Here is a 244,585-nt window from a genome sequence, read left to right as displayed (position 1 = left end):
TGAACATTCATCTTTGTTCGCTAGTTTTCCGATTCTGTTACTACTACTACTACTACTACTAGCTATATATATATATATATATATATATATATATATATATATATATATATATATATATATATATATATATATATATATATATATACATATATATATATATATATATATATATATATATATATATATATATATATATATATAAATATATATATATTAAATTCTTTTTGAAGTGTATTTCGTTTAGTCAGTATATTTATAATTGAGTTTCGAATGAAATTATTTTTTAAGTGCTTGTTATTATTGTACGAATATTGATTTTTTCAAACAAAATAATGCTAGAAAATAACACTATTTTTTTAAATCTGCGGTTGCCAAACACGTCGAAATATGTGTCATAATAGATATCTGTATATATATATATATATATATATATATATATATATATATATATATATATATATATATATATATTATATATATATAAATATATATATATATATATATATATATATATATATATATATATATATATATATATTATATATATATATATATATATATATATATATATATATATATATATGTATATATATATATATATATATATATATATATATATATATATATATATATATATATATATATATATATATATATATATATTATATATATATATATATATATATATATATATATATATATATATATATATATATATATATATATATATATATATATATATATATATATATATATATATATATATATATATTATATATATATATATATAATAATAATTAAAGAAAACACTTCGTTTTTTACCACTTGAGTTTTATTATAGACTACATGTTTCAGAAGTTAAACTTCCATCATTCAGGTCTGTATAATATTAGTTATTATACAGACCTGAATGATGGAAGTTTAACTTCTGAAACATGTAGTCTATAATAAAACTCAAGTGGTAAAAAACGAAGTGTTTTCTTTAATTATTGTAACATGTCTTACCACTAAGTTAATGCCGAAACAATAAATAAAATATATATATATATATATATATATATATATATATATATATATATATATATATATATATATATATATATATATATATATATATATATATATATATATATATATATATATATATATGTATATATATATATATATATATATATATATATATATATATATATATATATATATATATATATATATAAATATATATATATATATATTTATATATATATATATATATATATATATATATATATATATATATATATATATATATATATATATATATATATATATATATATATATAATATATATATATATATATATTATATATATATATATATATATATATATATATATATATATATATATATATATATATATATATATATATATATATATATATATATATATATATATATATATATATATATATATATATAACGTGGTAATATTTTTCTTTGTAAATTGGGCGTAAATAATATGTGTATAATAATAAAATAAACAATGTGTTGCTTTGTAATTAAAGTTTATAATTAAAGTTTATTCTTAATTTATCTTTATAATATTTTTTCTATCTATCTATCTGATTCTGACAGTTCAGAATATTATATTTTTTCTATCTGTTGTCTTTTGTTTTATTCAGCGCGACGCATGCGACATCTGGTGGTAGAACTGTTTTATGTAGGTACTATTTGTAAGTACTTAATAAAATGTATGGGTAGGTACCTAGGTATTTTATTACATATATATACATATAGATATTCTAATTCGTACTTTTTTACGAAATACAATATAACGTCCGATTTGTTTTGTAAAACGCCTTTTTTTAATTTGTAAAGCGCTAATTAGAAGTGGAAACCCTAATGAATTTTTTTGCTATTTTCGTAAAATACTACTTTGAGGGTATGATCATAATTTGAATGATAATAAAAAAAATTATACAAGAGATATGATGTAAAAAGATTTTTTTTTAATCAGCATGTCTAGATAAGTATATGTATGTTTATTTTAATAGTTACATGCCCTAAGGATAAATGTTAAATTACGGGCTTCGTTTAAATATAAATCGCTAGTAAGTTATTCAATATTTAAGTTGTTTGTTCGATTGTAGCTTCGAATATCGAAATAATTATTAGGTAACTACTCGGGTACAGAATAATAATCTTGTACCTACAGCAAGGGTTGGATTAAGTCCAGCTGCAGTGTATTTCCCGGTAGGGGTTTAAGCAGCTATTTCCATCCCCATGTGAGGGTGTTGTGATCCACTAAATACTAAATGGCTATAGGAACTACCCCTCAATACGCTCAAACTTACCGTATTAACAATTTACTTACAAAATCAGTTCCAAATACGAATACTAATCGGCTTAATATTTCTCGAATTTTGATAACGAAAACGTGAAAAAATAACGAAAATAGAAATTTATTGATTTGATTTACATATGCTTGTATATTTTTATTTGATTAATAAATAATAAAACCCTTACCGCACCCCAATGGTGCATAGGGCACTGCTTCATATAAACGCAGTGTTATCTCGATCGATTACACATGAAGGAAATGTGATCAGCCCTCCACTTCAGGTACCAGTCCAGTGTAATATTGAATACATATAACAGTGAAAAATCACTTATATTTATTTTTACCCCCCTTGGGAATCGAACCCGGGACCTCCAGAACGGTAGCCGAGCGTGCTGACCATTACACTACGGAGGCGGACAAAATTATATGATTAGTATGTGAAAAACTTTCATAGAAAATGTGAAATAAGTGCCAACTGTATTATTAAAAAATTCTGAACAAATTCGTAAAAAATTGACATAAAAGCACAAACTGGAATACTTACAAACAATCATATCAAGTGCCCGTATAATTAAAAAATAAGAATTTACGATTTGTATAGCGTTTAAATGTATATATGTACACACGTATGTACATTTCATGTAAACCATAGATGGTGCCGAAAACTCACATCGCTCACTCCTTTCAAGAACGTCATAAATCTAAAATCGTCAATTTTCAGTTGTGCATGTTTTCGGAATGCCCAGAAAATGTACTATATCCCAGCAAAAGCGGCATATTTTTAACTTAATATTTACCCGCTACAGGGCAGAAAGTGTTGTTTTTGCATTTTGAAGAAAAGGTATTGTTTAAGTATTTTTTGAAATATACTAAATATTTTTCAAACGGAGAAAAAGCATTCAGGTTTTACCTAAAAAGATCTGTTGCACAATAAAAAATTCAATAAGTGGCTTGATATTCATTTTTAATACACTGTATTATATTGCTTAACTTTAAAAACGTTCTCCTGAAAAATCAAGTTTTTTGATTTATGACGTTCTTGAAAGGAGTGAGCGACATGTGAAAGAAGGTGAGAGTATTATGGTGTCAATTATTGTTAGAATGGTGAATGTTATATGTGTGTAAAGTGGTAAAGGTCGTAAGCCCTGTAAATACCCAGAATTACATGGTCTTCTTCATCTATGTTGAGATGTCAATATATTTATATGTACTTATGGTAACATCAATTTAAAAAATAAATATCAAATAAGTATATTTAAAACGTAATCAATATTTTTTAAAAAAAACCGCTGATTAAGGATCTCATGTTATGATAGTCAATACAAGAGAATGACTAAGAAAGTATATTTGGCAAATGAATGAGGACGGCCAAAAATATTTGGCACGACCAGATGAATCAGCACCTAAAATCTGGTTGTGTCAAAAGTCTACGTAGTTGGAGGGCATGTATGACTAGATGTATAGACGTGAAGGAAGCTAGGAGCCTTGTTTCGCCTGGTTAGCTTATTTTCAAACGAAAGTTTGAATATACCCTAACTAATATTGTAAAAAAATTGATTTTTTATGTGTTTTTTTAACAATAAAATATAACTTAGGAGACTAAAAGAATCAGTGTTTGATATAACATTTAATACAACTTTTTGAGCGTGTCCAAATACTTGTTCACAAATCTGAACTCTGAAATCTGTCAGGTCTGAATCCTGGATTATAATCACACACATGAGAAACCCAATGCCCAGACTTCCAAATTCTTCTTCATCTTTGTGAGATGTCGAAAAATAATAAAACATAAAATACGTAAAATAAAATATTGGAACTAATTGGGCTCCTTGTTTGCTTCATCCTACATTTCTCATCCACCCTCCACGGCCCGTGGCACACCCCCGCTGAATGTTTAAGCCACAGTTTAGTCGTGATGCATCACCCCCTAGCGAGGGAGATTCGAGGGAGGGTCGCCAGCCTTCGCAACCCTTTGGACAAATTGATATTTCGCATGCAGGGCGAACGTCACCGACTCTGGTCTTCGAACTAACGATTCCACTATTCGGTCTACAAAACGGTATAAGCTGATTATTGGGAATGGTTCATTCAATTACCTGCGAACAGTTTGGAATTATTCAACTGTGAACTGATCAGGGAATACTAGTATATTAACATATATCTAGTGTTACTGTTGGTTTACTGATTTACATAGGATTGTTTTCAAATATTTTGTAATAACTATCTGGAAAAGCGATAAAATGTTCTTCTTCTTCATCTTATTGTAGGCCTTGTGGCCTGTTTTTAGGAGGGATTAGCCGCCTCCTGCGATGTCGATTCCCAGCTATCGACCCATCTTTTTGGTGGTCTGCCTGGGAGTCGTCCACCATGGGGTTGGCCATACAGTGCGATGTGAGGGAGTCTGGATGATTCCATTCTCCTCACATGCGCATACCATTGTCTCCTTCGTTGCATTCCCCACCTAACGACATCTTCATAAAATGTTATCAATGCTAATTAATTATGAGATTTTTTGAAATCATCATTATAAATATTCATTTGTTCAAAATCTTCAATCTTCTAAAATTCTTTTAAAATTGTTTTGTTCATAGATTATTAAAAGCTTCATTACTTCATAAGCATTGTGGAATTTAAGATGTGTTTTTTCTCTTTTCTCTCTTATATATATATACACATATGTATATATATATATATATATATATATATATATATATATATATATATATATATATATATATATATATATATATATGTATATATATATATATATATATATATATATATATATATACATAAATATATTTATATATATATATATATATATATATATATATATAGGGATGAACTGTAAATACCAGTTCATCCCTTTTACATGCGCAATATAATAAATATATCGAATAAGAGTACATCTAATATATATATATATATATATATATATATATATATATATATATATATATATATATATATATATATATATATATATATATATATATATATAAATATATATATATATATATATATATATATATATATATATATATATATATATATATATATATATATATATATATATATATATATATATATATATATGTATATATATATATATATATATATATATTTTTTTTTTATATATATATATATATATATATATATATATATATATATATATATATTTATATATATATATATATATATATATATATATATATATATATATATATATATATATATATATATATATATATATATATATATATATATATATATATATATATATATATATATATATATATGTATATATATATTTATATATTTATATATATATTTATATATATATATATATATATATATATATATATATATATATATATATATATATATATATATATATATATATATATATATATATATATATATATATATATATATATATATATATATATATATATATATATATATATATATATATATATATATATATATATATATATATATATATATATATATGTATATTGTATAATTTATTATTAGATTAAAACCAATATTTTTAGCTTTTCCACTTTTTTATTTGACCAGCGACCGGGTTTCGTCGTTACCGACATCATCAGACTGGGTGTCTGTTGACCCAGTCTGATGATGTCGGTAACGACGAAAGACATCATCAGACCCAGTCTGATGATGTCGGTAACGACGAAACCCGGTCGCTGGTCAAATAAAAAAGTGGAAAAGCTAAAAATATTGGTTTTAATCTAATAATAAATTAAAAATGCAATTCCATCACGAAGTGTCAGTGGATAATATAAATCTATATATATTGTATATATATATGTATATATGTATATATATATATTTATTTTAAATATATCAACGTAATAATTGATTGAAATGCTAAAGCACGGTTTAAAAACCAGACGTAAGAGAACTAAAAAGTGGTTTAAAAAAAATTAACATTCTACCAATATTTGACAACTTTATTACAAAAACTACCTGCGGAGAAGCGACACGTTGGTAGGAAAGAAAATTTATTTTTATAAAACAGAATCAAGTATTTGGTATTAAGATATTTCAAAATTTATCAATTTACGTTTTATTAAAAACCAATGTAATATTGGTCCATTACTATTGTTTGCATCTGAGTTATTAAACGAGCAAATATTATTTTCGTTACAATTCTTACTAGTATATGTAGTAGAATAGCAGAAATTACATGCAATTTATCATGTAAAACAAACAGTGGTGGATCCGGTTTACCATACATCGAAATGCATATTCCACACATGTATAATATTTTAACATAATATTATGTTATTCTGGAAGGTGGTTGAGATGGTGTAAGTACTCCAAATTGCCATAGGTGTGTTTAGCTACAATTAGCCAAGAACGTCTCCCTTTTGAGATTTAAATATACCATAACAATCGTTTCCTCTCCCAACCTTTGTTTGTCTTCTTCCTTCCTCTTGCATGCCCGGCGACAAAATACGTGTACAAGCATTTTCATTAAAATAAAACAATAAAACAAAAACAATATAGGGTCTAGGCAGTGGCGTGTACAGAGTTTTAAAACGAGGTAGGCAGTAGAAAATAGATTTTTTATTTTATGTTTTACTTGGTTTATACCATTGTTTTTAATGTAAAGTGTTTCTATGCATTCCGTATCATTTTCAAACGCTACAATGAATCGAAACGTGTCACAATAAATTTTAAGTAAAAGTGAAATATTATTTATTGATTCGGCATTAACTTTGTGGAATGACATGATTATTTTATTAAAATTAAACACTTGAATAATCCACTTTATCGAGTTTTATTTTTATTTACGACTAGTTTCGAAAACGACAGTTGTTTTCATCTTCTGGTACAAATTAAAACTTAATTTGTACCAGAAGATGAAAACAATTGTCGTTTTCGAAACTAGTAAATAAAAATAAAACTCGATAAAGTGGATTATTCTAGTGTTTAATTTTAATAAAATAAAAGTGATGTACATATGTCAAGTGATACTTAAATTAGAAATGGATAGATATTACCTCAAAATGACTGTTGAATCAATTTAAAATATTGGAAAACAATATAAAATACATGTATATACTATGTTTTAAAAAAATTACCACCGACAAGACACACAAGGTGGTTTGGTGGGTCTTTGCAAAATATTTTATTTTTGAATATATTTAACATTGTGATTTAAATAAATGTATACAATTTATGGTTATTAAAAAAAAATACTACCGCCATTCAGTGGCAAATATCAAATTTGGCTTTTCACTTAAAAAAATCCGTGAAAACACTTACATATATTATATCCGCGAAGACATTGATATCGTAGTGTGTCCCTCGTTTCGTACAATTTGTCTTTGACTTTTTTTTAATGCTTTAATCTTTCCCTGTTTCCTCCACCCATCTTTCTTCCATGAATTTTTACACACAGATTAAAATAAATCATTTTTTTCTTCTCTTTTTTCAGTTAGAAGAAATAGAAACCTACATAATGATATATAAACCTTGTCCTCAATAAACGAGGTAATATTAAATGCAACTCCCATAAAAAAATTGAGGTGTTTTCACGTAATATTTGTAATTAAAACAGCACAAACACTTATTTTGTAATATTTTTATGTGGGTATTAACTTGTTGCAACTGTTGTGTTAAATTCCTAAATAAATTATAAATGAATAAATATTTCATTAATTCATTCGGCAGTCACGTGTGGTAAAATCTGTCCATTTTTAATTTAAGTTTTACTTAGTAAATACCACTATTTCTTAAAATCTAGTATCTAATACTTAAATGAAAAATAAATGAATATTTCTTTGAATATATTTATAGATTTGGCTTTTAATTTTAGAACTCCATTTTAATTTATGACTTAAATGTTCAATAAAACAATGATTTTTTGAGTCTACTAAGTTGTATTTTATTGTTAAAAAACACGTAATTTATTTTTGTGACAATAATTGTTTTGCATTCATTTGAAAATGCCATAACTAGACGAAACTATTATCACAAAATTTGTTTTTTTTTATGTGTTTTTTGACAGTAAAATACAACTTGGTAGACTCAAAAAATCAGCTTGTGATTTAACATTTGATACATAACTTTCTTTGAATGTTGAAGTTCCCAAGACGATCGTTCCATATTTGTTATGGACCCACAATGCATCGCATTACCAAATGCGCATGATACCAGCTCCATACAATATTTAGTACACAACTCGTTTGACTGTTTATATAACCCGCAACTGTCTAAGAATTGTATGTAGACATTTTCTACAACGCCTTTTGAATGTAAGTATGCCATTTAAATTAAATTTTATTGTGAAGTGTTGAATGGTGTAATTTTATTGTGAGTGCTGGCCACGCCTTTCAAATTAGATTTAAACACATCGAGCTGAGGCGTAACTAATTTCGCACCGAGAAATAATAACAATCACGTTTTAGACAGTACAGTTAATCAGTTATTGTGGATAATACCACCCGCGGTATTTAAACAGATTATTCCAGAATTAAAGTTTACTATTTTTAGACAAATGATCTCCATTGGTGTCAAAAATAAACAACTTTGAAATTACTCTATATTACAATTTAGACAGCGGATTTAAAAAGTGATTGTGGATAAAATACCAAACATGATACTTACATATCGCTCACTCCTTTCAAGAACGTCATAAATCAAAAATCGTCAATTTTAAGTTGTACATGTTTTCGGAATGCCCAGAAAATGTACTATATTCCAGCAAAAGAAGCTTATTTTTAACTTAATATTTACCCGCTACAGGGCAGAAAGTGTTGTTTTTGAAGAAAAGGCAGTGTTTAATAATTTTTTTAAACATACTAAATATTTTCCAAATGGAGAAAAAATATTCAGGTTTTACCTAAAAAGATCTGTTGCACAGTAAAAAGTTCAATAAGTGGCTCGATTTTATTTTTAATACATTGTATTATATTTTTAATCTTTAAAAACGTTCTCCTGAAAAATCAAGTTTTTAGATTTATGACGTTCTTGAAAGGAGTGAGCGATATGTATCCTAGAATTTGAGTTTATTATTAAAGAGATACTCGTATCATTTCTATTATAATGCATTCGTACTATGTACCTACTACTACTACAACTACCATCACGCCGCTTGCCCGCAAGTTGAACCGCTAGCTTGGCTTCCATGGACATATTTTTATTTGCAATCACTAGGTTCAAAACACCATTTATTCTTTTCCCTGTGTATTCATTGTTGTAAAAAATAAACAGTATTAAAGTGACTACATACGAGTATGTCACGATTTTAGATTGCAGATTTTATAATTTATTATGGATAAAATACCACCCTAGGTATCTAACATATCATTGAATATCCTAGAATAAGAGTTTATACTTTTCAACATATAATTTCCATTGTAGTGTATCCAATGGTGTAAAAAATAAACAATATTCTGTGTTACAGTAAAACCCCGCTTAGCGCGGGTAATCCGTACCAGAAAAATTGCGAGGTAAACGAATCAGCGCTAAGCGGATCTAGTTTCCAGATACAATACTTTGTCTTTTATGCGCTCCTTTGACACACTTCCTTGCACGAATTTCTACTTTTTTTGCGCGCAGTGTTCAATTATCGCTAGATTTATTTTTAAAAAATGGGTTTCAAACGACAAATTAGTATTGTGGTAGGTACATATATTTATAAACTTATTGGGAATGCACACGCCGTACTCGCGCGTGCGTACGACCAAATAATACATATTAGGAAATTCCCGAGTAAAAGATTGCATTTTTCAGTTCACTTTTATTTTAGGTGTATACTGAACCCCGCTATTATATTGTAGTTACTGTAGCTAACAATGGAGTAAAAAATTTAAAAAGTTCAAAGTTTTTACTATGGAAAAAAAAACGCTTCACGCATTTTGATGTTACCATATAAGCATTTAAAATTTCTTATCACTTAAAAAGGAAAAAAAAATTTTTTTGATGCACATGTATTTTATGTGATCAAGTTTAAAAGTCATGCCTTCCTATGGTAAAATTTATGGATCCAGCATCGCTATCGCCGTTGGAGTGATCTCATGTTGACAAGGGCAATGTGGAAGATTATTACCAATGTAAATGGTTTGTGGTGACAGATATATAGCCAGTATATAGTACATTACATACATATTTGCCTTGTAAAACTAAGTGTTGGGAAAAATAAACGCCGAGGAACATAATTACATCAAGTTTAACGGGTCGTTCGTTCATTTGTGACCGATTGCGATGACGTTTTTAGAATACACACATCTGGTAATTTTTATTTTATTCTTTATTTTGTCTGCAAAAACGTGTTATAATCATTTGCGTCGAGTATTTTTTGGTCGATATTTATTTAATTAACAACATTTTGTGTCTAAATTCATACTCTTTTTAATCATATTATAAGCTGTATAAACATTTAAAATCAGGTTTTCTGTTTAAAATCTGTCTCCCAGGATTTCAAATAATCCGATTAGGATATTGCATACATGGAAATAAATGGGTCTCTGCTAAATAAAAGTTTTTTCTTATAAACCATAGATGTCTCTAGTGAAGTAAAATTTGTTATGAGATTAATGATATATGTAAGAGTTTCAAAAATTGAATAGTGTGGTTATCAATCATGGGTAGAATAGTAAATGTTACACGTGCCTTAAGTGATCACTGAACCAACCTATGACAGGTCTTGAGGTATGTAAATACCCAGACCCCCATATTCTTCTTCATGTTTGTTGTTTTATCAATATCATTAGAAATATTGTTCAGTGTAAGGAAACTGGCATGCATTTGTATTGATTTTAAGCACATTTGATACAGAGTGACGGTAATTTATTAGATAGATAATAGTTTAGGTCAAGGATCGGAATAATCAGCGTGTATGTATGAGAAGATGTATGAATGTGGAAGAGGCAAAGATTGTGTGCAAAGACAGATTGGCGTGGTTTTCTATTACCTCTGCCTACTTCTACGGGGAAGCGGCGTGATGGTGAATTAGTCAGTTATTTTTTATTAGTTTTGGCTGGATTTGGGTAGGATACAGGGTTGAGAATCAGCTTAATGTCTTTTTTTTTAATGAAATTAACGTTTCAAGGTCAAATATTAACAAGATTTCTGAATCCGGGTATGTGTACTTAAAAACTTTTCCATGTCGTTATTACTAGTATGTTTCGAACGAACTACACACCGATGGTAATTAAGCTTTCAACGCAAAGATGACTGTCATTTTTAATTAACAAGCTGAATGATTAAGTGGTTTAGGAATCGAGTAATTCATTATACTTTAGCTGTATGGAGCGATGTTCCAAGTAATTGAATTATTTTTTGCTGATTTTTGTACTGTTATAATTAATGGTGAAGCTCAAAAACATGACTGAAACAAAACTATTTATGTTACTTTTTTAATACACACGTTTTTCGTATTTTGTTGAAAGTAGATGGAGGAAATTAAAGTAATTGAGATGATATGGGCACATAGAATGTAAAGAAACTAAACATATTGTGAATCAGGGAATCGCCATGGATTTTCCTCGAAAGACAGAAGAACAGAAACTTTAAGGCGGGGTAATGAATAGCTCGCAACATAATTTTCTTTCAACACAAGTAACATTTAATGTGATCGCATTTTTTCGCTTAAAACACCGTTTTTGTATTGAAACATTAGGTTCTTTTACGAAATAAATATGGTTTTAAATGGTTTTGAAAGGAAAAGAGTTTTGAAAAATATAAAAATATTTTTTTAATGTATATTCTAAAGAAAAATCAACCAACAATATTTATTTTTAATTAATGTTTTACTTAGTAACTACCACTATTTCTTAAAATCTACTGTGACACGTGTTTCGATGCATTCCGCATCATTTTCTGATACGGAATGCATCGAAACACGTATCACAGTAGATTTTAAGAAATAGTGGTATTTACTAAGTAAAACATTAGTTAAAATGTATGGATTTGACCACAAAGTGACTGCTGAATCATTCATTCAAACCCTTATCCGCACCCCAATGGTCCATAGGGCACTGCATCATACAAACGCAGTGTTATCTTGATCGTTAACACATGAAGGAAAGGTGATCACCCCTCCACTTCAGGTACCAGTCCAGGGTAATATGGAATAAATATTAGAGTGAAAAAATCACTTATATTTATTTGACCCCCTTGGGAATCGAACCCGGGACCTCCAGAACGGTAGCCGAGCGTACTGACCATTACACTACGGAGGCTGACAAAATCAATTTATGAAATTAACAATATTAATTTTAAAAATATATATTTTGCCCAGACAAGACGTGATTGCGTACCGACTTTTTTTATTTGAGAGTAAACCCTTCAACATGTATGTGAAAACCTTATCATCAAAAAGAAATTAATTGATTTGAATGTTAACAAGCGTTTTATTATAAGTTGCGTTGATCGTTTAATCACCCAGCTTCATTAAATTCATTGGAATGAAAAATAATCTAAAAGAACGCTATAATTCAATGCATCTCAATAGGATGGGAGCGGTTTGATTTTATCATCTATTTTATGCGACACAGAATTAGAGTAGCTCCGCTATAAAAATATTACGAGCTATAAAATGGCGGCCCAGAAACCATTTCTTAGAATTTTTAAAAGATTCACCCTTCAAGGTTTATGGCTAACCTTAGAAGATCGCTATTTCAAGGGACAATGAATGACGCTTTTCGGTTTAATTTACTAGACACAAGTACTTGTATGTTATATGGGGGATACCATTCACTTTCGCTAACCCTGGATTATCCAAGCGGTAAAAAAATAGTTTAGGATTTGGGGGTACCGTATTCAACAGTATAAAAGGTTTTTGAAGGTATCCCAACTTGCTATGAGACATGTATCGTTCTTACTTTTATATGAAAGATGATGAAAGTCTGAACGTCCTAGGACTAATGATCTGGCATTTGGCTGGCTGAAGCGATCACTTTATACACTTGTGTAACATTCATTATTCTGCCCATAATTGAACATCCATATTGCATTAGTTCTTGAAACCTGTATATACCATATGCAATGGTAAGGTTTCGTTATATTTGTGAAGTATGTCTGATTGTAGCGCCATTAATATATTCAGGTTTCAAGAATTGATGAAGCATAGATATTCAATAATGGGCAGAATGGTGAACGTTACACAAGTGTATAAAGTGATCGCTCAAGCTAGTCAAATGCCAGGTCGTAAGCTCTAGGATGCTCAGGCTCACATCTTCTTTCATATAAAGAGAAGAACGATAGATGTTCCATATCAATTTGAAACACCATTAAATTAACATCTCATCCGTAAGGTAAATAACCCAGTGTTACAGTAGTTTTTAAGAAATACTGGTATGTGAGTAAAATTTTAATTAAAAATGGATAATAGGTATTATACAAAGTGACTGCCAAATCAATTAATGAAATTCTAAAATTTAGACTTAGCTTTACATACGGTGTTTGAAAATGATGCGGAATGCATCATTTTATAACTCATGTACAAAAATTAGTATAAATCAACATTTTGAGTGTGTCCTAATACTTGTTCACAAAATCTGGATTATCTCCAATTACAGGAGTTACTTTCATATATTTTTTTACATCTCATCAAAGATGAAGAAGAATATGGAAGTCTGGGCATTTACGGGGCTGACGACCGTCAAAGGCTGGTTTAAGTGATCACTTTGCACACGTGTAACATTCACCAATTCTTCCCATTATTGACAACCACACTACTCAAATTCTTGGAAGTTCTATATATATGAACCAATTTAGAAACCTTGTTCTTTAATCACTAGAACTTCACTAGAGACATCTGTTGGTGAGATGTAAAGAAGTACAAAATTAAATAAATGTATATTTAACTTTATGTAACTAAGAGGCTTGTACCCTTTACCAAAGGTTAGGAATGAAGATAAACAGAGCATACGCGTTCCTTGTTTGTAATCTAGTCTAACAATCTGTTTACTGACGTCCAACACTTAAAAATATATTATTATTTAAGCGTTGATAGACGCGCCGTAATATGTAGATATCTCTCAGCCAGATAGGCCCATAAATCCAGCGCATTAAACACTTCCAAATATTCTAATAATCTGACGGCAGTTTTTGGTTTCGAGGGCATAAATCTTCCTCCCACAGGATCACTCGTATTGTGATTATTAGAGATGCGCCGAGTACAAGTATTACCGAGTTACCGAGTACGAGTATTACTCGGTTTGATGTTTGCCAAACCGAGTACTCGGTCGAATAACTCGGCTCAATCAATCAAGTGCTTTTGCCTACTTTACTGGACCCCAGAATCAGAATGAGATTTTTTAATCCCAAGAAATGTTAATTGATTAGGAATATGCTATTCAGCATCCATTGAAAGAAGCGACGTTACAGAGAGTTCCTGCAGCAGTGAAGAACCTATGGAGAATCTTGTAATCTTACGTCACAACTTGCCTTTGCTAAATATTAAATATTAGTTGTTTAAATTAAATTTTAATGAAAGCGACTTTTTAATCCTCTTGTTTTCATTATATTTCCCAAAATATTATATTACTTTAGTTAAACCGAGTATAATATTTTTTTACATCTCATCAAGGATGAAGAAGAACATGGAATTCTGGGCATTTACGGGGCTGACGACCGTCATAGGCTGGTTTAAGTTATCACTTTACACACGTGTAACATTCACCAATTCTACCCATTCTTGACAACCACATTACTCAAATTCTTGGAAGTTCTATATATCGCTCAACCCTTTCAAGAACGTCATAAAACAAAAATCGTCAATTTTCAGTTGTGCATATTTTCGGAATGCCCAAAAATGTACTATATCCCAGCAAAAGAGGCATATTTTTGACTTAATATTTACCCGCTACAGGGCAGTAAGTGTTGTTTTGCATTTTGAAGAAAAGGTATTGTTTTAATATTTTTTTTAAATATATTAAATATTTTTCAAATGGAGAAAAAACCTAAAAAGATCTGTTGCACAGTAAAAAAGTTCAATAAGTGGCTTGATATTTATTTTTAATACATTGTATTATATTTTCAAACGTTAAAAACGTTCTCATGAAAAATCAAGTTTTTTATTATTTATGACGTTCTTGAAAGGAGAGAGCGATTTATGAACCAATTTCAAAACGTCGTTCTTGAATCACTTGACAAGAATCCATATTTGTGAACAAGTATTTGGACACACTCAAAATGCTAAAATTTAATCAACGCAACTTTTTAATCCTCCTGTTTTCATTATATTTCCCAAAATATTATAATACTTTAGTTAAACCGGGTATACTCTGCATTTGAACCGAGTTATTCGGCGAGTACGAGTAGTAAAAAAACGCCGAGTACCTACCGAGTACTAAACGAGTACTCGGCCCATCACTAGTGATTTTCGTCGCGAGCTCTTCGGCTATCGCACGTTATTCAATTTGGAGCTTCGGCCGGCGGACCCGCCCAGGGCCCTGGTAATTGGGGCCTATCTCCAAGTGTCGGGCGATAAATCATCTCTGTGGACATTAGACAAATAACCGGATAGTTGGCGTCATCGCTCTCGGAATGGTAAGATTTACTACTGCCAACGTGGAGCTACTTGCCCCGATCACTTGACACCCTCGGATCATGTCTGACTAATTTATGGCGAGTTAATATGTGACCACATTTTGTAGATAAGACACTTTTTTTGAAAGCATTTATTTGCGATTTACTAACTAACTAACTAACTGGCCATAATGCCGCTTCTCCGCAGAGGTAAGCAGAGAGAATAGAACGCCACACAACTCTGTCTTTTCAAAAATTCTTCGCCTCTTCCACATGAATGCATCTCCTCATACATACCCGACGATTATTTCGACTCCTGAGTATTTGACATACAAATTATACACATAATTTGTATGTCAAATGCTTTCAAGTATTTGACATACAAATTATGATTTATTGAATTAATGATTAGATTAATTCATCAATTAATTGTTCCTTTTTATTCACCACTTAACAGTGTATGAATGAATTTCTCTAAGAATTAAAAATTTACATTAAGTGGTAATTTTCTACCCTTATATCAGTTTTCTTACTTATTTTTTTACTGTTACCTATGTATTATACATAACCTATATAAAATTACTGATTTTTTATTCTTTATCTTGTTTAACATATTTCTAAAAGAAAATTTATATTAATTTCAAATCACTGGGAGATATCAAATCCGAATATCGAATTAAGAAACAATTTCTTCGTCAAAATTCAGTTGCGTATTGCATATTTCTAGGGTCATATATATTTGAATATTTGACATAAATTTTTAGGTTATAATTAAATTTGGTATTATTTTATAAATACTGGCTCTTATCACACATAATATAACATGTGTTTTAAATTAGACACAGGCAGGCAGAGTTTCATAAATAACTGAAGTAAATAACGACTGTTTCACAAGAATTTGTTACTTAATTCGATATTTCTATTCGATCATTTAAAGCTGGCCACGCCAATCCAATCACTAATTTGGGTGCGTATTCCGTATTTGTAGCTTCTAATATATTTTACAATTTTACATAAAAAACTTAAGCTGAAAGATAATTTGAGCAGCAAAAATGTAACGAATATCATCCTATCGGGTAATCGAAAAAGTAACAGTTAGTTATAAATCACATCTCTATATTTAATGTGTTACAATTTTTTCGGACTTTGCGATATAACATACATATTTAAAATGGCAACTTTTAATCCGGCCGAAAACATTAAAAACACGTCATGTGCTTACCACATAATACAATTTTACTGGTTGTGGTAAAAGCGTTCGAGATCGAGCTTTTACACATAATTAAAAATTCATTTCAGTAAATTAATCCTACCCCAAAAATCGAGATACAAATAGTTTCGCGAGCAAATATACAATGATTCGCCAAGAGCCGTCGACGCGTCAGTCTGAGCCAGAAAAATGAGCCGAGCTTAGTTTGAATTACTGTGGGTATATTCTTGAAAATGACTTCGTATTTTGTTGGATTACTGTCGGCAATGCAGATTCAAATGGCAAGCAAAACTTGAGACTTTTTTGTTCGCGTCGCGTGTTTTTGTAGCTTAATCTTTGCAGAGGCGTACGGTGTTTCTTGTGTATAAATAAATAATTTAATTTATTTATAGACATGCCACTATTTTAGAGGCTTGTCTGCAGGTAGGATAGTAAGGATAGGGAAGGTAAATGTGAAAAATACATTACAAACACTTGAAATTGAACCAATTGAAAATAAATCTTTCTTGAATTTATTTTGCACTTGTCGGGAATCGAACCCGCGGCGCTAGGTTCGCAGTCGAGCGTCCACCGAACTACGCAACAGCGCCTGTTTACTACCACTACTACCACTACTACTATCATTACACCGTTTTTCTGCTGGGTTTAGGCAGAGAGGATGGAACGCCACACTCTTCTGTTCTGTCATACACTCATATCTTCCTTTACGTCCATCTAGTCATACATGCCCTCCCTTTACGTAGACTTTTGACACCACTAGATTTTTAGGTCTGATTGATCTAATCGTGCCAAGTCTTTTGTTGCCCGTCCTCGTTCCGTTTTCCCGTTCACATTTGCCAAATTTATTTCATAGTCATTCTTTCGTTATACATTCCCTTCACATGTCCATACTACCTTAAAAAAACTTTTCTTGATGTTTTAATTACCCATATTATTTTTTGACATCTTATCAAAGATGAAGAAGAATATGGAAGTCTGGCATTTACGGGGCTGACGACCGTCATAGGCTGGTTTAAGTGATCACTTAACACACGTGTAACATTCACCAATTCTACCCATTATTGACAACCATACTACTCAAATATAATCCAAATTCTTGGAAGTTCTATATATATGAACCAATTTAGAAACCTTGTTCTTGAATCACTAGAACTTCACTAGAGACATCTATTGGTGAGATGTAAAGAAGCTTTTTTATTAAGCAGAAACTCTTATATTAGTATGTGAGATCCGAATCCTGGATTATAATCACACACATGAGAAACGCCAGAAAATACCATTTAAATTTTTATTATTAAGCTTATAATTTGACCAAAATGCCTAGACTTCCATATTCTTCTTCATCTTTGATGAGATGTCAAAAAATAATACGAAAATAACTCTTGCAATTGGAGATAATCCAGATTTTGTGAACAAGTATTTGGACACACTCAAAAAGTTTTAATTACCCCTTATTACTATTTAAGTGATAATACCAATAATAACTCATAATATTTTTTATCGATTTCGCAAAACTTTTTGTATTAACATGATGTTTTAATTATAATGAAACGTTTGTATAAGACCACTTTTTATTTTATTAATGTAAACCCGAATGCAGATGTAAAATTGTGTCCTGATTGACATGATAAGCTCTTAATGATCAATTCTAAAAACAGAATTAAGTATCGACTTAGAGAAATCGTATATAAAATATTTGCATTCCTTTTTTTCGTTTTTCTGAGAATTACTCATTTTTTATTACTTTATTTTCTAAAGGATTAATTTTTGGTAAATACTAGCAGTAGGTACACTCTGTTAGAGAGGTAACTCGTTATTTAATACTGTAATAACTATTAATGTATCTGTCATAAAATGTGTAAATAATAGATTTATAAATAAATAAACATAAATAAATAATACCGTATTTAATAATGACGTAGTTGCCTTTTCTCAGTTGAATTGATAATAAAAATAATAATTCTTATAAAATATACAGCGTCATTTTAATATAATTCCAGATATTCATTTCTTTTCAGCACGCCTTTGATTCTCCTATTGTAATAATATTAGTAACAACACTTGTATTGCAGTGTGTGTAATTTTTTATATATGTTCATATGCAAAGTGTAATTTATCATATCGCTTTAAGCGTCAAATTGACGCAATTTGGCATGTTATGAGCTCTGAGTTATTCATACTCTTTATATTTAAACGGATGTGTGAAAATTAACTATGATGTTTGGTGATTACGGGCCAAATTTATGTTGTTTCTAATCGTGGAAGATTTAACCACGGGCTAAAAAATAACGGGCTTTAATTTATTTCTTTAAAGGAGACGTTAAATAATGTGTCTGATATTCCGTGTCAAATTCTAGAGCTTAGCTTCTCAAAGTGGTCTATATGGACCCCAAGGGTCGATTTCGACATGCAAGGGGTCTGTCGGTGAAAAAATAAAATGAGGGTATACGAGATGTGAATGGGGGTCCGTGTAAGCAAATCCCATTTAGAGAGATAATCTTCATTATTTGCCCGCTTTTGTAGTGTAATGGTTAGCGTGTTTAGTTACCATGTTAGAGGTCTCGGGTTCATTTTCCAGGGGGAGGTGAAAATAAATATTAAAGATTTACAACTATAATATTTATGTTATATAGATGTTTGATTCATCGAGGTAAACAGCATTATTTCAGGTGTCAAAAAAACACATTAGATGTTGGTAAGAGTAGGAAAATTCAATGTGAGATACTCAGGCGGTTTTTACATAAAAAATGACAGGAGGTCTACAGGGTAAAAAAGTTCGAGAACCAGTGGTCTAGAGGATGATGAATTAATCAGGTTTTTATTCATCCAACACGTTGACTTGTAATTTTAACTGAATTTAATTGTAAGTATTAATGAAAAGAATTTCTGCACTTAACCTATATTGGAAGTTGAAAATATTCAACGTATTCATTCAAAAGCATTCAAAACATATGAATGCTTAACACATGGCCATGAACATCATGACAATTGACATCTTAACGTTCTCCTCATTTTGACTGATACACGTGTTTACAGAATTACAACTCGAATAACAAGTTATAATTATGACACTTATCTTTCATAATGACATCTGTAGAATTGAAAATATCATTTTTATCTTCTCAATTAATTTTCAATAAATAAGACAAGAGTTTTATTTATATTCAAAGCATTTACTTTGTGGTCAAACATTTTAATTGATATTAGTAATGTTAGTAAATAACCACTCACCGACTACTTCTGTCTACCGGTTTCGAGACGTACCCGTCTCTTCGTCAGGACATACACTACAATTTAACAATCATGCGAACAACACTACACCACACCCACTTAGTACTATTCACATGAATATTACTAAGTGGGTGTGGTGTAGTGTTGTTCGCATGATTGTTAAATTGTAGTGTATGTCCTGACGAAGAGACGGGTACGTCTCGAAACCGGTAGACAGAAGTAGTCGGTGAGTGGTTATTTACTAACATTACTAATATCAAAGACAAGAGTTCTTTATAAAATTTGGGTATCCTCATATTTTTATATTAAAATAATTATGATAATTTATACTGAAAATATAGGGCACTTTACCAGGTTTCGGAAGATAAAAAATACATTTTTTGACGTAATTCATTTGTTAAATACATTCTCGTACATATATATTATACATTCATTTATACATTCTAAAACACAATTAACTTGTAATTTTTTGCAGAGACCCACCAAGCTACCTTTTGTGTCTTGTCGGTGGAGATCTTTTACATATTTTATTGTTATGTTTATCTGTAATATAATATACACACAAAAAACGAAAAAAATAATTATTTAACAAATTTTACAATTTTCACTCTTGATCATTTACGCATTTCTTTTTAGGTCCAAATATTTTATTGCTCTCTTGTTGTTACAATAAAAATACAATAAAATAAATTAATATATTATATATATATATATATATATATATATATATATATATATATATATATATATATATATATATATATATATATATATATATATATATATATATATATATATATATATATATATATATATATATATATATATATATATATATATATATATATATATATATATATATATATATATATATATATATATATATATATATATATATATATATATACAATTTGACGTGTTATTCATTCCTCTCTTTCTCCTCTAACTCTTGCGGTGCACAAGGCATTGCATCGTACAGGAGCAGTGGTATCTTGATCATTATCAGCCCTGCAATTCAGGTACCAGTCCAGGGTAATATTAAATAAATATTACAGTGAAATCTGAAAATCACCCTAATTTATTTTGACCATCGTGGGAAACGAACCCGGGACCTCCAGCACAGTAGCCAAAACCTAACCTAACCTAACCACCACACTTTGGAAGTCGCGAGCTTTTGTTTATATTATCTTTTTATCATTTTCTTTATTTAAACGCCAATTGCATTCCTAAAAAGTAAACTTATAGATATGACTTTATCAAATGGATTTTTTGTTTGTTCTTTCATTATGTTATTGTTTTTACGGGATACATGTTTGATGAAATGAACGTATCTTCACGTGGATCGATCGTCTTTACGTTTCTCGGGTAGTCACTTAATCCTAATTATCCCTGCTACCCTTCCAGGACTTGTCATGTTCTTCCTCCCGTCGCAGAGATAATCTCCTCCGCTCTGTCTACTGAAATTAGTGATTTCGGGCCCCGGAACGGGATCTCTGGAGTATTGAGTGTTTAATCCATTTAACAGTGCCATCTCCCAAATAAGGTGTGACGTGTAATGGGATATTTTGGCGGAAATCATAGCTTCCGCTTTATACAGACGGAAAACAAAGTATTACACATGTTCGTAATTTATTAATAAAATACTCGTATATTGTAATATTATAAAATATATAATTTCTGGCTCTCGGTGTATAGAGGATTCATTCAGTATATAAATCAATATGTAACAACTAACTTTCCACTACTCCGCTTCCCCACTCTGCAGGGGTAGGCAGAGAGAATAAAACGCAATACGACTCTGTCTTTGCAAACAATCTTCGCCTCTTCCACATTTATCTCTTGACTCTTGACCTGACCACTTTAAAGTATTTTAAATATTTGATAGTTGCAAGTTTTCCTGCCTGTTTAGCTTCTATAGAGATGATTTTATTTTAAATTACTCCATGCTAAACAGCATTTTTCTATTCCATGCAATTGCCTTCTCTCAATATCTTTATCCAATTTTCCATCCCTTGAGAACATGCTTCCTAGATATTAAAATTCAAAATAGAACAATGAGTTAAATCAACACAATAAATTATAATTTTTACTTGAAAAATACCACTATTTCATAAAATTTATTTTGACACATTTTCAAACACCGTATAATGATGCGGAATGCATCGAAACACGTATCACAATAGATTTTAATAAGCATGGTATTTGCCAAGTAACACTTTAATTGAAAATGGAAAGATATTAACTACCGCAAAGTAACTGCCGAATCAATTAAAAGAAAGAAGTTATAACGCAGAAATATAATCGAAAAGAGTCGAGGGTGCTTATGTTTGGAGAATGATCAAAGTTAGAAGATAACGAGTGTGTGCATTTTTAAAGTTATTTGGCGATGACGGAGTTCTTTATTTGTCGGATTTGCTTTGATAGTAGCGCCATCTCTGATTTACACATAAAAAAGTTATTAAACTGGTATTGTAAATCAGCTACAATGTCGGCTATTTTGAAAATGATTGATATTTAATCAATAATTTAGGTTTTTTCTAGTTGCAACATTTTTCGTTGGGCGTGACGATGTGTTCATCTTTATAACTGATAGTCATTTATTATTCAGTATTTTGCCGCGCAATTGACAGCATTTTTTGATAATATGGACAGGTTATATCACCTCTAGCTTGACGATTTGGAGATTTCGTTTTTTTATGCACATATTCTCTCACAATTTCAGCATATCGAAAAAAATCTGGATTTAAAATATTATCTTTCATTGATAAACTTTATTCTTAAAAATATTTCTAAATTGAAGATATATAAAAATTATAAAGGTGCGTCAATGTAATTGAATACAGATATACCAAACGGTTTGCGTCATTTAGACTTAATTAAGATAATTAACATTTGCGTCATTTTCATGGAATAAATTTAACTAAAAATATTGCCAGTCATCTAATTGAACATAAACACAAGTTCGACAAAATAAATAGTAGGTTTAAAAAAAATTTGTCCGCCTCCGTAGTGTAATGGTCCCGGGTTCGATTCCCAAGGGGGGTAAAATAAATATTAGTGATTTTTTCACTGTCATATTTATTCAATATTACCCTGGACTGGTACCTGAAGCGGAGGGCTGATCACCTTTCCTTCATGTGTAAACGATCAAGATAACACTGCGTTTATATGACGCAGTGCCCTATGCACCATTGGGGTGCGGATAAGGGTTTTATTTAAAAAAAAAACGCAAAATTAAGCTAAAACGTATGATAAAATTAAAAAAAAACGTTATAACGTGTTATATCTTTAATTAATATAAATTAATATTTAGAATTTGTCCCTCTCCAATCACAAGAGCATATTCTCTTTTTTGGAGAGGTACAGCGTAACTAGAATAAGATATTTCATAAGTAGAAATGTGTAGTTAATAAATTAAAATGTAATATTTGTAACAAAATTAAACCATGTATATCGTACTTTTTGTTGATACCTGTACAATTTACTGTACTATGTGGTTAAAGGCTTTGATATAGGATATCTCGATACATTCAGTCTTTTGCAGTATGTATACGTTTTCGTGGTAGGTTAACCTTTCATGTAATAAATATTAATATATTATGTTACATGAATTTAGATCAATTCAGTTTACAAAAGCGGGCCAGTTACAAGGACAATATATTTACTAAGAGGTTAAATTACATAGTGTTTTATTATAAATTAAGAGGGTTAAAACTGTAATTCAGGATAATCAAAAGATGATTATTTTTGTAATATACTGCATGGAGGGGCATTTCGAATTATAGTAACTTTAAACATAAAGAATCCACTCACGAGTAGGTATAGGCTATGAAACTTAAGAAGTTGAAGCCTGTGTAGGGTCATGATAAGCGGTGTTGCATAAGCCGTAGCTAGATTTCAGAGTCACTTGGACATAAGGTAATTAAAAAAGGGGGCATTTCGATGGCCTTGATACTACTTCTTTTATAAATTTGAAACTAATTGACATATTTCAAATTATCAGGCACTATGAATGATAACTAAAAGTATGACCATATATTAAGAAGCATACAATAAGTGAGATAAAATATTTGGCATGTATTATAGTTGTCATCATTTTATACGAAATAAGATAGATGTCTGAGCATGACAGGGCTGACGACCTGTCACTTGGATGGCTTGAGTAATTGCTTTATACACTTGCGTAACGTTAACCAATCTGACCATTATTGGACATCCATATTAAATTATTTTTTAAAACTTGTATGTATGCACTGTCGTTGGGTTCCTTTCGTATGTTCGTTGTTATTTTGAAAAATTTGGAATTCTTACTGACTGTGGGCCCTCAGTCGAAAATTTGAGAAGTATCAAGTATTCTCCAATCGAATATGGATGAGATTCATTCAGATTTTTTTCTTATATATGTATACTAAAGGAGAGAGCCTGCAATAACATTTAAATATTTACATACTATTTGACCAGATATTTATTTTTATTTTTGTATTATTATTTATTCAGAAGCTAGATTATTCACCCTTCGGGTGATATAACAATATACTTATATGTATATTGATATATCATCCTTAGGGTGAATAATCCAGTTTTTCATAAATAATACAAATAAAAATATTTAGTAGTTAAAATACAACGAAGATAAGTTAAGATAAGTTTCTTCAATCGAAGAGTGAGATGTATTTTGTTGAACATATTTACTAAGCCGCCTTTTGACACAACTTCGTTTTGTCTGAGCATTATTGGTATTCATATTAATTGAATGGATTTATTTCCTTTGTCTACTGACTTACAATCACAAAAAATTAAAAGAAAACGCTTAGCGGTACAACTCTTTTGAAAAAAATAAGTATCAATTCATAAATTTAAAGCCTCCGTTTACATAGTTGCATTTAATAATAATACTAGTTTATGATAAGCTCCATCTATATTCAATATTCTAATGTGAGTATGTTTCGGAACAGAACTATTCAATAAAAGATGATAAAAATATTTTTTGAAGGGGACACATTACGTAAAATGCCGCGTATTACCATATCCATACACCGTTTTATTGCCTTTAGCTATTTTATGGCGAAGTGTTGCCATAATAGTATCACTTATATCCCCCATTTGTAAACACCCATATTTGAATAAAATATTATTATTATATAATATTGCAAACACTTATTTTTTTAAAGTAAAAAATCCACAAAATTAAAATTGAGTTGGAAGATTTCAATATATAAGTTTATATAAAATTTCATCAACCAAAATGTCAACAAAAAAAAACTATTTTTACTGTAGCTTTATGGAACTGAGTCTTCAACCAATTCACAACATTTTGAGTGTGCCCAAATACTTGTTAAAAAATCTGGGTTTCCTTCTAAATTGTATTTTATTGTGAAAAACATATCAAATAAAATTTCTGACAATTGTTTTCGATTTGTTACGGCATTTTAAAAATACAATTTACTAGACTCTAAGAATTATTGTTTGGTTTTAACATTTCATATAAAAATTAAAATGAAGTTCTACAAATTAAACACCAAAATCTATGAATTAAGAAATCATATTTTATTACCTTGATTTCATGAAATTACCTACTTATGAAGATCATACTGCACCATTTCAATGCGGTGCCTTTGTGATAAAAAGATACAATTTAGTGGTAAAAAGATAAAAAATAAACTAGTAACATATCACCAATCATTACTTGCGGGATCAGGTTTTCAGACGATTTTTTTCAACTATACTTACGACTTTGTTCCTTGAATCCTTTAAAATTTAAATCAAAAGATCAGTAATGTATATATTTATAACAGTCAGTATATTTCGCTCACAAGCTCAACACCTGAAAAAACATTCGGTCGTGAGGAATTAATTATTACAGCTACGCAAAAAATCAACCCTTTTTAAATATTTAAACACGTATTTACTTACAGTCCCTTTAAATTATATCGAGTGCGTCATCATAAAGCGACAACAATGAATATGTCATAATAACCGCAGCAATAATAGTGACATCATGTTGGGGTTAAAAATGGTGTTAAAAACTAAATAGGTAGGTGTACTTACTTTTCCTCGGTCGTGCGGTAGAGGGTTGACAATACGGGTAATTATTTCAACCCTTTAATGGACATTAATCTGAATATCTCCGCATATCTTTTCGAAATACATACGGGCCGTTTCGCCCTAAAGTTTAAATGAATCTAGTTAGGCAAAGAAAATTATAATTAAGTCGTTTTGAAGGGAGTTAATTATGATTATTATAATTTATATATCATTCGGTAATCTTGGGTCGTTCTCTGCCACACTGAATATATACGGGGTAGATTGTAATAATTGACTCCATATGAAGTTAAAAAATATTATACTCAATATTATTAATGCTTAAAACATTAACATTGTGGTTAGTCTGATTAAAGAAAACACTTCGTTTTTTACCACTTGAGTTTTATTATAGACTACATGTTTCAGAAGTTAAACTTCCATCATTCAGGTCTGTATAATAACAACCAAATTATATTGTAAAATGTTATTATACAGACCTGAATGATGGAAGTTTAACTTCTGAAACATGTAGTCTATAATAAAACTCATGTGGTAAAAAACGAAGTGTTTTCTTTAATCATTGTAACATGTCTTACCACAAAGTTAATGCCGAAACAATAAATAAAATATTGTGGTTAGTCAATTTAACTTTTACTTATTTATTTTTTTACAAAAATGTTTATAATATTAGTTTATAACCACTCACCGATATTTTTATGTCTACCGGTTTCGAGACGTACCCGTCTCTTCGTCAGGACAATCACTACCACAACATGCAAACAATACCACCCTTCACCACCAAAGCACCATTTACACATTTAAAACTACACAAAACGTTTAACACATGCGATTTTTGGTCGACCCGAAGACCAACATGCACTAAATGTTTCAGCACAAACATGCGTTACAAGCCGAGATTAAACATGCACGGGTCGACCAAAAATCGCATATGTTAAACATTTTGTGTAGTTTTAAGTGTGTTAATAGTGCTATTGTAGTGAAGGGTGTATGCTGTGGTAGTGATTGTCCTGACGAAGAGACGGGTACGTTTCGACACCGGTAGACGTAAAAATCTCGGTGAGTGGTTATATACTAATATTATTAACATTTTTGTAAAAAAAAAATAAGTAAAAATGACTAACCACACAGTAATTGCTTTAAATATTAATAATATTGAGAACATTATTTTACTTTTATATTTTTTTTACAAAAATGTTAGTAATATTAGTATCCAACCTTTTCTATGCACTATATTATCTCATTAGATATAACCATTGTTATAATACTATTTTCATCATTCTACATACTTTGTTTTGAAAGATTGATAAAGATATAAAAAGGAGAGTGAGTGCTGAGGACAGAGTGAATGGTGCACTGAAATCAGTTGTATTTACAATAGCAAAGAAGAGATAACCGAAAGCTGAATTGGCAGTATACAACGAAGTCCTGGCACTATCTAACCATACATATACACATTTACTAACCGTCACGCCTTTAGAAATGCCAAATTAGTATGAAAATAAGCCAGACATTCACCCTTATGCATCTAGTATTATCCTCGTACAAAGCTGCATTGGGATAAGTTTACTGCTAACTCCATACTCGGATAATACCTTTCATAGTTTCGTTCATCAACTCAATCATATGCCTTCTGCAAATCCACAAATAATGTATATAATTAAGTTATTGTATTTTGTTACAAGCGGAATTTAAATATTAATTGACATATTTATCGGGCTTGCATTGAATATAGATAACAAATCTTTAATTAAATCGGCAGTGTTGTTTGCTGCTCAGTGACATTTCAAGTAATTGGTTACGCATTCGAGGCTTGTGTCGGCACCCCGTTGTGCAACAACTTAATACGTGTTTACAAACAAAAGTTTTCGTCATGTTACCACAAAATTATTGTTTGTTTTAAGTCGGTACCTGTGTCATGAGGATACGCGAGACTATATAAATAATGTGCTTTACGTTTAAATATTTAAAAAAAATATTGTATTACTCGCTACGGTAACAGTATACATGAATGATTGAAAAAGAAAAGATATATTATTCTTTAAAGAAGAGATTGTAGAATTAAAAGTTTAAAAACATCTATATTTATAAGCCTTAAAAAATCTCCCTGCTTGTTATGTACAAAGATTTAAAGCATATTCTGTTATGTAGCTTAAAAATGATAAAGAATGTGTGTAGTAAATTTTAGGTAAATGAGATTGATCTCTAAAAACTATGCAATAGATACACTACAATAGAATATGTAGATGCAATACATTCAATATTTTATATCAATTAAGATTCGCCGAATAGTTCATTTATTTCCCTTATTATTGACACCACTAAAACTGATGTTTATGAACTATTGCATCATAATTTTTTGTCAACTGCATGCCTTCTTTCGCACATGCTGTTTCCATTTTTTTAATGGTTATATCCATACTAAATGAGGGACACTTGTGATGAGGTCTCATCATATTCACAATTAAATTAAAAACAATATTCAGGGTAAATGACATGTGATTGAATAAGAATAATTTAATAATCTTAATTGGCTAACTATTTAATAGATAACACTCAGACACATATCACTAATAACTCAGAAATCCTAAAAATGGTAAATACCAATTAAAACAGTGGAATTCACTAAAAAAATATGAATAGTAATAACAATATTTTGATTGTCTCAAAATGTTGTAAATAAATTATCTGGTCAAATTATAAGCTTAAATAATAAAAATGAAAATGATATTTTCTGGCGTTTTCATGTGTGTGATTATAATCCAGGATTCGGGCCTCACATACTAATAAAAGAGTTTCTGCTAAATAAAAAGCTTCATTTCATCTCACCAATAGATGTCTGTAGTGAAGTTCTAGTGATTCAAGAACAGTGTTTAAAAATTGGTTCATATATATAGAACTTCCAAGAATTTGAGTAGTGTGGTTCTCAATAATGCGTAGAATTGGTGAATGTTACACGTGTGTAAAGTGATCACTAAAATCAGCCTATGACGGTCGTCAGCCTCGTAAATTCCCGGACTTCCATATTCTTCTTCATCTTTGATGAGATGTCAAACATAATATGAATAGTAATAAACTCATAATTAACAATATGACAATGACTAAAGCCTCCCCCCTATTGTCCATGTTTCCACTGACGAAAAATAAGAAACAGCTCTACCCGCTGTTCCTATTAGAGTCAACAGTCCGCCTTTTCCTGAGGAGATTTACGTGGTTTTTTCCCAGCAATGAGCAAATGCTGAGAAGTTCCTGTTTGGCCCACACTAGATTATCCCTCCTGTTCCCAACACAGATTCAAATAAAAACATATTTAATTGGCTAGAAGAAACAAAAATCCACTAAATGATCATAAACCTTGTACATAATAAGCAAAGTAAATAATAAATCCAATTCCCATCTAAAAAAATACCCTTTGTTCATCCTTCAACATCCCAAGGGCACAACTCTAAAATGTAGACTTAGCTTCATAAACGATGTTTGAAAATGATGCGGAATGCTTCAAAATACGTGTCGCATTAGGTTTCAAGAAATAGTTTTATTTCTTCTTTTGTGGCCTCAATCTTGTGGAATGGTTTGGATCAACAAATGATACCACCTTCGCCATTCCAGTCTATTATGCAATACCCTCTTCAGCTCCTCATAAGTTGAACAGCCCATATTATCATACAAGTCGCAAAAGAATTCGGGCGGTATAAGTGGTATTTACTGAGTGAAATTTGAAATATTAAAAATATATATATATACTAAATTGTACCTCATTATTCATATTTCCTGACTTATCTGCTTTTACACCCTACCCACGGATTACCTTATCAACTTCATACATTATTAATATAAAACAATAAATTATTTTTTATATCCGATAGTCGGTTTTCAATTTAGGAAGATGGATAAAAATATTATGAAGTTTCATTATAGAGTGATTTATCGCTCGATGTGGGAAGAGTTTTTGCAGTGATGTATCTAACATCTAGCCTGTCCAAATTGATATTTTTATCAGAAGACTTCGACATAATTTCGACGTTTACCTCCAACGCCATTACGAAAGTCGAATAAAGTGCCGATAATTTGAAATATATATTTTATTAAAAGAATTCATATTTTATATTTTCAATTATGGTTATTTATAGTCTTGTCATATTAAATTTTCCTTTTCATAATTCTTGTTAGACTATGTGAAAAAGTTTATAAAGAGAACCGGTTTTTTCATATATGTATTTAAGTGTGAGGGATAACTTTTATATTGCCAATTTTGAAGGATCAGAAATCAGTCCGCCTCCGTAGTGTAATGGTTAGAACACTCGGCTACCGTACTTGAGGTCCCGGACTCGTTTCAAAGGGGGTCAAATAAATATATTTGATTTTTCACAATATTTATTTAATATTACTCTAGACTGGTACCTGAAGCGAAAGGTTGATCACCTATCCTTCATGTGTTAATTAATGATCAATATAACACTGAGTTTATATGATGTAGTGCCCTTTGCACTATCAGGCACGGATAAGGAATCTGGTGGTGTCAAAAGTCTACGTAATCGGAGAGCATGTATGACTAGATGTATGGATGTATGGACGTCAAGATAGGAGAGTGTGGCGTTCCATCCTCTCTGCCTATCCCTGCAGAGAAACGATACAAGTTTTTACGCAACTTAGACCAGTTATTTTTTTACAACATTTTGAGTGTCCAAATACTTGTTCTTAAATCTGGGTTTCTCCACTCTTAGTTATTTTACATTATTTATATCTCAACACAGGTAAATAAGAAAATTCTGGGTATTTACAGGGTTTTCGACCTGTCGAAAGTTTATTGAATACTTTTGTCAAATTTTGTACGTAAATACGTGTAACTGTTTTTTTCTACACAGTTTGATAATGCCTTCGCAAGGTGACACAAATGTCGTCAAAATAAATAAAGTCAATAGAATCACTTCTACGTCTTTATCTCGTTAAAAATAAATCGCAGCGTTTTTCATGGTGTTTTCTGATTTCTCGCGGCAATTTCTCCCCAAATGGTGATTCTTCAAAGATTATTTCGCTCAATTTACCGTTTTCCTTTACGACTTGCTATCTGTAAAGGGAACATCAGGATGAATTGGCACCCCAATAATTTGTCAATCAAACCAGATTTACGTTCTCCATTTTTATCCGCTTTAAACGGAAATTCACCTTCAACGTAATGTGCCATCGAATAATATTCTCGGAAGGAAAATTATATCCCTCGGGTTATCAATTTCCTCCAATGTCGTTAAATTAATTTGCATTTGTAGCGATAACCCAAAAATTTATTTTTCAAATGAAACCTGCCGATTCGATAATCGATAATTCGACAAGAATTTTTGAGTGTGAGATTTCAAGAACGCGTCACGTTTATTGGACACATTTCGTTACATGAGAGAGAAGAAAGATATGGCGTAGAGAGGAGAAAAAGAGCTATACATTCCGATGCCACGGAATTGGAGCAAAAGAGAGCGACGTATACAAAATGATGCAAAGCGATGTAATAAGAGTAATAGCAAAATAAATTTTAGGTATGAGTATGATGAGAATAATGATAAATTGGTGAAATTTCAAGGAAACGTCACGTTTATTAGGCACATTTCGTTATATGAGAGAAAAGAAAGATATAGCGTAGAGAGAAGGAGAAAGAGAGCTATACATTCCGACGCCTTGAAAGTGGAGCAAAAGAGAGCGACGTATATACAACGATACAAAACGATAGAATATATATATATATATATATATATATATATATATATATATATATATATATATATATATAAATATTTTTTTAAAGTTTTAAATGAGTATGATGAGAATAATTTTCAAAAATTCACTGTAAACTAAACATTTCAGTATTTTTTATATTAAAAGCATTATCAACATTGTGGTATGGTAATATAAACCGATGGTCATTGAGTGATGTATTTAAGTAGTATTATACGAATCGAACGATGAATGATAAGGAGAGTGTAAAATATAAAGATTCGAAATACATACGTACCAAGTTTTGTAAAAGAAGCTTATTTTATCAACAGCTTCACAGTCTGCTAATTTTTTGAGCTTTTCAACCAACATTCTTCTCAGTAAAACTACCCTTAGCTTCCCAAATTTTTTTATCGCCCTTATCCATTAAGTGATCATTTAAGTGGTGGGTATTATATGACATAAAATAAAATATATTTTCTAAGAAGAAAAAAAAAGAACTTTAAAATTTTCAAGTTGCTACTTTCCCTCGTACGTAATCTAATCTTATATAAAATAATCAACTTGTTCAAATATTACTTATGAGGACTTATATAGGAGGCAACTCAAAATTGTCAGAAGACATTTTGAAATACTTTAAATTGAAAATTTTATCCTGAAATAAAACTCTGAAATTACCCTTCGATAAGCATGAAGTGGGTATTTTACAAACTGGGTTTATATTTTTAAGGGTTGATAAAATTAAAACCCAAAATAGATTTCGTGTTAATATTAGTTTTATATCAGACTCTCTTTACGGATGATATTTCAATATTATAGATATCTCAACTCGACATAAAACATCTATCGTACTATTTATATGAAAGAAGATGGAAGTTTGAGCATCCCAGGGCTTACGACCTGGCATTTGGGTGGCTTAAACGATCACTTTATACAATTGTCTAACGTTCACCATTCTGCATATTATTGAACATCCATATTGCGTTAATTTTTGAAACCTATACAATAGTCCGCCTCTGTAGTGTAATGGTCAGCACGGTCGACTACCGTTCTGGAGGACCCGGGTTCGATTCCTAGAGGGGGGTCTAATAAATATAAATGTTTTTTCACTCCTTTTTTCACTTTTTATTAGCAGAAACCTTTACGGAATTAATGTAAGATTCTTCCCGAATAATTTTACATAATCAAGAGAAGCTTGACAACATAATTCAAAAACTTTATTTTAACTCATATTTTGACCAGTTAATTATATATTTTGTCCGCCTTACCGTACTGGAGGTCACGGGTTCGATTCTCAGGGGGGGGGGTCAAGTGATTTTTCACTTTTATATTCATCGAATATAACTGATAGGCTGATCATCTTTCCTTCGTGTGTTAACGATCAAGATAACACTGCGTTTATATGATGCAGTGCCCTATGCACCATTAGAGTTCGGATAAGGGCCCGAATAAATGAATGCAATAGTCATGATTACATTCCACATGCTTGTAAAATATACTACATTATTTTTCTTAGACTTAATTTTAAAAAATACTACTTTTTTGTCTACTGATTAAAACAAATATATTTCAAAGTTTTTTTTACACTATTGTTCGATATGTTCTGCTCTCTGCCTAGGTGCAAATTCAATAAAAAGTGCAATGATTCGTCTAAATTGTATAGGCATTATACCTCCGTAGGGGAGGCATGGGGCAAATTAGATCACCGGGCAACACGGGTCCATAATATTCCTGCTCGCTTTATGCGTGACGGACTTGTCACTTTCAATAGGGATTACAATTTATATGGGGATCAATTTAATAGACGACTTGCCTGCGTAAAGCTCCGGCCAAGGACGACTTTTGTTGGAATAACAAACAAATATCGGGGATCGAGCGTTAAACGGGCCCCTCTCCCTGGAATTATGCAGGGATCGTCAACACTGTAATAAAAATAATAATTTGGATAATTTTTATAGCGCCATTTTCGTAAAATGCTACCTCAATAGCGCTTATAATGACTCGGATAATAATGGGATGATGACAATAATGATAGATTAAAAATAAAGTAAAGAAAAATAAAGGATGAAAGTAGACTGAATGCAGTCGAAATGCGATCTCTCAGAAGAATGTGCGACAAAACGATGTGCAATAGATGTTCGAATACTGAAATAAGGAAGGAATGCAAAGCTGAGACAAGCATTATCGATAAAATTACGATAGGTGTGTTCAGATGGTTTGGACATGTAGAACGAATGAGTGAGGAAAGAACGGTAAAACAAATTTATGAGGCGAATGTAATTGAAAAAAGGAGCAGAGGAAGGCCGAGAAAAACTTGGCATGATGAAGTATGCCAAATACTTGAAAGTGGTCAGGTTAGGAGTCGAAACAATCGGTGGGCATGAGGAGATGCATGAACGTGGAAGAGGCGAAGAATGTTTGCAAGGACAGAGTGGTGTGGCGTTCTATTCTCTCTGCCTACTCCTGCGGGGAAGCTAGTTAAAAATATAACGTCGTCAATCGGTCTCTGGACGTCGAGTGGGCTGAGTCTGGAGCGGGGAAAAGATGAGCCGACAAATTGCAACTTTTCTTCTTGATCCTCATGGGCTGGAGAGTGGCCAAGATGTTGGTCCATACTTTGGGATCATTTATCACCAATATTTAAATAAAGATCAATAACGAATATTAATAATCAATAATAATAAATTTGGATAAGTTATCTAGAGCCATTTTAGTTAAATATTACCTCAAGGGCGCTTCATTGTGAATGAATTGGGTAAAGAAGATAGTGAAAATGTTTTAGCAAACAAATGTATTTTTAGTTTTTTCTAAAGATCTTCTCATTCTAACTATTTCGAACTACTGGTGCAAGAGCATTCCACGTCATTGGTCCCAAAACAGCAAAGGCACGTCCGCCAAATCTAGTGCTCCTATTGCGATCTGGTAAGATCACTTTACCCATAGCAGTTGTTGTAACCGATCGGATTCAGATTAGTATGGCGTTTTATTTCCTCTGCTTACTCCTGCGGGGAAGCGGCGTTAGTCAGTTACTTAATTACGTATGATTATGTTCAAATAGGGATGTGCGAAAAAATCTTTTGTTGTGATAATCATTATCGATAAAATTAATAAAAGTGTATTGAGATGGTTGGAAATTATTGAAAAATGAGGAAAGAATGATAAAAAAGAAATAAAACGTAGATAACATGTAGAAAAAAAGGAAGACTATAAAGTTGTTTATTAATTCGTTATCTACTCGTAAATATTCACGAAAATAATTTAAAAAAAAATTGGCTTAGAGGGTTGGCCGCCCCTGGTCTTTGCAATGAATCCATGAAAGACATGTGTTGTGTTAAGTATGAATAGAGGGAAATTGAGGGCTAGTGCTACAAATGGCAATGTTTTGTACACTTTTGTGCTAAACGTATGAAATCACCGCTTTTATATTATATGTCTATACCTCCAATCACGATACATATTTACATTATGAATAAACAAATGATACAAAGATTTTTTTGTTTGTTTTTTTCTCTCTAGGTGTCAGATTACGAATCATGACTTATACTAACTAATACAAATACAAAATATTTGATCAGAAAATTTAAAATCGTTATCATTTTATAATTCATTATTTATTTCTTCTTCTTTTACCACTTATCCTCACCCAATTATGCAAAGGGCACTGCATCACACCGACGCAGTGTTTTCTTGACCGTTTATTGCATGAAGGCAAGGTGATCAGTTCTGCGATTTTTTTACTTTACTAGGTTGATATTAAATAAAAAAAAGTGAAAATTACCCATATTTATTTTGACCCCCCTGGGAATCGACCCCGGGACCTCCAGTACGATAGCTAAAAACGCTTACCACTACATTACGTAGGCGGACAAGCCAGGTGATATTGATTCAATCCTAAGCTTCCATATTTCCCAGTAAAATATTATTTATTCATAAATTTTATTTATTGCGACATTTTTGATAATGTACGGGTATTACTTCTCAAACACTAGAAAGTGTCAGGAGTCTTAATAATCGGCGGGTACGAATGAGGAGATGTATGCATGTGGAAGAGATAAATCATGTTTGCAAAATAGATTGGTGTGGAGATCTATTCTCTCTGCCTACCTCTGCGGAAAGGTGGCGTGATGGTTAGTTAGGTAGTTAGTATAAAATATCAACCACAAGAGTATGGAGTAATGTATAGAATTTTGCGTTTTGTATATAACCATAGATGTTCAATACAAACACCTTTTCCCTTCCGTTTTATTTGCAAAATATTTCCGCTAAATAAAATTAGACAATAACGTTTCCAATTGATTCGGGGAGATCTTTCAGACATTCATGATCCGTGATAAAGGCCTATAATACGGTCATAAATGCAACTGACCATGGCATCTGCACATTACTGCACAATACTAAGCTCTGCGTTACGACCAGTTAGCCCCCTCCACCCAAAAAGTGTAATTTATATGCTTTAAATAACATAGCTCTTTGTATTTTGTGTGGCAATAAGGGATGGGATACAGAGTAGGGAGTTTTACGAATGAACGTATTAGTTTTCCGTTTTGTACTGACATTTCTTGGCAGAACTGCATATTATATAATAAAACAATCATTTAATAGTTGTTTTTCATACGTTTTATTTGAGCAGTGACCGGGTTTTGTCATTACCGACATCATCAGACCGGTGAAGTGACCAGTCTGTAACGACGAAACTTGTCAAATAAAACACACGTGGAAAAATCTATTTAGTTGTTATTTTATAATACAAACATGTTGCAATTTGACCACATTTATATATTTTTTCATTTATTGATTCAGCAGGCACTTTGTGGTAATATATATATCTATCTATCCATTTTGAGTCTGAGGTTTACTTGGTAAATACCACTTTTTAAATCTAAAATCAAAAATCGTGAAATGTGTTTCGCATCATTTTCAAATATCGTATGTGAAGCTAAGTCCAATCTGAATATATACTACTACTACTACTACTACCATCACGCCGTTTCCCCGCAAGGGTTGGCAGAGAGGATGGAACGCCACACTCTTCGGTCCTGACATACACTCCTCGCCTCCTTCACATCCATACATCTAGTCATACATGCCCTCCGATTATGCAATTTATATATATATATATATATATATATATATATATATATATATATATATATATATATATATATATATATATATATATATATATATATATATATATATATATATATATATATATATATATATATATATATATATATATATATATATATATATATATATATATATATAAATATATATATATATATATATATATATATATATATATATATATATATATATATATATATATATATATATATATAAATATATATATATATATATATATATATATATATATATATATTTATATATATATATATATATATATATATATATATATATATATATATATATATATATATATATATATATATATATATATATATATATACATATAAACCATTATGCACAAAATATTGTAATCTAGAAATAATTATTGATTCATATACATACTGCCTATACATATTGCACTTCGAATTCGCATGCACATTTCCGAGAATTGATATTTTACATGCGTAGCACCCCTAATGCAAAATATATACATACATTGGGAAAGCAATGTGAGGGGAGATGAGTGACGTCACTCCTTGTATTTCAAAACATTTTTATTTGAATGGATATCGTTTATAAACTAACCTTACAAATAAATCTCGCGTAATGATCCCCGTTTTGACAGACCCGGTGGTGTAATAGTAAAAGCATTGCATTCGCGATCATGGGGTGCGAGTTCCTTCATTGTCAAACGATTACTAAGCAAGATTCTTTTGGTATGTCAACATAGATGAAGTACAGAAAACGGACGTCCGGTATTAGACAATAATAATTTTAATATTTTTTCATTATTTTGGATATTGGACATACGGCCTGTCATAAGCTAGTTTAAGCGATCAATTTAAACACTGAGTAATATTCAAACTAAAGTCGTAGTAATAGAGAAATGCTATAAGTACTAAAATTTTTAGTTAAAAAACTCAAAAGTAAATTGATCCACTTATTTAAGCCACTTATCGGCGTTTTAAAATACATCAACGAAATCACATTTATTATAAAATGTATAAAATAAAACCAAAACATTATTTCTAACAACTTTTATATTTGGTCCTTTTTTCAAACCGTTTTAGACAGCAACTCGTCATCTTCCAGGATGGATATGTACTGAAACCGGTTGGAAAATAGTATCAAAAATAAAAATGGTTAAAAACAAAGTTTTAGTTTTATTTTATACATTTTTAATAAATTTAAAACGTGTTTTTTTTTGTATTTTAAAACGCCGATAAGCAGCTGTTCCCGTTAAATATATATTTTTTTAGACTTAACGATAACCAATCAATACATAATACGGCCCCTGAGTATCTAAAAGAGCTGTCTATTCCAGACGAATTGGTTGATAGATATACTCAAAATGCTGTTAATACATATATTGAATGTTTTTTGCTAATACTGTTTGGTAAATTTTATTAACTGAGAACATAAAACAACATTTTTAAATACTTGCGTACAATTTTCAACGCAAAATAATTGAATTCTCTAAGGGACTTATCGCGCGTCACTGGATTATTTTCGTTTTCTTAAATTGCCTCACGTCTTGAGAGGGAAATATTTTCAAAATCGTTATTAACCCACATAATAATAGGGATGCCAACAAAATGAGAAAAAAAAAAACAAAATCTGGCACGTGCTCTCATTCATTTTTCAATTCGAAACGCGAGAAACCAGTTTTTACCAGCATCCTTGTTTTCGGGCGACTTTGAATAATGTCTGATCTACAAAAAACGCTAAAATAAGTATGATTAGGCACCATAATATGTCAAATACCATATTAATTTATCAACTTACTTAGTAATAAATCATCGCGTCTCTTACCGCAGGGGTAAGCAGAGAGAATAGAACGCCACTCCAATCTGACTTGGGATGAAAGAAAAAGTTTTTAGGATTACTATTTTTTTTTTAATATTTCATATCAGCAACTTGTCCATCAAAGCTACTTTGATGGATTTTTTTTTTCTTACGTATAATTATATAATTAAATTAAATTACGTATAATTATATAATTAAACCAACTTACCAACACGCCGTATTCCCGCACGGAGAATAGAAAGAACGCCACATCAATCTGTCTTTGCAAATATTATTCGCCTCTTCCACATTCATGCATCTCTTCATACGTACCATCCGATTATTCTAACTCCTTATGTTACTTAGTAACCTTACCACTTTTAAGTATTTAGAATACTTAATCACGCCATGTTTTTCTCGGTCTTCGTCTGCTACTATTTCCAATTATATTCACTTCATAAAAAAATTGTTCCGTTCATTCTTCACTCGTTCGTTTCTCATGTCCAAATCATCTCAACACATCTTTCTTAATTGTATCCATAATGCATATCTCAGTATTGCAATTTTGTGTACGTTAATGTTGCATTCAACAGATGACGCTGCCATCACGGTTAAAAAAACTGAATCTTCAAAAAATATTATTTTTACTTCCATATGTACTTAGGTCATCGCCGCTTCACATGTTAGCCAATGCTTTTGAAAGTATAGATTTATTTAATATATTGTTATCCACCTTGAAGTCTGTACTTTCTCAGCATTTCTTCTCCATGTTATAATGGATAAATTGAAACGTTGTGTTTCACTCTCTCTCGCTGCTCGCTGATAGTGTGTGAAGGAGACGTGTATTTAACAGTTCTTACTATTTGTTATTGTATTATTATTTTATGTTCGCCTCCGTAGTGTAATGGTCAGCACGCTCGGCTACCGTTCTGGAGGTCCCGGGTTCGATTCCCAGGGAAGGGTTAAATAAATATTAGTGATTTTATAATTCTAATATTTATTCAATATTATCCTGGACTGGTAACTGAAGCGGAGGGCTGATCACCTTTCCTTCATGTGTTAACGATCAAGATAACACTGCGTTTATATGATGCAGTGCCCTATGCACCATTGGGGTGCGGATAAGAGTTTGATTGATTGATTATTATTTTATGTTTAAGACTTTTTGTTTTTCTATTAGTGTATTTTTATATTAGATACTGTATAAATGTATTATGTTAAGGGCATTAGCCGTTAAATAAATAAATAATACCATAGTTATTCAATCATGTAATAAAAATAACACAATTTCAAAACTTTTTTACTGCCAATTTTATTCTTTTATTATTGTTTGAGATTCTAGTTCTGAAGTTCTAAGCCGAAAAGGTATGTTTGAATTCATTCAGGATTGGAATCGAAGGATCCCTTTTAGAACGTTTTTTTGTCCGCCTCATTTAACTAAATGGATAAAATCAATTCCGACCGAGTTATGTTAAACAATATTGTGTCCTTATCTACGATCTAAGACTCCTATGGATGAAGAATGTATCCGAAGGAGCGATTTGGAGCAGGTGTATTCAATGTTTATTCAACGAAATAGTATTAAAAACAATATTGAGTGTTTTAAGTATAATAATAAAACACATGTATATAATAAGACCACGTTTGAGTTTGTTACGGGTGAATTTGAATGATTTAAGTATAATAATAAAAACATGTATAAAATAAGACCACGTTTATTAATGTAAACATAGCTATACGAGTATTCCATGTTTATTAACGATATGGTATTAAAAACGATTTTTGAATGATTTAAGTATAATAATAAAACACATGTATATAATAAGACCACGATTGAGTGTGTTACAGGTATATTTAATGTTTATTAACGAAATAGTATTAAAAACGATTTTTGAATGATTTAAGTATGATAGTAAAACACATGTATATAATAAGACCACGTTTGAGTTTGTATATTCAATGTTTAGTAACGAAATAGTATTAAAAACGATTTTTGAACGATTTAAGTATAATAATAAAACACATGTATATAATAAAACCACGATTGAGTTTGTTACAGGTATATTCAATGTTTATTAACGAAATAGTATTAAAAACGATTTTTTAATGAATTAAGTATGATAGTAAAACACATGTTTATAATAAGACCACGTTTGAGTTTGTATATTCAATGCTTATTAACGAAATAGTATTAAAAACGATTTTTAATGATTAAAGTATAATAATAAAAACACATGTATATAATAAGACCACGTTTGAGTTTGTTACAGGTATATTCAATGTTTATTAACGAAATAGTATTAAAAACGATTTTTGAATGATTTAAGTATAATAATAAAACACATGTATATAATAAGACCACGTTTATTAGTGTAAACATGGCTATAAGAGTATTCCATGTTTATTAACGACATGGTATTAAAAACGATTTTTGAATTATTTAAGTATAATAATAAGACACATGTATATAATAAGACCACGTTTATTTATTCAATGTTTGTTAACGATATGATATTCAATAGATTATTGAATGATCGAAGTATAATAATAAAACAAATGTATATAATAAGTTTATTCAATGAAAACACGTGCACATTCAATATTTTTTTAATCGTATTAAAAACGATTTATGTATTTAAGCGATTTATGTGACTTTGATTATTATACAATGATGCCTGCTTTCTTTATCCATAAAGTCGTGAAAAATAGAAAAGTACATATAAAAGAGTTATTCATATGGATATTTATAATCAAATGAATAGATCGCATCATTCGGCCATGTCATAATTGATTGCACGTCAAAAAATATTTCATATAGTTTCATAAATAAGTTTAAAGGTGTCTTAACTCAAAACATTGTTCCCTTTTATATGAAAGAAGATGGAAGTCTGAGCATCCATGGGCTGACGACCTGGTCATAAAAAATGTGTAATATGTGACCTCGGCACGGGAAAACTCAGTGAGGGCACATTCTTGTAATTTGTAATGTGTATGATGAAATATAATTATGAAAAAAACACTGTTACGAACAAATATTTTTTTCTTTAATTATTTACAAAAACAGGTCTTGTTACGCCCTTTTGAATCATTTATTTGAATAATTGTTAACTATTTTATTATTTGTGTTTTTTTTAATGACCACCCCTGGCTGGCTGTCGCGGTACCACCTACACAAAGGCGGTAGGGATCACAATAATGACTCGACCCGATTATTTTATTCGATTCTTCAACCCTTTTGCGTTATATTCCGATTCCTTCTGTGATCCTGATATATTGTTGTACTAGTATCCCAACAACCCTCACAAAGATATATTTTTGTAGGGATTAATTATTATTCAATCGGAATTTTATTGGTTAAAAAAAACATGGATCCTCAAAAGATTTATGTAGAACGATCCTAAGTAGGGGCGATTTTGACACCTTTTGCTCAAACGTAGACTTACGGCTTTTCAATTTTGTACATTAAGAGCATTGTTAACTTTGTGGTATAGTAATATAACACTCTCCTTACCATTCATTCATTATTTAAAGTGGTATTATACAAAGTGAATGGTAAGGAGAGTGTTATATTATGACTTTTCTATTACAATCTCAGTTGATAAAAAACAAAATACGAAAAATTAGGAAGTTTTGGGCTTGTATAGTGAGTACCTTATGCACCAAAGAGTAAGGGAAATTCATTTAAAAACAATTTTTGTAGCCGAAGCGGCCCGCTTTAATTCTTCTTCTTTTGCTTTGTGTAGGCCTTGTGGCCTGTTTAAGAGGGATCAGCCTCCTGCAATTTCGATTCCCAGCTGTCGATCCATCTCTTTGGTGGTCTTACCGGGAGTCGTCTACCTTGGGATTGGCCGTACAGTGCAATGTGGGGGAGTCTGGATGGTTCTATTCTCCTCACATGCGCATACCATTGTCTCCTTCGTTGCCTTCCCCACCTAACACATCTTCGGTCTCGCAAATTTCCCTTATCCAGGCGTTCCTTTTTGTCTCGTAGACTCTTGCTAAGTTTTGAGGCCAATTGTTAAGTTTTAATTTTAATTGTTTAAAAGTTATGAGAGAGTGAACTCGATACTAGAAATTTTAGTCAACGACACTAACCACGGGACCACAACTGACTCTCAATTATAATTACTTTCAGTGTCTCACCTTGAGATAAAACATCTATGGTTTTTACAAAAAAGAATATGGAAGTATACCTGGGCTTGGGACCTGACATTCCGCTAGTTTAAATAATAATATTAAGCATTCACGCCTTTGATCCGCAACAGCAAAGGCACGCTTGCCGAATTCAGTATGTTGGTTTCGAGCTGTTAAGATCGTTTTACCAATATCAGTTGTAGTCGATCGAAGCATGAGACGTCTATCATTCAAATCGTCTGGAATACACAGCTCTTTTAGATACTCTGGAGTCATATTATGTATTGATTTATATATGAATAGGCAGAGTTTATACTCAACCCTTTCGGGCAAGCGTAACCAGTGCAGTTTGTGAAGTAGTGGGGTGCTGTGATTGAATTTAGACATTACAAAAATCAGTCACGATGCAGCGTTTAAAACTGTTTGCAATCGCGTCATTTTATTGTTTGGTAGACCCGTGTATGTATATATCTTTGCAATAATCGACTCTAGATACTATAAAGCATCAACTGGCAGATTCTTGCAAATATTCTTAGTCTTCGTAGATAAAAATATATAGTATGATGATTGCCTTTTTTCAGATATTTTGATGAGAATTTTAATGTAATTAAAAATCTCACCAAAATATCTGATATTAATTTAATGCAAAGGCATTTTGGGTAAATTAATTTTAATAAGAAACATTTCATCATATTCAAATGTGGCCATTCATTTGCTGCTAATCTAAAAGCTTTATTAAGTCGGCTATAAATTAAATTATCACTAATGTTATTTAACGACCTTCTGAGAACTTCAAACATCTTTAACTCATAATGTTTCCATTAGTTTTATAACACGTCAGAACCTATGTTCCATAGTTCCATTAATATAACTTAAACCCTTTCGACTCACGTAAAACAAAACAAGACATTTGAAGAATTTTTAACCTTATTTAAATTGGAATAAAGGAAATTCCGAAGTCTTTTTTTTTAATGGAAAATTAAAATTCGCAAGCACATGAAAGTCTTATTTCAAATGAATATTTAAAAAATCGAGGGAAAGAAATTTTTAAATGCAAACCGAAATTTGGAAGTCTTTTCAATTTGAAAGCAAAGTTATTGCGAAGACTTTTTGTATATGGATAGATAAAGGAGAAGATTTTAAAAGAAATTTGGAAGTTCAATTTTTATTTGGATATTAAAGAAATTTGGTGGTCTTATTTTTTATGGAAATAAAAATATGAATATGATAACTTTGACTTTGAAATAGAAAATCTAAAACAATGATTTATAAATTTTTCAATTATTTCATTGATTGATTCGGCAGTCACTTTGTGGTAATATGTATAAATTTTTAATGCAAATTTTATAAATGCATACGCATCAAAATACTTGTTACAAAAGATTTTAAGAAATATTGATATTTACCAAATAAAATTTAAAATGAATAAACTATATTCTTACATTCCCTTATAATATCTTCATTTTTCAATCTCTCCTACATCGATTTTTACTCTGTTTTCATCCTTATTTCGCCAATTCAAGGTTTCACTTCCACACTGTTATAAAATAAATTCATAAAAATAAAACTATTACTATATATCTTTTTTCACTCATATTTTTACCAGCGTCTGGTTTCCGGCTTTATTTCGCATCTATAAAAAAAACTTAAGATTGTTTTTGTAATTTTGAGAACATAACAAAGGCATGCGAGGGTTAAGGAATTTTTATCTTAAATGTCTCCATAAAAACATGATACGCGTGTCATCCGCAGACCCCTAATTTCAATTTCACACCTTAATTTGGGGACCGGCGAGGGACTGTTAATTTACAACCCACCTTTTCACATCTTGATCGTATTTTAGGTCTTCTCAAGAGGCCGAAATGTATTTTAAGCAACACCGTCCATTGTGTAGGGTTTTATCAATTTGATTTCATTCTTCTTTATTACCTTACTTTTTTTTTCAGAAATCAAACATTATTACGTAAAAGTATTGAGTGCAATGCTTCTATAACTGTTATGTAATGCATTTCTTGAATGTTTTTCGCAAATACTTTGTGACATATTTTAAAAACTTTGTTTTAACCACTTTTTTATTATTAGTACACTTTAACCTACCGGTTTCGAAAAGAACCTTGTCATCGTCAGGGTTTATTAAATTCTAAAACATTAAGAACATTAAAATACTCATAATTAATTACATTCGTAGCAACCTTCATACTGTTTTAGGTGATTCCATTAGTTGTTATTTGGGGTTGTTACGCAATGCATAATAAAAATAACATTTAGGATTTTTTACGGAGTGTGTGGAAGTTTTTGGTAAGGGAATGTAATTAATTATGAGTATTTTAATGTTTTGGAATTTAATAAACCCTGATGATGAGAAGGTTCTTGTCGAAACCGGTAGGTTAAAGTGAACTAATAATAAAATAGTGGTTAAAACAAAGTTGTTTAATTTTATAAAGATTTTGTAATGCTGTTCGATATCTGAATTAATATTATATATAATAATAACTCAATACACAAAAATAAGGCTATTTAAATTTAAATTTAAATGTTAAAATTAGACAATCGATATTTTTTAAAAGCATTATGAAATCCCTAGAACATTCGGCAAAAACTTCTTACATCTAACTTCACAATCCTTGTGATAAAAGTGGCAGCAGCTGCCAATTATCACGCTGTTTGCCATGAACTATATTTGGTTTTGCTTGTATTGCTTACATGTCAAACGGATGGCGCTGCCATTGCACCAAAAACCAGTCTATCATTGAACCACGTTTTTTGCAAAACACGCGCGTATTCGAATGACACGATGTGCAAAATTTGAATTATTTTAGGAGATTTATGATTTCGAATACACAAACATTAATTTTTTTATTTGTATTTGTAATTGATGGAAGTATATAAAACAATATTTTTAAACTTCACATATATACAAATACTACAGTAATACGGTTCTAGTTCATTAAAATGTATCTACTTAATATTGTTATATAGATATAGTATCTTAATTACGCTGTAAAGCCTTGCTTGCAATCCTCCACGAGCTCATTAGGCTTTGCAAGTCAGTAATAAACAATACAGTAAGTTGTTACAGGCTAAATCATGCGGAGCAAATTATAATTAATAGTCTTCCTATCTCGATCTAGATTAAATGATAAAGTATGGAGATAATCCTGATTTGTGGACAAGTATTTGGACACACTCAAAATGTTGTGAATAAATTAACTGGTCAAATTATAAGCTAAAATAATAAAGTGTGACGGTTATAACAGTTCAGCAGATTCAGTCGGTCTCGTCATCCTCCTTATAACCGAGTTCGACTGTACATATATAAATACAAATAAAAGGTTTATAATTTTACAAATTATAATCTAAAATAATAAAATAAAAATAATATTTTCTGGCGTTTCTCATGTATGTGATTATAATCCAGGATTCGGACCTCCCATACTAATAAAAGAGTTTCTGCTCAATAAAAAGCTTCTTTTCATCTTTCACCAATAGATGTCTCTAGTGAGGTTCTAGTGATTCAAGAACAATGTTTCGATGATCCTAAATCAGAAAATTAAAATTTTTAAAGTAAGATTTTCTCTAATTGTGGTATAAGACTAAATAATTTATTGTGTGGCGTTGTCCATAAATAAAATGTCTAGGTTTTAGGTGATTCATGCAAAATGTTGGATAATAATTATACCTACGCTTTAAATGTACAAATTCGTGTAAGCAATTTTTCTCTTCGTATAATAGGAATATTGAAATGTTAACAATATCATAAACCAAACAGTGGGCGACCGGCAGCCTACTCATTCAAACTTTCAATGAGTTTGCAACATTAAAAGGAAACAAATTGTTTGTTATACACGCGCTCTATACAACATGAATACGACTCAACTAACTGAGGTTTGAGCTTAAAACAAAAAAGCTTTCTATGTACATTCATAAATTATTTAACCTACGACTTACATGCTCTCACATACGACGCGTAACCTTACGACTTGCGGCTATTCAATGTGTGAACACTCGACTTACATATATTAAAGTAAGTATCTTATTCACGACTAATCCTTTTTCTGAATGTACGTATTTCAATGAATCGTTTTTTTGCGGTAAATGTATTAGAATTTTTGCAAATAACATAAGTTATTTAGTTATGTAATTAACTTAACTAACTTACCATCACAGTAGACAGAGAAAATAGAACGCCACACCACTCTGTATTTGCAAAAAATCTTCTCCACGTTCATGCATCTCCTCATACATACCCTCCGATTACTTCGACTCTTAACCTGACCGCTTTCAAGTATTTCGCCTACCTGATCGTTTCAAGGTTTCTCGGTCTTCCTCTGCTCCTTTTTCCAATTACATTCGCCTTATAAATTTGTTTTACCGTTCTTTACTCACTCATTCGTTCCACATGTCCAAACCATCTCAACGCACATTTTTTAAAATTTTATCGATAATGCTTATCTCAGCTTTGTATTCCTTCCTTATTTCACTATTCGAACATCTATCATATATCGTTTTGTCGCACATTCTTCTGAGAGATCGCATTTCGACTGCATTCAGTCTACTTTCATCCATCTTTTGCCAACTCCATGTTTCACTTCCATACATTAGGGTTGGAACCAGGACTCTGTTGTATACTGCCAGTTTAGCTTTCGCTGACTATACTTAGTAAATATATTGCATAGAGTATTACCCACACCTCGTCGACCCTCTATTTTGCCTTTTAGGATTAGTTGCAATAGATCGTATTGCTCTCCACATATCATTGATATCATTCAGTAACTGTCTCCTTGCTCTTGCTCTTTGGAGCTCATTTGAAGATCTCTTCATTCCTCACAAAGTCAATCCACCGCACGCCTAAAATTCTCCGCAGACACATATTCTCAAAGCTTAGTATACGGCTGCTCTGGGCCCTTATAAGGTGCCATGTTTCACAGCCGTATAAGAGAATAGCAGAGTACTTAATATACACAGGTTTATTCATATTAAAGGAAAATCATTTAAAATGTATTTATTCGGTTATTATTGCGAAATAAATCAAATGATTTCGCGTGAATAATAACGTATTGAATAAATAAAGATCAATGCAACGCCCATAAATGGTTGGCATTCGGTCGAATTTCAATTAACATTCGTCCGTTTCGCGCATATTTTAGTTGTAAATCGAATATCATTATGGTTTCAATTATGCAATTACAATATGTATGGATATTAAGTTTCAATCAGCGCTAAACAAACAATTTGTTCAATGCGTTTTATGATTTCAGTAAATAATGTGCCATATTCAAATTTATTTGAAATAGATTTTCACGTGAGTAATTATACGTGTTATAAATATATGTATTACGTTTATTAGTCGTTTTTTAATAACATAAAATCCATAAAAAAACATTTATATGAAAAGCCATAAACTGCAATAATTTGAAACATTAAATATTCATAATAATAATAAACACATAATTAACAACCTATGTTCTTTGTTTCAACTGATAAATAAATTATTAAAAAATAAATAAACAAATAAATACAATAAAAAAACCCCTACCCCCTCTTCATTCTTCAACGTCCCAAGGATACAACATAAAATTTAGACCAAGCTTCGCGTACGGTGTTTGAAAATGATGCGGAATGCATCGAAACACGTGTCAAACAGATTTTAAGAAATACTGGTATGTATTTACCATGTAAAATTTAATTAAAAATGTATACATATTACCACAAAGTACTGCCGAATCAATTAATAAAAGTATGTTTGAAGTCAGGTATTTCGAGTGGTACGTTACTTTCTCGCGGGTATGTCGGAAGATACAATGTGTCCAATGTTTCTTGTATGTACAAACATCATACACAGATCTGTAATCTAATGAACAACCCATGAAATTCTCCGCTGAGAGTGATGACGGCCGTTATTCATCAAATTCATTGCCACATACATCAACATTGTTTCGGACCATTTCTCAATACACTAAAGTGACGAGTCTACGCATTACTTATGCGTTCCTATTATTTTATATATTTTTGAATACGGAAATTGTGAAACAACCTATTTCCATCACAATAGATTATTTAATATTATTTTTAGTATTTTCACACCGGCATAACGTCTAGATCGTTGGTTTTCAAAGTAGTGTACGCAGAAAATTCTTGGGGGCTAGCCACGTTTCTCTTCGTCTCGCGCATACAAAATTATTACAGGAAATCAAAATTCAAGAATTGCGCTTACTGCAAAAAAAATACGATCACTTCTGATGGTATACACTATAACGGTTTTTTTAATTATTTTTCAAAGAGAGTGCGTTTCATACTGTGCTGTTAGGTTTGGCGAATATTAATATTAGTTACACACATATATATTTTTAATTTAAACTTCATGTACAGAAAAGAAAAAAGTACATTGGCGGGCTTATTGCTAAAAAGCAATATTTTCCTACCAACCAAAAACAGACTAGTGATGTTGGCAATCAGAGGGTGGATAGTACTTGAACATTAAAAAAAAAGTATATACATAAAATAAAAATAAAAAGATACATAATTTCGAGATGTTTCAGAAATGCGGAAAGAAAAGTAAATAAAAAACTCAAAACCCTTATCTGCACCCCAATGGTGCATAGGGCACTGCATCATATAAACGCAGTGTTATATTGATCGTTAACACATGAAGGAAAGGTGATCAGCCCTCCGCTTCAGGTACCAGTCCAGGGTAATATTGAAAAAAATATTATAGTGAAAAAATCACTTAAATTTATTTGACCCCCCCCCTGGGAATCGAACCCGGGACCTCCAGAACGGTAGCCGAGCGTGCTGACCATTACGCTACGGAGGCGGACAAATAAAAAAACAATAAAAAAACAGTTTAACAAATTTATCAGGCAAATGTAGTTGAAACTATTTCCATAAGCAGAACTTCCAAAGTCCAGCAAAATTTAGCATGTTCAAGTATGTAAAATACCTGAATGTGGTCAGGTTAAGAGTCGGAATAATCGGCTGGCATGTAATGAGGAGATGCTTGAACGTGGAAGAGGCAAAGATTGTTTGCAAATACAGAGTGAAGTGGCGTTCTATTATCTCTGCCTAACCCTGCGGGGAAGTGGCGTGATCGTCATATGTACATATATACACATTAATATACATACTCACACATACACATTATTATCATTATGTCGGATAAACATATTTTAACCTTGTGTTGTCTAGTCACCCGTGAAGAAGTCTGAATAATATAATTGAATTAGGTACCATTGCAAGTGATGAGTGACATTCAAATAAAATGTTACTGATAAAAGTTATTTGTTATATTTTTTATCGATTGATTGTTTTTGAAACTAATTTAGACAGTCATTTTCAGGGTCTCGCATCTCCTTATTCTTTTTCTTCTTCTTTAGCCTTCTGTCCTCCACTGGATATAGGCCTCTTCCGTATTCTCCCATTCTTTCGATCTGTTGCTGTTTGCAGCCAGTGTCTACCCTCCACAACGGCTAAGTCGTTGGAACATCTTTTTTGAGGTCTTCTGAAGCTTCTTTTATTCTTCCAAGGTCTCCATTTCAAAATTTTAGGGGTCCATTTCCCGCATAAATGTATTTATTTACAAAATATGATACATGTAAAATAAAGTCGCCATATAGTTTTTCCCACATTATTTTCTATTTAAATATGTACATGATATTGTTCAAACTGCACTTATCTCTTTTGTTAAAAACGATCAATTTTATTTTATCATTATGATTTTACTCAGTTGTGCTATTTTTTTCTATATCTTTTTACCATTTTCAGTTTGCAGGAACAATGCACATTAAATATGCATTTTCTTGTGCAGTGAACCATTTTTCGCAAAATTTATTACACTCTGCTGCAGAAGCTAAAACTTTTACCGTAATCTGATATATTTTTAAATAGCATTTAAAGCTTCTAGTTTTTTGCTGCTCAATTTAAATGGTAATATGCTAAATACGAAACTAGTTAGGGACAATCTGCAAATTATTAATTCATGAAATTTGCTTTTTGAAACTATTACTATTACCAGTAGATACGCCGTTTTATGCACGGGTAGGCAGAGGATGAAACGCCATACATACCTGTCCTAACATATACTCGAAGTTTTTTAAAAACATCTAATGACTTATATTGGTTTAGGGTGGCATAAGGGGATGAATTTTTCCTAATCTCTTTGTAGTTAATGATACATTTTAGACTCTTTTATATAGAGCATAGGCATGTGTATGAAAAAAACATTATTTTGTTCAATCTAATAGAGCAGCGGTTCTTAAAGCCAATTTCGCATAGCCCTGAGTTTCTAAAAAGGGAGAATAATAAAGTAATTCATTGTAAACAAATTTTTGAGTAAATATTTTTACACAATTTAGCGGCTTTTTTGACTTAGCCATTTTTAATGTAGGAGTTTTCATATGTTTGCTTAATGTAGAAGAGGGTTAATTAATTATAATTAAATAATTAAAGAGAGTAAGATGAGAATTTATAAGTCGTGCGTAACACCGATTGTGATATACGGCACAGAAACAAGAGCCGATACCGCGAGAACGAAAGGCCTTCTTAGAACATCCGAAATGAAGACTCTACGACTCATTGACTCAGGCCTTCGCAACGCTTCGCGACAGAGTAAGGAACTCTGAAATAAGAAAAATCTGCGATGTTGAAGATGTTGTGCGATGGGGAAGAGAAAGAAGACGTTTCTGGAGAAATCATGTTGGAAGAGCGAGTTCGGATCGAGTGGTGAGGATAACAGCGGACAACGGCGTAAGAGATAGCAGACTCATAGGAAGACCACCTAAACGATGGAGAGATAGCTGGTCTTCCACCTCCCAGGAGCAGAACGGAGAATGACAGGATATAGTCCTATATAAAGAAGAAAAAGAAGAAGAACTAAATAATGATCATAAAACCAGGTTCCACTGTCAAAAAAGTTTTAGAAGCACTGTTATAAGGTAACAAAAGAATCTATGCCGCTGGTCGGATTTGGGCTTGTCAATCACTTAAATCATTCCAAGACCAATTTGAAGGAACACAAATATTGATTCCAATCATCTGCGAGCGTACTCTCGTTATATGTAGTTATGTAGTTAATAACGATCCCATTTATGTTATAAATCAATTATGGATATTTACAAATCTGACATTGAGAGCCCATTAGACCGGTAGAGGACGAGCTTCGTTGCGAAATCGTGCCCTTAATTTGAAAAGCTATCGATCATGCAATCGATTACTTGGTGACATCCCTAAATTAACATTTCGTCGGTGATGGCTCAATCGTTGGCAGAATTCCGCTGACATTTTCAATTGATTATTTTATAATTTACTTGAGTTAGCTAATATTCTATTTATGTACGAAAACTTACAAATAACTGTAAAATCCAATTATTCAATGTCTTTAAATAATAAAATCTATTTTTAATTACCAGAATTTTTCTGATCATTCTACAATAATTTTAATTAATTGATTAGGCAGTCAATTTGTTTCTTGAATGTTTTTTTATGAAAAAACAATGTAATGTAATATTTGGTAACGGAATTAACTATGAGTATTTTAATGTTTTAGAATTTAATAAACCCTGATGATGACAAGGTTCTTGTCGAAACCGGTTGGTTTAAGTGTACAAAAAAGTGGTTAAAACAAAGTTGTTTAATTTTATAAAGTCAATTCGTTGACTATTTATCCATTTTTTTTAAGTTTTACTTATTAAATACCACTATTTATAATGCAAAATGTAAAAATATGTATATTACAAGGAATGGAATGAGTCATAATTGTTTGATTCGGTATTGATGGAATTTATGTTAGTAATTTCTGTTTTTTTTTTGTTACAGGTATGTCCGATTTCTAAACAGTTGACGATCGCTGATGTCTTATACCTTCGAAAACATAAGGTATTAAATTTTTTTTATACAGACGGTTATATTTTTGAGAAATTCATATTTTAAAGTCCAAATTTTCGTACAGAAATCTGTTTTTTTCTTAATTAGTAGTTATTAATATTAACATCTCAATATACATATACGAAGAAGTATATTGAAGTCTGGGTAAGTACAGTAATTACCACCTACCATGGGCTGGTTTGAACCGATACAGTTTGACAGTTCGTAAACCCTGTAAATACTTAGACTTCCTATTCTTCTTTACCTACATATGTTGAGATGTCAATATTTTAAGTTTTTTTTTTAAACACAGAATTTTTCTATTGTACCTACAGTTTTTTTCGCTTTAACTAAAATTAGAGTCATTTAGACAAATATAGTCAAATAAATTTTAAAGATTTTTAAAAATCTTACTTATACTATCACTTAGTAAATTCCTGTGACACGTGTTTCGATGCATTATGCATCATTTTCAAATACCGTATACTACGTAAAACTTGAATTAAAAATCAATTAAGTAAACCAAATGCATGCATTTAATTTATTTAATTGAATCGGCACATTGTGGTAATATCTATCTATTTTTAATTTAAGTTTTACTTTTATTTACCAAGTAAAACTTGTAGAAAAGTAGAAATTATACATGCATATTGAGTTAATTCCATTTACCAGCTGCAAGTACGCAGCTTGCCACGTAGACAATGCTTTTTTTATCCGATTTTAGACTAACGAACTGTCTGCGAATCTCAAATTTATTCCAAGCCTATGTGATTGGAATAATAAAAGTACGTACGAGTGCGCTCAAGTCTTTGGATTTACTGTCAAATCAGTCTGTTAACTACAAAATTTTCTTTTGGCTCTTATTAGATTTGAATCTTCAAACCCTAATTCTTATTCTTTCCACATGTCCAAACCTTCTCAACACACCTTTCTTAATTTCTTTGATAATGCTAACAGCTTTATATTCTTTCCTTATTTCACCATTTGAACATCTATCATACATCGTTTCATCTCACAATCTTCTGAGAGATCACTTCGACTGCTTTCAGTCTACTTGGCCCTGCTGCAGCCCAAGAAGACCGAGAAGAAGGCTCAATAATACGGCGGCTCCATTTTCCCCCTTTCAAACCGATTGATGATGTTTTCCTTTAATACTTTTTGTGGGTTTCATTATCATTTTCATATAATAATTAATCCACATTTGTTTGAGCGTCCTTGAGGTAGTATTTTACGAAAATGGCCTTATATCCTAATCATTCAAAATTATCATTATTATAACTTCCATCCAAATATATAAAAAAGACTATTATACCATTAATTATATAAAACATTAAACCATGAGTGTAAGTCCATCTCCAAGCACAAGAGCTCAGCCTCTTTTTTGGAGAGGCACAGCGAATCTAAAACTAAAAGTTTGCCATATCGCTCACTCCTTTCAAGAACGTCATAAATCAAAATACTTGATTTTTCAGGAGAACGTTTTTAAAGTTTTGAAATATAATACAAAGTATTAAAAATAAATATCAACCCACTTATTGAACTTTTTACTGTGCAACAGATCTTTTTAGGTAAAACCTGAAGATTTTTTCTCCATTTGAAAAATATTTAGTAAATTAAAAAAAATTATAAAAAATACCTTTTCTTCAAAATGCATAAACAATACTTTGTGCCCTGTAGCGGGTAAATATTAAGTTAAAAATATGCCTCGTTTACTGGGATATAGTACATTTTTTGGTCATTCCGAAAACATGCACAACTTAAAATTGACAAATTTTGATTTATGACGTTCTTGAAAGGAGTGAGCGATATGTATAAATGTTATAGAAAATGTTTTATGTTGTACTTAAAAATGTACATACGTGATACGTGATCCGATTACAATGTGTTACAAAATAAAATCCTTCTTTTGCCAACTTCATGCTTCACTTCCATGAATTTGGGATGGAACTAGGACTCTGTTATGCACTGCCAGTTTAGCTTTTGCTTTGATTTCAATGCGTTTATTCTTAAACCAGCTTCAATCGAATTAGGGTTTCTGATTTTTTTATATCATAAGGGTTAAAAAATAAATAGCGTATGTGTGAGACAACGTAAAACGGGATAACGTAAGTCGGGGGATTACAGAACTGTATGTCTCCTTCAGGTTGATTCGTTGGTTTTCCGCTCAACATTCCTTATAAATAGCTCCAATAAATTGTTTGCGTCCCAAGTTTTGTTTCCTCCGAGCAGTTTGCAACTATCTGCGCTAAAAATTCGCTTCCTTTTCCGTTGAATAATGCCGGGGATTTGTAAACACTTCAAGTTGCGGCCATTACCAGCTCGGATCTAGAACCCTTACTGAACTTAACGATATTGAGTAAATGTGAAAACTTCCGCTGAACTACACTTAAATGGAAACAATAAACTCGCAAAACAATTTGTAATGTCAAAACATGTTATTTGTGAAGCGATAATACATGAATTTGTGTGTACTTAAACAAGAGATTTAACCTAATTTGACTGTATACAGAGGCTTTTAACGTGTTAGAACAGTGGTCGGCCAACTCATAAGTAAACGTAGCCAAATACAGGGTTCAATCCAATTTAAATAAAAGATAATAATTTATTTCAATAACTATTTATTTCTTGAAAATTATTTCGTCTAAATGTAAAACGTCACGTCGGACACACTCTTGGAATCTGGCCTCAGTTTTCCGAGTCACTCGCTAAAAACTAAAAAATATAAAAGAACATAGGTGCACTGTTCATTTATCTAATAAACTTATATTTATTTATTTATATTTCACCATAAAAAGAATACAATAATGTGCCCTTACGGAGTTTCCCGTGCCGAGGGCACATTTTACAATACGTTATAAAGCTACGGATATTTTTTTATGACATGTTATCAAATACGACATGGCCAAATGATGTGATCTATTTCAGATGTACCCACCTCAATTATCGATTTATAAATAGCTCTTTTATGCTTAGCTTAATTTTTTGATGATATACAATATATATATATATATATATATATATATATATATATATATATATATATATATATATATATATATATATATATATATATATATATATATATATATATATATATATATATATATGTATATATATATATATATATATATATACATATATATATATATATATATATATATATATATATATATATATATATATATATATATATATATATATATATATATATATATATAATATATATATATATATATATATATATATATATATATATATATATATAAATATATATATATATATATATATATGTATATATATATATATATATATATATATATATATATATACATATATATATATATATATATATATATATATATATATATATATATATATATATATATATATATATATATATATATATATATATATATCATACAGAGTGTGTGGATAATATAAGTCGGGTGTATAATTTTATTGCAAAATAATTAAAGTTATTTTGAGCAATAGAGGTATATGTTAGGTTTTGTTTGATGTGTATTTGTTAGGATTTGTTTGATGTGTTTTGGTCTTGCAGTTCAATATAAGAGTACATTTCCACAAAGTGTGTTCATTGTGATTCGTGTGCTTTGCTGGGAGGTGTTTTTTATATTTTATAAAAGTAATTATTAAATGCTTTTGTAAGGATTGTTGTAGCTTGTAGCATAATTTTAGCTGTCATTGTTGTAATTCAATGAAACTATAGGTACAAGAATCAAACTTGATATCACAGTTATTATAAACTTGATATCATTACAGTCTTATTTATTATTTGTATTACATTTATTAAAACAATCTACTTCTCTCCGTCCGTTATTTTGGTTGAATGGTAGGTGAAAACGTGCTGTATAGACTTTTAAAATAGGGATAGGACTTCAACTGCCGTAGTGTCTGGTCATAACAATTGTCATAATTTTTTTTTAAATTGTCAAATACTCAAACGAAATAGTAATACCAAAACAATATTATTTTCAGCAAGAAGCATGAAATAATAATTAAAATAAATTTTGACGAAGATTACGAAAACAATTTCAGTTTTCTTCTCCGCTATCCGATGTGCCAATCTTCCGAAACCATAAACTCAATAATTTCAAACTATTAAACCCCTAATTAGTTGGTAACTCTACACGCCGAAATCCTACCCCGAATTCCTGAATCATCCCCCCACCGTCTGGGGGCTAATTTCACGGAATCACGTATCTCAACAGCCTTCTCGCCCGAAATAAACCTCCATTTTACTACGCTGCGGAAATTAAATTATAAAAACACCCTTACTCGAGGGAATTCTTGTCGAACTTTCAGAAATAAAAAAACAACTCGGTTGTTGAAAGCATGAACAAATATTTTGATACTCAAATTGAAAAACGTTTTATATATATGTATATATATATATATATATATATATATATATATATATATATATATATATATATATATATATATATATACATACATGCATTTACATATAACATATATAATTAAAAATATTTTCGTTCGTATCCAAAACATGATCTCTCACTTCTTCAATTGGCCAATCATAAGACCGATTCTTATTATAGATAAAAGAATGCCACACCAATCTGTAGATTGATCCCATTAGATCTTCATCACTTCTATGTGAAGGAGGCGAGGAGTGTATGTCAGGACAGAAGAGTGTGGCGTTCCATCCTCTCTGCATATCCCTGCGGAGAAACGGCGTGATGGTAGTAGTATAAGTAGTAGTAGTCCTTATATGATACATACCCACCGATAAATTTGTGTCCTGACCACTTTCCACAAGAATTTAAAGTCCTTCGTCATGCTTAATTAATTTTCCTCAGCTCCTATTTCAAACAACATTCGCATCACAAATTTGTTTTACTTTTCTTTTTTCACTCATTCGATTGACATGCCCGAACCATCTCAATACACATTTATAAATTTTATCTATAATGCATATCTCAGCCTTGAGTTATTTTCTCATATCGTAATCGTACAGGAGAAAGTGACTAACTAACAAAACGTAAAATGTTCAGGAGAGCCATTTAAGTAACTTTTGCTTTGGCAAAAAAATAAACATCAATGCAGTTAGTGATTTTTAACAAGTCAATATATTATACTTCTAAGTTTAAAATCCTTTGGGATTTTTTTCAGGGTAATATTAAGCTAGTAAGATATCAAACAGTCAATGATCTCGTTTTTGTAAAAAATGCACTTGGTCACTTTCTCCTGTATGACTATGATATCACCATTTGAAAGACTATCATCGTTACGGTGGACTAAGAGATCGCATTACGACTGCATTAAGTCTACTTTCATTCTTCTTCTGCCAACTCCATGCTTCTCTTCCATACATTATTTACTATCGTGTATTATATAACACCGAGTTCATTATGTATAAAACACGCGAAGTCTGTATGTATTCTTTTGTATATTTAATGTACTTAGCTAGATATGAGCCATGTGTAAAGATATGTCGACTGATATTTACTGATATATATATATATATATATATATATATATATATATATATATATATATATATATATATATATATATATATATATATATATATATATATATATATATATATATATCATACAGAGTGTGTGGATAATATAAGTCGGGTGTATAATTTTATTGCAAAATAATTAAAGTTATTTTGAGCAATAGAGGTATATGTTAGGTTTTGTTTGATGTGTATTTGTTAGGATTTGTTTGATGTGTTTTGGTCTTGCAGTTCAATATAAGAGTACATTTCCACAAAGTGTGTTCATTGTGATTCGTGTGCTTTGCTGGGAGGTGTTTTTTATATTTTATAAAAGTAATTATTAAATGCTTTTGTAAGGATTGTTGTAGCTTGTAGCATAATTTTAGCTGTCATTGTTGTAATTCAATGAAACTATAGGTACAAGAATCAAACTTGATATCACAGTTATTATAAACTTGATATCATTACAGTCTTATTTATTATTTGTATTACATTTGTTAAAACAATCTACTTCTCTCCGTCCGTTATTTTGGTTGAATGGTAGGTGAAAACGTGCTGTATAGACTTTTAAAATAGGGATAGGACTTCAACTGCCGTAGTGTCTGGTCATAACAATTGTCATAATTTTTTTTTAAATTGTCAAATACTCAAACGAAATAGTAATACCAAAACAATATTATTTTCAGCAAGAAGCATGAAATAATAATTAAAATAAATTTTGACGAAGATTACGAAAACAATTTCAGTTTTCTTCTCCGCTATCCGATGTGCCAATCTTCCGAAACCATAAACTCAATAATTTCAAACTATTAAACCCCTAATTAGTTGGTAACTCTACACGCCGAAATCCTACCCCGAATTCCTGAATCATCCCCCCACCGTCTGGGGGCTAATTTCACGGAATCACGTATCTCAACAGCCTTCTCGCCCGAAATAAACCTCCATTTTACTACGCTGCGGAAATTAAATTATAAAAACACCCTTACTCGAGGGAATTCTTGTCGAACTTTCAGAAATAAAAAAACAACTCGGTTGTTGAAAGCATGAACAAATATTTTGATACTCAAATTGAAAAACGTTTTATATATATGTATATATATATATATATATATATATATATATATATATATATATATATATATATATATATATATATATATATACATACATGCATTTACATATAACATATATAATTAAAAATATTTTCGTTCGTATCCAAAACATGATCTCTCACTTCTTCAATTGGCCAATCATAAGACCGATTCTTATTATAGATAAAAGAATGCCACACCAATCTGTAGATTGATCCCATTAGATCTTCATCACTTCTATGTGAAGGAGGCGAGGAGTGTATGTCAGGACAGAAGAGTGTGGCGTTCCATCCTCTCTGCATATCCCTGCGGAGAAACGGCGTGATGGTAGTAGTATAAGTAGTAGTAGTCCTTATATGATACATACCCACCGATAAATTTGTGTCCTGACCACTTTCCACAAGAATTTAAAGTCCTTCGTCATGCTTAATTAATTTTCCTCAGCTCCTATTTCAAACAACATTCGCATCACAAATTTGTTTTACTTTTCTTTTTTCACTCATTCGATTGACATGCCCGAACCATCTCAATACACATTTATAAATTTTATCTATAATGCATATCTCAGCCTTGAGTTATTTTCTCATATCGTAATCGTACAGGAGAAAGTGACTAACTAACAAAACGTAAAATGTTCAGGAGAGCCATTTAAGTAACTTTTGCTTTGGCAAAAAAATAAACATCAATGCAGTTAGTGATTTTTAACAAGTCAATATATTATACTTCTAAGTTTAAAATCCTTTGGGATTTTTTTCAGGGTAATATTAAGCTAGTAAGATATCAAACAGTCAATGATCTCGTTTTTGTAAAAAATGCACTTGGTCACTTTCTCCTGTATGACTATGATATCACCATTTGAAAGACTATCATCGTTACGGTGGACTAAGAGATCGCATTACGACTGCATTAAGTCTACTTTCATTCTTCTTCTGCCAACTCCATGCTTCTCTTCCATACATTATTTACTATCGTGTATTATATAACACCGAGTTCATTATGTATAAAACACGCGAAGTCTGTATGTATTCTTTTGTATATTTAATGTACTTAGCTAGATATGAGCCATGTGTAAAGATATGTCGACTGATATTTCGATGGAAATATTTATATTTACACAAAGTTTGTTGTGTTTTGACATGATATATCAGACATGACACTTTGTAATCATATTTAAACATGAAATATCTTGTTTTTTTCCTATCCTTGTTATAAGTTGGTGAGTCCTGAAGTTCTGGGACCCTTTACTTGCATTCGTAAACCAAAAAGTCGAACATTTGTTTCCTTATCCTTACTCGATTCTCGACAGGGTACAGATTCAAGTAAAAAATATTATTTTTATCGTGTCTTGCATAGTAGCACAGGCATTAATGGTATACATTAAATTAAGTTTATCATCAAATCGATTTATTTTGAGAATATTATTAACGTTTTTTTTTAATTTTATTTCCGTGACCGATTTTATCGGAACACACCAACACAGTTAGAATAATATATTATTAGATTAAAACCAATATTTTTAGCTTTTCTACTTTATTTTTATTTGACCACTGGTCTGACAGACTGGTCTGACAGACCAGTCTGATGATGTCGGTAACAACGAAACCCGGTCGCTGGTCAAATACAAATAAAGTGGAAAAGCTAAAAATATTGGTTTTAATCTAATAATATATTAAAATGCAATTCCATCACGAAGTGTCAGTGGATAATATAAATCTATTAAAAACAGTTAGAATAGTAATGAAATTCACTGAGTGAAGCTCGTCCCAAAATAAAAAGAGGGTTTATTTGACATGTTATCAATCCAATGCGTTACCTTATGGTCCATCTGGCTTAGGATAGAAGTTAAATGAAAATTAAAAACACGTTATTTTATATTTTTACTTATTTCTCGTCCGTGACTTTTGACTAAATGTTTTTTGTTAAAAATACTGTCCTATTTCGAGTATAGGGGCTCTGGAAAGATAATATTTGAAGAGCGTAAAGTAAAACACGTCAACAATTTTAGGTCACGAGTTTCTAATAAATTAAAATTTATTGTAACATGTTTTAATGAATACAATACACACCATTTTGAATATTACCATAAAAATAACAAACAAACATAAAACGGTTATTATTCAACGCAACTTTTAACGAAATCGGTTTTTGAAGCAATCATTAAGTATTTATAACGTAAAACTTTTGGGAATCAAAACACTTTAATTTGTTTCGTATTGAATGAAAAAATAACCTGTTTTAGAATGGTTTACCCTAAAAAAATGTTTTCTTCATTTTGTAGAGCTTAATATATTTCAGGAATTCATTTTACCGAGCTTACGTATATAATTTTTTTCCTTGCAGGAATGATGAAAACGTAAATTTAAAATTTTCATTATTTTTATAAGGGTTCACGATCTACTTTAGTATAAAAATATATTACGATTTTACAGAACGAAATTTATAAAAACACAATTTTTTCTCAGAAAATTTATTATTAAAATATGAGGAACATTACTAACATTACGTCTTTAGGCAATCTTATGTGTAATATTTAAATAATAAATTAAATATGTAAGGAAATCAAGATTTTGTTTGAAAGAAATTTTTATTCGTTTTTGTTACATACGTATTTTTACAATGCTTCATTTTTACAGACATTTTAAGGAATATCTTCTTTTAAGGAGACCTAATAAGTTACCTGATATGGTTTTTCAGTGGAGTCCGTTTTGTAAACATTTTTTATATGTCCATCTGATATATATGTCAAATGGCAACAAGAACTTTACATACACACAAGGAGAAAGAAAAAATAATTTTTGGATATTGCAATTCTTACTTTATTATAACATTTTGATTGTGTCCAAATAATTGTTCACAAATCAGGATTATCTTTAATTAAAGGAGTATTTTTCATATTATTTTTTGACATCTCATCAAAGAAGACTTCCATATTCTTCTTCATCTTTGAAGTATTCTACGTTCATATGTATTGTTAACTATTGGAATTATCAGTCGTTGTTTGTGGGTGAAGCGAGTATTATAGTCGTGCACTAGAGAATTTGTATAGTTTTTACTGGATAGTTGCTTTACTATGATACGTATATCCATCCACAAAATTTCATGTAGGTACCAGAAACAACATATAACATTTGATAAGTAATTTTGACTTTCCGTTTGAAGCTATATACATATATAAATATATTGCAAATTTTCACATTTTCATATTATTCTCATAGAATGCCACCATGATTTTATTTTACATCTCAAAATGAGTTCTACCAAAGAACAGCGAACAATCTTTCCATTGATTTGAAAAAATATATTATTTAATAGATACATAGAAAATTTCTTAATTTCTTGAATGTTTTTCGCAGATACTTTGTGGCACATTTTATGAACTTAATAATATTAAACATCTTTGTTTTAACCACTTTTTTATTATAAGTACACTTTAACCTACCAATTTCGACAAGAACCTTGTCATCATCAGGGTTTATTAAATTCTAAAACATTAAAAACATTAAAATACTCATAATTAATTACATTCCCTTACCAAAAACTAGATCCTAAAAATAAATAAAAATTGTTAAAAAAAATAATTAATTTTATGTTTTTTAAATCTTAAATTCGTCTGAAAAATATGAAATAAATTAAATAGTGTATTTTTAATTTCTTTTCGAAAATTTCAACGTTTTCCCCGAAAAAAAATGTATATCTATCGAAAATGGCTATAGAGTGATACAAATTCATTTTTATTACCTGCCTACCTAGTAGTTTCGGAGGAAGTTGTGTAAATAAGATAAAATATAATCCTTTCAGTTTCTTCCAGACGTTTATTATAGTCCTGTGCAATAAGGACTATTAGGGCAGTTCAGGTTCAACCTACCGGACGGCGGTGAGGGTGACACGAGGCAGGGAGGGGGCGTCTCTAGGGTTCTCTGGATCACAGGGTGGCCCTAATAATCCTGCATGGGTCGTCTGGAGAGCTGGACAGCACGGATTGTGTAAGTCAGGAATATTCAACACTATGGGGTCGAAGTGAGGTTTTAAATTTTACTTCATGTTTTAAATGCTAAATCCAACACTGATATTTTGAGTCTACTAAGTTGTATTTTATTATTTTTTGACATCTCATCAAAGATGATGAGATTATCAAACACATTGAGAGCTTAATAATGTCTTAATATATACTTATGTAAATAAAAATATAATTCAATCCAATAACCGTCTTTAATTTTGGATATCTTACCCAAAGATTCAATATGAAATTCTACCTTCTGCAGGTCTAACTGTTTGCAGTTACAATAAATTCTTCATCTATGTTGAGAAGTCAAAATATAAAAATAACTCCTTTGTAGATTAGTGAACAAGGATTTGGATGCATTCAAAATGTTATTGCCATGTAAATTATTATTATATGGGTTAGCGATCAAGAGTTGAAATATCAAGAAAATTATTGTACAATTGTTATTTTATCTTTCTCCTTGTATTTTCTGTATCTATGTTGAGTTGCCATTATAAATTAATTAGGTCCTACATAGTTTCCCTATGATTTTTTAATTTCCAGAATATAAAACATATTTTTGCGACCGCGCGTTTGAATCCCCTGTCCAGGATTGTCTCCGCATTACTTTCGGCCCGGCAATTTTTAATCAGCATCCCTGTTTAAACAAGAGCCTCCCCGCATCCATCCCCGCCCTCTCCGCAAACACGGGACCCGCCGGGAACCGAACCCGATATAAGTGTTATCGGCCACCGGCGAAAGGAGTCGATACTTGTATAAATATTATACACTTTGTTGACACTCACGTCGCACTAATGGGGTAAACAAACATTTTTACGTGATAATATGCTCGAGCTGGTTCAACCCTTTGTTTCTGAATGCTTTCTGAGTTGATCAACAAGATGATAGTGACTTTGGGTTATTGTGTTTTTTACGCGTGTATATATGTATATATGTATATATATATATATATATATATATATATATATATATATATATATATATATATATATATATATATATATATATATATATATATATATATATATATATATATATATATATATATATATATATATATATATATATATATATATATATATATATATATATATATATATATATATATATATATATATATATATATATATATATATATATATATATATATATATATATATATATATATATATATATATCACTCCTTTCAAGAACGTCATAAATCAAAATACTTGATTTTTCAGGAGAACGTTGAGAATATAATAAAATGTGTATTTAAAAAAATAATTAAACAATACCTTTTCCTCAAAATGCAAAAACAACATTTTATGCCCTGTAGCGGGTAAATATTAAGTTAAAAATATGCCTCTTTTGCTGGGATATAGTATATTTTCTGGGCATTCTGAAAACATGCACAACTGAAAATTGACGAATTTTGATTTATGACGTTCTTGAAAGGAGTGAGCGATATTAGATATTTGAGTAAGTTTTCAATAATTCCCAAATTTTGTTCAAGCACAAGGCATCTCATTTCGTAAATGTGAATTTACTTCTTGAATTTAATATAACCGGTGGTTTAAATATATTCTTCTTATAACCCTTATCCGCACCCAATGGTGCATGAATCCCTGCATCGTATTGACGCAGAGTTCTCTTGATCGTTACTTTCGTGAAGGCAAGGTGATATTTCCTGAACTTCAGGGACCAGTCTAGGTAATATGTATGTGTATATTATACACATGTCTGTGAGACCAATTTTTGATTTAACATTAACTCTGGATACATTGATTAACAACATAGATAGCTGTTGCGAACTCATATGTGCTGTCATGTGATTAATGATATATCTAGAAATTCCAAAATTTTTGAGTAGTGAGGTTGCCAATCACGGGTAGAACGGTGAATGTTGCACGTGTGTATAGTGATCACTGAACCAACCTATGACAGGTCATAAACCCTGTTAAATCTCAGACTTCTTGATATATGTTGAGATAACAAGAAAAAATGGAGAAAACTCAAATTGCTGAACAAGCATTTTTTACACTTTCAAAATGTTGTCCCTTATCATAAGTGGCGTAAAATATTAGCGATTTATATCGATAAAAAATCATCATGCCGGCAATATTTTGAGGCCGCCTTGTGATCATCATTGGCATATCAAGAAAGTCATCAATCTATTGCTCGCCGTCTCGATGATTGATCGATCGGGAAGTATCAAAGGTGCCTTCGCCTTAGGACAATTGTGCGCGCAGGGGGCCGTATTAAGCTCAGCCATAGACAAAAGACGAGCTTTTCAAAATACGGTACTTACCCACAAAGAAATTAACGGTAATAAAACTGTTATCTATCATCTTTGTACTTTCAATGAAAAAATCAAACTGAGAAAAGAAAATATTAAAGTTACATTTCAATGTTCTTGTATATTTTAGTCAAAGATCGTCATCCATGTTTTTTTTTCGTCTACGTTTATCATATTGAGCTTAATCATAGACAAAAGACTAGCTTTTCAAAATACGGGACTTACCAATAAAAAAATTAATGGTAATAAAACTGTTATATTGTGTCACCTACTTTCAAAATCCGCCAGATCCATGTAAGTCGATTTTACAAAAAACGCAAAATTCTCCGGGTAACATTTATGTTTAAAAGATTTGTCTGTCATTAGATAAAATATTGTGAAAAGAATTATCCCATTTTTTAGAGTTTTTTTTCAGTATTTAGAAATAACACGAGACGTAAACCGATATCGAGACGAAACCTATCCCCGCTCTCTGATTGGCCGATATGAGTCAAAATGCAAGTTCCATGAATATAGCGGAATTTAAAATACAAGGCTGTTTTTAGGTATTTTTTAGCAGGGTTTTCAAGTATGTGAACATTTTAAACTATAAAACCCACAATTGGCATTCCGATAACGAATTTATTTAAAAATATTATAAAATTGGATCTGACGGATTTTGAAAGTAGGCGACACATATCATCTTTATATAATACTTATAATAACAAAAAATCAAAAATTTAACACAAAAAAGTAATAATATTAAATTTAAATCTTCCTATATTTTATTAATATTTTATTCAACAGTTCGTTAACCATGTAATGCTTTCATCTACGTTAACCATATTAAGTTTAATCATAGACAAAAGACGAGCTTTTCAAAATACGGGACTTACCAAAAAAGAAATTGACGGTAGTAAAACTGTTATCTATCTTCTTTGTACTTTCGATAAAAAAATCAAATTTTAAGTTGTATAATATTTAAATGTCATTGTATATTTTTCACAACAGTTCATATGTTTTTCTTTCGTCTAATTTTACTGCATTAACCTAAATTATAAATAAATATTAAGCTTTTCAAAATACGGGAGTAACTCATAAAGAAATTAACGGTAATTAAAATGTTATCTTTCTTCTTTGGATAAAAAAATTCAAATTGAGAAAATAAAATAACAAAGTTATATTTTAATGTTCCCGTATATTTTACCCAAAGTTCATTATTCGTGTTTTTCTTTCGTATACTTCAATAAAGTTTCCACTTCTTTCTGTTTTCCTTCCGTGATTTTAATTGTTTGAACAATTTTATCTTAGGTCCCTTCCGATGTTAATTAATATATTTATAATTTCATTATATCATCAAGTTAAGAAGTCTAGTATTTGTGTTTTGTATATTAAAAGTATTGTTAATTTTGTCGTATGGTAATATAACACTCTCCTTATCATTCATCGTTCAATGATAAGAAAAGTGTAATATTTGTATATTTAACGCTTTTTTTGCTAAATAATTTCCACAATCTCTTTTCCCCAACCTTATCATAGTGATGAGTCCTTAAGGTAGTATTTTACGAAAATTGCTCGGTTTGAATTATTCAAAATACATATTATTATAATTTTTTTGTCTTCCTTCTCATCTTACCCGTAGCCATGCTCATTGGTGCATATAGCACTGTATCTTGCTGTCGAACCAACGTTATCTTGATCGTTACGATGCAATGCGATCTATCTATTCAGGTATCAGTTCAAGGTAACATAAAATCGAAAATAGAGTGAAAGACACAAAAGCTGGCTTGGTGGGTTTTTGCAATTTCAAAAGAATATATATATATATATATATATATATATATATATATATATATATATATATATATATATATATATATATATATATATATATATATATATATATATATATATATATATTATATATATATATATATATATATATATATATATATGTATAAATATATATATATATATATATATATATATATATATATATATATATATATATATATATATATATATATATATATATATATATATATATATATATATATATATATATATATATATATATATATATATATATATATATATATATATATATATATATATATATATATATATATATATATATATATATATATATATATATATATATATATATATATATATATATATATATATATATATATATATATATTATACGGATTTGAATATAACACTACACTTTGAACTTAAACGTAGATAGAAGCATCTGTAGCTTCAAAAACTAGTCGTAACAATATAATACTCAAGTGGTAAAAAAACAAGTGTTTTATTTATAATTTAATCGCGTCTTACCAAGAATGCTGAAACAATTAACAACATATACATATATCTCGGAGCTTTTGAGCTTTTGATACAGTATCGGTGCATCTCGCCCTAAAGGCAACTGCGAGTACGTCGCCTGGTTTGTGTGCACACGATGTTTAATTTGAGTGACGCTCCGCGCCCTCTGCCCTCGCTCGGGCGCTCGCAAGCTCCGACCGCCCCTACAGTTTCGGTAAGGCCGTAATTAAACTTTGGAATTCGCGACTCATAATTTTAATCCGATACGCCCAGTGGCGCATCGATTACGTAACTCGGGGTGCCGCTTACGTGAGGGTGAAAACCGACAAGAGCAAATTGCAACCTAGCAACAAATTATCTCGCATACCTGTCAACACTCATTACGTACATTTTAAACAAAGAAATTCATAATCATAATACACGAGGACATAACAAAATATATGTGGAGCCGATAAAAACTACTAAATTTGGAGTAAGGTCCTTAAAATATATTGGCCATACCCAAATTAACCAGCCTGACATAAAATAGAACCTATTCGGATATCCAAAATAAATAATTTGAAAAAATGCTTTATGGAAAGATATATATGTAGCGTTAAGTCATATTTTCTTATTTTGTTTTTAACTCATGTTTTTTATATTTTCTCATTTGTTTATTTTAAATATGCTTCTTACCTTATGTTTTCTCAATTATTTATTTTAAACGTGTTTCTTGTGCCTCATTATTATACCTGTTAATTGTTCTTATATTTTGCCATGTATTAATATTAGTTTTGGTTATTAAAAAAAATCCTTTTTGTTACTTTATTATTTGTGTTCCAGTCTTTTTAACCTTAATCTTCTTAACCATGTCCCAAAATGAGAAATAGAAATTGCTCATCGGGAATATTATATGTATATATGATATATGTATGTAATATGTATGTAATATGTTTTGAAATAAAAAAAATAAATAAATACATCCTTAGATTATTCACAACATTTTGAACGAATTATCCAACGTTAGATAAATTGTGTCTTGACTTCTGCTTCTAACCCTTATCGACGATTGATTAATGTATCCTTATTATCTAGCCTTAGGACTATTGTACATACATATAGACTAACTAACTTACCATCACACTGCTTCCCCACAGGAGTAGGCGGAGAGAGAGAACACACCAATCCGTCTTTTCAAACAATTTTCTCCTCTTCCACATTCATGGATGTCCGCATGCATACCCGCCGATTATTCCTACTCCCGACCTGACCACGCATTTTAAAATACTTGATCATCTTCGGTTTTTCTCTGCTTTTATTACCAACCACATTCGAATTAAAAATTTGTTTTACTTTTATTTCTTCACTTATTTGACTGAGACGCCCAAACCATCTCAACACACCCTTCGTAATTTAATCTAATAATACCCGCAAAATGGTGCATAGGGCACTGCATTAAGCATACTGACGAAATGTTAAGTTGATCGTTTTTCGTACGAAAGCAAGGTGATCACGAGTCTCGCGTTTCAGACACCAGTCCAGGGTAATATTATATTTTTAATTAAAGTTTTTCTTGTATAGTACTACAACTCTTTATTTAATGACTCAATATGGAGCTGTGTGTTTAAATGTTTACTTTGATCAATCGTGTTAAACAAAGAATGTGTTTCTAAAATTTAAACAAATAAAAACTAAAAGTCACCGTACGAAATAGCGGTATTTACCAAGTAGAACTTAAATTAAACATGGATACATTTACCACAAAGTGAACGCCAAATCAATGAATAAAATAAATTATAATTTATATTTGAAGCACTAACTTTGTGATTTTCCATTTTATAATTAAAATGGAACTTTGTTATAAAATCACTATAAATATTTTATAATAACTAAATTATAATGTCTACCGGTTTCGAAGCTAACCGGTAGACATTATAATTAAGTTATAAAAAAATATTTATAGTGATTTTAAAACAATAATATTTTAATTATAAAATAATATTGAATCAACATTAGAGTGAAAAAACCACTTTATTAATTGCTTTGCTATTTTTTGCCTTATTATTTTTGAAAGACCGGCAAATGATAGTAAAATATGAAGGAATAATCACCATCTCGCTCCGGGCCGAAATCCCGAAATGGTGGGCTGTTTGGGTGCCGGGTTCGGTGTTTGGGTGGGGAGGGGGGTTGGTATTATGGGGGAGGGTCACGTGACCCCTATCACCCTCCTAGCACTACATATACTGCATATTATATCAGTACGCAGAAGGATTTAGTCGGAGCAAATAACCCGATGTGGTTTTAGCAGAAATACGCGTTAATGCGTGTTGGTAGGTAGTTTTGGCGTCACAGGTGCAGTGCCAATGTGCCAGTGCAAGCTAATATGTGGTTGAATAAATGAATACGAGTTTAATATGACATCCGACCTTTTTCTGATAAGGTTATATTATATATTCGTCAATTCGCAGTCCATAATTCCGTGTAATCCGAAAAAGATTTTGATGAAAATATTTCAAGAACACGCAAAGACTGAAGAAAACATTTATTTTGACAATTTTTTTTGTATATATAGCCTTGCGTTGATTAAAAATTATTGAACAGTTAATATAGCATACACTACTTTACTTGCAAATAATTTACTGATACATACATATAGTACTTCAAAAGAAAGAACGTCATAAAGTACTTTATTAACATTAGAGGTGGAACACACACATGATCTGTATTACAAATTTCTTGGTACTTTAGAACTTTTCCAAAGATCCACTGCTGGATGTAAGCCTCTTTTATTTTTTCTAGACTCCTCTCGTTTGCCCTTTTTCTTTTCAGCATCTATGGATGATTTGAGTTAGTTTAATTTGTAAGAGTAAGGGTTCCAAAAGATTTGAGTATTGTGGTTGTCAATCATGAGTAGAATGTAACACGTATATAAAGTGATAATAGAAACCAGCCTATGACGGTCGTAAACCCTGGAAAACAGACTTTCAGTTTTCTTATCATCTTTATTAAGATCTCAAAATGTAAAATAATACAAGTTAGATATAATTTTAGATGAATCTTTTGTTTACAATTTCGTTTGATTAAAAAATCAATGAGGCTTTCGTTGGGGGCGCGGGGAACAATTTAATATTTAGGGGTGAAATCTTTCCGCAAGTGAAAAGGATCGCAGTCTTCGAAGTCCTTCCAATGATTCCGAGAGTACAAATAAAGGCGCTCTGTTTATGACAGATTAATCCATGGCAGTCGCCATTTTGCATTTCAGAACTTCGGCACGTGCAACTTCTATGTGCTTTAAGTATTTGCATGTTATATTTGTATTTTGAAATCGCGACTGCTGTCAACCGTACATGCTAAATTAAAAATTATTTCCAGCAAGCTGTTGCTGTGGTTTAGTCTTGTGAATTGGTAAAGAAAGAAAATGGCGATCACACTATTCTCTTATTCGGGTTCAATCTTTGTCATGATTTGTTTGCTTCTTGCATGGTCAGTCTCCACCCGTCTCTTCATCTCGGCCTACCTGCTACAGCGCATGTCGGAGATAATTTGGTCCATGTATGTTATAAGCGGTGTCGTCCTCTGTAGTTTGTGCCTTCGCACATACCTTCCGCAATCGTAAGAAGCAGGTCTGAGTGTCTTATATTTTGTTTGTTGATTTGGCGTTTAATTTGTAGAACTCCATTTTAATTTATGTGTTAATTTTTAAATCAAACACAGATTTTTGAGTCTACTAAGTTGTATTTTATTAACAAAAACACATAAAAAAATATACTGTTAACATTCGTTTGAAAATGCCATAACTAGGCGAAACAATTGTCACAATATTAATTTTTGATGTGTTTTTGTTTATAAAATACAACTTAGTGGACTCAAAAAATCTTATATTTTGGCCTAACCATTTGGCTCGCTACTGTGTTTCTTTATTTTGTAAGCATCTAGACTCCCCATCCCTGTTAAATACCTCGTTGTTCCTTACATATTCTGACCAATGAATCCCCAATGTGCGCCTGTAGCACCACATCTCACACGCTTCCAGCGATTTCACATTTCTAAGATATTTAATTTCACAATGCTTGTGAAGCTATGAAAATATTCCAAATCTATAGTAAATGATAGTGTCATGAAGCACGCTATCCACCATGATAAATGTTTGGTATTTCATGTGCTGGTTGTTCAACAGACGGCGCTGCCATCGTGATGAAAAGCTGTCTTGAACATGCTTTTACCTGTCACAGGTAAAAACTTCATCACAAATGTTATATATGTTTTAATACAAAAACATGCGTGTATTCAAATACAAGGTTGTGTCAAAACTTCAGAGATTTCTGTGAATAATTTTAGAAGATATAAAATTTAAAACAAACGATCATTGAAATTTTGCGTATTTTAAACTTTTTAGTTGATACCATTAACAGCTTTAAGATTTTGAACAAACAAGCGTCATCATTTTTATTTATACACAAAGTAAATTAAAATATATAGGTACATACAAACAGATTACATTAAAAACAAGGGCTTTTTAATTCTTGAATATACTGATCAATTCTTTCTGTTACTTATGAAAACAAAATTACTAGTATTACAAGATGTAAAAAAAATGTTTAAATCTTTAGATAGTATCAAAGGCTTTGAATGAAGGAATGCTTTAAAAAAAATTAAATTGGATAAATTTACGATACTATGCTTATATGTATTTCCTGAAAATATTCAAATTCTGGGAAAAAATAAACTGAATTTTCGTTAAAATAGGCAGTCGGTGAAATTCAGACCCTTTTCAGGATTTTCAAATCGCTCTCCAATTACTCAACACGTAGAAATTACATCATCTGGAGTGATTCTCGTCAGGAGGATGACTCGACAGAATCCAAATTGGGTTACTCCGAATCGCACCCCCAACGCACTTAAAAAATCATCCCCTACCCAAAGCCTACGTCTATTTGACAAGGCGACAATTTCACACATTAAAATTTCAAGGATTAATTTATGAAAAACATTTTTTTATTAATTATTCTATCAGACACTGGATTATTCTCCCTACGGATGATAAATTAATAATATAGTTCTCTCAACGTGAGATTAAGTATTAATCATTTTTATAAAAAAGAAGATGGAATTCTAAGCATCCCAGAACTTACGACCTGGCATTAGGCTGGCTTAAGTGATCACTTTATACACCAAACCATATACTTCACCCTCAGGCATACTTCCAAAACTATCGAATAACAACTAAAATATGAAACGAATCCAACAGCATTGCATATAAAGTAATCACTTAAATCAGCCAAATGCCAGGTTGTAAGCCCAGGGATACTCACTCAGCTTTCATCTTCTTTCGCATAAAAACGATAGACTTTTTATACGAAAGTTTATCTTAAGTTGAGACACCGATAATAATTATAATCTGCGTATAATCTATGATCTGTCATGGGCTGGTTAAGTGACTTCACCAGCTCGCTGCACTTAAACAGCCATGACAAGTTATAAACCCAGACTTCTATATTCTTCATCATCTATGTTGAGATGTTAAAATGTAAAAATATCTCCTAAGTGAAGAACCCAGATTTGTGAACAAGGATATAATTACTCCCATATGTTGTAAATATTTATTTCGTTTAAAATAAAATAAAACACGTTTTTGTTGTTTTTTAAACGCCGTTAAGTGACTATTTCCCTTAAATTACAAAAAAAATATATAGACATCAAGTTCTAATGTTAACAACATTTTGAGTGTGTCCAAATACTTGTGCACAAAATCCGGATTATCTCTAATTACAGGAGTTATTTCCATATTATATTTTGACATCTCATCAAAGATGAAGAAGAATATGGAAGTCTGGGCATTTACCGGGCTGACGACCGTCATAGGCTGGTTTAAGTGATCAATTTACACACGTGTAACATACATCAATTGTACACATTATTGAGAACCACATTACTCAAATTCATGAAGGTTCTATATATATGAACCAATTTAGAAACCTTGTTCTTGAATCACTAGAACTTCACTAGAGACATCTATTGGTGAGATGTAAAGAAGCTTTTTACTGAGCAGAAACTCTTATATTAGTATGTGAGGTCCGAATCCTGGATTATAATCACACACATGAGAAACGCCAGAAAATACCATTTTCATTTTTATTTTTTTCTTTCTTTCTTTCAAAAACTACTTTAAATCATTTTATTCTTATAGCAAACGTATCAATACCGTAATAAACTAAAGTTGCCGCGCGGCAAAAAAAATAAATCGTGCGATAGATCTCTTAATCCTCAGAAAAGGTTATATTTTTTAAAAAGTAGACAAATTCTTGGCTGAAATTGAGTACTTCTAGGTGCCTAACTGGGTAATCAAATTCTGTCCCACAGCGGTGCTATTTCCACAGCCGTCTTTATTTTCTAAATTGACTTGTTTCGCTTAAGGAAATAGCCCAATGAACTTATTTATGCTAATTTCGAATGGTTTGGTCTCATTGCCTTTCGTTGAGGCTTATTTTAAAGAAATACCCGCGAGGGCTCGTGAAATTTAAAAACAAAATTACAAGTACACACAGTTATATTTTTAAAAATTATTTTCAAGTAACTTGAGAATTATTAATTGACTTGACAATATAGTATTTACTGCGGGCTTAGAGTTAAATTATGTTTGTGTTATACAAAATATGAATAGTTGCGTTAAATAGAAGCAGAGAACGACCGAGGATTTTTTTATGATCAAGTATTTCGAATACTTGAAAGTGGTCAGGTCAGGAAAGTCCGAAAAGTATGAGGAGAAGCATGCATGTGGAACAGACGAAGATTGTTGGCAAAGACAGATTGGTGTGGCGTTCTATTCTCTCTGCCTACTCCTGCGGGAAGCGGTACGGTGGTTAGTTCAATGACAGGCAGAAATAATAGAATGCCACACCAATCTGTCTTTGCAAACAACCTTCGTCTCTTCCATATTCATTCATTTCATACACACCCGCCGATTATTCTTTCTCCTGATTTGATGACTTTCAAGTATTTGAAATACTTGATCGTGCCAAGTTTTCCTCAGTCATTTTCAGCTTCTATTGCAAACCACATTCGCCTGATAAAATCCTGATATTTCTTTAAAAAAGTGATCATTGTTATTTTATTAATTATTCTAAATATCACGTTATTTATTGTTAAAAAAATTAAATTAGAAACAGAGTTATAGTTGTAGCAACGTGTTACAAGTAACATTTATGTAAACCATTAGTGTTTCAGTGGTAACTAATATAATATATCGCTAACTCCTTTCAAGAACGTCATAAATCAAAAAAACTTGATTTTTCAGGAAAACGTTTTTAATACAATGTATTAAAAATAAATATCAAGCCACTCATTGAACTTTTTACTGTGCAACATATCTTTTTAGGTAGAACCTGAAGGTATTTTCTTCATTTGAAAAATATTGAATATATTCAAAAAAATAATTAAACAATGCCTTTTCTTCAAAATGCAAAAACAACACTTTCTGCCCTGTAGCGGGTAAATATTAAGTTAAAAATATGCCGCTTTTGCTGGGATATAGTACATTTTCTGGGCATTACGAAAACATGCACAACTCAAAATTGACGATTTTTGATTTATGACGTTCTTGAAAGGAGTGAGCGATATGGGTAAAATAGATATATGATACCGTGATATGATGTGATAGTTATTAATTAATATACAATCATGTTTTATAATAATGTTTATTAGTTATTTGTTTAAACACGTAGTCATTTTATTTAGTGGTAATTATTATTTTAATTTTATGCCTTATATCACGTTATTGGCGTTATTTATTGTTATCACAAATGTTGGCGTTATTTATTGTTATCACAAATGTTGGCGTTATTTATTGTTATCACAAATGTTGGCGTTATTTATTGTTATCACAAATGTTGGCGTTATTTATTGTTATCACAAATGTTGGCGTTATTTATTGTTATCACAAATGTTGGCGTTATTTATTGTTATCACAAATGTTGGCGTTATTTCTAATTAGAAACAGGGTTATAGCTGTAGCAACTTGTTACAGTTGAGATTAACGAAAACCATAAGTATTTCACAACTAATCAATATAATATATGGGTTATAATAGAAACATGATATGATAGTTATAATAAATTAATATACTTTCATGTATATTAGTCCGCCTCCGTGGTGTTATGGTCAGCGTGTTTAGCTACCGTGCTAGAGGTCCCGGGTTCGATTCCCAGGGGGGGGGGTAAAAATAAATATTAGTGATTCAACACTGTAATATTTATTTAATATTACCCTGGACTGGTTCCTGAAGCGCAAGAGTGATCACCTTGCCTTCATGTAAGTAATGATCAAGATAACACTGCGTCAATTTGATGCAGTGCCCTATGCACCATTAGGTGCGGATAAGGGTTATAAGTAATAATAAGTATATTAGTTATTTGTTTATACGCGTTGTAAGTTTTTTAGTACTAATAGTTATTTTTTTTTTTATTCATGTTATTTACTGTTTTCACAAATATTACGTTATTTCTTATTGGAAACAGGGTTACAGTTGTAGCAACTTGATACAGTTGAGATTAATGCAAACTATCAGTATTTCAGAAGTAACTAATATTATATAAGGGTTTTAATAGAAACATGATATGATAGTTATATTAAATTAATATACTTTCATAGTTTTTTTATTAGTTATTTGTTTATACACGCTGTTAGTTTATTTAGAAATAATTGTTTTTTTATTTATTATTCACGTTATTTATTGACGTTATTTACTGTTTTCACAAATATCGACGTTATTTCTAATTGGAAACAGCGTTATAGTTGTAGCAACTTGTTACACTTGAGATGAATGCAAACTATTAGTATTTCAGAAGTAACTAATATTATATAAGGGTTTTAATAGAAACATGATATGATAGTTATATTAAATTAATATACTTTCATAGTTTTTTTATTAGTTATTTGTTTATAGACGCTGTTAGTTTATTTAGAACTAATTGTTTTTTATTTATTATTCACGTTATTTACTGTTTTCACAAATATTGAAGTTATTTCTAATTGGAAACAGCGTTATAGTTGTAGCAACTTGTTACACTTGAGATGAATGCAAACTATTAGTATTTCAGAAGTAACTAATATTATATAAGGGTTTTAATAGAAACATGATATGATAGTTATATTAAATTAATATACTTTCATAGTTTTTTATTAGTTATTTGTTTATACACGCTGTTAGTTTATTTAGAACTAATTGTTTTTTTATTTATTATTCACGTTATTTATTGACGTTATTTACTGTTTTCACAAATATCGACGTTATTTCTAATTGGAAACAGCGTTATAGTTGTAGCAACTTGTTACACTTGAGATGAATGCAAACTATTAGTATTTCAGAAGTAACTAATATTATATAAGGGTTTTAATAGAAACATGATATGATAGTTATATTAAATTAATATACTTTCATAGTTTTTTTATTAGTTATTTGTTTATAGACGCTGTTAGTTTATTTAGAACTAATTGTTTTTTATTTATTATTCACGTTATTTACTGTTTTCACAAATATTGAAGTTATTTCTAATTGGAAACAGCGTTATAGTTGTAGCAACTTGTTACACTTGAGATGAATGCAAACTATTAGTATTTCAGAAGTAACTAATATTATATAAGGGTTTTAATAGAAACATGATATGATAGTTATATTAAATTAATATACTTTCATAGTTTTTTATTAGTTATTTGTTTATACACGCTGTTAGTTTATTTAGAACTAATTGTTTTTTTATTTATTATTCACGTTATTTATTGACGTTATTTACTGTTTTCACAAATATCGACGTTATTTCTAATTGGAAACAGCGTTATAGTTGTAGCAACTTGTTACACTTGAGATGAATGCAAACTATTAGTATTTCAGAAGTAACTAATATTATATAAGGGTTTTAATAGAAACATGATATGATAGTTATATTAAATTAATATACTTTCATAGTTTTTTTATTAGTTATTTGTTTATAGACGCTGTTAGTTTATTTAGAACTAATTGTTTTTTATTTATTATTCACGTTATTTACTGTTTTCACAAATATTGAAGTTATTTCTAATTAGAAACAGCGTTATAGTTGTAGCAACTTGTTACACTTGAGATTAATGTAAACCATTAGTATTTCAGTAGTAACTAATATAATATATGGGTATAATAGGAACGATTTAATTACTGTATGTTTGCCCTTCGTGTGTTTGTACGAGTGCCGAGAACAGATCACAGCCTCCCCTAAAGTTACCCACCCTCTTACTCGAATAATATTTGGTCTTTAAGAACAGCGATACCCAAAGTTTATACCTAATACTTGGCTACGTAAATTATTTTTAAAATTAAGCACTTGTAAAATACCACTTATTGAGTTTTATTTCATTATACACGACTAGTTTCGAAAACTATAGATGTTTTCATCAATAGTTGATCAACTGAAAACTTGTCAACGTATTTAAACAGCTTTCAAAATATTTACAATGGTATTGTCATAAAAAAACCCTTAATTGTTCATAAAACTTTATTTTTGTTTTACTTTATTTACTTAAGACACGGCATAAAAGGATTTCAACTTATAAATACTTTAAACTTGGCAAGCAAATTGTCAAATGCACTGCGAGACTGCATGCGAATACTCGCATATAATACTACCGCAACCAAAATGTGCTTGGTTTCGAATAATCCTAATACAGACTGTAATTTTAAGGAACACCAGTACTATAGCGTAATACTGAACCAGCGCTAAGCGGGGTCTTACATTACATAAATATATTTTTTGAATATTTCTTTGTTGTTGATAAAATTTCACTTTTCATCATTCCATGGTACAAATGATAATTTGTTTATATTTTATGGAATAAAAGGTGGAAACGAGGGTGGCATTCATAAAGTATGTCCCAACCATGTCTATTTTCTACTTTTTAGACTTTTACGTAACGAATAACGACTGCGTTTGTATAACTTTTCGAAACATTGGTATTAAGCGCTCATAATATTCTACAAATTACTAAAGTTTATTTAATAAAAGAGAAATATTGGTGTTTTTTTATTATTTACACAAATGTTTCAATTTTATACTGTTTCTATGAGCCTAAGCGGCTCATTATTAGAAATAGGTACCAAATTGTGGTAGAGTGGGTTCGAACCGAGAAACACTGACTTAAAGAGTCCACGACACTAATCACGGGACAACAACCCGACACTGACTGGATGAGCGTAGGGATACATGGGGTGAACATCTTTTTTTCAAATTTGTTTTTAACAGAGGCGTTGCATTTTCCAAATTTTATAGGTAGTTGTAAATACGTCTATTACAGTGTTTAATATTTGAACATGTTGGAAAGCTCAGAAATCGTTAGATTTACTGGCATAGGCCCGAAAATGTGTTTGTGTATTAATACAAACGCCACATGTTGCTTGGAATATTGTCTATTTGACTTCTGCCATTACAATTAAGAACTTTTGCGTACATATTCCAGGTATGGTCAACATCACAATCCGAATTTTAGGTCTTAAATAAATATTTTAATTATTGAATTCTATAATGGGCTATTATTCCATGAATTTCTTTAAGATAATCATTTGGGTTAGTGATTTTTAAACTCTATCTTGAATTTATCTACTTTTGTTTTAATGTATGGTACGTTGAAGAATAAAGTGGATTTGAGATATTTGTGATATCAGAGATAGTCATCGGATGTTCTGTTTATTTCAAGTAATCTTTCAGCAAGTTTAACAAGTAAAACTTAACATGTTATACGAGTACAACTTTTTGAAGTTCATGTGTCGTATATTATAATGTTATTCTCACCAAATTTCATAAATTAAAAACTATGTAATTTTTTTCCACATAAATTTTATTTCATCAGCAACCGGGTTTCATCGTAACAGACATCATCAGACTGTTCGGTCACGACAAAACCCAGTTGCTGGTCAAATAAAATTCATGTGGAAAAAATTAACTAAGTTATTTTATTCAATAAAATTCAGTTCCACCAAGAAATGTCAGTACAAATCTTAAAATAAATAATAATAATAATAATAAATAAATATGGCCAAATTTATTTAGCGAAAAAAATTGAGTAGTGTAGTTGTCAGTAATGGGTAGAATGATGAATAATGCACGTGTGTAAAGTGATCACTTAAACAACTTATGACAAGTCATAAGCCCTGTAAATACCCACACTACCATATTCTTCTACATTTATGCTGAGATGTCAAAAAGTATCTGTTCTGTAGGGTACAATGCACGATTTTAAACTAACTTTAAATAAATGAAAGAAGAGAACCTTATTTAAAAAAGAGAATCAAAGAAATGAATCTCAATTTCTAATTTTTGCTCTTTTTTTAAATACATTTATTTCAAAAATATTCCGATGGAGAATTTAATAATAAAAAAAATACGAAGGGTGTTTTTTCTATCATATTTATTTTTAATAAACGTATCTTGGCTCGAGAATTTCTTTGAACAGCTAATTTTCTCTTGCTGCAGGCCGTAATTATCATTTATACAATTTCGTTTCAAAAGTAATATTAAAAAAGCTTTATTCAAAATAAATTCCTAAAGAGATTCCCAAAAACACTTCATCTTTCTTTCGTAAAGCTTTCGGGAAATTTGCAAATAAGCTTTCCATTTCGGGTGTATTTATATATATATAATATTCACCAAAAAAAGGATTTCCTCTCAAAATTATTTGTGAAAACTAAAAATAACTGTTTTTTGAAGTTTTATTAATGTTAATCTTTCAGAAAAATGTGTGATAAAACGATACATCGTACATGATAGATGTTCAAATAGTGGTACACGAAAAGAATGCAAGGCTGAAATATGCAATATCGGTAAAATTAAGAAACGTGCGTTGAGATGGTTTGGACATGCGGAACGAATGACTGCGGAAAGAACCGCAAAAAAGAAGTAGTTGAAAATAGAAGGTGAGGAAGATTAGAAAAAACTTGGCGTAATCAAGTATTTTGAAAAGTTTGGAGACAGGAATAATCGGCGGGTATGTATGAAGAGATGCATGAATGTGAAAAATGGAAAATATTTGCAAAGACAAAGTTGTATGGCGTTCTATTCCTCTGACTACCCCTGCGGGGAAGCGGCTCGATGGTTAGTTAGTTTGTTTGATTTTATAACTACATATCGTTCACTCCTTTCAACAACGTCATAAATAAAAAAACTTGATTTTTCAGGAGTTCGTTTTTAAAGTTTAAAAATATAATGAAATGTATTGAAAACAAATATCAAGCCACTTATTTAACTTTTTACTGTGCAACAGATCATTTTAGGTAAAACCTGAATGTTTTTTCTCCATTTGGAAAATATTTAGTATATTTGAAAAAATAATTAAACCATACGTTTTCTTCAAAATGCAAAAACAACACGTTCTGCCCTGTAGCGGGTAAATATTGAGTTAAAAATATGCCGCTTTTACATATAGTACGTACTATTTGGGATATATTACGTTTTCTGGGCATTCCGAAAACATGCTCAACTGAAAATTTACGATTTTTTTATATATGACGTTTTTGAAAGGAGTGAGCGATATATAAAGAAATTCAGTTTTTTCATTTTATTATACTACTTACTCTGCACCTGTTTGCGCGCGTTTTTTTAGTCCAAATGATATTTTCTTTGTTTTTTAAAATGATACACTCACCGAGTATTGACATTGAACTGGTCGGGTAAGTGGAGAAATGAGAAACATTATGGCTTTAATATGTTCGAGGTGTGGTTTAATTACTGGTCGCAGCGGGGTTTCGAACCCTGGACCGGCTGACAAACGACCCGATAACATTCTTTTCGACAGAAAAATAGTAACTCGTTGGTGAAACGGATGTTGCTAATGGAACCGAATAAATAACTGGGTTTAGTGGTGTCTGCTTTTGTTTCGTAATCGATATGTTTACCCATTTTATAATCCTGCTAAAAACAAAATGGAAGCGGAATTCCACGGTACTAGCATTAGTGCATGACAGGGAAATGCCAAAGAATGAGTATTATTTATTTTAAAAAGTGTTATGAGTTGAAAATGATATTTTTAAATGTTCATTGAAGTGGATATATCGCTCACTCCTTTCAACAACGTCAAATATCATAAAACTTGATTTTTCATTTTTTTTAAAATCGTTTTTAACTTATGTATTAATTTTAAATCAAACATAGATTTCTTGAGTCTACTCAGTGGTATTATATTTTTAAAAAAAAACACAAAAAAATAATATAGTGACAATATTTTTCCTTTGTTAGGGCATTATCAAACGAATGATATTCGTTTGATAATGCCCTAACAGGGCGAAACAATTGCAACAATATTAATTTTTTACGTGTTTTTGTTAATAAAATACAACTTAGTAGACTCAAAAAATCTGTGTTTGATTTAAAATTAATATATAAATTAAAATGGAGTTCTACAAATTAAACGCCAAATCATCGTAAATAGAATGTTTAAAAATATAATAAAGGGTATTAAAAATATATATCTAGCCACTAATTGAATAGCCACTTTTTACTGTGCAACAGATCTTTTTAAGTTAAACCTGAATGTTTTTTCTCCATTTGAAAAATATTTAGTGTTTTTAAAAAAAATAATTAAACAATACCTTTTCTTCACAATGCAAAAACAATACTTTCTGCCCTGCAGCGGGTAAATATTAAGTTAAAATATGCCGGTTTTGCTGGGATATAGTACATTTTCTGGGCATTCCTAAAACATGCTAAACTGAAAATTGACGATTTTTTTTAATATGACGTTGTTGAAAGGAGTGAGCGATATAGAAGTCTGGATATTTACAGGGCTTTAATCTAAAACGGTCCTAAAATCACCTAATTTATAAGTCAAATCCAATATATGCCATCATAAATTTTGTCACACTTAAAATATTGCGAGTAAAATATCCATAATAGTATAAAAAAGAGAAAAATAAAGTGAGAATTATGTTTTCAAATGTTTATTGAGGTGGAAATTAAGAATTCTCGATATTCATAGGGCTCTAGCCTAAAACGGACCTAAAACGATCTAAATCAGATATCAGACAAATCCAATTTTAGCGATCAAAAATTTTATTATACAAAAAATATTTCTAGTAACATATCTAGTCTAAAAATAGGAAAAATAAATTGAAAATGATTTTTTTACACGTTTATTAAGGAGGAAATGTAGAGGTCTGAATATTTTTGTATTAAACAAAATAATATTTTCTTCAAAATAAATATATGTATGATTTTGTAAAAAAGAGTTGTTAGAAGGTAAGGAGTTATTTAATTTTTTTTTTTAATACGTGACAAAAAAAAATCCGATTCCAATACATACTCTTAAAAGTATTGTTTACTTCGTCACTTACTGAATTGTATTGTTTTCGAGTATCTACACTCTTTATTTTATTTTTATTTTTCGTATGGAAATTTAACAGATTGTTTTCATAAACATTAAATTAAACAGTAAAACAGTTTTGTAAGGAGCGGAAAGGAACATGTTCAATTTATGTATATATTTTTTATACACCTGTATTCTAATTCAAAAATTTTATTATATTCTTAAATATTTCGCTTTTCTGTGTTCGCATCTTTTTACATTTTAAAATGTCATTTTCTTTTGTGTAATTTGAAAAAATTCCTGCATTTGAATAAAAATTCACAGACAATTAAAACGTTCAACGCTCTCCCATGAAAAAGGTTCGCAAATGACTTTTTTTAAGGATAGCCAGTACGTTTAATGGGAAATTGTAATAAATGGATGTCTTTATATTCTAGGAAATAATAAAAGGTCGTCGTTAAGGGTATTTTGAGGGGTTGAAAGAGTGGAGCAGTTGAGAAGAATGTAAAATATGATAGCTCTTTTTTGCATACAAAATAAGAATAAAAGCAGAGTGAACATCATCTAAATGCGTTTTCTCTGACGAATGTGTAGAGATCGATGTGTAACAGAATCAAAAACAGAGATTAAAAAGGCTGCAAACCTAATGATTCCCTTACTATTATGTATTTCCATCTTAATTTCTCATTTTTTGTAACTTTTCATGATCTGGATTTAAGAATTGCGTATTTTATGCTTGAATCGTAAATTATCGTTACAATATATTTTCAGTCAGTTTTTATTATGTATTTTAATAAAAATAGATAAGACATCGTCTCTTCGTCAGGACATTCACTACAATAGCATGCAAACAATACTGTACGTCACTACCATAAAACTATTCACGTACTGACAACAACACAAAATGTTAATCACATGCGTAAATACCTAGACTCACATATTCTTCCTCATCTATGTTGAGATGACAAAACTTTAAAAAAATAATTAGGTTTTTATGCTGAGATTCCGTATAAACTTTTCTTTCTCATGATTTTGTTATTTCCAACCGGTTCAAATCAGTATTTTCAGAATGTTCAAATTAGCGAATATTTGCTATTTTTTTATTATTGAAAGAAGTAAAGTCAAAGTCGAAAAAAAGGAACAGAAGAAGACCGAGGAAAACTTGGCACAATCAGGTATTTCAAATACTTGAAAGCGGCCGGGTCAGGAGTCGTAATAATCGTTGGGTGTGTATGAGGAGATGCATGAATGTAGAAGAGGCGAAGAATGTTTGAAAAGGACAGAGTCGTGTGGCGTTCGATTTTCTGTGCCTACCCCTACGGGGAAGCGGCGTGAGGATTAGTCAGTTAGTAAATTCATTATATACCATCCGTAGTTGTTTTAAACGCTTTTTCCGATGAAGCATTTTAAAACGACTTTAACACATTTTACCTAAAATGGCACTTTACTTGCAATCGATACTTCCCGCAGTCGAGTAAGGATGAAATATTGAGCAGTAAAAATTTATGGCTCAATAAAAACACCACTGCACTTCCATAAACTTTTCATCAATTTTATTTTTCAATACACATAACGCTGGAAAAAACAAACAATTTTCAAGTTTTTCAAGTGCGTTTTTCCTATCCTTGTTGTGTTTTATTTATCAGTGAAAAATTGTTTCGGAATTGTTTGTAGGGAAAATCGCTTAGCATCTAAATTCTTTTCTTCGATTCACAGATGAGTTTGTTTTTTTTAAGGGTACTTCTTAGGTGACGATTCGTTAACTGGACGAAAATTAAGAGTTTAGAAATTTCAAGGACGCGTCACGTTTATTTGGTAAATTTTAATATAAAAATATATAAATTTTTTTTTTTTTAATTTTTACCCTCGACGTGGAAAATATTGTGGATGTAAGATTTTTTTTTTGTTTTGATTTTACTTTTAAATTGTTTTTAAATAAAACTAGAATTTTCTTCCTACAACCGCTATTGTAGCATTTGGATTGATTTTAGCAAGAGTTAAAATAATTTACTGTTAAGTTTGTACTTTCAAATATACAAAGTCAATAAGCGATCGGCTGCGCGAGAGGCTGAAAGTGTTAGCATTTGCTTGAGCAAGGGTCAAAATAATTTACTGTTAAGGTTGTACTTTCAAATATACAAAGTCAATAAGCGATCAGCTGTGCGAGTGGCTAGAAGTGTTATTTATTCACATTTGTTTGTTTTGAATGTATATTGTAATTTGGCAAATAAATTTTTTTCTAGTCATTTTTTTACTCCTTACATTTCAATAACTCTTTTTTTTCAAAATGTACATTTATTTCTAAAAAAAACTTTTTTTTTCAATAAAAAAAATGTGTTTTAAGCAAAAACATTAAATTTTACATGGGTTTAAAGAAAATTATGTTGCGGATTATCGTATATTGGGCCTTAAAGCAATTTACTATTAACAAATTTGTGGAGTACCTACCATTTGTACCCAAAGTAAAATTTGTAAGAAGTACCTTTTTACAAATTTTGCAGCATTTTTAATTTGGCTTTTTTAAGACCTCATTTGAAGGCTTAATGTAGAAATCAGTTTAAAAATATTTATATATTTCGTTTTTGATTTGTAGACTCCATTTTAATTTATGTATTAAATGTTAAATTAAACACATATTTTTTGAGTCTACTAAGTTTCGCATTTTGTCCGCCTCCGTAGTGTAATGGTCAGCACGCTCGGCTACCGTTCTGGAGGTCCCGAGTTCGATTCCCAGGGGGGGTCAAATAAATAAATAAATAAAGTGATATTTTCACTGTAATATTTATTTAATAATACCCTGGACTGGTACCTGAAGCGGAGGGCTAATCACCTTTCTTTCATATGTAAACGATCAAGATAACACTGCGTTTATATGAAGCAGTGCCCTATGCACCATAGGGGTGCGGATATGGGTTTTATATATTATATATAAGTTTCGCATAGTTACGGCATTCGTTTGAAAATGCCATAACTTGGCGAAATTTTTTTCACGAAATTGATTTTTAAGTGTTTTTTTTTAAACAAGAAAATTCGACGTAGACTCAAAAATCAGTGTTTGATTTTACATCCAATACAGACCAAAGTTAAAAATTGACCGTTATTTTTACGGAACGAAATACACAAGTGGACAAAGTCAACATTGGGGTAATCAATAATGATACATTATGTACGTAGGTATTGTGTAACGGGTGGATATGAAGTAGTGGGTGTAACAGAACGTCTCGGTGGCAGTTTCGTGAACACGAGCGGCCTACAGGGTGACCGGAGGTTAGCGCAGGGTTAGGTCCGTGACTGCTGCCAGTGGCGGGGTGAGCGATACAAGGCATTTACAAATCTCCTGTGTTTAACCCCTTCACTACCTACATAGGCTTGTTTTTGTGATCGCTAAAGTGACTGTAACATTCAACATTCTTTCAATGATTGACAACCACATTTATTTGAAACATAACGAAAAATTTCTTTAGAATTATACAAAATTCTTTAAATTTTCAACAAAAAAATTAATATAATTTATATTTAAAGCACTAACTTTGTGATTTTCCGTTTTATAATTAAAATGTAACTTTGTTTTAAATCACTATAAATATTTTATTATAACTTAATTATAATGTCTATCTACCGGTTTCGAAGCTAATCGCTTCTTTATCAAGACTGATTAATCAGTCTTGATAAAAAAAGCGGTTAGCTACGAAACCGGTAGACATAATAATTAAGTTATAATAAAATATTATTAGTGATTTTAAAGCCGAGTTACATTTTAATTATAAAAATAATTGAAAATTGCATTGACTCATATTTTACGGGTCATGGAGCATTTCAAGAATACCTTTTCCGTTTTAAAATTAGACGAAACTCTATACATGTGATGAGACGTCATCGCAAGATATCTTTCATTTAGTATGAGTATTTTCAATTAAAAAAAATAAATTGAAAGCAGAATATGCAATTGAAGGTATGCAGTTGACAAAATTTTATAAGGAAATAGGACATAAAGATCTATCATATTAAGTGGTGTCTTATTATGAACATATCGCTCACTCCTTTCAAGAACGTCATAAATCAAAAATCGACAATTTTCAGTTGTACATGTTTTCGGAATGCCCAGAAAATGTACTATATCCCAGCAAAAGAAGCATATTTTTACCTGAATATTTACCCGCTACAGGGCAGAAAATGTTGTTTTTGCATTTTGAAGAAAATGTGTTGTTTAATTATTTTTATAAATAAATTAAATATTTTTCAAATGTAGAAAAAACCTTCAGGTTTTACCTAAAAAGATCTGTTGCACAGTAAAAAGTTCAATAAGTGGCTTGATATTTATTTTTAATACATTGTGTTATATTTTTAAACTTTAAAAACGTTCTCCTGAAAAATCAAGTTTTTTGATTTATGACGTTCTTGAAAGGAGTGAGCGATATGACAAGACAAATAAGATGAAAAAAATTACCATGTGATAAATCTTGATTAAATTAAGATATTGAATCCATTGTGTTCATTGATTTTTTTTCTATTTATTGTACTGTTTCTAGGGCTCAACCTTATTGATTTATTATTAACTATAGACATCCACCATCATTGTTAAGGCATTAAAAGTAAATATGCTATAAATCCTTATACATAATATACAAGGAAAATTTTCCAATTTGTTAAAGATAAATATAAAAATAAAAATAAAACACAATTCACTCACTCCTTAATTTTTTGATTTTTCAGGAGTCGTTTTTAAAGTTTATAAATTTCATAAAATGTAATTAAAATAAATATCGAGATACTCATTGAACTTTTTACTTTGCAACAGATATTTTTAGGTAAAACCTGAATGTTTTTTCTCCATTTGAAAAATATTAAGTATATTTAAAAAGATAACTAAACAATACCGTTTCTTCATAATGCAAAAACAACACTTTCTGCCCTGTAGCGGGTAAATATTAGGTTAAAAATATACCGCTTTTGCTGGGATATTCCGAAAATATGCACAACTGAAAATTTACGATTTTTAATATATGACGTTGTTGAAAGGAGTGAGCGAATTATCAAATTTTGAAAGAGATACATATATTTGTATGTTTGGATTGAAATCATCATCCGCTATTTCGAATAAAATCGTCTCTACGACATCTATCGTTAAAATTAGTAAGTTACTGAAAAATATTTGTATATTTAAATTTCATTTTTTATAAAATTAGTTATAATATCCCTGAGAAATAAAAAAGAATAGAAAATATTTCATTTTATTATGAAATGATATGACACTATGACAACTTAAGCCAGAGCCCTACTTGCGAGTAGAATGATAATAAAAAAGAGAATTAGAATAAAAACGCGATTAATAATTCGATAAAAGTGTCAAATGTAAAAATATGCATTAATAATTCTGTCGTTTCTCCGCCGACTGGCTCTTTATCGCAGTTCCAATGGGGACACTTTGACAGCTTCAGATTTGTATCGGGACCTTTCTGCCCAGTGACAGTAGCAGCCACGGGGTTAAGGAGACCCGTTTAATTTATTGAAATATTACATCAAACAACCCGTAAACCTTCCTGAAAGATTAATAGCCAAATAATTTAGTGAACTTTCTCTTTGGTTACTTTTTACCTGCTGCTTAGCACTGTAGCGCCACATTAAATCACATCAAAGAATAATTTGTTCAAATCTAAATACATATTTGATGGTTTCAATATGAGTATTGCCGCAAATCAATAATGTAAATAATGCTTTAACAATATTTATATTATTTATTATATCGGACATTGGGTTATTCACGGGTCATTATCAGACCGGAGAAATATCTAATTTAACATACTCAACCTATAAAGGATTGTATAAGACTAGTTTTATGTTTATAACAGCCGATATAATCAATATTTTCAATCATCGTTTTCTTGTGGAAAATTCGCCTTCGTAAATACGTTGTTTTTGTAAGTTGTTAATTAACGACGTCACAGAAACGGTTTACTTATTTTAATATTGGTAACATTGCTAAATTATTGGCGGCTTTATTTGTTGATGTCTATGGTCCACCTTCCCACCGCCCCTCCCCTCATATTTGTATAACACAAATGTTAGTGTAGTGGTAAACAAACAATCCACACTACTACTATTACAGCTCTATAAACCATAGACCATGAACCATATGACGTCATAAAACGTTCGATGACGGAAATCCGATGACGTATGCGAAGTCACGTTTTTCGTTTTATTCAAATATCTAATGTTTAAACCTTAATATTCCCTTTAATTCCGTACAGATTTAGTATAAAACAGGTTTTCATAAACGGATAACGGAGATGAGTAGATCTGAAATAGATCGCATCATTCGACTATGTTTTCGACGATTCACACGACTACCCACCCGTATGTGTAAAGGGTTCTGAAATGAAGGCACCTTCGATATTTGCCGATCAATCGATCATCGATTGAAGTATCAAATGTGCTGATAAGGGTTGGAAGACGAATCAAACACACATTTATTTATTTTTAACGTTTTTTTTGTAGAATGTAACTGCAACGGCCACGCGCGCAAGTGTCGCTTCAACATGGAACTCTACAAGCTGTCTGGTCGCCAGTCTGGGGGCGTCTGCCTGCGCTGTCGCCACTTCACCGCCGGACGCCACTGCCACTACTGTCGCGAGGGCTACTTCCGGGATCCCACAAAGCTCATCTCCCACCGCAAAGCCTGCAAACGTAAGTCGCCAGTCATTACATATCTTGTTGTTGATGTTCAATCACCGGGGATTGTGAAATTAACGTTTAGACTCCACGCGCATGCTTCACAGTGTATTTGATAAAAACACTTTATGTACTATATTTTCTACAATTTTACAATCTAATATGCATTATACACGTTTGATGTGATGCACATTACAATACTGAAAAAATGTTATTACCTCAAAGGTCGGAATATAAAGTACTCCATACGTAATCTTACTCTACGATAATTGAGAAAAATAGAGAGATAGATGAAGATCAAAAAGGAGTTACGTAAACCGTTCTTATGTAGTATGTATATATATATATATATATATATATATATATATATATATATATATATATATATATACATATATGTATATATATATATATATATATATATATATATATATATATATATATATATATATATATATATATATATGTATATATATATATATATATATATATATATATATATATATATATATATATATATATATATATATATATATATATATATATATATATATATATATATATATATATATATATATATATATATAATAGTATGAAATTGAAATATTTGTGTTAATAATAAAAACACAAATATTTCTCTTAAATTAAAAAAAGAAAAACACGTGAAATTGTTTATTACGTAATACATAATAATATACAATTAAAAAAAATCTAAATAAATGAATTTTTCAAATGTGTGTAAAATTGCGCATATTTTTTTTGCGGAATAGTTTGATTTCCGTAATACGTATAAAGAAAGTGAATAATTGAATACTTAATTGTCAGTTAATTTCCTTAATATCAATTTATTACCTACACTGGCCAACAATGATTTTGTAACTGAAATTTTGATGACTGATTGAACTAAGTTAATCGTTCTTATTCAAAGTCTATATGGTGACAAGCTTGTATCACGTCAAGTTTAGATTTTACAGTCATATTATTTTTTGTATGGACCCCATACGTTGAAACCGTAATAGTGGTTGGTAGCTAGACATGTTTTAGTCTAAGGTCTAAGCGATTAAAAAAAGTATCGATAATTATGGAGTAACAGTGGAAGTATATAACATTAACTCATTAATGTTGAATACGATAGCATTATATGTTTGTATATATTTCTACATAAATAATAAGAAAAACTTAAGTCTATATCAGAATTAAAAATATCCATAACTAAAAAATCTGACGTGCTACATTTTTTTTGGTTTCGTTTTTGAATTCAGCTATGCAAAGCACATAAAGATTAGGTATTTTCATGCAAGTTACAAAACAAAAGTTGTAAATTGTTGGCTAGAGTTATTATTATTGTTATTTTTGTTGCTTCTAACTCGATCTCCTCCTATATCCCTTATTTATTGTTATAACAATTTACATATTTTGTTTGTTAGAGCTAAAATCACTCGTAAACGAGTGGAGGCTTAAAACCAATGTTTGTTATTTTGTTATGATTTTAAAATAAAAATAGAAAAATGATTTCACCTAACCCTCAACGCACCGGTCGGGGTCTAGGTAGGCTTGTTAGCGGTAGGCAAGTCAGCAGTACACAATCGCCACAATGTGACGCGCACAATGGGACATCCTGAACAGATGTCCGTACAACATTGTCTGACCAATCAGGATTAGTGCGGATGCAGGACATTCATCAATAACTCACACATTGACAGATGTTGGGGGTATAACGGTTACTTCAATATTGAATTTGCCAACGTTAGAATTGAAATGAAATATTCCACATATACGTGCGCAAATATTCCACGTACATACATATGTAGCAAATATTGCACATATTGCAAAATTTACAAAATCAAATACACCTACGCCTCGTTTTGCGGGCCTCGTTTTTAACAAAATTAAATTTTACAATATTTTGAGTGTGTCTAAATCCTTTCCAACATATGTCCTAGGTATGTCCACTTAGAAGTTATTTATATTGACATCTCAACATAGATAAAAAAGAAGAAAAAAAAAATATGGTCCAGAACAACATGGAAAATTTATATCTTAATACACAAATATGTATATGTATATATTTATACATATAAGATAAAAATATTGACAATTTTATAAATAATTACAATTAAGAAAGGTGTGTTGAGTTGGTTTGGGCATGTGAATCTCACGAGTGAAAAAAGAATAGTAAAACAAATTTGTAAGCGAATGCTTTTGGTAATAGAAGCCGAAGACCGAGGAAAACTCGGGGTTATCAAGTTTTTCAAATACATGTCAAACTGGTCAGGTCAGGAGTCGGAATAATCAGTGGATATGTATGAGGAGATGCGTGAATGTGGAAGGGGCGAAGATTGTTTGTAAGTACAAATTGGTGTGGCGTTCTATTGGTTTGATTCATTATCAAGAATCCATAGCCCACTTCTATTCAAGTTTGCTAAATATACTTTCTTAGCCATTCTTCCGTCACCTATTTACTCCATGTGTCCAAAACACCTCAAAAATCCTTTCTTAATATTTTCAATCTCTCTGCCTATCCCTGCGCAGGAGAGGCGTGATTTTAGTAAGTTAATTAGTTACTTTTCATAACAAAGGATGATTCTCTGATGGGAATACCTGTATCTATCTAAATTATTTATCTACCCACTACTGATTTAAATTTTCATTCAAATTATGCTTCGTGATTTCGGAGTATTTCGCTATAATATGGTGTCCATTTAAACTACATTAATAACAGTTATTACGCCTGACCATATTCCGGTTTCCGGTCAGACAGTTCCGGAATGAGATAGTTCACCCCACTGCTTTATAGTTCATTTATATTATGTACACACCCCCAACCTATTCTGATATTATAATAAATATTCTTTTTAAATATCAAAACTGTAAAAATATATCAAATTAAAATCCCAACTTTTTTATTTATTTTTATTTGTTTTTTTTTTCCTACAATATTTCAATATCCATTAACGTATCTCGTGACAGATTGTATCAAATCCATACAAAAAAAAATAACTACATGTCTAGTATGAATGTATAATTTGCGAGTGTAAACTCAACTTAAGTCCCCTCAACGACTCATATTTATACTAGCTTGTTTTAAAGCGAGTATAAACTTGAAAACCGCGTGAATGCTACACACAAAGAAAACAGTGTACACTTTTGTATCCAAAAATAAATTTTAAGTTATTTCATATTTTTCATATGGTTTTTGATTTTTGAAAATTGCTTTTTTGTGAAAAAACGTGTTTGCGTAATTAATTTAGAAATACCACTTTAAGATATGGTTCTACTGATATTTTATAAATTAACATAGATGTTTTGTCAGATCGATTATGAATTGACATTTTTTTCGATCTCGTTAACCCTGTTACGCCATCCCCTGAACGAAACATAAGCGAATAATAATTGTCAAAGCTTTCGCAAAACGAATCCGTTCGATTAGCAATTTGCTCCATAGACTGAAATCCAGGAACTGGGCGCAATTTGCATACATACCGGGACTAGAAGGGTTAATGCTGATCACTCACAAAAAAAACTTTAATTAAAATAATACGCTGCACTAAAATAGGAATTGTTTCATTTGAATGTAGTACGATATATTACTTCCAATATAATACGATATATTACTCGTAAATAAAATACTTTGTTTTAGCTTTAAATGTTTTTTTTATCTTTCTGAATACTACCATGCTTCAAACACTTCTAAATTGTCATCATGAAGGCTTAATCTGGGCCAGTGGTCAGAAAACTTAGGTACTAGCCAAAGAGCCAAATATGCACATTACAATAATTTGAAAAATCTTGAGACCCAAATCTGTTTGCTATTCTAGTACCCCGTTCATTTTAATTTTAGATTAAATTACGGATATACTCAATAAATGTTGATTTCATGCTTAGTAAGTGTTTTATCCATTGATTTTTTGAGAGTAAGGTATCTATAAGAATACTACTTATTGCGAATAATGTCCTAGCATCTCCTTTGAAAATTGATCAAGTCAGGTTTGTATTTAGTTATTTTTAGCACGTTTCCAGGTTCTCTTCAATAAAACAATTGTTCTCTTTTCTTTTTTGACATCTCATCAAAGATGAAGAAGAATATGGTAGTCTGAGCATTTACGGGGCTGACGACCGTCATAGGCTGGTTTAAGTGATCACTTTACACACGTGTAACATTCACCAATTCTACCCATTATTGACAACCACACTACTCAAATTCTTGGAAGTTCTGTATATATGAATTAATTTAGAAACCTTGTTCTTGAATCACTAGAACTTCACTAGAGACATCTATTGGTGAGATGTAAAGAAGCTTTTTACTAAGCAGAAACTCTTATATTAGTATGTGAGGTCCAAATCCTGGATTATAATCACACACATGAGAAACGCCAGAAAATACCATTTTCATTTTTATTATTAAGCTTATAATTTGACCAGATAATTTATTTACAACATTTTGAGTGTGTCCTGGATTATCTCCAATTACAGGAGTTATTTTTTTCATAAATATGTATGAAAGATGAAATAAAAAATAAGTAAATAAAATATGTTCCAATTCAATAAATAACAGTATCTGTTGTATTTTTCTTCCCCAACCTTGATTAAATTCTGATGTTGCAATACACAGATCTATTTCTACTCTCGGTCGTTTGTTTCAAGTAAGGCCGTATCTCTTTCGGAGTTTTCAAATTGAGTTTTTTTGTTTATCGTACAAACAGTATATCCCCTTTTGCACCAATCATAATACCAACTCCGCTGGGGACGGTATCAAACTCCAATTTCCCTGCGCGCCATATTTTCGTGACGTTCGTATGGGAAATTGTAAATTTTCATCTGGGTCAATCGCCAATTTCCACTTGTGATATTGATATTTTTATTGATTGCGACGTGGAAATGAATAAAACAATATTCAAATCGATTTTCTTGTCAACACTTTTAAATTATTTTTTTACAAAATTGTTATTTTACATTACAGTAAAACCTCGATATAATGGACTAATTAGGGGGAGAGGGTGTCCGTTAAAGGTGAAAGTCCGTTTTATAAAAAAAAAACTTTAAAATTAATCAATTTCTTTTTTGGAAGAAATGAACAGTGTATTTAGAAATAAATAAAAAATTTCAAATTTCTTTAAAATTTCTTTAGTATCCTATACATCTGTAAATACACAGACTTGTGAAAATGAGATGTCAAAAATGTAAAAACAAGAGTCTTAAATCATGGATGACTTTTGATGAATCATCAATTTCAAATTTGAACGCTGTATTATTTAAGGAAATAAAAAAAAAATATCGTATCACACTCTCCTCATCATCCATCGTTCACTTTGTGAGGAGAGAGTGAACAAACCACATTAATAAGCACTAATTCGTGACTACAGGTTTCGGAATAATCGTCCCATCATCAGGTCGTTAAAACGAACTTATGACAGTCTAGTCTTTGTCCGCCTCCGTAGTGTAATGGTCAACACGCTCGGCTACCATTCTGGAGGTCCCGGGTTCAATTCCCAAGGGAAGATAAAATAAATAAAAGTGATTTTTTCACTGTAATATTTATTCAATATTTCCCTGAACTGGTACCTGAAGCGGAGGGCTGATTACCTTTCCTTCATGTGTAAACGATCAAGATAACACTGTGTTTATATGACGCAGTGCCCTATGCACCATTGGGATGCTGATACGGGTTCTATAATTATTATTATTAAAGTCTAACAATATCATTTTCATGACCTGATGATGGAATGATTATTCCCAACTGGTAGTCACGAATTTGTGTTTATAAAAGTGGTATTACACAAAGTGAACGATGAATGATAAGGAGAGTGTTATATTACCATACCACAAAGTTAACAATGCTATATTAAAAATATACAAAAAATATCATAACTTCTAAAAGAGCAATTTCAATTTGTTACACTAAAAAAGATCTCAATATCTCAGACCTACTATCTGTAATTGACGCATCGCATTCATTGAACATCATCAGTTCCTCACAAAGGGCGATAGAATGAATGCGGAGATCAGAAATTCCCCAAAGGTTTCCTTTGAATCTTCCTGCGTTTCGAAATGCCCTCGCTTCCTTTTCTCGGGAGCTGTAGCTAAATATAATGCGTGATTGTGTGTACATTGGCGCACATTGATGGAACAAATCGGACGTGACTGGAATAAGTTAGAGTGATGTGTCAACTGGCTTTCTTTTTTGCTTTATAGACGCACGTCTCTGCATGCATATCAGGGCTTCCAAATATGTACGAGTACATACATATATATTATATAAATATGTATAAAATGTCGATATAAATAATTCCTTAGTGGATGAACCTAGATTTATGAAGAACGGTTTTGGAGACACTCAAAATATTGGAAATAATTTAATTTTGTTTTAATGAAGGTCCGCAAAATGAAATTACGTCCTAACATATGTATTCATTTGAAATATCACAAGAAAGCACCTCCCAGCAAACTACAAATCACAAGTAGCACAATTTATGGAAACGTACATAGAACTTTAAGATCCAAAACATAGAAACACTTCAAACAAAATCTAACACACCTCTTTTGGCCATTACAACTTTGATTGTAATTCATTATCCTGCTTCCAGAATCCATTTAGTCATTCTTATTTTTCTTTACGTATCGTATCGGGCCACTTGTAAGCATGTGTCCCTATTTTGGGCAGTAAAAACAGCTCCTTGACGCTCCGTAATCCTCTTCACTCGTGTATATTATGGCGTCAGGAGATCCACCTACTTCCGAAACCTCTTTAACCCTCGATCTTACTCTTGATGATCAGTTACAGTAATTTGTAATTTTCTCCTTTGGCCACATGTCCCACATACACACCTTCTGGGTTTTAGTATTTGATATTAGTTCCCTATTTGCTCTGGTTTTTGTAGAACTCTTTAATTGCTGACCATGTCCGTCCAGGGTATCTGAAGCATTCTGCGATGCAACTACATCTCAAATGTCTCCTACCAGTTCACGCTACTCAATAAGTCATTAAGACATTAAAAACTAAATAAAGAAGAGCTATTCAAAAATGTAGCTTATAAACTATCACAGATTGAAGGCGCAGAGCGAAAAAAGTTTGAGAATATTGCGCAAGTTGATTTTTGGAATTCAGAATCTTTTACACTTTCAAGTAGTTTTTTAAATATTTTTGATAAGTAGGTACATATGAAAATAGATCTGTTGTGTTCGGTAAGACTTCAATGGTCCGATAGTAATTTGTTCACTAATGTTTAACGAGCTGGCTGTCATCACAGCTCTAAAACTCGATTCTTTCCTGCGGCGATCAGAAGATATATGACATGCACTATATATTTTTGAAGAGAAATTTACATACATATATTTACACACTTTCATTTCAAGAACTGAACAATAAATCCCAATTGAAAATTTTCATTGCATCAAAACAATTAACTTAACACAATCGATTTGATGCAGTGCCCTATACAGCATTGAGTGCGGTATTTTTTATTATATAAAAGAATAACCCGCAAAGCCTCTACTTTTAAAGGCTTGTCTGCAGGTAGGATAGTAAGGATAGGGAAGGTAAATGTGAAAAATACATCACAAACACCCATATCAATTGATAATAAATCTTTATTGTATTCATTTTTCAATTGGCGGGAATCTGTATCAGGACGCACTCAAAATGCTGTCTATACTTTCTCATTTAAAAAGCAGGAATTTCGTTATCGATTAAGGGAATAATCCCTCAACAACGCCCACAGATCTTTCTGAGCAAACACAAGACCGCGAACAATTTTACAAAATACATTAATTTTAATTTGTTCTCTGTGCATATTGGCAGCCGAGAGACGGCTCGGAGTTTCGCAATCACTCACTTCCCGCATCCTCCGAGTTATCAGGTGTTGAGTTATGACGCGAAATTTATCACCAGGCGCAGCCAACTTGAATTTGCTTAAGTCAGTTTTGTATTTTACCTCTCATACCTGATTGCCAAGATGGATCACTTCTCGGATATAATGGTGTACTCGTATATTTTGTTACTTATATTAGTGGAAAATTGAGGAAAATTTCACTCAATAAGGTAACTGAACTAGAGATGTGACTAATTGGTAACTGTTACTTTTTCAATTAATCGATTAGGGTAGTTGGGTAATATATCGAAAATTAAACAAGGTTTATTGGATTGAATTCTACGTTTATTTATGTATATGTTAATACGTGACGCGTTTCGTCTTATTAAGACATTATCAAACACTCATTAGTGCCATTAGTGTTTGATAATGTCTTAAAAAGACGAAACGCGTCACGTATTAACATATACATAAATAAATGTAGAATTCAATCCAATAAACCTTGTTTCATTTTGGATATATTACCCAACAATTCAATATGGAATTCTACCAACTGTCTGCAGTTACAATAAAAAAAGATTAGGGAAGTATTCGTAAGGTTTTCCCGGATTTAATTTCGTTTTATCTTATACAGGGTGGAATAAAATTAATCACAAAATTAATCAGAAGATGTGTCGGGTTGTGGTCCCGTAGTCAGTGTCGCGGACTATTAAGTCAGAGTTACTCAGTTCGAACCCACTCTACCACAATTTGATATATATTTCTAATAATTAACCGCTTAGGCTCAAAGAAAAAGTATGAAATCGAAGTATTTTTGTAAATAATAAAAAAACACTAGTCTCGTATTTCACGTTTCAATTTTTAAAAAAAGATGTTTTACTTTTTCAAATGGCATCGTACGTCAATAATACTTGACATTAGAGAACTAGACAGCTGCAGTACACAAACAGATTTAGGGTGGCGCAAAATTAATCATCTAATAAAAAAAATTAACTTTTTAAAATAAATTTAAACAATAATTATATTAAATGATGAAAATATTTATTATGACCTTTTGCACACGTGTAACATTCATCAATTCTACCCATTATTGACAACCACACTACTTAAATTCTTGGAAGTTCTAGGTATATATATGAACCAATTTTAGAAACATTGTTCTTGAATCACTAGAACTTCACTAGAGACATCTATTGGTGAGATGAAATTCCATATTCATCTTCATCTTTGATGAGATGTCAAAAAATAAAAATAAAAATTACTTCTAAAATTGGAGATAATCCAGATTTATGAACAAGTTGAAGGATACACTCAAAATGTTGTGAATTTCTAAATGTCTTTATTTATAGAATTTAGAAATAATAATAAAATAAAAAATGTAAATTGTACAATCCCGAATTCTTAATTGAGTTATGTTTTGTGTAAAAGCAAAGAGAAGCAATAATTGTGATTCATGGCACGAGTAAAGCAATAAAATCGTGCACAAATCGAACATTCGTTCAAAGGCCTGGATTTGTATTGATAGACCGGCTACATTCAAACAGTACAGATTTTAATTCACGGAGATAACTTTTTATTGAATCTATGGCCTTTTTATTCAAAGCACGTCCTGAACAAAAGTGATTAATGTTTTACAGTAGGTGAGAGCCGTCACCGTTCGTTGAAATAGGGTGACCATATTCCCAGTCTGGCTGTTTCGACATTAAAAGCTCCCATCACAATCGCGGATCTAATACATAACCTCTGGGCTTCCTTTCAGACCCGACTTCTTTTTTTTCATCTTTATTTGGCTTATTTTTAAGAGGTATAACCCTCCTCCGAATCTGAGATAGATCCAGAATTCTTCCGAATTTAGATCTAAACCCGAAATCCACACTTCCGAATTTATTATCACTTGTAACTAGATTAAATTTACTTTATATTCAAATTTTCAGTTACCCATAGATATTGATTGCACTTCGTATAACTGTTTACCTTATAACTGTCTGTACCTAAATATCTGATTGTAAAACTGAATAAACGTAAAAAACGCAAATTGTAAAGCACCCTGAGGTGATTTTTTTCTTCTTGGTGAAGGCCTTGTGGCCTGTTTTTAAGAGGGACTAGCCTCCTGCAATGTCGATTCCCAGCTGTCAATCCGTCTCTTTGGTATTCTGCCCGGTAGTCGTCTGTCTTGGGGTTAGCAATTCAATGCAATGTGGGGGAGTCTGGATGGTTCCATTCTCCTCACATGCGCAAATGATTGCCCTCTTCTTCACCTACCCACCTAACGACACCTTTGATCTTGCATATTATCATGAGATAAGAATTCACTGATTTGCACGAAGCGAAGCACGTCTACCGTTAGTACGAAATGTTACGCATAACATTTTGATCTATTTTTAATTAAAGTTTTACTTGGTGAATACCACTTTTTCATGAAATCTATTGTGACAAGTGCTATCGATGCATTCATTGCATCATTTTCAAATATCGTATTACTCTTAATTTTATTTAAGTGATTCACGAATACTTTAATTCAATCAATAACCAAGTCTTTATATCAATTTATCACCTTAAATCGTTGCATTCAGAAATATAATATCCAAAAAAATGTGAGTTTTGGTATATCAATGTAGGAATGTGTCGTATGAAAAAGAATTTGATGAAAAATGTCTAAAATGTGGTCACCGTATCAAATTATCAAGTTTTATCAGTCGTTCGGGTTTTGGTTTCTAAAAATCACAAATCTTTTTTGCCAATAAAATTCTTTTTACAAGTTTATCTGCAGAATAAACGAATGCGTGTATTTTTTCAAAGAAAATTATTTGGTTTTGAATAATCATGTTAAAAAACATGGTACTTTTTTTTTAATAAATTGAAAAAAGATTATCAAATGTTTTCTGAAGTATTAAACATTAAATAATAATGAGTTCATAAGATAATATTTTATTGATATCTCAGCATTCATAGATGAAAAGGAATATGGAAGTCAGGGCATTTACAGGGCTTACGACCTATCACAGGCTGGTTAAGTGATCACTTTATACACTGTAACATTCACCATTCTACTCATGATTGAAAACAACACTACTTCAATTTTCATATGTATTTAATACATCTCATGACGGTTCGTGATAAGTTCTTATTAATAGCTTCTTCTACTTTATTTCGTTAATTATTATCTACCATCACACCGCTCCCTGTAGGGGCAGGCAGAGAAAAAAAATGCCACATCAATCTGTCTTCGAAAAAAAATCTTTTCTTCCACAGTCATACGTCTCCTCGAACACAAATCCTCATATTAAATCAAGTATGAAATCTATATTTATGAATGATCCCGACATTAATACGGTGCGTTCTCAAGGAACAATTGGTGGGGGTCGTGAACAAATATAGCCAATTACTCAGTTTCACGGTCAGATTATTAAATAACCAATGAATTGCAGCACTCACCACTTCAACTGTGCAGCCACCCACACACCTACACACGACCATGGGGCGGTTCAATCATAAATATATAATTAATAAAGAAATATATAATTTCAAATTTATTGACATCTCAACATAGATGAAGAAGAATATGGAAATATGGATATTTTTAAGGATTACAACCTGTCATAAGCTGCTTCAAGTGATCAATTTATATAAGTGTAATATTCACCATTCTACCCATGATTAATATTAGTGTTGTTTATTTTTTTACCTTTTTTGTAACTTTTTTTTGTGTTTCAGTCTTGTCGATCTTAATTCCATTTCCCAAAATGAGAAATGAAAATTACTCATCGGGAATATTTTACATCGCTCACTCCTTTCAAGAACGTCATAAATCAAAAATCGTCAATTTCAGTTGTGCATGTTTTCGGAATGCCCAGTGTAATGTAAATGTACTATATCCCAGCAAAAGTGGCATATTTTCAACTTAATATTTACTCGCTATAGGGCAGAAAGTGTTGTTTTTGCATTTTGAAGAAAAGGTATTGTTTTTTTTAAATAAAGTATGTATTTTTCAGATAGAGAAAAAACCGTCAGGTTCTACCTAAAAAGATGTGTTGTAAAGTAAAAAGTTCAATAAGTGGATTGATATTTATTTTTAATACATTTTATTGTATATTTTTAAACATTAAAAACGTTCTCCTGAAAAAATCAAGTTTTTTGATTTATGACGTTCTTGAAAGGAGTGAGCGATATATTATTTATGTATATAATATGTTTTGAAATAAAAAAAACAATATAACTCAAATTTCTTGAAGCATGAAATGACCAGCTTTGATATACCTTGACCTCCATATTCCCACATCAAAAAACTTATTGTATAGTGTTGCTGGTACGGAGTCTTTCTAGTGATCATTTTAACAAGCCAGTGAAAGGTCGTAAGCTTTGTGAATATTCAGTCTTCCATTTTTGCATTTTGTTAGACTCTAAAATCTGAGATAAAAATTGAAAAAATCATAAAAACATTTTTATTTTAACTCTGTATATCCGGCAGTTTTTTTTTATTATTTCTGACGTACGTCATAGTTATATTTGAGGTAACAATAATTTTTACTGTCCACATTTCAATATAATTTCATTTGTGTAGTTGGAATTATTTATTTTATATTTTCCTAAATTTCTTTATTGTTTTTTTTGTTCTCCTACCTCTATCTCCTCTTATATCATTTATTATTATTTTTACAATGTATTTTGTTTTGTAAGAAGCAAAATCACTCGCAAACGAGTGAAGGTTAGCAAAATAAATCTTTTTTTTTTTTAAATGTACGTCTTGTATTACGGATACATTGAACAAAAAGGCGATAATGTTTGTTTTTTAAGTATTTTTTACATGGCTTTTTAACATTGACACACCTTCCAGCCAAATAAAGAATGCAGCCAGCGAAAAATTCTCCGAAAGCTTTCGACTTATTTAAACTTTCGAAATATTGAACAGCTTTGAATTACAGCAGCTTTAACGTTGAAATTATGTACATATTTTTCTGTAGCAAAACCTTGAGTCAATTGGGACTCGTTTTGCATAAACAGTCTAAGCCGCACGCATACAGATTGTGAGAAGGAACATGGGGTTTAAAAAAAATTGTCGTAAAAATTGGCGTACGATGGAGAAGTTGGAATTGGGATTTAAAGTTAACACGTTGTCCTGATGATGGTATTTGCAATACTAGCTGAAACGTCTGCAATTAGGAGTTTTGTCATATAATACAGCATTAAAATAAAATAAATAGCAACGAGAAAATGAAAAAATGTAAAAATTTAGAGGAATTAATTTAAAATCATTCTTACTATCTAATTTTCTATTTATGTAACCACTCAAATTTTCTAATTTTTTATTTATTACACTCGAAAATTTGTGACTGAAAAAATCAATAAATTTTAACAATTATAATGTGAGTAGATCAAAAAACAAAGTCTTTATTTCTGAAAATAATATATCAATATGATCCACAAAGTTAATGCTTACAATATTCAAAACATAATTTAACAACTACCTTAATTTTTTTTTAAAGGAAAATATTTGTGTTTTTATTGAATACTTATAAAAATATTAAAACTGTTTTTAAGCCTACGCAACCCTATACTTAAAATAGGTATCAAGTTGTGGTAGAGTGGGTTCCAGACCAGAAACATGGACTCGGAGTCCGCGACACTAAACACGGAACCGCAATTTGACTTTTATTAGTGTCCTATAAAAAAAATGATTGTATCACTCATAAAACATACTTATATTACAAAAATTCTAAGTTCACTATTGCTGAAGTTATAAAAATATTTTCTCGGTAATTCAAAAGGGACAAAATAATTTCATTGATTGATGTCACTTTGTGGTAAAATGTATCCATTTTTATACTATTATTTTTTTTTTTAGTTCTAGTGATTCAAGAACAAGGTTTCTAAATTGGTTCATATATATAGAACTTCCAAGAATTTGAGTAGTGTGGTTGTCAATAATGGGTAGAATTGGTGAATCTTACACGTGTGTAAAGTGATCACTTAAACCACCCTATGACGGTCATCAGCCCCGTAAATGCCCAGACTTATATATTCTTCTTCATCTTTGATGAGATGTCAAAAAAATAATAATAAAAAAAATAATATGAAAATAACTCCTGTAATTGGAGATAATCCAGATTTTGTGAACAAGTATTTGGACATACTCAAAATGTTGTATTTCCATTTTTAATTCAAATTTCATTTGGTAAATACCAATTTATCTTAAAATCTATTATGAAACGGGTTTCGATGCATTCCGCATCATTTTCAAACACCGGTGTTTTGTAAGAAATAGTGGTATTTACCAAGTGAAATTATCTATTTTTTACCCCACCCCTCTCTATATTTACCAGAATATATTTTATTTTTTGTAATAACCTGTCGATGAAAACAACTGAATTTTTTAAAACTAATCGTGTTTAATGAAATAAAACTCAATAATTAGTATTATTCAACAGGTGTGTTTTTAAAATTCAAATTAAATATTAAATAAAATAAGTTGAAATATGGGGGTGTGTTGGCTAATTCTAACATAACGCAATCTGTTTTCTTCTTTGTTCTGTTAATCCAGAATTTCCCCTTGTTTTCGAGTTTTCACGAGGACTCGTTTAATTAAATTGTTACAATCGTCGCAAATATTGTATACCGTATATAATTGAATTTGAAAAAAAATCTTAAATTTCCCTTCCGCGTTGCTGTTTTTGACAGCTTAATATTTTCCGAAAATATCTTTTAAAATTCTTATCGTGGTGACAAAATTAAATTACGGATTCCTTTATAGCAATAATTATGAAATCCTGTAAAAATAAATTTGCAATCATTATACTGGTAGATTAATTTTAAGCAATTTTGTTAAATGAATAACTGAACCTGTTTCTTACGTACTTCGCTACGTTTAAGTCGAAAATAACCACAAAAGTCGTTTATCTGGCTCATAAACTTCACATACATTATAAACATCAAACTATAATAATAATAAATATGTTTTATCTACAAAATTTTGAGTGTGTCAAAATACTAGTTCGCAAATCTGGATTATCTTCAATTACAGGAGTTATTTTTCATATTATTTTTTGACATCTCATCAAAGATGAAGAAGAATATGGAAGTCTGGACATTTACGGGGCTGACGTCCGTCATAGGCTTGTTTAAGAAATCACTTTACACACGTGTAACATTCACCTATCTACCTATAATTGGAGATAATTCAGATTTATGGACAAGTATTTGGACTCACTCAAAATGTTGTATAAATAATTAGGATAAATATGGTATCATTTTTAATAAAATAACATCTCATAAGTCCAGTTTAGATAATATCACGGCTATTATTTTTCTGTAATGCCGTTTGTATAAATAAGCTGCAATGAGTGTTTGATTAATGAAGGAGGCAGTGCATTCCACCTGCGAGGGAAGGCGGTTGTGAAGACATCCTTATGGGAGACACGAGTTGAGTTGGAAATCCTGTCAGCGAATTAATTGCGAGAACCATTTATCTTGCACTCAATTATCTGACGCGATGCCACCTCCTGTATATGAAAACCAACCCAGTGGATATCTGAGGCATAAACATTTTGATAACATAGTATGTAAAGGATAATTTTACCTTTTCACTCGACTCATCGTAAATTGCGTGTAAGTTATTTTTAAACATGACTTTTGCGGCATCTTTTGATCTCATATCGATGTATACAGTATGGTTAAATCTTATCACTTCTATTCAGAGATGTTTATCCCTATTATGAGCGCGAATCCACCCGCAGAAAGTGTGTTAAATTACTTAGATTATAAAAAAAAACAGTTAAACCTCGATATAACGGACCTCTATTTAACGAACTTCGGACATAACGGAGAAAATAACCCGTTCAAACTATATTAGACGCATTTTTGTAACTTTAATGAGTTTATTATATAAAAAAGGCAAACTTCGAATGTGCAAACGAAACTTGATTTCTTCGGTAAAAAAATGTATATTTAAAAAAAAAATTTATTAAAATTTGTGTGTTAAAAAAACTACATAATTTTCTCACCAGGCGACTTCCAATAATAAACAATATTTCAATATTTTCTTTGTTATTTAATAAAAAAACGAACGAATTGTCTTTCAATCCATTTAATGACATAAGTTACCACAATTTGACTGATTCCTTAAATAATGTAATTTAATACTGTTATCAAAAATAATAACTGTCGATAATTTATCAACTCAATTATCTTAATACTCCTTCAAGGGCGCTTCGTTGTGATATAATATGTTACATTGCTTATTATTTGACAAAAAAAATTCAATTTAGAAGTTTTTTTTTACATAAACTAAGGCTAAAGTTTAAATAAAACGTAGAGTCTCATTTATTTTCTGGCGTAGCGGGTAAAAAATAAAAGCAGCCATAACACAGTCACAGTAAAATACATTTATTGTAAAGTATGTTCAAATATAAACTTATTTTGAGATTTGAAAAAAAAATGAACAATCTATTTAAAAAAATATTTCTTTGAGGTACTCGTGGAAAGTATGCGTTTGTTTAAAAAAAATAGTCATTTGAATATCCACTGGGTTTAGAGAATTTTTTATCGTTTAGATTCGTCGAGAAGCGTCCATTAATCAATGATTATTAAATCATTTATCATAAACACCTCTGAGGATGTTTTTTTCAAATTAATTAACATATTATTTTAGTGACTGAATTAACTATGCACCGAAAACAACTTCATTTTGAACCGGTCCCGAAATAATATCGAATATGCAGATCTCAGACATTTATCAAATAAACAGCCTTCAATTAGAAATATTTTAACCTTATACTTGAGGTATCTGAACGGCCTTCACAGAGAAATATATTGTATGTTTATATATATATATATATATATATATATATATATATATATATATATATATATATATATATATATATATATTTATATATATGTAATAAAATACCTAGGTACCTACCTATACATTATATCAAGTACTTAGTACCTACATAAAACAGTTCTACCACCAGATGTCGCATGCGTCGCACTGAATAAAACAAAAGATATCAGATAGAAAAAATATAATATTCTGAACTGTCAGAATCGGATAGATAGATAGAAAAATGTTATAAAGATAAATTAAGAATAAACTTTAATTACAAAGCAACACATTGTTTATTTTATTATTATACACCCACTTTACATATTATTTACACCCAATTTACGAAGAAAAATATTACCACGTTATATATATATATATATATATATATATATATATATATATATATATATATATATATATATATATATATATATATATATATATATATATATATATATATATATATATATACATATGTTGTGTTCGCTTCTATATAATAGAACAACAATATATTTATTCAGTTTTGTTTTATTTGACCAGTGGGTATCGTCGTTACTGACAGCGGTAACGACGAAACCCATTCACTATTGAAAAATAAACTGGAAAATAATTTTAAAAAATAACATAATTATTGACATTTTTCATATTAAAAAAAATTATGGTGTTTTAGCTTTTCCAAATATGGTTCTCTTTTTCTTATTCCACCTTAGTACTTATAATAATTATTACATACTTTACAGCACTCACGAAAGCAAACAGCACTTTGTGAAATATTTTGGTTTTAAATACTGTTTGCGAGAATGTACCTACTACAATTAACACCGAATTCTTGGTACGGTTTTAGATTTTCGTGAACTTCTCTTGTTAGCATTCAATGAATTCAATCCTCATGAAAGGGATTCATTGTCTTCTTCTTGTAAAACAAGTAATGTAATAATTGTAAACGAAATATAAAACAAATAGCACTTAAAAATGTAAGCATGTCTTGCAACAAAAACACATTCTAATTAAAGCCTATGGAATTAGTGACTGTACCTACTGATTGTTCTACGACCTGGTACTGAGTATTACAGTAGAAAGAAAAAGCATTAATCTATGTATTGTACATTAACATCTTATATTACAATGATTAAAGAAAACACTTCGTTTTTTACCACTTGAGTTTTATTATAGACTGCATGTTTCCAGAAAAAATGGAAAGCAATGGTGAAAAATTTTTCACCATTGCTTTCCATTTTTCCTTTGTTTTCAAACTCCGTCCCTTGACTAACCCCTTCCCCTTACTTTCCCCTCTCCTTATTTATAGAACAATTTTATATTTTATATTTTAGTTATTATACAGACCTGAATGATGGAAGTTTAACTTCTGAAACATGTAGTCTATAATAAAACTCAAGTGGTAAAAAACGAAGTGTTTTCTTTAATCATTGTAACATGTCTTACCACAAAGTTAATGCCGAAACAATAAATAAAACATCTTATATTTGTAAATAAAAACATTTGGGAACAAAAAGACAAGATATTACATTAACATCTTATGTGTAAACCCTTATCCGCACCCCAATGGTGCATAGGGCACTGCGTCATATAAACGCAGTGTTATCTTGATCGTTTACACATGAAGGGAAGGTGATCAACCCTCCGCTTCAGGTACCAGTCCAGGGTAATATTGAATAAATATTACAGTGAAAAATCACTTATATTTATTTCACCCCCCCTGGGAATCGAACCCGGGACCTCCAGAACGGTAGCCGAGCGTGCTGACCATTACACTACGGAGGCGGACGTAACATCTTATACATATCTTATATTTTTGTTCCCAACAAATTTTTGGCCTTGTCATATTATTAATTATGAGTTTTCTGTTTTTATTTCTTTTATGAACTCTTATAAAGTCATTGAATTCTTCCATTGATATATTTAAGGATTCCTTTGTTTTTGTTGTTATTTGAGTCTGAGCATCCCAGAAACCTACTTATAAAACACCAAAATAAAACACATTTATGATCGAAATATTTTCTTTATTTTTTTTCTGTCTAAATATTCATCTTAAATATTAATTTCACAGCTCAATTGAAGCACTCTTAAAGTAGTATTTTACGAAAATAGCGCTGTATAAATTATCCATTTTTTTCTCTATTATTTGCCTGTTCGAAATTGATGTTTGCGTTATTAATTTAATAACGTGCCATTAAGTAATCGCGAGCTGTCCGTGTAAAAACAGTTTTAGGTTCAGAGTTGGATACGGCTATCGAGAGTACTATCCTAGAATCGAAATTGTTACAGTAATCCGTGTAAGGTTTCAGATAATGACGTAATAGACGCGAATTCCTTAGACGGTCAATCACGATTCGCTCTCCATAATTTTACCACAAAATGTCTTCATTTACCTCTGCCGCATCTAGCTATTACATTATTTACTAGTCGGTCTTTTGATGTTCAAAAGTTCGTCTATTTCAAAAGTTGATAACTCCATTTTTGTAATTTTCTATGAATTAGAAAATAGTCATGATTAAGTACTTGAATGTTTTTCGCAGATACTTTGTGGCACATTTTATAAACTTTATAAAATCAAACAACTTTGTTTTAACCACTTTTTATTTGTACACTTTATTCAACAGGTTTCGACAAGAGCCTTGTCATCATCAGGGTTTATGCGCTAAATTCTAAAACATTGAAATACTCATAGTTAATTAAGGAGTATCTGGAAGTTTTTGGTAAGGGAAGGGTAATTAACTGTGAGTATTTCAATGTTTTAGAATTTAGCAAATAAACCCTGATGTAGACAAGGTTCTTGTCGAAACCGGTTGGATAAAGTGTACCAATGAAAAGTCGTTAAAACAAAGTTGTTTTATTTTATAAAGTTTTATGATTAAATACATTTACGTTAAGCAATGCGAATTGTTAGTGAAATTCAATTCCATATATATATTTTAATATAGTGAATTGAATTTAAATAATAATCGCAGCACAGTATAATGCTTGAGGCTTATTTGTTTTATCGAAAAAAAAATCAAATTTAAAATTAACTTAAATAATATAGTAACGATTTTTATATTTTGAAATAGACTTGACGATGTTATAGAAAAATATTACACATATTTCATATTTCAAAAGTATGATAGAATTTGAGATATCATTCAAATATCATTGATATGACGTATGATAATATATCTATTCGTGTGACATGTTACCAGGTGTCGCGGGTGGTCTGCAAAACTTGGCTTGCGGGTTCGATACCTGTAAATTCATAAATAAAATTAAACAAAAATCAATTAACGAAAGAGTTAACGACGTTAACTTAACGTTTTTTTAGTATAAAATAATAAATGAAGATGAACACAACATTTTTTTATTGCAAACTGTATTCAGGTAAACATAAGTGGTACGTGTTTTAAATACGAATCAAGTTGTGGCAGTGCAGGGGTCGAACCTAAAGCCTCATACTACTACTACTCGACTCCAACAACGGGACCACAATCCGTGATTTCTTTTTTGTGCTTACTTTGTCGGTAGGTTTAAAGGTGTCCTTAGCAAGGACGACAGTAGAGGTTAACCGCAAACCGAATATTTTTGCATACACAAAATATCATTCGGATATGGCCTTAAATTTACTTTGCGGTAAGTTTGAGACTAAATGAATTTTTAGAACAACTTTTGTGAATTAAGGTGAAAAACAAATTCAATAATTTTTGTTTGTATTCGTGCTTTATAACTACCTCGAGGTGCACAGCTGATCACCTTACCTTCATGTCTTTAACGATCCAGATAACACAGATTATATGCGATATAGTGCCTTATGCACCATTAGGTGTGAATAAGGATTAGAAAAAAACTTTAGAAAATAAAAAATCTCTTTTTTCAATTAATGTCTTACTTAGTAAATACCACATTTCTTAAAATCTACCGTGACACGTGTTTCGATGCATTCCGCATCATTTTCAAACACCGTTGTCAAATACGGTGTTTGAAAATGATGCGGAATGCATCGAAACACGTGTCACAGTAGATTTTAAGAAATAGTGGTATTTACTAAGTAAGACATTAATTAAAAATGGATAGATTTTACTACAAAGTGACTGCCGAATTAATTAATGAAAAAATTCTCTTGTTGGCGCGCGATTTACAAAATGTCAATTATAAACTATCATATGAATGCAATGTGTTATATTCTATAGATATTAATTTATGTGAAAAAATACAATTTTTATTGTTATTTTATTAGGGAATATTTATTATTTGTTCTACCACATCAATTAATTTGTATCCCTTATTTTGATACGGTCCAAAATACACATATTCTCATTTGTTGTTTCAATTCATTTATCTTAAATTAATTTCATTAGATATAATATGTAATGATAAAAAAATAATTATGTTGCCTCATTTTCGTTAAATTCTCCCTTAAAGACGAGTTATTCTTTTAAATTTTCAATGGAGTTATCAGATTTTAATTCCTTTGCATGTAAAATTGTTCATATTTTTTTTATATTTTCCTATAATTTTTCTTTGTTGTAGATTTCTTCCACTCAAATTTATAAAATTTACAATGATTAAAGAAAACACTTCGTTTTTTACCACTTGAGTTTTATTATAGACTACATGTTTCAGAAGTTAAACTTCCATCATTCAGGTCTGTATAATAACTAGTTATTATACAGACCTGAATTAATAACTAGTTATTATACAGACCTGAATGATGGAAGTTTAACTTCTGAAACATGTAGTCTATAATAAAACTCAAGTGGTAAAAAACGAAGTGCTTTCTTTAATCATTGTCACATGTCTTACCACAAAGTTAATGCCGAAACAATAAATAAAATTATAAAATTTAAATGTGATTTGTAATAATTTCGATTAAAATGAACCTTGGCTGTCGAAAGGAATGTTAGCGTTGATATCAGTGTTCATAAAGAAATCAACGAGATGCTGTTTTATCTGCAAACTGCCATTGAAAACTGGAAACTGCATATAAAAGAAAAAAATACCTTTAAAATGTGACTTTGGAAGAAATCATTCTCTCATATCTACATGTTTCAAAGTATCGTATTTTAACTCATTTTAGTAAGTTCGTAAGTGTATTTATTGTGTTTAAAAATTTACTTTTGTATACGATGTTCTCGAAGCTATTGACATTTGTGTAAAAATTATTCATTTGTATGAAAGCTAAGCTGGCAGCGCACAATGAAGCTCTGGTTCCAACCCTAATACATATATGGAAGTGAAGCATGAAGTTGGGAAAAGAAGGATGAAAGCAGACTGAATGCAGTCGAAATGCGATCGCTCAGTGCGGAAAAACGATGTATGATAGATGTTCGAATAGTGATACCGTATAAGGAAAGAGTTCAAGGCTGAGATATCCATTACCGATAAAATTAAAGAATGTTTGTTGAAATGGTTTGGATATGTGAAACACATGAGTGAAGAAAGAACAGTGAATCAAATCTGTAAGGGGAATGTAATTAATAATTAAAGCAGAGGAAGGTCGAGGAAAACTTGGAAACGAAGAAACTATTTTAAATACTTGAGGAAGTGTCAGGTCAGAGTATGTATGTATGAAGAAATGCATGAATAGGGGAGATGCGAAGATTGTATGTAAAGACAGATCGGCGTGGCGATCTATTCTCTCAGCCTACCCCTGCGGCAAAGCGGTGTGATGGAAGTAGTATGTATAGAAAATAATGTAATTATAAAATCATTTTTAAGATCGTAGGTTTTTTTCTCATTTAAAAGTTAAACAAAAATACCTTTTCCAACGGAATATTTTTTTTATAACAGCAGCATTTTTTCACGTGTGCTTCGATTTTCGTGGCACCGTATCCGCATATTCCAATATCTCCCTGGTCAGCAATGTTCCCGGTCTTGTAATGGCAGCTAATCTCTGTGTCCCGAAGCTTTATGGTCTGTAAGTGGATGTCACCGCCCACCGCCACATTCCGCCCACAGACAAACAATACAAATAATGTTTACTTCTCCATTATTAAAACGGAGGATTTATTTTAATGGCGGGGTGCAAAATGCATACCATGAATGATTATACAATCAACTAGGAATACGTTATCCAGTGAAAAAGAAAATGAATCATCTCAGTAATGTAGTGGCTAGCACATTTGGCCATCGTTTTGGGTTCGATTCCCAGGAGGGGTCAAAATAAATATATGTTTTTCACTCTACTATATAGTTATTATTACACCCTAGACTGGTGCCTGAAGTGCAGGGCTGATCATCTTACCTGCATGTAATAAACGATCGAATAAACATTGCGTTAATTTGACGCAGTGCCCTATGCACTATTAGGTGCGTTTAAGGGTCAGTACAGGGCTTACAATAAACCATCAGCTAGTTTTACTCACTTTGGTTGGTGATCACTTTATACACGTGTAACATTCACCATTCTATCTGTGATACAAAACCACACTATTAAATTTTTCGAAAGTAAAATTCACACATCGCTTCATGTGTGAGTTCGCGGCAGTATCCATGGTTGACTTGAGTAAGTTTTTCTTTTTAATAAGACTTACACTATTATACTCGTATTATTAAGATTCGAAATATGGTTGGTTACATCGTAAAATGCTACGCATTCCATGGACCGATATGGTCAGCAACGTGAATGTGCTCCAAACAGAAAGATGACAATTGCTGACTGATATCAATGTCCGGAAAGTGTCCTATCTGGGGAATGTGCTAAGAGGAGAGAAATACGTGCTATTGCGCCTTATCATTAAAGGCAAAATAGAAGGTTAAGAGGTGTGGGCAAAAGACAGATCTTCTGGGAATATACGAGATTGAACGGGGATCAGAACTGTCGAGGAGGTGTTTAGGGTTGCCCAAGACAAGGAAATTTTCTCACAAGTGATAGTCGAAGTCAGAGGGACCTGACATGACACGCACAGAAGAAGAAGGTGCGCTATTTGATTCCTTCCATCAATGATGTGAAAAATGACTGTCCCCAAATGATCGATATTACTACTTCTACTAGGTAGATATTTTCGATTCCATTCACCCCATATCGAAGTACCATTATATTTATCGGAACACGCACTTACGATGACTGTTAGAAATTTGTGATTTATGTGGAAGCAATGCGCCGTTTGACGTCCATTCACTACTCTTGGCAACTGCATGACGGCCATTACAAAGTGTACATACATACATATTTCCATTGAGCCACCATCTTGTAAATGTACCTACTAGAGATGTGACTAAACGGTAACTATTTCTTTTTCATATTTTTTTTATTGATATTTCAAACATAGATCAAGAGGGGTATAGAAATGTGGTCATTTGCAGGCCTCGCGATTTGTTATTGGCTGATTTAAGTGGCCACTTTATACTCTTAGTAACATTATTCATTCTGCCCATAATTGACAATCACACACACTACTCAATTTCACAAGTTATACGTTTATTTGTTTAAACGTAAATAATCGCAAAAATTGCAATTTGGGCCTGTTTTTAAGAGGGATTAGCCTCCTGCGATGTCGATTCGCAGCTGTCAATCCATCTCTTTGGTGGTCTGCCTGGGAGTCGTCTACTTTGGGGTTGGCCGTACAGTGCGACGTGGTAGAGTCTGGATGGTTTCATTCTCCTCACATGCGCATTCCATTGTCTTCTTCGTTGCCTTTCCCATCTAACGACATCTTCGAACTCGTATATTTCTCTTATCCTAGTGTTCCTTATTCGGTTCTTTCTCACAAAACATAATAATAAATAATTCTTAAACAACGCTTGGCACCTCATCTATTCATATATAACGTCTTACGTATACACCCGCAATGCGTGCACTCGCGCGACATTATCTTATTCTATTGTTTTTTATCTATATTTACTAAATATATAGATCTCTTTCTCCTACTCTCTACAATACATATTTTTTCTCTCTCATGAAATGTCTAAACAACATGACGCATCCTTAAAATTTTACTCTCAATTCTAGTCCAATTATCGGCGCCTACGATGTATCACCTCAATAGTAAAAATATATGTCTATAATATCAAAGTTTCTTTATAGTGAATTTATTGCCAAAAACAGTTCTATAAAAATTATTATTGTAACAAAAACTAGTTTTCCTAGAATATGTATGTATTATTGTTAAAAATAAGATTAAATTTATTGTGAATATCTGAGTTAAAAATAACGGACTTTCCCATTTTGTTTCGACCGTAAAAGAAGTTGTTTTGTCTTCGAATTCAGAACAATGACTCGAAAGGAATTTGAAATTGCGCGCGGGTTACATTTGGAATTCGAATCTGTTTTGACATTTCATTGGATTTTTTCTATGTAAAATTCTTCGGCAGGAACTTTCTTCAATACTTTACGCCAAGAACGAATCGACATTTTAAAATGTATTTTAGAATACACATTTTTAAACAAAGAAATTAAAAAAAAGCGTTTAGTATGAAAACATATTTATTTTATTTTTACATTTTCAACACAGGCCATACCTAATACGTATAATAAATGTATATAAGAAATGAATATGTATATTTGAATGTATCTATGTATTATGAAAAATAAATAAATAAATAAATTTGTTTTTTTTTTATATACAATTTATTCATTTTTTTAAAAACCTTATTCGTAAAAAACCTAAATCTGGAATTCAAAGGCAAAAAATTTATACGTTATATTTTATAAAATAAACTTTCAATGAAAAGTCCTGAGCTAAAATTACAGTGAAAAGTTCACGAAACTATGTAGTTTAGTTAACAGTAATTTTGCTTCTGAACGTTTTTTTCTAACGAATTAACTGTTTTATAAACGGGTTATCTATCAGAGTTGTCTATTAGTTATCGAAATGCGTTCTCTAAGACGAATGCGCGGCAATTTTTTTTATGAATGCAAGGCTGAGATAAGCATAATCTTTAAAATTTAGAAAGGTGTGTAGAGATGGTTTGGGCGTGTGAATCGAATGAGTGAATAAAGGATGGTAAAACAAATTTATGAGGCGAATGTGGTTTGTAATAAAACCAGAAAAAGAGCAAGGAAAGCCATGATCAAATATTTAAAATACTTGAAAGTGGTCATATAAGGATTCGTTATAATCGACGTGTATGTATAAGGAGATGCATGAATGTGGAAGAGGCGAATATTGTTTGCAAGGACAGATTGGTGTGGTGTTTTATTCTTTCTGCCTGACTCTGCGGGGAAGAAGCGTGACGGTTCATTAGTTAGTTTATTGCAGTAAATTGTGAAATATAAATCTTGCCACTATTTTTTTGTCTATGTAGGTACCCTCTACAACCCGGTTCGAATAATAAATACAACTTCACCCAAAATTGGGTGCTTTGCCAGTAAATAAAAAAAAATACAACTTTGTGTTTATTATTCGAAGTACAATGTCAATTTTTATCGTTGGCAATAATCACTCCCTATTCGAACGCAACACAAATTCCGAACAGTTTGAAAACGGAATCTTTTAGTTTTATTTCTATGGAATAATTCCCAGCGGTCTGCCCGCCGTCCGTATGTAAAGCAGCCAATGTTGTTTCGTCTATGGTTACCCGTCCCGAATGAATATAAAACGATTTCACATGAATACATGCGGCCAGCCGATTTGCCGCCGAAAAACGGCAACACATAATGGTTATAGTGTGGCCAGCCCCGTGAGTGAGGTGAATTCGAAATAATCCAAAGTACCTACCTACCTTCTGATGTGTTTTGGTTCTACCTGTTTTTTGTACAAAATACCGTGAAAATGTATTTTTCAGTTATTCAAGAAAATTTAGACATTTCTATGCCTTGTCTTTTTCATAATTCACATTTATTTCTATTGGTATCTCTTTACAAAGATGAAGAAAAATATATAAGTCTAGGTATTTTGAAGACTTTGATGTCCTTTCATAGGCTGGTTTTAGTAATCAATTTATACACGTGTAACATTCACTTTTCTATCCTTGATTGACACCACACTAATCAAAGTTATAATTTACAACATACCTACTTACTCTATGCTTCTTGTCGCCATCTTTGGTTGAGTTTAGGGATTTTTTTTTAATTAGCAAAAACCTTTACGAAATGAATGTAAGATTCTTCCCGAATCATTTTTTTTAATCAGGAGAAGCTTGAAAACATAATTTAAAACCTTTATTTAAACCATTTTGACCGGTTATTTATATATTTTGAGCGTGTCCTGATCTTTTTGTCCACCTCCGTAGTGTAAAGGTCAGCACGCTTGGCTACCGTACTGGAGGTTATGGGTTCGATTCCCTAGAGGAGGGGGTGAAGTGACTGATGCCTGAAGCGGAAGGCTGATCACATTTCCTTTACGTGTTAACGCAGTGTTATCAAGATAACGCTGCATTTATATGATGCAGTGCCCTTTACACCATCAGGTGCAGATAAGGGTTTGAAGAATCTTTGTTCACGAGTTCTGGGTTTGTCTCTACTTAGGAAACAAACTCAGTGATTTCTAAGTGTAGACAAATACACATTTTGTAAACAAAGATCTGGATAAATTCAAAATATTATATTTACAACATTTTGAGTGTGTCCAAATACTTGTTCACAAAATTTTCTGGCGTTTCTCATGTATGTGATTATAATCCAGGATTCGGACCTTACATACTTATATAAGAGTTTCTGCTCAATAAAAAGCTTCTTTTCATCTCACCAATAGACGTCTCTATTGAAGTTCTAGTGATTCAAGAATAATGTTTCAAAATTGGTTCATATATCGCTCACTCCTTTCAAGAACGTCATAAATCAAAAACCGACAATTTTGAGTTGTGTATGTTTTCGGAATGCCCAGAAAATGTTCTTTATCCCAGCAAAAGCGGCATATTTTTAACTTAATATTTACTCGCTACAGGGCAGAAAGTGTTGTTTTTGCATTTTGAAGAAAAGGTATTGTCATATTATTTTTTTTAAATATAGTAAATATTTTTCAATTGGAGAAAAAACCTTCAGGTTTTAACTAAAAAGATCTGTTGCACAGTAAAAAGTTCAATAAGTGGCTTGATATTTATTTTTAATACATTGTATTATATTTTTAAACTTTAAAAATGATCTCCTGAAAAATCAAGATTTTTTATTTATGACGTTCTTGAAAGGAGTGAGCGATATATAGAGCTTTCAAGAATTAGAGTAGTGTGGTTGTCAATAATGGGTAGAATCGGTGAATGTTACACGTGTGTAAAATGATCACTTAAACCAGCCTATAACGGTCGTCAGCCCCTTAAATGCCCAGACTGCCATATACTTCTTCATCTTTGATGAGATGTCAAAAATAATGTATCATATTTATTTTATATTCTCATTAAATAAATATTAACCATGACTATGTATTCTGCGAGGTCAAACAATTTGTAGGGGGCATCCATTTTGACGTCGCGTTTTGACATTTTGGACAATGGCGTCTAATATGGCGCTGCAATTTACTCTATCTACAGATCGGCGTGCAAGTTTTCACTTCATCCGTCTGTTCGCACAATGGACACGTATTTCCTGCTGAATATTGTAATAACATTACGTGAAGTCATGACTGGCTCACTGTGGGTGGACTCGCCGCTCTCTGCATTCTGCATTCTGGAGTCTGGAGTCTGGATGCTGCACGAACTACATTCGAATGTGTGAAAATACCTCTCATGATTTTGAATTATTCAATATTGAATATCAGTTTATTTTATTTTTATTTTTATTTATTTATGGTTCACAAACAATGAAAAAATATTACAATAAATGAAATACAGTGCAATACAAATCGTTTGAATGTTTTTCATCAATTAGATGAGAACACAATAAGCTTACAGAAACAATAAAGGTGCAGTTGTTTCATAAATTTCACTTGTTTCACATATTCGTTAAACTTTATATAAGAAAATTCCATTAATTGATTCGACTGTTACTTTGTGTCAATATCTGTCCATTTTATATTATGCTTGTATTTTTAAAATATCATATTATATAAATAAATCTAGCAATATTTATATATAAAATAAAATAAAACCCTTATCCGCACCCAATGGTGCATAGGGCACTGCGTCATATAAACGCAGTGTTATCTTGATCGTTTACACATGAAGGAAAGGTGATCAGCCCTCCGCTTCAGGTACCAGTCCAGGGTAATATTAAATAAATATTACAGTGAAAAAATCACTTATATTTATTTTACACCCCTTGGGAATCGAACCCGGGACCTCCAGAACGGTAGACGAGCGTGCTGACCATTACACTACGGAGGTGGATATATATATATATATATATATATATATATATATATATATATATATATATATATATATATATATATATTATATATATATATATATATATATATAAACATACACACACATATATATATATATATATATATATATATATATATATATATATATATATATATATATATATATATATATATATATATATATATGAAGCAGCTTTGGCATCTATCTTTGTATGTTGATTTTACTATGAAATATACCTTTTAGGGCTTTCTGTCTTGATGTGTGGTGGAAACACTTTAATTGAATTTTGAAATTATGATGATGCAAAAGTGATTTGCAGTTGTGAAAGGCACTTGTCTTAAATCAAAATGACTGATCGCAGACGGTGGTTACATCTCGACATGAGAACGAGAACAGACATTAATAATTTCCATAATACGGAAACCGGGGCCTAATTTAACCCATGAAATAACTAATGTATTAACCAATTAATTATCGGTTTACTGCAAAGCAGGTACTTAATAACGTGTGTATTCGTTTTTCTCTCTCATTTTTGAAAATGGATCGAAGGAAAAAAAACAGCTAAGTTTTGGTTCTTGTCAATTATTGAATAGTTTTTTGTTAAATATCTTAATTTTTTATTATTTTTAATTCAAGTTTTTAATCAGTAAATACCGCTATTTATTAAAATCTATTCTAACACACATGTTTTGATGCATCATTTTCAAACACCGTATGTTCGTACCGGTATTTGAAAATCATACAGAATGCTTGAAATACGTTTTACAATAGATGTTTTAAAAAGTGGTATTAACTAAGTAAAACTTAAATTAAAATTTGATAGATTGCCACAAAATGACTGCCGAATCAATAAGTGAAATTATTTTGTATTATCTACGTAGTATGAAACGTATCTACATGTTTGTGGATACGTTTTATACTGTAAGTATTAAAAAGGCACAAATAAAATCATGCCCAAAATTTAATGAAATATACTTAAAATATGTATTTATCTGGTTTTAATTAAATATTTTTAATCAGGGTACTAATTAATAAAAACGGAATAAATTTATGAATCGATTTTGAATTCATAAGACGCAATTTCACATATTATATTAAGACAAAAGCTTGTAAAAGATGTTATTAATATTTTATCACCTTATTTTTCATACTTCTATGAACATCTAAGTGCTAAGGAACATAAACCATTTTATGGATGAATGAGGTCTTCAGGCTTAATGTTAGGTTATTAATGGTTAATGGTACTCGTATTTGTAAATAAGTCCGGTTTTATGATCTCTTAAAAGTACACACGAATTATTACATATGCACGCATACCAAGGACATACTAGTAAGAAGTAAGAAATACATTATGTGTTTTCCATTCCCAAATTCTCGCAATGATTAAGTGTATTATTTCGCCCCGGCGATTTTCAGGAATTCCTCCTCAATTACACCACACATTCTACACCTTCCCCTCATATAACCTACCCTTCCGACACTACAGTGTAGAGATTTAAGGTTTGGGACATCCTTCAACCTTACGGGATCTCCATAAAATGGCCAACTCTAATTTAACCTCGACGATGAAGAGCAATCGTAATGTCCTGCGGTCAACTATTCTCAGTTGAACTCGAACAATTATATTAACTACAGGCAATTATTGTCTTCGTTCGAAACATATATTTTTTTAAAATTTAAGCTTAACTTGGAAAATATCTTTATTTCAAATAATGTTTTTTACCAAGTAAAATTTTAATTAAAATTAGATAGATATTAACAGAAAGTGATTGCAGAATCAATTTATCACATATTTTTATTACAAATTTCATCTTCTATAACTGTATTGTATTTTTATTTGAACTTTGAATAATTACGAAATAATTTCAACCGTTAGTGCTGAGAATCGATATATCAACTCCGTAATACTTTGCCAAAAGCTCGGCCGTCGATACTACAACGATCAACGATTACTACAGTATATTTTGACAGTCGAGTTGATACGTTTTGTTTTGTTACATTTTGTTGCGTGAGGGTTTAAGTTCCAATTCATAAATAATATTCACAAATAAACAAATTCAACCATTTTTGTGAAATATATATATATATATATATATATATATATATATATATATATATATATATATATATATATATATTTATATATATATATATGTATATATATATATATATATATATATATATATATATATATATATATATATATATATATATATATATATAATATATATATATATATACTTTATAAAATAAAACGAGAACTTTGTTTTTAACGACTTTTTGTTGGTACTTTTCTCCAACCGATTTCAACAAGAACATTGTCATCTGAAGATGAGAATAGTACTAAAAAAAGTGATTTAAAACAAAGTTCTAGTTTTATTTTATATGTTTAGAAAGTTATCTGCGAAAAACATTCAAGATTTTTTTATACAAAAACCTATTGTTTTCGCCTTTATAATGTCCAAAAAATTAAAATAAAGTATTTTTTCAAAAAAGTCTTCAGAAAATTTTAGTGAACACATAATATTTAAGTAAAAAAAACTCGGTACTAAAACGATTAAAGCGCAAAGATAACTGAAAACGTAAACTAAAATCCCAAAGAAAAAACGAAAATAGAAGTTTGAGTGAAGCACTGAAATTGAAACATAATCCGATAAGAAATAGCGTTCGAGACGTCTCTAGTGGAAAAGTAGACACATTCGCAGCTCATGATCTCCTGGGACGTTTCCGTTTGAAATACAAAAAGTAAAACTCGCCGGACATTGGGAGCGTATAAAGTAGGTACACCCGACCGCAGCGACCTGTCTCCAGAGCACATTTGCTTTGTCCCTCGCACATAACCTTTATGTTTCTCCTCTTCACCTTCTCGATCTCGTGTTACCCCGATACTTTTGTTCTCCCTGTTCCTCGCGACCTCTGTAGAGTGTTTGGCTGTCGAACGCTTTGCAAAGTTTGCACTTCGATTGTTTTGTAACAAAATAAAACTTGTGTGTTCGTGTGTCGTCGATATCATGTTCCATGTGGAATCTACCCCCTTTCGACAGTCTTGTCTCTTGCACTTAACATAATTGAGAGAGCTTACAGTTTTTGATAAAGATAAAAAAAATGTGATTAAGTATCTCAAAAAAGTTATATATTACTTATTTTCCAGAAGTTTTAAGTATTAATTAGCCTTGAGAAAGAAGCTGTTTGCTTCAAATTCGGTTGAAATTATAATTATGTCACAATAAGATTTATTTGATTAAGTGATTTTAAAACAAATTGATTTTAGTGTCGTCTAAAAACGATACGCGGAAAAAAATAATTTATTCTTAAATGGTTGTTTTCATGTTATCCTAGCAAGGGAAATTAAATACGAGTACTTGTATAAATTACATATTTGAGATATCATCGCGTGACCATTAATATATTTGAAATATAAACAAAGTGGTCTCTCTGGTAAATGTACAAGTATGATAGATGTTCGAATAGTGAAATAAGGAATGAATATGGCAAGGCTGAGATGAGCATTATAGATAAAATAAAAGAAGGTTTGTTGAGATGATTTGGATATGTAAAACGAGTGAGGTAAAACGAATTTAAGAGGGGAATGTACATATAATAAGACCGAGGAAAACATGGCATAATCAAGGTTTCAAATACTCGTAACCATTCAGGTCAGGAATCAGAATAATCGGCGGGTATGTATAAGGAGATGTTCGTAGTTCCTTTTTTCATTCACCGTAACAAATCAGTCCAACAATGTGCCATTTATTTAAAACAAAAGCGAATTTATGTGGAAACCCGGACACATTTTTATTATGTATGGGCGCAAACCATAAGCCCGAAGGTTATAATATAATACATAATATCACGGTGTTGTCTCCTCCTAAAAAATGTTTGATTTATCACACGGAGAATCCTGCTAAAGGTACACATTTTTTAACCCTTTCCAGCCGCAGAAAGGTCGCGCAATCTGTTGCGAAATAAATCCTGAGAGGCGCAAAAAACGGATCGGCAAGGATTCGATCCGCCGAAGTTGGGAACAGAAATAAACTAGATGATTTTATTATGCGGCTGAAAGATATATACTGTGGCGGCGATTTTTTTAAAGGAACCCGTGCGTAACGACTGGGGAAGGCGGGATAGAAGGTAAGGGAGGAATATTGAGAAGAAAAGGAGGATGGTCCGACGGAATGAGTCCCGCGGGAGCAGTTAGCTGATGCTGCAGAGTCGGTTGAATTATGTGCAGGGAAAATAAATTTGAGCCGAACGCGGTAGCGATAAAAATAACGTGAGAAGTATTTGTAAGTAAACAACTATGTTTCATAACTTCGAACTAACAAGCTAAGGGTACTCACATAAATTTTCTTAGGTTTACTATTTTTTTTTTCTTTGATGCCTATTTTCTTTTTTTTTATTAAGAAATTTAACAGAACAGTTACATAAATTCATTAACATTAACGAGTAACATAAAACGAGTATTTATTCCATTCCAGTTACAAAATTTCACTTCATGTATTAATTGTTAAATGAAACACAGATTTTTTGAGTTTACTAAGTTGTATTTTATCGTTTAAAAAAAAACACATAAAAATTAATATTGTGACAATTGTTTTGCCTAGTTATGGCATTTTCAAAAGCCATACAATTCTAGGTACTTAGGTAATAGTTTTAACATGTGCAGTAATAATTTAACAATAGATACATAAATTAAAATGGAGTTCTACAAATTAAAATTAAATCTACGCCAAATAAATAAATAAAATAAAAATTAAAAAAAAAAAAAAAAAAAAAAAAAATTCACATTTGTAAGTTAGCGAATAATTCCTGGAAGAGGGATGGGAGGGGGGAAAATGGGAAACAAAAGTAAAAAAAAACTATATATATATATATATTGGGCAGTCACTTTGTGGTAATATCTATCCATTTAAAATTTAAGCTTTACTTGATAAATAAAACTACATACTTATAAATATTTAGAAAAAGTGGAATTTACTTTTTTTTAATTTTAAATATTTACTTCTTGTTTAATTATATTCATTGTGAGTTTTTCTTTTTTTGAAAGTGCCTAAAACCTTTATTGAGTATATAATTGAAAATTCTGTTTTAAGGGGGTACACGTCTGAAAACAGCAGATTCGAGTCTTCCTTTTGCCAAGTTGCAATAGTCGCTGGTCAGCGGAGTCTGTCTACTCTTTGTCCCGGAGGTCATTTCACCCCCGCCCTTTGTGCAATGTAATTGGAGGACCACTTTCCATCCCCTGTTTATTCCACCTCTAGGGGATGATAGACAGTTCTAGACTTAATCGAAGTCTGCGCCAAAATAGTTGAGTCGTGGAATTTGATTAACTTTAAACGTGGTCTCAAATGCACTTGTAAGCAAAGGGTTGGTTTAGTATGTTCGCTTATAGCCACATTTCTACTACTACTATTACTACTACCAACACGACGTTTCCCCGCAGGGGTAGGCAGAGAGGATGGAACGCCACACTCTTCTGTCCTGACATACACTCCTCGCCTCCTTCCACATCCATACATCTAGTCATACATGCTTTCTGATTACGCAGACTTTTGACACCGCCAGATTTTAGGTTCTGATTGATCTGATTTCTATATGAGTAAAAATAAAAATACTCGTTTTTTTTTAAATAATCACCTCATTAATCCACCGATTGATTGCTTTGAAATTTGACACAACGTTGCATCTGATTACGTACGTCATTTTATATTGAAATTTCGATTAGTGTAACGAATCTGGGCTATGCTCACATTGATTTTAAGCACATTTAAGTAATTTACTAGATAAATAGGAGTTTTAACTAGATAAAGTTAGGATTCAGGGGCAAGAATCGGCTTAGTGACTTTTTTTTATATATTTTCTGACATGTATTTAAGTTTTAAGTAAAAAAGTTAATGTTATTTTGTTCATAACTCTGAATCTTGTTTGCCTATTTAAAGATTACTATGAAATATTGACACAACATCGCATTCGAATACACACTTTTGTTTTCCTTTTTTTTAAATTTCTTATATACATTTATTTATATCACAATTTTTACACATTTCTAAGTTTTTTTTTTGCAGAGACCCACCAAGCCACCTTGTATGTCTTGTCAGTGGAGCTCTTTTTAGTACATTTTTCATTGTTTTTAATAATTTTAACCTAATATACACACAAAAAAGAAAGAAAAATTAAGGATATTAACATTTTACAATTTTTATAAAATGAACTCTTGATCATTTACCCAATCCTTTATTTTGCCTTTGTTCCATATTTTATTTTGACCTCTAACCTACAACAGGTTTTTAAAACAATGTTTCACCGCAATGGCAGCGCCATCTGTTGACTGTGCGTCCTTTACTCCTCAGTGGTGAAAACCCAGATTTATGAATAAGTATTTGGACACTCAAAATGTTACAATTGCAGTTATTTTAAAAACTAAAATTTAAAACAAAAAAACGTCTCCGCTCAATGCATTGAATTCCGACAGTTGAATCCCTGAATGGGACATAAAGGTACTTCAGATACAATACAATATTCTGGGAGGATATCTTTCCGTACGTATTATTTTTATGTGTTTGCGAAATTGGTTGTGCGGTATACAGTCCCCATATCGGCGCCATTATCTCGCAAGCACCATCAAATAACTCGCCAACACAATAGGACGGCGATCATCTGTGGTCTACCTCAATGGAACCTTCAACCCTTCATCGCAACATGCCTTAGAAGTGGCGCAATGCTTTGATATCTTTGATAAATAAATTACGCCTTACATCATTTTAAGTGTGTATTATATTGTATGTATTGTCTACTAAGTTTATATAATCCAGATTTGTGAACAAGTATTTGGATATGTTGTAAATAAAATAACTGGTCAAATTATAAGCTACGTAAAAAAATGAAAATAATGTTTTCAGGCGGTTCTTTGCACGCGAATGTAATCCGGGGTTCGGATCATGCATACCTTTTAAAAGAGCCTCTGTCTGCTTTATAGAAGTATCATCAAACCCTCATCTGCTCCTAATGGTGCATAGGACACTGCATAATATAAACGCAGTGTTATCTTGATCGTTAACACATGAAGAAAAGGTGATCAGCCCTCCGCTTCAGGTACCAGTCCAGGGTAATATTGAATAAATATTAGAGTGAGAAAATCACTTTGGGAATCGAACCCGGGAACTCCAGTACGGTAGCTCGAGCGTGCTGACCATTACACTACGGAAGTGAATATATATATACATACATTACTTCTACTAAAGAGGGGCATCCAAAAGTTTCAGTTAGTTCATAAGTACTTTTTATCCTCCATTAGATAAATTCAACATCAAAATAATTTAAAATATCGATAGGCATTTTAATGGAATTTGTTTCTCAATAAAGCTTTGTATTTATTTCATTATTTTCTCATCTAATGTCTTTCCGGGCTGGATTTACGATAAACTCTTAACCATTTGTCGCCATTTCGGGCGGAACTCTTGCCCGACCGTTTCTTAACAACTCGATTTCTCGACCATCCGTTCTCAAAACGGCGACAAAGTGAGACATATATAACTCGACCGCAGATAAAAGAATGAGAGAGAGAATGTAGCGGAAAACGTGTTGTAGTGAGACAGGTAAGGTATTGATGGCGACTGGGGATTACGAATTTAAAAAAATAAATCAGGCTACACCGTTCACCGTGTGGATTTAAAAAAAGTGGTAATTAACAAGTTTTACTTGGTAAATACCACCATTTTTAAAAATCTACTGTGATCCTTGTTTTGATGCATTTTACTTTTACGGTGTTTAAAAATGATGCAGATTGTATCGAAATACGTGTTACAATAGATTTTAAGAAGTAGTGGCATTTACTAAGTAAAAATTAAATTCGAAAAATATATATTGTTTTCTTATATTATGTTTCATATTAAGTATACAGTTTAAATTATGCATCCCGCAATATTTTGCGGTGTTAAAAATTGACAAATAATTGTTAGAAATAGTAGTATTTACCAAGTAAAACGTAAATTATAATGGAAATATATATAATACTACCGCAAAGTGACTGCCAAATCAATTTATGTTTTTTTTATCATTTAATATTTGTGTTTTTATTATTTACACAAATATTTCAATTTCATACTATTTATGTGAGCCTTAGCGGTTCATTATTAGAAAAAGGTATCTTATTGTGGTAGAGTGGGTTCGAACCGAGAAACTCTGACGTAAGAGTCCGCGACACTTACCACGGGACCACAACCCGGCACGGTTTATATAATATCAAAACGTAACTTATATTATAAACCAAGCATGTCAAACTACTTAAAGCGGATTTTCACGATTCATCAACTAAATTTCAGAAAGTATTTATTCCTCGGTGTTCTTCTGCTCCTATTTCCAGCTACATTCGCCTCATATATTTGTTTAATAGTTTATTCCTCGCTATTCGTTTTACATGTCCAAACCATCTTACTACACCTATCATAAATTTATCCCTAATGCTATTGAACTTCTATCATAAATAGTTTTCCCGCACATTCGTCTTAGGGGTCCCATTTCGACTGTATCCAACGAAAATGTATTTTATTCAATTTCATTATTTGTTTGCTCGATGATATTTTATTCATTGTTTGTTTTATGATACAGTGTTAGAAAATTATGCAGATTGCATCGAAACACGTATCACAAATAGAATAAAGAAATAGTAGTATGTATTTACTAATAAAATTATAATTAAAAATGTTTTCTGTTTATTTTTTAACTCTCTTGAGAGTTATACCGGCGACATGGGTCGTTTTATTTGTAAAATTCAATTTAGTCAAATAGTTTGATGTGCTCTAGTACTCGCTAATAAAATGTCTGAGCGACAACAGAGGTGGCATACGAATCTGAATTTTATGAAGCCAAGTCGAATTTGTTGTGAAATTTCTCACCCTTTCAGAATTTGTCTAGCCCCATTGGCACTGATGGGGAGTGTTCTCCCGCGCTAAGCCGACCCATCTTCATACTGGAGCAACTGTTTATTTATTTAATTACTCTGCGAGACTTATGGAATACATTCATTACCGTTCCACAAACTGAAGATTAGTAAACAGAGATTAGCGCCCCTCGAAGACTGATCTGAGCCGCTTCGTGAAATTGTTTTCGAAGCCGACATTTTAAAGAATAATTAAATGTTTTTCCTACGTATAACAGAGAGAGATTTTGTTGTCATTATTTTATTTTTGTGTTTATAACGGAGAGATAAAAAAATAATTAATTGATTATGATTTGTTTTGCTTTATAATTACTGTTAAGGCCCAATGTACGATAAATCGCAACTGAGTTTTCCTTAAACCCAGTTAAGACTAAACGTAATAGATTTTTTGTTGTTGTTTAAAATGCCATTTTTGTATTGAAAAAAATAAGATAAGAAATAAATATAAGGTTTTGAAAAGAAAAGAGTTGTTGAAAGGTAAGGAGTTCAAAAAATATTTTTTCGAAATGTATTCTCAAAAAAGTCAAACCCCAATATCGAATCTCAAAAAAAATTGAGCGCGGAAAGACGTTTTGCTCCTAGCCCCGCCGATCGCGTTCTAATTTAAGCATTCGAGATCTCAGCCTTAAAAAATCCAGAACTACCCCTTAGTACGATTGTTATTTTACTTTTTCCAACCCCTGAATTTTTTTAAATTGATATCAAAATAATTGGAACTGTAATATTGAATATGTATTTTCTTGTATGCTTGACCATGTTCTCTAAATATTACTAAATATAATATTTAAGTCAAAGTAATGAATTGTGTTATGATATTCAACATTTTTGTCCACATATTAATGACAAATTTACTTTTTCGCATTTAAAATTATGTTAGATAATGTCACGAAAGCAAAAATATTCCGCATCTGAAAATTTGTAAAAGCTAAAAAAGAACTAACAAACAAAACAAAATACATATTTAAACGTAATCAAAGGAATGCAATTATTTGTTTGATTCGGCAGTCGCTTTGAAGTTATCTATAAATTTTTAATTTATGTTTTACTTGTTAAATACCAAAATTTCTTAAAATATACCGTGACATTTTAACATAGGCGGAATGCATCGAAACACGTATCACAATATATTAGTAAAATTTAAATAAATAATTAACGCAATCCACTTTGTACTCAAAATAAACTTATAATTTTAAAATACATTGGTTTTACCTATATTTAAAGTTTAAGGGATATTTCTTCCTTGTTTCCGGAGAGGTATTAAACTCCATTTTCCCTTGGAAATATATAGGTATCTTATCCTAAATAATACGTCGGTTTTGTTTTCCCACCTCGGAATGTAAACTTTTACGGGGATATCGATAAGGGGCTTTGACTTTGTAAATCTTTTATAATTTATTAGTGTAGGGGAGTTCCGCACAAGGCCTCCCGGGGGGACACCCTTCTTCATTTAGATAATGCACTTGCTCGCTTCACTGAGGAAAAAGGATTTGCGCGCTGTGACAAGGCCATTACAGGAGGACTGCTAGGGTGGCCACACGGCTCCATACCTTGAGGATTTATTTTTATATTACACTGGGAAAACTACTGCTAACATTAAGCTCAGGACGTAATACACTCACCTCAATTTCACGCAACAAGTTTCATGTTTTCTGACATGTATTATTTATGACTAAAGTTATGAAAACTAACTAACTTACTAACCCTCACGCCGCTTCTTCGTAAGAGTAGGCAGAGAGAATAGGTATTTTGAATATTGAAAGCATTAACTTTGTGGATCATATTGATATATTATTTTGAGAAATAAACAGAAATAGAAATAAAGAGAAATAAAAACCACTCACATTTTTATTAACAACCAACTAGTTTCGGCAACAGCTCATTGCCCTCTTCAGGGTTTAATTTATGACTTAACATATATATAAAAAAAGAAACATTGTAACGAAACGAAACTAGTTGGTTAGTAAAAATGTGAGTGGATAAAAAAACAAAGTCTTTTTATTTCTGAAAATTATATAGATAGAATAGAACTCATGAAAAGAAAAAATGAAAGTTTATATTTCCAACCACATTCGTATCATAAATTAGTTTTACTTTTCTTTCTTCACTCCTTCGATTCACATGCCCGAACCATTTCAACACACATAACTTCGATAATGCTTATCTCAGCCTTGCATTCTCTCCTTATATCACCATTCAAACATCTTTTCGTTTTGTCGCATATTCGTCTGAGAGAACGCATTTCGACTAAATATAGTATATTCTACTTTCATCTTTCAATTGCCAACTCCAATCTTCATTTCCAAGTGTTATCTTGAACGATAAGTAAACGTAAAGAATGTGTTTTTTTTACACATTCTTGTAACATGTACAAAACTGAAATGAAAGATATATCGGAAATATTATAAAATATATGTATAAGAAATACTATCGTTAAAGTAGTAGAAGAATCCTGCTTTGGAAATATAGATAAGATCAATATTCAAAGCCATTATTTTTAGCATAGCTGTGGATTTATTTATTAGCCGTTATTTTAGCATTAGATTTACAAAGAATCGAAACTAATTTAAAAATAACGTTTTAAAAGAAATTTCGTTTAAGATTGTTTTCACAATAATATTTACAAATTTTACATAATAAACCTTTCATCTCGCGAATTAAAACAAAAAATAGATGCCAGGGATACAGCGATTTCTTTGAACCGTTCCCGTGACGGGATCTCACTCGTATATTTCTGGATGTCTGGAATGTAAATCCACAATGAGATGTATAAAATACGGCCGAGCTAAGTTTTCTTGTTTACGTACTGAATCAGACATTTTATTTTGTACTTGTACCTTTTGTATCATCTTCCTTGAGCCGAGGTGGTGCGTTTTAGCAACAACAAAATTAAGCTAATCCTTCTCCATTTTTACATCTCTGAATCACTATTTTTCTTGCTAAATCATCCATTCAAAAATGTCGCTTTTGTTTATTTGTAAGCGAGCTTTTATTCAAACCTCATCATCACCTGTTGTGATATTTTGTTTCACCATTTTCCTCATTTTTATTTTGATAATATTTAAATATTTCAATCGAAATCCCGTGGTGAGTACCGTTAACTCTGAGTCAAAATTTCTGGGTTCGAGTCCACTTTAATTTAGTTTGTTAATACGTACATTTACTAACGCTGTTGAAATGCGCTCTCTCAGACGAATGTGTGGAAATATTGTATGACAGAATTGAAAACGAAGATATAATAAAGGAATGTTAGGCTGAACAAGGAATACTTGAAAAGATTAGGAAAAGTTCTTAACTGTGATATGGACATGTGGAGCGAATGGATAACGAGAGAATGACTAAGAAAATATATGTGGCGAATTTGAGCGGGAAAACAGAACGAGGACGACCCAAAAAGACTTGGCACGATCAGATCAATCAGAACCTAAAATCTGGTGGTGTCAAAAGTCTGCGTAATCGGAGGGCATGTATGACTAAATGTAAAGATGTGAAGGAGGTGAGGAGTGTACGAGTATGTCAGGACAGAAGAGTTTGGCGTTCCATCCTTTTTGCCTACCCATGCGGGGAAACGGCGTGATGGTAGTATTAGTAGTACATTTACTAACATATCCATTTTTACTATCTTCTTTTCCCCAATTCATTCACAGTGAAACGCTCTTTAGGTAGTATTTTACGAAAATGGCGAAAATGGAAAATGGAAAAAATAAATAAATTATCCAAATTTATTATCTGGAGTCAATTGTTTATTTAGTTGTCGACATTAACGGTACTGAACAAATGCAATAAAGTTTTTAAAAATTAAGATTTAAACACATAAAATAATTTCCTGATAGAATAAAGGGTGGTACGAGTAATGTGTTAATGTATAGTGTTATTAAAAAGTGGTATTTACAAAGCAAAATTATATTAAAAAATGAGAGGTATTACAATAAAAAGACTGTTGAAGCAATGAATGAATAAATAAGTAAATCATTGTTAATTCACCTTTTTTAAGCAAAATTCCATTCGTTGCATTTCGATAAAATAAATCCCTTGTACATTATTTGGCCGCGCATATGAACGACGAACGAAAATTCAAGTGACTATATTACTTTTGCTACACAAGGAAAATAATAAAGAGGAAAGTTTTGAAACAATGGTCTGCTAATGACGCCGAGCAATAAATTATTCTTTCCAGTTTTGAAAAAGTTTTTAAAGGTTTCTTAGAATATTAATTTGTTGGGTAAAGAGGCAACGTCAGAAAAGTTTGTGTTTTGAAGTTTTGGCCGATCTAACGTTCAAAGCAAGTCATAAGACATAATTTTGTACTGACATTTCTCGGTAGAACTGCATTTTATATAATAATACCACTTTATAGATTTTTTTTCCATTTTCATAAAAAAAATATATATTTTCATATTTCATAAAGGTGGAAAGAACTATAAATACTTGTTCACTTCAAAAAAATCTATGCTCAAAAAAAGCTTTAAAAATCCAATCATAGAAAGCTCTTGTGAACTTAATCACAGAACGTCATGAGATAAATCATATATCTATAACCTCCAAAAATATTATTCCAAAGCTATTTTATTCACAATATTTTGAGTGTTTTCATAGATGCTGCAGAGAATTCACATATGAAACAAGGTGTCAATTGAAGGACAAATATAGATCTTTCGAAATTTGAGTAGAGTGGTTGTCAATCATTGCTAGAATGGTGTATCTTACATGTGTGTAAAATGATCACTTACCCAGAAAAAAAAACCGTAAATACTCAGACTTCCATATTCTTCTACATCTATGTTGAGATGTCAAAAATGAACTATATAATAGTTGTTTTTATCATACAATCTGAAACTGTTAAAGCCACATAGGAAGATTCATCATCTCTTAGTTATGGAACCTGGGAGGCAGGTTTGTTTCGTCCGGCTATCAAAAAGATGAGAATTACTATTATAAAAATAAACCTTTGACAGGATATGTGATTGGATAGGCGGATAGACTGGCTAACGAGACTGGAGCCAAGACTCTAATTTCATAATTCGCAACCTGCATAGGTGAAGAAGAGCTACGAGGAATGAAAGAAGAAGAATACAGGATATGTAATAAAAAAATTAAAAAAATAAAATTCGTCGTACAATTTTCCGGGTACAATTTCAAGGTATGACGACTTCCCATTTCTCGTTCTACGGGTCTAAAAATATTCAAAACGTATTTACGATTATCGGGTGCTCTCACCTATGAAATTGTCACGGAGATTAACCCACCCCCGCCGCCGCCCCTAGGGAGGTTCTGGGTCCCAGCACCCGACACAAACGACCCAAATAAATGCTCCAAATAGCCCCTAAAAAGGCCGCAAATTCTACAAATAATTTGGTACAGACGCGGAGCTTTCTTAAGAGGGTAGCTTTCAAACTATACAAAAATACTTTAGTCAAATATTTAAAATACTTGTGACGTGGACTGCTAGCTGAAACGCCATCGCTTTGGAGGTCTTCCAGGTGATCTTCTTCCATCTAACTCATCTTGAGAAGCAATTCGGGCCAGTCTATTTTCTTGCATTACATTGATATGGGCATTCCAAATTCGTCTTTGCTGTCTTCCCCATCTGACTATATTCTCCGTAGGTACTACACATTTTACGAATTTCAGTGTTCACATATGTAATCAAAAAGACGACCTTGTTCCAATCTATTTTCTATTTCTATTTTTTACAGTATTTTGGTAACGTCCAATTTTATAAATGAACACAATTATTGGATTCCCAATGGAATGGTTATAAAGATTTATAAAAGATATCTCAAGAGATAAACCAATTTTATTAAATACAAGTCACTTATTTATTAAATACATTCACTGGAAATTTACAAGGCTAACATATGTTTTTATCCAAAAAATTAATGATTAAATGTTTACTCTCCCCTTAAAGCTAGGATTTAACTGATTTCTGTAGATTTCAGTAAAACGAAACATGCCTACGGGACAAATGGCCTTCTGTTTTTTAGCACTAGATTTCTGAAACTATTTTGCAGTAAAACTAATTTGATTACGACTTGTATACAAACTTGTACGTTTTATTTTAAATGCGTTTTTCTAAAGCTAATCAAATCACCCGTCGAATAAATGCATAAGGAATCTCCAAAGATTCACATTGTTTATTATTATTTTAATATTACTTTCGACTGGCTTCTGAAGACTGAGTTATTAACTTTAGTGCCTTGTGCACCATTTTGTGTACATGATAAAACTTTTTGTAACGAAGTTTAAGTTTTTTTTTGTGGTCAACATAGATGAAGAAAAATATATAACTCCTAGGTAGACAAATCTCACACACTCTCAAAATATTGAAAAGTTGGAATAAAATTTTATCATTTTAACATATCAACAAGGATGGAGAAGAATATGGTGTATTTACATGACTTACGACCTGTCATAGACTGGTTTAAGTGATCAATTTATACACATATAACAATCACCGTTCTACCCATAATTGCTAACCAAACAATTTTATAAAAAATCATGTAATTCATGATTTCTGATATTATTCATACTCACTTATGTGCGAGTACGCGGCAGTGTCTATGGTTGATTTGAGTAAGCTTTATTTAGCGGAGATCCTTTTGAATGAAGTTAGAATGAATTTAATCGGCTTAATAGTAGAATTTAAGCCGCAAAACAAAACATATTTAGGTATTTTTAGCATATTTGTGGAATAAATATGATACCTTATCTGTCGTAGCAGAAGCCTTTCCGATATCTGATAACACGTTATTTCGGACGTGTAATAAAACGGTTTTACGTAAAACGTAGTCAAACAACTACTAAAATCAATTTTCTCTTTCTTTCGCTCTCAAAACTTTTACATGGCGGAGAACAGGACAGAATGGTCCGCGGTATTTGTAGAGTTTTACACCTCGCAGTGCAGTGGTGGAATACAGAAAACTAAACATTAAAATCGTTTCATTATTTTTTGAAAGGCATAGATGAAGTAATATTGTGGTAGTGTAATGTTAGCGGGTTTGGCATGCCGCCAGGCTGGAGGTCCCAGAATCGATTCCCAGAGAGGTAAAAAGATTTTAACTGTATATCATTTATTTAATATAATCCTAGATTGATATCTAAACTTTAGTTTCTAAAGCACAGGGCTGATCACCTTTTTTTCATGCGTTTAACGATCAATGTAACACTATTTTTTAACGAATGTGTCTTAAAAGATAAGGATTTTTTAGGTGGTAGTTAAAAATTACTCTTACCTTGCTTTCTATATAAAGAATTAGTTCATTATGTGGATGTTCTCTTTTCCTAGCTAATATTAGTTTTACAATATTTTTTTTTAATTTTCATAATTTTGTTCATTATGTGGATTTTCTCTTTTTCTGGCTAATATATTTTGAACAACACTTTTTTAAATTCCATTAATTGATTCGGCAGTCACATTTTGGTAAAATCTATCCTTTTTAAATTTAAGTTTTACTTAGTAAATACCACTATTTTGGGACACGCGTTTCGATGCATTCCGCATCATTTTCAAACACCGTATGTGAAGCTAATTATAAATTTTAGAGTTGGGTCCTTGGGACGTTGAAGGTTGAAGAGGGGGTAGGAATTGTTTCAGTGGGAACATAGACAATAGGGGGGAGGCTTACGTCATTGTTATATTGTTAATTATGGGTTTATTGTTATTTATATTTTTATGAATTTCTGTATTTTCAAAATGTTGCAGTTTATGGCTTTTCGTATTAATTATTTTTAGGATTTCTACGTTATTGTGGTTAAATTATTATCTATTTGTATAACAACAAAAAACTTAAAAATCATTTAGTAGTTCACGGATGTAGAATAACGAGATTATGTGACATATTTTCCTTTTATTAGTAATTCTTATTTTTTCAGTACAACAGGGTAATTACCCTGGGGTATTAAATTCTACTATTAAGCCGATTAAATTCATTCATAACATTATTAAAAAGGGTCGCTACACTAAATAAAGCTTACTCAAATTAACCACAGACACTTCCGCGAACTCGCACATGAAGTGAGTATGAATCATGTCAGAAATCATGAATTACATGAATTAAAAAAAAATAGTACCCATGGTAATTATCAAATTCGATGACATCGAGATTTCAATATTCCATCACTGCGATGTGGGGTGAATCGGGGTGAATACATACAGTCCACCAACAGATGATGATAGTGTTCAGCATTCGGCCAAATGAACATTTGGACACGAGTTCGGAGCCTTTACGTTTGGTCTGTGGATACAGAGATGGGTGATATCGCTTCGGGCGGATTCGCCCCATTTGTGGTCGCTGAAACTTTGCGAACTTGGTCGCAATCCAAAACGTTACAATCGAAACAGAGCTGCCAAGTGCCCATAAAAATTTACTTCGAAATTTGTAAATGTGGCAAGTTTGGACAAAGGTACATCTTTGCTTAAAATAAAACTATTATTTACTTCATAAAATTAAACAACTTTATTTTAACCACTTTTTTTATTTTGAGTACACTTTAACCTAACGGTTTCGACAAAAACCTTGTCGTCATCAGGTTTTATTCAATTTTAAAATATTAAAATACTCATAGTTAATTACATTCCCTTCCCAAAAACTTCCACACACTCACTTAAGTTTTTGGTAAGGGAATGTAATTAACTAATAATAAATCCCTTATCCGCACCCCAATGGTGCATAGGGCACTGCATCATATAAACGCAGTGTTATCTTGATCGTTTACACATGAAGGAAAGGTGATCAGCCCTCCGCTTCAGGTACCAGTCCAGGGTAATATTGAATAAATATGACAGTGAAAATATCACTTATATTTATTTTACCTCCCTTGGGAATCGAACCCGGGACCTCCAGAACGGTAGCCGAGCGTGCTGACCAAAGTGTACTAATAATAAAAAAGTGGTTAAAACAAAATTGTTTAATTTTATAAAGTTTATAAAATGTGCCACAAAGTATCTGCGAAAAAAATTCAAGAAAAAAAACTATTATTCTTTCAAGTGGTGTGGTAATATAACTCTCTCCTTATCATTCATCGTTCTTTTTGTGTAATACCACTTTGATAAACACTTATTCGTGAGTACCAGTTTCGGAATAATTATTCTATGACCTGATGATGGAATGATTATTCCGAAACTGGTTGTCACGAATTAGTGTTTATTGAAGTGGTAATATACAAAGTGAACGATGAATGATAAGGAGAGTGTTAATAATAACATTAATAATATTTCTCTTGAATGTTTTCGCAGATATTTTGTGGAGCATTTTATAAAACTTTTTAGAATAAAACTACAACTTTTTTTAGAACCATTTTTTTATTGGTACTTTTCTCCAACTGGTTTTGATAAGAACCTTGTCATCTTCAGGGATAAACATGGATATGCCTTATTCTTTCACGGCCTTAGTCGTACTCCTTTACTTTTTTATACATGTTTTAATTTGTTTCTTTGATAATTTACATCGCGCCATATTCGTGGGAAATCACTTCACTTCGAAAAATAATACAACTCACTTTCGTTATTCCTCCTCTGTTTCCTTTCCCATTTAAAAGTTATGTATTTTACCCTGAGCTCACGCCATCTATCAAATATAAGTAATACATTTTATGGAATACAGACGTCGTAAGGGAGGCAGCTCAAGGCTAAAAACATTATTGACTTATGGGAAAGGAAATAGCAAAAGAGAATAGCAGCAATGGCTAGGACACTCGAAGATGCATACCAATACTCGTACAAGCTTGTAAAGGCTATCCCAAAGGTGTGTGTCCTATGATTTATGATAACTGTGATACAATTCAAATTCTGTCTTCGATTATTTTTTACTATTTTTATTACTGAATATGGATACCCTTAAAAATAATTATTTCAATCTAGATTTTAATTCAAGATTACCGATAAATTGAAAGAAAATCTCATTGTTTGAAATGAAAAGAAAACCTTGTTTGAAATGAAAAGAAAACCTCCTTGTTTATGCTTCAAATCATAACTATTTTATTTAAGGACTAACGTATCGATAATGTATCGCGTTACTACATTCACAGACCGGAAATGTTGTCTGTACTCAATCTAACTTCTACTAGACACCGGAAATTGCGATAAGTTGCATTTTACAAACCCATCTATAAGCTTACAGTTCATAGTTCAAAAGGCGCCATATCACTGTGTTGTATTTTATATAGTATACTAGAACACATGTAAAAAAAGGAAGAAAATAAACATTTGCTTAATAAAACAGCTGGGTTTATTAAAAAAATATGTAGTACGTGTATGAGTGTTTTTTCAATATATTAATTTCATCTCATTAATAACACTGGAAAGTACTGGAAGCTTATGGGGTGCCTGCGAAATTAGTGGAGCTAATTAAGTCCCTTCACCTCAATAGTGAATGCCGAATGAGAGTTGACGATGTTGTCACGGATTGGTTTGGGGTCTCTACCGGAGTCAGACAAGGCTGCGTCCTTGCACCGTTTCTCTTCATTATCCTCATGGATTTCATTCTTCGAAAGTCATTACCATCTGACCGAGGTATATCCATCTCCCCCTCCCGGAAACTCTGCGACCTAGAGTACGCAGATGATGCTGTTTTAATTGATGACTCCGTCGAGGGTCTTCAATTGATCGTCGACAGGGTAAATAGGTACTCTACGCACATGGGGCTTACAATAAATGTTGCAAAAACCCATGTGTTGTGCAACAGCTCATGCCTAGATGCCCAACAACCCTTGACGTTGAGTAACCAGCGCATCGAAAGGGTCGAGAGTTTCAAGTACTTGGGAGTGTACGCGACTGAAAATGGCAGCCTTCAAAAGGAACTGGGAGTGCGATTAGGACTCGCTGGGTCCGCATTCAACAGTATGAAGGCTGTCTGGAGATCGGATTTATACTCGGTGAAAACCAAATGCCGCCTATACAATGCCTGCATTGCTCCTGTTCTCTTATACGGCTGTGAAACATGGCACCTTACAAGGGCCCAAAGCAGCCGTGTACTAAGCTTTGAGAACAGGTGTTTGCGGAGAATCTTAGGCGTGCGGTGGTTTGACTTTGTGAGGAATGAAGAGATAAGGCGTAGGACGCAGCAAATCTTGGTCACAACTGTCGTCAAAAAAAAGGCGATTCAGTTGGCTTGGCCACGTACTCCGCATGCCTCCTGAGAGCCTTAATCAAGCTTGCCTCTTTTACAAGGCATCAGGTTCGCGCCGCCCAGGACGACCATTGCTGACAATTCGTCGGCAGTTCTCGTCAGAACTTCGCGACGCGGATCTGACTTGGGAGGATGCAAGGGAGCTGGCAGCCGACAGAAAAGCCTGGAGACAGTTTGTGGACTCCATATGCTCCACCTAGGGAGCGGATATGGTTATTATTAATAACACAAAATGATAATATTAATACAAATACAAATGTACTATTTACATAGAAATAAAAAAATATTATTGTAAATAAATTATCTGGTCAAATTACAAGCTAAAATAATAAAATGAATAGGAAATTTTCAGGGTTCGGACCTCACATACAAATATAAGAATTTCGGCTCAATAAAAAAGTTTCTTCATCTCACCAAGATGTTTTAAGTACAGTGTTTCTAAATTGGATCATATATATATAGAACTTCTAAGAATTTGAGTAGTGTGGTAGCCAATCATGGGTAGAATTGGTGAATGTTACACGTCTGTAAAGTGATCACTTAAACCTGCTTATGACGGTCATAAACCCCATAAATACCCAGACTTCCATATTCTTCTTCATATATGTTGAGATGTCAAAGAAAAAAAAAATAGATTTGTTAAAAATATTTTTTGTGTGTTCTAAAATCACATCTAAATAAAAGGGTGTCTGATAGTATATAAATATGTCAAAAAATTATATAAACTTGTTACTTATTAAAATCATTTATTCAATCATTTTCCAAATCGTTTATGCCCGCACCACTGCAAGACTTCACGTTTAAGAGAAATTACTAGAGTTGAAAGCATTATTAATATCCAGATTTTCAATTTGTACTTTTTAAAACCATCGGAAATGATGTTTCGTTTTAAAAGCGCAAAGTGAAATATTATGATAGAATATTCTTATTCCTCGAGGCAATTTTTGAGGAGTGTTCGAGACGTTCAATTTGTCAGTATATTAATAGGGGTATCCTGGGAAGAAAAATGGCCACTTTTATTATTAAATTTTTAAAAGCATTTTGTAACATGAATTACTTACTTTACCATGCTGTTTTAAAATATAACTCGTTAAGTACGTTGCTTTTGTAAATTTATATTATACAAATTGAGGATCTCAGTATTTAAATAGACATTTTCTTTTAAACAAATGTATGTGTATTTATATACATACTTGCCTCTACATAAACATAACGCCAGAGGACAGACTTCGACGTATCGCCCTTCAAGGAAATCCCGAAAGATGTAGACCTCCAGGTAGACTACCGAAAAGGTGGAGAGATAGCTGACCGTCGGCGGTGGTACAGACAGATCTTAGATATAGATCTATAGAAATAATGAAGAAGAAAATGAAGAAACTTACCTCAACTTAATCGTTTTTATTACTAAATTGTTTTACAAAAATAATCGCTAGAACTTTCCCAAGATATTTCAAGTAATATGTCTTGCGGTTGTCACCTGTGTTGCAACCGATTAATAAAATTAACTTAACGTCAAAAAACATGCTTGGCAAATCAAGGTAACCTATAATTAAACGTGTTTCAAAATTAAGCAAAGTTAAACGATGTTAATCTCCTTTGATGACAGCTGGGAAAAGCTCTTAATATATTTTTTCACCTTTGAATTTACGACCTGACAAAGACGCGCAAGTCCGCTTCGGGTTTAAAATTAATTATAATCGTCTTGTGGAGTTCTTAATGACATCCGATATGGTCCAAGAAAGACTGCCAGAGTTCATGGCGTATTTCTAAAATATTTACTTTCAGAAAGCTGTGATGCGTCTCTTTGAAATATTATCAATTGAATTAGGCAAATCCATAAATAATAATAAAAAAAATATTTTTTTCAATAATTTATTTAGGGTTACTTATATTTCCCCTTCCACCCAGACTCAGCCAAAAGACGACGTTTTTTTAAAAAAAAAATCTATCACTATCATTTTCATATGATAATCACATCTGTGTAAGTCCCATTGAGGTATTATTTTACAAAAATGGCGCTGTATAAATTATCCACATTTTTATTATTATTTTTTAAATTAAACACTTGAATATACCACTTTAATGAGTTTTATTTATATTTCTGACTAGTTTCGAAAACTTACAGATGTTTTCATCATCTGGTTAAAAAAAAACATAATCTTTTTTTTACTTTTACCTGAAGATCAAAACATATGTAAATTTTCGAAACTAGTCGTATGTATAAATAAAACTCATCAAGTGCTATATTCAAGTGTTTAATTTTTAAAAAAAAATCAACATGTCATTCCACAAAGTTAATGCCGAATCAGTAAATAAATTATATTATTATTTTATTAATATCCCTTTTTTTCACTCGTCTCTACAACTCAACGTTCAACTATTAAATCACAATGCAGCGCACTTGAAGTAGTATTTTATGAAAAGAATGCTAAATAAATTATCCAAAATTATTATTATTTTAAGAATAAAACAATCTTTGAGTATTTTTTTCCACTATTATACTATAAAGTAAAATAAAAAAATAGTTCCAATAAAAAATTTACATGTATATATTACTAGAAATAAGGATAAAATAAGACTGTCATTTTTGAAAAAAACGAGTCGCAAAATTGTTTAATGTATGAGGGTTTGAAAATGTATGATGAGATGCCTAAATGTATGAAGAATGAAAAGAGTCTGAAAGAATTTTTAAATAAATGTTTTGTTTACTGTAAGGAGATATAAATGTATATTTATATATAGATGATGTATATTAAGTGTAAATAATAGTTTATATTAGTTGTAAAATAAATCAACTTAAGAAATAAAATAAAAATATAAAAGAATAATAATAAAGTGCGACAATATATTGACGGTGCGTTCCGATGATACATATTTTATAAATACGCAACCAGGGTGAGGTAGTCAGTCACACCACACTTGGCCAGCGCAGTCCGGCGCAGTTGGGCGCAGTTGGGCGCAGCACAGCACAGCACAGCTCGGGTGTAATCCGATAAGCCGGCTGATTTATGACAGGACGGGTTCGTCACTCGCGACCGGTAAAAATCGTAATGGAAAATATCGCCATGAAGCGATAATATTCACTCAATTAATTACACCTGGTGGCTGAATGATGCAATTATTTTGCACTTAAAAACGGTCGAAGGCATAATATCTTATTTCCTCCATTTTATGTTCAGTAAAGAGGATTTAATGGCCGACAACCATCTTATGTACGCGTAGGATATTAGTACGTAAGTATTTCCGACAGTTTCTTTAAATAAAATTTAATAATAAATCATTGTTATGCATGTATTTGTATGTGTATATACTTTTACACATATATATTCTTCTTTATCAGCCGTCTCTCTACTGCTGGATATAGGTCTCTTCTAATGACTTCCAAATTTCTATAATTTCAGCAAATTTCGGGCTTTTCAGCAAATAATTTAACCTTAAATTCATTTATTTATAAGTTTATAATTATAACCAACTAACTTACCATCACGCCGCTTCACTGCAGGAGTAGGCAGAGAGAATAGAACGCCACAGCACTCTGTCTTTGCAAACATTCTTCGCCTCTTCCACGTTCATGCATCTCCTCATACATACCCGCCGAACGATGTGTAATACCTAGTCTTGGCAACTAGAAACTTCTGAAATGCGAATGATTAGATGGTCAGCTGGAGTGTCCCTTAGAGACAAAATAAAGACTTCACGCATTCGTGGGAGCCTGGATGTAACTGACATTAAAAGTAGGGTAGAAGAAAGGTAATTGAGATGGTATGGGCACGTAAGACGCAAAAAACCTCATCATAGTTGAACCATGCAATCGCCATTGATCTCTTCGAAATATATCCAGAGGAAGACCAAAGAATTCATGGATGCTGCAGAAAGAAAACAAGATTCCGAGGCATGGCCTAGGTGACGTGACTAGGTGTACCTACAAACTGAGGATGAAGAGAGCTGACACCAACTGTATATAACGACGATGAGTTTGGATGGAGCCAGGAAGAAGAAGAAGATATGTATGTATATATGTATATATATTGTATATGTGTGTATATATACATTTAAATATATATATATATATATATATATATATATATATATATATATATATATATATATATATATATATATATATATATATATATATATATATATATATATATATATATATATATATATATATATATATATATATATATATATATATATATATATATGTATATATATATATATATATATATATATATATATATATATATATATATATATATATATATATATATATATATATATATATATATATATATATATATGTATGTATATATGTATAAATATTCATCATAAAACTGCTCAAAGTCAGTGCATAAACTGTAATCTCTCAATAACGCAATTTATTTAAGAGTCGTTAAAGGATTTTTAAACGACTAGTAGTATACTGATACACCATTAAAGTGTACTTGTAAATAAATGGTAAATAATAATTTTATAGAAAGCACTTAAGTTTTCTCGCGCTCTCCGCCACCTGATAAGGCAACAGATTCCTTATCTAACCTCCTCATCTTATGCCAGGGTTGCCAAAACATGACTTTCCCCTATTATATTTTTATTCAAATAACAACATTTAAAAAAATGCTAAAATCATTATTTAAATTAGTGTTGAATCTAGCAAAATTTATAACTCTTAACAAATTTTTGGGTACTTAAATTTTTGTTAACAAGTGGTGCATATATTTTTCCCTAACTAGGAGTTATTTAAACAGGATGTTCATTTAAATCTCAACATGGATGAAGTTTTTTTTTAAATATCCTGAAAAAGAATCTCACATCTATACATTTAGGGTTCTACTTAATTACTTCACTTAAAAATGTAATTTTTTTCAAAACATTTTTTTGAGGCTAATCTAACTATAAATATGAGCAGAATAAGACTAAAAAAACTTGGCATTATCAATTATGTCAGACACTTGAAAGCGGTCAGGTCAGGAGTGGGAATTCATGAAAAGATACATGAATGTAGAATAAGCGAGGGATGTTTGCAAAGGTAGAAGAGTAGTGTAGAGTTATATTCTTTCTGCCTATCCCTGTGGGGAAGCAGCGTGTTGGTGAGTGTGTTAGTTCTTCTTACCTTTATCCGCACCCAATGGTGAATAGGGCACTGCATCGAATTGACGCTGTGTTATCTTGATGGCAAGGTGATCACTCCTACATTTCAGGGACCAATCCAAGATAATATTAAATAAATATTATAGTGTTAAATCACTAATACTTATTTTTACCCTCCCCCCCTGGGAATCGAACCCGGGACCTTTAACACGGTAGCGAAACACGCTTACCCTTACCCCACCGAGGAGAACTTTGTTAGTTATAATTCATTTGCCTTAAAAAATGCATTTGAATCCCTGTTTTAGACACTGCTTCGCGAAATGGGAGACGACACTTGCCTATATTGCCTTGCAACTCTGTAGACTTTAAGCCCTCCACTTACCGTCAGATTTTGTCGCACGTCCTCGACATCAACAACTGGTTTGCTATCGGCTAAGCATATCTCATCATATCTACCATTTGCCGAGGTTTTCATATTATATTGTACAAGCCACCGAGATGTTCGCGACTCGTTAAGGTGCTAACTGACAACCATATTTTTGATCACATCTGACTGACCATTAAATTCTCGCCTTACAATAAATAGATCATATTTTTTCATTAATTGATTCGGCAGCCAGTTTGTGCTAAAATCTATATTTCAATAAAAAATTGTTTTCCGAGAAAGGGAATTATTGTGTTTTATTTTTTAATTCGTTTTCAAGACATTTCTACTTTTACAATCTTAAAATTAATAACGCTGTTGTTCTCTTCAATAAAGAGATTAAGCTCTTGTGCTTGAAGAAGGACTTAAACCCTTTATTTATTATGTTTTGAATATTGAAAGCATTAACTTTGTGGATCATATTGATATATTATTTCTAGAAATAAAAATACTTTGTGTTTTGATCCACTCACATTTTTATTAACCAACTAGTTTCGGCAACAACTAGTCATAAATTAAACCCTGAAGAGGGCAACAGATTGTTACCGAAACTAGTTGGTTAATAAAAAAAGTGAGTGGATCAAAACACAAAGTATTTTTATTTCTCGAAATAATATACCCTTTTTTATTGTTTATATTTGTTGGTAATATAATTTATTATTGTAATTTTTCATAGTTTTGTTGAAATGAATGTTTAAGTTATCAAACTTGTGCTGCAATCCGTTTACATAAGTATCATACATAAGTCAGTGTTCACATCTGGGAAGTTGCGAAATTAATCTCCAATGTGGAACTAAAATTAGTTATTAAAGTTATAATTCGTTGAATCTTTCCCCTTAGCAATCAATTACTAACACAAATACCAAGTATGTGAGTGGTTTTCCAACTATGATCAAAGTGTGATCACAGTGTCTGCTTGTCTAGCTTGTGTCTTGGCTTGTCGAATACTAGAACAAGTCTTTATTAAATACATATAACCTCTTCACGCCGACACGCGTATTTATCTTTTACAAGGTTAAAAATGTGCTGTGATGTTATAGATTTTAATTATAATTTTTTTCTTCTTTTCCATAGTATACTTAAAAATATTAAACTACCGTATTTATTCATAACCTTCGGGTCTTAGGGTATGGTCGAAAGAAATATTTACGGAAAGTATGGATTTACAGTGTAATATGTTTAACAATTTCTGAACTAAAAAATATTTAATATTTTTCTCTGCATAAAAAAAAACATTACACTTAACTACATAATAGTTGTCATAAGTGAAGATATATATATATATATATATATATATATATATATATATATATATATATATATATATATATATATATATATGTGTATATATATATATATATATATATATATATATATATATATATATATATATATATATATATATATATATGTGTGTGTGTGTGTGTGTGTGTGTGTTTATTTATACATATGTATATATATATGATTGAAAATAAGTCACAAAAGTACATTTATCATAAATCGTCGTTTTGACAATGTAATTTTTTTTTAGTGTCCAAATACTTGCACAAATCTAGATATCTCCACTTAGGGGTAATGTTTTGCATTTTTTACATTTCAATATAGATAAAGAAGAATATTGAAGTCTGGGCATTTACAGTTGTACGTACATGTTTGTCAATCATGGGTTGAATGGGCAAATGTAACACGTGTGTAAAGTGATGACTTAACCAAGCTTATGACGGACGTAAGCCCTGTAAATGCCCAGACAGACTATATTTTTCTTCATCTTTGTTGAGATGTCAAAAATGTTAAATTAAATGTAAATATCTCAATGTGACAAAATCGGCGCTGAAGGGGTTATCTCCACCGCCAAACTCTCGACTTGAAACTGTTCCGTCACTGTCAACGAAAACACACACTTATAGACGTTGAAATTAATGTAAACCATCTACAAAACCCCGTGAAACTTGTAACAGAAGCGACCATCCAGTGTCGGTCGGAACGTCTTAATTAAAAAATACCTTTAAAGCCCCTTCCGCAAGGACGATTTTTCCGTGGCCCTTATCAGCCAACCCTAATGAATCGAACAATGTAACCCTTCCTTTGCGGTGGGATTTAGTCAAATTTTAATTATGTGTAATTAAATATAATGAGGCTCTTAAGCTTTGTAGACGTAAAAATTCAATTATGCAAGAAAACTCGATTTTTTCTCAAAAAGGGTAACACCGCAATTACTTTAAAAGATTTTGTTAAAAATGCCACTCAAATTTACAAATATAACTTTTTTGCGAGTAAAGAAAAATAATAATATAAATATATACAAGTAAAATACTGTAGTTTTTATTATAATAATTTAATATTATTTTTTGACATCTCATCAAAGATGAAGAAGAATATGGAAGTCTGGGCATTTACGGGGCTTACGACCGTCATAGGCTGGTTTAAGTGATCACTTTACACACGTGTAACATTCACCAATTCTACCCATTATTGACAACCACACTACTCAAATTCTTGGAAGTTCTGTATATATGAACTAATTTAGAAACCTTGTTCATGAATCACTAGAACTTCACTAGAGACATCTATTGGTGAGATGCAAAGAAGCTTTTTTATTAAGCGGAAACTCTTATATTAGTATGTGAGATCCGAATCCTGGATTATAATCACACACATGAGAAACGCCAGAAAATACCATTTTCATTTTTATTATTAAGCTTATAATTTGACCAGATAATTTATTTACAACATTTTGAGTGTGTCCAAATACTTGTTCACAAAATCTGGATTATCTCCAATTACAGGAGTTATTTTCATATTATTTTTTGACATCTCATCAAAGATGAAGAAGAATATGGAAGTCTGGGCAATAATGGGTAGAATTGGTGAATGTTACACGTGTGTAAAGTGATCACTTAAACCAGCCTATGACGGTCGTAAGCCCCGTAAATGCCCAGACTTCCATATTCTTCTTCATCTTTGATGAGATGTCAAAAAATAATATTAAAATAACTCCTGTAATTGGAGATAATCCAGATTTTGTGAACAAGTATTTGGACACACTCAAAATGTTGTAAATAATAATTTAAAATAAAAACTACAGAATTTCACTGAAAATTTTAAAATTGACTACCATATTTAAAATAAATATCAATTTAATTAGCAATAAAGCTTAAATAGCAATTTAATTATCATTAAACTCAGGTAAACATTTGATGTATTTTTTTAAACTCTGTTTTTGTATTGAATTTTTTTTTTAAATAATAAATATATGGTTTTGAAAGGAAAACAGCTATTGAAAGGTTGAGTTATAAAAAAAATTATAAATATATATCAATACATATTCTAAAAAACAAAAAAAAATCCAATATCTATTTTTTTTAAATGTGTGTAACAAGACCACCAGATCTATAGATAGCCAGAAGCCAACTGAGTTTTATTAATGCTAGTTTGGCCTTCAAATCGATTGTTAATAACTCTACTTTTAAACACACTTTTTCTGACTCCTCTCTTCACTCGATGGTGCATAGGCCACCTCAGATAGACACGGTGTTAACTTGAACGTTAATTAAACGAAGGCCAGATGATCAGTTCTGTGCCACCTTTACGGACGCAGACAATTATAACGTTTTGTTTTACAGATCAAAAAAAAAAGTGATTTAAGAACGTTACCTTATTCTTTAAAAAATTAACAAGTTTTTTTAACAAATAACTGTATTGAATGAAGGGAATGTAAGAAAAGTAATACAATGAAATAACGAGTCAAAAGGCGGATCAAGGAGTGGGAGGAAGAGCTTCGCCTTGTTTCTGTAATATCAATTATTTCGAGTATCATTTATCTCGCGTGTTACTCTCAGTATTTTCCCCATTGTACATCTCAATTCTTTCATGGTTCATATTATCACTTATCTTTTTTTTCAACCCTTTAATCAACATGTCCGTACAACGTTCGGGCAAAAAATTGGCTTTTGCGATTTTACCCATGGTATGGGCACCCAGCAAAAAAATTACTCAAACTGATTTTACCATAGTAACGGTGGTAATGGTTGATTATAATGGAATTATGAGCTAAAAATACTAGGTGTCATATATACTTTTGAGTCTAAAATCAGTTTTGATAGTACCAACATAAAAATTCTTTATTTTTTAACATGCAATCAAAATGACACCATTATCCTTGTAAGTGTTAGGAGGTTTTAATAAGGCTGTTCCAGGTAAGCTGCAACATTTTAAGAAAACTAAAACCTTTAGTCCGCCTCCGTAGTGTAATGGTCAGCACGCTCGGCTACCGTACTGGAGGTCCTGGGTTCGATTCCCAAGGGGGTTAAAATAAATATAAGTGATTTTTTCACTGTAATATTTATTTAATATTATCGTGGACTGGTACCTGAAGCGGAGGGCTGATCACCTTTCCTTCATGTGTAAACGATCAAGATAACACTGCGTTTATATGAAGCAGTGCCCTATGCACCATTTGGTGCGGATAAGGGTTTTTATTTATTATTTATTAAAACCTAACCAATTTTATAAAATATTTTTACTTAAAAGATATTGTAAAGATATTTACAACATTTTGAGTGTATCCAAATACTTGTTCACAAGATCTGGATTATCTCAAATTATTATCGTCAGCCCCGTAAATGCCCAGACTTCCATATTCTTCTTCATCTTTGATGAGATGTCATAAAAATAATATTATGAAGACTTATTCTTTTATATAATTTAGACATTATGATTTGAAATGTAGTTTCATCGTAGAATGGTGCGCATTCCTTGGAACGATATGGTCAGCAGTGTAAATGTGATATAAAGAGGAAGAGTAGGATGATAATTGCTGACTGATATCTAATTCCGGAAAGAATCCTATCTGGGGCATGTGTTTAGAGGAAATAATTACAAACTATTACATCGTATAGAGATTTAAAAGGTTTACGAGGTATGGACAGAAGGCATATCTCCTAGCTCCGGAATATACTAGATTGGACGGGAATCAGAACCGTCGGGATGCTGTGGTCACTGCATTAGTCGACATCGGGGAGACCTGACATGATACACGAAGAAGAAGAATATGAAGACTTACCAAATGTAAGGATGATTGTAGACTGAATGTAGTTGAAATACGATCTCTCAGAAGAAAGTGTGGCAAAACGATGTATGATAGATGTTCGAATAGTGAAATGTGGAAGGAATGCAAAGGTGAGATAAGCATTATCGATAAAATTAAGAAAGGTGTGTTGAGATGGTTTGGACATGTAGAACGAATGAGTGAGGAAACAATTAAAAAAAAAACAAATTTATGAGGCAAATGTAATTGGAAAAAGGAGCAAAGGAAGACCGAGAAAAACATGGCACGATCAGGTATGCCAAATACTTGAAAGTGGTCAGGTTAGGAGTCGTAATAATCGGCGGGTATGTATGAGGAGATGCATGAACGTGGAAGACGCGTGTGTTAAAGAGGAATGTTTGCAAAGACAGAGTGGTGTGGCGTTTTATTCTCTCTGCCTACCCCTGCGGGGAAGCGTCGTGATGGTTAGTTAGTTACCAAATATGTATCTGTGTGGTGTCAAATGTGAACCTTTATGTTCCATATTTTAAATGATTAAATTCAATGCTTGACCTAAGCTAGAAACAAGCACAAAGATGAGCGCGTTTACACGCTGATTTTGTATGGCATTGAAGAGCGCGTAAACGCGCTTAAGTCGGGAATACCAGTTAGCTGTAGTTGCCTGCGACTTATCGTTTATGAAGTGTTAATTATTTCGCTCGCTATTTAGAGGTGCCGTGCATAGTTTATCTATTTGCCTGCAAAACTTTAGTTATTTCAGTTCGAAGTTATTTCAGCAATTCAGTCGGTGCAAATTGTTATGCTTGACTTTCAGCCGAGGGTAATGTATTAGACTGTAGAGATGTGACTAACGGATAACTGTTACTTTTTCGGTTACCCGATTTGATTTATCACCCCGAATCATTAACCCGATTTAGATGGTATTCGTTACTTTACCGTCTTTAATTTTTTATGTAAAATTAAGATTCTTTTATTTATTAACATAGATATGGAATTTAAGTTTTGTACTGACATTTTATAAAATAAAAAAATTACTTTATATTTTTTTCGTATAAATTAATGTGGAAAGAATTTTATATTTGTTATTTTATTCTGTGGATATGGAAGTCTGGGCAATTATAGGGGCATACATTTTAGGACTTACGACTTGTTTAAGGCTGGTTTAAGCTACCACTTTATAAACGTATAACATTCACCATAATTGAAACCAATGCTATCAAAATTTTGGACCTTATATTTATGCTTCATTTGAAACCATTTTCCGCCTGATACGTCTTCGGTGGCATTTATGGTTGACTTTAGCGAGTTTGTTTACTATCAGAAACCTTCACGAAATGTATGTAATATTCTTCCCTTTTTATTTTACATACCAGAAGACGCCTGAAAATACCAGAATGAATTATTACTAAACATATTTAATCTTTTTATACTTACAATATTTTGAGTATATCCGCATTTTCGGTTGACAAATTCTGGATTTTTTTTTCACCTGATTTTTTTTTTATATTAAGACTTTTTCATTGATATCTCAACATATGTAAATGAAGAAGAATATAAAAATATGGACATTTACTGATTTTCAAAAATATCAGCTATAAAAACGTAATACACAACTTGATTCGTGCGCTGATAAACTTCAAATGATCGAATCCAAAAACCGAATTAAGTGACGACTTATTTTAAAGAAGTCGTTATTTGATTCGATATGCCATATCTATGGTACTATAGTGTTGCATTTACTAAAGGAGTACCTAATTGAATAAGCACAGTCTCAACACCGCGTATCGGTGTCTACCGGATATTAAAGATCTTAAATTATGTAATTTAATTAAATTACGAGATATGTATGAATCTCCAGAATTATTCCTTAACTTGAATGTATTTATTGTAACGAAAATTTGTATGATGTTGAAATCTGAACTTTTTTACTATTCTTATTCTTCACTCATTCGATTCACATGCCCAAACCGTCTCAACACACCTTCTTTAATTTTATCGACAATGCTTATCTCAGCCTTGCATTATTTTCATATATCACCATTCCACCATGTATCATATGTGCATCGTTTTAGAGCAAATTCAAATATCATTATAAAAGCCATTGTTCCGCCGCGTGTGTGCCGCGGCACACTGGTGTACCGTGGTGATTAGTTGGTTTGCCGCGGGAAAAAGTCTAGTGCTATGAAAATAACACAATTGCTCCAAATTTTTATTGCCTGTGCTCTGTTAAGTAGGCTCACATTTCGCATTAAACATAATATGCTAAATATGTTACCATAATATGGTAAATATGCATTCTGAAATTTTTTAATTTCGTAGGTTTACCTTGAATAGAAAAAGTTTGCGAAACACTGACATAAGCGATAATACACTTATAAATTACAAAGTATAATTCAGGAATATCTCATTAACTTTATAATGTTTAGGATGTTTTATTTCTCAATTCGAGCTTATTCTCGTTAGTGCTTTAAACATAACAAGCGTTAAATTAATTTGACAGACTTATGGAAAGTAATGAGGCAATATTCGATGTGCATAAAATAATATCCGACAGAAAAGCGCAATCAACACGAGTAATCAAAATTGAAAATATTCATCGAGATGTAATTATTCAAATAAGGTAATCAGCATCGTTACCGACACCTCTGGGCTGCTACGCTTCACTTAAATATGGAAATTATTTCCTAACTACTCGTGAAAAGGTTTACAAAACCCCACGCAGAATCAGTAACCCTTCCAATATCACATTATAATACAAAATTCCAATTTTTGTATGAAAAATACGAGTAAGTATACACTTTTTTTATATTCTCCTTGCTTTCAGATATCTAATCATGTAATTTTTCAAATATGTGTGAGACTCTCGTGCGTTAGAAGATCCTAGAAACAGTAGATTTTATGCATTGTTTTCTTTGCATTTGAAGACAATTGTCAGGCTTTGAAAATGGTTAAAGAAAATCTATTTAATTCAAATAAAGTATTTGTTTTATTTTTCAATTTATTTTAATTCGTATTCTAAGAAAAAACATAGGTACATGATTGCTGAAGTATAAAACAAATAATAATAATAAAATATATTTAAGTTTTACTTGGTGAATACCACTTTTTCTTCAAGTACCAAGTAAAACTCAAATGAAAAATGAATAGATATTACGCAAACTGACAAATTAATTAGTGAAACAAATCACTTAGACTGAAAATTTTCTGAATAAGGATAGAATAATACGTCAATGGTTATGCCTGATAAAATATAAATATGTAATATAAAATTAGGAATTTATTATTAGATTAAAACCAATATTTTTAGCTTTTCCACTTTTTTATTTGACCAGCGACCGGGTTTCGTCGTTACCGACATCATCAGACTGGATCACATCACCAGTCTGATGATGTCGGTAACGACGAAACCCGGTCGCTGGTCAAATAAAAAAGTGGAAAAGCTAAAAATATTGGTTTTAATCTAATAATAAATTAAAAATGCAATTCCATCACGAAGTGTCAGTGGATAATATAAATCTATTTAAAATTAGGAAGTCTGCAATCCTGTAATGAGGTAACTATCGGGAACATACAGACCGGTGCTTCGCATCATTTAACGATTATCGATCTTACCGCGCAACAATCGATTAAAATGCGTAATCAAATACACATGTGGAGCGAATGGATAGCGAGAGATTGACAAAGAAAATATATTGGCGAATGTGAGCACGAAAACAGAACTAGGACGGCCAAAAAAGACTTGGCACGATCATATTAATCAGAACCTAAAATCTGGTGGTGTCAAAAGTCTGCGCAATCGGAGGGCATGTATGACTATGTAGATGTATGGATGTGAAGGAGGCGAGAAGTGTATGTCAGGACAGTGGAGTGTGGCGTTCATTTCTGCCTATCTCTGCGGGGAAATGGCGTGGTGGTAGTAGTAGTAGTAGTGGTGGTAATACACATTCCTTCTAGTCTCTAAGCTATTGTAGCCAAGCATACCCCGGAGAAAGTCGGCCGGGTAGAGAAACAACTTTTATAGAATATACCTTATTATTTTAGAAGTCAAATGAGTCGAGACATCAAAGGGTTAGTGCACTGAAACCAGTTTCAATTACCAAGATCTGCGCATCTATTAAACGTCGCGTTGAAGGATGAGGGAAATAATTTTTGGAACGTGCTCACCGCCTTCGGCGTCCCAAGATGGCCGCTCCCGTGCAAAGTTCTGCCAGTTTGTGCGACGTTCGGCACCTCCAGCGTGATCGGGGGAAGATGATAATAATGCGTGCAGCCAGCTGGGTTGATTGTGATCCTGATAAATGATTTAGCGGTTTTCAGAACACTTGTGTCGGGTTGTGTACTGCTGATAGTAAAACTCCCCATTTAAAACCATCTTTTATCTTTCGACTGGCAATAACGCGATATTTATTGTAAATATAATTTATGTTAATTTTATGGTCTTACATTTTCCCGCCTGATGTTAAAACATTATAAAGTATTAATATAAAACATTATAAATAAGTTATTTTTGAGATCTCAACATAGATGAAGAAGAATATGGACGTCTGCTCATTTACAGAGTTTGCGACCGTCAAAGGCTGGTTTAAGTGATCACTGTACGCACGTGTAGCATTATATATATTTTTTTCATTATACTAACTAACCATTACGCCACCATCACAAGTGAAGCATGGAGTTGACAAAAGAAGGATTAAAGTAGACCGAATGCAGTTGAAAGTTGATTTCTTAGATGAATGTGCGGCAAAACGATGTATGATAGATGTTCGACTAATTGATGTACGAATAAAAGTAAAGAATGTAATAATGAAATACGCATTATTGATAAAACTAAGAAATGTGTGTTGAGATAGTTTGGGGATGTGAATCAAATAAAAGAAGAAAGAATAATAAAACAAATTTTAAAGGTGAATGTAGAAGCAGAGGAGTCGGCGGGTATGTATGAGGAGATGCATGAATGTAGAAGAGGCGAAGATTGCTTGCAAATACAAATTGGTATGACGTTCTATTCACCCTGCCTATCCTAGACTTCCTATTCTTCTTCATCTTTGTAGAGATTATATTAAATATTTTCTTAAAATATAAAATAAACCTTTTAATTTACAGTTCGTCATAATTTAGACCATCAGAAAATCGTGACCACAAAATGGCGAATAAACAAAATGTTGGCCAATTAGTTGCTAAATTATTAAATTTTATATCTGGGAGAATTTATTTGTGTAATATAATTTTAATGAGGGACATCTTTCACGAGAATTTTATTAAATGCTACGAAATATTACATTAACGTTTATCAAGTATTTTATTACTTCAAAGTATGTAGGATTCATCAACGTAATAAACTTTTTATTTTTAATTTACGGATCAAATGAAAGTTATTAGTAAATGAATAAATTTCTTATTTGAGTTGAAACTTTCCACGGAAAAAAACGTTAATAAACTTGTGATCAATATAATTTTCAAAATTTATTTTCAAAATTTATTTTCAAAAGATATAATAAAGCAGAAACTATATATTTTTCCACATTTATTTTATTTGACCAAGTAATTGGGTTTCGTTATTATCGACATCATCAGACTAGTGGGAAGCTAGAATTTTTTTAATGTTAAATACACAACAAGGCAGGGGTGGAAGAACCATGATTTTATATATTTTTTCGGACGAAATGAATTTTAATTGAAAGAATGTAATGTATTGACATAAATATCACATACAAGTTATGGGGTATGGGTTTTTAGTGTGAATTCATATTATTTTATTCTTCTAACATGTTACGTCATGACGTTACGGCATTGCTGGCTGACCGCGATCAGTGCTCGCTAGTGGCCTTGTGCTCAGTGTTGCCTTATGTCACACCAAAAAATCTTAAAATCTGAATCAATAACCCAAAATCTGTATGAATCTTTGCGACATTGCATTCGTACTGTAGTTAAAATGTCGGACGACGAAGACGTGACTCTTGGTTCTGTGACTTTAATTAACTACTCCTTACTCCAAATGAAGAAAAAAAATAAAGTGCCAATCCCTACAAATACCCAGTTTGTGGAATTTCCCACAGATTGGCAACCCTGTACTAACCTAAAATTGCATCCGACTTCGGATGGAGCATTCGGAACGAGCGGCGAGCAGCTCGGCTCGCTGTACTGACTGCCTAATGCTCGCATCGTAACATGTTACGTTACGACGAAATGCTCCGGCTAGTCCTTACTTTTACTACTCCTTTATTCATTATCGTTTTAAAGTATGTAAATTTAAATATTTCGTTAAAGTTGACCATCTCACGGAGTTACTTTGAAATAATTTCTTCTTATTTCTGTTAACTTATATTAATACCTGTTATCAGGGTGTCGAATTACCAGGATATCAGCAACGCGTACTGGTGTGGGATGATTACTCCGCTATCTTAACACCATCTAACAAATAAAACCTTAATGTCCTCATCGCACCGCGAGGCCCGACGACAAGGACTCGCTAAGATACAAGGATATCTACGAACCTAGGTACTTGAACACAACAGACTACATTCTGACTGCAAAATGAAAATTCAGTTCAAAGGAAGCAATTTGCATAAGCAAATTCTGTTATATCAAACAAAAGCAATCCTTTTAAGAGGAATTTGTTTTATTATCTATAATAAAAGCAATGGTTAACATGCTAGACAATTTATGAAGAGATAGAGTTATAATAATTTCCTCTGTTAAAAAGTCCATAACACCAAATTTGTTTGTTTAAAAATAAAATATTCAAAATTAAGTATACTTTTTAATGTACTTATTATATGAATTCAAGAATCGCAAAATGATGTGACCAAATAAATAAAGAATACATATTTTTCAAAAAAAAATATTTATATATGTTGTATAAAAATACTACGTGTTGAAATGTTTTTATAGATCCTGTGAAAAATTTTTATTTTATGTATTATTTAAAATGATGTTACTACACATATTATTGTGAAATTGTTAAAAAAATAATAAGTTGAACACACGTAACAATTTTCATAAATTATCAAAAGAAAAAAATTAAGTAGAATATTTTTTTTAGTTAAAAAAAAACTAAAAACTTTAGACTAAAAACTGCTCCATATATTTATTATATATATATTTTTTTTAATGCTTATCCCTGATGATGACAAGGTTCTTGTCGAAACCGGTTAGAGAGAAAATGTTCCAATAAAAAAGTGGTTATAAACAAAGTTGTTTTATTTAATAATATTTTTAAATTAGAAAGTTGACAACTCAATCAACTTTTGCTACGTTCGGTTATCAATTTTGTCATCAAGCTCTGTGATACGGACAGAAAAAGTCTAAAAAGCGAATAGCGAGATGTCATCGCGTCGTGAAATATTCCCCTAAAAACACATTCGTTATTTTTATTAATGTTTTAAGGTATTTCAATCCGGAGAGTGCACATTCTTATAAATCAAATTGATCAAAATATAATTCAAGTCCATAGGATTGTACGTAATTAGGTTGAGTGTCATGCATGCCACCCTTAAAATATAATAAATCAGCCAGCATTCTACGTATCGCCCGCCGCACACTTGTAAATCCAGACGTTAACTAACAAATCAGACTGTTGGTAATAAATTGGAATGACAAGTGTGCGGAGACACTAAATTATCCGGCCCATTTACACGCGAATATCATATTAAAATACGGTCACATTAACAGTCATATTTCGTTGAACAATTCACTAAATAATAAAAATGAAATTTTTCACCACACTGAAAAAATCTTAATCAGATTAAAATTTGTGTCTTTCGAGATTTATTCATAATATTTCGCCATTTTTCTCAGTAATGCCACTTCAATTAATTTATTATTAGATTAAAACCAATATTTTTAGCTTTTCCACTTTTTTATTTGACCAGCGACCGGGTTTCGTCGTTACCGACATCATCAGACTGGGTAAAATATTGGTTTTAATCTAATAATAAATTAAAAATGCAATTCCAAATGCAAATATTGGTTTTAATCTAATAACAAATTAAAAATGCAATTCCATCACGAAGTGTCAGAATGCATGAAAAAATGCATGAAAAAATGCAAATATTGGTTTTAATCTAATAATAAATTAAAAATGCAATTCCATCACGAAGTGTCAGTGGATAATATAAAACCACTTCAATTAGAAAAAGAACCCAACAAGTCAGAGAACGATTTTTTTTCGACCCATTAAAGATATTCATATTAGTCTTATTCATAATATTTTTTGGTAAAACAGACCACTAATTTCACCTCTTCTTTTTAATCAACATGTCATTCCACAAAGTTAACGCCGAATCAATAAATAAGTGTGTTATGAAAAATCATTAATAATCGCCAATTTATCCACTGATTCACAGAAACGCATAAAATCATTAAATTACGTATTTATTTAAATTGCCTCTCGCTTTTCGCTCCCTCATAACTGGATAATTTCAAAACTTGAATTTAAATATTGGCAATACTTTAAAATTATATATGCTACCGTACAATGTTGGGTCGTTAAATCATTATTTTACGATATTCCGATGTACGAATTCCTAACATAACATAATACATAATCTTTGTTTTATTTAAAATGTGTTTTATATTTTTTACATTTTTATATTTCAACAAGTCGAGTTAAACCATATTTGTGAACAAGTACTTGGACACACTCAAAATAAAGTAAATAAATTCAAACTTAAAATAAAACAACTTTGTTTTAACCACTTTTTATCGGTACACTTTTTCCAACTGGTTTCAACATTATTTTATAAAGTTTATAAAATGTGCCACAAAGTATCTGCGAAAAACATTCAAGAAATAAATAAATTTAACTTTGATCTGGAAATATATTATTATGTTCTCATATTATAAATAAACCACTGCTCTAGAACTAGTTTTTAAACTAACTGTGTTTTAATAGATTTATATTATCCACTGACACTTCGTGATGGAATTGCATTTTTAATTTATTATTAGATTAAAACCAATATTTTTAGCTTTTCCACTTTTTTATTTGACCTGCGACCGGGTTTCGTCGTTGCCGACATCATCCAGTCTGATGATGTCGGCAACGACGAAACCCGGTCGCTGGTCAAATAAAAAAGTAGAAAAGCTAAAAATATTGGTTTTAATCTAATAATAAATTAACTGTGTTTTGATCAAGCTTCTGTGTGAGCTTTTAATATGTATATCTAACTTGATTAATTGTATTTGTCCAAGTAGGAAAAACTTGCTCGTTACTACGTAGATAGTAAGTAACTAGATACATTTTGCAATATTCATGATTTATTAGACACATTAATAGCAAAGCTTAAATAAAAGAGTGGGGATGATGCATTGATAACTGCACTAGAACTACTGATGAAAAGTGTATGTATAAAATATTGAATAATATATGAAACTAAATGTTTTGCACTGAATGCACTTTAAAATCATCATGAAAATATAAACAAACTTTTTAAATATATTACCTGTAGCTACCCAGCGTGAACACTCCCACTCAGGTGAAATAGAACAAAAATAAAGCACACATTTCTAATACCTATAATTTCAGTATGTTTATTGAATTTTTTAAAAATTATTTAATTTCTTTTATTAGCTTATATTACACTAATATAAACTATTATTTACACTTAATTTACATCATATATACATATTTACATCTTCTTATAGTAAACAAAACATTTATTTTAAAATTCTTTCAGACTCTTTTCATTCTTCATACATTCAGGCATCTCACCTTACATTTTCAAACCCTTATATTAACATTAAACAATTTTGTGACTCGGTTTTTTTTCAACAATGGCAGTCTTATTTTATCCTTATTTCAAGTAATATGTTCATTAAATTTTTTGTTTAACACTATTTTATCGTTAAAATATGTAAGTAATTAATCGTTTAAAAATTTATATACAAAGATCAGCATATTTAATTTTAGTCTCTTTTTGTTAAAAAAAGTTTTGTTTTGTTTTTGTTTAATTTAGTCTTTGTTTATGAAATACTGATTTTTTTAAAATTATGATTAATCTAATCTTAGCGGGTTATTATTTAAAATAAGTATCAAATTGTGGTAGAGTGGGAACGAACTCAGAAACTCTGACTCAAGAGTCCGCGACACTAACCACAAGTCCACAAGTCGACACATTTTTCGTGTCCGTTGAGGCATGCCCTATCATGATACTTGTATTTGGCCCTCAGACCTATAATATTGTAGATACAGATTAATGTTTTCGAGATGAATGAATATCATTATGAGAATGTGTAAGTTACATTATGATAGTAAAACTGTAGTATGATATTATAGGACAGGGATGGCCAACCTTTTTGAGCCTAAATGCCAAAAAAATATATAATTTTTATTTGAAGTTCTTTGTGATTTTCCATCCAATGCAAGTTGCATTTTAATTACAAAAAAAATATTTTTATAATATAATAATACGTGGTGTGCCACATGCCATGGAAATAAAAATGCATTAAATGTTTGTGTTGCTTCAGATTTTAATATAAACAAAGCTTAATACATCGATTAAATTAATAAGTACTTATTTATGAAAAAATACAAAAAATAATAAACTTAATAAAAAAACTGTAGAACCCTTAAAACTCCATTATTATTGAGATTTTTGTTGTAAATGCTGGATGCCAATTTTTATTTATATCGGGTTCATAACTGGTAGCTTTTAATAGAATACAAGCAGTAGTACTTTCGCCTGTAAGTTTACTTCTAATGTCTGATTTAATGAAGTTCATTGACGAAAATAATGATTCACAGGAATAAGTCGACGAAAAAATTGTTAAAATACCCGTTGCTATTAAATCTTTTTTGTATAATCACTTTGATTGTTTTTCTTCATTCGCGTGCTATGCAAAATCGTCTCACATGCCACCTATGGCACGCGTGCCATAGGTTCTCCATCCCTGTTAAAGGAAGATATCGAATCAGAATATCTACTCGTTTATTGACAATCTCAACAGTGGAAAAGTATTGATTCGGTAAAATTGAATATGATATTGTGTGGGATATCTGTAAGCACTTGTCATTTAAGTGTGTACTTGAATGACTATTATTATACTTGAAGAAAGGTGAAGAGGAAGATATATTAAATGAAGTTATAAGTTGTAATGGGAGAAGAAAATAAATACTTGAAAATCAATAACTTGGGTTATCTCAAGTCTAAAATAATTTTCCAGAAAAAATAGAGACTTATCATAAAAAGATATAAAAGATATGACTCTCGAAAAAAAACTTAAACTTATTTTAACTAAACTAATTTAATGAGTAAAATGTATTTGACTGTAGTACATGTTTAATTTATTAATCTGTTGTGGTGGGTAATAGAAGACGGAGAAGACCGAGGAAAACTTGGCATGATCAAGTATTGCAAATACTTGAAAGTGGTCTGGTCGAGAGTCGGAACAATCTGCGGGTACGTTTAAAGAGATGTATGAATGTGGAAGAGGCGAATATGTTTGCAAAGACAGGGTACGCGAGTTTGAGACCTTTCTTGAAGTGGGACTCAGAACAAACTGATTGGGAACCACTGCTTGATGTATGAACTGGTCTAGGATTGTGGTTCAGTATTATACCGTCACATGTCATGATGCAGAGCGTTACACAGTAATGTAGTTGTCAGTGTCGCCGCGTTTAATTATTCCCATCCAATCAGCAATGGGTATTAATACTAGTAATTACCGGAACTAATCAAACCGCACTTGATACTAATTAGATGGTATGTCCTGATTCGAGTACTGCCACAGGTCAAGCAAGCTCATCGATCCAAGTTGAAATAATACATATGGTACAATAAATCAGTCATAAGCTCAATACTGTAAAGACAGAAATATGATTGATTTTGTTCTACTTAATACAATATATTTATTTGAAATTTACGGTTAAAAGATTCGTTTTTTTTTACAACATTTCGAGTGTGTCCAAATACTTGTTCACAAAATCTGGAAAAAATTATAAGCTTAAATAATAAAATGAAAATGATATTTTCTGGCGTTTCTCATGTGTGTGATTATAATCCAGGATTCGGATCTCACATACTAATGGAAGAGTTTCTGCTTACTAAAAAGCTTCTTTTCATCTCACCAATAGATGTCTCTAGTGAAGTTCTAGTGATTCAAGAATAATGTTTCAAAATTGGTTCTTCCAAGAATTTGAGTAGTGTGGTTGTCAATAATGGGTAGAACTGGTGAATATTACACGTGTGTTAAGTGATCACTTAAACTAGCCTATGACGGTCGTCAGCCCCGTAAATGCCCAGACTTCCATATTCTTCTTCATCTTTGATGAGATGTCAAAAAATAATATTAGTTTTTTATTTGAATTTCACTAATATCACTTTTATTTCAATCTATCGCGAGGTTTTTGTAAATGATGTGGAATGCATCGAAACACGTCTCACAATTGTCATGCCCGCGTTTTCTATGGCTGCGAATGCTGGACGATGTCAACGAACACCTACTCTAGACAACTAGAAACTGCTGAAATGCGAATGCTTAAATAGTCAGCTGGAGTGTCCCTTAGAGACAAAATAAAGAAACTGGCTGTAAAAGACATTGATAGTAAGCTAGAGGAAAGGCAATTGAGATGGTATGGGCAAATAGGACGTAGAGAACCTGATCATATTGTAAACCAGGCAACCGCAATGGATCTTCCTCGAAAGACATCTAGAGGAAGACCAAAGAATTCATGAAAGAAAACATGATTCGAAGGTATGGCCTAGGTGACGTTGTCCAAGATAGAAAGACCTACAACCTGAAGACGAGAAGAGCTAATCCTAACAGTCTACAAAGACGACAAGTTGGAATGGAGCCAGGAAGAAGAAGACACGTTATCATATATCGGTAGTGTAATGGCAAAGGGGTATATCTGTCAAATTTTTCATTTTCAGTTTGTTCCACAAAATGACTAAAATGGTGAATTCCACAATCTGGCAAAAAGATATAGCTGTAGTTTTAATACTTTTTTAGTTTTATTGATATATGTACATATAAAACACATAAAACAAATGAGTTATTTAATTTCACAAGTTTGTTTTTGCTCTCCGGTAAAATTTGGTTTGAGACGGATATACATTTTGCCTTTACACTACCGTTATATTGTACAAGATACAAGCTACAATGAGCTTTAATAACTAGTGTTGACACCAACAATAACTTCTTAGCTTGTTCTCGATGTCAACTCACGCTTATTTCGGAATATGACTAGCCCAAAGCGTATATATTGTATACCATTCATAATACAAATTCGCGACTTGTTAGTAATACATTCCCCACACATTATGGATACCAGTTCTCCGTCAAGATTTCGCGTGTTTTTATTTTCTGTGTGTTTTGTATTTAAATGTTCTGCATTTAACTCTCTCAGTCTTCGTGTAAGGACGACATTTTTATTACATGTCCGAATCAATTTAATCGCGAGATTTCGCAGATTGTACGGTTTATTTCCTTCAAGACCTGTAAACTGTTTTATTTTTGAACTCAAATAAGAATGAGTAAAAAATGTAAACGAGTGTTCTCCAGTTGAAGTGAATGACGAAAATCAAACAAAACTAAATATTTTTTCTTGAATGTTTTTCACTGATACTTTGTGGCACATTTTATAAACTTGTTATCATCAGGGTTTAACATGTAAAGTACATGTTAAACCCTGATGATAACAAGGTTCTTGTCGAAACCGATTGGAGAAAAAATGTACCAATAAAAAAGTGATTAAAAACAATGTAGTTTTATTTTGTAAAAATAAATTATATAATATAATAGATAACAACCAAATAGTTTTATCCATATATATTTTGTTTGACCAATGATCGGGTTTCGTTGATACCGACATGATAAGACTGGATCTAGAACACCCGTCACTGGTCAAATAATATACCATATAAATGGTATATGTGGTAAAAGCTATATAGTTGTTATTTTATTATATAAAATGCAGTTTCACAAAGAAATGTCGGCACACAACTGAAATCTATTATAATTAAGATAAAGTGCTTTCTATAACTTAAAAACCTGTATATGTATTTCTGAATTAATTCAAGAGTCACTTTGAGATAAAAACCATCCATTTTAAATGAAAATTTACTCAGTAAATACCACTTTTCCTTTAAATCTGTCATGATACGTGTTTCGATGCATTCCGCATCATTTTCAAACACCGTATTTGAAAATGACGCTAAATGTATCGAAACACGTTTCACAATACATTCTTAGAAATAGTAGCATTTACCAAGATAAATTTAAATTGAAAATGGACAGATTACCAATTAAGTTAATATTTATTTGCTGAACCAATATCTCTTGTATTAATTAAAGAAGGCGTTCGTTGTTTATTTATCTTATCTTGTAAGTGGTAATGTTAAGGAGTGACGCTGATGACTTCATTCATTAAAAGACTTGTTTCGTTCAAAACGCTTTCTTATTTAAATTAAATGTATAATTTAACTAAAGGCGTCCCCGCATTTAGTCTGTGTATTCGTACAAAAATAATCAAAATGGAAATTAAATTATAAACATAAGTATAAAAAGAAATAGTGTATGTTTTAAGCTACCAATATGACAAAGTTAAATTTATTTTTCTTAAATTTCTATGTATACTAATAACTTTATCTATCTTAAATAATGATAATTTGCCTACCTTTTAATCTATTTACTTTTGGAAGTAGTAAACATGTATGGAATAAAGCCACCAAATTCATGGCTTTACTGCATACATGGTTACCACAAAAGATGAAGCAATATTTTATATTTTATTTTTATCAGCCATTGGATTATTCACCCTACGGATGATATATTAATAAATATTATAGTTGTATTAAACATTTACCTTAACTTTCTTATTCTTCTTCTTCTTCTTCTTGGTGTAGGTCTTGTGGTCTGTTTTTATGAGTGGCCATAACTAATATATACTTATATTTTTTTTTAATACACTACTCAAATTCGTTCAATTTTTAATTCAGTTATCAGAAAAATATATAAAATCATGGTTTTAACTGCTGAGTTTAGTCTAGCCTCCTTCCTACTAGTCTGATGATGTCTGTAACGAAGAAACCCAGTCATTGGTCAAATAAAATGTGGAAAAAACTAAAAAGTTACTATATAATTTTATCTTTTATCTGAAAAAATTGATTTAAATTGAATAAATTTAAGTAGTGTATTAAAAGAATAATTACATTTAAGTTAAAGGAGGGGATTTAAAAGGGGATCCAAAATCCCAAATGATTTTTTCATATTTATTTTTTGCCTTAGAAAATTCTCTTTTCCTATAATATATATATATATATATATATATATATATATATATATATATATATATATATATATATATATATATATATATATATATATATATATATATATATATATATATATATATATATATATATATATATATATATATATATATATATATATATATATATATATATATATTTATATATATATATATATATTTATATATATAAATATATATATATATATATATATATATATATATAAATATATATATATATATATATATATATATATATATATATATATATATATATATATATATATATATATATATATATATATATATATATATATATATATATATATATATATATATATATATATATATATATATATATATATATATATATATATATATATATATATATATATATATATATATATATATATATAAGATATATATATACATATATATATATATATATATATATATATATATATATATATATATATATATATATATATATATATATATATATATATATATATAGATATCTATATACATATATAGATATATATATATATATATATATATATATATATATATATATATATATATATATATATATATATATATATATATATATATATATATATATATATATATATTTATATATATATATATATATATATATATATACATATATATATATATATATATATATATATATATATATATATATATAATATATATATATATTTATAAAAATTTAAAGCATATTTAGTTAATATGTCTTAAAATGGTAGCGAATATATATACATAGTCCTAATCCTGTATGAAAAATCTTGATTTACACCCTCAAAAATGGCAGACATCAACTGACACCCAAAATAAACGACTATTTTTTTCAACTGGACTGTCTGCATAGTCTGTTTTGTCATCTGTTGAGTTTCAGTTTCGTTACAATATAACTAATAGTTGTGCTTTCATTCCAGCCTGCGACTGCCATCCTGTGGGGGCTTCCGGCAAGACGTGCAACCAGACCAGCGGCCAGTGTCCTTGCAAGGACGGGGTGACAGGACTCACCTGCAACAGGTGCGCGAGAGGCTACCAGCAGAGCAGGTCACACATCGCACCGTGTGTCAGTGAGTATTCCCCATTTTAACCTCGTTTATTTTAACCCTCAAAAATTGCGTTCAAAAATATCATATTGGACCAAAAAAAATTACATTGAATTACTTTCAGACTTGCTTGATAATTACCAAATTAGTTGTACAAAAAAACGGCACGTAAAATGACGTATGAATTATGTGATCAGGTATTTACAGAATTCCATATTTGCATTTTTTTTTTGCAAAATATAACTTTTTTACAAAACCATGTATGTAAAGGGTTCTTCGTAATCTATAATGAAAATGCACAATTTAACCTTTTTTACAAAATTATGTATATAAAGGGTTTTTCAATTTTAAGGGCTGCTTGAATTTTTACAGTATATAACTGTCATATTGGTGAAGCCTACACCTGTCAAATTTGATAATTCATATTAAGTCTTGAAACCCTACACGAGTCAGCAACAGGTTAAAATTGTTTAAAAAAAATATACAAGTCAATGCATAGAAAACAATTTTGTTGAATGTTTTTTTGCTGTTACATTTTTTAAACTTTGAAAAATAAAACGCAAACATGTTCTTATCCACTATTTTTTTTTAAACTTTTTCTGGCTGGTTTTGATAAGCAGCTTATCATCTTCAGACTGCATGAATATGTACGACCCATATTATCCATCCCTGAAGATGACAACGTGCTTTTTAAAACCGGCTGGAAAAAAGAACCAAAAATAAAAGCCGCTGAAAACAAAGTTTGAGCTTTATTTTATAAAGCTTATTAATAAATATCGCTGGTGTTTAAATTAAAATCAAAAGTTCTCTCTGGCGTCAACCATATAATAAGATAAATCTTCAATCTATGGCAACATATTAAAAAGTGTCATTTTTTTATTTGCCCCCCTAATGACGTGTCTAAATGCGGAAATGTCACCCCCTCGCCCACACTATCACCCGCCCGCTCGAAGTCCCTTCTGGCACGCGAGAGATAAAGTTATCTTTAACACTGATTAATTACCAACACTGGCGCAGAATATTCTATTCTGTGACTTGTTCGACCCAACCCAAAAAATAAGAATTTATTTTTCAAAATGTTAATAGAATGGAACTAAGAGTTAAAAAGAAAGAAAAATAATCGAGTCGTAATATAACTATATACACTCACTTACACCCCCCCCTCCTCTTTTTTATCTCTTAATGTTCAACAGTATTTGTAACATAATGTGGAATTATGAAATTGGCTTTTATCATTGTCAATGCAACAATTTTTAATTTTTTTTTTACGTATGAACTGTATAATTCCCAAACAAATAAAATAACTAATCACTAAAAAATATATCTTTCCATAAAGTATTTTTTCAGATCATTCATTTTGGGCCCCTGACTGGGCTCTATTGTATATTTGTCAGGCAGCTGATTGATTTGGATATAGACAATATATTGCAAGGAACTTACTGCAAACTTATTTGTGTTTATTGGCTCCACATTTATTTCATTCATGTCCTCGTGTATTATGATGAATTTCTCTTAAATGTTAAAATTGAATAAATATTTATAATTATGAATTTCTCTAAAATGTTAAAATTAAATTTATTGAAATTTCTTTATTGTTTTTCAACAATCGAATTAATTATAATTCGATTATAACTCATTATATTACTCATTGAGGTCATTGAGTATGGTAATAAAGAAATCGTAAAATCTTAGGATTAAAAAAGTAAAATCATTCGAATTAGGGTCACATCCTATTGAGGTGTAATAATAAAATCGTAATTTTCGAATTAAAAAAAGGAAACCAATCTAATTAGAGTGAAATGATGAAATCGTAAAATCTAAGAATCAAAAAAAAGAAAAACAATCGAGTTGGTGTGAGTTCAAATGTATGTCTAAAATTGGGTAAAATAAATATGTGTCCAATTACCTTTGTATTCTCAGACGTTTCCGGAAAAGCGTCAAGGCTTTCCAGCGACGAGGAAGTGATTCGACAAATGAACCGGAAGACGTAGTAATTCGGCATTCCGGATGTCGCAAGATGACATTTCATTACTCCGCTATTATCTTTTACTAAAACCTTTTTTACTATGGCGGGAAAATAACCAGTTTTTCTATTTCTCGTCTCTTCAATAGGAAATACCAAAATTTCTCAAACTGTGTAAAAAACATTTAAGAACATCTCAATAAAGTTAAAAGAATATGGAAGTCTGGGTATTTACAGGGCTTATTGTATTAACCTGTCATAGACTGGTTAAGTAATCACTTTACACACGTGCAAAGTTCACCATTCTACCCATGAGTGAAAACCACACCACTCAAATTTTTGGAACTCTTACATTTTTCATTAATCTCGTGAAGATGTACGTGTGAGTTCATTAGATCCATAAATGGTTGGGTTGGAAAAGCTTTTATTTGGCAGAGACCCTTTATTCCGATGCATGTAAGCTAGAAAACGCGTGAAAATATGACATTCAATTTTTTATGCAGTTTATAATTTGATCAGTTATTTTATTCACAACGTTTTGCGTGTGTCTCTACTTAGTTTTATTTTAAATTATCCTTAATATGAATAATTTATAAGCAATCCAATATACATCTAAAAAAGATTCGGATCTCACATACTAATATAAGAGTTTCTGCTTAATAAAAAGCTTCTTTACATCTCACCAATAGATGTCTCTAGTGATTCAAGAACAAGGTTTCTAAATTGGTTCATATATATAGAACTTCCAAGAATTTGAGTAATGTGGTTGTCAATAATGGGTAGAATTGGTGAATGTTACACGTGTGTAAAGTGATCACTTAAACCAGCCTATGACGGTCGTCAGCCCCGTAAATGCCCAGACTTCCATATTCTTCTTCATCTTTGATGAGATGTCAAAAAATAATACAATTTACATCTGTAAAAATATTAAACCTAAATAATTTTAAAACTACTTTCCATTCCACATCGCCGGATAAAAAACGGGTTGATTAAATAAATCTTCTTCTTCCTGACACCATCCCAACTTATCGTCTTTGTTGACTGTTGAGGTCAGCTCTCCTCGTTCTTCAGATCTAGGACCTTCTATTATGGGCAACGTCGCCTCAACCATACCTTCGAATCATGCTTTCTTTCTGCAGCATCCAAGAGTTCTTTAGTCTTCCTCTAGATGTTATTCGAGGAAGACCCACGGTGATTGCCTGGTTCACAATATGATAAATTTTCTGCGTATGTTTGATTAATAAATACGTCCACAAAATACGAATAAAGGCATAAAAATAAGAATCTCTGGATGAAATACATATACACATTTATGTATCTGTATAACGAGTGTAAGAAAAGGTTTCCCCTAGTATTTCAGGTCCATTTTGATATAATATAACATACAATATGTGATTCATTTTGGATTTAATGATGCGATTCTGGTGACTTAGTTTCAATTTCAGTCCGTTATTTTCTATACATTTTTGTGACTACGAATAAACTAGCAACCCTTTTTTAATTAATGGGCTCGGCAATCACTTGATATCTATTTTTATTTTAAATTTTTCTGGGTCAATATCACTATTCCATTTTATTTTTATTTTACCTGGTGAAACTGTATCCAGCATTCCATTTTTAAATGAAATTTTACTAGATGAATACCACTATTTCAAGATATACAGAAGTTTCCCTTTAAACACAATCGTCATCCCTCTAATAAATAGTAACATTTACTTAGTCAAATTAAAATTACAAGAAAAAAAACCTAACGGATATTTTAGCTTCATTATTTGCAAGTTTACTCGCCTTTTGATAAATTTTATTTGTCGTTTTATATTCAAATTGAATCCAAGGCTAGTACGTATCTATCCCTAAAGAAGACAAGGCGTTTGTCGAAACTGTTTGGAGTATTAGTACCAAAAAATGGTCAAAAACATGTAAACTCGTATTATTTATATTTGTAGCATTTACTTTGTAATTAGTCATTTCTTCGTGTTAGTTATTCTACTATATTAACCACTTACTGAGTTTTTTGTCTACCGTTATTGAAAGGTACCCATCTCTTCGTCAGGACAATGACTAAATCAGCATGGAAACAATACAACACGTCACTATCATAGCATTATTTACACACTTACACAAAATATTCCTTACGTTCGTTTTTGGTCAACACGAGGAATTAATTAATCCCTTGTGTTGACACATAGTTTGTGATCAATTTATTTTAAATAAAAAATTATTATTAAAATCTTCTTTGAATTTCTGCACCACTTACTAATTTACAATTTCAATCGACCGGTAAATTGGTCGATTCCTCCACTCACCGCTAATTGATCAGTCTCATCAATGTTCGTACATTTTCCACATCATTCCTAATTTACTAATACCGTTTGCTTTTCCTTGTTTCCAGAAATCCCCAAGGTGATCCAGGCAGTCCAGGCGATGGAAGCGGTAGATGCACCGCCCGTCCGCGGTAAGTAAGTGCCATTCATTCACCATTCACTAACATACACTTCATCGCTTTTTATTCTTTCACCAGTCTTTTCCCCTGCTATTGGCAAACACTTTCACTTTCAGAAGTAATATCAACTCACATGCCAACATTATCAATTATCATGAGACGTCTTCTTACCTATTCACTCATATTTTCAAATACCCAACCTCATATTTTGATTTGTATGGTTTCAACCTTACCTAATTCAAAACGTTACGCGGATGTTTCCTTAATCAAACTTAATCTAATATATAAACTAATCTTACTTTTTTAAAGTAATTTCGCTAAGATATTTTAGTATTTTTTTCTTCTTCACATTAAATCTATTATAAATTACACATTACATTACAACAATATTATTTAATCCTTTTACTGAATTTATGCCCGTCATAAGCAAGCCGAAGAAAATAAAACTCATATAATAATAAAAAAAGTAAAGAAAGTTCACTTGTATTCGATTCCAGGTGAGATTTTCTACCTAATAAATAACACCCCGAAATGCGCTTAAATTAAGCTTTTAGGCAGAAATATATTAAACGTTATCACAGTATCAATTCATATAGGTCCATCTACAACAAAATTTCAAAGAAATACTTCCTTATATTTATGTTTTGTTACTTTATTTCTATTTTCAATTTCTTTTCAATATTATGACATCTTTTGATTTTGTGGCAATCCATCTAAAAACACACCCATTCCATATAATCTCATATATTATGTACTAAATGAATAACCTATTATAAATATGTCTATTTTTAATACTTAATGCCATATATATATATATATATATATATATATATATATATATATATATATATATATATATATATATAAATGTATATATATATATATATATATATATATATATATATATATATATATATATATATATATATATATATATAAACATTTAATATTGTATTTATATTCCATGACTGCAATACTTTTTTGTCCAAATTCCACAAAATAATATACACAATATTATGGTAACAAGTTGAGTTACGTTTACCCGTTTTATTATGACAGCTTTGATCATAATTCAAATCGCCAAACTAATTTGACTAGCGTGTGTAGCGCAAACAGACCACTGTATCGGTGTGATCATGATTCTATTTCCCGGAACTTCCTTTGATTCCTCGCGACCCGTGTTTTCATCCACGTCACACAGTGGTACAGACCGCCTTTTAATCTTGGTAAATTGTTGGTATCGCTCCCTTCCCACTCTTTCCCCTCGCCACTGCCTCATACCACTCTCCCGCCGCGTGGTGTGAATTGTAAACATTACAGTGATCAATGTGCTAGTCGTCTTGCGACCTTACTGGCAAATATTCAAGTTTCAACTGTATGAGACGAAATCGTGGATCAAAAAATAACGGGAGACATTTTTGAAATTTCATTTTGAGACTAATGCGTTTACTTTTATAATATTTTGAGCATGTCTCAATCTTTTTAACACACGCAAGAGTTAGATTGATATGAAGTTATATTTTGGCTGGTTATAATCCCGGTTGATTCTATCTATATATTTATATGTGTGCAGGGGCGTGCATTACATATAGGCAGAAAAGCAGTGCCTATCCTAACCCGCGTGACTTATAAAAATGCAACCAGTACATACACTACCTTACTCAGTAGTACCTAGCTTACTTTACTATCTACCTCTACTACCCTAATTAATTCTCTTTGCACCCCACTGTATATTTGCATGCCCGTTTTTTTTTCAGCTAAGAGTATTTCACAAATATGGCTCTTTATAAATTATCCAATATCATTATTATTAAGAAGAAAGCAATAAGAATTTCAATATTTTGAATATAATTTGCTTAACGTGATCGAACAATAAATAAAAAAAACGCTTTATATTCAATATATTTATATCTATCCACAAAACTGCATTTACATAAAAATTATTTCCACTGTATTTTTACTCGAAACTATCATACTTTCTTTCATCCATGTAAGATAATTTTCAGGACTTCAGAATTTATAAGACAAGCAAATTTGTTTTGATTTTTTTTAGAAATCAATGTAGATATTTTTACACGCAAATATGAAACTCTTTGCCAACAAAGAGATAATATAGATATAATAATGCAAAACATTAATTTACATAACAAAAAGGGCATTCTTTGTTATCTGAACAAAACAAGCATACTTACACTGATTTAAAAGAACACGTGTTTTAGAAATATCTGTACATATGTAGATTGTAATATCCGAAGGGTTTATTACAATCAATTTAAATTTTCAGTCTTAGTAATATGTATTCTTTTCTATAAAAATAACATATGTAAATACAAAATATTATTATAAAATTTTCATTACCTATGGTTAAATATTTCTCACCTTCCTACGAAAATATTTAGATTCAAAACTGTTCGTTTTCAGTTTTCACGACCCAATTAATATCCCTTTTTCGCTCTACAAGCGCCATCCTTCTAAGAACGAATCCCTCGAATTTAAAAATATACGAATATCAAAATTTATATTTCAGACGTGCTTCAATATTTACCAGAAAAACAGTCTGTAAGAATTTTTTGTTGGCTGAAAACTTCCCCTAAGGGCGCATTGAGTAGCGTTTTGAGTGGATAATTAATTTGGCGCCCTAAGCATAACTCTGAGGGTAGACTCATGAGTGAGAGAGCAATGATTCACAAAATCTCATTTCTAAAGGAAATATATGATTTTTAAATAACACTCAATTAATTCAATCAGTTATTCTAATACTATATGAAATTATTCAGCAGTCATTTTTTGGTAACCAAAATATTCGGACACTAGTGTGTAGTATAAACATTACAAAAAATATTGTAAAATAAACAAAAAATACCTTATATTTTATACAAATATGTCCAAAATGTAAGCTTTATAGAGTGAAATAAATTAAAAACATTTTTACAAGTTCGAATTCACTCGGTAAATACTACTATTTCTGAAAATCTATTGTGAAAATTTTCCATTCCATGCGATTCACGTCATTTTCAAACACCGTATTTGAAAATGATGCGAATGCAGAATGCGTGGAAACACGTGTCACAAAAGATTTAAAGAAATAATAGTATTTACCGAGCGAATTTGAACTTGTAAAAATGTTTTTAATTTATTTCACTCGATAAAGCTTACATTTTGGACATATTTTTATAAAATATAAGGTATTTTTTAATGATTAAAGAAAACACTTGTTTTTTACCACTGGAGTTTTATTATAGACTACCTGTTTCAGAAGTTAAACTTCCATCATTCAGGTCTGTATAATAACATTATATGTTATTATACAGACCTGAATGATGGAAGTTTAACTTCTGAAACATGTAGTCTATAATAAAACTCAAGTGGTAAAAAACAAGTGTTTTTTTAATCGTTGTAACATGTCTTACCACAAAGTTAAAGCCGAAACAATAAATAAAATAAGGTATTTTTTGTTTATTTTACAATATTTTTTGTAATGTTTATTAGTGTGTCCGAATATTTTGGTCACAAATACTGGGTTTTGTTACACTTAGTATGTGTGTGAGTGTATATATAAGGAGAGCCATTAAGCCACCTTATTTGTCTTGTCTGTAAAATTCTTTTCACATACTTTCAGATTTTTTAAAAATCTATTTTAACGTAAATTACAAAATATGTTAACGAGAACATCTATAGGTCACGAAAATAGTCATGTTTGACTTTAAACTGATTTTTTTCCAAGTGTTCTTGTATATTAAATGTTATATTTGTGATAATTGTTTCGCCTCGTTATGGCATTTTCAAACTAACAACATTAGTTTGAAAATACCATAGCAAGGCAATACAATTGTCACAAATCGAATTTTTATGTGTTTTTAACAATAAAATACAATTTTGTAGACTCAAAAAATCAGTGATTAATTTTAATAATTAATATCTAAGTTCTATTTTATATTCGAATCATCATTTCAAAATTATAATGACGAATAAAAAATGATATTTATTTTTTTTTTAATTAAGATTTCGTTTGCAATCGAGGCCCTGCTGCCGTTTGTTACTTTTGCATACCTGGTAACATTATAATCTAATGCATCTTTTCACCGACGCACACTCTCGGCTATAACGTAAAACAAACACATTTGTGTGTTTCAAATGATTATCCAGCCGACTGCCTTGCACCCCTGGTAGGCAGTCCCGTCTCCCGGCGAGATTATTACCGGCGGATTAATTTTAATGCGGTTCGGATCGAACCCCTTGCGCACAATTCTTCAACAATTTACTTTCATCTTGAGCGCTATTTGTGCGTCACGCCACACTTGCGCCGAATTACCGAGGATCGATAGCGTGGAAATGCGACATATTTTACAAGTTCTTCCGGTTCCTTAAATTCAACTACTATCTCTGTTTTATATAATTTTATTTCTTTCGTATAAATAATCTGCTAAGTAATTATTTTTTTATTTATATCTTGGTTGGTAGGCGAACGAATTAGCAATTTTAAGTTCATTAAAACGATAATTTATTTTTAATAATATTTTTAATAATACGTATAATTTTAATTAATTTTCTACTAAGGATTCAAATTATACACAGCTCTTAAGACCTCTTCATCAAAAAATATATATATTTGTGAAAGTTTTATGTCTTACATGTCAATCATGAAATCAAGTCACATGTTTTATTCAATTTAAAGTTTTTCTCACTATATTTATTCCCCTGAATATAAATTTTATGTTTATTTGGATATACCAGCTGTTTTTTAAATTGAAAAAGATGTAAATATAATAATATTCAATTACCTGGCGTCGCGGATTCGATTTCCACCAATCCCCCAATGAAACTACGTCTTAATCATACATTAATTGAAATAGTATCAAAGAGCTTTCATTTTTGCGCTCTATCAAACACATGTGATGCTAAAAGTCATAAACAAATAAAATTCATAAAAATATAAATAATTAATTATAATCTTTCTCGTAGCTGTGCGTTGGCGAGAAATGCGCCGGAAGTCGTTAGCTCCTTTCCTTTCTACGATATAACGCTTTCATCCTGCTTTGGTCGTCTTGCAACCGGATATGGAATTATGAAGGAACCTACGCTCCTGAATGAATTCCGAATTCTATGGCAGCAGACTAAATATGTATCGCCAAATTAATATGTACGCTTCAATAAATCCGTCTTTTGATGTTTGAGCTCCGAGGTGCGCGTATAACGAATAAATTAGAAACATTATGCCATTGCAATATACATGTATATTATGTGTGTACACGTATATCAGTGCCACCTATACAAAGTAGATAACATTGCCCAGATTATACAACGTCATATGTGTCGTTATAGGGTTACCATTGTCCTTAATTCTTGATAGAAACAATATTTTTTATTCTCAATATTATTAATATTTAAAGCATTTACTTTGTGGTTAGTCATTTTTACTTAATTATTTTTTTACAAAAATGTAAATAATATTAGTTACATTTTATATAACCACTCACCGAGTAAGTGGTAATATACTAATATTAATAACATTTTTGTTAAAAAATAAATAAGTAATATTTTTATATTAAGTACAGTATGGATTTTACAAATATACATAGTACCGTTCAATCGTACACGAGTATGCTTAAAAAAAACACTGTATATCCAGTCCAGGTTTTAAACATATTTCAATGAAAACATCTTTATACGATATTAATGTCAACCCTGCTGAGAATCGAACGCTGGACTCGTGCATGGTAGCCAAACATGCTAGTCACTCTACTACAGTTTTTTTTTTTTTTTTGAAAAATAATACTTTTCAAAATAAAATGAAAGTGGAAAATTTAAAGGTTTTGCTGGTGACCTATTTTTTGATGGCTGTTTTGCCATTTAAGGGAATTCTCATATTGACAGATTTTTTTTTAATTTACGAAAAAAAATCCCCATAAATTCATTTTAATCTTTATGGCTGACACACAGTTCATATAAATGGGAAAGACATTATTCAAAACAATACTAAAAGAGAAACACGCTTCTGTCGACTGTTATATGCTAGGTTATATATTATATGATGATTCTTAAATCATCCTTTTTTACTCGCACGATACGACAACGATCGCTACATTAGTCACTCTCGATTGTTATATTGCCATGGAAATTTTAACTTAGACACGTTCTGACTGCTAATGTTATAAGGTCGAAGTTCCTACATCCCTAGCTATGACAGCGGACTGCGTTTGGGGAGAATGAATAATAAGAGATGTAATATAATAAATGTGGAGCCAATAGTGCGACGGGAAAGCTTCAGGAACATGGGCTCTACAGTATCTACTCAATGAATTAGGGCCACGCAGAATTTCGCGCAATTTCTCAATTCAAACAGGAATAACTCAGAGAAAACCTTGAATAAAACAACATTGAATTTTATTTACACAAGAACACTTTATTACGCTTAAATTATGCATATATTTTCATATAAATATAGTTAGTATTTATTATTTCCACCTTTGGCAGAAATAACTGCCTCAATTCTTTTTGGCATACTTAAAATGCACTGTTTTATCGTGTTTTTTATTTCTTCGTCTTCTGACCTAATTTTTTGAATTTTTTTTTTAGACAGTCTACTGTCGGATTTGGGAATGAGTATACCTTATTTTTTAACATGCTCCATACGTTTTCTATAGGATTAAGGTCCGGAGAATTTCCAGGCCAGGGGAGCAAAGGCAGATTTTTGTTAGACAAAATTTTTATTATTGATTTAGCCCGGTGGCAAGGTGCCCCATCCTGCATGAAGGTGTATGGACCTTCTGTTGGGTCGAGTGTATGGTAGAAGGGCAATAAAATTCGTTCGAGGACCTGCTTATAGGAATTTTGGTTCATTGTTCCTTCCACGAAAAACAACGGCCCAGGTAAATTGTTAATAATACATGACCATATCATTGTTGCAGGGGGGTGTTTGATAACTTTAACCACACAGGCCTCATTGTAACGTTCCATTGGTGTTCTCCTGACGAATCGACGGCTCTCTGTCACGGCTTCTAACCGGCACTCATCACTAAAGATGACCTGAAAAATAATGAAAATTTAAGTTTAATTCAAATATATAAGTTTATTGACTAAAATGATATGTTGAAAATTCAATTTAAATAAATACCTTTTTCCAATCATCTACCGAGTAATTTCGATGTAGCCTGGCCCATTTTAATCGATCCGCTTTCATTCGTGGTGTCAATTTTGGTACTTTTACAGGGCGCCTGCATTTCAGATTTACTTCGTAAAGACGTCGCCTCAGTGTTGATACCGATATATTTATACCCTCTTCTTCCAATTTTATTTTTAATGTTTTTGCTGATGCACTTCGGTTTTCTAAGGCACTTTGAACGATTTTTTGATCAGTCCTCGGTGTTGTTTTTCTAATCTTACGACAGTTCTTTCGCTGATTGCTGGTGGCGGGTGACTGATTTTTTATTGATTTTGAAATTTTGTCCACTGTTTGACGAGAAACGTTTTCTTTTTTTGAAATTTCTCTATTAGATAGTATTCCTAATTTCAGTAGCACTATAACACTAGACTTTTTTTCCTCAGAAATGTCTTTACTTTTTCCCATTTTGTCCTTTTCCAAAAAAACACTTGTGTTTACAAAAAAAAATTATACTTTATGAACTAAAATTAAAAATTAAGTTTTTTTCACAAGACACGATAACTATATAACCTCTCTGAACAAAACAACAATCAGAACTCAAGAAACTTCACTAATAAATGAGATAGGGCTTTTTTTTTAACTTTCAACTATCTGTCTACCTGTGCTAATTAGGGACCTTTCTCAGAAAAAGGGTTTAAAATTTTGTAAACGCTTAAATAATCCAGGTATATTTTACATATTATTGAAGGTAATATACATGATATTAGATGTCAATAAAAAACTTAAAGTATTTATGTAAAATAAATGTAATAATCCAAAAGATTTCAGAGTATTCAAAAAAATAATGGGTGGCCCTAATTCATTGAGTAGATACTGTAATTAATTTCTCCAATTATATTCTGTTAAGTTAGTCGTATTAATTTCCTGCCAAGGAACTAGTTAAGTCGTGACATTCTACCGAAGAAATTTGCATATCTTCATCACTGCGAAATTGCCCCATCGTCATCTGTCAGCCATTTTATATTAAGAAGGGAGTGATAAGAGTCTAGGAAACTAAGGACAGTTAATCAAATCAAACAAATTTACTGTTATAATGTACGAAATAAAAATAGATAACCAAAAAGAAAATTGTAAAAGAAAAATACTTGTTTTTTACCACTTGAGCTATATTTATTTAATTATAACTAATTAATTAATTAATGGTTATAATTAAATAAAGATAACTCAAGTAAAAAAATTGTATTTTATTTTTACAATTTTATCATGTCTTACCACAAAGTGAACGCCAAAAATAAATAAAAAACATAACGACATTTATGAAGGTGGGATAGTCAAAATACCGCAACTGAATTTTCTTTAAACCCAGGTAACATTGAACGTTATTTTATTTTTCGGTTAAAACACCGTTTTTGTATTGAAAAACTAAGTTTTTATTCAAAATAAATATATGGTTGAAAAATGAAAAGAAAACAATAATTGAAAGGCAAGGAGTTACATAGAATACTCAAAATATCATAGATAAAATGGATATCGAAGGAGGCTGTCTTGCAACGGATGCATAAAGCTTATAATATGCATTTGCATAAAGGGAGAGCTCAGTACTTTGGTCACAAAATGCGAAATCAAAAATATTGTCTTCCCTAAACTATACTTCAAAGAAAGGGAAGAAGGAATAAGATATCGTGGTTCTGGAAAATCACAAACTGGACGTGTCTCGAAGCGACATTGACCAGTATAGTATCACGATAGACGCCAATACGAATACCGAAAACCGAACGGTGAAGATTTTTTGCAATGCAAGTTAATATGGTAATGTTTGAGTTGTGTCTTGCCTCTTAACTTGGTGGTTTTAAGAGGGCATCAAAATGAACGATTGTTTGGTAAAATGAAGGGGAAAATGGAAAACAATATCTTGTGATACGGTCTCGTGGAGTAGGTACAAAATATTATTATTTTCTCTGTTTCGGGAGTCGTGAGGGGGAGTGCCCCAGTTCTAGATTAAGAGTGACTGCGGAAATAATAGAATACCTTCTCTTTGATTGTTTGCTATGAAAACGTGGACATTCATTTTTTAATTGCAAACTGGAGGAATAGATGAATTTTATTTAAAGTATTCTTGGTTAATAACACATTTTATTAAAACCTTTTGTAACACGTGTTTCGATTTATTCACTATCATTATCTATTTGATGATATAAAATTTAATACAATTTTACAGTTGACCTCTTTAGAAGGTTGAAAGATGAAGAGGGGGTAGAAGTTGTTATTTATTTTTTTTATCAGTGGGAATGTGGACAATTAGGGGCCACTGACAACTTGTGTCACAACAGATTTTAAGAAATAGTGGTATATACCAAGTAAAATAAAAATACAAATATAAAATACAAATCTATAAATATTACCGTTAAGTGACTGCTGAAGCAAAAAAATAAATGGAGGAACTAAATTTTATGTACCCACATATCGCTTACTCTTTTCAACAACGTCATACATCAAAAAACTTTTCAGGAGATCGTTTTAGAAGAAAAATATAATCAAATGTATTAAAAATACATATCAAGCCACTTATTGAACTTTTAACTGTGCAACAGATCTTTTTAGGTAAAACCTGATTTTTTTTTTCTAAATTTGCAAAATATTTCATATTTAAAAAAAATAATTAAACCATACATTTTCTTCTTTTCAAAAAACAACACTTTCTGCCCTGTAGCGGGTAAATATTAAGTTAAAAATATGCCACTTTTGCTGGGATTCAGTACATTTTCTGAGCATTCCGAAAACATGCACAACTGAAAATTGACGATTTTTGATATATGACTTTGTTGAAAGGAGTGAGCGATATTTGTAATCCTAACCGTAGATCGTATGCTTTTCAGTAACAGTCATACTTGGACATATTTTCGTAAAGTGATTGACTTTATAAACCTAATAATAACTTACACCACCTCAAGGGCGATATAAAATTTATAATTTTACGTTTTTTACCTTTGTACAATTTTAAATTAATACAACAAAATATTTACGTATAGATATTTACGCAACACAATTAATATCAACGGGCTTTGTGAAGGTGAAAATTAAGATTAAATCGGGTAACTAAGGACAAGAATCGGGTATCTAGAAAGGGTGGGTCTTGGGTTTAAACCAAAACTCGGCAGAATTCTGGATAGATCACAGATTCGGGGTAAGTTGTTCCGCACCATATGACCTGCAAAGCAAAGGTCCTATCACCGAAATTTATATTGGGTGATACGGCTTTTTGGGACTGCTTGGGCTCCGATAGTCTGTCGATGGTAAATGTGTTTGCTGATCAAAGGGTTGCTCTTCTTCCAGGATATTTTCTCAGGATAACAGAGGCCCGATATATATATATATATATATATATATATATATATATATATATATATATATATATATATATATATATATATATATATATATATATATATATATATATATATATATATATATATATATATATTGCACATATTTATGGTTGTATATTGAGTAATTCAAGCCCCTAATATACATATTTGATAATTTCACATTTGTAGGTATCGACACAAGTCGTGTTTACGTTAATAAACTCAAAAAAGTGGTCTCATACAAGTGTTTTCTTACATTCAAATCATCATGCTATTCTAAAAAATTAATTCTATATCAATAAACAATGCTTTGAGTTATTATAGGTATTAAATGGTAAATAGGGATTGTAAAAGAAAAACACTTTTACCACCTCAGTTTATTTTATTATAACGACTCGTTTAGGAAGCTATGCTTCCATCTTTAGGTCTAAATATAAATTTATGTTTATATTTAAACCTGAAGATGGAAGCATAGCTTGCGAGACGAGTCGTTATTAAAACAGAAACTCAAGTGTTAAAAAAGTGTTTTTCTTTTACAATGTCATCATGTCTTACCACAAGGTGAATGCCGAAACCATAAATAAAGTAACAAGGGATAATTGATGAGATTAAGAAAAGTTCTTTAAGGTGGTACAGACATGTACGAGTATATACAAAACTCTTAAATGGGCAAAACCAAGATTTGTGAGTATTCTGTATAAATTTGTCTTTGTAAAGTATTGCCGGATGTCAAGTACAACTTTTCGGATCGTTTCCGGTTAATGTCATGAAATTTTTCAGTAGTTTCAGATCAGTAATTCGGATAGAGGTATACAGTTAAGGAAATATATCCTTCTGCAAAGTTTCCCGGAAGGAAGTGACTCGGCAAGAGTGTGCCTGAAGTGTACAAACTACCCCCGGCGTTCGCTCCAGATTGGCAGAGAGAGCAAATCCTCGAGGATTGATCCCGTATCGACATCCCTCTAGGCCAGGGGTCGGTAACGTGTGGCTCGCGAGCCGCATGTGGATCTTTAAGCTATTTGTGTGGCTCGTTCTTTGTCAAATTGAAAATGATACTTTTTACACAAATTTAGATTTTTTTTTAAATATTTAAACTTTATGTACAGAAAAGAAAAAAGTACATTGGCGGGCTTATTGCTAAAAAGCAATTTATTTCAACCAACCAAAAAAGGGCTGTTGTTAATGATCAAAACGTTTGATACCATATACGAGTATATAGCTGTTAGAAATCAGAAGGTAGATAGTTCTTAAACATTTAAAAAATATATATAAACTACAAATTGACATTTAAAAAAATATATTAATGAAAAAATATGATAATAAGGAAGGCAAAGGAAAAGGGGAGTTTAGGGAAGGAGATAGAGGAAAAAAGGGAGGAGGTTTGATGAACAGTTAGGATTTTAATGATAAATAGGAATGTCTCAGACTTATCTTAAAAGTTATTAGAGTAGGTGTATTTTTTACAAGGAGAGGTAATTCATTCCATAGTCTGGCCGCTTAGACTATTCTGTTTTGTATTGGATTATTATGAGCATAAAATACATTTGAGCTTTCAAATACGTACCTACTTATTATGTCTTCTTTACTTAATAAATTAAAAATGAATAATAAAGAACACAAATCGTTGAATGTTAAAAGGTACCTTTAAATACATTTTGAGTAACACAAATACTTTAAAAAAAGTTTATTTCAATAGAAAAAGGTGAAAATATTTTGTTGTATGCATCTATGAAAGAGATATATTTATTTATTTATCTATTTGAACTTTTTGTACAATATGTGTGTACATTGGCGGGCTTATTGCTATAAAGCAATATCTTCCAACCAACCAAAAAAAACAGACTAGTGTGAACGATCTAGGCTTATACCTTTTGATGTCTGTTAGAAATTAGTGGGGAGATAATGCTTGAACAGGTTAAGACAAGGATAAGAAAAAAGAAAAACAAAGATAAGATAAAAACAAAGAAAACAATATATAGTATAAATCTGCGCAAAAAAGTATCTCAGATTAAAATTTTGTTACTTTAAACATACTTGTAGGTTCCTTCAAATATTTAATAAATGAAATTGAATTATTATAAACAAAAAATTGGACCCTCATAAATTGCCAAACCGTTTTTCTATTCACGTTTGGCTCTTTTGGTCCAAGGGGTTACCGTTGCCGACCCCTGAGCTAGGCCGAGGCGCGAGTAGGCCGGGGACCGGGGCGGGTAATTTGTTATCCACCCGAAGCAGCCGAGGGATGAGGGTTTATGGGACGGAGAATTGGGAGATTTACATAAGATCGGGTATTTTATTTAACGTGAGCCGTCGAGATAATAGGCAAAGCGAGGTGAGCATTTGATAGGAGAAAGATTTGTTTTCAACAAAATGCTTAGAAATATATTATATTTCATAACAACTTGCATGTAAAATCAAAGCAATCAAATATTACTTTAAAAATTTGAATAGCATTGGTAGTTTGCATTGGAAAACTATACTACTCAAATTAACTACTCAAACCCATTCATTATTCAATGGGGAAATAAAATATTAAATTATTATTACCAGATTAGTGAAATTAATTTCAAATTGATTTCACGAATCTGGTGGAGTCTTGAATTTTGTACCTTATGTAGCATAGTCAAATTTCGTTTTAATTTTTACTTCTAATTTTTATTTTTATTTTTCTTACTTCATTACTTTTAATTGTTATCACCCTTTTTTTACAACCAAATTTCTATTCTGTATATACGTGTTTAACCTGCACCTTTATTGTTTCTGTAAGTTTGTTGTGTTCTCATCTAATTGATGAAAAACATTCAAACAATTTGTATTGCACTGTATTTCATTTATTGTACAGTAATATGTTTTTCATTGTTTGTGAACCATAAATAAATAAATTCAATTAAAAATTCCAACCCTTATCCGCTCCCAATGGTGCATAGGTCACTGCATCATATAAACGCAGTGTTATCTTGATTAACACACGAAGGAAGGGTGATCAGCCCTCCGCTTTAGGTACCAGTCCAGGGTAATATCGAATAAATATTAGAGTAAAAAAACACTTTTATTTATTTGACCCCCCCTGGGAATTGTCTAAATGTAAACATTTAGACCTGAGGATGGAAGCTTAGCTTCCAAAACTAGTCGTAAATAAACTAAGTGTTAAAAAAAACAAGTGTTTATAGAAACAAATTTTAGTAATAAGTACAACTTACATTAAAAAAGTACAAATACGCATAGGCGCTTTGTTTAACTGAGATCAACATTAAAATTCGTTCCACGAATCCCTTCTGTAAATGCTTTTCTTTCGAAAACCAATTTTCCGGAAGAATAATTTCTGCACACAGATCAAACCAATCGTGCGCGTGTAAAGCATCCACATTACACGTAAAGCCGCTTCCTCTCCTTCCTGGAGTCTTGGATACAATTCAAATACACATACACAATGTACTCAGGCTATCATCTTACTTTTTGAAAGACCCCCTTGTACTTACTTTTTTCTTTTCAAATTATCTTCGGATTGGCAAGTATCAGTAGATGCAGCTACGTTACGGAGGTATTCGCAAATGCACAATTCAGTATGCGATCGGCTGCGAGAGAAGTCAGACGTGTCCCCGCTCACAATTTTTTTTTCTTCTTTTTTACAGTTTATATTGTTTTTTTTTTTAATTCTTCAAATATCGAATATTTTTCGCTTACCACTGCAAACAATGTACAATTCTTCAAATAAAGAATATTGGTCGCTTACCACTGCGAACAATGAATACTTCTTCAAATATCGAATATTTTTCGATGATGATTCGTAAATACTTAATAGAAAAATATTTTTAACTGTATTATTTTTACGTTTCATCTTCTGCGAGGTTTCCTTTTATTCTAAGAATGACATATTTCAAGATGAAAAAATATTGAGTAAATACAAAATATAATCGATTATACGACAAGTAATATTGAATATAAAAAGTGAGTTCTGGGCAAATATAAATAATACGATCTCTTCATGTGCAATCTCTTCGATTGATAACATGATATCCCCTGAGGCGGGTCACCTAGTTGGGGGATTTGTCTGACTCAAATCTGTTGCGTTGAAAAATAATAAAACCATTAAAAAAACGATTAAGCAGGAAAAATTTTAATAAATACATATAAGATTTAAGTTTTTACTGACATTTCTTGGCGGTACTGCATTTTATAGAATAAAATAACAACTACTTATGTAGTTTTTTTCACATGAATTTTTATTTGACCAGCAACCGGGTTTCGTCGTAACCGACATCACCAGTCTGGTGATGTCGGTCACAACTATACCCGGTTGCTGGTCAAATAAAATTCACGTGGAAAAAAGAGGTAGCCAGAGATGTCAATGTAAACATCATGTTAAATTAAACATTGTTTAAAAGAGGACATAATTTACTACTATTACTGCTACCATCACGCCGTTCCCTAAAGGGGAAGGCAGAAAGGATGGAACGCCACACTTTTCTGACCTGATATACACTCCTAGCTTTCTTCTTTTTCATCCAGTCAAACATGCCCTTCGATTACGTAGACTTTTGTGACGCCACCAGGTTTTAGGTTCTGATTGATCTGACTGTCTTCGTTTTAGTCATTCTCTCGTTATCAATAGATAATTCATTCTCTCGTTATCAGCGAATGCACTCTACATGTCCATATTGTATTAAAGAACAATCCCTTTCAATTATCCCTAGTTTCAGCCTAACATTATTTTCTAATGTATGTATCTATTATAGGACGCGGTGTCAAAAAATTATGCGGAATGCGCGGAAACACGTGTCGTAATTTGTGATTCTTAAATATTGTGGTATTTACCACAGAGACTGCCGAATCAATTGATGAAATTACAAAATTATTGTTCCTTATAGGTTTGTTAAACGAGCATTTTATTTTTACAATTGAATCGTTGTTATTCAACAAAATTGCCAAATCGATAAATTATATTTATAAATTTAATTTCGTTGAGATTCTGCACGTGAAAATATAACCAAATAGAATATCCCGACGCAGTCGAGCAAAAGGGCGATTTATTTAATACTCGAATACAACATTCAAAGAAAATCTGAACCAACACACATCCCTCGGGAGCATCCTCTACAAGAGATAATAAAACAAAGCTTCATTTCCTCTATAATGGCCATATTCCATTGTCTCTGACATTGCGCGGCGCCCGGAGCGGTTATGGTTATGACAAGATCAAAGAATATCGAATTATCTTTTGGGCACAGGCAAACATACGTATTATGGAGTATGGCTCTATGGAGTATCGGGGTATTTCAAATCAAACCCGTTTATTTTGATGTGCCTCTCTAAAAACAATGGCGTAATAGCCGTTGTTTAAAGTGGTTCCTACTTATAAATGACAAGAGTCAAATAATTTCGTGGATAACATTGTAGATTTTTTCTTTTAAAAGTTCTTTCTTCTTCTTTGTGTAACATGTTAGGTCCCCCCGACGTCAACTATCACTTGAAAGTAATTAATTCTAGTAATATTATGGGAAATGTAATAATTTACGTACCTATTTCTCTTTTTTTCAGATCAATGCGGAAAGTGTCCCGGTGGAGCAAAAAGACTGACCCTAAAAAAGTTCTGCAACAACGACTACGGTCAGTATATGGACTTTGTAGCCAAAGCTATTTTTTACGAGTTGTTTTGTAGAATCATGGAGCTTGATGTTTTTTTTTTTATTCTGAGGAAAAGTATCATCTGTATTTAGGAAAAGTATATATCTGTATTTTTCTGACTCTCTTAAGAATCGACCCCGGTACTAAGATACCGGGATCGATTAGTACAAAAAATGTGTGCGTGTATGTGTGTGTGTGTGTGTGAACGTTAAACTTATTTTATTTTTAATATGTTTTTTTTTTTTATATATTAGTAATAAAAAGTATTGTTAAATAAATAGTATTGTTAGTTTTTTTCATTGTATTTAAAAATTAAAAATAAACTTATATAAATGTATATATATTTTATATATATGTACATGTGAACCTTAAAGGCTTGCACACATCACCTCAAGGTTTGGACTCAAGTAAAATAAATAAAATACAATTAGGTGATAAGATCAGACATAATCCAAAGAGACAAGTTACCAGGAGTACAGAAGTACAAGGAGTCTATGTTCATCCATCTAGGACTGAGAGGATGATTTCTTAAATTGTATGTCTTTGTTGCAGCAATAATGGGGAAGATCGGTCATATCAAGAACGGCCCTGGCGAAGACACCGACCCGATGGGGTCCCGGCGGGCGGCGGGGGCTCGGGGGGCGCAGCCCGCGTGGGCGCGCGCCACCATGGGCGTGCAAGCCGTGTACAGGCGCGGCCAAGGCTCGAGCCTGCGCCGGGGGCCCGTCGTCCTGCACGTAAACAGGGAGGATCTCGCGTGCGACTGTCCGAAGATGAAAGAGAACAAGTTAGTATAATATCATATTCTGTCCGAAGATGAAAGATAGCAAGTTAGTATCATATTATGTCCGAAGATGAAAGAGAATAAGTTAGTATCGTATTCTGTCCGAAGATGAAAGAGAACAAGTTAGTATCGTATTCTGCTCGAAGATGAAAGAGAACAAGTTGGTATAATATCATTTTCTGTCCGAAGATGAAAGATAGCAAGTTAGTATCATATTCTGTCCGAAGATGAAAGAGAATAAGTTAGTATCGTATTCTATCCGAAGATGAAAGAGAACAAGTTAGTATCGTATTCTGCTCGAATATGAAAAAGAACAAGTTGGTATAAAGTTCAGTCCGAAGATGAAAAAAACAAGTTAGTATCATATTCTGTCCGGAGATGAAAGAGAACAAGTTAGTATCATATTCTGTCCGAAGATGAAAGAGAAGAAGTTAGCATCACGACATTTTCAGTGTGTCTAAATACTTGTTCACAAATCTGGATTTCTTCACCATTTCAGCATAGATGAAGAAGTATATTTTTTAGTTGAGATGTTGAAGATCATGTTAAATTGTTTTTTTCAGATTGTATCTTATACTGGGTATAGAGGATGAGGCAGAGCTGTATGAAGGGGGGGAGGCTGAACTAATGTTGGGCCCTGAGACCATCGTCGTGGAATGGAAAGAAGAGTGGCGCAGGCGCATGCGCAGGATGCAGAGGCGAGCTCACAAGTGCAAGTACTCCTCGTCCTACGCGTAGGCCCATCGTGCCAACCTGCACCGGCCTACCGGGCCCTCCGAGATCTGTCTTCAAAAGGGCTTCAATCGAGTGACCTAAATCAATCTCATCTTCCTCGACCCTTCAGAATTACAAATGTCTACCTAAGATTTAATTAATATCGTATTTAATAACAGGTATCTAACGTAACTGTTATACGCTTATTTTATTTTTTTGGTGTTGTCGGAATACGGAATTTAAAATGATACTTTAAAATAACAAAATAATGTAATATGTTGTCGCACATCGTCCCAAATGCATGTAACAACTTTATAACTTATAAAAAAATGTTTCAGTATAATTTCAGTAAATAAAATGAACAATATTAATATTATTTATTTTATCAGACACGGGATTATCATCCTACGGAAGAGATGTCAATATTACAGATATCTCAATTTTATATTAAACATATATATTTTAAAAAAAGGAAGAAAGAAAATTAATGCATACTTCACTAAATTCTTAAAGATAAAATGAATTGATAAATATGTTAATTCTATAAAATGCATCTGGAATAATCGGTGCATACAAATGTCGCTAATATTAACATGCTTTAATTTTTCGTAGTTGTAAGGGATTAATTTACCGCTAAAATGTTTTATTTTCCAATCATAATATCCGTTTTAGCAGTTCAGTTAATAAAATCTTTACTAAGGTTTGATATAAAATAAAACAGTCTTGACGAAATCTGTAGCAGAACGACAATTTTCATCACAAATATGTAATCCACCAAATTAGAACGTCACACTTTTGGTGCGTATAATCAATACCCTCAGTGGTTCCCAATTATTTTTCCTGAGTATCACTTCTGACAGCATACCTCAAACTTGGGTACCCCTTAAAACGAGAATGATAAGTGAAAATTAAATCAGTTTATTTTTTCATTTATTATCATAAAAATGGAGTTGTAATGATGGTGAAAATCAGATTAATGTGACAAATATTATTTAATTATCTTATTTGAGTGATTAACGGACTTGCTCCTTGATGCAACTTCGGTTACCCTTGGGATTGCGCGTACCACAAATTGGGAAACACTGTCCTACAACACTTGTTATACAACAGTATCATATTATATCCCATAAATAATAAAGAACGCATACGTTTGGGATTTTCACTGTCTTAATGTAATTAATTTGGCAGTGGGGCAAGTTTTTAGTATATTATGAAAATAGTGAATATAATAAGGTTTGCATTTCACGCCATTTTATAACATAATGATTAAAGTTTGCATATTTTCGTAGCAGTTAGGGGCGGACGAATATGATATACCTGTATTTTAACTGTTTTAAGAAGGGTTTATTTTTACGTGAGAGCCATAAAACAAAGTACACGATCATTTAGTAATGAACCAAGTGGCCATAAACATTCCGTCATCCCTTGCTGTCGATTAGCTATTTTGGACTTGATGTATTATCGGTCATTTTCGCGATGCGGATGCGTTTTCAAAATTCGCATCTCAAGGCCTCCACGATATCGACATAACTCCTATAAGTGCATGCGCCGGAAAGGTTACTTTTTATAAGGCTTAAATTCGATTCTACCGGTAGCATCCATCCGAGTAATAAGCATACTAAAGCTTATCACTAAACAAACTCTCGATATGTCCGCCTCCGTAGTGTCATTATACTACATCAGCACGCTCGGCTACCGTACTGGAGGTCCCGGGTCCGACTCCCAGGAGGGGGTCAAATAAATATAAGTGATTTTTTCACTGTAATATTTATTCAATATTACCCCGGACTGGTGCCTGAAGTGAAGGGCTGACCACCTTTCCTTCGCGTGTTAACGAAAGATAGAACTGCGTATAAACGATGCAGTGCCCTATGCACCATCGGGTGCGGATGAAAGTTTGAAGAATATATGATAACAGAACGACGCGGATAACAGAAATGGGTAGTATACCCATTTATGTATGTTAATGTTTGGCAAACAAACATTTCAACGGATGTAAAGCGTTAATTTTCCATTTTCTTAATTTTTTAGTTTTGGCCTGACGTCATCGACGTTGTTTTTTCTCATTCCGATATTCTCCTTCTTTAGATTTTTTACGTTTTTCAGGTATAAGTCCGCCCCTAGTAGTCGTATTGTGTCCCCAGAAGGCGTTGTGTTTTCTGTATTTACAATATTAAAATTGTATTTATTGTAGATTGTAACGTGTTCCATTATCACCGCTGTATAAAGATGTTTATTTATTTCACTTGATATTTTGTAATGTAAGGGTTTTCATAAATGTATCGGTGTTAGTACGAGGGGTGTGTATATTTTGTGATATTTGTTAAAGAGATGAATTCACGCAATTTATTCATTTCAGCGCTTTAGTTACTTTAATTATCCACAGCAAATATGGGTTTATTAATTACAAAAAAACAGTTTTCATAAATTAAAAACAAACAAAATAATCAACAGTTTTCTTGTTTTTAATAAACCAATGAAATATCCTGTAGATACGGCTTAGATATTTAAAAAGCTTTTTTCAAAGGCTTGGCTCCTTTTTATAAATATGCGTATACGCACCCAAAAACATTTTATTTTATTATTATTATGTTTCAAAAAGACGCCATTTGCAATAAATTTTTTATTTTACTATTCAGAGTTATAATAAAATCACCGACATCTATATCCAAAAATCGTTATTTCATCAAATAAGCACGTACGAAAAATAGTGTTAGTGTCATATCGTAATTATTATCTCAAAACAATAAAGTTATATCTAAATAAATATTATAAAAAATAAAACGTTTATGATTATTTAATTTTTTCTTTGTAAGAGGATTATCCCCAAAAGTGTACAGTATTATTAGAATTAATAAACTAACTTGAAAAAAACTAATATAATAACGTGTATTTAATTTTAGTTCCGAGTCAGTTTAATTATTTTAAGTTATTATTTAATGTGGAGATTTGAACCCGGTCTAGTTTTTAAATATATGTTTATTTTACATCTGCCATAATCGAATTAATTTTACCACTTACTTATAACGTATATTAAATTATTGCAAAATCAGGCACAATTATTATGTTAAGCTTACTAAAAATTATTCTTATTTATGTTCTTTTAATATATTAATTTACTTAATAAATAGACTTAAGAATATAATTTTATTTTAAATGGTGTCTACTGCAATAGGCAATATATAATAATAATAATAATAACCATATCCGCTCCCTAGGTGGAGCATATGGAGTCCACAAACTGTCTCCAGGCTTTTCTGCAATATTGTTGATAAAAACAACTTTTTATCGAGACGTCGTCATTTATTTATTTATTGGTCATTTACAATGAATAATTATGTTAGCTTTATATTATTGATAAACCACGATAGCCTTACGAGGATATTTTTAATACCACCCTTTAAATGATTATCCCACACCACGTCAAGATATCTCAAATAATTCGGTCACTTCAGAATTTATGTATTAATTTTATCATTGATATGCAAAGGAATTCAGAATCAAATTAATTGAAAATATATAAAATATTATCAATTACTATATTATTTATTGATTCGGCATTAACTTTGTGGAATGATATGATTATTTTAATAAAATTAAACACTTGAATAATCCACTGAATTGAGTTTTATTTTTATTTGCGACTAGTTACGAAAACGAAAATGTTTTCATCTTCTGGTACAAATTAAAACTAATTAAAACAAATTAAGTTTTAATTTGTACCAGAAGATGAAAACAATTGTCGTTTTCGAAACTAGTCGTAAATAAAAATAAAACTCAATTCAGTGGATTATTCAAGTGTTTAATTGAATTAAAATTATCAAATACTATTTTGATTACATTTTAACTGCCTTGCTACACCAGCATGTACAATATAATTTTATTTTTCTTAAAATATATCCGTATGTAGGCCTAGACTGTTTGATCTTAGTTGAGTACATAACTAAACTTGATATTAATTAATTTTCAAAGTAAAATACTAAAAATAGGAAGTTTTATTTTGGAAACAGGTAGAATTGGGGATGATAAAGCTATCGGTGTAAGAATTGATTTGATCTAACTTAAATGTTGTCCGCCTCCGTAGTGTAATGGTCAGCACGCTCGGCTACCGTTCTGGAGGTCCCGGGTTCGATTCCCAAGGGGGGTATAATAAATATAAGTGATTTTTTCACTGCAATATTTATTCAATATTACCCTGAACTGGTACCTGAAGCGGAAGGCTGATCACCTTTCCTTCATGTGTAGACGATCAAGATAACACTGCGTTTATATGACGCAGTGCTCTATGCACCATTGGGTGCGGACAAGGGTTTTATTATTATTATTATAACTCTTACAGTTCATCATGGACCATTTATTATTTTATAATTCACTATGAAGTCTTTTGTGTGTAGTGTTCTAATTCATATGCATATTACACGTCGTATTAAAGTCATCTCATGTCTTATATTATTTATTGATTTAGCGTTTACTTTATGGAATATCATGATTATTTAAACAAATAAATTAAAACACTTGGATAAGACAACTTTTTGCGTTTATTAATGTAAACACGACTAGTTTCAAGAACTATAGATATTCTCACTGAAAAATGAAAAAAACAAACTTTGTTTTTTCACAAATTTACGTGTTTATTTTTTTATATTTAAATCTCAAATGTAATTTTCGATTCCACTTATTATATTTTTATTTTAGAACTATAATATTTCCTTGTAAAATATGATTTGTATTTAGGTATAAAATTTGATAAGCTTAACTAAATTAATACTTTTAATTATTTAATTAATGCATGAAGGAATCACTTTCAGAATATAATACCGCTTTTGTGTAAAAAAATACTTAATATTATTTCTGTATTGATAATGTATGAAGAAGAAATGTTTGAAATCAAAATATGTTTCATGTATTAGAAGAAAAAAATGGCGTAGAAATTTGGTAAAATCGTTTTTAACTGAAAATTTCGTTTCCAGTAAATAGACGATTAAAGCCGCTTGTGCACTACACAGAAATTTACCGTCCAGCAATCCGGTTTTGAAAAATAAAAGCGACTACGACAGTTTAGCGTGATCGAATTTACGCGCAACGTGTTCACGCACCGATCCGAAGAAAGATGGACAAAAGCAAAAGCCGATCCAAGGCAATCATCGTTTTATCACGCTAACTGAAGTGCCGGACGAAAAAATTCTGTGTAGTGTACAAACGCCCTAGGTGTTTTTTTTTTTCATTTTTAATAATTGCAAAAATAATTATCTAAAGTAGTGATGCGTACTCTAAAGTTAGAAGTAGGGCATTTCTTTGTTTTCGTCTGGAAAAAATAAATTATAGTATAATTTGGTATTTGTTGTATGTAAATCCTGCATAGAGGATGCATTTGAATAATATTATATGTAATAATATCTAACGTCTTGTAGGACACCTTCTAGTTTGTATTATGTAAATTTATAATACTTAATGCGTTTAATATGATAAGTTCAATTTTCTATCATTGTAATATGTATTGTGAAGTTGCAAATATATTAAAACACTTAATTCAGTTGATTGCGATTTTTATTTTACAATTTCCCCTTGCAATAAATCCTAAGCACTTTATTTTTATTATATTTATATGGAAGCAGAGGAAGACCGAGGAAAACTTGGCATGATGAAGTATTTCAAATACTTGAAAGTGGTCAGGTCAGGAGTCGGAATAATCGGCAGGTTTGTATGAGAAGATGCAGGTATATTGAAGAGGCGAAGATTGTTTTCAAAGACAGATTCGTGTTCTATTCTCTCTGCCTACCCCTGCGAGGAAGCGGCGTGATTGTTAGTTATTTAGTTTAGTTATATGTTTTGTTATTGATGGTGTTTTATTCAATTGAATATACTGCGAAAATGTGAAAGGGATCCAACACCATTACAAATATACAAATTTCAAAAATTAATGCAATCTAGATTTCAATAATGGGAAAATAGTGAACGTTTCACAAGTGTATGATGTGATCACTTAAGCCAGCCAAATGCCAGCCCTGGAATGCTTAGACTTCCATCTTCTTTCATATAAACGATAGATGTTTCATATCTAGTTGAGACACTTATATAAAAATTAAGATAAAAGAAAGGAATGTATGACTGAACTAGCGATAATTGAAAAGATTAAGATTTTTTTAAAAAGGTGGTATGGACATGTGGACCGGATGGATAACGATTATAAACGATAGATGTTTCATTTCAATTTGAGACACGTATAATATCGAGGTACCTCACTGCTCTACGTTTCTACAAAACACCCTCGTCCGCCGTTTCATGCATACTGCAGGCGAGCACGCCACTTGTAGCGCATTGTTCTCGTCAGCCCCCCTGGCGGGTGGTACCGTCGGGCCCCCCGAGCCCCGGGCCCCGCGAGCCCTACGCGAAACAGACAAGACATTTCAATTACAGTCCGCCTGCCCGCGGGACATTATCTGTGCATTCGTCTGAGGAGGGTACAGAGCGTTTAACGCGTGCCATACGTTACTCGAGAGTCTTACGAGATAAACTACAGTAGAACCTCTATTTCATAGTTTGAAAATTTAGTTTATATTTTCCAGGTGTTACTCGCAAACACAGAATTCAATCACCAGCCGACTAATAACTCCTTTCCTTTCAATAACGCGACTATTCAAAACCATATAATTATTTCGAAGAAAAACTTTCGATGCAAAAAAGGGTTTTTTAAGAAAAAAATCAATTGCGTAAAATGTTACCTGGTTTTAGAGAAAATTAAGTTGCGACTTAACGAATAGTGGGCCTTAATTACAGTTATTTTTTGTTATTGTTTTTTTTTCTCCTCTCTTTATCTCCACCTACATCCTTTCAGTTTTATTATTAGTGTATTTTTTATTTCTTAGAACCAAAATCACTCGTAAACGAGTGGAGGCTTTTAATTTTTTTTTATAAAAAACCTCCATTATTCGGGTTTTCGACTATCAAAGAAACAAGAATTTGCTGATTCGCAAGAGAATCACGGCTACCATTGTTACAACATACAACATTTTGATCCATTATTTTTTTTTCTTCTTCTTACCGTTATCCGCACCGAATGGTGCATAGGGCACTGCATCGTTTTGACGCAGTGTTATCTTGATCGTTACTTAAATAAAGGCAAGGTGAGTCACTCCTAACCATAACTACTAACCATAAATCACATCTCAAACTTTTTTTTATTGATGGAAATTGATTATTTATCTCGCTTATTATGTATTATGCAAGGTTTATAGATCATTGAGTGGATTTTTATTTCTTCTAACTAAATAAAGAAGTTTAATTTAAATCTGTGTTGGGAACAGGAGGGATAATCTAGTGTGGGCCAATCAGGAACTTCTCAGCATGTGCTTATTGCTGGGAGTAAACCACGTAAAACTCCTCAGGAGAAGCCGGAATGTTGACTGTTATCAACAGACCTTCCGTTCCACTAGAAGAGGGTTCGGCGTTTTGTGTCTCAAAATGCCAAACGTTACATCACATCTCTAGAAGTGGGTATTTTCGTCACCTTTTTATGGTGTTTTCTGTTAAATATTTACGCGATTAACGAGGGCTGTTTTTGATATGGCACGACCAGCGTATCCCAGAACGGAACGTGAAGGAATGCCAGGAAACGAACGCAGGACGAGACTGTTGTATACCCAGACACTCGACAGCACTCACGGCGGAACCATGGATCCGTGGATCATGTGATTCACACGCTCCAGACTTCAAACAGTCAACAGGTAGTAAACGCCACGAACACGTTCGTAATGTTGTTTAAAACGATGTGTGAACTAAATTTATGACACCCACATTGAAATGTCTAAGAAATTCCTTTCTTAACAATCTTAAAAACTTAAAACATCCTACTTTTGGATTTGGAATTATATATATATATATATATATATATATATATATATATATATATATATATATATATATATATATATATATATATATATATATATATATATATATATATATATATATATATATATATATATATATATATATATATATATATATATGTATATATATGTATATATATGTATATATATGTATATATATGTATATATATATATATATATATATATATATATACTAACAAAATATATATATAAAAACAAAACTAACAAAACGTAACATGTTCAGGAGGGCCATTTTAAGTCACTTTGGCAAGAAAATAAACATCAATATAGTTAGTTATTTTGAACAAGTCAATATATTATACATCCAAGTTTGAAATACTTTGGGATTTTTTCAGGACAATATTAAGCTAGTAAGATATCAAATAGTCAATGATGATGTTTTTGTAAAAAATACACTTGGTCACTTTCTCCTGTATGACTACGATATATGTAAGAGTATAATTTTGATACTGTTTATTTACAATGATAAGCAATTACTTTATAACCTGACGGCTTAAACACCCCGAATTTCGCACTTATAAAATTCGAATTGTATACAAAATAATTGTTATCATAGGAAGAAAAATTATTTAGTATATAATTTGTAAACTGACATATCCCTATGGACGTCAATATATGCTAAATTATCAGATTATACTTGTTTGAAGATACTGTCCATCATGATAATTGTAATTAATTTTATTTTTTTTTAAATATCATTGAGAACCTTTCATTGGCAAATAACAAGATAAAAGAATTAAAACAATGATTAAAATTAAGATATTTGTTTATTTATTACTTCACTACTCTTAATTACAGTATATTGAAAAAAAAATTATAAGAAAAAAATTTCTCATAAATAGCATGGATAGATGATTACATTTTCAAGTTCATAATTCAATTAAAATTAAGTAGTTATGCAATATTCATTTATAAAAATATAATAATTAGTTTAAATTTTACTTTATTTATTGATTTGGCGTTTAATTTGTAGAACTCCATTTTAATGTATGTATTAATTTTAAATCAAACACAGATTTTTTGAGTCTACTAAGTTGTATTTTATTAACAAAAACACATAAAAAATTATATTGTGACAATTGTTTCGCCTTGTTAGGGCATTTTGTCGCAATATAATTTTTTATGTGTTTTTGTTTATAAAATACAACTTAGTAGACTCAAAAAATCTGTGTTTGATTTCAAATTAATACTTAAATTTTACTGGCCACAAAAAAGGGGCTTATTTCATGAATGTATGTTTAACCTAAAAATTTATTCCACCTTAGTCGATAGTGTTAATTTGCAATATAAATGTAATACATTATACATACACAATTATATGGTTATATACATGTATTGTTAAGAATATAAAACCAGAAAATAATAATAAAATAATAAACTTAAAAGTATTGATTATAACAGTTCAAATTACATATTGCTCGTTGGTTCTATAAGGGGATGATTAATTCATAAATTCATACAGAAAAACACACTATTTACTGCTTATAAATGTAAAAAGGTCAAGTAAATGTGGATTACAACCACAAATTGTAAATGAACTATTTAAATGCATTAAATGCATTATTTTATGATTTATATTTGAAGCACTAACTTTGTGATTTTCTATTTTATGATTACAATGTAACTTTGTTTTAAAATCACGATAAATATTTTATTTTAACATAATTATAATGTCTACCAGTTTTGAAGCTAAACGCTTCTTTATCAAGACTGATTAATAATAGTATTAATCAGTCTTGATAAAAGATGCGATTAGCTTCGAAACCGGTAGACATTAAAATTAAGTTATAATAAAATATTTGTAGTAATTTTAAAACAGAGTTACATTTTAATTATGCATTATTTTAGTAAGTTTAGTAGGTACATAACTTTTCAGTTAAGGGAACTAAGTCATCACCCGAAGCCAGAACTCTCCAAATCGCATGTAAGGAAAGTTTACACTTTAAAATGTGAGTTCTCTCAATGTGTTAGTAGTATTCTCTTTTGAATATTTTTAAAGATTCAAAATGGTAAGTAGCTATTTGTGAAATTTCAGATTTTAAGAACTTTCTGCACAGCAAAATTTACCAGCACTAAAAACACAAGCAAGAGTGAGACGAAACTATCTTGTACGCGACTTTCAATAGTTATGTATTATAATCATTATTCATATTGAAAGGTATATTATCCATATTAAGGCACTATCTAACAATACTACGCTGACCTTTTTTCTCATAGCACACAGCCCAAGCATTTATAATGAAAATATTAACAAATTATTAAGAAGAATTATCGTTTATTCAGAAGCGGAAAATCCTCTATATAAATATATATAATCATTGTTATTGAATTCTGTCTTAATAAAATGAAACAGTATACTATAAAGAACAGTTTTGATCATGATTAAAAAATATATAAAATGATTTAAACATTACCAGAAGTATAGAAAGCCTCAATTGCATTTTTAATATTCTTGGTCAATATATGAATATTTTGACAGGTATACCTAAATACTATAAATTAATGCTAGTAGCATTTTTACAGAAGTTTTTTTTAAACACTGGAAGGTTTAAATGCGTTAGACCTGCAATAACATACACAAGGTAATATAATGAAAATAAATCTGGGCAGCGATTACATACGGAAAATAACACTTTTATTGAGTAAAAAAAAAACTTTTTTTTTAGTAACTTTCACACCCTGATGATATGGATCAAAAGCTGGTTTAAAATTTACAAAGTAATCAAAAATAAAAGTCCATAATTAAAAGTTACACTTCATTATTAAAACCTGGTCAATAAATTAAGGGCTAATTCTAAACCATGGTATTATTTACGAATCTGGGAGAAAATGGCTAGTGAAAGCTATCACCTAGATAAAAAATTAATGGCTTCAAAAAAAAGCATCCTTAATAGACAAAAAAGTAAAAGTCAAACATGTTAATAAAAAATGGAAATAAAAAATAAAATAAAAATAATTTCATCATGTAATACAGAGGTTCCCAACCTTATGCCCGTATGGAATGATTCGTATGTGCCCACCACTATTCGACAAAGAGAGAATTTTTCATAACTATGAATTAAAAATGTGAATTATTTTTATTTCCTTGTTAGTTTCAATTTTGATAAGAGTGCCTAGGTTTATTAAATACGTAAGTATGTTTGCGATATTGTATATTTAAGTAGTTTCTTTGCTGACTTAACTATAAAATAGGTCAATTAAAAATAGGTGGCGCCCACCACCCCATCGATATTTTAGAATGTGCTCTAGAGTACAAAAAGTAATTTACCTCCTTACGTAAAAAATGCTACTTCACTAATCCTGCTCTCTATGTCCTCCTTGATTTAAATCAATACACAATACATATTACAATTATTCATATGACAGCTCAGACAGACATTCACAAAAAAATCTCAATTTTTTATATTCAATACTTATAAGAGAAAAACATACACATATATGTCTGCCTCCATAGTGTTGTGGTTAGCGCGCTATGCTGCCATGCTGGAGGTCTTGGATTCAATTCCCAAGAGGGTCAAAATAAATATTAGTGATTTTTTTAGTCTAATATTTATTCAATATTATCCTGGACTGGTACCTTAAGCGGAAGGCTGGTCACCTTTCCTTTAAGTATTTAATGATCAAGATAACACTGCTTCTATATGATGCAGTGCCCTATGCACCATTGGGTGCGGATAAGGGGTTAGAAATATACTGATAGTTTGAGTATTATTTCTCATTCTTATCATTATAACCAGGGGTTTTTTTAAAACAAAAAAGGTCCCGGAACTCGGTTCATGTCTTTTTACTAAAAAAATATATATTCAAAGATCATTTCAATATTCATTACAATACCATACTTTATCATATTCACGAATTATATAAATATAGATTGTAATTACGTAAGCGCAAACATTGTTTAGTGTAATTGATTTTTAAAATAAATAAAAACAATTAAATTTATCTGTGAAAAAAGGTGACAGAGCACTGTTCTGCCGCATTACATGGAAAAAAAAAGCCTGATTATAAGTATGCGTAACAGCATTATCTGCAAACTAATATCAAAGAGCCATATAATAAGATACAACCCTTGAACACTATTACAAATCTATTTTGGATGGTTGGAACATACTACATATTTGATAGCAATAAGTCAATGTATATATTATATATTTTATATGCAAAAGGAATGGTAAAGAAAAAATTAAAAGAATTAAAAAAAAACCTTTTTTTAATTTGTATGCAAAACCAAAATAAGGGCAAGCAACAAACCCTACTTTAAAAAAAAATACATATCAAGTTTTCTTTAATTTAAAAACAATCTAGGATCTTTGTATGTATTTCCTAGATCAGGGATAAGTAACCTGCGGCCATTTGGCTATTCTGATTATTATTAGAAAATAAATCTGAATACTTTTATTTATAAAAAAATCAACTTTCATTTAAAACTCGAAAATTAGTCAATGGATTTACTTGATTTTTTATGTTGATTCAGGTAAAAGAATGTGGTCTTTGGAAATAGAAAAGTTAGATACCGTCATCCTAGACTTACATTAAAAATATTCAATTAAAAGTGTTATTTTACGCAATTTTTGATATCGGTTAAAAAAAAGCATTATCCTTGGTTTGAAATTAAACCCTTCAAAATTCTCCCGTCATGAGTATAAAATCTAAACCCTGTTCACTTTACAGTGATATAGAATCATATTTAAAACCAGCAGCTTCAAAATGCACTTATCAGAAAAATTATATAACAGCCACGACAATAATCGCGATGAACAGCAAAATTATAATGGTCCAATAACCTGAAACAAATATTTAAAAATTAAAAGAAGGCTACATATAAATTTAAATTATTTTGTATTGTAACTATTAAAAAAATATGTATATATTAACACATCTATAAAATAAAACGGATATCCGGTTACTATCTGGTCTATCCGTTCTTTTTACGCATCCGGTATATAACAGGAGAAGTCCATAATGACAAATTCCGGACGCAGATCAAATAAAATAAAAGCGCAAAAATCTACTTTATTTATTTATTGTAACTGCAGACAGTTGGTAGAATTGCATTTTAAATTTTTGGATAACTCGTCGGGTTTTGATAATGTCTTGATAAGACGAAACGCGTCACCATATATATGAGCATATTTAAATAAAAGTAGAATCCAATCCAATAACCTTGTTTAATTTTGGATATATTACCCAAAAATAAATTTACTTGTTATATTTTTAAATTAATTGCAGTTCCACCAAGAAATGTTGGTAAATAAACTTTAATGTTTTAATAAGTAAAAGTTATAATAATATTATGTTTCTTACGACATGTGGCATCTTTTCTGTCTACGGCTCTAATTTGTCCAGTTTCTGCCACAATGTGACTATCCGTCCTGTCAATATGATCTGCCAAGTCTTCAATGATTTCTAAAACAAATTTGACACATAAAAAAAGGATAAAATAACAAGAACAAATCTACATTCATTATTTCACTAGGACTGCGTGATTCTTAATTAGATATGTCTATATAAGAGTCCAAAACTAAGTAACTAACCATCACACTGATTCCCTGCAAAGATAAGTTAGGTTAGGCTAGATTAGGTCTGTCATTGCAAACAATCTTTCCCTATTCTACATTCATGCATCTCCTCATACATACCCGTCAATTATTGTAACTCCTGAACTGACCACTTTTAAGTATTTGAAATACTCATGCCAGGTTTTCCTCAGTCTTTGTCTGCTCTATTTCTAACTACATTTGTCTAATAACTTCTTAATTTTATCGACAATACTTATCTCAGTCTTGCATTTCTTCCTCATTTCACCATTTGAACATCTATCATACATTGTTTTACAACATATTCGTTGGAGTGATCACATTTTAACCTTATTTAGTCTACTTTCATTATTATGCTACCTTTATGCTTTACTTACATACATTAGGGTTGATACCAGGACTATGTTATGCACTGCCGATTTACCTTTCGCAGATAGTCATTCATTTGATTTTATTCTAATTTTAATTAGTGTTCTGTGTCAAAATCGAGTACATTTAATGTGTATGTTTGCATTACACTTATACTATTGAAAAATATCAAATCGTATCGGGTTGTGGTCCCATGGATAGTGTTGCGGACTCTTGAGTCAGAGTTTCTCGGTTTGAATCCACTCTACCACAATTTGATACCTATTTCTAATAATGAGCTGCTTAGGCTCACAGAAATATTATGAAATTGAAGTATTTTTATAAATAATAAAAATACTTCTCTTTTATTTAAAAATAAAAAATATATTTACATATATAATTTTTTCTTACCATTTTGAGAGGTAACTTCGTTGCCAATATTTTCAGCTATATTCCGCTGTCTGGCAATTATTTTTGATAGTTCATCCAAACCCCTATCTTGATCTAAAAAAACATAAAAAATAATCATTTTACTTCTTGTTACTATATTCGGAGTTATTATGGCATTGTGTGATCAAACTTTTTGATAATAATTTGACATTGCATATTAAGAAAAAGATAAAAAACAAAAAAACAAAAGATGAAACTTTTAATAACAGTTTTAAAAAAGGTATTGGGTGTTTTACAACATTTAAATGTATTTTAGAAAACATATTTGGGAATAAGGGACTTCCAAATTGATTCTCAAATTGAATACAAAAATATACATCTTTTATGAAGAAATGAAAAGAAGACTATTTTTTGTAATATTTTGATGAAGTCTTTTCATACAAATATTATGATTAATATTGAGATGAACTGCAATTCAAGGGTCCCGCAAAATTGGGGTTGAAATAAATACAAACTTCAACAGCTTACGTTATGCTCAAATGGAAAACCATCACCAACTAAATATGTCTGCATATCAATACTATCTTACTTGATGAAAAAAAATTGTGAAAATGCTGAATTATATAATATAAAACTATAGTTTTATAAAAAGCTTAGCACTATGCAAAATTGTAATTGTAAAAACAGCCTATTACTATTTAAGGGGATATTCGCAAACGCAGAATTCATTCCACCGGAGACCAACGGAGAGGTTCACGACTGATTTTTTTAAAGAATATATATTGGATATTTTTTGTTTTTTAGAATATAGAGAGAAAAACATTGTTTTTTAACTCCTTACTTTTCAATAACTCTTTTCTGTTCAAAACCAAAAAAATATTTTGAAGAAAACTAATTTTTTCAGTGCAAAAACAGAGTTTTAAGAAAAAAATCAATTACTGGGCCTTAAGGCTCTTTATTATTTACTGACAGAGAAGCGTAATGAACAAATAAATACATATATAAACCTTTGATAATCTGATACTGTTGTTGTCGAATTTCTTCTATTGGTGGGTTTCTACTGTCTGAATTCAAAAGTTCTTCATCATCAGAGCCTGTGCCCCAATTAGCAGAACTTACATCTTTAAATTCACGATCTGGAACAAAAAAAATGTTAGTTGTGTTATAACTGCTATGACTCAAAGAGATTATTCTAATTATTTTGAGATCAACCCGTCTCTCTGCCATGATAATCTAGTGGTTGTGTTGTCACCACACCATCAAACATTACTTTTCCAGACATTTCAAATGTCGCTTCGCGGCTCATTTTCTACATTTGCAAAGTTACCTTTATATTTCTGCTGATTGTATCCATCTCCGAAAAGTTCCTGCTTTTGACGGTCCAATTCAGTAGCAGCACCTCTGGAACTAGAAGTCTGCACTCCGTTACTGAAGTCACTCTGCAGTTGGCGGTAACGAGACTGTAATACTTCTATCTGACGAAATCTTCGTTCGCTCTCGGCATCAGTTCTGAAATAGAAAAACATGGCATTTGTGCAATACATAGTGAAATACGGAAAGGTCACTCTTGCCACATAACTATTATTAAAGTTCACATCGCTCACACTTTTCAACAACGTCATTTATCAAAAAACTTGATTTTTCAGATTGTTTTTTAAGTTTTAAAATATAATAAAATGTATTAAAAATAAACATCAAGCCACTTATTGAACTTTTTACTGTGCAACAGATCTTTTTAGGTAAAACCTGAATGTTTTTTCTCCATTTGAAAAATATTTAGTATATTTAATAAAATAATTAAACAATACCTTTTCTTCAAAATGCAAAAACAACACTTTGTGCCCCGTAGCGGGTAAATATTAAGTTAAAAATAAGCCACTTTTGCTGGGATATAGTACATTTTCTGGGCATTTTGAAAACATGCACAACTGAAAATTGTCAATTATTTGATATATGACGTTGTTAAAAGGAGTGAGTGATATGTACAGTAGAGTGTCTTGGTAATTCGACTAAATTTAGACACTTGTCGGGATGCATATCAAGTAAGACAAAGATTTCAAGTCTTATTGGAAAATGTAATGAGATACTGTGAAGATGGATTTGATAAGTAAGAGGTGTGTAATATCTCATAACCGGATCAATTTAACTAGATAAAAGGCTAAAATTTTGCTTATAACGTACATCATCTGTTCATTAGAGGTTTTCTCCAATTGCTGTTTTAGCTGATTTATTTCCGAGTCGTACTGTTTAAGCCTTAAGCGAATATTAGCCGACAAGCTGTTGTAAGCCGCTGAGGATCTGGATATTGAACTCCAGGTCACCAATTGTGTTTGTATGTCTCTATACAACTTCTCGCAAGAATCGTGTGCTGTGATCCTAAAATAGAATGATTGTATATTTATTATATAATTATATTTCGTATAATCCAAGCAGTTTATGGCTACGTTGCTGTTGAGTGAGACATTTGAGAAGTGTTAGAATATTTCCATAAGGGAATCTGTGGCGCCACAAACTCGCAGCTGCATAGCACCTTTCATATTTTCACAGTTCAACAGCATCGTAGCCTAGTTAATCTTACAAATGATATATCTTGATTGAGAGAATGTAATTCTTATCTCAAAGTTCTTACCAAGGGTCATCGTCGAAATAAACTAACGCCATATTTCAATCGCTAAATATAAGCGTGATATTGAATTTTTTTATTCACTGTCTATGTCGATGAATAAATATTTCAATACCGCTTCACCTTACATATCGACAATTAACGGCCATTTAAGAATATTTGATAATATTACGGCTCACGATAAGAAACGTCAAAATAAAGAGGATAGCTGTCAGCTGTCAGATTCACATATATAAGCATAGACAATTATTTACTGTTAAAATATTACGATAATTAAATAGGTAGTTACTTATAAACTACTTCTTCTTTTTTTAATGGCTTTTCACCCTTCTAGACTGTTCTACAAAGATTATATTTTAGTATGCTGTTCTAGCTAGTGTCGAATTTATAAACTACATGTGTGTATAAAAAAATGGTGCTTATTATTATTTCAATGAATTGCGGTAATGGTTAATGCAAAATTATTCACAACCCCTTGATACTCGGTTATTTTCCAGCTGATAAAAAATTGTAACCTGATTACTAATAAAACGTGTATCCGATTTACGAAAAAGTGCATAAACCGGATTTAAGTAATGTTTATTCTTAATTTAAAATAAAGAAATTAAGAAATTTTGAACATCAGATATAAAGAACCCCGTTAATTGTTTTGTAAATTTTAGAAATAATTTAAGATTAAAAAATAAGGTTTTTTTATGTAAAAAACAAAATGATAAAACAGTGTTTGTGTGTTTTTTTACAGATAATAAATATATATTTTTAAATATTGTAATAAAATAATATAGTAGAAGGGCAACGCTGTATTGTGAAGAAGAAGGATGTCAAAAAATGTCAGAACCCCTAACTTATTCTTTTCGGTAAACCGAGAAGAATAAGTGAATATCAAGTTTGAATATCAAGTTTATATCATTTATATCATAAATGGTATAAACTTGATATTCAAAGGGCCAGCGATTGATGAAAAAATATCAATAGAAAAGGTTGAAAAAGTTATTTCCATCTGGCTTTAAATTAGAACAAATAAATTAAAAATACTTTTATGTCTAAAACATAGGACAAAATATTGATTGTTTATGGTTAACTTGTTTTGTTTTCATTGTTTCGTTTTGTCATGGTAGGGCTGCCAATAGAAAGAGGGGAATATTGATGTTGAAAAACAGAAAACAAATTCAGAAAACAAAATTTCTGGGTGATCCGCCAGATGATGTCCTACATTGTCTGATTGTGTGTAAACGTTAATTATTGCGCATATCGATAATTTCTCGAATCATAGTTCTTTTTAATATCATTTAAAATTCTTGAATTGTTAAGATCAGTGAGTGTCAAAACTGAAAAATTATTCCGAGAATTTCCTGCTTGATCGACCAATTGCGTCATAGCGAAGCAGTCACCATTGTGCGAAAACAAAAAACAAAGTCGCAATAACAGATTTTCTCTAAAAATAATAGTGAAATTCTCGTGCAAATCTTAAGCAAAATGAAGTTCCTGTACAAGGAGGAGCACTCTTTCGAGAAGAGGAAGGCGGAGGGCGAGAAAATTCGCCGTAAATACCCCGACCGTGTTCCTGTTATCGTGGAAAAGGCTGTCAAGGCGAGACTGGGCGACCTTGACAAGAAGAAGTATTTGGTTCCCTCCGACCTAACTGTGGGCCAATTCTACTTCTTAATCCGCAAAAGGATCCACCTGAGGCCCGAAGACGCTCTATTCTTCTTTGTAAATAATGTCATTCCTCCAACATCTGCCACAATGGGCTCGCTGTACCAAGAACATCACGACGAGGATTTCTTCCTTTACATCGCTTTCTCCGACGAGAACGTGTACGGAAATATTTAAATTTTACTTTATTAATTCAATTCCTGTCCTTTAGTGAACATTTGTCGTTAAACATGATTTGCTCTTCGGATTCCGCTTGCAACATTTATTTGGCATACAATGCACCCGATATTATTGTTCTTGTTACCACGTAAATATCAATAACATTCGCTGAAGGACATTGTATTATGTTTTATTTTTTTATTATAATTAATCTAGCTATTAAGGTTTGGATAAAAAAAAAGTTTGAATATGTTTAATATCCGAGAATCTAGTTTACCTGCATTTTCATGGTACTTGTTGATGTAAATTTGGTTTATTATAGATAAAAATAAATATATATGTAAACAAACAAAAATAAGCCAATCACTAGTTGTGTTTAACCTTCGCATTGGTAGTATAAAAAATCAATATGATACATATTACTTTATTGTATGTAAAAAATTATATTATAATACATTAATTTTATTTACACAATACCGACTTTTATTTACCTTCCAGAATATCTATCATATTGGATAATTAATAATTTAGAATTTAGAGATTAATGAGTCACTCTCATTGTCTCTAACTACTGATGGAAGAGCATTCCATGCGGGTCCTGCAACAGCAAAGTTACATTCGCCAAACTTAATGTGCTGGTAAGATCATTTTGCCCATTGCAGTTGTAGCCAATCAAAGCATGGGACATCTATCAATCAATTCGTCTGGAATGGACAGCTCTTTTAGGTACTCTGGAGCCATATTATGTATCGCTTTATACACGAGTAGACAGTTCATACATTACCCTTTCGAAGAAGCGTAACCAGTGCAATTAAATTTTCATATTGTATATATATTACATACTATTATGGTTAGACAGAAAACCCAAAATCATCATGCTGAGTATTCTTTACCTGCTTCTGCCAAACATCTATTACAGACTATAGCTGCACTTTAGTGACTGTACGAAAAAAGTTTTTTCATTCTTTATGATGGAACGCATATGAATCCATGCCTTCATATAACCACAAATAAGTAAATATTGTTTTAATGGGTCGCTTTGTAGTATACTTAGGGGTCATTAGTGGCTGAAAGAAGAAGGCTGCTTTTAAAAATATACTACAATAAGATCGAGTGTTAAATTTTCAAGTCAAGAATTATTTAACATAAAAAGAACAATGCCATAGTATATTATTAGATAACACTGAATGTTGTTTAGTTCAGTGATATTACGTGCGTGAAAACTATTTACGTGTATGACAAAGCTGCTTAGAAGATCGTGTTTGAATGTCTCAATGTTATCTTGAAATTCGCTGACTAATTGTATTGTTAATATTTAATTGAGAATACTGCATATAAACAAAGTGAGATAAGATTAGTTGAATAATCAATATAGCGTATTTTACAAACTTTTTACTATGTATGACGTATTGTAAATGAATATATTTACTATGTATGATATACATATTGTAAATTTACAATATTTGTAAAATTACATTTTTATTATTATTCGTACCCCTATCTGCGAATGGCACATAATTCACCACATCGAATTAATGCAATGTTAACACGATCCTTAATATGTGAGGGTTGCGCTCCAGATTATAAAAAGTTAATCTTAAAAAAACTCATTCTTCTTCTTTAAGTTATTAACACAATTAATTTGATAATTCAAATGATGGGTTTTTTAATACTAGTATCTATTCAATGATCTTCGATTCTGGTTAATCTAATTTTCTGGATCTAATTTCGTAAATAAGAGTATAAACTTTACCATAAGGTAAAAATTTGTGTTTTTGAAAATACTACACTCTTAGAAAACCATATTCTTCTTCATCTTTGATGAAATGTCAAAAAAAATTAAAATAATAATAACACTCTTAGAACATGATAAGTTTGCGGTGAATTTTATGTTCTACAAAATGGATTGATGGATATAAGCCGGAATAAAAATTATTAGTATTTTTTCATATTTACATCATGATTAATATGCAGTCAAACTTTAGGAGCTGGTCTAATAATTAAAAAATATAAATAAAAACAGCTTGTGTCCTTTGTTTATTGTTTTTATTATTTTATTTCAAAATGTTATAAGTGAAAGGTGGTTGTGAATCATCATTTCCTTACGATTTCGCACAGGGGTGTATGTGGGGCTTTGTTTTTATTTTATTATTATTTACCACCCCTGAGATTGTGTTCAGAGACATTACTCCTGAGGGAAAGTTTGTGGTACTGGGTCATTGATGTGACTATTGAGTCCCTATATACAAACCTCCAAACTTTTAACAGGGGAATGTATAATAATTAAACAATTTTTATTTACTCATTTTATTTGAATTGGAATGTCAGATCACAGGACTATGGTACAGAAACGGGTATTAGAATTACAAAATACTCATATAAAACGTAACAATTCAGGATTATTTACAAATCACAAACTGAGCAAGCATTAATAAAGGAACTGTAAATAATTTTAACATGTTTAAATTAATTATTGACTACAAAAATATTTTATTCTACAAAACCAGTAACAAATACAATATTTTACTAATTGAAATACATATATATACACACGATACAAACATGTCAACATATAAAATAAGTAAGCGACAAACAACTCTGGTTTTTAAGTAAAACAGTGTACCCATTGCATAACTTAGCATTGATTTCAGATTACAACATATTGTTAGTAATGTATTGACCTAGGTAAATGGCATTGAGTGTAATAGAAATAATATACTTTTCAAATAGAAAATGGATTGAGTTTTATTTATATTAAATATACTATTATGTTCAAATCATGTTAATTAATTATGGGCAAATGGTATAATGCCCCGTTAATATAATAAGCAGGGTGTTTTGTATTTTTAATGGAAAAAAATGATTTAAAGTCGCAAACATGAACATTATTTATGGAAGTATCTCACAATTCATCTGTTTAGTTGGTCCCAAATTTTGTTGGTTTTGGGATGATTTTTTTAATAATCCATATATTCATAAAAAATTCATTCTAATTAAAATAGTTCTGGACTAAAATAAATAAAACAATATATATAGATTGCACGTACTTATAAAATTATAAAACCAATTAGATATGTAAAAAAAATATTCCGCTGATTATTATGTAAGAATTTTTTCTTTCAATAAATTTACTTTAACAAATGATTTAAATACTAAGTAGAGATTTGTGGTATGCCTATAAGTTGGCCCTTAGGGAATGTAAAACTAAAATATAAAATGGCACATTCAACAAGGTACAATATGAATATCTAATTATAAATACGGTATACTAACTGTATAACAAACTTCATGTAGATTTATACAGCTGCGATAAACATGACTCACACAAATGCAGATAAAATATTATATACACAAAACTGAAAAATGCCACACAGAAACATTTATTATCAATGAAATGAATACCTGAATTAAAATAAAAACGCATTGGATACAATAAATTGTCAAAAGTTTTAAACAAATATTTAATTTATTTCAATCTTTAAAGATCACAGTAGCCTAATAAAGGGCAGGCTTATGATGTAAATTATGTTTGAATAACTAATAAAAATAATATGACTGTAATCATTATAAGAATTATCTTTATCAAAGTCATTGAAACTAGATGCATAATTATAGCAAGGTCAAATAAAATCAAAGACAACCTTATATTTGAAAAAAATAAATATTTATAATGATATTACATTAAAAGGCAATTCTGGATAGTAATTTCATATATAACATGAACACCTCACTTGTAATGATGTATTTATAAAATTGACAAAATATATATTAAAGAAATTAGACAACAGTACATTAAATTACTACTACTAAAAACCTGTCATTTTCATCTGTAGCGTGAAGAATTTTGACAGCATAAGTGATGCCTTTTAAACAGTATGTAGTGCGTTAATGAAACTTAATTTACGGTATTCTTTTTTAATTTAAAAAAATATAATTCTATAAATGTATCATTCGTAAGTAAAGAGTTCATAGTTAATGAAATATCTATCCACCAATTTATCCACCTTTGTAGTGTAGTGGTTAGCGCATTCGGTTGCCGTGTCCTGTGTTGAAGGTCCCAGGTTTGATACCCAGGGGGGTAATAAAATAAAATAATGTAATAAAAGTGATTTTTTACTCTACTATTTATTTAATGCAGCCCTGGACTAGTACCTAAGAAGAGAAAGAAGATAAGATACAGAAGAAGTACGAATGCAAAAAATTTATAGAAATATTTAGTTTTTTCAACCTTTTTATCATAAATTTACCTGCTACAACTCTGAGATATTGTATATCTATGTAATACGTATTATACTATTTTATATAGAGATAAATATAGGACAAAGAGATAGATATTTTGTAGAACTATAATAATTATTACTTTGCTTTTAAACAAAGGTGGTTTTGATTAGGAAGTCTCCAAGTTTAATTTAGAAATTGTATACATCTTAGTAAAATTAAGTTTATATTATATGTAAAATAGATTTTTTTGTAAATAAGTAGAAAGAAAATCTCCACATTGTAAGCACATTTGACTACCATGCCAATTTTCAAGAGGGGCAAAATAAATATCAGTGATTTTTCACTCTAATATTCATTTGATATCGCCTTAGACTGATACTTGAAGCAGAAGACCGCTCATTTTGCATCAAGAAAATACTATATTGATGTGATGCAGTGCCTTATGTGCTATTATATGCGGATAAGGGTTAGAAGAAGAATACTAACCCTTTGGCTACCAAAATCTGATACTTTCGAAAGCGGAAATACCTGATCTGTCGGATGTCATGATTTATAAAAGTATGAGATACATTTTGGGCAGTGTGTTACGGATTCCTTTATTGATACAAAAATAATACATTTATTGCATAACCAAAAAAATAAAAATATTTTTATTTGTTAATTACTCGCACCTCTACACTATTTTTTTCAACACCTGATGTTGTCAATTATGTCGACGAACATGTGCATGGCGTAAAAATGAGGTGGAGATTAAGCGAGCAGCATTTACTTGTTAGTCGATTTTTTTATAAAACTGCATATATTTAGTTAACTACACTCTGAGAAATATTTTCGTCACGCCAAAGATGAAATTTGGAATCAGATTTGTTTCAACAATGGCACAGACTATCTTTAAATCAAACACATTTCGCTTAGAGTGTCAGAAATGAAGACTCTGAGAAGCATAACAGGCAAGAGTCTTCGAGATAGATTGAGAAATGCCAAGATCAGGGAAATATGCGAGATCGAAGATGTCGTTAGGTGGGGAAGGCAACGAAGAAGACAATGGTATGCGCATGTGAGGAGAATGGAACCATCCAGACTCCCCCACATCGCATTGTACGGCCAACCCCATGGTAGACGACTCCCGGGCAGACCACCAAAGAGATGGGCCGATAGCTGGGAATCGACGTCGCAGGAGGCTAATCCCTCTTAAAAACAGGCCGTAAGGCCTATAATAATAAGAAGAAGAAGAAGACATTTTGCTTTTTGATTATTTATGTTTAAATTGAGGTATTTCTAGCATAGTAACCCCAAAAGTCCTGGTATCCAAAAGGTGAGATGAAAAAGAAAATATTTTAGTCTTGATGAAATAGTTGACATAATGATATCTTCATCATTTAGATTAAATAAAACATTGACGTGTCCAGAGAAGCTATTTTGGAAACATTGTTGCCAAGGATATTATAATATTTCAATGTAATAACTAGATTTCTTTATGTACTATGAACAATACAGGAGTTTGAAAGACGGAAGATATCAAAATAATAACAAAGTAAACATGAGCATAAATACATATATCACTAGTTTTATTACTCGACATGCAAACTATTTTATAGCGTACAAGGTGAGTATCTCACTTGAGTCATAAGAAATGCACATTTACTTACATAACGTAATTTTATAGTCATCAATTTTTATTGAATAACATGATCATGTGTGCCCTCATAATCCTATATGATAATTTTTCAATTTATTTGTATAAATTATTAATGAATTTTCAATTTAAATTAAAATACATATTTTTAAAAAATACATCTACATATTATTTTGGAACTTAATTTCATTGAGCATATGAACATTTTCTAGTTGAGTTTGTGTTTCTTTTGATTCTTTTTCTTTTCTTATAATAAATGATGATTTTTTCTTCCTAAAAGCATTTCCCATTTCCTTTCACAACATATAATTTACAAGATAAATACACTTTAATAATTTAAATCACAAAATACATTTTGTTTCATCAGCGAATTCAATAAAGCAATTTTGTAAAAATAAACAGTTACAATCTTAGTGCTCCACACGATAATTTAAACAATTTTACTTAACTAAAGTAACGGCCAAATAGAGGTGTTTATAAATGTGATATATTATATATATCTTTTATATGTTACTGCTTATAAATTTTTTATTAAACTGGAATAAAATATAGGTATATCCTTGAAGCAATTAATTTTGGAACACATTCTTAGAAAAATTATATATATACCTATACTTATTCGCAATAAAATACACATCAATAAAAAATAAATTTCAATTTATACTGGTGTCAATTCTGTTAAAGCATATTTATTTAAGTATATATTTATCATAATTTATGATTAAAACTAATAAGTAAATTTTCATATTTTTTACCAAAGTATGCTAATTGTATTATTTATTGCTATTCTTGAAATATATACAGGAGACACCGAGAAGTAAAATATTTATATTTTAAATTCATTAAAAATTCTATAGAAAAATTCGGAAAATTGGTCAACTAGAAGGGATCTATACTATATTTTTAGAAATAGATATTAATATTTATGTAAATAGATTTACCATAAAATGAAGGAAAAACTTCAATTTACTAATTAAAATGTTAGTTTGGTGATTGTTGAATACCCTGGGAAACTAAGGACATACAGTAGAAGCTTATTATAATGCGATTTGCCTATCCAATGGGGCTTTTGTATTTTTTATGTTCTAACATACTCGGCACGAGAAAGAAATAGCTGTTACTTCACTGAGTATTTTATTTCCTTTTGTCTGGGTGTTTGTGACGTATTTTTCACATCTGCTTTTCCATTCACTACTATTCTACCTGCAGACAAGGCTTTAAAACATAAACTTTGCGGATTAATCCTTCTTTTTTAAATCTAATAATAATTATCTGAGATTTATTATGCTCAGAATTTTACTGTATTGCTAGATTTTCTCAACAGTTTCCATCATTTGTATTTGTAAGGTAGTGGACAACCACCAGAATCGATAGCATTAGCCAAGGTTTAGTTGCAATAAGTAATGAATAATATGACATACCTGTGATCATAATAACCAGATTCCACAGATGTAATAAAAGAAAATGATCATTACTCAACTGGTGTTGATATTTTAGTCAAGGGGATTTACATATAATGTGGGTCAGATCCACCCCTTTTGAATCTACATTATAATACACTTCCTCTGCATTATAAATACATTTATATTTTCTAAATATTTTCATTAAAAGAAGATACCCATTCAAATGATTTACTTGATTGCGAAAATTCCTTAAAAAAAGGGAAACCCTGTTAAATAAGCACGATAGGGAAAAGTCTAAAAGATTTTAAAGTAATACATAAATATAGAAATCTTAAGAGATTTAGTAATTTAGAGGTATCAAAAATATGTAATTAATTTTAGAGCAAGGTTAGAGAATATTAATAGGATATTTAAAATAAGGGCAACAGGTGAAGTCGTTAAAAAAATATTTAAAAAAAAACAATAATTGACTAATAAGTCTATTTTTTTTAAATGTATTCTAGTATTCATTTTAAGACGCATAAAGCATACTAGTACGTCCCTAATTCAATAATTTGATTTTTTGATTACCTATTGTTGCCATATTATAATTTTCAATACTAACTTACGCTAACTGTGATCCAATACATAAGCTTTCGATGGTAATTAATAGATTTTTTTGGTATCAATAGACAGTCAAACAACATATTGAGCTACTGAGCAGTCTAGGTAACTATAGTTTACAGTCAAATTCCAAATCTATGCAGTTAAGATGACAATTTACAAATGGAAAAGTTATAATTACAAGATTGTGTACTGAAATATTAGATGAACACTTCAAGACATAAAATGGATACATTTAAAATTGGTTCATAATGAAGATTGTTATTGATAAAATTTATAAGATATACAGTGGATTCTGGTAAACAGGGATTATTTGAACAGATGTCAGTGGTGTGAAAAATATCTATGTTAAAAATTAGCTGATGTCAACACTTGGTTCAGAGTGATTGATGTTTGAATTCTGCGTACCGCAGCGTCATAAACTATGTGTCAAACGCATATTGGGCTTTATCAAAGCCGTCATAGACTGTGTGCCAATTGTGAGCAAAGAATTAAAAGTTTGATACAAGTAAACTTCAACTTGCTGAGATAACTGGTGTATCTCAGTAAGTTCTCAACAATAAGAAAATCAATCGGATAAAATTGTGGGAAGAACAGTCAGAAAGATAAAAAATGAATGAGGGAGAGCGCAAGATTACTGGTTTTCTATAGTTAGTGAGTGAGGTTTGAGTGTCTCGCTTGCTTTGGTTAATTGGGGCTTAATGGAGCCAATATCTTGGGTCCGGTATGTCCCTATTAAGAGAAATTGTCTGCCAATTTTCTCAGATATCTGTTATTTGAAACAAAGTACAAAGTGTTCATTCATTTATTCATTGGTGTTAATCATTTTCAATAATAAACTGATCATGTTTTTAGCAGCGGCATTTCTCTAGAAAGTGGTGTAATGTACAAATTATAACCCTGAATTATGTAAAATGTATCACAATAATCCTTACACTAAAATTAAACATGAAAGGTTTGATCGAAATTTTAAGAGGAATGTTCAAATGGAATTTAGAGGAATGTCTTAACACACCTATTTTGATCAGATCATATGAAATTTCACCAAAGTTTGGAATAAAGGTAAATAAATGTTTCTTGGTAATGAAGATATAAGTCAAAAGTCATGATATGTAGTCTACACTCAAATTGCAATTAGATTATTTGGTATATGTGAAATTTACAAAGATTGGATTTATGCATCATAAGAATACCAATATTTTAAAATAGTTAAAAATCACATTTCTTAAGTATTCCCAAAAAAGTACATTTTATATTATAAAAATTTCTAGTTAAAAAAAATATTATACAATGGACAAGTTCGATGTGTCAAATAAAATGTAGTAAAGATATGTATAAGGAATAAGAAATTTATCACATTTATACAGTTGGACTAGCCCTTACAAGGCGAAACAGCTAATTGCTATAAAATCGTAAGTGGGATATAAAAAATTTGTAGATTTTTTTTATATAAATTTTTACATAAATAGTTACACTAAAAGGAGAAAAATATTTCCTAAACACAGTAATATTTATTAAAATTAATTGGAAATACAATGGATTTTTTTTATTCATTTGAATATGTGCGACTAATTTGGAAGAAAAATTACAAAATTTCAAAATACTAGATTAAAAACAAGAACATATACATATTATGAGTAATTATATTAATTGCAAACCCCAAAATAATAAATATATACACAATTTGTGCGGCTATCATATTTTACATGCCTAAGTAAAACAATTTCCGTGGCGTTTTTTACTAAAAAAAATCTAAGCTATAATTTGTTGCTTAAAAATATCTTTATTTAGTATTTTAGAATTATGCGCTGAGAGCAGTTTGTCATCTGATTTGCTTTTCTAGGTAATTAAAAATATATAAATAATATTGCGTTTGTCGATGTTTATATTATTTTGTAAAATTTCTAAATATACATAAAATTATTTGATGTAGAATTCAAATGAAAATTCAGATCATTGATTCCACTATGTCTCTATCCAAATTGACATATTTTTTTTAGTTAAGTAGTTTGTATGTAATCAATAACACATAAATGGTTTATATTAAATAAAGAAAGAAATATAATGCAGATTGATTCGATAAAATAATTATTTAACTGTCTTTCAATGATAGATTTGCAACAGAATCGGTAGTCTCCTAGGCAGGAATAGATTGGTATCATTTACAGCTACAATTGACAGCTTGACGGTTGAGAAATTAAGTATAGTGGATTCAAAGGGAAGGAAAAACTTTATTTAACAAAAAGAAGAAAAAAAATTGTACTAAATACAGTTAATTTTTTTTAACTAGCCAAAATTACAATACATGAAGGATACAACAATACATACCTATTCCAATGAGATATCTATCAAGATCAAACATAGAAGCAGGTTAAAAACATATTTTTAAAATTGTAATACATGTGTATGAAGTCAATAATCCATTGCATCTGGCCTTTTTATAATTGATACCCTAAATGGAATTACCCAGATCTAGTATCCTTTTTTTCATTTATTCATCATTTTATAACAAATTCCTGATTGATTGATTGAAAATATGAGAGTAAGTACATTTTCAGTGAGTTAAAATTATAAATATCGATTTCAAAGATGAATTAGTAACTTTTACATACTAATTTTGATTAACACACTAAGGACAGAAAGGTATTTCTACCCGTTCGGTCGATTGATGGACGGGAAGTATATTTCTACCTTCTGCGCCTGGCTAATTTCAAAGAAAAGAAGGCATTGTTTAACGTTTTTATATGAAAATTATGTACCAATATCTTTGTTAAGATCTAAACTATATGTACACAATTATCGAATACCATCACCAGCGGTTCGCAGGCGTAAAAAAAACACCAATCCGAAATTTGTTGAGTAGAGTCATATACGAAAAAATATTGACAATTTGAAATCCATATATAAAAAAACAATGTTTGTCTTTCTTTTATTTTGTTAAAAAAAATTACAAAAATACCATGTTCCATTTTTCTTATCTTACGTCACATTTGAAGATTAAAAGATGACTACACTCCAAATTAATAATGAAAAAAAAAATACCTTAAACTGAAATTGAACATGATTATAAAAAGCTTATGTTACCTACATATTTCAGATAATTTCAAAAGAAGGAATTTGTTCACAGAGATATGATATTAAGACTTCAACAATACAAAATGGGTTTTAAATTCCTTTACGTTAAAGTTTTTACACTCTTTTGGCTAATATATTAATTTGTTCCTTCCCTTCAAATCCAACATCAATATTTACTGTAATTTTAGTTGTGGTGAAAGAATAAGATAAAAAATATCATCTGGTAAACTCACACCATAGGTTCGTACACAATATTAATAACAAATACGACTTTTTTAGCTTTGAAATCAGCTGTCCACTCAGGTTTTGAGACAAGTTTGTTCGCACATACGCATCTACCTTATGGTACAGTCAGATAGACTGTTAATAACACATGTGAAAAAATGCGAGTGAGATGTCTGTTTAACGCAATTTGTTATCCGAGTGGGCATTTGATTTCGACTAGTATAGAATAGTATGTAATGTGAATCATGTGATGTTGCGGAGGAGAATTTTATAAGATTTCAGAAATCAGTTTATTTTAATGCTATTTTAAGAGAAGTTGAATGAGATAAAAATTAAATAACTTCATCCTTATCATTCATCATTTTCTTTGTATTTTTCCGGCTTCGAGTGGTGCATAGGACACCACACTGAATTGATGCCTGAATTGAGTCAACTCGATCGTGATTACATAAAGGCAGGGTGATCAGTCCTGTTCTCAAGATTCATTAATATAAAAGTACAATATATCTGCTGGAAGTAGATGGCGTAAGTGAAGGACATTACTGCTATATGGGAAAGAAAATGGAGAAGAAGTAGTAGGTACTACAGGAGAGGAAGAGGAGAATAGCAGCAATGGCTCGGGTACTTAAACCAGTTTATGTAAGTAAAACACTGGTAATATGTACAAGTCCCTTAAGCGATATTTTATGATGTCACTTAAAACTTTACTTCACCATGACCGGTTTCTAAGTTCTCATTCTTTCATCAGGTCGACGATAGGCTAAATTCAAATATTGACGAATGATAGGGAGAGTGTTATATTACCGTCCTAAAAAGGTAATAACGATTTAAAAATACAAATTAAAATAAATAAATTACTAAAAGTATAAGCCCGGTATTAAGGCTACAGTTTAAAGTAAGATGGCAATTCAGAAGTTATCAATATCACTTTGACGGGGGGGAGGAGAGAGGGGGGAGGGGATGTCTTCCCGGCTGCTGATTCTCTCTATGATCTTAGCCACTATCGAGGAGGATGGTGCATGAGGAGGACCTAGAGACAAATAAAATCAATTAGAAACAACACGAGATGAAAACGATAAACAACAGAAGCAGATTCTGCGCATTCCTTGGACTTCGAGACCTACAACATCTCCCTCTCAAAGGAACTAGCATTTAACATATTTATGAAACTTGTCCTTCTTCAAACCATTATCCGCACCCCAATGGTGCATAGGGCACTGCATCATATAAACGCAGTTTTATCTTGATCGTTAACGCATGAAGGAAAGGTGATCAGCCCTTCGCTTCAGGCACCAGTCCAGGGTAATATTGAATAAATATTAGAGTGAAAAAATCACTTATATTTATTTGACCCCCCCCTGGGAATCGAACCTGGGACCTCCAGAACGGTAGCCGAGCGTGCTGACCATTACACTACGGAGGCAGACACTACTGTACAGGTCATTATTATGATTAAAAATACTAAATATCTAATTAAAATGAGAAAAAATTCCACAAAAGCATATAAAAATTCCACTAAATATCTAATTAAAATGAGAAAAAATTCCACAAAAGCATTTATTATAAAAGGCTATGTAGGGCAGATGTAGTTCATAATAAATTGTATTAACATTTTAATACTTGTATGTACATATTGTTCAATATATTAAATCTAATGAATGCAATATTTATGCTTGTAAGAGACCAGGGTCTATTAACGGTTTATGTCAAATTAATAGGAAAATGTTTTTTTTTTTTTTAATAGAGTAGAGTTAGCTTAATGCGATCACAGATAACTGAGTATAGTGACAATAAGCGATTGATAATGGTTACCAACCGCTTATGGTCTCCATACTCAGTTGGTCCGAAAACCCTGCATATAAATTATGATAAATAATTCACCTACAGTTATTAATTCCGGTGACAATTATACATAAATAATTATATTTTTATTGAAGTTAAATATCCTATATGAAATACCACGGCTATGTGGTATTCAATATAGGATATCGAACATCGAGAAGTATGTATTTCACAAATATGAACATTTTATGCAACTCAAATTAAGAGCAGATGGCGATTGATGAATTTTAAAACGAATTTTAACATTGTTTTAAACAAAAATTGTAATATACATTTTAGGTTAAAAAGTATTTATTAAAATCAGTTATCGTTATCTAACTAACCAGTTCTAAACACACATATAGAGATAACGTTTACAAAAGACAAGCTCATTCATGCAGTTTTAACACGTTGTCGTCGGGACACGGCATTTCCCGTTTTTCGCGGACTGTCGGTCAATTGCGGGACATGGCAAATGCCGTTTTTGTCGACTGTCGGTTATCGGCGGGAAACGGCAATATACGGGTTTGTTATCAGCGTGAAATAAAACGCGTTGAAGGGTAATCTGCTACCTGGGTGCTAGGCGATAGTCTGTTAACGTTATTTGAGATGTCTTGTCCAGATTGGCTAGTGTGTCGCTTGTAAAGGCATCCCCAGAAATCTAGAGTTTTTATGCGATCTCAATCTCAAGTTTAGTTTGAGCCATTTCACGTATTGGACTATTTTTCATACCGCTCGCACTGTTTCGTTTGGTATGTTATTATTTGAATATATTAGCATTGTATAGGGAATGATACCTCGGAGGGGAAGACTATTTTTTATAGTTTACAATGCTTCTAAAATTGTGAAATACGGAATACTTAATTAAAAATTATGATTATAATTTATTTTTGATTATCAAATGTCATATATGATTTCTTTGAAAATTTCAATCGAAAATATTATTTGGTTTAGAAATTGTGTCAATTTTAAGAAAGCGATATATTTTTGCGCTAATCGCGAAAAACACCCGCTATAGGCTAGAGTCTATTGTTCGAAGCGCCCGACTACAATGTGTTAAAATGATATTGAAAATTGCAATGACTACATATTTTCTTTATTTTGTTCCTTTCTGCACCGGTTTTAACTTTGTTGTCAATTGTCTGAAGGCAAAGTGAAAAGTTTTGTAGATTAGTTTCTGAGAGACATATGGAATATACTTCATGAAATACAGATCATGTACGTGATGGACCTCAAGTGAAGGGCATGTAAAAGCAAATGAAGGTAGGAAAAGGGTAATAGCAGCAATGGGTACAAAACTCGGAGTTGCATAATCATACTAGCTTCAGAGTCACTCGGACACTACTAATATGTACAAGTTTCTTGGGAATCACAGCTCTTTTTTTATAAACCCTCATCCGCACCGGATGGTGCATAGGGCACTGCATAATATAAACGCAGTGTTATCTTGATGTTTAACACATGAAGGAAAGGTAATCAGCCCTCCGCTTCAGGTACCATTCCAGGGTAATATTGAATAAATATTAGAGTGAGAAAGTCACTTTTATTTATTTAACCCCACCCTGGGAATCGAACCTGGGACCTCCAGAACGGTAGCCGAGCGTGCTGACCATTACACTACGGAGGCAGACAATACTGTATAGGTCATTATTATGATTAAAAATACATTAAATTAAAATGAACAAAAAAACAACAAAACATTCAATGCATTACAAATGATAACATAAAAAAGTATCAATATGTACAGAATATAAAAACAAATACCACACATCTGTTCACAATTATTATACTAAAACAAATAAATATCATACATAATGCAATTACATAGGGTCAAATAAATTCTCAGAAATAATTTTTATAATGACTCCAATAATTGTAACGAATCCTAATAATGTATATATTATTTGATAACTGTTGATAGAAATCGGAAAGGAAATTCATTTCAGGGGTTTGAACAACACATCGAAAGCAAGCACATAAAATAAAATAAAATAAATTTAAACACTTAAGGCTTCTTATTTTTTACGGAGAATCAATCAACGGACACTAAATATTACAAAAAAAGATCTTCATCTTCAAACCCTTATCCGCACCCCAATGGTGAATAGGGCACTGCATCATATAAACGCAGTGTTATCTTGATCGTTAACACATGAAGGAAAGGTGATCAGCCCTCCGCTTCAAGAAGCGGAGGGCAGGGATAAATATTAAATATTGAATAAATAAGTTTAAAAATCACTTTTATTTATTTGACCCCCCCCTAAGAATCGAACCTTGGACCTCCAGAACGGTATCCGAGCGTGCTGACCATTACACTATGGAGGCGGATAATAAATACATATTTCAAACATCAAGGAACTACGTAAAAATATTACTGTTTATTTTAATATGGGATATGGTCTGGGCACTCACAGGACTTATGACTTGACATAAGTTGGCTTAAGTGATTTTTTTTTTTTTTGCTAAATTCTCAGAAGTTGTATATACATACACCCCCTAACTGCAAGAAAATTTCACAGAGGGGGCGGCGATTAAACTTGCGTGCTCTCAATTATTCAGTAGTATTTCTTTTTGAACATATAAGTTAAGGGCAAACTCGCATTAATAAAACTCAGTTGGCTTTTAGCAACGCATAGAGCCGGTCGTCAAAAAGCAAAAAAAAAACAATTACGTCAAATGTCTCCTGCGTTTAAAGAAAATGAAGTTGCTATTTAACGAATACTTGGCCTTAACAATGTTTAAGGAGCTTTTTATTTAAAAGTAAAACTTTCTTCACAAAAAATCAGTAGCATGAAGAAAGAGAGAGAGAAAACCCTTGTCCGCACCCCAATGGTGGATAGGGCACTGTGTCATATAAACGCTATCCTGTTATCTTGATCGTTTACACATGAAGGAAAGGTGATCAGCCCTCCGCTTCAGGTACCAGACCAGGGTAATATAGAATAAATATTACGGTGAAAAAATCACTTATATTTATTTGACCGCCCCTGTGAATCGAACCCGGGACCTCCAGAACGGTAGCCGAGTGTGCTGACCATTACACTACGGAGGCGGAGCATGAAGAACACATCAATAAAAATGAAATTGACTTATATACAACTTAGGTTAGTTCTGAATTCCGGTGACAATATAGTGTCCAAGTAAAAACAAAAACCAATATATATTTTTTTTAAATATTATTTGAAATGTTAAATTCAATTTACAGACCTAGTAAGAGTAGAAAAATGAGGAAAAAACTATCTACATACTGCGTACATAGTGGAAGGTGAAAATAGCTTAAGCATTACATTTAGCCCTTTGTATGAACCCAATAAAAAAAAATCAGAAATCTTTAGTGCGTTTCTGATAGAATTGATTTTTCTACAAATTTTATTTTATGTTTGCTTTTATTTTTATTAAGACAAAGCAAAAAATAAAAAGATATAAAATATGTAATCAAATTTATACCCAAATATGTGGCAAACGTTAAAATTTCACAAATCCAGATGCACATTAAAGTATATTTTGCATTGAAAATATTGTTTCCGCCATTTTAACTTTCCAGCATAGATGTTAACATCAAAACGAGCAAAATCCGAAAAACAACTAACTAAACAATCAAACAAATGGACAATGCATGACAAAAACATAAATAACAACATAATTTGTATAAATATTTCCTTACTCAACAGTTACAATGGGTAATGCGGGTCCAGAATTAGTCCTGAGGCGTTGATGAGATGACGATTTCATAAACCGACAGACTGGTGTACAATTATCTAGTTAGTGCCAATTTCATTAGTAAATTTCAACATTTAAAACATTTGTCAGTAGAATAAGACTCACAGAATTGCAATTAAAGTACTAAATATTTACTTTTAAGGTCAATATTTATATTTCCAGTAGATGGTTTCACTGAAAATCTATTTCAGTATTAAGGCTGAATATGGGTTTGCTATCTTTTTATAATAACAACAAAACAAACTAATTAATTTTTAGTTTTTTGTACTGAGATCAAGATACGGAAAACTTTTTATTTTTCACGTACATTTCAATTTAACACATTGTTTACGGCAAACATAAAATTGTGCGTTTCAGAAACCTTATGTTGCGGCGGTGTGCACATTTTTGTGCGTTTCGGTTACCTTCAACTTTGTATACGAAAACAAGTTATAACCATATAATTTCTTCCTAATAGGTGTCACTATAATAAAAATATATTATCGAATATTTTCTGTCATCATTCTTTTGATGCTATCTAATATCGCCCATGTCAAATTAGATTTTTTTAAACTAACTTTAACGTAACCAATGTGTTAAAACAAATGTTTTTAGTGTTAAATTGTAATGTTCATGAAATAGTATTCTGACGGACAAATGTTTACGAGTTGTGTTAGTCCAGAAATAAGTGTAAAATTCAATTAATTGGTTAGTAAAATATAAAATAGGTATAAATAGTGGATAAACCTATGAATCTAGGCAAAAATTAATGTTTATTTTTATACAATTCGTAAATAAATCTATGATCACAAATACTTTCAAAGTTGCCTTATTTATTCAAAAATGAATTACAACCTTGGTTTAAAAATTGCATTTTATTAATAAATAAAATTAGGGATAAAACAAGTTTGTTTAAACAAACAAGTACAGTAGAATTTACATACTTCCAAGTTGGTACATTAACAGACCAAAAGTTTATAATATAGAATACATGTATGTAATTTTAGTATGAATTACATTCATATGTATATATGAAGAAAATTCTAAGATATTACGAATCTCACTTTTAAATATTTTTTTGATTTTTTTAATTAACTTTAAAAATATATTTGAATTGAACACTGACAATCAATGTAACAAGATATTTTTTTGCATGCTATAATGTAAAATTCTTTATCTCAGAAAATATCTGTAATTTTTTTAAAGTAATGTTTGTTATTAATCAATGTTTTACTTAGTAAATAACAATATTTCTTAAAATCTACTGTGACACGTGTTTCGATGCATTCTGCATCATTTCCTAACACCATGTTTGAAAATGATCATCATTTGGAATGCATCGAAACACGTGTCTCAGTAGATTTTAAGAAATAGTGGTATTTACCAAGTGAAACATTTATTAAAAATGGATAGATTTTTACCACAAAGTGACTGCCGAATCAATTAATGAAAAAATGTTTGTTATATAGAAGGCGAAATAAATGACGAATATTCTAAAAGTTTGTTCAATTGGGAGAACTGCTAAATTTTAATACGGATGTTTGACTGTATACGACTGAATTATTTTATAGCAACTGCATAAATATCCTGATAGAAAACTGTCTAATTATCATATAAATACATCTTTTGCATAAGGCGGTAGTTATTTTTTTCTTATAAAATCATTAATTTATTGCAAACATATTTTTTTATTTTGACTAATTGCATGTCTCCCAAATAATTATGAATAGTATTGTTAGTTTTGTTAAATGTGATTGATGAGGAAGGAAAATAATCATGAATTATCATACCAGTAAGTCCTTTGTATCCGAAAATACCGCATTCATGCATTTTCATTATTTTCTGTTCCTCTTTTATAAATTGCTCTGTGCTAACACCCTTAACCTGAAAATACAAAATGTTTCTTACATTAAATATTCATTGTTATTTCATCAAAAAAAATTAAATATGAAATTTAAAAAAACTTATATGTACAAGTTTGAAGATCAAAACATGAGTGAAAAATATATATTTTTTGTCTGTGGTAATATCAGTTAAATCAAAGGGAGAATGCTAATTCTACATAAAAAATGAAGCCGAATCAAGAGCACAAAAATTCAAAATATTTTCACTTTATTTGGTTGGTAGTACTTAGCAACTTATTAAATAAAATTTTCACAGTTCTTACCCACTAGAATTCAAAGAGTAGCATAAATCCAAATTCAAATAAAATAATGGTATTGCCAGTTTTTCAAATGATTTAAAGCGGTAATGAAGTTTTTAAAAAATCAAACAGCATATATTTTTACCACAGGTAACACAAGGGATGTTAACAGTGTATAAATTACACAAGCTAGTTTGAGTACAGATATTCCTGTTATTCTTTTCTAAACGTATTATACTTTCTCCATTTCCTTTCCCATATATTTACCAGTAATGTCCTTCACCCTAAATTCCTTGAAATTCATCATCTATATCACCTCAAAAATATTTCACTTCTAAATTCAATAATCTGGGGCATGGGATTGATCACTTTGCATTCATATGATCATTTATCAAATTAGTACTGTAAATTTGATGCGGTGTCCTATGCACCATATTCCGAATAGGGGTCAAAGAAGAAGAAGGTCATGAGTATAATGAAATAACAGGATTAGGTAAATCTGTAATACATGCAACACATGTGATATAATGCAATATGCACTTATGAGAATTCAATAATCAGCACTTATAAAAATAGGAATACTAGAGAAAATGGGATTAAATTATGACAAGTTAGAAAAATATAAAATGAATCAAAGTATTGAAATAAACACTATAATAGATGCAAGTTTTTCCCAGGTTTCGATAGAGAAAGTAATAAAAAATTATATTATAATGCCATTGTTCTTTCTTTCAAACCCTTATCCACACCCCAATGGTGCCTAGGGCACTGCATCATAAACGAAGTGTTATCTTGATCGTTAACACATGAAGGAAAGGTGATCAGCCCTCTGCTTCAGGTACCAGTCCAGGGTAATATTGAATAAATATTAGAGTGAAAATATTACTCAAATTTATTTGACCTCCTCCCCTCCCCCGTTGGAATCAAACCCGGGACCTCCAGAACGGTAGCCGAGCGTTCTGGACGGTAACCTTTACACTACAGAGGGGGACAAACTATACCATGTAGATAATTTTAACTTCACTTCTAGACTTTTATTTTTAACGACTTTGGTATTTTGAAACTGGATGTCCATCAGTATTGTAACGAAGTTAAAGATACCGAAAAGAAGTTTCCTTTGTTAAAATATTGGAATTTCAGAGAAGCATTACAGATTGTATGTTGGTAGGATGGGTTAAGAATAACAGGTACCTTGGACGGCTTAAGAAATCTATCGGGTATTCTTGCAAGTTGCTGTCGCGCCGGGCTCGGACCGAACCCGACCCCTCGCAGAACCGCTTCTGCATCCACTTTCCGGGACTCCAGGAGACTCTCTACACTGGACGCTCTGCTGTTAGCTCCGTCCGACTGAAACACCATTACTAATATACAACTAGGAAGAGCGGTAATCTACTTCTAAAGAACCATAATCTTGCAATTATATCTTCGGCCTAGGTCAGTAAAACCTTTAATTTATGCAAAATAAATATTTGGCGTAGACTGATGGTTGGAAAAAATGAACACAGTGTAAAAATAAAATGGTTTATTTTGTTCATTGATATAAATCATTAAGGTATGGTAAAAATAAGATCTTCGAAATGTATAAAAGGAATTTTATGCACTAAAATATTTTTATGAATTAATAGATTAACATTATTTTTATCATTGTGCATTGGTGCATTCACAAGAATGTGTGAAATTGGCTCGTATTCGGAGTTTTCACTATCGATGCACATCCTCCCATTAGTATACATTCTAATTTCACTATCACTACTTTGAGTTTAACAAACATTTTCATGCGCTTTCAACATCACAATCGGTCGAATTCGACATTGTAAAGACGAAAACAATAGATATTTACAATAAAATATTTCTATTTTTCACTAAAAATTAATTGAATTTTATATTTGTGAATATTATTGACAAATGGGAACTTTAGAAATGCGCAAGTTTCGGCACAACCTCTCAGCTCAAAAGTCAAAATACACTGGCATAATTGTCAGTATATATATTCGTATATATAAAAAAGTCGCTTTTGGAAAAGTACACCAGAGTCGATCTATCGATTCTCAGCACTCTTACAGTTAATTTAATGTTTTGAATTCCTAAATAATGCAAACAAACAAATGGATATCGGTAATTGAAGCCAAATAGTATTACTGCAATATTCCTAAAGAAAACTAGATGTTTTAAACTTAAATTAAATCAACACTAGTTACTCGCATGAAAACATGACATTTTGTAAAAATGATAAGGTTACCTGCTGCGATGAATCCCGGAATAAGGCGTTCCTATGTCTCGGACTATTACCTTCAGAATTGATAGATCTATCCCTCAGTAATGGCGCTTTAGTCCGCTTAGCTAAACTACTGTCCACAGAAGTGGAATACACATCTAACTTCACTTCACTTTCCTCAATCCGCACACTTTTCTCAACTTCACACGAAGTGTTCACCTCAGTCTCATCACTTGGACTTTCCGCACACCCCTCGTTTTTTTTCACAGGCACCGGGGTACTGGTAGTCTGGATATTTATGCTTTTGATGGGGGAAACCAGGCTGTTGACAGTGTCTTCAGTGACGCTGATATCGTCGTGCGACGTGACTCTCTCCACGGGTTGGGGCTTCTGTTCCTGCCTCGGTATAGAGTCTACCCATTGCTGGACCGGACTTTTGCGACGCATATCAATCAATACTCCACCGATCCAATGGCGAAATCGAATCCCCCACAGCGGAGACTTGTTAACTGATGAATTTCCTATAATTAAAACAGCATTATCATGATTAACCAGTGATTCATCACGCTACTGCCAATTGCTACACTAAGTGTTTAAACATACTAGACCAGCTTAAATCAGTTTGTAAACTCCTTCAAGCTGCAACAGTTTGGTAATTGGCAGTTTCAATATAAAATAATAATAGTTTCAATATAATGTTTTGATTTTTATATTGAAACTGAAAAGGAAACAGTACTTAACTCTGGGAGTTTGAAGCGATTGACCTTGACTTCTTTAAGCTGCTAGTTTGTTTCTATACTAAGATATCACATCAGCCTCTAGTTTTAGATTACAAGTCAAAGATATGGTATTTTGAAACTGAGACAATCATAGCAACAATGCGATAGGATGCATTGAGAATTCTATTTCAGCTATGTATAATAAAAAAATACATGAATATAAAAAAATGTACATTGATCATAACATTTAATATTAAAAATATGAAATGATTTCATGCATAAAACGCACATTATACTTGGAATACAATTCAAAATGTTTTACTGTTGTATTTATGTGCCAATAATGAGAATAATTTATATTTTACTTTAATTTATTTAAAATATGGAAAAAAATGCAAACATTATTGATAAATTGAGAAAGATGAGAACATGTAGAGAGCATGAATGGAAAAACATTTACACTACACATATTGTAAGATTTAGAAATAAAATTTACACAATCCAGTAAACATTTGAAAGTGGACGCAGGCAAGAGAAATTGACATGCCGATTGACATGCAAGTATGAAAATATGGATGGATATATGTGAATTGAGCTGTCTGAATTCAAAAACAAATAAACGTAGGCTTTCAAACACTGCAGAGAAGCGGTGTTATGGTATGTTATTACTTTTAAGTATCACAGTTTTAAAGGAACTTTAGATTGGAAAAACAAGGTTAAACAAGTACACAGATTGTTAGAATCAGTAAAGGGGATTGAAACATCAATTCCGTTAGTATCAAAATGCCATTTCTTGACTTGCAGTTTTCTAAAATGGCAATTTACAACAACTATTATTACAATGTAGTGATAATTTGCAAACCTGATCTGGAATCCATCCTCGAAACACAAAAGCAGCATGCAATAAACGAACATGTAAAAAACAAATATCGAATACAGACAATAAGAACAAACGATATATCGCTTACCTAAATAGATTTCGATTGGTTTATTAGTGTAAAAACGTCAATTGCACAATTAATAACATATTTATTAGACGTGACAGCTAGCAGTCAGCTGAAAACTTCTCGGGCGATATCCAACAGGTCGGTGTGTGTGTGGTATATGTACACGTTGAGGACACGCACCAACACTAACAAATTTGACATTTATTGTATTATGCTGCGTCCACACAATTATTAAAATTTCAGTTAAGTTTAACTTTGACCCTATGATTTTTTGTGATGTTTTTTTTAATTCAGAAATAAAGAATTACGTTTTACAATTATTCGGTTGATGTTGTTGTATTCATTTACCGTTTCATCAATATAACATCTTGTCCATAATCATCAAATTCGGCATTCCTGTTTAGTAGGAACACTACAAAAAAATGGAACCTTCGCAAATCGTACGTAAATATGATTGTAGTACTACAACTGTAGTGTTACCATGATTTATTAAATAAAAATAGGAGGCCATCGAACAACGAAGCGTCGGCGGGTTTTTTTTTTAATCGACGTCAACAGCCAAATGACCTTAAAAAAGGTTGCTCGGAAATGCGGCTTTCAACCTTACTTTTTACTCCAAATTTCCTAGCGATTTTTTTTTTCATTCATTTGACATTTTTTTCTCCTATATCGGGACTGGAGTGGAATTATTATTTACGTATTCATAATTTTAGTATTTCCTATTTTGTACACTGTTCATTTTATCAAATAAATTACCAATGTTAGTAAAAAAATAAAACAATTACTAAAATGGTATGAAGATACCTTCATATTTTGGAAAAGTAGAGTGAATATGTATGCTGTTTAAAATAAGGACATTAAGAGAAATTTGTGAAAATAATGCATTATTTATTTTCCTTATAAACACGTCACATCTCAAAGCAAAAAATATTATGTAAAATTTTATGTCGTTTCAACTTTTATGCGAATAATATCAATAAAAATATAAATCAATATTAACAGGTACACCGTTTTGCACTAAAACGACCGGCGCCAAAAGGACCTGACGTCAAAAAGGCTTCGCGCCATAACGGCGTCAAAACGGAGTTTCCAAATCATTCTATACCCAGTGGATGAGCTCAGGGTGGAGTACATTACTGCTTAAATGTGAAAGGAAATGGAGGAGGGATAGTAGGTACTATAGGAGAGGAAAAGGAGAACAGCAGCAATGGCTCAGGCATTCGGAGTTGCAATAGGTCTAGCCATGGGTAAAGTGACGAAAATCTTGAATCGACCAAAGGAAGAAAAAAAACACAAGAGAAAATTAGTAAAATATTTAATAGGTAGGTACTTATTAGTTTTGATTAAGTACCTAGGTATTTTTTCCTTTTTAATAAGTACCTAGGTATGAAATATTGTTGAACATGACGGATTGCAAATGGTTATCGGTTTTTCGCTCGTGGATGTCGAGCGGCGGTAATTTACTAGAAAATACCATAATTTTACTTGATTAGGATAGGATATAGCGGTAAGAACCGGTATAAAAAATGGTAACCGAGCTTATAATATATATATGTACTCGATATAATATTTTTATTAAAAATGCATGCATTATTATATGATAAAATAATATTATATTTACATACATATATTCGTACATATGTACACCGTATTTCAGGCTTATACCGGATAATTTTAATTGACAAAAATCTGAGTAAATTCATATGAAAAAATGCAAAGTTTATTATTGAAAATTGCGTTTAAAAATCGTATTTTTTCATATTCATTTTCAATGGAAAGTAAACTTGGATACCTTTTTTTAAAAAATAATTCATTATGGTTCTGAAACACGGTCTTTTTAAAAAAAAGATAAATAAAGAATTTTTAAAAAATCGTGTATTATTTGTAACTACTTTATTTACGACAAAATAAACTTTTGACAAAATAATGCTTTGTTTTGGCAAGTTAGAAAAATAAATTTGTAATTTTAAGTTATAATTTTATTACGTGCAATGAACCCGTTATACAAACAACTTATTATTTATGATCCTAATTCATATTATTATTATTCCTATTGTATTAATTTATTTACCTACCAATTCGATAGCACACCTTTTCTTGATCATTTTTCTAATTTTACCTTTAATTTAAGTAACTTGAAAAACACATAATGTTTAACACTCATATTAATTACGTGTTGGTAGGAAAAATTTTATTGACATTCCGTTCCGTTTATTCGTACACTTCACGTCGCTCAGTAGAAATTTCTCGAACAAAAAACTGGCGAATTTATTAGTAAAGTAAGGAAAAAAGTTACACCAAAAGTTGATTTATTTTCTTGTATTTCGTGGCTACAACAAAGCCGTGCAATGCCTTCTAAAAACTGAACCAAGTTTATGGCAGCTGAATTAAATTATTCTACTTTTGAAATTAAATAACAAAGTATCAGTATTCTCTAAAATTATTCGTATTTACCTAGATGTTCGTACTACGTAATGAACACTTGGCTGGAAAATGTTTGCTCGATAATGAATTTTATGGATTGATAGAGTTAATTTTAGAAATATATCTTCGATCAATGAGTATTGATGACGATTAAATATTTCTCTCTGATAAATATTTCATTAAATTATTAATATTAAATAATGTTTTTAACGAATCAGTCCATTGATTCAATGCGGAAGAAAGCGTTTTAACTACGAAGTAAAGATAAATTAAACTTTACTTCTGCACTGTTATTTCTATTGATTTTAGCATTTTAAAGCCAGTTCTCGATCAATATTAATTAATGTTTATCATTTACCAAATAGAAGCAATATTAAAAGATGTCGACATCATGTTATTAAAAGGATATCTTTTCACTATAATTCCAGCCCAAGGTTGTGATTTTATACTTGTTATTGTTTTCCTAAACCGGTTGTCAGAAAGTTACGTTTACCGAAAAATAAATTGATAAATATTTGTTTATTAACGAATAAAAGTAATGTCAAAGTTAACTACACTACGTTGTTAAAACATTTACTTCCATATGGAATCCCAGCCCTTGTTAACTATTAACGTATTAATTTGTTCACTACATCGTGTAGATAACTTTAACTTTTATTTCCAACGACTTTGTTATTTTGAAACCGTGTGTCGATCCGTATTGTAACTAAGTCAAAGATACCGAAAAAAGTTTCCTTTGTTAGGATATTGAAATTTCAGATAAGCATCGCAGATTGTATGTTGGTACACGATAAAAAATAGTTATATTCTTACTGGAACGTGGAACTAGTGGGTTGACACATTCGGAATTACAACATAACAATGTGTGCCTTTTAGGAGGTAACATGCCATTTTCTGTTAATTTATTGAACGATAAGACGTGCTTAATTAGTATTTTTCACCCCGCTAAAACTATATTACAAGGCAGAGTCGAAATAGACCAATTAACATAAAACGAAAACTCAGCATCACAATCTCCACATATATATATATATATATATATATATATATATATATATATATATATATATATATATATATATATATATATATATATATATATATATATATATATATATATATATATATATATATATATATATACATATATATAGTTATTCAACAATATTTGCATCTGCAGATTGACTTATAGTACCAGACTGAATATGTGAATGAATATGGATTAAAACGTTAGATTATATTATCCCCAAGATGTTTGATTTTTGCGGAGGAAACTAAAAACACGCACTAATTTGAATAGAATAAATCATCTGTCGCGAGATTATTTGGAAGAGAGAATATTTTTGTATTAATATAAATTATATATATATAATATATATATACATATATATCTGGTTTTTTAACGTTTATGAGACACACTTATCTATTAAATTTAAAGAATATATTTTTTCTTCATTGTTTTTGGTTTAATTTGAAACATATTGGAAAAACCGATGACAAACTGCTTGAAGAACTTTTGAACTTTTAATTTTACGCCTTGTAATTTTGTCTAGTAGGTAAAAATAAATAAAATTAAAAAATATATAGGTGTACAATGAAATATAAATTATCGGTGCGTTGAATTATTGCTGTAATGGTGACTATTCATGGAATTTCTTGGAAGATGACTGGCACCCGCCCTGTACTGTACGTATCAGAATAGCAAACTTAACGGCCACCCTCAAACCCGGCATACCCACACCACACTACACCCCTGAGGAGTAAGGGAGGCGCAGGGGTCATTGCTGCCCCACGGTCAACACATTACCTCCATAGAAAATGCCATCAGTATTGGCCGAACCACCAATCGGCCTGGTGCCGTCAACGCGAACTGATTTTCAAATTAAAAAAAAGAAAATTTAAAATTTATCTATGTTTTATACATATTCCAAAATCGATCGTTCGAAAAAAATCGATAAAAATAACTAGGTACCTACCGGCCTGATTTTTTGGGCTGCTGCGTTTAGCTTTCAATCATTATGGAGTATTCATAGAGGCGACGTATTTGGTTGAGGACATTTTGAAGTACTGTATACTTATTTTGAAAACTGTTGTTTTATTCAAAGTACTGTGATGGGGTGTGCAAGTAGCGCCCCCTTAATGGGAGAGGGCGGAGCGCTAGGCGAAATAAAGAGCGCAGCTGGAGACCTCGTGGAGAGCGGAGAGCACGCGTTACATGGCAAGTATCTTTTATGTATTAAGTACATAATTAAAAAGTAAGAAAATAGTCTTGTGTAAATAAATGTAAAAACATCTAAAATACAGTATATCTCCGGGTTACGAACTCAATTCGTTCCGTAAGACTTTTCTTTATTCGAAACCATAATTCCAATAAGAAAAACATGTGTTGTAATATTTATAAATCCATTCTGGACCTCCAGAATATAGCTCTTTGTAATAATACTTATAAGTACCATCCTTCAGCATGGTACCGAAACGCTCTAACTATTACACTACGGAGGCGGAGGATTCGATTCCCTGAGTGTCAAAATAAATACAAGTATTTATTCATTCTTTAATATATTATATATTTAATACTATTATGGACTGGTACATGAAGCACAGAACTGATCACATTGAATTTATTTGATTAACGATCAAGATAACACTGTGTTGATGTTATTGAGTGCCATATGCACCATTGGGTAACGATTAGGATCAAAGAAAAAAGTATAATATAATAATACTTCAAGACTAGAATCCTATATAATAAAAATGAACTACTTACAAATATAATATTTAAAAAAAAAAACTAAAAACATTTATTTCGACTATAGCCGATAGTAAAAATGTTTTTGAACCGATAAAACCTGAACGCGCACGCATAATCCTTCGTTCGAATCCCAAAACGTTCGTTACCGGAGGTGTTTGTAACCCGAGGTTCTACTGTAATTTACAAAATAATACTAATAATGATTTGTCTTCTTATTCTAAACCTCATTCACACCCAATGGTGTTTAAGGCACTGCATCTCATATACGCAATGTTATCTTGATCGTTGATTACATAAAGGCAAAATAATCAGTCTCGCACTTCAGATATCACTCTATGGCGATATTGAATAAATTTTGAACATAACGAACTAAAACGCTTTTTTTTTATTTTCATTTTATCAAATATATTCTTATTTTATCATAAATCTAGACATAATTTGAAAACGTAAAATTTGTATAACTAATTGTAAGATTTTTTCTGCAATTTCTTGTAAGGAACGTTACAAGGAACGTTCCAAGGTACACAATTTAATTTAAGACCGCGACCGAAAAACCAACCCTATCACTAAAAGAATATTTTTAATGTGTTTTTAAATTAATGCTTTAAATTAAATATATGTAAATCAAATTTCGGATTTGTGAAAAATGATTACACACCCAAAGTATTGATTTAAATAACTAACAAATATTAAATATAAGTTTAATGAAAATTGAAAATGATAATTTCAAGCGTCTCCTAGTACTTATGGGAAGAATTCGACACTCATTTTATTAACTCAATAATTAAAAAAAGAGAATTATTTGTGTTTTTATCATTTACACAATTTGAATTTCATACTATTTCTGTGAGCCTAAGCGGCTCATTATTAGAAATAGGTATCAAATTGTGGTAGAGTGGGTTCGAACCGAGAAACTCTGACTTAAGAGTCCGCGACACTAACCACGGGACCACAAACCGAACATCATAGATGGTGCCATGAACTAGCATGCGAAAGGTGTCATTGAAGCAAAAATATAACTTCCGAAATTTGAGTATTGTAGTTGTATATCATGGATAGAGTGGTAAATGTTACACGGATATAAATTATCACTTAAACCAGCCTATGACGGATCGTAAGCCCAGTTAATACCCAGGCTTCCATTTTCTTCTTAATATTTGTTGATGTATCAATAAAACAGATTTTATTACCTCCTGACTATTTTATTATTATTATTTTTAATAAGAATATTTCATAAGAATATTTTTCATAATGAAAAAAAGTATATTCAAGTTTTCGACACTAACTATGCAGAGTAAAGTTCCAAGATATGTATTTTCATATTAAATGCCCTTACATACGCGAGTACTCAATTCGTTTACTTTGCGATGAGCTCTGATAAAAATTTAATTCTATAGATTTTAAAACGTCCAAGAGAAAAAGGAGGTCATCGTTTATCGCTTAGATAGCAAAGAGCCCCTTTAAAAATGGAATACCTCCCTTTTCCGTGAGCCCTTCGTATAAAATCTACCGATGTAAAACGAATCAAACACGCATGGCGATAAAACGATGGATAAATCTGTTTCCTGATACAAATCTAAACATATGTAAACTTAATTATCAGTCTCTAAAGGCAACTAGGTACACGAACAATAATATACGGGTTTTTTTTAGATGTATACAAGTTCAAATTTACCGCAATAAATTAATGGTGGCATGTTGCGCCATCTTGCTGAAACCACAGCTCTGTCACATCAATGCCATTCAACTGAGGTACGAAAAAGTCAGTAATCATGGCGCTCTCTATTGACCGTAACATTCTGGCCAGCATCGGCTTAAAAAAACATGGGGCAATAATTCCACCTACCATAAAGCACACCAAACAGTGACTTTTAATGGATACAAGGGCGTCTCGACAAAGGTTTTTGGGTTTTCTGCACTCCAAATTCGGCAATTCTGCTTATTGACATAGCCAATTAACCAAAGTGCCTCATCGGTGAACTAAATTTTGCGTAGAAAAAGCGGATCAAGCTAAATATTGTTTTCGGCCCATTCACGAACCTATGACGCGCATAATTGTCCTTCAGTCTATTCATGGTAAAATGGTGAAAAGTACTGACCACAAATCAACTGTCAACTGTCTAATTGACAGGCTATAGAAGCAATGTTGCTAGTTTAAAATCCAAACCTCAAAAAGAAACTCCCTATATATAATATTCTTTTTATAGTGTCGATTAAGTTCAGTGTATCAAAGGTTTTACATGTTTTATTTTCTCTCAAATGTAATATTTGTTAGTCCCAAAGCGGGTACCTATATTCAAAATATTGGACGATATATTTAGATTCATAATTTTGATCTGATAATGTTTGAAGTTGCCAATTTTCCTAGAAATTTCACCCAAGCATTTCACTTGCTTTATTTAGATTGAGTTGAATATCAATGACCCTAACTTTGATATTGATATGGCATTTATATCTATAAACCTTTGGTGGTCTATGTGTAGTATACCATTATGGCGTAAAACATACATAAAATGATAAACTGATTCTATTATTTGATCATATTATATGTATTATTTGAAATTTCTTTACAGCTCATCTAAACGTTTCATTTAAAGTTTTATAATTATCAATTACATAACAAAAATTTCGGATAAATTCAGTGAATAAAAAAAAATCAGTTTGTCAAATTAGAAGTACCTAAAATTGAAATGATATCAGGTTCTTTCTTAAAAAAACAATGTTGAATTAATTTGGATATGAATCTCCTATTCAGAGAAAGCTATATACTTTAAGCTTTATATTAAAAAAAAAAAAACAATTGATTGCAACACCTTTGTCAAAATGTATATACTTATGTTTTATAATTAAAATGTTACTTTGTTTTAAAATCAAAATAAATATTTTATTATAACTGAATTAAAATGTCTACCGGTTTCGAAGCTAACCACTTCTTTATCAAGACTGAATAATAAAATATTAACAGTGATTTTTAAACAAAGTTACATTTTAATTAAAAATGTAAAATAACAAATTTAGTACCTCAAATAAAAATTATATGTAAATATGTTGAAACAGCACCGGGATAATATTTTTTTAAACATATTGAAAATAATTAGAATTCTCAAAATACAGATAGAAATGAAACTTATTTTACAGGTCGATTAAGTATTTTTGTAGAGCTTTTGTATATGTAAGCCTTTGTTCACTAACGCTTAATGTAACCAATTAAAAAATTTCCCTCCCGCACGAATATAACAAATCTGATTTATTTTAGTTAAGTTAAAAGAGGTTCATTGAAAGCAAAAGTCATTCGCTTACTTAGAAAAAAAAACTACACGCAAACTGTTTTTACGAACAATGACGTAATAAATTCGCCGTTTTTTGTAATTGTAAATTTATCGCTGAATAATCGTATTGTAATTTCATGAAATTATTATTCAATTATTTATTATTAGCATTTCTTTGTTAAAATATTTTTTTTAAAGTTTATGAATCATTATCAACATTATGGAGCGATGTTACCAGGCGAATTAAATGGAAAAAAGGTTCCAAAATTAATTTGTATTCGGCTCCTGATTTTCATTAAAAGTACATAAATAAAAACACGATTTTAAACCTGTTCAAATCATGGTATACAAACTGCATGTTTTGGTAAAACCTAAACTGACCATTTATTTTTGTCCTCAAAACGGGACATCTATGTTTTAACCAATTTTAACGTAATAATATGTATATTTAAAAAATACGTATTTTTCATAGTTTTCATGTATTAATATAAAAAAGGAATGTTTATAAAGAAAATAAGAGGAATAAATATTATGAATATTTAAAAACAATTATGTTCTTTTATATTTTTCTGATAAACAAAATTATCTTAAGTATAAGTGGGTTTGCGGTCTTTATACAAATTAGTTATGCACATGCCTCACCATATGCTGCTGTAGCCATATGCACCGAAAGCTAGGATTTGTACAGCAAAGTTATATGAAACGGCTATACTTCACTATACTTCAAATAAAATATCTGGTAAAATTATAAGCTTCATAAAAAAAAACTGTGTAAATTTTATTAATCATGTTTTTCGGCGTTTCCTAGTATATTAAATAATTCAAGAAGGATCTCGCATGCATTTAAAAATAAAAGAGTCTCTGTTAAATGTTTATTAGCTCACTTAAATCAACCATAGTTGCCACACAAGCTCACACAAGAAGCGACGCCGACGTGTGAATTATATGATATACATATGTGTATGAGCTCCAACATTTTGAGTAGTGTTGTTGTCAATCATGCGTAGAATGTTGAATGTTACACGTGCATAAAGTGATCACTTAAGGCCTAGTATTCGTTAAGTCGCAACTTAATTTTCTCTTAATCCAGTAACATTTTACGTAATTGATTTTGTTCTGAAAACACCGCTTTTGCATTGAAAAAATAAGTTTTTCTTTGAAATTATTATACGGTTTTGGATCTACATGTATCATAAAAAAAATAATAAAAAAAAACAAAAAACAGCCCATTTACATTATTTAAAAAATCGGGGTAAACAGACATGACCTCTCTGGTGCTCTCCGGAGGAATGAATTCTGTGTTTGCGAATATCCGTTTAAATCAGACCATATTCTTCTTCATCTTGTTGAGATGTCAAAAAACAAAATATGTAAGGGACGTTTAGTTTGAGCTAAGTCTAGCCTAGGTAAATACGAGTAGTATTTACATTTCAGAAATTTTAGTATAAAATCGAATACTGAATGCAGAAACAGTTATCGATGACAAACTTTCATGTTGACATTCGTCTACTGCGGGCGTATGGTATAATAGATCATAATATTAGTGAATATGTATCCGATATTATAATAATTCAGCTAGCTTTTACTGCGATCGTTATTCGAGTACCCTGAGTAAGAGATAACAATAATTATTTATCGGGGAATTAATTAAAAAACAAACAATTGGCGAATAAATAAGCAGGGTGATAAAAATCGATTAACCATCACGCCGTTCGCCCGTGGGGTAGGCAGGAAAATAACGCCACACCAACCTGTCTTTGCAAACAATCTTCGCCTCAAATACATTCATACATCTCCTCATACTATAATACATACCCGCCAATTATTCCGACTCCTGACCCGACCACTTTCAAGTATTTGATGTACTCGATCATGCCACGTTTTCCTCGGTCTTCCTCTGCTTCCATTTCCAAACATATTCGCCTCATAAATTTGTTTTACTTAGTTCTCTTCACTCATTAGATTCACATACAAAACCATATCAACACACATAAATTAATTTAATCGATAATGCTTATTTCAGCCTTGCATTTTTTTATTGAAATAATAATCTATTCGATAGATGTTCGAACATATTAAACAACGGGTAAATACGGGTAAATTACATTTATACATTTTTCCAATACTCATTGTACATGGGCTTTCAAATACTCTCAAGTATTTGAAATACTTGAACCAATGAACATATTTTATCTACGTTTAGTTAAATACAAATATTTTAAACAGTTTCGATAGATCGCTACACTAAACAACGATAAAACCCACGGAATATATCGATATTGTAAAGGCAAAAGGGTATATCTGTCTCAGACCAAATTTTACAGGAGAGCAAAAACAAACTTTTGAAATTAAATTACTCATTTGTTTTATGTATTTTTAAATGTACATTTCTTAATGAAATTAAATAAGTATTGCAACTACAGCTACATCATATCAGAATACACTATTTTAGACATTTTGTGGAACAAACTTAGAAAATGAAAATTTTGCCATTTCACCCCTTTGCCATTTCACTACCGATATATTGTAGTTTAGAAATCGTTAGAAATCACATTCATTTTTGACATCTCTACATGGATGAAGAATAATATGGATGTGTGGGTATTAACAGTTTGTCATAGACTGGTTTAGTGATCACTTTACATGCAACTATTACCATGATTGACAACCAGACTACTCAAATTTTTGGAAGTTCCATCTACATTGATATCTACATTATTTAGATTTTCAAAACTCTAACATATTAGTGTATCATCACTCTCATGATACTGTACATGTAAACTCATAAGAGCAATATGTTGTTGGTTTGAGAAAGCTTTTATTTAGCAGAGACCCTTTTATTTGGATGTATGCTAGATCCTAACCGGATTATTTTACATACTGGAAAACATGATTTAAATTTTTTTATGCAGCTGTAATTTGATTCATTCATTTTTCATTCAAACCCTTATCCGCACCCCAATGGTGCATAGGGCACTGCATCATATAAACGCAGTGTTATCTTGATCGTTAGTTAACACATGAAGGAAAGGTGATCAGCCCTCCGCTTCCGGTACCAGTCCAAGGTAATATTGATTAAATAAAAGAGTTTTTTTTTAATTTTTTTTTTATTTTTTTTATTATTAGATTAAAACCAATATTTTTAGCTTTTCCACTTTTTTATTTGACCAGCGACCGGGTTTCGTCGTTACCGACATCATCAGACTGGTGAGAGGCTTTACAAATTTGTATGTTATATATAAAAGAAGGCAGGTGTTGATAACCATGATTTGATATAATTTTATGAGAAATTAATTTAATTTTAGTGAATTTAAGTATTGTATGATATTTTAAATATTTTTTTTATAAAGGTTTTTTGTATTGAAAGCACGATTTTATATAAAGTTAAAATAGATTTGTATTTTTTGTAAATGAATTTAAATTATGTAACGAGGTATCAGGAAATGCTGGTTGACGGCTCCTTCCACTAAGCTGTGGTTGTCCGGGGGGAGTCCGAAGTTCTCTGAAATGTAAATTTCCCGGCAGTCATTTCTTATCGACAAGACATTAAGGCATCTATTGTTTCTTTTCTAATGGGTAAAGTAAGGGAGAATGAATGTGTGTTACTTGATCATTTAATATGTCTTTATTATGACAATTTTTTAATCTATTTATTTCCAAAATTTCGAGCCTATCTAATTTTTTACCTTTACTACATTTGTGTAAGATTTTTACATTAAAATTTTTATCGAAATCATGATTTGACTCTATCAAGTGGTTTGCAAAAGTGGAGTTTTCTTTTTTATTTCTCCAACTTTGGAGAAATAAAAAAGAAAACTCCACTTTTGCAAACCACTTGATAGAGTCAAATCATGATTTCGATAAAAATTTTAATGTAAAAATCTTACACAAATGTAGTAAAGGTAAAAAATTAGATAGGCTCGAAATTTTGGAAATAAATAGATTAAAAAATTGTCATAATAAAGACATATTAAATGATCAAGTAACACACATTCATTCTCCCTTACTTTACCCATTAGAAAAGAAACAATAGATGCCTTAATGTCTTGTCGATAAGAAATGACTGCCGGGAAATTTACATTTCAGAGAACTTCGGACTCCCCCCGGACAACCACAGCTTAGTGGAAGGAGCCGTCAACCAGCATTTCCTGATACCTCGTTACATAATTTAAATTCATTTACAAAAAATACAAATCTATTTTAACTTTATATAAAATCGTGCTTTCAATACAAAAAACCTTTATAAAAAAATATTTAAAATATCATACAATACTTAAATTCACTAAAATTAAATTAATTTCTCATAAAATTATATCAAATCATGGTTATCAACACCTGCCTTCTTTTATATATAACATACAAATTTGTAAAGCCTCTCACCAGTCTGATGATGTCGGTAACGACGAAACCCGGTCGCTGGTCAAATAAAAAAGTGGAAAAGCTAAAAATATTGGTTTTAATCTAATAATAAATTAAAAATGCAATTCCATCACGAAGTGTCAGTGGATAATATAAATCTATTAAATATAAGAGTGAAAAAAACAATTATATTTATTTGACCCCCTTGGGAATCGAACCCGGGACCTCCAGAACCGTAGCCGAGCGCGCTGACCATTACACTACGGAGGCGGATTATTTTATTCTAACTTAACATGTTATGAGCAAACCACAATCATTTAATCTAACTGCCACACGAAGGTTCTTTTTTTTAACAAGTTATGTAAAATCACAATGCGTAAACCGCAGCCGTAAAGCCTTAACCATATATATTATATAATATCCTCAACCTTCGGTCATTAGTTCTGGTCGAAGGTAAGACTTGTCTGACAGCCCCAGTCGATCGATCAGAACAATCGTTTAACGTTATGCAGGAACATTTATAATAGTGCTTCCATAATTCATACAAACTGACCCGGCATGAAATTGCTTGACTTTAGAAATTTATTTGAAGGTTATATATTTTTACCACTTTAAATTTCAGCAATAAGATTTTTGACATGTGTGCGTGTTCGTTCTTTTCCTTTAACAATAAATATTTTCTTGTTTTCTTTACTTATGGATATTTTATAATCAGGGATTAATAATGGTGATATAAGGAAAGAATACAAGGCTGCGATACGCTATATCGATAAAATTAGGGGCGGAGTAAGATCAAAGAAAACTTAGCATGATCAAGAATTTCAAATTCTTGAAAATGGTCAAGTCAGGAGTCGGAAAAATCGGCGGGTATGTCTGTGGATATGCATGAATGTGGAAAATGTCAAAATTGTTTGAAAAGACAGAGCAGTGCGGGGTTCTATTATCTCTGCCTACCGTAATTGTAATTGGCGTAATTGTTACATAAAAAGTTAAAAAATTGATTTGAAATTTTTAGTTAAAGTAAAAATATATTTCAAAATTATGGTTAAATAAGCACATAAAAGTGGTAGGTTATTTAAATGGTTAAACCATGCACAAATACAATAAATTAAAGAAAAATTAATCATCTTTCCACTTTGTTTACTCCTTTGAAAAAGAACAATCGACACCCTCAAACTATGAAGTCATTTAAAGTAGGATAAAAAATACACTATTGGGCTTTTTTATGTCAATATTGAAAATGGAGTTGCCAATTAACGCGTTATTATAATAATAGACAAAGAAAGCTTTCCTTGTAAATTACCATATCGCTCACTCCATTCAACAACGTCATAAATAAAAAAACTTGATTTTTCAGGAGATCGTTTTTAAAGTTTAAAAATATGATACAATGTATTAAAAATAAATATCAAGCAACGTTTTGAACTTATTACTGTGCAACAGATCTTTTTAGGTAAAACCTGAAGGTTTTTTCTCCATTTGAAAAATATTTAGTTTATTTAAAACAATAATTAAAAAATACCTTTTCTTCAAAATGCAAAAACGACACTTTCTGCCCTGTAGCAAGTAAATATTAAGTTAAAAATATTCCGCTTTTGCTAGGATATACTACATTTTCTGGGCATTCCGAAAACATGCAAAACTGAAAATTGATGATTTTTGATATGTGACGTTCTTGAAAGGAGCTTACTGTTGCTTGATAATAATAGTCTATTCCTTTTAACAAAGAATATTGCCAGCATTATGCTAATGATTTATCTTGAAAGAGAAAAGCAATTAGAAGATCCTAAAAGTTTCCTCATTGCACACAATTTTACCAACCGAATGCAATGCAGATTGCCATAAAACAGGCGTATTCAAAGAAACTCCACTGAAAAAAAACAGTTAATAACACATACTATCAAAAAAATATAAAATCCTAAGAGTTTATTGATTGTCTCTATTGTATCTCATATTTATTCTTATTCTTTCCTTTCTTCTTTCTTTTTAGATCCAAAAATGTGTAGAGCAGGACTGATATTGTATTACAATACATATATTGTTTTATTATTATATTAGCCATTTTATACAAGTCTTTAAATAATCAAAGAACTAGTCTATACCGCATCTTAGGTGCAGACAGGGGCGAAAAGAAAGACAACATCCTAAAGTTTAGGGTATTATCAGAGGTATAGCCAGAGGTTAAGAGTCTCTGACTAGAAATCCACAACACTTCCACGGAAAAATAATTCAAATCATTATAAAGTATTATATTTTATAATAAATCTTTGAAAATGACGCGGAAGGCATCGAAAAACGTGTCCCAGTAGATTTTAAGGAATAGTGGTATTACCAAGTAAAACTAAAAACTTTAATTAATATTTTTAATACCTTTACCACAAAGTGACTGTCGAATCAATTAATAAAAAATAATAAAAAATTGCCAGTTTTATTCTCTATTCACCATAAATATCGTTCATACACATGTTTTACTTTATTTTGAACACTCCATTAGTATAAATGCTTTGAAATTTTGCTGCATACCGTAAATTACTTATGCTGCTAAAGTGTTGGAAATAAGTGCACGAATGAGGAATCCTTCTTTGTGAATTTTCCTTATCAGTAAGGTG

At 30.9% G+C, this 244,585-nt stretch overlaps 4 protein-coding genes and 1 pseudogene across 7 annotated transcripts in view; 3 read left to right on the top strand and 2 right to left on the bottom strand.

Annotated features, from left to right (window-relative positions):
* Positions 1-89,894: 89,894 nt before the first annotated feature.
* On the top strand, positions 89,895-191,513 carry LOC148299846 (netrin-B-like). 2 transcript variants are annotated; one of them, XM_088275611.1, is made up of 6 exons: positions 89,895-90,079; positions 165,721-165,870; positions 170,202-170,264; positions 186,258-186,326; positions 186,897-187,131; positions 187,692-191,513. In XM_088275611.1, the coding sequence occupies exons 1-6, from the start codon at positions 89,932-89,934 to the stop codon at positions 187,864-187,866; spliced, it is 840 nt and encodes a 279-aa protein (XP_088131737.1). In that variant the 5' UTR covers positions 89,895-89,931; the 3' UTR covers positions 187,867-191,513. The 2 variants fall into 2 exon arrangements, with proteins under 2 accessions (XP_088131737.1, XP_088131738.1); XM_088275612.1 differs by having other exon boundaries at positions 170,202-170,268.
* Positions 191,514-199,523: 8,010 nt separating this feature from the next.
* On the bottom strand, positions 199,524-204,882 carry LOC148299845 (syntaxin-8-like). The gene is made up of 7 exons (XM_088275617.1): positions 204,657-204,882; positions 204,209-204,403; positions 203,355-203,536; positions 203,035-203,163; positions 202,049-202,141; positions 201,057-201,158; positions 199,524-200,536 (listed from the first exon to the last, which is right to left on the bottom strand). The coding sequence occupies exons 1-7, from the start codon at positions 204,686-204,688 to the stop codon at positions 200,478-200,480; spliced, it is 792 nt and encodes a 263-aa protein (XP_088131743.1). The 5' UTR covers positions 204,689-204,882; the 3' UTR covers positions 199,524-200,477.
* An 863-nt stretch (positions 204,883-205,745) lies between these two features.
* Positions 205,746-206,939, top strand: LOC148299844 (gamma-aminobutyric acid receptor-associated protein pseudogene; annotated as a pseudogene). The gene has a single exon (XR_015839027.1). The product of XR_015839027.1 is annotated as a gamma-aminobutyric acid receptor-associated protein pseudogene (transcript).
* Positions 206,940-208,756: 1,817 nt separating this feature from the next.
* On the bottom strand, positions 208,757-229,322 carry olf186-M (Ki-ras-induced actin-interacting protein-IP3R-interacting domain olf186-M). 2 transcript variants are annotated; one of them, XM_088275620.1, is made up of 6 exons: positions 229,194-229,317; positions 227,531-228,027; positions 226,483-226,638; positions 224,939-225,032; positions 223,114-223,207; positions 208,757-218,658 (listed from the first exon to the last, which is right to left on the bottom strand). In XM_088275620.1, the coding sequence occupies exons 2-6, from the start codon at positions 227,951-227,953 to the stop codon at positions 218,622-218,624; spliced, it is 804 nt and encodes a 267-aa protein (XP_088131746.1). In that variant the 5' UTR covers positions 227,954-228,027; positions 229,194-229,317; the 3' UTR covers positions 208,757-218,621. The 2 variants fall into 2 exon arrangements, with proteins under 2 accessions (XP_088131746.1, XP_088131749.1); XM_088275623.1 differs by lacking the exon at positions 223,114-223,207 and having other exon boundaries at positions 229,194-229,322.
* A 4,333-nt stretch (positions 229,323-233,655) lies between these two features.
* Positions 233,656-244,585, top strand: part of LOC148299842 (uncharacterized) — a 23,146-nt gene continuing 12,216 nt past the window's right edge. The window contains exon 1 of the mRNA XM_088275613.1: positions 233,656-233,814. Coding sequence (XP_088131739.1) covers positions 233,709-233,814 — 106 coding nt within the window. The 5' untranslated portion in view covers positions 233,656-233,708. The remainder of the gene's footprint in view (positions 233,815-244,585) is intronic.

The sequence above is a fragment of the Brachycentrus maculatus genome, unplaced genomic scaffold, assembly GCF_059751285.1.
Source record: "Brachycentrus maculatus isolate JH-2025_06_01 unplaced genomic scaffold, ASM5975128v1 h1tg000918l, whole genome shotgun sequence".
NCBI classification, from domain to species: Eukaryota; Metazoa; Arthropoda; class Insecta; order Trichoptera; family Brachycentridae; genus Brachycentrus; species Brachycentrus maculatus.
The sequence above is the reverse complement of the archived record's forward strand: the minus strand, read 5'-3'. Positions and strand labels throughout refer to the sequence as shown.

Coding starts and splice junctions, on each gene's coding strand:
- LOC148299846 (XM_088275611.1), top strand. CDS start 89,932: ATGGAACTCTACAAGCTGTCTGGTCGCCAGTCTGGGGGCGTCTGCCTG. Junction 90,080..165,720: donor CCACCGCAAAGCCTGCAAAC/GTAAGTCGCCAG, acceptor CTTTCATTCCAG/CCTGCGACTGCCATCCTGTG. Junction 186,327..186,896: donor GTTCTGCAACAACGACTACG/GTCAGTATATGG, acceptor TCTTTGTTGCAG/CAATAATGGGGAAGATCGGT.
- LOC148299845 (XM_088275617.1), bottom strand. CDS start 204,688: ATGGCGTTAGTTTATTTCGACGATGACCCTTG. Junction 203,537..204,208: donor ACCTCTAATGAACAGATGAT/GTACGTTATAAG, acceptor TTTCTATTTCAG/AACTGATGCCGAGAGCGAAC. Junction 201,159..202,048: donor CGAAGTTACCTCTCAAAATG/GTAAGAAAAAAT, acceptor AATTTGTTTTAG/AAATCATTGAAGACTTGGCA.
- olf186-M (XM_088275620.1), bottom strand. CDS start 227,953: ATGCGTCGCAAAAGTCCGGTCCAGCAATGGGTAGACTCTATACCGAGG. Junction 225,033..226,482: donor GATTTCTTAAGCCGTCCAAG/GTACCTGTTATT, acceptor TTGTATTTTCAG/GTTAAGGGTGTTAGCACAGA. Junction 223,208..224,938: donor CGGATACAAAGGACTTACTG/GTATGATAATTC, acceptor GGCACTAACTAG/ATAATTGTACACCAGTCTGT.